The sequence below is a fragment of the Fringilla coelebs genome, assembly GCF_963513975.1.
Source record: "Fringilla coelebs genome assembly, chromosome: 13".
Classification (NCBI taxonomy): domain Eukaryota; kingdom Metazoa; phylum Chordata; class Aves; order Passeriformes; family Fringillidae; genus Fringilla; species Fringilla coelebs.
Genome location: NC_140039.1, coordinates 8,449,252 through 8,711,238, shown reverse-complemented (window position 1 = coordinate 8,711,238; position 261,987 = coordinate 8,449,252). Strand labels below are relative to the sequence as shown.

Below are 261,987 nucleotides of genomic sequence, written 5' to 3'. Positions count from 1 at the left end.
TCAAAGAGCTTGAAAGGACAAAAACATAAATGAGGAAGCAAAGTAAATATCCCATCATATCATAAGGCTTTACTGTGTAGCTCTTGACAACACAAAGACCAGCTTAATCGACTAGGGAAACAAATCCCTATAGAAAAGCACTGAGGGATCACGTTAGTAGCAGACAAGGCAACAGAGGAGCTTTCAATCAGTAATAGAGGAGATGCAAATAAAATTCTTCAGCACACTACAGACTCTCTCTTTATGTGTTTCAGTTAGCAGGTGCGATTACCAAAAGGTGCTTGTGAAATACACTTTGTCACTTAGAGGGCTTGGGGATTTTTCTGTCATCAGAGACATCACTGCCCAAGCACATCAAATGAGGATGTGCTGTGATGTGTTTAATTCCATGGAAGTATTCCAGGTTTGTATCGTATTAATATTTCTAAAACAACCAACAAATTCTGTCACACTTTTGCTTTCTTCTGCATGCCCTTGAAGCTAATTGAAAATCAGCTAGTGCAGCCAAATTTCAATATTTTATAATCACCTGCCTCACACAGTTGGCTTGTTGATGCAGTTCACTTACAGCTTTGAACTCATGTGTAAGGCTCCTTTCAATGGCTGTGGAACTGGGGTCTCAAGGTAGGGTGCCACTTCCCAGGGAAGGGGGTGTACCCCACCATGGATATCAGCTTGAGACAGCTGACAGACCTGTCAACACACTCTGCAATTTCAAAAACAACAGAGCTCTCTTATGCATGCAAAATAAAACTTTGGATCAGGTGGATTAGGTCTTGGGGCTTTTCCAGTTTGTTATTGTAGAGAATTCTCCAAGCATTTCTCTGTGCAGGAACCTAGCTAGGCAAACATTGGACACTAATATCTTCAGTCATTTAATATACATGTTGCCTTTTTTTTTTCTTTTTCCTTCTTTTTTTTTGGCCCTGGGGTCTTTTATTTCCTGTCTAATAAAGAGATTATTCCTGAAATGACTCTCACTAGATTCAGTAAGATTTTTATCCATTTCTACATTTGAAAGGTTTGCATCATCAAATAAGAAACTGGAGATTATGGCTATGAAAATATGTGAGTAAAAGCAAAGGGACAGATGCCGAATCCATAAAAATTACTAAGGCATAATCTGTGCTTGCTGTTCCATATAAATACACAGTTAAAAAGAAAAAAAAAAACCACAAAACCAACACAGAGTAAAATCTCAAAATTTATTTTCAGCTTCCAGCCGATTTAGTAGATGAGGGGGTTTTGTTTTGTTCTCTACAAAGGCAAGTGACTGAGCTTGTTTATGGGCATATTTTAATTCTTTAAAGATACAGACTGCTTCCTCTTGCCTCATACTGAATTTAGAAAATTGTAAACAAACCAAATGGTGAATTCCCCTTAAAGGTTCAATTCAGATAAGTTGATTTAGGTTTAAGGGCGCTGCAAAGCTGCAGCACATTTTGACCTAGTTTGTGTACAATACAGTGGGTTAAATAGCACTTGATGACAGTGAAATAATTTTTAGCATTTTTAGCCCCCTGAGAGCTAATATAGTACTTAGCAATATAAACCACGTGTGTGCCCTACACATACAAAATCCCATTCTAGAGTCACACAGTGTGGGCAGGTTACAGCTGTACTTTGTATCTTACATAGTCTTTCATAAATGCCAGCATAAATATATTAAAGAATTCAAGGTATAAACAAAGTTGAAAGAGAAAACCACAGTTCTTTCAAAAATTCTAGGAAAGAGTTTGTCTCAAGCATCACTATTTTTGAAATTTTTCTGTCTCAGAGGAACCTCAGAACTGCTTTAGCCCTCAGTACACTGTGTTCTCAATGGAAATTCAAATGGCTGTGACCTTTGCCAAGGAGATCCCTGGCTAACAATATGGTTTCTTAGCATCTTGCAGGCAGGCATACACCCCAAGGTAAATTAAAGCATGTCAGATATTAGACCAGCCCCTAGATGTAGCCTTGGACTGCCAGATTGTGAAGACATACACAAAGTTCCTCTCTCCATCCGTGTTATGTCTCCACAGAGCAGCTCTAATTGAAGAACAAATTGTAGTTGAAAGTTTTCTTTCAGAGTGGAAAGGAGAAAAAAAGCTCAAAAATATTTCAGGCAGTTTTGAAAACAAGTTTTAAAAAAAAATAAAATAAAAAAGAGGACTGCAGGTCTTTCAGTACCTGGCACAAGAAAAGGTGGCTGATGCTGCCTTCCCCCCTGCCCATGTTCCTGAACTGTGGATCTCAACTGGGAACACTCTGCAGGAGGGACCCAGGAACACACAGAGTTCGAATCCACCCCCACAGGGACACTCACTCCAGCCAGGGAGTAGCTGATTAAAACGAGGCATTCAACTGCTCCTCATTTGTGGCATGAGACATGGTGCTGCCATGCCTGGGAGGGAGAGCTTCAGAACTCTGGAGAGAGCAAATGGAACAGAGGCTTCCAAAAAGGGCAGTTGTGAACGTATTTTTTAGAATAATAAGCTGTTTGGCTACATAGAAAACATAGGGAACAAACCTATACAAAAACAGACAGGAAAGCTGCTTCATTAGGTTGAATTTTTGTCAAAAGTCTAGCCTGTAAACCCATGTGAATTATTCTTTTTCTCCATGCTTCAAATCTAATTTTGTTTTCAGACACAATATTGCAATGTTCTAACTTCATCAGAAACACTAATTAAATTGTATTCAAATACAAAAGTTTGGGGTTGGAGTGTGTGTACAGAAAATGGATTTGATCTTGCCTCTGATGGAGAGGTGCCCACTATAAAACCAGGTGCCACATTTCATAGTGCATTAGCTGACACACTCTGCAGAAGGATGGGGTTTGGCTTCCTAGAAATACAGCACATATTCTGAAAAACGCAGCAGTTTATTTTTTACCTCTGCCTAAGCATCCTGCTTACATACAGATTTCCCTTTTGGCAAGCCGAATCTGTATCTTTTCAGCCTGTGCCTGTTGCATCACCAAGCACCACCTTCTCTGCTGTGCAAATGAGCCAGCAATGCAGCAGTGGCCTGGGGGCAAAGGCTGACTCAGAACCGCTGAAGCCAAACATCAATGCTTCCCCGAAATAGGCAGACACTCAATATCATTGACTTCCATGAGATCTGGTATTTCTTTCAATCCAGCCATACCCAGTGCTAAATAATGGACAAACCAGGAGTTGGGGCAAGGGATTGCAAGAGCATGAGAAAGATCAGCTATTCTAAGCATAAAAGAAGGATGAGACTGATGTGGATGACTAAGAATGTCAAGAGTTCTTGAGGAAAAAATAGAGGGTATATGACATATATAAGAACATGAAATCCAAAGAGGATTAAGAGAATTATGAACTGGAACTCAAAGGATGCAAAAAAACCCCAAACCCAACAACAGCACAGTGTAAGGCTGCCAGAACTGACAAAGTGAGAAGACTGTGAAGAAAAGCAATAAAGGATCTCAAAATACTGAAGTGATATGAAGATCAACAGGGAAACTGTTAACAGAACCTGTGCATGACAGGAGTTAACAAAACAATAAGATAAAGCAAGAGACATAAATGCCTACTTCTATTCAATATCTATGCAGTAAAGAGAAGTGAAATGCCAGAAAAGAGAACACAGCTTGCAGAGGACACTGAGTAAATAAGATTTTAAGAAGAATAAAATAAGTTATAACCTTTGTACCATCTAGAATAACCAGTAACACAAGGAAGCTGGGAGGATAGATTATTTGCAACAAATATACTTAAAATGTCAAACAACAGTGACCCTTCAGTGGTGATTTTGCAGAAAGAACTCAAGATGAACATCAAAAGTAAGTAATGTTACTCCAGACTTCAAAAACAGAATTTGAAAGAGCTGGGAAAGCAGAGATGACTCATTATAACCTGAGTGGCCATTGATCCTTCTGATATTAAAGCAGAACATCAGTAACCAGGTATGGCATAAGGAGAAATAAAAAGCCTTCCATAGCAATCCACAATGGGACATCCTTTGCAAATATAGAGCGTTTCAAATTTCATTTTCCAACCTTACTTTGAAGTGAAGTCCATCTGAGGCAACAGTTTGCAATTTTCTCTTGATTTCTGCCTTTTTTTCCACAGAAACCAGTGGCTCACTATTAGACAGAACCAAAGCAGAGCAGCAGGGGAAAATAAGATTCCTCTTATTTTCAGTGGGAATCTTATGAAAATGTGACAGCAGATCTGAAAGAATGGGTGCTTCAGGATCTGTCATGAGCTCTACTTCAGCACCACAAAATAACCCCAAAGTTGAAAGTTCTTCACAACAGGGTATTTATCTTATATTCTCCTTGCTGTTTGTATAAAGGTCAGCAGGCCCATTCCACATCAGATCACTGCCCTTAGATTCAGCAGCAGGAAGGAAGGAATTCACTGACCCTCTTAGATTCACAACACAGCAGAGAAAATTAAAGAATGAAAAATGTTTTCCCTAACTTAGTTTAATTAAACCTTTGGTATAAAGTAAGTTACTTAGTCAACCAGAGAAAAAGAGAACTTGGTGCCTTCCTGGCTTCTCCACACCTGAGCATGCAGTAACACTGTGGAGCTTCTTTGATTAATTCACACGTTTTCTCCTGTGGAGAGGTTGTTGAAGTAATGTCTGAAGCCTAAGAACTGCCAAAAAAAGGCTGCAAAATACATTTGATCCAACCATTCTCTTAATCAGATTCAGAATACTCCTGCCCAGGTTTTCCACACTAAATAAACTCACCACTACGCAAGCTGCATTTCTTTTTCTCTACACATACCCCACTATTCTGAGTGCACATTGAAACAACCTTGTAGCTTTTCACCTTTATGTCATTGAATGCTGCCTAATAGAAATGTCTGGACATGCTCCTTACCTCCTGCCTGACCTTCCCCTGAGAGCCTCCACCCTCCTGTGTGAGGCTGTGCTGAAGCTACTATGGATGCTCTATTTGATGACATTACAGCAAAGAGATCTATGCCAAAGCTCCTTGGCCACCAGCAGCACTGCTGATGTCAGCTTAGCTGGAAGAACAAGGCTAGTTAGCTAATTGCTTCACAGAGCAATCACAGGCAGTGCAGAGCTTGGAGCCAAGTGCTCTGCTGGGGCAAGCAGGCAAAATGCCACTGAAGGTTCCTATTCCCTGGGCCAGAACTGCCCCTGCAATGACAGCCAGCACAGAGGTTTCTGGACCTGCTTATGAAACCAAGGAACAAGGTTTCTGTAGCTGTGCATCCCACATAAGCACAGCAGTAATTGTCTGGTTGAATTACAATCAATCTGATCATTTGTGGGCATCCCTCCACAGTAGCTTTCATTGCCTTGGATTGATTTTATCAGCAGCAGGAAAGGTTATGCATTTAGGATAAAATCATGGAATTACTGAAACCAGAGGGAGCTCTGCTGCTAATTTCAATAGTGTTAGGACTTTCTGCTGCAAGAACAATTCCAGTTGTGCAATGAAGATTAAATGAAAGACAACTCAATGATGTTAAGTAGCACCTCAGTGACAGTGCAATGAACATGCAGGTGGAATTCAGATTCATATTTTTAATAGTCTTACTTATAAGACTACGTTATAAGTTATAACTATGTTTATGTTATAAAGAATATGTTCCATAAGATTTGTCATGATAGATTCTACAGACTTATAAAATACACCTTGATCCTACTGTTTTCAATATAATCACTACTACAAGTAATTGTAAATACAATAAATCATGTCAAAATGTATTATTTAATGAGATTAAAATGGCACTTTTTAATATTAAATAGTTTTTCATGGAAAGAGGAAGGACAAAGTTAAATACCTCTATGATAGATTAAAAGTGAAAAATTATGTGATACTACTGAAGTAACTTTTAATGTCTTTAAAGACATTAAAATGGGCACAGAAGTAGAATCAAATTTGTTAAAATAAACCACTAAATCTTCAAGAAAACACATTGTGCTGAATAAAGTAATACTTTTTATTGGAGAAACAATCTGCTACTTATGGTACTTCTGCAAGGAAGTTGCAGCCATGAGAGACATTAGAGCTTAATCATAGCCTACTATTTAGCATGGGATGTAAAGTATTAAAGTAGTATTTCTCTGGGATTCTACAGAGACATCTAAGAGACAGCATATTCATTTTTAGAAGTTTCCTAAGTACTGCTTTTCATTCTTCTTTTTTAATAGTATAAAGAGTTTATTCACTACAAAGATGCTCTCACTACGTTAATGTATTTCAATCAAAGCACTACTAAAATTAACGTTTGATTTTCTTTTTGCATCTGCAATAAAGAATGAATGTGGCCATTTCAGAAAAGTCCTCAGCAGTCTTTCACTTCTTTTATATTTAAAAATGCAATGCATATGTTGATAAACCAGACTGTTCCCTTGAAGGACCTTCTGAATTCATAATCAACCCATGATGGTTTTGAGTTCTCATGAGCATTAATTTGCTTTTGCAATTTACTTAATAACTAGCAAGATGTTTTAACTTGTCATCATTTGACCTCTAAATAAACCTTTATGCAATAATACAATCTACCACTCCAACTTGCCCCCCTGTGTGCAGGAATTCCAGTGCTGCAAAATCATCCTATGTTCACTGGCTGAGGGATTAAGCAGTTCAAGAGAATAAGTATTCAAATTCCAACTGCACACAAGTTAATTCTTACCAAAATAAAATCATATTTTAAGTCATTCTCTACTGCTACAGGTTTTTCCTTTCAGATGTAAAGCCAAATTATATAGAAAAATATTTTATATCTCAATTACATATTCTTGTGGTTTCGGGATGTGAACAATACGGTATCAAATAATATTTTTAAGTTTTCCAAGGACAGTCTCCCAGCTTGGAAGGAGAAATCAATATTAAAATTCAGCTTTAGAGAAAAAAAAGCTAAGTCGTGCCAAACAGTGTAAATGAAGGAGCAAGGTAATTTTATGTCTGTCAGCCTGACAGCAATCCTGGGCAAAATAATAAAAAAGGCAGCACTAGAGTTTTTAAGTAAAACTAAGGAGGCAACATGATTTATACAAGCTAGCATAAGGCAATGGAAAATAAATCTTTCAGACCACCTAGCCAGCTATTACCCTTTGAGACTAAGAGGTGTCTTGGTAAAATTCTATTGCAATTTCTCTCTGGTATTTGACATGTTCTTCTGGTAGCTAAGGCAGGATGATATCAGTGTGGCATACAATGGATTAAACGGTGTCTGATGTCCCTTATGAAGGCAGTGCAAACTGTGGGCCTGCAAAGGACTTTGCATCACTGACTATTTTCCTAAAAGATCAGTTTTCTCTCAGTCACTGCCACTGGACATACTACAATGACTCATTCATAAAATTACATGGTTCAAAATAGACAGTCACAATAGTCTCTCACAAGTTCAAAATCTATACTTTATATAATCTCACGTAGAATCACTGTAAAGTGGAGATGATTCTTTCAATATTTTTTCAAGGCACAAATTAATGGTTCATGTATCAAGTATCACACTGAAATGCTATTACTAAAGGCAGAAAAGGCTATTTGTGGGCAGGTAGGATTGTGCTGTTTTCTCAAAAAAACCTGAAATTTCTTCTTTAAGGTAAACATGTATTGGTTTGTATTCTGAATTTCAGGAACTAAATAACCCTAGCAACATTATGAATTAAGAAGGAAAATGAGAAAAAAAAAAATAAATCAGTATAGGTAATGCACTAAGTCTGACAGATGTATAGATTTATATTAATGCATCAGTATCTCAACAGAAATCTTGTTTCATTATAAGTAGATATATTTATCTTCTAGAAAGCACAAATCCTAGATCTTGTAAGATTTTATGGAAAGTATTCAAAAAAACCTAGGGAAAAAAGGAGGTCAGTCCTTGAAGAGAGATCCTCTGTTCCTCTTTAATGTCTCCATTAAATCATTTCAGCTCAGCAATCAAATATTTGTCTCAGCCTGTGGAACTCTGGTCTAACAAGAGACATCCACTACAAAAGCCAAGCACATGAGGCCACATAAGAAACCACCTGAAGTCATTTCCACTGCAGGAGCTCCCAGAGTGACTCCAGGAAGGACAGGTCTCAGACAGACACTGTTCCACTCAGCTAAGCCAGGAAGAAGCAGAAGAGCTACAAGGCATCAGAGGCAAGAAGCAAAAGAATTATGAGCATTAGCACAAGTAAACCTGACTGTAAGTGACAAAGTACCTGTGCCTGTGTGCTCTGGGAGGTTACAGCACATTTACATTTGTGAGGAGATAAGAGCTTTGCTGGGAGAAGGTATTTCTCTCTTGTTGAAGAGGTTTCCATTCAGAAGGCACAGACCTCCAGGGCTGTGAGAGCTTTCCTTCCTAATAGCAGCCTGTTACAAAACCCTTTTGACTTTGGTAGGTTTGCAAGTTTTGCACTTTATTCATGTAGCATTTATTTATAGAGTATCTACTCTGCGTTGTACTTTATTTGCTCTGTCTCCTTTTTTACAAAAATATTCTCTTTAAGGTTCTTCTAAATTTACTGTGATTGTGTAATTCACCTGGGGCAGGTGTCTCAGAAGTAATCTGTTTCCAGTTCTAGAAGTCATAGTATAAACTGGATTTTTGCAGGTGCCTGCAGCTAAAGGTATGGCTCATGGCTTTGCTGGAGAATTTCTGCATCTGTGATTTGGGATTTACAACTGAAAAAGGTGCTGAAAGAGAGAAAGGTGTCATATGACTGTGATCTAGGACATTCTCCTATCGTGCCTAAACCGGCCACTTCACTCACAGTGCTGCAGACACAAACTGAGCACATTAATGCTGAGCTAGGTTAAATTGATTTTTAAAAGATCACACATGATGTATTTATTATACATATTATACTTTTCTTAAAATAATATTAAAATACAATTTTCACCAAAATTATGACCACACACTGAGTGCAAAACTAACTAGAAATAGTTTTTTCACATGTAACATGTTTAATTCCCTTTACTCCTGAAACAGCTAGAGAATACAGTTAATTGATTTCCAAAAAGCAGCTTTGTGATCACACCTTTTTCCTGTTCCCAAAACAGCAGCAGTGCTACTTCATCTGCTACTACCTACTCTGCCACCTACTCTCATTTCCAAACTCATATTTTAGTGGTCACAGCAATATGCTTTTGCAGAGGAAGTAAAAGATATTTTCCTGAAGGCATCTTTTAGAAGAAGCTTTTTGCTGCACAAATTCAATAAAAATCTGTGAAAAAAAAAGCAACTATTGAACTTCACATCATTTCCCCTAAATTTTATCCAGTAGTAATAAGTAACTGAAGTAATAAAACTTTAGAAACAGTCCTAGACAGAAAGTATGTGCAGGAGTAATAAAATGTGACTAAAGTATTCTTTAAGTTTCTGTCCCTTTCTGGTAATTTTTCACACCATAAACACTCCTTTCTTCAAAAAATAGTTTCATAGATGATAAGGAGTCAATCAGTGTGAAGAGGGTTAACAAAGTGGAAGGCCAATAAAGGTCTGCTCAGTCTTCTATGCCTTTAATTTCAGAATTGTTGTGGCTGTATTTTTCACATTTTTCAAACACAGGAATATCCCACCAAGCAACTTCTGTCATGTGGATACATGATCAGTTGTTTCCCACTGTAAATCTGGGAATTCACACAAAATTGCAGGGTTTAAATTCTCCATCAGCTGTTAATTAGTATCTATTGTGACTGTCCACTAATCTTTGAGTATTTTTAAAGCAGATGTCTGTGTGTTTTCCATTCTTTCTCGCACTAAACAAGACTCTCATTCAGTTTACGTGTACTTGACAATATGAGTGTGAGGGAGATAATATTCCACATTATCATATAGCCAGATCACAACACAAAAATGTCTCTCATCTAAAGGCACGTAGATGAATGAACTTCTGTTAGCTATTAAATGGTTTCAGAAAAGTTAAATAACTATTTATTTTTCCTGCCCCTCCAGTCATAGTTGCTTAAACTGCATCCAGAACAGCAGCTACAATTGCAGCTCAGTGTGTGTGTGATTTTGGTGCTTAGTTACCATGAGAAAATTATTTCTTCCATTTGGTTCTCTGAACTTTGCTTCATGCCCATAAAGAGAAGCCTTTACTGAAGAAATTAAATGTTCTTGCTTAGTTTAGTTCCTATAGGGTTTTATCTGAACTAGGAGCTCATGCAGAAATTTAGGATTAGCTCTGACACCAGTGAAGCCAGTTTCAGAACTGGCCATTTCCATTTATCCTCTTTCTGAACTGGGTTGAGAACTATGCTGAAAATTCCAATGGACATTTGACTCAGAGCTCACCCTGCACATTAATCTGGGATGGAAATCCAGCGTGCAAACTGTGCAGCAGTCATATGAATTCAACTTTTCTTACCTGCCTGGGAGGAATGTCTCAAATCATTCCCTGAGATGTTTTTTGAGCTCAGCTGATTAAATAAAGCCTGACCTGAATAAAGCTGCTGTTTATAATCAAGAAAACACAAAACTCTTAAAGAATTGTATTTACCAGGAGATAGACTCTCACTTCAGTAGCAGAGTGACCACAACCCATCATTATGAACACTGGCACTGAGAGGTTCACTGCATGTAAAAAAAAAAGTAAGTATGAAATAGTCTTTTTCTGGTTTTGGTTGCTCACAGGATATATTGTAGGGCCACCCACTAACACTCAATAGTAAAGCACAATCCCACAGAGAAATGAAACAGATGTTTGCCAACTGGCATTTGTGAGTCAGGGTACAGTTTGAATGGCAATGTCAAAATACATTTTCACTTTTATGGCCCAGAAGTACAAGAGTGACTTGAAAGCTGAACCATCACGTTCTGCAGGGTTTTCAGTCACAATACTATCAAATGGGTGTAAAAGATATAACCAGGGTTGAAGCTTTTACATTTTCTCAAACAGAAAGCAATAAGAATTTTATATTAAATTATGGCTTCATTAGGAAAATGATGTGGGTTTACTGCCTTAAAGTTGGGCTAAAATTTCCACATTGTATGTGTGAACACAACACAGCATCCCAAACTCTTGCACACCACATACAGTGCACAATACAACAGTGCATCTAATAGTTGTAGGAGCAGACAAGATCAAGAAACAATTTAATAAATGACCTTAAACATAAAAACTAGAGGGATTATATTTCAGAAGACAAATAAATGTGTGAAGATTTATCTCTAAAAAATTACAAAATTACCTTCACCTGCCTGCATCTGAGAAGGTGAGTGTCTGTAAACACAGGCGCTGTCATCGTGCCACAAGGCTTTATGCAGGGAAAAAAGCATAAGCAAGGCTGGGCTTGAAAATGAAACAAATGGAATTTTTATGAGTCTGATCCTTAGAAACCAGAAAAAGACCCTGAAGACGACACTTGCCACAAAACTGTATTTAACATCAGAACATTTGGGATAATACTCATGTATTGAGTTTCAAACTATACAGAACAAATATTTAACTTGTTTCTCACATACCAAATATAAACTTGTCAGAATTAAATGTTCTGAACAATAAGGATCCTTCTTCTGTCGTTCTGCACTGAGAGACCTCTAAACAGATGGATACCAGGTCTTTACTGGGAACACAGAAGAGTCTCAAACTCTTCAGGGAGTGGAAAGTATCTCCATGGTGGTTGTCCAGGCTTCCAGCTCTGCCACCAGAATTATCTGGAACCTGAGTGCCACTGGTTCCCTCCATTCCTTCACAAGCACAGCTCAATCTCAAACTGCCGAGGAAATGGCGTGGCCTGACATACAAGATCTTTCCCTGAGTGAAGTTTGCAATTCTGTGCTCTCTGCACTGATGATGAGAGAGCTAATTTATGAATGGCTGGGTCACAAGAGAATTAATGCACCACAGCAATGGAGCACGATATGCAGATCGGAGAGGGAGGAAGAATGTGGAGCTCAGCAAATCCCTTCTTTCTCATATAAACTGATGCTCAGCTTAGAGAAAAACCATACTAATGATGCAGCTGATGTCTTGTTAGAAAACATCTGAACTGTGACCAATTTTTCTTGACAAGAATTTTTATTCTGTATAAAAATGAGATGTTTAGTCATACAGAAAATAACTACTAAATCACTGATGTAATTTCATTCAATGATGGAATTTCAAAAAGGTTGGATTTTTCCTTTTATTATAAAGAAAATCTTTTAACAAGTCTATTGAACCAGCCCATTAATAAGCTGTTTCCCATCAGTATCAAAAGAGAAGTGAGAGCACAGTGCCTAAAGGATAAACAGGAATATAAAACCTTTTCTCACTGTTTTATAATTCAAAGTTTCCATGTCTCTGCATAAGGCTATATGTGCATGTTCATGCACAAATAAGAGTGACAAGCAACAAATATCCTCAACAATTTTTAGCCTCTTGCTGTACACAAATGAAGGGCAAATATAGAAGGAAACGTAATGTGTCAGACATCAACACACTTCTCCCTACAAGATACATGTGAGTTGAGTTCTCCATAGGAAAATCTGCAGGAAAGCAATTCTTAGAATAGAATCAGACCTGCTGATGATTTAACACATACAATTAAGTGGGGGGAAAGGCAAATGAGCTAAAGTAGCTGGGACAAGTTTCAGCAGCAGTTAATCAAAGCCAATAAGTGAGCCCTGAGAATGCGAGGCAGAGGAAGGGACTGTTGTCTCCCACAGGCCTTTGCCATAGTCCCTCTGAAAATGAACTTTTAGTTTTTCCTTAGCATCCAGTGAAAAGGTCACTGGGCAGAAGTGGCTGAGAGCACAGCCACATACCTGGCTGTCTCTTTGCAGAGCAATTCTTTCCGTGGCAGTCTGGCTAAGCCACATATTTGGTATCTGTGTAACCAACACAGATTGACACATTGCCATAAATACCAGAATTTCCTACTGTCAAATGTTGCCTCCATATGCAGGGAGGAAAAATTGTATTACTTTATATATATATGTATTTGGTTTTCTAAAGCTTTCCACCTGACTTAACACTTTGGACTTCCCCCAAAAAGTCTAGAATTTATTATACTTATGCTGGTATTTTTGGAAGTTTTCTTAACATTTCCTAGACACACAAAAAATCAGTATTTTTTTATAGATCAGATTTTATCTGTGTCTCAAAGTGCAATCAGAATGAAATCAGAATAATGCTTAACACTCAAATCATACTATTCATTGCATAACTTTGGTTCTACACTCAAGAAAATAAGTGTATCTGTCTCCTGTATGTATTCTCAGCTCTGGAGTCATTGAGATCACGTATCTGTTCTGGAGGTGCTGTATAACTTCTGCCAAGGGCTCTTTATGAATTCTTTATGTCACACCATAAAACAAGAGTCCAGAAAATCATTCAAGAAGACCCACACTTAGATTTTATTGCCATTGCCACCCTGCACAGCAGGCTCTTAACCAGCAAACCTTGGGACTCCCATGTCTTCTTCTAAATGCTTCAAAATAATGTAAAAAGATGAATGGATTAAGCTTCTAATCCTCCTTTTTAATATTAATCAAAACCACTGCATTTTACATGGAGATAAGATGAGGCATTGAGAAGACAAAACAAGTTTTGTTGCTATCACAGACAGGTCTGGGTAAGAATAAACTTCCCAAATTTCTGGCTTTCCTTCATCTGCTATGATCTGCCGCAGAGTACAATCATGGTAAAGCCTAAGAAAGCAAGGAGGTTACTTGGGGGTTTTCCCATAAATTTTCTTTTGCCCATATGCTTATGACCAGCAGAATGTTGTCAACGAAAAGTCCAGAAACATCTTTTAACTGAAGGGTGAGACATAACCCAGAGAAGGCTGTTATCATCTAGTTTGCAATTCTGATTCTCAGAAGCTTCTCCTGATGATTTTTTACCTTCTTTAATCAAACCTGACTCAGAGAATAATGATATCACCCCCACTGTTGCTGTTCTCACTCTTGTTAGCATTGTCCCTCAAAAGACTGTTAATGAATAACTGGTGGTAGCTGTCAGCTCAAGAAATCAAGTGTTACACACAGTTGTAGGGACAATGTGGCTGTGTGCCTTCTATAGGTAGTGAAATCTTGAAAGACCAAGGGGAGTTAGAGAATGATCTGAAGAGTTTGTGCTGTTTTTCATGGAAAGCAGCTTGCAGCAGTGTTCCCCAGGGCTGCCTTATATTAGCACAGTTCCAGGAACCCCACAAATCATACACACTCCAGGGAGCCTGAGAAGTAGGTGCAAGGGCCCTGATATTATGCTGTTGTGTGTGAAAAGCAGAAAAGAAAATAAAAGCAAAGGCAGCTATGATGCACAATCACCTCTGTGAATCAACATCATATCCATACAGTAAAGGAAAAGTGGGAGGTCTTCAGACAAAGCAGGTGAACTTTTGAGGCATAAGCATTTTCAATTCAAAGATTGTAATAAAGGATGAGAGAAACACAGGTCTCACAGTGACAGGGAAGCACAGGAGACCAAAGGAAAGCTTGTACCCTAACTTTGCTGACAGCAATGAGTTAATTTGTTGCTGGTATAACACACTTGAAGGGTCTGCCTCAATGATCCTGCCAGAGCTATTAATTCCCTACAGGCAGGTCTAAACAAGCACTGGTTCAGTAGTTGAGTCAGAGTCACAAAAGAAAGGACAATGATTTCACCACTAGTCTTGCCTTCAATAGACGGGATTGGTAGAGCAATATCAGCTGAAAAGGTCCTCTGAAGTCACCTGGTCCTACCCCCTGCTCAGAGCAGAGCCATTTTGGAACAAGATGCTCACAGCCTTGCACAGTCAAGTCTTCTCCTTGTCTAAAGATGCAGATTTCATTTCCCTGATGGAGAAATGGGACTGAGCTTCAAGAGGTTCATATCAGTGGATGTCTGTGGGCTGCTAAAATCCCTCTGCACATACATCTTGTTTTATCTTTTTAAATATTTGCATACCATTTTTACTTTGTTCAAATTACCCCTCAGTTAATCTCAGGCAGTATGGGGAGATGTATGGTGGAGCTAAAGGGATTATAGTTCCCTCTTCTTTAGCATTACCTGGTCACATGGCAGAAGAGAGCCACACATCCACCCACATGCTAATTGCAGCTGACTGGAATCAGGCAGAGGCGATTCCCAGAGCCAAATCCTTGTCTAGTGTAAAATAGCAGGGCCTATTCAAGATGAAACAACTTCTGCCATTTTAGAAAAGCTAGAGATATAATCCAAAAGGCATCTTAAAAATTTGTTTCTGCTTTCACTGAAATCAAAGGAAAATAACACAGGATTATTGCTTCCATTGCTGCAACATCAGGTACATGCAGACAGGGAATGGGCACTGCAGTACAGATTCATATCCAGTCCATCCATTATTTGTTCTGTGTAATGTCAGAAATGTTTTGGACAACACCTGCTCACACAAGAATGCAGACATCAGCTTCAAATTACTTACAGGTTAAAACATTAATGCCTACAACATCAACTAACACTTCTTTACTATGAGCTAAATTTTCTCACTCTTTGAGGCTTCATTCTTTTCCCATTTACAATACAAAATGTGCTGTTTCTCCCGCCTCAGCCAGTGTATATAAAATAAGGGGTTGTTGGAGGGAGTGATTACAATGGTCAAAGTTGATAGCAGTGCTGGAATGGCACTGCAGTATTGACTGCCTTGCTGACAGTGTTTTTCCTTCTCAAACCTTGAACTTTTCCACAACTCTAAAAAGAAGGTAGCCCCCAGAGAGAGATCCTTCTGCCCCACTGAACAACTCACTTAACTGCACAACTTCTAAGCCATAAACCACTTGAGTAATCCCACTGCTCAACATGGGATAAAAGGAGAAAATAGCATTAAAGATTTAAAGTAAAGAACACAGCAAACTCCAATGATAGCTGCACCATTCACGTCATTACAGCTAAGGGTTTGTCAGCACTTTCATTATAATGCTCATTCCTCTGCTGTCACTCCAGGCTGAAATTTGGCAGAGCATAAAACTTAAAGCCCAGACAGACACAATAAGAACACAGCAAAAAGGAAAGCAAAGGTTTCAAGGACAACAGCCTAAGATACCTTTACATGTCAGGAATAAATAGTGTTTTCCAAAGCATGATGCAAGAAATTAAGCCAGGAAAACTATCTCTTCTCATTAAGATGGTGTCATGGAGAGGGGATTGAACTGGAGGCTCAGTGACACATATTGTTATGAAACTACTATGAGTCCAGAAGGGTAAGTATTAGTATAGTAATTTCAGTTAGATTTATGCTGCAGTACAAAGGAAATAAATAAGCTAGAAAGGCAGACTCCACACAACTATTGCATCTGAACAGAAGAGATGAGATTTCCCTTTGGGAACGTAGGAAAATGTCCCTGTTTGGACTGGTTTGGGGTGCCAAGTCCACTAACATGAGTAATTGCTCTCAAGCACTGTAGAGTACCTTCCTCTCTGCCTCCTTTCAGCACTGAGTTTGTGCTCCAACAGTCCACATGCCCAAAATACAAGAAAAAAAGAGTACTAAGCATAGGACCAAATTACCTCTTATACTCCAGCAGCAACCCTTACATTATTGACATGAATTACTTGCCCCTCAATTCCCCTCAGCTCCTTTGTCCACCTGGTACCCATATGAATACAGAATGAGCCAGAGTAAAGAACTGAGACCAGAACTAAGCTATGACAGAGGTCAGAGAGGCTTAAGGCCACTCCTTGCAGTAACAGAGATAGCTAATGCTAACTGTAAACAGATTACAGTATTAGTTACCTTTTTTTTTTTAAAGTTTTTAACAGGGTTGATTAAAAGAACAACAAAGATAAAGTTACTGTTGCACAGACTTGGTGCATTGGATGGTTTAATCATTCCCCATCTTTGTCAGTTGGTGCTGTGGGACTTATCACAAGACTTCTTAATTTTGTTTCAGCATTCAATGAAGATGCTTCTTATCTTTAAAAAGCACTTAGAGATGAACTGCACTATCTATACAACATATGATTGCTATTATTATCTCAGTAAATTTTTATGAGGATTTGAAGAATTCCAGTAAGTCAAAGAAGAGTGCACTTCTTTCCCCTGTTCAGAATTATAAAAAGACTGTAAGATAACTATATAGGTCATCATAACCCCACTGACTTTATTAGGGTCACATCTTCCTTGACTTCCTAAATGAGTGAGGGTTTGGACTGTGATATTCTCCCAGCAGCTTTTGAAGGAGGGCAGCTGTGCATCCTTCACAATAAACATTCAAGCACTTGAGAAAGTCTAGTGCATCATTCTTAGAGCAGTGCTGCTGCTGAACATGTAAAAACGACACTGTGCTCATCTTAGGAGAGCTCTGATGGCTGTAAGAAACAGAGTATTAAAAGCAATGTTAAAACAAACATCTGCCCACACAACATGAGTTTCATTTGGTAGCAAAGGCACTGTAGCAATTTACAGTGCTGGTGCCTAAGAACCACTGTCTGTCATAAGTTTGTCAGGTCATGCACGCCCGTTATAATAGAAAATTTGTTGTCGTTTATCACAGAGAAGAGGTGGAGCTCCACTCTCCTGCTTGTCTGTGCTGTCAGGGAAGTGCACACTGCTTGCATAAGATACAGGTCACACTTTCAAAAGCATTTTCCTGGCACTCTCAGTCCTTTGCCTTTGTGCAAAACGCTGCTGCTTCAGAGATGCAATGATTTAGCGTGTCACTGCACTGGCAGAACAGATGGCACAGGGGAGCAGAATGAATGAACAATGGCCACGTTTCACTTTGTTCAGCGTGCAATCTTTCAGCACTCCTGATACAAGCTATCTATTATTCACTCTTTTTAAACCAAATCTGCTCCCTTTGGTTAACACTACCCAGTTAATAGTGAGATAAGTCTTTTGAAAAATTAGGTAAAATGTGAGTGCAGCATGCAGAATTAATGGGGGAAGAGACAGGACTCTTTAAACCTGAGGTCCTTCTTCCCTTCAACCAGGAGCTCAGAACAGTCAGTACTGTCTTCATTGTGTGTCTGACCGCAGAGCTCCCTGAATCAAACCCAGGTATTTCCTAGTCCTCTGCTCCCAGGCCTCCTCTGCAAAGCACAACCTTCCTGTGCCACTGAAGCCCCAGCAAACACCAGAAGCCAGGTTTTACAGGAGGTTAAACATTTTCGGGCTTAACATAGACTTTGTGATTTATAAAAAGATAAAAAAATATAAGGGTAAAACTTACAAAAAGTAAGAAAAGGAGAGAAAAGGTTAAAATTCTTCAAAGCAGTGTACACATGAGTGGTTTATTTATTTATCATATTTATCACCTCACAAGGAGCAAAGATGGTGGATTATAAAAAACCTGTTCTTAACCACAAGTAAATCAGAAATAGCTGCAATATGAAATGCAAAGAATAATCTCTCCAGTCCTATGGGTCAGAAATCATTGATATCAAGCAACATTTGTCAGACCTCAGGGAGCTGTTTCACATATTTCAGGGAGTACAGAAAGGAAAGAGTGACACTCCTAAATACCAGTGTGGATGCTAACACAGGAAGTGGATGTATCAGGTAGAAAATAAATTATAAGCTCTTCAAGTGTAAGTATTAAAGCATCAAGCTATGAAAAGCACTGCAGCACTCTGTAGTAACAGGCCAAACATTGCAGTCTAAAAATGTTACAGAAGTGTTTACATAACAGGATCTAAGGACCTAATCCAATGCTCATGGACTTCAGTGAGACTAAAAATCTTGATGCAACTTCTTTTTTTCTTTAAATAATCCCCTGGAACTGTAAAAACAGTTCTGTGTTATGTATTTGGAAATCAAGGGGTTTCTGCTGAAAAAAATCCCAGAAAAGCATTATTTTCTGAAGCTACTACTGTCTCTGAAGATTAATTAACACTGGCTTGATTTCGTTTTAAGGTGAAAAGAAACATGATTTTTCTGGTCTTGATTTCCTTTGATTTGAACCAGTGTGTTACTGATACACAGTTCTTACATGCTACACATTCCTGCTCATCTGACAGCTCTCATGCTTTGATCATCAAGACTGCAAGAGGAAGCATGCTGTGTAATAAGGACACAGATCTTACTTCAAGGAGTAGTGTGGAAAACATGCTTAGTTAGAGAAATAAATTGTCTATCCTTTGGGAAATTCAGGCATTTAGAAGTTTATCTCCATCCTCAGTGGATAAAAAAATACTGAAACCCCAAAATGTTCAGTGAAATGTAGATTGCACTGTCTTTTAATTTGGAAATACCAGCCAGGTCCTGTTGAAATATTTTTACAGTAATAATGAAATATTATAGCCCATACAGCTAAAGGTTTGCACAAGAAAAAATATCCAAATAAAAAATAGAACTACACTGTTCCTTTTTAAAAATTTCCTTTTTAAAACATTCTGAAAGGTTTCCAGATCAAATTCTTCTTGACAGATTTTGAATTAGGTATTTTTCAAGAGTAAAAAAAAAAAAAATCTTTTTTCTACAGCTTACTGGAAATTTTAAATTTTATCAGCTTTAAAGAAGCAGCAAAATGAGATAGAATCACTGAAGCTGTCCTGACTTTAAGGAATGTGTCTGCACTTGCACATATTTTATAAATTGTGCAATCTGCATCTGTGATCCATATTCAGGGAGAGAAAAAAGAAAGAGAATAGAAACAGCTGCTACTATTTTAATGCCTACACCAAATTCATAGAATATGAAGATTAAAGGTGTTAAAAAGCCAATTGAGTGCACATTTTCTAAACTCAGTATTTTATATTAACCAAAAAAGTCATTACAATTACTCTTGAAAAGATATAAACAAATACTACTTTTTACAAGATTCATCCTTGTGAACTGCTAAAGACACCTAAAAATTGCTTTTACTCCAAAAACAGCTTCCACATCACTTTTCTTTTTTTTTGCATAATTTTAAAGCCTTAAATGACCTCCAGCCAGTCAGAAACATGTGTCAAATTATGCAGTACCTATTGCTGTACTGCTCTCCCAGCCCCAGATTTTTATTGGAATTCTGAGAGAACAGAAGACATTCAAGCATGAAGTCTGGGCAAGGTCAGCATGCTCTCTGCCTGAGCTGGAAATGATGTTGGAACTTCCACTTGGTTGGTCTCAGTGCAGTTTCAAAACAGTGCAAAAGGCATTTGAGAGAAGCAAGGTCATGGAGAGCACTCATCCCCAGCTCTGCAAGGTGGGAATCCTCTGGTGAAAGGCATCATCAGCTTTTCCTGCAATGCACCCAGACTCATAGCAGGGGAAGGTTGGTACATCCAGGGATAGGGAACAGCAGCAAAATGACCTTCTGGGGGATGCTGCTGCCACTGCTCTGTTCCTGTCCAAGTCCACCTGTGGCCAGAAGAAAAGGAGCCACTTCCATGCAGAATGCAGGGATGAAGCCATTCCACCTGCTTGTGCAGGGACAGAGCAGAGCAAGTGCCTCTAGCCAGGCTGAAATACAAACACTTGTCCACAAATGGATGAGGTAAAATGGAATTTTTCACAATAGTTTTGCAATTTTTTGTCTAGTTGAAAAATTATATTAATTTCTTCCTGAAGGTCATCAGATTAGTTCTAAGGGTATGATCTATGAGGTAGACAGGAATTAAAGTGAAAAAATTCGGAGCCAGAATGATCCTTCACTAGTATATATGTGGAGATTAAAGGCAATTTAACCTCTGCCATCAGTGTGGAGGTTGTGCAGTTGTTAAACCTCTCACATCCAACCCTGTAGCACATCCTAAACCAACACCTTCTTAAGGCTGATCCCTCAGCTGTGCACACTGGCTGGTTTAAAGGGATCTTTGATCCCCTGACAAATAGAAAGATCTTGCTGAAAAAAAAAAATAAAAATAGATATGGGCCAGGACTTTGAAGATAATCAATTCAGTGGAGAAAAAAAAGCCTCCTATGCTTTGACAGGTCTTTCTCATACATATGGAGTGTCTGTGCATCATAAAATGTATCAGTCAGCATGTCAGTATAAATGAATAATGAGAAATGCAAGGGAGAAGTCAAAGCCTGAGAGCAAAGGACAAGGAAAGCTCTAATGACTTTTCTATCTCTCAAGTCATAGGTGTGCTCTCTAAAACATCAGAATTAAAACTGAGTTATAAAGTCTACTATGCATGGTACAAGTCCCATGCAACACCAAATATAAGGAAACCATAAAACTTGTTTCTCTCAAACTAATGATCTTTATATACACTGCCAAAACACTTGAAACTGTGCATCCAGTCAGTGTGAACAACTCAGGATGAAATAAAACTTCAGCTTCTTTTGCAAAAACAAAATACAGCAACTCCAGTGGTCAGGGAGGTACAGGAGCTGCAACAGTAAAAAACAATCCTCCAGACCCTCCCAAAGAGCAAACTGGACCCTCCATCTGAAAGACTGCTGAATTATTCAGTGTAACTCTTTAGCTAATTCTATTCAACCATTTAATTTTAATGAAAGCATTCTAAACAACATTTAATAACATTGTAGTAAGGAGGTTTATATAAAATAAGAAAGGAAGCATCAGAATTTTAAAGTACTATTACTAATCCCTTCTGCCTCAAAAACTGACTACTCCTTTAAATAAATTTTTTAAAATGTGTTATGGGACCATGGGGTCCTGCTTCTCCTTTACCATTCAGACCAGTTCAGTTTTGCTGTCCATATGAAAAATGTTCTGAACTGGCTCAAGGTCCAACCTGCTAAAGCCCAAAGATGATCTGGTCTGTGTTGCTCACACCCTTTTACAGACCCAGATTTCTGGGCTGTAACAAGAGGACAGGACCATGTCAGTTGATATCACAGTTTCAATCCTGTTCTTTAACACATTTTGGTCCTGGTGTGAGTTAGTTGCCTTCATTATGAAAAATTCCTTTTCTGTGCTGTTTACTGCACAGAAATATATATATATAATATTCTAATACTGTTGGATGGAACAGCACAACTTCCCCACCACAAACACCTCTAAAGAAGGGGCAGGTGTTTAGTCAAGAAAGAACTAACAGACATCAAAATATATCATTTAGGTCTCTCCCTAATATCTAAAATGATAGTTTCTTTCTTTGTACCATACACACTTCATAGAAAACAAAGCTTCATGATTTAATAGAAATTCAAAATGTAGCAGCAAAGTTCTTTAAGAAACTAAAATGCAATTTATTTTTAAAAATAAAAGTGCAATGGTTTTTCATGCTTTTCTATGACCATACCATGAAATACAGTCATATACATTTAAACTAGAGTTAGCAAGCCAGGTCCCCAGTTTTATTACAGTTACTTGTAATGGGGGTCTCTTCAAAGTAATCTGCAGCACATTAAGCTATTCAGTACACTAAAACATGGAGTTAAAACTTGGTTTCCCTGAAGGAAAAAAAAAAAAAAAAAGCTGCAACAGATGAACTACAATGCTGTGTAGAATAATGTTTAACACTTGTTAAAGTGCTCAGTTTTGAAGGAAGCACGTAGGGGAAAGGAGCTCCCAAAAATAGGAGTGTGCTTCCTCCCCACTCAGCAAATCCCAGCATTAAAACTGACTCCCAGTAATACCTAGGAAACATCTGTGTACACTTTTTGTGTATTAAGATGTCTTAGATGTGCTACCAGAACTGGTCTTAAAACAGAGTTAGACTCAACCCTCAAATCTACCGACCTTCCATTTTCACTATTTACACAGTAGTATGTTTTATAGATCAAAACAGAAATCATCTGATAAGACATTAAAAGTAACAAAAAGCCTGTGCTTTTTTTTGAAATTGCAGAGAAGAATGACTATGCTACAGAGCCTCTCTTTTCAAAATAACAGCTGCTTGTACCCTGCAGGAAAAGAAGAAAAGAAATTGGGCTTTTGGATTCCAGCAGGGGTTCAGCAAAAGGGATAAAGAGCTGGCAAATTTCAGAATGCTGCCTTTATACATACCTGCTACCAGGAGATGTTCTGTTTGTAAAACAACAGCAAAAATTAGGGGGGCGGGAGGGCGTAATGATGCGACTAGAACTGACAAATGAGGTGCTGATTCCAGACCATATGTATTGAATTCTCCCCCAGAAACCCAAAGAACAGTCACAGAGTCCATCTGCTCTCTGTGCTGCAGAATAAAGCTTCCTTTGCTAGGAGCACTCAGCGCAGCACACGTGTGAGATGCAACTTCACCTTGCTGTGATTATCTTGGTGCATTCCCCAGCCAGCTTGTCTTATCCACCTGACAGCTGCCGAGCGATGGGGGCTGAGCCCAGCGCTGTCCCCGAGGCAGTGGCACGTTAATGACAGCAGCAGCACACAGGCTGTGACAGGGCAGCCCCGCACTGGGTTTATCTGGCACTTCCCCTGTCCACTTCCCCAGCCTCTGCACAAGTGTCAGCACTTAGCAGAGCTGATTCTCCCTATCTAAGCAGCCTTGCTGAGGCTATGACAGGGATTCCTGTTGTTCTTCTGCATTCCAAACCAGGCCAAGATTGCCTCAACTGAGGAAGAAAAGGACAGTCAGTAAGTCCTGTAAAATGATGCTCACATCCTCACTTGAGGAATGACTGGGTCTAATTCACTAAGCTCTGTGCTCCAAGAGCAAGGTGTGAGACAAAGGTTGGTAAGCAATTGAGAACATATGCCATGTACTTACTCACATCTTTTTTGCTATTAAATATATCAAGTAATTAGTGCTTTGTTATAAAATACTGTTGAGGCTGCCTGAATAGACTTGTAGTTATTTAATAAATTACTCAGGAAAAGAGTGAATTTAGCCAGGCATCCACTGGTGAGGAGACTGCTAATTAACTGATATCCAGGCAGGCAGCAATTACCCTTCTCCTCCCAGACAAGAATATCTCTATTCCAAATACGTGTTGGGAAAGAATCAAGAACTATAAAATATACATCTCTTCCAGTAGGAAGTGATTTGGAATGGCATAGCTATCAGCCTAAAGATTTCAAGTTGTGTGAACTAAACACAGAGCAAGATAAAATAAAGAATCTGTGCTTTATGAAGAGAGTGAACTGGCTTCAGAAATAAGTTTCCAGCTGGGACCAGATTGCAAATGCCTTTATTCACTCTGCAGGAGTGGTTATTCATGCAAACAGTCCCTGCAAAGCCAGGGAAACAAACTCACATGAGCATGTAGTCACAACTGTGAACATGAAGTTTGCCATCTGACCTCCAAAAGCAACAGAACCTTGTGATTCTTTTACTGAAAATACCACAGGGACCTTGGGGCTGTGTTTATCTTCCTTAGACATGATTTTGCTGTCATTTCATATGCCATGTTTTAGGAGGAAATTGGCTGATATAATATTAATTTATGAAAGTTTTTAATTCTTACACATTTGGTCAAATTTTCAGGTTGCTATCTCAACCAGAGATTTGTAGCAAACAGGATGCTGGGATTTATCAGGCTTGCACTCCTTTTGGCTTTTTGGATGCCCAACCATCAGGCAGACTTGCCAAGGCCAGCTGGGGCTGAGGCTGTGCTGGTGGGCACCCACCCACCTGCACACCACACAAGTGTGAGCACAAAGGAAAGCAAGAGACTCCCCATGGTGAGCAGGAATCAGGGATTCCTGGAAGAGTGTCCAGACAGCTCTGCTTCCTCCATTTAATGAGCCACAAGGGAAGGGATGCATTTAGAATCGAGCTGTTCTGATTACAAGAGTTTTACATAAAGGCTGCAAAATAAATGTAAGAAGTACAATTGGTGCCCTAAGGGGAAAATTTCAAAAGCACATAGAAGATTTAAGTGCCAAGCTGCAAGAAGCTGTTAGAGCCAATATCCAAAACTGGAATCCAAGGCCAGGACAAGAGGTGATCTGGCACCAAAAGGCCAGCAGTCAGGCTAAATACCAAAGGTCAAGAGCCCAAGTCAGAAACCAAGATACAAGCCAAAGGTCAGGACTGAAATAGGTCCTGGATGCAAGCCAAAGGTCACAAAATGAGCATTTTCAAACAGCCACACACCTCCACCACTGAATAGTCAGTGAACAGATTTAGATGCTCCCTAAACAGCCCTGGTGCTAGCACTGGGAGCATTCCTGGGCTCAGCCACCAGTCCTTAGCAGCCATCACTGAGGTCACTCTGAGTCAACCACATCCAGACTAAAGCTGGGAACAGCTACCCTGGATTACACAGATGAGTGAAGCCCATGATAGCCACAATTTATCTGCAGTTTCCATTGGAAGAATTAAGTTATACAGATTTGCAAAGTTCCTCTCTTGCATAAGCTCAGTGGAAATGCAAACAAAGGCAGTTCCAGATGAAATATTAAAAAAAAAAAAGGGTCCCACAGAGACTACAGAAGCTTCAAAAATCCCTGAACTAACAGAAGATCTTGTTACAGATCTACACATCAGTTGCCTTTTTCCTCTGTTACCCTTTTGCTGATTATAACAGAAGACCTACTGCTACTGTATCCCCTTGCCTAAATTCAGATAAGCAAGATATCCACCTCTGATCATTTTACAAGGTAAACATTTTCTAATGTTAGCTTATTTATAATGAGAAACAGGTAACAAAAGTATAAAAAATAACCTTCTAATGTATAAATTAAAATAAAAAATTCATCCTGATGTCCCATTATATGCCTCATTAGAACATCCTCTGGAGAGCACTTGATGGTTTTGGGAGCATTTCAAAAACCAGCATAATTCTGCTTAAAACTACAATTAAGAGAAATTTTAAATAATAATCCCAGGGCACAGTTTGCAAATAGTCCATATACCAGAATATGTTTTTGCAAACATTAATAATGAAATTCCAACTAGAGATCCAGATGAAAAATCAACTTAAAGAGACAGAATATGGACAATTTCCTTATCTTCCTCTCCAATTCTTTTTCAAGGTTATAAAGAACTGATGGGGACTGATGTAAGTTTAATAAGTCTCTCTGTTCTTCTGACATGATAGCAATATAACACCATTGTACAATTATCTTCATTGTTGCACATTTATTTTTTTCTTTCTCAAAGTGTTTGACAAAGTGCCCCTATTCTGGCAGTCAGGCTTTTCTGGTAAAGTCAGTGTTTCAGTTACCATCTTTCACTTGCAGTGGATTTCCCTTACTGAGCCTTTAATTGTTTAAATAGTTACTACCCTTCAAACATCTCAGCAGTTGGCTTGGTGCCACCATGCCACAGGCAGCACTTTGCAGAAGTGTCACCACTAAAGAAGCACCATGAAGTAGGCAAGAGCCTATGAAAGAAATATCTGAAGCTGGATAAAGTAAAAATCCAGATATTACACAATATTAGGGGGATTTTCTAAAGGAACAAGAATAACCCTTTTAACTTAAGCATTCCCAACAGCTGTTTGTAAGCCAACAGCATGGCCTGGCTCTTGTGTCACAGAAGCTCACAAACCACACAGTGGCCCTGAAGTGCTAAATCTTAGAGCTTTGGACAGCCTGCCTGGCCAGCCCCCAGTACAGCTGGAATTTAAGAACAAGTCCAAAAAAAAACCAAAAAAATCAAGCACCAAAGCAGAATATAAAGGGAGAATCTTACAAAAACATATGCCCCTGATATTGCCAGTGGAACAGTCCCTTTCCCACACAACACATCACAAAGACATGCCTGGTTTTGTCTCCTAGACCTTCCCTCAGGCTGAGCTCCCCTTCTGCTCCTGTGTGGACACTCTTTCTACCAAGGGCAGGAGGAAGAGCTTTTCCCTCAGCTCCCTTTCTGCAGGAGCACTACCAGATCACCTCCCAGACACAGCACCCCTGATCACTCACATAACTAACCCATCATGAAAACAGAGCTGCCTGGAATTTTTCTTAATCCAGTTTTATCTCAGAGTGAAAGTATTTTACACAGACAACACTTTGTTCTATGTTTTGGTAGCTGATTTTGAGTCTTTTTCTGTTGGGTAAATGGTGGACTCTGGCCATTCCTGCCCTGTGGAAAGCTCATCACTTGTGGAATCCAGTTCTCCTGGCTGACAGGGCTTTGTGCCATGGAAGTGTCAGGCTGTGTAACGATGGCCTGTCTGTGTCTGAGCAACGTCAGGTGCACACAGGGACAGGGAAAGGCCAGCACGGCGAGCTTCACATCCCCATCCCTGCTTTCTGTGCCAGCTGTCAGCAGCCACAGATTGCACTCAGGGGCAGAGGGGGAGCTGGGCAGGCAGGCACTGTGTCACCCTGGGACTGCAGGCCCTGCTCAACCTGCCAGCTCTGCAAGGAGCCACACCAGAAGGAAAAAGCAAGAGGAGATGTGGTCCTTCAGCTGTTGGTGCATCTGTGCATTGTTTACACTGCAGCTCTCAAAGTCTGTTACATTTGTTTTGAAAATCACATGGTTTGTACAGACTTTAGATGAAGCAGTAATTCTGAAAATGAGAACTACTTGTACTGACCATGAGAATCTTGAAAGAACCTATTACAGCCTGTCATGAAAACTGGTAGTCAAGAGGTCTTGAAATAATTATTTGAGATTATTACAGTCTATTGGAGAGCTGTTCATCAGTTTGCCAATCCTTACCTAATAAAATATATCACACCTACACAAGCTCTTTATATTCAGCATTTCCATTCACTAATTCCACATACAAAAGTTATTTTATTATGACACACATCCAGGAAAGAAATACTTGTCTGAATGCAAGGGATGGTTTCAACACACAACTTATTAGTTATTTCTTTTTTCCTTTAAAAACACACAAAAGCAAGCAACCTAATTTGTAGCATAATCTTCCTGTCATCTTAGATATCACAAATACTAACATCATTATAATGCAAGGATTTCATTTTGCCAGAGCTTCTTACCTCCTCGACGTTACTCACAAGCAGTTCCTCCATGCACTACCGGTCCCTGCAGCATCATCTGACTCCTGTTACTCCAGACCCCACCTATCCACTCTTTTATACCACTTGTGCTTATTGGCTACAGGTGTGGCCTGTTAAGATCAGGCCTGCTTCTAATCTTTAGTAATTAGTCCAGCTGCAACTCATTGGGAGATAAGATACCTTCTATATCACCTTCATTTACCCATACTGTATCTCCCTACATCTCCCAGTTTTTACTTATTTTCCAAATGAAAATTCAGGTAATCTGTGCACAGGATTTTGTAGAAGATTCTGTAGGAAATAGCTGACTGCCATTTCTCTTTACACATGCAACTGCACATAACCCACTTGAAATTAATTAAATAAGATGCTGCTGCTTTTGTTCTTTAATACTTCATTACTATTAGATCATTTATTTTCTAACACTAATGTCAAGGGACACAAGGTCCCAAAATTAAAACCTGCAATTGCACTTCCACCACAGCCCTTCAGGCCCAAATTTCCACAGCACTGAGTGAATGCTTTCCCCTGAAATGCCCTTCCTGTGCCACTCCTCACACACCTGATCCACAGGGCTCCCCTGATGAACCTCATCACACAACTTTATGGCTCTTGCCTGATGACTGCAGCAAAGGAATTCTCCATCAGCCAGAACTGAATTAGAGGAAAGAGGCCAAATAAGAGGTGAGGATCTCATCCAGTTTATTTCTCTAGTTGTGATGTAACAGTGACTCCTCCCCAGCTCTCCCAGCCCGCCCTCCTCAGCCCTTGCAGGAAGGCCATCCAGAATGGGTGACTCTACCTCAGAACTGCATTTCAAAGCAGGAGCACATTATGGATTCTTCACTGCAACTGACAGAGGCAGAATTTAGCACATGACACACGTTCAATCCTCATGGTTTATGTCTCTGAATACTCTTGGAGAAGATACATCCTGGAGAAAGCTGCCAAAGCAAAGAGCAAAGTTCCCTGTGCTCACAGCAGGAATGAAGGGATGCCATGGTCCAGGCTCTCACTGCACCTGTGCCTGTTCCTCTTTTCAGCCCACAGAAGATGGGACCCACAGGAGGTGTTGGCTGACACTGAGGGGCTCCAGGACACCCACCCAGGCAGAGCAGAGCTCCAAAGCTGCTCCTTTGTCCTGGGACAGCACCCAATGCAGCTGCTGCCTCACCTTCCAGAGAGGTTCTGTGACCCTTCAACATCCCACCAGCTCTACCCCGGATTAGTGAAATATCACCAGAATGCCTACTGCTTATACTGCTCTTCAGAAAGTATCCCAATTAAATTTATGATGATGACTAAATATATTGCACTCATTTTATGGCTGGGAAAATGAAGGTGGAGAGAGCTGCAGTGGTTTAATAACCTCTGAAAGGAATGCAGGTTTGCTGATTCCCATTCCTCTGACACTGGAAAACGCAAGAAGCATCAAAAGCAGCCCAAGCCAACGGGCTGTTTTACATTTTATTTGTTTTCAGTCATGTCTGAAAAGCTCTAGAAGCTATTTACTCTCAGAATTGTGTTGCATCTTCCTTATTAGTACAGTACCACATCAAGAAAAGCCTATTGAAAAATACACATTTGCTCATAAAAAATTAATCTAACCTATTTTGGAGATGATTGCTCTGATATGGGCATATTTTGCAAGAAGATAAAATATTTTTAAAAGAAATATTAAAATAAAATATTAAAATGTTAAATGAAAAATACTGACAAAAATAATATTTATTAAAAAATTTAAATATTTAAAAGGAATACTGACTTGCTATTTTACAGCAAGGCTTCAGAGCTAAAGAAACATAGAAACCTACATTTTAAAATTTATGTGATGGTCCCAGTATTTAAAGGGCCAGCTATATGGAACCATCAAATGTGGCTCAGGAAAAATGGGACGCTTTAAGAAGACAAAAATATAAATACACAATAATGCCATAAAGCTGATACAGTATATTTAAGGTAAATCACTCAGTAATTAAAAATTGGCTGAGTTAAAAACTAACATGGTTCTACTAAAGTAGTTTTCTCAAGGCTCAGGGTTACTGCTAGGATGCACAATCATTCCTGATGTATTTCTCAGTTCTGTACAGAGCAGGACCTTGCTAATCTAATTAACTTTTTCTTTTTTTTTAACTGTACAAGGAGACCTAGGGGAACAGGCTACTCTGCTTGTAATAGTAATTGAATATTTTTCCTAACATTATTATAGCAATAAAACAGCAACTACATGCAAAATGAAATAAGCATTTGAAAATCACTGATGGTGCACTTTTGCTACTGCAATATTTTGACCAATGAATATTTGCAATGGAGCTCATTTTCAGCAATGAAATTAGCACAGCCTGATATATTCAACAACAGGCCTTGAAGCTACAGTCAGATAAAATATCCCAGAAGTAGCTAAAGATATTTGTTCAAAGCCAATGTATCCCATTATGCACATCAATCAGTAAAAGTCAGGCTGCACACCTGCAACCAATGGACTTACAGAGGCTGCTATCACTGAAAGGCTTGCATTCAAAAATAAGTTGTATTTAACATTTTCTAGAAATTTACTCAGGAAAAACACATTGCTGGACATTATGCAAAATGCAGAGTCCCAGGAATAACATTTTCTCTCTAGTTCTGATTTATGTGAATGTTAAACTTCTCTCTTTCCTCTGTCAATGACAGATTCTAAGTAAGGGTGAACACGATACAACTTGCAGCTGAACCTCTGTGCCCTAGATTAAAAATAATCATTTTACCTGTCTAATTTCACTACCTACCTTCATCAGAGAAGAGCTGTCATATTTTGATGCAAATTCCAGCAATTTACATGTTTCAAGCTGGCAGGCAATGTCTTCCTAGAAAAACTTGCCACCCTTCCACAATCTCCTGTGAAATGGCAAACCAGGTTAGAAAGATAGAGGGGATTGGATTACCTGTCTGCACCAGATCATTGTTTCTAGGAGATAATCCATAAATGATTAAGCCTTCTAATGTTATTGAGCAATGTAAGGAGGGCTGCCTGTGACCTATTTCACCCTCTTACACTGTTGCTGTGGGAGTAGCTTTACTGTATAAATCGAATTGAGTGTTTTCATTCTTCTGTTTTTATTGAATTGTAACTGTAATTTCATGACTTTTCTCTGTTTCCTTCAATATTATTTCAGAATCTCTTGGAAGGACTGTAACTGTTGGTTACACTCATATCCAAAATGTCAGTGGACACACAGATGGCTAACTGCTTTTTTTTTTTGTCATTTTTCTTGTACTTTATTAAGCTGTATTATTGAGGAAAGTGATGGGTTTTTTAAAGTTTCATGCTTCACATTTTCTAGAAGATTTTTCCAATAGTAAAAGGAGGGGAAAAAAAGAAAAATTAAATTCATCCATTCCTTTACAGAATCATTACTGCAATTATTTCATTACCAAGAAACTTCACATTTCAGTATTGCAACAGCTGAGAAACTCAGACGTTATGCAAAGCAGTTCTGTGTTACCTCTGTTTTATACAGAGCATGGAAACAGGAAAAAATCCCTACCTACAGCTGGGTAAGTCAGTAGTCCCAGAACAATATTCCTAAACCTTGTCACTCCCATGTGATGATCCTGCCAAACCTGGAGTCCCTTTGCACACCATCCTATCCCACCAATTTGGATTGTTTGGATTAACACTGCTGCCCTATGGTACTGTTAATGTGTAGCAATTTGGAAAATTTTCTTCTGAAAGAGGAAGTAGATTTTGCACAGCTAAAAACAAATACCTGTCACCATGAATATTCAACAAGGTACCTGTGGCTGCAGCATTAGTGCAGAGAGAGCACAGTGCAAGCTGGAACTCCTAGGAAAGGCTGCTGATCCACTTGGCCCTCCAAGGAGCAGAACAACTGCCAGGGAAGGTAACTATAGAACCTGAACAGTTTATCCCATACTTACACAAATGAAGAAAATGCTCAAGTAATGCCACCTGTGAAATAAAAGGGTTTTTCAAATAAAATGTCAGCACTTCAAAAATTCTAGCATCCCCTGCCCCTTGGTTCGTATTAAAAGAATTAAAATGCAAAATAAATGTTCATTAAGTTATTAAGGAAGTTATGACCAGGACATTTTGTCCTATCTAGAACAGCCCAAATAAACAGCCTGTAGAATTACAGACATTATCCTGAAATTTAGGGTATAGATAACAATGCAATTATTAATCAATAGTTCAGAAATTGCCTCCCTTTACAAAAAAAGGAAAGCATCTGCAAACCAACAGAAGTGTGTCATTTGCAAAACAGCTCATGAAACCAGGAATATCTGGCAATTGTTTTTGTAAAGATAAAATACAATCTCTGTGAGTCACTCAGATTTGCAGGACTCCCTGGACCCTAATTCAGCCTGGAGTAATAACAGGAAATGCACTCACTGGGAGCACTGGCTGCACTTCTCCCTCATCTGAACAGCAGCAATAAATCTTTTGCTGAGGATATTCAGCCAACAAGGGAAAAAGAAAAGGACTGAAGAATAAAGACTTTTTCTGCAGGAAGTTTAAAGGAGTGACTGCAGCCCAAATAAGCTTTGGGAATACATCAGTAATCTACCGTGTAAAAAGAGGGGCTAGAAAAATAGTTTGTATAACAGAAATGCCAACAGGGACCCAGCCATGGTGTCACAAGCAAATGAAAGAGCAAAAGAGGGTCTTTATTACTTCATCTACCTTAATATTTACATGGATCAAGTAGACAGCAGTACTTAGGATAATATGCAGTATAAATGAACTATAAAACATGATGTTCTCTTCACTTGTTGAAACACAAATGGAATCTGTCCCACTCACAGAGCAAACATGTAAAGGGCATCCTGTGCATCATCCCACTTGTGCCTGGCTCTGTGCAAGAACCAGGAGCAGGGAGTGAGACAGGAACATTTCCCCAGCACAGCTGCAGGGAGGCCTGGGGAGATTTGCACCTCCCAACACTCCCAGCACGCAACTGAGCAGCTCCAGCTCCCCAGGGTAGCCCAAGACTCTGCCTGCACACACACTTTGCTGTGCTGCAAGGCTGAGGGGGCACAGGACAGGCTGTGCATCCCTTCTCATACAAAATATTTTATTCCAATGCAACAATGGTGAAGGCGGGCAAGGAGAATAAATCCACTGAAATGCAGAACTGGAATTAGCAGATGCAGGAGGAAAACAATCCATAATCAGGAAGCACTGCTTCCCTTTCTTTCTTGCTGCTCCTTGGGACTCACTTTTAATGCAAGAGGAAGCCAAGGAGTTTTCACAACTGAGATCTCACACAGCACAAAATTTCCTTTGCCAATAAGTTTTAAAATTTGAAAGATCTTTTTCTTTACAGTAATCTTGCAGAAAGGGGCAGTTTAATGCAGACATTTAAGATGCCATTTAGAACAAGGATTTTTTAAATTTTTTGTCATTTTCTTTCTGAGTTCTTAGAATGCTCTATAAAATAGCTTTCAAACTTTAATTTCCTCTTATTGTCTTTCTCTAATATAAACTTTTAGTGAATAATGAAACATTTTACATCTAAATATTGCCTTTAAGAGCAAACACTACAGAACTAGGGAAAACCCAAATTTTGTGGATTAGGCTCTTCTGTGGTCAAACCATTAGAGAGACATGGACAACTTATGGAGCTCAAAGACATTACATATGACTTTTGTTGAGGTTCTTTACTGATGTTTTACTGATGTTACTGATGTTTATGCTCTGGGCTTCAAGGGTGAGTTACTAGGATGAAGTTTTCTGTCTAGATTACTTTTTTCCTAAGAAAAGCATTTTTACTTTACACTAGAATTGTTTGACACCAAAACAGGCACATTATTGTTCTGCCCCAAAAACTTTACAGTTTAAAAACATGTATTAGACTGGAACTTGATACTTCCACTTCTTAATAGAGAGACTTTTTGTGGAACCACACAACTGCTGGGTTCTTGTTTATGGTTTGTGCATTAAATGTCAGCCATCGTGGGAGAGGACTATCCTGTAAAGCTGTATTAAAATCAGAAGTTTGTCCACCTGCAACAAAGAACAACATGATCTGTGATAAAATAGAGCATAGCACACATTCTTTACATTCTCAGGAGGGTCAGGGGCTTGCCATGAACAAGGTTTTGTTTAGAAATTTACAAACCTGGTTTTTTTCCTGTCAGATTACACCAAATGCTACAAAGATACTTGATCCTAAGTGATCTTATCTTGGAAGTAATTAATGCCTTGGTCCTGATGGATATTCTATACTTTCTTGTTCCTAAAGTCAGCAGTAATAGAAAAAACTGCAGGAAAAAGCTCAGTGCACTGCATGTTACCTTGTCCTTGTTTCAGCAAACGTAGCTAAGTACTATATACGACAGTTTACGGTCCTGTGGACCTTTACTTTACCTGAGAAACGTGTCTGTGAATGTTTACTATACCAGAAAGAAATATCTAATCCCCAAATTCTTCTAAAACATTGAAAATTCCGTATCTCACTGCAGACTGTGAGCTACTGACACACCAGAAAATGACAGGCACGGGAGCAAACAGCATCGCCTGCAAGTGCTGGAAGATGACTCCTGAGCCTGTGACGGAGCTCAGGGCGCTCCCCGGGCAGCCTGCAGTACCGCCGGGGCTCAGGGCGCTCCCCGGGCAGCCTGCGGTACCCCCGGGGCTCAGGGCGCTCCCCGGGCAGCCTGCGGCACCCCCGGGACTCAGGGCGCTCCCCGGGCAGCCTGCACTACCCCCGGGGCTCAGGGCGCTCCCCGGGCAGCCGGCAGTACCCCCGGGGCTCAGGGCGCTCCCCGGGCAGCCTGCACTACCCCCGGGGCTCAGGGCGCTCCCCGGGCAGCCTGCACTACCCCCGGGGCTCAGGCTCACGGCCGGGGTCAATGAACAACGCCAGGCTGCGAGGGCCGGCCCCAGCCCTGCCCACGCGTGCCGCGGGGGCGCGGCCCTGCCCAAGGCCCGCGGGGCTCCGCCAGGGCCCGCGGCCCTGCAAGCCTTCAGTCACCGGAGCTGTGGCGGGGGAGCGGGGACCCGGGAAGGGGCCGCGGGTCCCGAGCTGAGAAGAAGGGCCCAAAAGGGGCCGGTGGGGCCGGGAAGGGCCCGGCGGGGCGGGGCGTGGGCCCCGGCCGGTGGCGGAACTGCAGGCGCGGGCCGGGCGCTCCGGCCGGCGGCGGGGCCGGGCGCGCCGCTGCACCGGCGCGGCTGTTGCCGTTCCGCGGGCGGGGCTGCCCCGATCCAAGATGGAGGCGGCGGGCAGAGCGGGGCAGGAGATGAGCCTGGCGGCCCTGCGGCGGCACGACCCCTTCATCACCGGCATCGCCGACGTGACCGGCCAGGTCGCGCTGTACAGCTTCAGCCCCAAGGACAACGAGTGGGTGAGTCCGGCGGGCCCGGCCGTGCCCGTGCCCCGGCAGCCGCCTGGCCCGGCGCGCCCGCACGGGGCCCGCGCGGGGCTGCGCTCGCCCAGCGGGAGTTTGGGGTTTGGGCGCTTTGCCCCGCTTGTGCTGGGGGAGAGCAGAGAGAAGGAGACGAAGAGAGCGGGCGAGAGGGAGAGGAGAGAAAGAGGAGGAGGGGGAGGAAGATGGAGAGAGGAGGAAGAGGCAGAGGAGGAGAGGCAGAAGCGAGGCCGTGTGTGTGCTCGGGGAGGCGGTGCCGTTCCCCCTCGGACCGGGGCAGCGCTGGGGCTGGAGGGCGCTTTGGCTGCTGGTGGCCATTGACTTTTTCTCTTTTTTAATCGTACTTTGTTGTTGTTGCTCGCGCCTGTTGCGCAGAGCCCTAATTCTGGAGGAGGGGGATTTAAGAGATGGGAGTGTTCGTCGTTGCATTAAAGCACAGTTTTGCCTCGACTGCCCGGTTCATCACGGAGCCATACAAAGGGGAGTACGGGGAACTCCACGCTGTCACGGGCAGCCCTGGAGCTGCAGCAACTTTGCTCGCACACGCCCGTGGTGAGGATTGCTCTGGAAGCTGGCGTCTGACACAGAGCCATGGCCACAGTCCTGCGTGCTGTGCTCTTCTCCTTGCAGCAGAACTGGAACACAACCTCTGCAATATTTGGAGCCTGCCCCGTCAGGCTCAGCAGGGGAAGGCTGTGGAACGCTGTGTGTGTATCACATCGGCAAAGAGAGAGAGTGAGCAAAGTCTTTGGGCAGCAGGTTTAACTTCCTAATCTTTGTAATAAAAAAAAAAATTGGTAGTTTCTGAAAATAGCAGAGCATATTTTTAGACCTGTGATGTCAAACCTTATGGAAAGATAATGATATTGTAAGTCTCTCATTAAAACACTGTCTAAAACCTACTTGTGTGAACAAGCTCACCCCTGAAGTGCATTTGTTGTGTTTTGTAGGAGAAAACCGACATAGAAGGGACCTTATTTGTGTATAAAAGGTAAGGGTTGGTTTGGGTTAGTTTTTTGGGGAAGGGGGGGATATAGTGGTGGTCATGTTTGTTTTCTTTCCTTAAGAAAACAAACTCCAGATGGCTTCCTGCAGAGCTTTCATACTCATCATTTTTTTCTTGTCCAGCTGTTAACTGCTGTGTACTCACTCAAAAAGAATAAATTCTGCACATGGGTGAATAACTCTGTCAAAAGCCCCTAAAAGTATTGCTGAGAAAGCATAAAACCTGAATGCCACATATGTACCCACATCAAAAACTGGTTTCTTGAGCTTAATTTATTAATTAGCATTTGTTAGTGCATTGAGTTTGTTAAGTGCCAAGTCTCCCTTTGTCTCCTAAAAATCCGTGAAGCTGATTATGAAAACAGTAGAGATGAGAAATTAAATAATATGTTTTAGTTTACTCCTGGAATATGGCATAAATTTTTGTAAATGGATGAGGTTGCCCAAAAACTAGAGATTTTGTAGTGTTTGGTTTTGGGGGCTATTTGCTTTCCTCTCAAAACCATGGAAGAAATTTCCAGTTCTCTAGGACATGTAAAAGGGGTGAGGAGGAGAACTAGCACATAAAATCAATCATAAGTTCAAGTTTAAAATTATAGGCAAATAAAAAAATCTAAATGAAATAACACTTTGTTGAAGGTAAGAAATAGAAATAATGTAGACTTAAGCCATCCTGAAGCAGACTGTCATCGTTTGGTCTGTACAATATTTTATTCTGGCACTATGTAGGGATTTGAGTAACCACTTCCTGCTACTTCAGCTCCCAGTTTGGAAATACTTAGTGTAAGGAAGTGAACCAAACTTAAAAAAAAAAATCAAAACAAAAACCAAAGCAAAAGCTTCCAGTGTCACTAGCTGATTATTTCAAACAAATTCTGTGTGGTGCATTAAGAGATTCACTTGTGATGGTAATGGTTGTTTACCCTGTTCTTGGAAGCTCTTGACAGATTTTTGTTGTAAATCATTAGGTAAAGGTGGCCACATCATTACAGAAGTATTTATATTTACCAGCTAATTGTGTCTGATTTTTAGCCTGCCTTCATTGTGCTGTTGTTGTTGGTTGTACACAAGTTTACAGGCACAGTTGAGTGCTGACAGGACATTCATGCAGCAAGAGAAAACAGATCTAAAACTGTCTTGAACTTTCAGTGCTTGCTCAGTGTTCTCTGTTTCCACTTGGTGTCCAGAAAAAAAATAGATAAATAAAAATTGCTTCACTAAGAATACAATTCTGAATAATTTACTTTCAGGACACTGGGTTAAGTCCTTATTTCCAGAGTCTCCCTTTAGGAAGAAATCACTGTTTATGGTTCCCCCTGTAAGTGTACTTCATGCTATTTAAGACAGCAGCACTTTTTTATTGTCATGTCTGTTTACAGTAAGGTAATGGTGCTGTGTAAGTGGTTTGATTTTTCTCCTCTAATAAAAAAAATTCTGAAATGCCTCAAAATGATCTTATGTCAAGTATTGAATACATTTGCATTTTAATGGTGGACCTGCCCTAGTTTTTTGAATAGATTTTTCGGAGGCATATCTTTGATTCAGCAGTTTAACAGTGTAGAACTCTAATGTTAATCCTAATCCTGCTTTGAGGTAAGTGTAGTTTGAAATTAAAATTAGGTGGCATGCCAAGAAATGGCATAGAAAAACAACTGTGAGAGCTGCAGGACTGCTAAAGCTTCACATAATACAGCAATGGAAATTTGAAGATAAATTCATAACTTGGTGTCAGAAAATTACTTATGTTGATGAAGATATTAATCTTTGGTTTTGTTTTGATACAATAGGTCAGCTTCTCCTTATCATGGTTTTACGATAGTGAATCGACTGAATATGCACAACCTGGTTGAGCCAGTAAATAAAGATTTGGAGTTTCAGCTCCATGAACCTTTTCTGCTCTACAGAAATGCCAGCTGTGAGTATAACTTTCTCTAATCCAAATAAACTTCAGGTTCAGTTTTATAACCCAGATCACTTCTGATTACTGTGATGTCTGTTTCAAGTATAATGTAATGGGGAGGGTTCCAGTGAAATATCTGATGATGTTTTCTGTCTACAGTGCTAAATTTACTTAAATAGCTGGTCTATAATTACTGCCTGCTTTCAGTAAAAAGCAAATATACTACCAAAGTGCAGTGTTGCTCTGGTCTTTAATTAATGATCTATAGGTTTGATCTAAATGTATCTCCCTCCTCCATCAAAATGTCTCCTTGATGGGAACACTGCTTTGGCTGTGCTTTGGTGTACCTAATAGACCAGTCAAATGTTTTTTCCCAGTGGAAGACCTCTGGGATCTGTAAGAAGCAGGATAGATTCCATCATGGTGGCAAAGAACAGCCTAAGGCAGATGATCTCCTCTGCTTCATAATCTTAGCCATCTTCCTTCCATAAGTGTCACAAAGGGGAAAGAGTCAAAACTGATCAGTAAGTTCAAAATTCTAGGAGGTTAGGGAAGTGACTGGCAACAGACTGGGAGAAGTACAGTGTTGAGTTGGGTGTTTATGCAGATAGCTTGGTTTGCAAAGAAGAGGAGCTGTAGATGGAGGCAGTAGGGATAAGATGGACCTTAAGGTGTCAGGAAAGAGTTGCAGCTCTGAGGTTCTTGACATAAGGGAAGCATGAAGTTGATTCATATGGTGGGACTGCTGATGGTGTAAGGAAGCAGGAGCTGCTGTGGAATCACCATGGTGTGTGATAGTGACTAGAGGATCATTCAGGGAAGAAATCACAGAATCATTTAGGTCAGAAAATCCCTTTAAGATCATCACACCAAACCATTAACCCAGCACTGCACAGTCCACCACTAACCAACATCCCTCAGTGCCACATCTACCCATCCTTTAAATACCACCAGGGATGGTGGCTCCACCACTGCCCTGGGCACTGTTCCAGGGCTTGACAACCCTTTCCATGAAGAAACTTTTCCTAATACCCCATCTAAACCTCCAGTGGCACAAATTAAGGCCATTTACTCTTGTCCCATTACTTCTTAGTTGGGAGAAGAGACCAAGCAGCACCTTGCTACAGCCTCCTTTCAGGTAGTTGTAATCAGAGAAGGTATAGGCTGTGTGTGAGTCATTAGAAATCCCTGAAGCCAATTGTTTTCCTTGATAAAAGCTCTCCTTTTCCTGTGGGACACAAGTGTGTAAGATCTGTGGGAGGCTCATGGGTTTAGGATAGAGATGACATAGAATACTACAAGGAAGGGAGGAAATCATACAAAGGTCAGCAAGGAAGAAATTACAGCCTGGATGTGGGAGTTGCATTCTGAAGTAATCAGGAGTATTTTTTTTTCCTCTTATTTCTTTGCCATTGACATTTTAAAAGACTTTGGTCAGAAACTATCCTTTCTTTCATCACCCCATCCTGTCTCCAGTGATTGCAGATGGAAGGTGTCCAGTGCAGTTAGTATGTCATGAGTTAGTTTCTCAGGTGCCACAAATAAACTGCAGATGAGTTTCATGCCCTCTGAATGTGTTCACTTTGTTCAAATACAAGCTTAAAAGCATTGAAAATGGCATCTAAGCTTTTTATTCCTTATAATTTCCACATCACTTACTCCCTTACATTTTGCATTAAGCTGTTTTGTTTTGGATTATTTTCCTTACATTAGGTTTTCTAAATTTTCTGTCCTCTAAAAGAGTTAGAAAACAAATTATGCAGTTGAATTGTGTTAAAGCTGTTTGCCTCTATTTGCACAGTATTTGTGAATTTGCAGGCAAATTTAGATTTGCAGACAGATTTCAACACGTGTGAGTTTTGTTCGTCTGGGTGGATCAGGGGATTCTTGGCCGAGTTCTCTTCATGCGGAAGGATCTCCACTTCCGCTCAGTTGCCTGCTGGCATGAAAAACCTTTGCATTTTTGGAACTAATTCAAATCAAAGGTTTAAGCCAGTAGTTACTATAATGTGTATTTCCAAGGGCTTAATGTCATGTGTCTCTAATGGCTTAAGGTGAAGTTCTTCCGAGATCCCTTAATGACTGGAAGAGGATGGACTGCTAGTTTGTGTGAGGAAAAGCTTCCTCTTACACAACCCTGTGTCTTGTAGAGTGGCTTTTACTGCGTCCTTGAAGAAATCTCCTGTCGTCATTAGAAACCCTTTATGAGTGATTGAACTGCTGATTCTGTTTCCTTAGCTTACAAATGGGATAGCTCAGACTCTCCAGTAAAAACCTAAAATCATGTTAATAGTGCTGTTTGTCAGAGACAAATAGGTACTTTGTGCCTTTGCAGTTACATTGTAACGGGATCAGTAACAAATAGAGATTTGTGCTTCACCAGGGCATGGTAGAAAAGTAGAAGATGATCAAAGCAAAATTGTGTCACCATGCATTTGGGGAAGGTTCCATGTCAACAATATTTATATTCAATGTGGTACTACTGTTTTACAAACTTCATGTTTTCACTTTGTTCTGAGATTCTGTCTTGACTTAAAATGAGGCCAGGTCTGTTCTGTGCAGCAGATCAGACCTCTGGCATTTCTGTCTTCAGCGGCACAGGACCTGCTCTGGGACAACAAGTAACCTGCTCCAAGCTGCTAATGACTTATGGGAGGAACTTTGCAAGCACTCTACAAACATTGGTTTTGCTTGGCTGGAGGCTGTTAGAATGATTTGCCTCTTTGCCTGTCATGCTAGATCATAATATTTTGGTGGAGTTTTACTATTCTTTTGTAGTTTGATTTCTTCCAACACTCTTACTATACAAAGCAATTGTTGGTTTGCTGCATATCAGAACTTACTTTGTTAAGCTGTAGTCATGAGATACTTTATCCAATTGCACAGAGGCATTTTCATACTCTAAAACCAAGACTGGATAATGGCCATTTTATTCTTATGGGAAATTACTGATTTCCACAGCTCTTGGGGGGAGTCCTCCCATTTTTGGCAGCGGGGGGATGAAGGAGACTTCCATGGGCATTCTGGAAGGAGAGCAGTTACAGTACCTTTCTTATATCTGCCTTTTGCTGTTCTCTGAGCACAATGGAAGACATTTGGATCACTTTGTTATTATCCTGTGAGGTTCTCCCCCATCCCAATCCCACCTTTTTCATATTTCAGTTTTTAATAAGGAAATCTTTCCTCACACCAGAATTTCTGTTCTCAAAATTATTCTGGCTACATAATGTGGTTCCAACCCCAAAAGAATACCAAATGCAAAAAGATGGGATATAATGCTGCCCCAAAACTTAAATCATTTATTTTGTTGGGCATAAGACCCTAAAACAAAGTGATAAGAATGTGACTAAGAAACTGTGAGACTTTATACCACTTGCAGTGGTAAATAGAAAAAAGGTATTCTTGTTTTCACTGTTATTAAAGAAAGCAAATATCACCAAACATAAACAGATAAGAAATTACTATATTGAAAAGAGATTGTTTCACTTGCTGTAACATATTTTTAAATTAGAATTACTCTTAAAAGGTAAAAATGTTGAGATTATACTCCATACTTAATGTGCCATTTATTATTTCTTAGTCTGGAATAGGTATTGCCAGGTATATTTGATCCTTGTTGAACTCTCCCTCTGGACACATGCACATTCTTTAGAGAACTCAGAGTATTTGTTCATTAAATACTGAATCCCATTGACCTTTTCTCTTTTTTTAAATGAACTTAAGCTTGTTTTCTCTTGTCTGTGTTTTGTGGAAAGCATATTAAACTCTGTTTTAAAAATGCATACAGTTCAGCCAGTAGCAGTAATAACAGCCTAGTCTGAAGTTCAGTACGTACTTCTTTCAGTCTGTAATGTGAGAATCTGGAGCTGTTAGTTAAAAGTTTGCTTAATAATTAAGAAAAATTAGTCAAAGTTTTAAGCACTATTGAACTTACCTCCTAAACTCTGCAGGAAAGAGTCTTCTGAGCCTTTCTCATTTATAACTTTTCCCTTGTATCGGTGGTGTTGCTCTTGATAAACAGGGTTTTTAATCCAAGCCAGTTCACTTGGGAGGTCAGGCAGGCTGATTTCCATGGTGCAGAAAAGACAGATGTTTAGCATAAAAGTTGGGGATTAAAATAAATGGTCCTTGTTTGGTGTGGGGTTTTGTGGTGGTGTGGTTTTTTCCTTGCTTCTTATTCCTGTCCAAAGTAAGAGTTAGTAATACAAAAATAATGGATTTTGGAGAGGTTTATACATATAAATGGAAAACTCAGTTACAAAGTGCTGTCTTCTGGTCTTGTTGTATTATTGATGAAAACAACTTGTATCCTGAACAGCAAAAGAGAAATGAGTCGCATTAGAAGTGTTCAAAGAGCTCCTGACTGGTTTCAAAGCTGGTAAGGAAAGTCTCTTATCACACATGTTCCATTAAGTGTAACATATCTGTGATTGCTGAGGCTGCCTGGCTCTCCAGCAAGCACATTAACCCAGTGGTTTAGTCTGAGATAAGAAAGGAGCCTTTTCTTCATATCTTCATAGTAGAAGAAGCAATGCAAGCTGGGGGAGGGTGGGGGGATGATTGAAAACTGTAGAGATGTTCTAAAAATACATTGTTTGACCTGAAAGACAGCACTCTAACTGCAAGAGGTTTTCTTCTGTCATTCTAAAGGTTTATAAGTCTATATATAATATAAAACAGACTAATATATACATGTAGGAAATAAATATGAAGAATGTCAGTGATACAGAGCTGACTGAGGAGAGGTGGCATTTCAGCTGACATTGCTATTAGAGGAAATACAAGCTTTAGGAGAGAGATCTTTGTCATTTTGCCTCAAACTCTATTTGAGGTGTAAAATGATGCATATATGTGCTTTTGTTTATGGAAGTGAGATGGGGTTGTTTTCCATGGTTACATTATAGGAGGGGTTTCAAAATACACGTCCTTTGCTTTCAAGAGTTTGAAAAACTCCAGTTCAGTTGTTCTGCTTCATTGTATGGCAACATCAAAATTGGACCTGTAAAATAAAACTTTTCTCTCCCTTGTACCAGCTCTTCCAGATAGTTAAGAGAAGTTTTAAACAAATAATCTCTTTGAATGAGTTGAGGATGTATTTGTACAAATGGCTAAACTGCCTGGGGGAAGGGAGTGACAGTGTCTGGAACTGCTGGCAGTGCTGATGAGTCCATGTGCACTTCCTCTGGCACGCAGTTCCATTCTAAGTTTTCCCTTCCTGTGTGTTCCAAGCTTCTTGTTTGTGCTCTCTTATACTCCAATGGCCTTTTGCAAAGCTGATGCAGAAATGGGATCAAGGGTCTGGTCTGAACTAGAATGTACCCAGCTGACATGAGGGAGAGGGGCCCCTTGGGGTACAATGGGTTAAAAAAGTTGTGGGAATGTGAGGGTGGGGACACTACCTCTTGCTGCTTACTTAAAATGAGAGCTGAGGTGAAACTGCAGTTTGGGGGTGCAGCTTCGTTTTATGTTGCCAAGGATGAGGCTTCTGTCTCGCAGTGGCACTTGGCTACTCCCACTCTTAATCCAGATTATAGAAGAGTCCAAGACCTTCCTTTTGGTATTATTCAGCTGTTGGGCTTGAGCAGGAAGTCTTCCATAATCCTTCTGTTCTCTCAAAAGCTCTTTGGTTTCCCATTTCAGTTTTAATCAGGTTTTAAGGATTGATCCAGACAAGTTTGGAGAGAAGCTGAGTACTGTGTGTTTAGATAAATATTTATGGGTCAGTGTTTCTAACAAAAATTATATATGTCTGAGAAGAACATAGATTATGAAAATGGATGACTTCTTTTAGTTTTATGAAACCTGATTTGTCTGTGGTATGGGTTACTCATTATTCCAGGGGTGTCAAAATGCAGTGTGAATCCTACTGAAAGAATTGCTGCTGATGATTACAAAGTACTGTCACTTGATTGCTAAAAATGCTGCCCAGCATTCAGTGTAGAAAAGCTGGATGGAAAAATTCAGTGGCTTCTGTTCGGTGAAACTCTTGCAAAACTGCAGTAGAAAGGTGCCGTCAGACATAGGAATGTTCAGCTAATATTTATGCTGGGTATAGCAAAAAATCACATATTTAAAAAGAGCTGGTAAGACCATCTCTGCCTTTGCTATAAGAATGTTCTTAATTGAAGCTGCATGCATGGAAGGAAGTACAGTGTATAGGAAAATGTATATTAAATAGTAATAGTCATGCTGTTGGGACACACACTTCTGGGGAAGGGAGCTGAGCTGGCAGTACAGGGGGGCTCTTGGAAAGAGCCTGTGGACTGAATCTACATTAATGCCCAAGTTGTAATCTGCTTTGCATCTTCATAATATTGTGTAAAATTGTTTTGCAGTGACTCCCTGTGATTGCTTGCCAGTAGTACAAAAGTGGAAAAAAGCCTCATATTCGACACCAAACTGAGATTTGGATCTACTTGAGGTCTTGTCTAGGCCTGTTTCTGGCAGAATTGAGTGTGACTTTTATAATTTGTCCCATTTAAATATTATTATAAGTTCCATATCTTCATTTCTTCAGCAAGTGTGTTTTTGAAGCAGCTTTCTCCTCTTGGCAGTTTGTCTGGTAATGAAGTCTTTTCTTTAGTGCTAAAGTATGAGCTACTTCTTTAGTCACGTAGCAACCTGGAAAGTTTGTAGGTTTCTATGCAGCAGAAAATCCAGTTGTATTAAACTGCAAAGTTTAATAGAAGCATTTCATAAGCATTGGCTATGTGTGTGAAATGCTTTTTTATTGGTTTATATTTTGTGCATTGATTTCCTTGTTTATGACTTGAAAAGCTTTGTTATCTATTACTTAAGCTGGAATCTCTAAAGATAAAAACACCCAAATTAATTCAGCTGTTATTTCATGAAAGAAAGAAAAGTCAAGAACTTCAGCTTGTCATAGGATGTTCTTCTAGAAATGAGATGTCTAACTGACTTCTTGAGGATTTTGGCACGACAGAGTACACCTGGAATAAGCTGAAGGGCCAGAAAAAGTTTGGTAAATAATTGTCCTCTTTCCCATGGCTTGACATTATTTTGAGTGGGCTTTGCTTGAGGTTTTTGAGTATCTTGTGGAGGAAAAAAAGTGAGTAAAGAAAGAAAGAGGATTTCACTGTGAAATAAAAATATACCTCTAACGGGAAATGGTTGTGTAATTTTTTTTAACAGTCCTTTTCTTCAACTTTAAGTGTATTTATAATCTGTGATTTCATCTATATAAAATCATTGACATGAACTGCAGTATAAAGATGAGTTTTAAAGGCTTGAAAGCATTTTTTCAGAAATTAAAATACTTTAATGGTACCATGTGTAAAGTGTCCAATTGCCTTTGATGTTCTAGCACTTTGTGCATTGACAAACTTCATCGGTGAATTAAGATTTAAAGTAACCTGCATTGTGGGCTGGATTCAATACAGTTCTGAAGAGTTGTGGAGCTTTGTGGCATTGGTGCAGCTGGGGGCAGTGGGGAGAGGAGCTGCTGTGTGGGGAAAAGGCCTTTGGGAGGATTGCTGGGGAAGGAGCAGCTCATGGCACTCCTGACAAAGTTTCTTCCTTTGATGGAGGCTCAGTGGTCAAGCTGCAGCTCTGAAAATTTTCAATGGAATTTTACTTATTCTGAAAGCCAGAATGAGCCTGTCTTGCTAAGCTGGAAGCCTTTTGCTCTCATTGCTTTGTCCTTGATAGCTTCAAAGAGCAGGGGTCACTATCAGTGTAGTTTTAAGCTGTTCCATGAATGTGACTGTGATGGGAACTTTGGTACTGCTTCCTTCTGGAGACGGAACCTTCCAGAGAGGCTCTGACTGAACTGTCATGCTATAATTAAAATTTTAATGTTGGTCTTTGAATTTGACACATTTAAAAATCAGTGTTGTTTTTAAAATGGATATTCCTTGCCTAGCTTAAATGATAAAGTCAATTCAAAAGAGGAGGTTGCAGCAATAGTGAGAAGGCACCTGCTGATAAAACATTTACCTGCCACTTTTATTTACAAACAGTATCAGGATTCTACAGTTCTTCCATTCAATCTGACTGAAATTGTATTTATGTTTGCACGTGTGCTGTTTCTGATTACTTTTTAAATAGTAGGTGGTGACATGCAGTATTTCAATGGAAACTGATGGAGATTTGTATGTTGCAGATCTAGTGGACTCCTGGTTTTTTGCTATTTATTTAATTACTTTTTTTTTTGTCTTACACTTGCTTTTTTCCCTTGTTTTCTAGTGTCAATTTACAGTATTTGGTTTTATGACAAGAATGACTGTCATCGAATAGCAAAACTCATGGCTAAGTAAGTACTGGGGCCTTCTAGAGATTATTAAATTAAATGTGTATGTTTTTTTCCTCACTCTCCTAAAAATGGAGCAATACAGCATTCTTTCTCATACAAGTTTTTTTTTTAACTAATGAAAATTATAGGTATGTTTTTTAAAAAACTGCAGCATTAAAATTTTCAATTGAGTGATTTAAAAAATACGATTTTAAGTGTTAGTTGGCATTCTCCAAAGAAAGCAACTATGTGCAGTATGTGTTATTTTATATTCTATTTTGTATAGAGGGGCTGGCAAAAGATATTCTAATGCAGAGAATGTAATGAAATGAACGATGGTTGGGGGGTTTTGCTTGTTTTGTGATGAGCTGTTTTTTTCTTGGAGTTTGTGGTTTGTTTGGTGTTATTCCTGACTAAAGTGAAGAGATTAAAGACTAGTAGGAGAACTAGGTAGAATTTTCTAGAATTTGGGGTTTAGGAGTGTGAAATAATAAGAGCTTGGTGTTGCTAATTTCTGGATTTTGGGATAGTTACTCTTGCTAAAATGCAGAGTGTAGGTATACTAACCCAGGGTATCTTCTTATCCCTCTTTCAGCTTTGCTCCTCTTTGCTATCACACTGCTTTCCTGAACCCTCTTATCTCTTGCATCCCTTCAGCAGCATGTCAGGGCTTGCCAGTCAGGCCATCCTGAAGACTTGCACAATTTATTTACATGGAAATATATAATATTTAATTATATGAAAACTAGTCACAGTGTAGATATTTTAAGCTGAGATCTGATTTCTTAGTGTAGGGGTTTGGTGTGGGTGATTTTGGCTTTTTTTTTTTATTATTATTATTTTCACACAGAAGCAGTAAGAGAAAACACAAATGACAGACATTGGTGTCAAGATCTATTTCTAAATTCCTTTTCTTTTTTCTCATCCTTATAACCCCATTTCCCACTTTTATTTTTTTCTTCCTAGTTATGTTGGACTTCTTACTGTTAGTTAGTTTGTCCGTATCTAAGGATTAATGGAAAACAATTGTGTGAAACTGACTCTTGGATGTTGTTACCAAAACAAATAACAAAACATCTACTGCCTCTCCTCTTTATAAACAGAGCATCAGAGAGACATGGCTTTCTCTTCTAATCTAAAACCATCAGTTAATGTTTGAAGTGTGAGAGAGAGCTTGACCTGTCAAACTCTACCATATTCTTATCCTGTCACACACAGCTGCAGTGCAGATCCAACTTGAGATAGCAAACCTTAAGTCCATTTCAACTGCTCTGATCACTGTAGCACAAATGATGGGCTACAGATGCTTCAGGAGTCTTAAAAAGTATGATCAGGTAACAGACCAGTCTAGCCATGGCACAGCAGTCCATAAAGCACATTTACCCCTTTGGCTGGATTGCAGTATTTACATTTTCTTCCAAGAGTATTAATTTTGTTCTGTTGTTTTTTGTCTTTGGGGTGGAAATTTGGATTTGCACCCTTTTTTTAAGGTGGAGTTTTTCTTAATCACTGGTAGGAAAGAGTGCTGCCTTTATAATACTTCAGCACTTCAAAAACATAACCATAAAAGGTTTCAAGGAGATTTGCATTCTCTTCCCTGCATTTAACTTGACCTTATTGTGCCAGACTGAGTTAACAAGATTGCAGGCCATCCATTTGTATTTTGGTGGCTTATCTTTGAAAAGAAAAGTAAATTAGGCTTTGTAATCACAGACTTCACTTCTCACATTCTCTCCCTCCCCCTGACCTTCTGTGAGGTTGTGCCAGGTATATTTTGAATGCTGTAACTCCAGATATTCTTCAACAAACTGTCACAGCAGCTATTGTGTCCCTGAAGGAATGTGTGCCTCTTCCACTATCTGATATAATGGGAAGAAACAGCAGGCCTTGCTTAAAAAAGATTTAATCCTGGATTGCACACGGAGCATGTTCAGTGTACAGATTTGCAGTAGTTGACTGGTTTTTTTCCCCCAGGAAAGGTATTTAGATATTTGATTTACAAATTTTTTTTTTAAGAATTCTAGAATTTTCTGAAATGAAAACATTTCATGGGAGTCATCAAACTCCTGATTTCAGAAACAATTAATTTGTGTCAAGTTAAGATGATTGATTGAGGGGTGGCCTTTCTAAAAGAAGTAGGGCAGAAACTGGAGGGCTTCAAATATTTGAGAAAACTATTGCATTCTGACCTGTAAGTTTGTATGGGGAGTTATTTTCAGTTTGGTTTATAAGCTTGTTTTACCCTGTTTCAATGGTCAGACCCAAAGAGGCTTCTGAGATACAGGAAGCAGACTAGACTTGGGAAAGAATCTCAGAGTTCTGGGGATAGAGTTTCATAGTATATTCTATCACCACCATTGAAATGTAATGTGCACAAGACAGAAGATGGAGTTTGAGCTATTAGACAATTACCTAGATGAAGAGAATTTGTTATTCTTGAAAAAGAAAGTAAACTTTAAAAAGGTAACACCACTTCATAATGAACGAGAAAAATACTATGAACTGTTTTTCAGAAATTTTATGAAACATTTCTGTGAAATGCCTGCACTCCTTGAAGGTATTTTGCTGTGATTTCAATGAGTACTGTTTTCAGGGGAGAATGTTTTATTGAAACCTTCTGGGCCAACTAATTAAGGCAAAAGGAAAGTCTCAAGAGTGAAGCCTTTGCTTTGCCTGCCAGGCACCATGTGTGATTTCACTTTGCCCAGAATCTTCCCTTTAACTGAAGTCTTTCTTTTTTCTTACACAATTATGCTGGCATTTAACATCTCAGCAAAGCATTCTGATTCTCTTACCTTGCTCTTTCTCAGCATTAGTTTTGGAGTTGAGTTTAGAGAGGTCCTAAGCCAGGACTGGGTGACCACGTGAGGTGCTAGAACAAAATGTTCTCTCAGGGTGTCACCATAGAAACACTTGTGGAGTATTGAGCTGCTTCATCCAAACCAGCACATGCTGCAATTCTCAGAAATTATCAGGGTTACATTGGCCTCCCTATTGTGAGTTACCTTGCCAGGTGACTGCTGCTTACAGAGAAGGCTGGAAGTAATCAGGAGCTGGTTAAATAACCAGCTTGTATGATGAAAAATTGTCAAAGCAATTGTTAAAAGCCAAATTAACCCTTTTTCAGCTAAACTCTAGTGAAGTAAAGAAGCTTTGTAGCTAGAAAACTGGGAAGAAACTTCCAAAACTTGAACTGTTTCTTCTTCAGAAATGTAAACATAGAGGTACATATAATTACAGCCTATAAAATCTAGAGTTTGTCCTGAATTCTAACTGACCCAAAGAAACTGGAGGCTGCAATGATTGACACTTTCTGTGATTGTTGTGATGGCACCTCTTGGCTCCCCCCTCAGCCATCAGTTCCACAGCATGCGAGTTCTCAAGTGACATGCCAGCTCCAGAGCTCTGCCCTGTTTACAGTGCTTGTTTTTTCTTAACATATTTGATTAATGCAGGCTTAAAAAAGAAGGGATTACAGGCTGGTGTGTGTTTATTTCAAGAGGATAAGCTTCAGTGCACTGCACAGCCATGTATATCTTGTGAACTGCATATGGATTAGGAGTGTATGCTGCTTTTATTTTTATTAATGAAATGACCAGGTACACATCAGCTTCTTGCATCTCTTACCTATGCTTCAGATGGAAGGTTTTGGATACTTGAGGCAGGCAGGGGTGGAGTAGAAGTGGTGAGTGAATGAACCATAGGCACCAGAGGCCAGAGGTAATGCAGGTAATTGGAATGACTGCAGGGCAGCTTGAAGAGGAAATGGTTTGCTGTTCTTTCCAGAGCCTTAGGTGGGGGTGTGAGGGGGGACTTGCTAAGTCCTCTTGCAGACTGATTCCAGAGACATCTAGCTAGCTCTCTTCTTTCCCATTGTCTCTGTTGCATAATGGTAGGCCTCATCCTAAAAAAGAACTGTTTGGTAACAAATTTTGTTGAATGACATAGCATGACTTGGCTAAATGTGGAAAAATGCATGTTAGGAAGTAAAGAATAAAAATTGTATTTTAGTGTATGGTGTAAGACATGTGCTTCTTGTGTATCACATGCTTGGATGTCCACGTATATTTCACTGTAGAAATGTCTAAACGTGAGAGTTTTATAGGAGTAGTGTTTACTGTAGGCAAACTTTGAGAGAGACAGACCAGTGCTCTGTGAAGGGGAGATAAATTGTGCAGACCATTTGACAATTTGTCTTGTATGAACTCTGTAGCAAATGAAAACTTGTGTAACTTTGGTCAGCTATGTGTTAGGCTTTTATTCAGGCAGAAAAATGGGTTAATGTGCTGGGAGTACTTTTTTTTTTACTGCTTTTAGCAAGATGTTAACTCTAGTTAAATTTTTAAATCATGTTTCTCCTTTTCTTTTACAGAGTGGTTGAACAAGAAGCTCAGAGGTCGCAGCAAATTTCTCAGGACAGAAAAAGTCCCAGCAGAACCAATGGCTGCAATGAAAACAGGCCCATTGACATCCTAGAGATGCTTAGTAAAGCCAAGGATGAATATGAACGAGTAAGTAAATGTCTCTTTTCTGGAAACCTGTTTTTAGCACATCAGCTGTGCTTTGTTTAAAGGGTGGGCAGGGTCTACAATAGTTCCAGCAGCCTTGTTTTCAGAGTGGTGTGTTGTTCCCTCCCTCAGAAGCACTGTACTAGGAAACATTCTGTGATTTCAGGCAAGATGGATTGAATCCTGATCATGTGGTCCAACTTGAAGTGTAGAAGGGTGGGACCCATTTTATAATGATTTCTCCTGCTGTGAGAAAATCTTGTCTCTGGGAATAGCAAATAAAAATTGTACCAAACAGCATCTGTCTCTTAGTCTCAAAAGATGAACTGTGGTGTTAGAGACTGAGGCATTCAGTTTGTTTGTAGACTCTATGAAGCATATTCCTTATTAGCTGTAGACTAAGTGTAACAATACTGTTCCTTTGTCTTTCTGTTCTCCAGTTTATTACTTGTGTCCTGTCTACTGTTTCTCCCTTTAATAAAATAATTCATCTCAGAAGGAAAAGCCTGTTATCCTTTGCCAGTGCTAAATCCACAAGATTACATAATGAGGAATGTTACTTCTCTTAGGAAAGAATTACTTTATATAGTCATAAGGACCAAATTCATACATGCAGGGTGAATATAAAGGTAATGTGTGGGAGATCCAAAAATGGAAGCAGAGATTCTGAACACGCCTCTTCCCCAGAGTAATAATACAGGAATGTGCCATAGTAAAGCAATGTGTGAGTATTGCATTGCAGAGCCATTGGCTTCTGTGCCTGTGCTGCTGAGAGAAGAGGGAGCACATTTGCACAGTGCTTGATTCCTTCCAGGAGTTGCTTGTGCTGCAGAGTTCCTTTGAGTACTTGAAATTGAGTCTTTGTGAGATTCTGGATGGTTACAACACAGTGTAGGATGAGAAGAGAGTAAGCATGTTGATTAAACCCTGTATGAGCCAACTTAACCTGTCACTGTCTGATGTACATTGAGGTCAGGGCAGTGTGATAAACAATACAGTGTCTTTGACCCAGGCTAGATACTCAGCTCTGGAGATCACTCCTATGTTCTTTTAATACTTTAAAATACAGATGAAAACAAAATTCATTCTGAATGTGTGTCAGTGCTGTTTGGGGAGAAGGTGTCTCTATATGAAGGCCAGCATTGTGCAGGTAGCAGCTTTTGTGAGATCACAGGAGGAAAGATCACAATATGATTCATCTTTCAGTGATGTATCAATCTAGACAGATTTGAAGAAATTGAAGTCTTTTTGCAAAGAAGGGAAAAAGCCCATACCACGAGAATGCACTGCTTTGCTAGTGCCCTCCTGGGTGTGATGAAGCCTTTCTCCCTCTTCATCCTTGCAATATTGGATAATACACATTTCCAACAGATGGCTCTTGGGAGACTTGGGATATTCCAGCTTCTCTTCTAATTTTCAGATCTTTTTCATATGAGAGTACTGAAAAGCTTTTGCTAGAAAACAAGTTCCTAAGCATCATGGATGAAGCTTTGTAGACAAGTAAAATTCTGATGGGCAGGAACAGATGCAGATATTTTAATGGACAGACAATATCTGTGGTGCCAATAATACAGCAGTGAAATAGACAGGGCATGGGCTACAGCAGAGCTACCTTAAAACTGGGGGGTTTGTATCTTTATTTCTTCTTATTATTGTATATGTGTGTCTTTCTTTCTTGATATTTTTAGAACACAAGGGAAATTGGAATAATTAGTTAATTTCCTTTTTGTGTGTATATGAACCATAAATGAACCTGTCCATGGTGATCCCATGAGAGCCTGCTGTGATTGTGGTGCTGTACAGTTGTCAGAAAAGCAGAACTGAACAATGTTGGTCATGTTTCAAGCAAACTTCTTTGTAGAATGTTCTGTTGACCACCTCAGCTTTAGCAACAAACCCCTGGCACATTCATTTTGAAGCTCTTGTAGCCAAAGTGTGCCAATGTAAATGTGATGAAGTAACCAACTTGTTTGGAAGATGCCTTCTTAAAAGACCTTTCCTGACTTATTTTTTTTTTAATAATTTTATGGCACTTGATAATTATGTATGAATTTGTATTTAGGAGCAGAAAGTACTTATCTGCTGGTACATTCCAGATGGATCATACAGTAATCCTTGTGTGCAGCCCACATGAGATTGGCAGAGTGTCAGCATGAGAAGGGGGCAGAGGGAGTGAAAAGAGATTTATGAAGGTCTGAGTGCTTTAATCTAGGATTCCAAATCAGCTTAATCCTTCAAGTACACACTACATCAAGCCCATATGTGAAAATGAATGAACTCTGAGATTTTTTTTTTTAATGAAGTGAATGGATGCTTTTTATAGTGTGGTTTTGTGTTTGTATTTCAGTTTGAGCAGGGAAACATACTGCAGCTTATCCTGTAGTGAAAAGAAAACTGTCTTTCCTGATTTTATAACTAAAAGGCCTCCAGCCTTTCAGGCACAAGGAGTTTTGACCTTCAAGTTAGTGGCTAAAAGTCAGAAAGATGCAAGAGTCTGCTTCTCACTTCTGTCCTTAAATCACAAAATGTAGGCTGATTTTGTATTTATTGCTTTCAATTAGAATTTGCAAACAAAAGAATAAAGCTCAGATTGTTTTTTAATCCATTGCTAAAAAAGTTTAACCCATATTTTACTGCTTTGGGTAAGATACCAGAGCAATCACCATGTGTTGTACCAATGGTTGAGCTCTATCATATGCATCAGGTGTAGTTTACCCATGAAAGCTGGATTATTCTACAGTCTGGGTTTTTCTGGTGATTTCAACAGTAATAGAATATCTGTATTTGTTTCTTTTTATGCTTATTAAAGATTAAAGTCAAATCCATCTGAAACATACTGTGTCATAATGCAACTGTCTTGCCTGGTTTTGTTTTGTTCACAGAAAACCAAATTAACACCTGAAAATAAATGTACATGGTTGGTTAAATCTAGTGGAAGTAAATCAGTGACAAGCTGTCTTTCCATCCACTTAGAGTGCTTACTGACAGGATTTTTTTTTCCCTAAGCAGTTCTAGTTTGGATTCCTGATTGAATGAAGTGTAGCAAACTTCTCAGTTAGCAGCCAATGCAGATACAGGATGTGAAAAGCCCACCTTTTCTTTAATGCATCATTTTTCTTCTTGTTGAAAAATTATAAAATCAGTTGTATTTTCTTGTGGCTTTTCTTATAATAATAAAGAGTAAAAGTTTTATGACTGCATACCAGATTCTGGATGTCTTGGTATGATTTTTATTTCCTAAAATAAATAACAATATTTGTGAATTCCACAGTGTCTTACAAAAACCAGTGCTTTGTACATCATCTGTATTTCAGTCACAAGTGCTATGTAAACAGGACTGTATAGTGGGTAAATGTAGACAGAAACTCATGTATTTATATTAATTTTTTTTTTCCCTCCTCAGAATCAGATTAGTGACCTAAGTATTATATCAAGTTCTGGAATGCAACAGAATTCAAATCCTCCAAAGCCAGAAAGCACAGAGCCTTCAGAACAGAAGCCTTCATTACAAGTGCAAGAGCAGGTATGTTTCCTCCAACCCTAAATGAGGGTTTTTTTTTTTTCATTTAGTATTTTGTTTGGGTACCCAAATGGATTTTTTTGTTAGGATGCCTTCAGTGTTTGCCCAATGTAGTATCACTAAACAAATGAGTTTGAAGACTTTAGGATCCTAAATTCTGTCTTTTGACTTAGCATTTTAAAAATGAGAGGCTATGTCCACACTGCTGTGAATATCCACGTTGAAATGGGCCCACTTGGCTTCTGGAAGAAGTCAGTCTGTGGTGATGTGTGGGATGACTTGGAGAGACAGAGCAAGAACAGATGACCATGCCTGGTGGTTAGGTCTTTCACTCAGGACCTCAAACCCTGGTGTTCTGTCTCAGACACTTACTGAAGGTTTGTCTGTGCTTCAGAGCCACAGCTGTGGTCCTGCACAAGGAAGCTGGGGCTTGATACAAGACCTTGTAGAGATTAATTTAGAGAAACAAGTGAACTGTGCAGTACCTGAGTTGCCTGTAACAGGGAGGTGCCGTGGGCCTGCTTGCAGTGCCACCCAGTGGGCACCGGGCAGGCACTGCTGGTGCTCCTGGAAGTGCCCCATGGAAAGCTCCTCTCCCTGCCGTGGTTCTCTGGGGTGCTTCTGATGCAATAAATCACCGTGCCCGAGATGTGAAATGCCCTAGAAAACGTGGGCAAATTTGTACTTAGTACTTGTAAATAAAATACAGTTTGGAGGAGTAATTGTAGTTCCTAGTTCGGGTCAGAGCTGGGGCTGGGCAGCAGGAATCTGATTTAGGGGTAGGGTAGTAACAATTAATGAACTAAAATGAGAGGTGGGGAGTTTGCTGGATTATTTCTATCCCAGCCCTTCCAGCCCCTGAGCAGCACCTCTGGTTTTGGGTCAGTGATGGAGTGACCCCTGGCAGCCAGCTCTGTTTGCTGCATGCCATGTCTGGAGACCTGGCACCAGGGCTGCCTGAGGCTTTGCTTTCAAAGCACATATTTTCTTTGGGTCATTCCATGCAGACTGTACAAAATCAGCTGAAAAGCTCCACCTGACAGTGCATGGAATTGCAGAACAGGAACTAGTAAAGGAAAAACTGGAAAGATAAGATTCTAACAAATTGCTCTGAAGTAATTAAAGGGAAAGCTGACTTATAGAACATGTAAAATGTCATATTTTTAATTCTGTTGAGCTATTTAAAATAATAGCTGCAGAGATATTGGAAAAAATTAATTGGGTAACATAAGTGATAGTTTTATAAAGCCAGTTAGCTAGGTTCAAATATATTTCAAATGTGTTGGTTCTGAGTCACATTTTTAGTAACATGGACAACTGAGAGACTACTGGAAAAACATTCCATTTCAACTATAAAAATATACATTTTTCATCTAATTAAAACAGATGGCCAGTGAAATTAAAAAATAGTGTGCATATCATAAGTACAGTGAGATTGCTAAATTCCCTCCAAAATGTCACACTTGCATGTTGATTAACTGCATCTCATGCTAAAGATACCACACATTTGGGAATAAAAATAAATGTCTTCTGTATAATATTTTGTAGTTAAGTCTTGTATCTTGGCAATTCAAAATTAAAATCAGTTGTATCATGAAATGCTTCTGTGCCAGCAGTGTGCAAAACTGAACCAAACTACTGGTACTCAACCATGAATAAGCAGAGCAGGGACTAAAAAGCTTAATTTATCTGAAATCATTTCTGGAGAAACCCTCTGAGCAGCAGCAGCATTCTATTCCTATGAATTAAAGTGATCTTGTGGCCTTTATGCAGCCCCTTGTGATAAAGGTCTTCATAAACACACTGAGTTGATGAAATGCTCCAAGTACACCTCAGACAGACGAGGCAAAAGAGGTGTTTTATACTCCATGCTGAAAAGTAACTTGATGTTTGAGACTATCCAGTTTGACTTGGATCAGGGCATGGTAACGATTTCAGTTTATTACTTGACTTTCGTAATGTATTAATAAAGGAAGGCTAGTCAATTAATCATACTGAAGTGAACAGCTGAGTTTGAAATGATCTGGAACAGTGATTTTTCTCTTAATGGAGTTGTTATGCTTGAAGGACCGGTCTCCAGAACAGTAGGATCAGTGGAAAAAAGCAAGAACAACTTTCTAGGAAAAGATTGCTAACATAACTAACAAGGTTTATAAACTATAGCATCCCCCAGCCCCAAAATGAAAGGGTGCCAGTCTTTTAACTAGCTAAAATTGAATAACAATGACAGTAGAGATGAGTAACCTGGGCAAAAGACAGTGTGACTTCAAGCTCAAGGGGTTGTTGTTGGGCTATTTGTGGCACCTGTGCTGCTGTGCCTTGGCTGCTGTTCTCTGTGCTGGGGAAATCAGAGCCAGCAAAGCCATGTCATGGTGCAGTGGTTGTCATTGTGAAGTAGCATCTTTGTTTAGACATACCATCAGAATACACTGGAATTGTGCTTCAGGCCATTCAGTCTTCTGAACAGAATGTTGTATTTCAGTCCAGCTGTTTTACATAACTTCTGGTCCTGTGCAACCTCAAAAAAAAAAAAAGGAAATTTTGAGTTCACTGGTGTTAATAGCTGTTTCTTTTCTCTTTACTGAAACACATTTTGAAATATTTTCAGCAAAATATGGTATTGTTAAAACCGTGTTTTTCTAACAATATCAGAGGTGTAGGTAGATTTATTTTTGGGGGACAGACTAAAGGAGTGGTAGATCTAACTGTGTACATGTAACATACTTTTCGAGGAGATACATATTTCAGTCTATAGAAATTCTCTTACCTATTGTAATATCTACTGCACTAGGGCTAGGAAAACTATCTAGGCATGTATTGCTAGTTCAGGTGTGCAGCTTCTGGTTTTTATGATCCTTTCCCATCTTTTAGAGCATCTAACTATTTCCAATTCTGTAAATTCTGTGAGCATTTTTCCAACATGTGATTTTTCCCTCCACTTCCCTAAAGTGCCTTGTGTAGTTAGGGCTGATGGATGATGGCAGGTGCCATGTTCCTGACAGAATCCATAGCCATCCCCCTTCCTGACTACTGCTGCAGAGACTGTCCTGAGGTGGCCATAAGGAAAAGCCATACACAGCCAGGATGTTCCTCATAAATTAAATTAATTTCAAAATTCCTACGAATAGGGCACCTGTGGTACCCAAACTGTGTTTTATATGCATTTGACCTCGTTGTCCCTCCTAACTTCTTTGAATTTGTGATAGACTGTGTGAGCTTCACAGTGCTGTGTCTAGTTCTAAACTGAAAACTTCTTCCTTCTTTTTAGCCATTTCAGTCAAGGCAGAAGCATCTGACTTTGGAGGAACTGTTTGGAACCTCTGTCCAAAAGGAACAGCCTGCAGCTCCATATCCCAATCCAGAGAGAATGGAGAAGTTGCAGACAGATGCATCTGCCAGAGAGCAGCACAGTTTGCTTTTGCCTTTTTCCTTTGACCAGTCACCAGTAATGCAACAGTCCCTGGGGAAATGTGAAAGTCCAAGCATTAAACCCAGTGCCAGCCAGCAGGACTGTTTGACACCTATGATAATACCTCCAGCTTCAGTTTCCCAGCCTGAGCTGAAAAATGTTCCAAGCTATTCAGTTCGTTTAAGCCCTGTTCTTAATTCAGCCTCAACAATGGAAGCTGCCCCTGCTCAGATGCTTCCTGGCCTCAAACAAAGCAACAGTATAATGCAAGTTATGCAGCAAGCTGCCAAGCCCATATCCCCACTGGTGAATCAGCCGCCATCTGAAGTGAACCACGCTCCACAGAATTTAATGGCTGGCCAAAGCCAGCTCATCGCACCCTTGACTACAGCAAACACAGGGAGTGTCTCAAATGCATCTCATACAAGTGTTGATCTTCTCCAGAAACTCAGGTTGACCCCACAGCATGACCAAACACAGCAGCAGTCTCTCACTAAGAGTCCCCTAACACCAAACATCTCTGCCTCGGTTGGCCAACTTGCAACACCAGAAAGCTTCAAAGAATCTCACAGTAAGCCATCAGCCTTGAACAGCAAGATAATCTCTCCCCTTCAGGTATTCTGTGGGCTTTGATATCCATGAAGCTTTAGACTACATGTATTTTTCCCTTGAGAACAGTGCTGTTGTATATTAGCTGTTTGAAGATAATGAAGGATTTCCACTTTGTGGTATTGATTGAATGGCTAAGTTAGAAATTAGAAATTCAGTTCCATTAGTTTTGTATCATTAGCACCTGCAGTCAGTGACAGACCTGTCTCTAGAGGAGGAGGTTTTTCAAACTGCTGCTGTTAGTGGGTGAAAAAGTCCTAAAGATTTCATCTTGTGTCAGAAAAGTACTGCTCAGAGCTGAGGATCTGAGAAGGGACAGAAGGTTGCAGGCTGAGCACTGTGATAGGAGATGATGTGTGGAAGTCTGCAATACAATTAACAATTTCCTTTTTCTGATTATTTTGCTTTGAGTGTTTTGTACTCCTTCAGTTTGGACCCACTTCTTCTGTGGGTACCTGTGGGCTACATTGAGATATGACTTTATAGGTTTGCCATATTATTGAAACCATAAAACATAAGTTCAGATTTTTTTTTCTCTTTTTCCAGCTTCCTGGAAAAAGGATTATATTAGTTTTACAAAATTGATCTAATTATATCTAAAATCTTGAGATTTGCATTTTTGTGGCTTTCTGAAAAACAGAGAATGACCTCTAGAAATTGAGCTGTGGATGGTAACCTGTGAATTTTGCTTTTTTTTTTCCCCTTAACTCAGACTGTACAACAAAACAAGGAATCAGAAGTATTTCCACAGCCGAAAACTTTGTCTAAAGCAAATCAAGTAAGTGGATAAGTACCTCTGCTAATCAGTCTCAGGGGTTTTCTTAGGGGGAAAAACCCAGCTCTAGTACCTGGCTGATATCTCAAATAGTCACTGCCCACTGACCACATTGAAGGAGCTGTTATGAAACAGTACTGGAGGAAGGGGGGGTTGCTGTCAGTGCACTGCTCTTGCACAGTCACTCTTACTGTTGGTTCTAATGCAGAAATGAAAATACATTTTTGGATTTGCAGCCCTGTGCTGAGTTTGCAGCACTTGAACTGGGGTTTTTATGTTGCAAGCAAGGAGTACTAGTGCCATAATATTGTAGTAGGATATATTAGCTTTGGCCCAACCTTCAGCACCCCAGAGGCTTAAAATGCAATCCTTGCCTTGCTGTGTCTCAGTTTTCTTGAGATACCTTGTATCTTATGAACTGATACAAAGCAGAAAAAGTTGAAGATGGAGAGAAAAAATAACCGGTATTTGCTACAGCAAAGCTTGTGATAGTAAATTTTAGCCAGCTGAGAGCCGGTTTAAGCTTCTTAGAACTGCCTTGGATAACAGCTTAAAGTATCAGTTTTAAGTTTCAGGTTATAGTTACAAAATTACTTGATAATAGTCAAGTGTTCAAGAACTGCTTTTCATTACCTTTTTGTTATGTATTCATTTTAGGACACCATCTGTATTTTATTTCTGCTTTTCCCTTATGCACCCACTCCTTTTTCAGATATCTTGCCTCATTCTTGTCAAACTTGCTCTCCATGAAAGCAGTTTTAGTAGCATGCCCAGATCTGATTGTGAAGGCAAAAAAATGCCCCTGCTTGAAGTAAAATGCTGTTTTATCTACTGGGATGCTATAAAATAAGCTCTACAGTCTGATCATGACCCAGTTAGTAAATAATTACCTAATTCAAAGCATTTTATATGGATTTGGGAATTTTAAGAAACATGTGCATGTTGTATAGTAAACTGTCAGTTTAAACACATTGTCTTCAGCTGAAATCCCACGCTGCGAGTCTTCACAGTTTTGACTACAAGAAAACCAATTTTCTAGTTCTGCTGTTGCTGTTATTTTATACACATTAACTTTAGATGGCTTTGGAGGGCTTCTTCCTCTGAAGATTGTTGGTTATCCAAGGGGAGCCCTTTCTGCTGACATATCAAACACCTTTATAAATCACATTTAGTGTTGCTTTTCTTTAGAGTGAGATTGGCTTATTGGTCATCCTGGAAGCCTGAGTAACAATTGCACTTATCAGGAAATGTCAGAGTTACTCAAAGAGGACATTTATTTGTGTCCAGTTGATGCAAATGTAGTAGTTCTATAAATGTGCAATTTATGCTTAAAAGGAAAAAGTGTTAAAGGCAGGATGTGCATTTTTGTAGTGAAATGGAGACAGACCTGTGGAACGATGAGGTGGGAAGATGGTCCTCAAAATATTTCCATCCTGCATCCCCCCAAGAGAAAACAGAATGAGAATATTCCAGTGTACTCCAATGCTTTAATTATAATTCAGCAATTACTTTAAATATGTTTGAGATGCACTTCAAATTTGAAGTACAGTATCTGTGGGAGACCATAGAAGTGGGGGTGCAGGAAGCAGGACTGATCTTTCTGAAAACTCCAAAGGAAAATAATTTGCTTAACAACTACAGGCTCCCTTGATTTCTTAGGTGAAAAGCTCAACTTTCATTGTATGTGTTCTGTTCTAAAAATTCTGGAAGGTAGCAACCACATGAGTAGAAAGGAGTCTGCATACAAGAATGTTCAAGGCTGCTACCTTCTTCAGCTTTGAAAATGAGAAGTACTATTGGTACTAATACTAATCTTCATAGGAAGATATTTCTTGATTAAGAGCAGCTATTCTGCAATATCTGACCGAAGAATCGTGGCTGCAGTTTATTTCATTTTCTTTATGCTTATCTCTCCAGCCTTTACAGCATCATTCATCCTTACTGAACACAGTGCTTATTAATCTTCTGTTCTTTTACAGGTTGCGCCTCCACAGTTTGTTACAGCCACGACGACAGTAACACCTTCAGTGCTCTTGTCTCCAAGTGTGTTTCAGCAATCAGCTACAAAAGCTACTGAAGTGGAGAATAAAGCCAGTTCTTCTTCGCCTTTAACACTTGGAACAACAGAAATTCAGACTACACCTCCTACTGTTCTCAGTAGGTCTCAGCTTCAAGAAGCACTGATACATCTAATAAAGGTAGTGTCTATACAGAGCTCAGAGTTTCTGAGGGAGGGGGTTCCAAGCATAGGAGGCAGCACTGACAAATTCTGTACCCCTGTAACTCCTTTTGCCCTGAAAGATTACAAAAGATGTTCTTTTCTTTTGAAAGGGGCAGATTACTCTACACTGTACACAGAGTATGGCACAGCTTGCTCCTTTTGGTTAGTGTCCTTTCACATCCATATGAATTTGTAGATAAGTGAGGAGTAACTTGCAGTAGTAGAAGCTGGTGTGGAGTAGAAGTTGATTTGCTGTCTTTTAAAGTGTTCCACTTCCTCAAGGAAAGATTTCCTGTTTTCAGTTCCCTAGAACCTTTCCTTATCTTTACTTTTAGTGTGTTTCTTTGAAATGGAAATTGCAAAGTTTTACTTCTGCTATTTTTAGGGACTAAAAAGTCTGTTGAATTAAATCTGTGATGTTGGGAGCAGCTGTGCACTGAGATGATTTTGACCTCTAATGTCATGGTGAAGTTGCCATGAATGACAAACTGTTCTTTCTTAGCTCAGGATTCTCTTGCTCACTCCATTCTGGTGTTAGTAGAGCCTATACCCAAAATGCAAATCTAAAAATAACAAGCAGCATCTTCCCAGTGACCAAGTTGTTAGAACCAAAAAGACTGTTACCAGATCCCATCATTAGGTTGCCTGATTTATCTGTTCCATTTTACATAACCTTTTCTTCTGCTGGTGTGTATGGGTTTTCTAAGTAAAGACTTAAACTGATCTTGGAACTGAGCTCACCTGCTAATATTCTGAGTTGAGATTTTAGAGAGGTGACAGGGATATTTGTCTCCAGTCTTTGCAGAGAGAGAGCTGAATGAAGACCAAAATAGGCATATCCTGCAGCATGGGAGTACTCATACAGCACTCTAAGCAGGATACCAGTTGCTGTTCAGATCTTGTCAAGAGAGTATTACACTCTCAAGTTACAGTTTTGTACCTTGTTGTTTGAAGGAATTAGACTCAAGAAATATCTGTAAATATTGTCCATAGATGAAGCTGATTCACTTCCCAGTCATGCTTTGACTTGGGAATTCTTGTAGAGCACACTGCAGTCCCATTCAGGCTGCTCTTCCTGACAAACAATATCACATCTGACACTCAGGCAGACTTGATTTGGGAGCCTGTACACTGAATGGGCTTCTCTGTGCCTAAGACTATGGTTTGGACTCTGGAGGGAAGCAAGATGTGGCCAGGCTGACACAGTGACCCCGTCTGTTTGTCTGGGCATCCAGAGTGCCTGGTGATGCCTTCAGCTGCTGCCCAGCTTCATAGTTCACAGCCTGTGTGTGTTCCAAAAGCACCTTTTGTGCAGGCACACAGCTCCTTCCCTTACCAACTGCAAGGAAACCTTATCACAACAAAACAGACATTAAACTAAACTTTTTTGGGCATCTTTTCACTAATGTTTCTAATGTGTTTTTATTTTTCCTGCAGAACGATTCCCGTTTTCTCAGCACTATCCATGAAGTCTACTTGCAAGTCCTCACCAAGAGTACAGACAACATTAAGCTATAATTGAAGCTGAATCTACTTAAAATATGTTCATTTTAGAAACAATAATGCCTCATCTATAAAACTAATATTTTTGTAAAAGAATATTTAGTTTTCAATGTCTTGAATTTGAACTTGTTAGGAAATATTATTCCTTAAATACTTATGAAAGTAATGTTCTCAGAATGATCTAGGTTTTCACTGTGATCATCACCAGCAAACCTTTTTTTTATTGGGGAGGGGACTTAAGTTGCATTTGAGCTCTCATTAGCATTAAGTGAATGTGCAAATGTTTGCTCTGGCTCTCATTCCTGGCTGTATTCATTGTTCAAGGATTACAGACTCAAAACTATTTCAACCAGCAAATGCACAGTATAATACACTACAGCACACCAGAACCAAATTCAGTTGTGGGAACCTCGTTTCAGTTTTAAGGACTAAGGAAAATGAGAGTAAAATGCCTTGTGATTAAGCTGGTAGGTGTGGGGGGGGAAAGGGTCTGGAAGCCAGGCCATTGGAGCTAAATCTTTAACAAAAGGTCTAAAAATGTGACTAGCTCAATACATTGGCAATCTCTAGCTAATGCATGTAAATGCATCCTTTCTGTATTTCATTAATCCTGTTTGTTTCTGTGTTACTGACATAAAACACCCAAGTGGGTAAGGCCATTTTCTCTAAAGAGGCAAAATTTGAAATATGCAAAATCCTCAGTGATTGTACTTTTTTAAACAACAAAGGAGTTGCATGTTGAAGTTCTCATTTTAAATTTATAGTTAGGAGACCACCACTGGAAGACTCTCTTCCTGTTCAGCAGTGTTTGATAAAATTTAAACATTTTGTTTCCTTTTAGCTTAAGGATGGACCACACCGTAGTTGGCTTTCACTCCTCAGTTGTGTTGGAACTGCAGTGTTGAAAACTATGCAGATGGGAAACAAATGCATGCTTTTCTTCTGTTGCCCTCTCCCCAAATAATTAGTGTACACTTCATAGTCTGAAGTTAATCTATTTAAAATATTACTGCTTTGTATCTGTGATTTAGTAAGTCACTATTCACTAAGAATTTAACTGGGTACTTATCCCAAACCAGAAAAATTGTAATTATACCTTCTTATGCTGCTGTGTTGGTTTACCCATGGGTTGTATTTATTTCTTAAAGGCATGCAAAGGTAATTAACCTGAGTTCAGGTCCCAACATTTTCCAGCAATAGTAATTTAGTTTTTCAGTAGAAAAGTGTTGGGTTATCGAGTAAAAAGATCATCTGTAGTAAGTTGTGATGCACTGCTTCATTCTTTTCCCTCAAGCACTATTGAAATATGAAGAAAAATATTGTTTGGCTCCTTACAACATATATGTAAGTATAGATCTCCTAAGGATTAGTTAATGTTGACATAGTCAAGGTGCATGGCCATTTCATTGGAAACTAGTAATTGAGCTTTAATTGTGACTTGTTCACAAATCAGGATGTTTTAGGTACAACAAATATTTACATACATTCAAATATTTTTATGTATTTGAACTATTTTAGGGGTTTTTTTCTTAGCTTTTTAGTGGAAAATATATTTTGTTTAGCACTACCTGCCTTCTGAAAAGCTCTTCTCAGCCTTTGAGTTCAGTGTTTCCAATTAAAATATATTGTATATTGTTAGAAAAAATGTTCAAGATTCAGGGAAAGATGCTAATGTGCATTCATCAAGAAATATATTGGATTTAATGGTAGCATCTAAATTCAGCAGTACAAACTCAAACTTCTTAAGGAAGATAGGAACTTCTTCCATAAATTCTGGAGTTACAATACTGTGTATGCACATAAACAGTGAGATTCAAGTTAGATTCAAGGTCTAAACTGATTTTATTTTGGGCTTTTTAGGAAAAGTTACACTGAAAGGGACAAACCAGGGAGCAGTTCCTCTGAACAAAAAAGGACAGTCTAAGCCAAATAAAGGGTTGCTCTTACCCAGATTTAGCAAAGATGGAGTCTGTAACTTCTCACTTCTCATGGACAACTTCTGGTTTCTTCAATGAAAGATTTGGTAAAGGTTTGGAAGAAAAGAAATGTTGGAAACTGATAGTGCACATTGGTAGAGTTTGCTAAATACAGTCATATCCAAAGATCTGTAGAAATGATAAGAAGGAGTTGTATTTTGAGTTCTTCAGGCCATACACAAAAGTAATAATACTTTCAATATCTTTAACTTGTGAGGGTTCCTGTGCAGCTGGAAACAAGCAGTTGGCAGATCCTTACTTCACTTTGGTTTTGTAGTGTCCTTGTAGCAACGGGTTGATGGTTTACTTCCCTGGCCAAACTTCCCAAATGAACTGGCAGAGAACCAGAGTTGGAATTGTGGTGTCCACAGCAAACTTTACACCTTGAACTTCACAGCATGTGTTTATTCCAACCTCTGGGGCCAGCAGACACAGGAATCACCCAATGCAGAGCTGTGACAAGTGCCAGGAAGTGGCTCTAACAGATAAACTCCTTTAATTAAAAAACTCCTTTAATTAAAAGCTCACTGTAAAACACAAGCTCAATTACAGTGTAAAAGCTGATTTTTTTTTTTTTTAATGTGGACGCTGTATTTAAAAACCGTTTTCTCTCATTGTTTTAAATTTTTGTGTAAGTTTGAAATTACCAGCTTGTTAAAGTGCTTGATTTGTGTTATCTGCATGTGTGTGTAGCAAGTTACCTTGGGGCATCACAGAAAATTACTGTGACCATTTTAAAGTGGGTTTTTTTGTTTGTTTTTTAATTGCTGGCTTAATGGGGATTTTATCTGTTCTTTCTGGGAATCAAAAGATTATTGTTCAGACTACACTCCTCAAATTATTACCGAAGCATGTTTTTTGTGGCTCATATTAAGTTACTTTAGGTTTGAGTTTGGATTTTTACTTTTTCCCTAATCAAAGACAGTTTTAAAACCTACAACTGCTGAATTGTTCAGGAAAATCAAAATTCTCAGTTTTGTAGTTAGACTTTATCTGTTGTTATTTAGCAATGCAAAGTTTATATGAAAGGTGCCTAACAGTTATTAACTTTAGAAGGAGAATATCTTTCCAAATTAAACAAGATTTGCAGAATGAGTGATAAAAAAAATTCAAGTGATTCATTCTAATTTAATATAAAATGTGTAACTCTGTGTATAAGTACTCAATATTTAAACACTTGCTGCTGGATGTATCATTTTTGCTTGCATTTCTAATTGCTTTATTTTGATTTATGTCTGAAATCCATTATGCCATGTGTAGTCACTGATAGAATTTCTGCAATGTTTTGGAAAGCAAACTTTAAATTGGGATTTTTTGGTTTTTAAAAGTATTCTAAGCAAATCAACCACCTTTTTGCCAGGTATTTGGGTTGCTTTGTACAGCATATCTTAAGAGGAATGTGTGCAATATGTATCACCTCATGTTTGTCTGGCAATGTTACTAAAATGTTAAGATGCAATATCTTCCTTTCACTTCAAGTTGGAAAAATTGCAGTATCTCTGATTTGGTGGTGTATTTATTTTAATCTATTCAGTGTATGGGCATATGGTTAGTTAGGTTCTTTTATGTGCATTACGTGCTTTTAGTAATTTCTGAGTTTTATCACTTCTGCATATGCACCAGTTGTAGCCATTTGCATGTTCTTTCAATATGAAGACCATGGGGAAGGGGGGGCTTCAAGGAAAGATTTCTGGAAACCTGAATAATTGTAAGTCAAAAAATGTAGATACTGCATCATTAACGTTTTTGGTATGGTGTGGGTTTTATAGCACCTATGTATGTTTGCAGTTATTAAGTTATTGCATAAATGTTTAAGAATGAGCATTTTTTTCATCCAAAATTTTGTATGTTTGCAAATATATTTTTGTAATAAAACTTCAAAACAAATGTTTCAGCACCTCCTAAAATCTTGTGACGTTTCCTTTTATTTCTGAAGTTCTATTAGCCTACTGGAAGGTTCCGTTTTTATTTAGAGTTAATATTTTCCAGAGAAAAAATTCAAATTCCTTTACTTCATTCAGGGGGTAGAGCCAGATTGCATTTGTCCACATACTAAATGTAACCTGACTGCTTGAAGGGCAGTGGGGAAGAGCTTCTACAAGGCCCTCTGCTGCTGTCACCAGCCTTGTGTTCTGAATTTGATAAACATATAAGTTTCCATATAAGTTCCATATAAGCCACTCCTAATCAGGCTCAAAAAGCATTGAGAAAAGAGGGCAGTGAAGAGAGATTTCTATCAGTTGCTGCATTTTTGAAAGAGTGGCAATAAAACAAGAGGGAAAGACAATTGAATAGAAGATTCCTGAGAAGAAAACAAGAGAAGGAATAGCAAAAGTGTTCATGTAAATATGAAAGGGGATATTATGGAGAGAGAAGTATGGCCTGTGAAGGTATTTCCTGGCACAGAGGAATTTAAGTTACAGTTTTGCTTCTGTGCTGCTGCATGTCTTCAGGTATTCTCCAAGCTCAATGTGGATTGCCTGTGAGAATTCAAAGTATTTTAGGGTGTGTTCAGAAAATGACTGGGTAGGCATGATTTCCTTGGTCTAATTCTTCAGGTCTGCTGTGGAGTTTTTAACCTCTGGTAATGAGGCAGCACAGTGGAGTTGACTGATCACAGCGGTATCTAATTTTTGTCTTTGCTTGGTGGCCTCCCATTACAGTTTAAAATCTGCTACACAGAACAAGGCTGCTCATACCTCGTTGCCTTATGTCTTTCATTTTAAACAGATCTTTTAAAATATTTCTACCAGAATCCATTCTTTAAAATTCAAGCAGTTCATTTTTACAAAATCAACCTTGGGAAATAAAACCACAAAAGAATTAGATTTATATGCTGGCTGAAATGAAAGTACTTGCCCTTAGGCCTTTCTTGGAAACACGCAAGGATGTGATGTAAATGCACAAGTTTTACTTCTTTTCCCCTCATAAATAAGTTATGAAGCTTTTAAGAGCATCTACAGAGCAAAGATCACCCAGCCTGGCTCCTGTAAACAAAACTCCTATGTTGGTCTTAATTTAGACAGCATATGACTTGCACATCCTGCTCGTACTTCTTGTGGTTTGGAAGAGGGATCAGAGAGGCTTAGCAGGTTATCCAGCATTCTCATGTAGGTTTGAGATTTATGGGAGAATGCTGAGTGCCTTCTCTAGTTTGTGTTCTAAGCATCAAACAAATTCACTTCTGTCCTCTGGGGACACGGCTCTCCCATGTAACAAAACTGCTGCAAAGGAAGCTTCTGTCATCCTAAACTCCCCACAAGAACTGAGCTACAGAAGTGCAGTTGAAGCCTGCAGGGTCTGGATGTGTACAGAGTCTGTTGTGGTTTACAGCAAGGCCTGCTCCTGATGTGATCTTCAGGATGGGAGGCACAGGGTCCACATTATAAAGAGAAAGCTCTACTTTTCAATGGTTTAGTAGGAAAATCCTGCCACAACAGAAGCTTTTACTGAAGACCCAAAGGTCTGGTTAGAAACACATGAAGTACTTTTAATAAGGGCTTGAAAAGAAATTAATATTATTCAGATATTAAGACAGCTGTCTGAGGGAAACTGCTAACATAACAGACATATGTTAATGTAGATTCTTAATCTGTAATGCCTGAGCCTGGGCCTGTGATGCAGCTTTATCTGTAACATCATTTTAGATAAAAAAAGCCTGATTTTATCACTGCTCCTATACCTGTTTTCATACAGTACATATAATTTCTTACAATTACTGATGATGTGCTGCACAGACATCAGAGGTTTTTTTCCTTAAATTCATTAGCAGATAAATAATGTTATTACTGAAGATGAGCTGAACAATCTGTTCCATGTCTAACTGAAGTCACTGTTTTTCCATGTGGAAGGATGTGCTGGTGGTACATAATGAGAGAATGCTCTGGCATCAATCCACTTCATCTGTTCTTGAATGATTTCCTTCTCAAAGGGCTTCTAATGCAGCTGTTATTTCAAAGGAATAGTCAAATCCTGTTGTGTTGCAGAGATCAGGCTGAAGAGGATACTTTTCACTTTCCCTCCTATGCATTACAGCACAAATAAATCCTGCTTTATTTGGTCATTACAGCTCTCTTACACCTTCTTTCTAGATGTGCACACCCTGTGAAAGCGTTGCTCTTTGGGAGATTTCACTTCACATGAATTATCATCAATAACTTTATCCTTTCAATTTTGTCACATTCAGTTAATTGAATACAGATATTCATTTAAACAAAGACTAAAGAGACTAATAACTTCTGAGCTTGTTTGAAGAGTGTCATAGAACTTGAATCAAGAATCAAATAGAGAAAGCAAGCATGGTGAAGTAACTGTGGAACATGTATGTATTCAGTAGGCCCTTCAAGCACAGGTGCAGGCAAAGGCCTCAAACTCCTACTATGTAAGTATTTCATATTAACATAATTTGAAGAAATTGCAGCAAGTGAAAAGTCAGATTATAAATTTAAATAGTTTTGTGAATAATATCTTTAACTGGCCGTCCTAAACCAATCCAAATACCCAAAAATATTGCAATATTAGCATTGCAAACTTTGATTTAAATACTGTAATTTTCTTGCACTGCTAGTGGAAATACTTCCCTAAATATCATCAAAAACAACCCAAACCTAATCACTGTGAGTTTCTTTTAACTGTGTGAGACAAAAAATGTTTTGGTGTCTCTCTGGCAGGCTAAATGTTAGATAGACATTAAAAAGTCTCACTGTGTAAGAGTTGTCTCGAGTTATTTGGCTTAATCTAAACATTTTTCATGTATAACAAAACTGTCATAATATTTTGGAAACTTTGCAATTTTTGGGTTGGTTTGTTGTTTTTTTTTTTTTAGTAAATGACATTTTTATTTAGAGGCAATATAAAAATAACTATGATTTTAAATTGTTTTTATTCAACATTTGCCTGCGTGTAACTCAAAAATGGTCCGTTCTTTTATGAAGCTTTCCAGACACATTTTTCCTTTTGCAGAAAATTTTTTCAGCTGAGGAGAAAATTTTAGTTGAGTTGAACTATGAACCTATTCTGTTTGTATGTATCTTGTCCTTGTATCTTGCTGTTACAGACTTCAAAGGTGGATGGATTTCCCTTCTGGATGTTTCTGCATCAGGTGCTATATAAGAACCCTGCATTTTCCAGGTTGCTGGTTATAGCTGTTTGTAGTTTGTGTAGCACAAACTGCTGTTCTGTGGCAACTAAAGGATGTTAAGAGTGTTTTTCATGGTCCAATGGGAACTGCAGAGCTGATCATTATTTCACAGCCTGCTGAATATTCTTTTCACAGGGTGTTTACTTGAGTGTGCGCTTCTGCTTATCTAAAACCACTTGCTATCACTGATGAAGGAACAAAATTTATTTTGAGTGAGATGTGACAGTAAGGACTGAGTCTCTGGAAAATTTGTAGCACCAGATTTGGCCTGACAGTGTACTGCATTCCCATCCATCAGGCTACAATGACTGGAATTCCACCACAGTTCCACAGTCAGTGGAATTCCACTTCTCTCTTTTAAGCTACTCAGCAAATGAAATTAAACTGTGTGCACTACATGGAGGTGTTCAGGACTAGCAAGGTTACAGTCCAGGACAGCAGTGACTGGCAATTCCAGTTCAGTTTGGAATCCATACAGTGCTCAAACTGCAATTGCACAGCCTGTTGGTCTCCCTCCCACGCTTCCAAGCATTTTCTTTACTCACTACTGTTTGGATTCTGCAGTGATGAGCTCTTACTAGACTTGGATTTAGCAATCTTTTGAGAATAGTTTTTAAGGCAAAATTGGGCACGTAGTCCCATGGTAGCAACTGGCCTGAATTCTAGCAGTGCTGAGTGCATGCAGCTCCTGCTCTGGTAAACAGGGTTGCATGTACTTATGTCAGCAATGCATTTTTGCAGTATCTCAGCAAATGTCAGTCATAGCTGAGCTTTCATGCTTCTGCTGCACATAATGCCCTGACGCCAAAATGTGGATGAAGGGATGGAAAAATCCAGTTATCCTGTGTATGTATTTAATAAGCTGTCTAGTCTAGTAGTTAATTCTGAAGCTAACTAGATGTGATTGTATGTTCTGAAGCAAGGCCACTTGTCCATACATTTGCATCCTTGGTTTAATCACATTGTACCTGGTTTCAGAGGCAAGTCCAAGGAATGTGGAAGAAATGTTGACTGTTGTATGCAATGTATACCATGACTGCAGCTATTGCTTTACAGTCCATCAGACTTGGTCAGAGTTGCAGAAATAACATGCCTCTTCAGTAGATCAAAGAGGAGGCACTGACACAAGGTGGAATTTCATCCTGTGAATGCTTGAGCTGCTGTTTTAACAACACAATACCACAATAAGCACTCGGTGATGCAGCACAAGGATTCAGGGAATTGAGGGGGAGTTGTGGGCAGTGATCTCCCAATGACATTGTCTAGGCTAAGTCTATCTTAAAGTCTTTTTGCCATTCAGATAACAATGGAGGAAACAAAAGAAGTTGTGAGCTGTAGTAATACTGGACTGGTCCAGATCATGCCCCTCATTTTCTTACAGGAGGGGAACAAGACAGCACCATATGTCCAGCCAGAGAAGGCACTTGCTAAGATTGCGGTTGCCAGTACAGTTGGGACAGTTTGTGAGGGAGCCATACAAAGCAATTCAAGAGCACATCACCACTGTGATCACAGAGACTTGAACATAGACCTTACTCTTCAGCCAAAGAATGGAATCAGCCTGGGCCAACAAAGGCAAAAGCAAGGCTATGATCTGGCCAGTTTATATTTTAAAGAATTGTGAGAGAAAACAAAGGACATTGACAAAGGAGTGGGGAGTTACTGAATCCACATTTCAGTTGACTGTCATTTCACTTTGCCACTATCAATGATTTATGCAGAGAAGAACAGTAACAGCCTGGCAATGCTCACCTCTTAATCACACTGCATACACAGAAAATAGGGAGTAAATTAACCTGTTGGAAACAAAAACTTAGTGTAGAAATGACTTCTTTTTTTTTTTTTTCATGATACCTTCTTCCATTTTGATATTTTTCTCCTGCGTTTGTAAATACTACCAGCCATCCAAAAAGATGAAGTAGCTATATCTCTAAAATAAGCTTTTAGCTAAAGAGCAGTGTTTAAACAGCAGGGGTGATAGAAAAAGTGTCATTCCCTTCCTCAGCACAGCCAGTATTTTAACAACTGCTCTCCAATCAGTGAGCATGGTACAGAGCTCAAGCTAATAAATGCTGCTGTCCTGCTAAAATGTTTCTGTGCCTTTGACTCCATCAGCAGTTAGAAGATTCCAGTAGAGCAGGTCTATGGAGCGCATGACAAAGTGCTGAGGACTCCCCATCTGCACTATAAGGGAGTTTGAATTCTGCTCCAGACTGCCTCTTGTCTGTCCTGTTGAAATCTGAATACTCATTAACAGCTGGGATGTTATTAGCTGCTTTCTCAGACTGAATCTTCTGTTTCATCTTTATTTGAAAGGAATCCAGTTCATGAGCTGTGGGAGAACTCAGCAGAGAAAGCCAGAGCACAGTGAGCAAGGAACAATCAGGAAACTTGATCTGAAATGGTGGCTCAGTGGTGGCTGCCTTACTCTTACCTTCTGGCCATATGGCTGCAGACAGAATCAAGTGTGCTGCTGCCTTGAGAAGGCTGGCAGGTTGTAGAAGGGATTCAAGAACGGACAGAGGAGAAGAGAAAAAGTTGTGCAACATGCTCAGAGAAGTTGGTCACCCTCACTCTACAATGTTAATTTGATTTTAGGTAATTAATTTGATTTGAGGCAATGGGACAACCAGATCCCAAGCAAGATATTTGCTGGTAGCATATGTTAGGTTGTACAGGGAACTTAGGTTTGAATTTACTGTTACCTCACCAACAGTTAAGGAGATTTTATAGTTAAAAATCTTCAAAAGAGGAAAAACATCAGCATTTCTCATAGATGCTACTTGTAACTCTTGAAATCTTTCATATTCCCTGACTGACAATATTCCTTTGGGCATCAGAGCTCCAGGAGGACAAAAGAAATCCCTATCTTGTACCAAAGTGGATTTTAACAGGAATATTGTGAGGAAACTGCTGTGAAGAATGGCTGTTGATTGTCTCCGCTGTGTCTGGCAGTCCTGTTTCTGTTTCCTCAGCTAGGATCTCTTTGGTATGATTTCCTCAGCAAGTAGCTACTTACTAGCTATCATGTGTTACTTAATTTCCAAGCTGCTGTTTAAACAGAGTGGGTTACAAAGTGTGCAAGGTGTCTTTCTGTACCCTGAGAGGATACCTGCACAATGAAAACGCATTAATACCCTCATTTCTTGCCCTCCGCTCTGCCACTGAAAGCTCTTGGCATTACAGCCCATGTCTTCAGAGTTCCTAAATTTAAACCAAGGCTTGTGTGATTCTCATCAGGTCCTACCCTATCCCAATTTTATTGTCCATATAATTTCAAAGTGTATTACTGAAATTAAAAGATTTTGGTAACTGTAGAAAGGAAAAAAAAAAAAAAAAACAAAAAAAACCCCAAAACCTAAAAAAACCAAACCAAACCAAAAAAGTACTCAAAAAGCCCCACCACAGGTAGTAGGCCTACTCTACCAAATTATTTGAAGGTCAGATATAGACTGGAGCAGAGCAAATGGCAGTTGCAGCAGTTAACCTTTGTATAGTGTTCTCCAGAACAACCTCTGCACTTTGCTACTGTCAAGTCTGGTTGTTTGGCTCTGTTTTATCCTTCCTGGCCTTTTTCCAGTTTAGTTTTTCTTCTGAAGATTTTTATTAAAAGGATTTTCAAGAAGACAACTGATGAAGCAATTTAAGAAAACAGTTAAGCTAAGGGAGTGGTGTCTGCTTTTATTTCTTCTAATAAATTGCTTAGTTTATGGAAAAAAAGTTTTATCATACCTTGCTAAGAGTTTCACATACTACTCCTTACTGGCAGTTTGCCAAGTGAGCATGGCTGAATGTTCTGTGGATGGAGGTAGTTTCCCTTGTTTCTGAAACCCAGAGTCTGCAGAGCCTTGAAGGTGAAGGTGTAGGGTTTTTAATGGGAGTGGTTCAGTATCTTCTGGAAGTAGATGATGATATAGCATTAGTTCACTACACGTATCTAGGATATTTTTAAATCAACACAATACAGTTTCTAGGACAAACTAGCAGTGGACAGAGCACTGAAATACAGGGGTGCAGTGCAGGAATACCAGGTTGAATGAACAAGATTTGAGGTATCTTAGAATGATAGAATCATAAAGGTGGGAAGATACCTTAAAGATTGTCAATTCCAATCTTCAACCTAGCACTACAACTTTTTGTCATGGTTGTCTGATTAACCTTTTTGTTTGTTTGTTTCTAGATTGTGACTCCTAATGCTGCTTGAACTTTCTAGAACAAATATGAAGTATTTTACTTGCCAATTTAAGTTTAGCATTAATGTCATAGTGTTCAGAGTTTAGAGAAAATGTATTGGCTAATTGATGGCTGGTGAAGTCAGTGTTTTATGCAGAAGTCTCTGTGTTCATCAAATTTTTTAACATATGTTATGGAAATGAAATATATGAATGAATGAATGTTATGGATATGAATTACATCCTGACAGGAAGCCACATGGGTCTGTCTGCTACTGTTTCTCCTGTGTGGAAGAACCAGGTTACTGTTAAGCTGTGGGATACTGTAACATCCCTTTAGACGAAGGAACAGACTGGGGTGGAGACCAACAGCTTTAAGGAGCAGGGGTTGAACCAAACATGCTGAGAGGTGATCCTGACCCTGAACTCGGCCCGGGGGAGGCACACCTGGAGTTCTCTATCCAGTTCTGGGCTCCTCAGTACAAGACAGACAAGGCACCACTGGAGAGGCAGTGGAAACCACAAAGATGAGGGCTCTGGAGCATCTCTTGTGAGGAGAGACTGGGGGAGCTGGGCCTGGTTATTCTGGGGAAGACTGAGGGGACCTCATTAATGCATATGAACATCTAAAGACAGGTGCCAAAAGGATGGTGCCAGACTCCTTTCAGTGGTGCCCAGCAACAGGACAGGAGCAATGGCCAAAACTAAACAACACGAAATTCCACCTCAACATGAGAGAACCTCTTTACGTTGAGGGGGCAGAGCACTGGAACAGCTGCCCAGGGAAGGCGCGGAGTCCCCCTCTTTTGCAGACATTCCAAGCCCACCCGGACCCGTTCCTGTGTCACCTGCTCTGGGTGACCATGCCTTGGCAGGGGGGCTGCACTGGCTGATGTCCAGAGCTCCCTTCCAGCCTTACCACTGCTGTGACTCCCTGAGCGATGGCGAGCGGAGAGCGCGGCTCCCTCGCCCTCAGCGCCGCCTCAGCGCGCGCCGCGGAAATGGCGCCCGCGGGAGGAGCCGGGGCCGCCGCGGGGCCCGCGCAGGGCGCTGAGCGCTGAGCGCAGAGCGGGCCCGGCCCGGCCCGCCCCGCCCGTGGGAGGCAGGGAGGGAGGATGGAGGGAGGGAGGATGGAGGGAGGGAGCCGGCCGCTCCTCTCTCCGCCCCCTCGCTCCTCTCCCCTCCCCGCGCTCCTCTCCCCGCCCCAGCGCTCGGCCCCGGTGAGCCGCGCCGCCGCATCGCAAAGCCCGTCCTCACACCAGGTCCAGCCGCCACCGCCCGAGACCCGCCGCAGCCCTCCCGCGTCGCACACATGGAGGATTACCACAAACCCGACCAGCAGACGCTGCAGGCGCTGAAGGACACGGCCAACCGGCTCCGCATCAGCTCCATCAAGGCCACGACCGCGGCCGGCTCCGGGTGAGTGAGGGAGGCGGGCGTGCAGCGACCCAGCCCCGGCCGCGCACCAGAGCCGCGCTCCCGCATCCCGGGGCTGCATCCGGCCTCGGGATGGTGCTGGAAGGGGCCGTGCCGGGATCCCGCTGCCCGGAGACGCTCCGGTGCCCCGGGAGCACAGCCCCCGTTCCCGCGGTCCGCTTCCCGCCCGCGGTGCGGGGATGCCGCGGGCCCGGCCGTGCCGGCCGCGGGAGCGCTGGGGCGGCGTGCGCGGGGATGGGCAGGGGCAGGGCCGATCCCGGCGGAGCCCCGGCGCCCCCGGCGCTGACGGATGCGGAGGCGGCACGTGTGGAAATGGCGGCCGGGGGCTCCGCGGGCAGAGCCCGCCCGGGCCGGGCCACGTCGGTCTCCGGTGCCGGCGGGTGTTGTGACTGGGAGAGAATACTAAGTTGGGGCAGGACTGCAAACCAAAGAATTTGTGCCCGAGGCGCAAGCGGCTTCTTTTTCATTGCGTGCCCGTCAGTTGGAACTAATTCTGCACAGAATTTCAAGTGAGCCCAAGTGGGATTATCTGTGCAATGCCCGCGGTCTCCAATGGGCAGTTTATTCAGGCCTCTGGACAGGATTTAGTGTGGGCTCTGATGTGTGCAGATTCCAGGGTTATCCTTTCTTTGATCGCGCTTTACCTATGGAAAAAAAAAATCTCTGCAAACAATCAGCTTTTAGTCATGTAAAATTAAAGCCATTCTTGCTGCTTGAAAAATATATGAATGTTTCCATATAAAGTGCTGGGCTTTTTTCCTTTTTTACACATATCCCGTCTTGTTGCAATTTCCTCCTTTGGCCCTCTTTGAAACTAGCTGCAATGTTTAAAAAAGAATCTGAACGAATCCTTTGGATGCTGAGGCTTCTGTGAAGAAGGGTGATGTGCAAAATATTATAAAGCTTCTTTGAATTGCCTTACGGTCCCCACCCTGTGCCTGGCATGAGCTCCCTCACATGGCTCTCGAAGCTGAACTTTACTCGTTCCGTTTGCCGACAGCAAATGAAAGTGCTGCTGTTGTTCTTCCTGTGAAATGGGGTGTTGGACGCGGGAAACCTCTCAGCAAGTCAGAGCAGTGCTTTTTAACAAATCTGTCTTGTTTGCTCCAGTCTGGAGAGACAGCTATGGGATACCAAATACTGTGGGATACCTTTTAGTTCTTGATTTGTTTCAGAGCTACAGTGTGCAGTATTACACAAGTCTGTCTGAAAGTGTAAATTGAAAAACTGTGCTTTGTAGAGCTTGGGCTTCTGTGTTTAGCTTCCAGTAAGTGTTTTAAGCAGGTCTCAGGGATGTCTGGTATCAGTTGTCTTATCAACACATAAAATTATTTCTCTGTTTTGTTTGATGTGCTGTTAAAGAATAAGGATCATACTACAGCCTCTGTTTCTCTTCCACGGTCCATGCAATTCACCAGTAAAACCATTCTCACCATACTGATGAAGAAACAGTAAATGTAGTTCTACTTAAGCTTTTTATTCCCTGGTTCATCTGTGCTACAATACTGAGTCCTTCTAGCACAAAGGCATTTCATTAATCCCTCTGGTTTATTCTGCCACTGGAGTTGTGTAGTCTGAAATTATTACACAACCTGATAACAAGCAGATTATGAAAGATGGGCTCTTGAGAGAAGAGTCTGTTGATAAGTAATATGTTTTCTTAATAAGATTTGGTTGCCAAGATGATGGTGTAGTAATGTGCCCAAAAGACATTCAGTCTGTTGTGGAGTTAGGCAAAGCATGTACATTTCCAAAGCAGCTGTGCATTATGAATGTTTTCCAAAAACTGAGATGGTATGCTTTGCTTAAATTGCTGGTGTGCACTAAGGATGGGAAAAGATGTTTGAATTCGAGTTAAGTTTAAATAGAAGCTTACAGTTAGTTAAAAATGTGAATTGTCATGATGGCTTTGACTTTGTCAAGGAAATACATGTTTGTTAAAGGTGTAGCTTGTAAAAACTGAAGGAAATACTTGCAATAAAAGCAATTCATTAAAAAGAGGACCTTCCTACTACTTTCAAGGAAGTAATTTCTGTGAACTGTGAACTGTGCCATGTATTGCAACACAAATGGTGGTGTGGTAGATATGTCACACCAGTTAGTTCTTGCAGTCTTTACTTCTTTTACCTTCTGTTAAAGAAAGTAGTCTTTGCCTGGACAAGACCTAACTCAGTCTGGTCCTGAAGTTGCTCCAACACATCACTTTGAGTATTTCATCAGCTGGAGTGGAAAAATTCAGTGAACTGGAAAAAAAATTTTGTGCTCAGAATTACTTACGTGGGCAAAAAATTTGATTAGGTTAGTTGTAAAGATTGACCATACTTGCTTTGGGGTGTGGAAGAGCTTTTTCTTTTAGATAAGTAGTGCACACATTCCCATTGAAATGGGTAGAGTGTCTGCTGTAGCTGATGATAAATTTCTGCAGTTTTGAAAGTGTCTTGGCTTCCTAGAGCAGGATGGATACATTCTTAAAAGTGGAAGTTGCAAGAGTTTCTTAAGAGGCAGTTAAGTTTCATAATAGGTGATGTGATCACTTGTTGCAGATAATTTTTTCTTCAGTTTTTTTTTGGTTTTGACTCAGTGTTCCATGTTAGCTTTCCGCTGCTATCCTTTGAAATGTGTGGATACATGTAGATGGAACAAATATCAATTGATGCACAGTAATAAAAAACCCCTACAAAACTAACTTGGAGCAATCATTTTACCCTTTTTTGTGTGTGGATCCAGGATTTTGGTGTTCCATTGTACTTTGGTTTGGTTTCCTACCGAAGGACTGTATTTCAAAGTTAAGGGTTTTTTTTATTTCTGATAGTAGAAATTAATTTAATTAACCTGTAGCTTTAACAAGATGTTTTTTCCAATTTTCAGGTAATTCATTAAATTTTTCTACTTTTTTTTTATTTCCACATGCTACCATTTTAGGTGGTTTAAAACTTTTTTAATCAAGACCAGGAGTTCATAGAAATATGGTTAAGTATAAAGTTAATAAAATTAAAGGAATGAAAGCTTTAAACAAGCATGTAAGGCTTATTGATTAACTCAAATACATAAATATTTACTAATATGTTTGAACCATGGTTTAAAGCTAATTTTCTTGGTTCCCTGTGTGTGAGTACTTACTAAGGGATGGACACTAACCATAATTTGTATTTTGCTAGTGTTTTGCATGTTTTTGTTCTCTTATTACAGTTATGTTGGGGATATTGGGTGGGAAGGTTTATTACTATCAAAAGAAAATATTCTGGTTAAAGTTCTAGTGAAAGTGTTGTCTAATCCTAACATGCATGGTAAATGTACATGTAGGAAACAAAAGTGACACTTTCATAGTCAGTTTATCCTGTTTTACAAGGAGGATCAAATATTTGAAGAATAGCCTGCTAAAGATGAAAAGGAAATGTGGGTAGAAGAGGAAGTGAGAAGAAACTGCTTTTTCAACCTCCTTACTATTCATCATCCACTTTCCTGTACTTCAGTAGCAATGGCTGATGTCAAGAATTATGTTCACATCAATAAAACCTGAAAAATGCTATTTTCCATACTCAATAAAGATTTTTAAGGAGCCTTCTTACCCCTTTTAAGCTTTATGGCAAGTGAAAAGCCAAGGCTGGTACCCCCAAGTGGTCAAATGGTCCACCCATTCCAGGTGCATAAGAACTGCAGTGATTGTTATGTAAATTACAGTAATCTAGATAAATAAAAGTAATTCTGTGCCCTTCTATTGCACTTCTAATGAAGTATATACCTTGTAATGGAATAATTCCATATTTGCTACTTGCATAACCTCTTCACATAACTTAATATTCACTTGGTACATTATGGCACAGTTGCCTGTGAAATGGGTCTGTGTATTCCTAAGGCAAGTTATAGTTGAGTATGAATTCATGCTGCTGTTATCCTAGACAAATCAATGGGAGAGACTATACCAGGCACTTAAAAATGTTTGATAAACCAACTCATACAATATTTCAAACTTATAAAGATGTAAATGTAGAAAATGTTAGTTCCCATCTTAGCTAAATATTAAGCAATTTAGTATTTTACAACATGTATCTGGGTGTTTACTGGAGACAGTAAATTTCCATATCCAGTTTCAGTAGAAGATGAAACAAGAATTGCATTATTTAATGTCCTCTTTAGAAATCACAATTCTTATTCTGTCAGCTCTAATGTGGTACAATGAAATGGTTCCTAAGTTATACTATTATAAATGTTCCAGAACTCTCTGCAGAAGTTGATCTTGCATTACCAATCCCTGCATGTTCATCAGAGCCTGAACAAGTCCTGATGCCATGCTTTTAATTTCTCCACTCAGCGAGTGGCTCCAGTTCTGTGGAAAGCTGCCCTTGTTTCCTCTGCATTGGTGTGAATTTCTGCCACCAGATAAATCAGTGGAGTCTGATTTCAGACACAGTCTGTGGCTGACTGTCCTGTGCTTCAGCCACCCCTTCAGGTGGTGGTCCTTGGCATGGAGAAGAAGAGAGACCTCTAAAAAACAATTCCTTGAACTATCAGCAGGGTCTTGATTGAACACCCATTTCAACCAGATCAGAGGCTCCCTTTGTCTCAAAGTATTTGATTGGCACTGGGGGAAGAGCACAGGGGTGGGATATCAAACACTTCAGATTTGTGTATTTAAATGCTGAGGAGTTGGGGTCTGATGAAGTGATACTTTGAAGATGTGGTCCTGAGCAAACAGTAACACAAGTGGTAATCTTGGGTCTTCTTGACTTGTAGCCACCCTACATCATGTTGCAGTGCAGCAGAGATTATGTCTGTGCTGTTTTTCCATACCATGAGGTACAAAGTGCAAGACCCCAGAAACGCCAGCAACGACCGGTTTGTTCTTTCGAAGGTAAATAAATAATTACTGGTTTGCTGTCCCGTTACAGTCTGCTAGCAAAGAGCTGTCTGTCTCTAGATTTAATTGACTTGTCTTCTTTGACTTGTGTTTACATACACTTACATCTGCAGAGAAGTCTGTTGGAAATATTTGAGCCTGGAATTTGGCTGCTTCAGAAAGAAAGAAACTGGCTGAATTAAGTTACAATATAACTTAAAAACAGTTTTAAAAGGGTCTTTGTAATGTGTCCTGATAAGTCTTAACTCCACTATGTTAAGTTGCTGTAATGTTAAATAATAAATCTTATATCGTCTATACAGTCTATCAGGATGCAGTAAGGTCTATTTTATTCTTCTAACGAGGCAGTTGCAGTTGGCTTTTGTGCTCTCTTGTTAAATGCAGCCCTGCTGTTCTGCCTGCAGCCATGTCACAGTGGGCACTAATTCCTGCCAGATTCTCAGGGATCATTACATGAAACAGGGCAGGTTAGTGAGTAGTTTGTAGTTTGCATTCCTACTGTGCCAGTATGGTACTAAAGTCACAAGCACATCTGAAGCCACTGTGGGGCAGAAAACACTTAAGCCCCAGTCTGTGCTGCCTGTTAGTGTTTCTGTCCCCTTTTACATTGTGTCCTTGCAAATCACAGTGATATACTGTTCATATGGCATAAAGGCAGGTGTTATGGCACATGGCATAAATGGCATAAAACATGGCAAATGATGTAAAACGTAGCAGATGAAGTGCTCCAGTGATGCACGTTCCATCTTTGAGTTAGACTTCCTCAAGTGATGGCTCACAGTAGTGCTATGGAGCCCATGGCAATGTCTTTGTGCTGGATGTAACTGTTGCCATTTCTGTTGCCTTCTGAAAGAAGGAATTGAGTGAGAAGCAAGCAGTTGATGCTGAGGTGATGAAGCACTGAGAGTCACTTCCTCATGTTTACTTTAGCTGTCTAATTAATCAGTGTTTCTGTCCAGAGTTGCTAAATGGCTTCAAAACTCTTTGTGCTCTTTTGAGTCCTGATGACTCCAGGAGTGGAAGACAACTGCTCCACAAAGGTCTGAGTGTACAAAGCTTAAAACTTTGCCTTGTTGTCACTCACTGCATTCAACCCTGAGTACATTCATATTGAAGGAAGCTCTAGCGAGATAACACTGCTCATCCTGCTGGGGTGCTATAAGCAGGGGATGGGGAACTTGGAAATAAGCATCAGTGTGGATGTGTGCATTGTAAAAATGTTTAGTAACCCCACGTGTTCCTGAGGGGCACAAGAACCTGATTTCAGGGTCTGTCAGCTTTGTAGAGTTTTGTCCTGATAGTTGGCAATTGTGAAACTTGTGTTTTGTTTACCGTTTCTGTTTCTCTCTAGGGTCACGCAGCACCAATTTTATATTCTGTTTGGGCAGAGGCTGGCTTTCTACAAGAAGCAGAATTACTGAACTTGAGGAAAATTGATTCTGTCCTAGAAGGACACCCAGTGCCAGTGAGTGCTCATAATCTTTAATATGAAAGTGTTTTCTGTGAAACAACAAGTGTATGTATTTCACAGCAATTTTGGCTGCCAGCTGTTCAGTACAGGAAAGATAAAGACTTGTAAGAAGGATGATGGCATTTATGGCTTCACAACTGAATTTGAATTTGAAATGTATTTCAATGAGCATGTAGAAATGACCTTTATTGTAGTAGTAAAGTTCCCCTACAGCCCTGCATGGCAGTATTTTCCATTTCATAAATGTTTAGGTAGTTTCATCCTGGCTTCACTTGCCCTTTAAGCAGCTTTAAGAGATATTTCAAGAGTTTACACCCAGTTTGGCCACTTCATTGGTCTTTCCATTCCCAGCCAGTTGTTTCAATTGAAATTTTTTTATACAAAATCATCAATTCTTAACTGTTGCCATCAGAAGCATAGCTGAGAAATTCCATTCCCTCTCAGAGTGCCCAGTGAGCTTGTGACAGTCAACATGAAGGAAATTGCATTGCAGGGAAATCAGGGCTTCAAGATTTAGAGGGACTTGCACATTGTTATGGCTGAGAAGTTGCATTTTGGTGTATGTTGAACTATCTTCTAGCACTGGAAATGACTTCCTCTATTTCATAACTATAAAATCATTATCTTTTTATTCTCAGAGACAAGCCTTCACTGATGTGGCTACTGGATCCCTTGGGCAGGGTCTTGGTGCTGCTTGTGGAATGGCATACACTGGCAAATTCTTTGACAGAGCCAGGTAATTCAATTTTCACACTTCATGATTACAGGCATTAAATGGGAAAATTTTGTTAAAATAAATTAGATAGATAGATAGATTAGATAGATAGATAGATAGATAGATAGATAGATAGAATCTATCCATCTATCTTTCTCCTTTATTCAATCCCAAATCTGATTTCAAATTCAGGTTTTAAATGATGGATAATTACAAAGCAGTTGCCAGTGAAACTACCAAGGCTTTAAAGATTAGCAACAATTAGTGCATATGTGTGTTTCTTTTGTAACCTGACAGCACTGCAAGCTGATGTTCCTGAACAGAGAAGACAGGGAGTTGTTGGAGGAGCCTCTAAGTTCCAGAGAGTAACTGATATCCATTTTGAGACTGGATGTGTCCCTTTAGAAGGAAAGTGCAAGCTGGAGAGGTCTGTTCAAAGTCAGATGACAAATAATGGAGAACGTTGGATAAGGAACCATTATGGTCAATAATAGCACAATTGAATCATAAAGTAGGGCTCCAAAATGTTATCAGAAAGGCACTCAACTCCACAGAGACAAAAATGACTGCTCCTGCCATTTGTTTTGTGCACAAGAAAGATGATGTCTAAAGGCAAATCTGTATGAGGAGGAAAATAGCCTGATGTGGTTGATATATTTTATTTGACAGTTCTAGTACATCCGAGCATAGGCTGCCCAGTTAATGTGTCCTACACTTCACTAGCTTGAAATCATTTCTGTGAAAGATGACTTGCTGATTTTAATTGAGTTTAGCAGATGCTACGTGTGGAAAAAATCTAACTAGTGCTTACATGACAAAAGGAAAAGGTGGTCTTGCGTGCAGCACTGGGGAGCAGCTTCAGTGCAAGGAGTTCACATTTAGCTGAAGGCAGGTAGGAATCAGATCAAAAGTCTGTTATAGCTTCATGTTGAGTTAAAAAAATAGTCACTGACAGCCATCTCAATTATTTTGTTTTAAAATTATATATTTGAAGAATAATTTACTTTTTTTTTTTTCATTTTAGTGGGTAATAAACATTTACAAAGTTCTGTTGTCCAGAAGAGTGGTAGTAAAAGACAAATGCTATGGCTGAATTTGGTAGAGATGAGGCAGTACTGCTGCTTAACTGAGTTTTACCTAAATGAAGGGCTTCAGTGGTTGGAGAAATAGTCTACAAAGTCATTTAATGTTGGTTCTCTTTTTACTGAACTCTGAATTTGTTATGCAGTATGCTTTAATCCATAGCTGAGCTCATGCTAATTTAGAGTTTCCTGAAATTAATTCCTGTTTGTTGCCCTTCCAGAGGGTATATGGGAGGAAGAAGGAAGCAGAGGTAACTGTCCCTACATTGTTCAGGATCTTGCTGAGTCACAGTGACAGTGTTCAATGGGCTTGTTCAGTCAAGCCTTGCAGTGGGAGGCTTAAGACTTGATTTTTTTGAGACAAAGGTTTGGAAAGGAGTGCAGTATTTCTCATCTTATTTTTCTAATGTGTAACAGCTCATAACTATTTTAATTTGATTTGTCTAAAGTTACATAACTTTAGCTGAGGTGAATGCATTGAACAATGGGAATTGAGTTTGAGAGAGAAAAATGAAGTGAATTCTTACTATGAATTATTGGAGGAGTTTTGATTTAATAGTGCTCACAAATCAAACCTAATTTATTTTCATTTTTAATTTCTTCTAGCTATCGAGTGTACTGTCTGCTTGGAGATGGAGAGTTATCTGAAGGCTCTGTTTGGGAGGCAATGGCCTTTGCTGGCTTTTACAAGCTTGATAATCTTGTTGCTATATTTGATATTAATCGTCTTGGACAAAGTGACCCTGCTCCTCTGCAGCATCACGTTGAAATCTACCAGAAACGCTGCGAGGCCTTTGGGTATGTGAGTGGGAGAAGCTCAGGATAATCTCTCATTTGAAAATGTATGTTCTATTTGCTTCTCAGAATTGTTCAAATGAGCTTTCAGCTCTAAAGGATTCCATCAGCAAGGAAGAGGGTCTTTCATAATGCCTGATATTGATCGACTTTAGGGCTGCAGCAGGAATATTGAAAGTGGCAAAATTTGTTGGTTTTGAGGAAAAATAAGGACTGCTTGCCCAGATATATCTGTCAAGGGTCTTAAAACTGTTTTTAACACATCAAATTCAGATTTTAGAACTGTAACCACATGTCCTATTATAGCAAGTAGATCAGAAAAAAACAGCATGGAAAGCAAGAGAGTTCTTTGTGTATTGGCTTTCATTTAGTTTCATATTTCTATGCAGATGCAAAGTCCGTGCTAAAAAAAATTGTCAGATACAATAGAAACCAAATTATGCCTGAGTGTTTTGGGTTTTTTTAATCAACTTCTATTGTCAGTTTTCATCTTATTTCTAGATGTTCGATTTGCTCTTGTGATTAAAAATGGCCATTATGTCTGAAGAAATGTAGGATAACTTCGTTATCTGTGGGCTGTGAATTTTGCTCATAGTTGTTGATCCCCCTGTGATTATTCATTTTGCATTATAAAAAAGCAGCTGTGCTATTTTTTATGGTCTCAAATAAATGCTAGTTCATGTTTCTGGCATACTTTGGGTCTCTTAAAAAGACACTGCACTGGAATGAAGTTAGTATTTGTTATTGTTATTGCTGACTACCAGAGAGTGTCACATGCTAAAACCCTTTAGAAACAGTTGATCTGTTTGTGTTCTTAGCTGGCATGCCATCATTGTGGATGGACACAGTGTGGAGGAGCTTTGCAAAGCCTTTGGCCAGGCCAAACATCAGCCAACAGCCATCATTGCAAAGACTTTTAAAGGCAAAGGCATATCAGGTAATAAAACAGTTCTTGCTTTGCAGACACATGTAGATATGACGTATACCTAGTGCTGCAGTACAGGTAGCTGCACATCTGAGCAACAGCATGCAGAAGGTCATTGACCCTCTGTGCCTGTCAGCAACATTATTGCTGAGAAAATTGGTTTGGTCCTATCAAGTGGGACGTGTGCCAGCTATAGAGTGTTCTATCTGTGGGATGGAGCAAATGCACACTCAGTGTGTCAAGGGTTGCCATGATTCCCGTTAGCCACAGCATTTAGCAGCACTCTGAGCTTGCTTTTCTGACCAGATAAATACTAATAACAGCAGTGAATATCTTCACTCCTTTTCATTGAGTAAGCAAGCAAAGTTCATTATTTGCAGTGACTGATGGAAAAGTGTATCAGCCAGAGAGGTGATTTGGCTGTTAGTGCCAGGTGCACAGATAAAAGTCATCAGAAGCGATCTTGTTTGAATTGGTCACCTTGGTTAACTGTTGTTTCAAACTTATCTGAGTTTGTTTAAATAGAACTGCTGAAATTTCATGGGAAATGTTCACTGATTTAGATTATGTAAAATTCCTCCTATTTGTTTAAATATGTCTGTCTTAATACAATTGAATACTACTGTAATTGTTCAAAGAATTTCTTCCTTGGAAGAAAATACTGGACTCTCATACTCCACTGCACTTTCATCTGTTAAAATCTGCAGCTAAAAACCTAAATTGTTTTTATACTTTTCTTACTTGTAATGTGACTTTAAATACACAGGTGTTGAAGATAAGGAAAGCTGGCATGGAAAGCCCCTTCCAAAAAATATGGCTGAACAGGTCATTCAGGAAATAGATGACAGAATCCAGAACAAGAAAAAGCTTTCTCCAGCCCTTCCAGAAGAAGATGCACCTATAGTAAATATTAGAAACATTAAGATGCCATCTCCACCAACTTACAAAGTGGGAGAAAAGGTATCCTCTTTTTTTCACTGAATTGTCAGATATTTCAAAGTGTGAGACTGTTAACAAGATGGCAGGAGGTTTTGTGTTATCTCTTCCCCCACTTGCAACTACCCACCTCTTCTCAGTAGGAAGACACCTATTTCTGTGGTGTGACACAGACAGTCAATTTGCTGGCTATCGAAAGGGTATATAAATATATTAAAATATGGAGATTCAAATCACTCCTTCATTTCATGATCATTATCAATTTTCTAAACTACTTTATGTGCCTTTGAAATTAAAGAAACTCCTTGAGGTTCAGTGAATTCCATGATAGGAAAGCAAGGTTTAAACATTTCCTAGCCAGATTGGTGGGGAGTTGCCAATTTCAATACAGATGTATCTTCTAATGCTTCATTGTAGGTTTGTTTACTCTTCTGTGTGTCACCTTTCTCATATGTACTTTCGATACTGCTATCATTTGAAAACAATAAAACAGGAACAAAAAAAAGGCCTCTAGAAAGCAGCAAGTCACAGCAGCCCTGGTGTGTTTTCCTTTCGCAGTGGGCCACCCGCAAGGCTTACGGGGTTGCGCTTGCAAAACTGGGCCACGCCAACGATCGAGTGATTGCCCTGGATGGCGACACAAAGAACTCCACCTTCTCAGAGCTCTTCAAGAAGGAACATCCCAGTCGCTACATTGAGTGCTACATTGCTGAGCAGAACATGGTAACTGCTCCCTGGGGTTTATTGAAAGATCAGTATGAACATTCAGCGTGAGTCCCCTTACACTGGGGGTCTAATACTTGTTTTTCAAATAAATGTGAGGTAATTGTAGTAAAAACCAATTTAGGAACATTGTTCTAATTTCCATTTCGCTAAAGAAGGGCCCTTTAGTAAATAGCAGTCCAAATAACACAGGTAAATCCATTCCCTATTACTAATGATGATTTTTGTCTTCTGGAGATAGCAAGACCATGTCCATTGGATTGAGAACCTAAGCCTTTGATCCAGGAGAAGAAAGAGAGGGATAAGTCATAAAAATCTTTGAATGGTTGCTTTAAGCAGATAAAGAAAAGAAGCTGCCAGTAAGAGTCAACAATAAGAGCTAGCAGTTGAAGCATGGAGCAAGGAGATGCAGGAGAATAGATACTGGGAGGGTGAGTTGACTCCTTTCCTTTCTGGAAATGCCAGCAATTAGAAGCAGGACTAAACAGATTTTCAATCTGCATTGAGAGCTTCTTGCTAATTTTTAGGGCAAGAAGTCCCACAGATGATGTCCTGGAAACCACTGATAAATGAGGAATTCACTGTTCTTATCCAATGTCCCTCTTTCAGGTGAGCATTGCAGTTGGCTGTGCCACTCGTGACAGGACCGTTGCTTTTGCCAGCACCTTTGCCACCTTCTTCTCACGGGCGTTCGACCAGATCCGCATGGCCGCCATCTCCGACAGCAACATCAACCTCTGCGGCTCCCACTGCGGCGTCTCCATCGGTAAGGGACCCATGGCGTCCCCAGCCACTCCCTGATAGGTGTCTGGCAGCCAGATGGATCCTGCTCTGGACAGGCAAGCTGTACTGTAGCTGGGCTGGTGTAACAGTGGCAGCAGTGATAGCAGGAAGTTGTATTTGCAAGTTCACTTCTGATGTATTTAGAAAGAATGAGAAAAATTTCAAGCTGTCATGGGCCTTGTTTTTCCTCTTTGGCCTGGTGAAAATAGGACTTTTCCCTACAAGCTTTGCTACTGTACAAGTAAAGACTGATATAAAGGGGTTGGACTGAAACTGAGGGGTTCAGGTTCCATTTCATCTTTGCAGTTGATGAAAAAAGAGAGGAGAATATTCCCTCTGTGGAGAGAATAGTCATGTGTTTACTGTACCATTGTTTCCCAGTCTCTTACTGGGAATCTCTCTCTTACTAATGATACTGTTCTTGCACAGATGCTCTTGTCCATCAATATCAAAAACACTTCAGAGAACACATATTTGGAATAACTATTTCAACTTATCCCAGTATTTTTTACTACTGAAATTGTTAATATGGCGATTTAAAAAATCCAAAATCTCTTACATACTAATGAAACAGAACTGTGAAGCTGTTACATAATTCAGAAAATTGAATCACAGGTTTTGGGTCGGAAGGGACCTTAAAGGTCATCTCCTTCCAACATCTCCCACTAGACCAGGTTGCTCAAAGTCTGGCAGGACTTACCCTTGGCTGTCTTGAATCACCTCCCTCTTCCCGTGTGCCTTAGTACAGCTTCTAGGAGGATCTGTTCCAGGATCTTCCCAGGCACAGAGTGGTAGCTGGTAGTTCCCAAGATTCTCTCTTTTCCCCTTAATAAAACCAGGTGCAGTGTTTCCCTTTTTCTAGTCACTGGGGACTCCACCTGGTACTGCTGTGACTTTTCATGGGGAGTGTCTTGGCAGCTACATCAGCCAATTCCCTCAGGACTCTGGGATGCATCTGGTCAGCTCCCATGGACTCTGGAAGGCTGAGGTTCCTCAGGAGGTCACAAGCCTGATCTGCTGGGTTTAATCCCAGCTGGACACCAAGTACCACCCTGCCACTCACACACTCTGTCCCTGCAATTGGATTGGGAGGAGAATCAGAAAAAACTTTTAAGTTAGCTGCTACTACTCCTACTACTACTACTAATAATAATTGTAATTATAAAAATAAACTCCAAAAAACAAGCACAGTACAATTTCTCAATACCCACTGACCAATGCCCAGCCTGTCCCAGAGCTGTGGTCAGCCCCTTCCAGCAATTCCCCCCCGCCAGTTTGTATGTTGAGCATGGCATTCTGTGGTATGGAATGTCCTTGTGGCCAGCTTGGGCCAGCTCTCTGGGCCATGGTCCCTCCCAGCTTTTTGTCCATCTGGCAGAGGATGAGGACACTGAAAAGTCCTTGATTTAGGATAACACCACACAGCAACAACCAAAACACTGGTGTGTTATGAACAGTATTCTCATCCTAAATCCAAAACACTCCACTGTACCAGCTAAGAAAAAAATGAGCTATCCCAGCCAAACCCAGGATGTCTTACAGCAGAAGGAATTTTGCTTGTCCAGACCCTGTCCTGCAGTCCATCCACCTGAGAGGTGTGGGAAAAGGGTTTGCCTCTGGAGACCAAGGCAGCAGAGCCAGCACATCTCAGTCCAACTGGCTGAGGGCAGTTTTGGCTTCTCACTGTAACTGTTTGGAACACATCAGATCATAGTGGGGTTGGCTTTGGTTTGAAGGAGGAAGAGAATTTCATTTTTTATCTGAAATGCATAGACATGACCCATGAAAACAGGAACAGACTTGCATACCAAGAAGAAAAATGCAAGTAGACATTCATGCTTGAAAACCTAGTAGGTATTTCTAGGGAAAGTGAAAGAGAGGGAGAGCTGACAGGGGTAGCAAATTAAGGTTCACTGCCTACATCAGTTTTTCAGTTATTTAATAGTTTTGGCTGGCAGTAAGGGTTGGCAAAGAGTTGGATTTTTTTTTTCATTTAAAACAAAATAGTTGATCTGTAATATTGATAAAGATTTAAAGATTACACATATAATCTCATCCTAAACCTCAAACTTAACTTGTAGCAGTTAAGTTCTATGGAGCAGAGACTACATATTGTATATGCAGTTAAGGGAGGGATTCTATTACAAGCCTCTTATTAAAATCAGTCCTTCCACTTTCAGACTTTAAGCAAGCAGGGTGTTGATGCAAAAGCCAATTAGGTTTGGTCTTTGCTGATTTGAGAAGATAAAACTGAATTGTCTCCTAGAACTACACTTCCAAGTTTCAATTTTCAGCACATGAGATGTTCTGCTGGGAGCTGTGACTGTGAAGTGCAGACTTGGATTTATAAAGTTGTTTGAGGTACAAATCTTATTCAAGCCTCAACTTGATTTTCAAAAAAGAATTTCAACCTAAAGTTTTGCAACTTATATAAAGAGCTATATAAAGTTTTATAAAGACTTATATGATGTTAATGTAAGTTTCGCAACTTATATGAAGAGTTTTAAACAAAGTTATTCAGAAAAATCTTGTAGCAGTTAAAAAATTCAATTTTAAATGAAAGGGTATGAATGAAGCATACTTCCTATTAAAACTTTGGGCCTGCATGGAATTCCAAATCTGCATGGAATTCAGAATCCAATCTGGATCTGTGGTGAAAATTGAAGTTTTTTGTATGCAGTTCTAGGCAGACCTGGACTTCTGCTGCACTGAAATTTGAACCATTAAATTTATGAGAAATGGGTATCACAATGACTTCTGAACTTGTACAAGTTCACTCCTAGACCAATAGCTGCTGATGGACTGAAACATTAAATAAGTTATAAGGTCGTAAGACAATAATGGAAAAATCTGTATTTTCAAACTGAACATATAGGAAAAGAAATCATAGTGTACATCTGTCAGAAATAGAAATATCAATCATTTAGACTGTTTTACATTTGCTACTGCTCATATTAAGCATTTACTTCTTTTATAAAGCTATAAATATAGTTTTTGCAGATGTAGTGAGCATTATACTCTCATTTGATCTGTGGTATTCCAAAACCATATAAATTGACATTTTCATAAAGACTTGGGGCCAGACTCAACTTGGTGCTAGTCTGTAAGTTACTTTGAATTGAACTGAGGAGCTTTGAATGTTGGTGGTATTGGCACCACCATAACAAAAGCTGGACAAGCATGAGTAACTCTCTACCTTGGATAAGATTCAGATTCAGGATATTAAAATTATCACCTGATAATTTTATTCTCCATAATTTCATTTTCCTTCTATGCCTTCATTGTGTGAGTGCATTTTAGGAAAGGAAAATGTCCACTGGATCCCTCTCACTCAGAGTACACACATTTAGAAACTCTGATGTTGAGAGGGTTTCTTTATGTCACGACTGAAAGCCAAGACACTTCCTTTTCCTGGTCTGTGCTTCCTTCATTAGCAATGTGCAGTGACAGAGTTCAATGATTGATCTCTTTAACGTGTTTAAAGTTCTTCAGAATTTTGTGCTGCTCTTAGGAAAATATTCTCCTCCTTCCTCGTGAACTCGTCCTTCTTGAATAACAGGTAGTGGGTGCATGTGGGAAGGCTCTTAGCCCTGCTGCTGCAGGCTGTGACATGAGTGGATTCAGAGCTCTGTGCATGGCTGCTTTGGAGCAGTGCCATTCCCAAAGCTCCCTTACATAAGGTCACTGGGGGCGGGGGGTGTTGTGGTGGTTGTTTCTTTAACCATGGAAAATCATAGCACCCAGCACGTGTCCTGGCTAACAGCTCCTTTTCATAGATCTGCAGTTTGTGCCATGAGGTGCTTGAGTTGTTAAATTAACAACACAGATGCCCTATTGCTCCTTAAAAGACCTCATTACAGCATTAAAAAGTACATACATACCCTTCATTTAATCTTGAAATCAGCCTAAGAATTTGAGAGTAGTTGTACCAATTGCAATCTCCATTTCTGATGGGACACATGCAATTCTCCTTTCACATTTCCAGCAGTTTAAATATGGAGGAACACTTATTGACAAGTATAAATTTTGCCTCAGCACATGTAAATCTGAAGATGATTAGATATCTTGTGACCCTCCTTCTATATCTGTTCCCTTCCTATTTGGTTGTATTCCTTTCGTGTTGTTTTATTGTTATACTTTATTTCCTATTTTTTCTTTTTAATCCCAGTTTTCTTTCTTTTTAGTCTCTTTCTATCCTTATTTACTGTTTAGATGGTTCCAAGTTTAAGGAGAAGATGATTCTTTTCTCAAGCAGGTAGACTTGCATGTCATGTGTGTGCCTGATTTTATCCTTTTCTCCTTTTTTGCCTGGTTTACGTTGAACCTCACTTCTATATTGATTGTCAAAAATGTGCACTTGCTCCTTTGTAACCCTGCTTTAATTCTTCCAGGTGAGGATGGGCCATCTCAGATGGGGCTGGAGGATCTGAGCATGTTCCGGGCTATTCCCAACTCCACTGTGTTTTACCCCAGTGATGCTGTAGCCACTGAAAAAGCAGTGGAAATAGCTGCCAACACCAAGGTTTGCATCAGAGTATTTCTGAGTCAGAGAATAATTCTGTCTTTTGTATTACTCTTGTTGCTTCTGGCATGTTTCTTGCATGTCTCTACCCACGTAAATTCTTCCCAAGGCTCCACTGGGGCAGTGGGATGTTTTCTTTTCAAGGAAAGGTTGCAGACATTCTGTCCAGGCTAGTGCAGAATGAACAATCTTGAATGTTGTGGGCCAGATTTGGGGAGATGTAAATGATTACACAAGTGCAGTTTGAATCTATATTGAATTAAAGTGTAGGTCTTTAGCAAACCTAAAAGTGCTCTCCTAGTACCTCATCTCTGGGGTCAAACTTGAAGCTGTATATGGAAAGATAAATCTCTATATTGAGAGTTTTGGTCATCTCCTTGATCAGTATTTTCCTTGGCTGCCATAGAAGTTTTTCTTGAGAAAGAAAATGATCTGAAAAAATCCAATCTTGCTACTACAGGTTTTTGGTGAAGGAGTGTAACAAATATGATGAGTGGTTTGTGGAAAAAAAGATGAGAGGTGGGGAAAGAAGTGGGAAGAACAGATTAAAGTACAAGTTTGCTACTTCCTCTGGAAGGGCATCTGAACTTTAACTGATGAAAAGCCTTTTTCCTTGCTTTCAACCAAGCATTCTTCACCAATTTAAAACTGACAGAGTAAAAGTTGCACATGTATGGTAAGGTTCCAAGAGTCTCAAGTAGGATTCTCCATTTCCACAAGAGAACAGAAGAGAAATAAGTATCTTGGAATCAGAAAGGAAATTGTAAGTTATCAGTGTGCTTTAAGAGGAGGTGAAGTGATTTGTACTGTTTGAAGCAACCAGCTGCCACAAAGGACTAATGGGAATTGGTGGGGCAGAGTTTACTTATAAGAACCAGAGGCAACATAGGAGGGTAAACATCAGACAAACAGAAAAAGTAATTTTGCTGTATTTTTCTTCATAGAATTTATCAACTAGAATGTCAACACTTTTCTGTTTTCCTAACTTCTAACATGTTTACCTCGGAAACAGGGCATTTGTTTCATCAGAACCAGTCGTCCTGAAAACCCTGTCATTTACAACAACAATGAGGACTTCCATATTGGACAGGCAAAGGTAAATACTGCACAGATAAATAGAATCAGAAATATATGCAGTGTTCCTTTTGTAAAAGCCCTTTTCCCTCTAAAGTGTTGCAAAGATTTGATCTTTTCATTAAAATCTCTAGAAATGTAAAAAAATCCCAGTAAGATTAAGTGTTAAAAATACATGTTTTCTTGCAGGTGGTTTTGAAGAGTAAGGATGACCAAGTGACTGTGATTGGAGCAGGAGTCACTCTGCATGAAGCACTGGCTGCAGCAGAGCAGCTGAGAAAAGGTGGGGCTTTTTTCCTTTTTGTAACACAGGAAAAAAAATCAATACCAGTCAGCCTAACTGCTCACCCTTTGTACTGGTAAACATGAATGACACTGTGCAGGCAGCTAGTCAGGCACCGTTAGCTGATACAGTACAGCACAGCACGCAGCTGCCAGTCTCACCTAAGAGAGGAGGTTTCAGTTGGCTTAGCAGCATCAGTAGCCATGAAAATTGACAACAGATCACATCAGGGTCTCCTTAGAATTGCTGATCTGTGGGCAGAGGCCTGGGGACACTGTGTGAGAAGCAGGAGTGGCACCTGGTCTGGTACAGCACAATCGGCTGCAAACAGGCTGGGGCCAGGTCCCAACCCACAGCTTGTCACCTGTGTGTGCCCATGGGCACCTGGCCCTGGGTTGGGCTCACTGCTGACTTGGGTTCCTTTGAATGCAGCAGCTCTGAACCACGGTGGGAGGGGCACAAATCTATGGCAGTGCTCAAGTCACTGACATCTCACAACAATGGTAACCCTTCAATGAAATAAGAGAAAGAAACCATCAAAAACCCATCTGTGAGTCAGGAGCTTCTCCTCAGGAAGAGATTACAAATAGGAGATAATACAGTAATGCTGCCTGTGGCTTGTGGGGAGCTTTGTGTGCAGCATCTGGGTGGACTGATACTTTGTTATGACCTTGAGTCACCAGGCTTAGGACATTTTGAAAATTGTATTTTCAGAACCATTGTTATTTTTCTACACTTACCGTGCTTTACAATGCTCTGCTGGTCTTGAAGTCTCAGTAATCACCTCTGGAGAGATAATCCCACAGTGCAGAGGCAGGGTCTAATACCCAAAATGTATTGGCCATTGAAGAGCCTTCAGTCACAAAATGACAATAGGGCCTCTTCATGTGTAGGAGTCAGCCCAGTGTTCAGCCAGCCAGGACTAGAGACAACCTCACATAATTGCTATTCTTTATAAACAATTGCCATTTGTGTGCAGCTTTAATGAGCCATTGGGCCTGCCTTATGAGGGCAGGGCAGATCTGGGTTTGGTGCCAAACAACCTTAAGGGTGCCCTGGTAGGGCTGGGCAGCACAGATAGGCACACCTGAGAGGTGGCAGCATGCAGTGAAAAAAGAATTCAGAATGCCTACACACCAAAGAATCAGGTGGAAATTGCACTTGGCTTGACAATAAAGGTAAAATAAAGGTCTTGAACAAAAAAATTACAATTGACAGCCTGAGTAAGGAGGATTTCTCTGGTGACTGGGGAAAACCAGTTAGATTACTTTTCACCAGGGTGCTCCTGGTAACCTTGAGTCCCTCATCCAAGCCTCCTCCATCATGTCTGTGAATAAATGGATATCACTATTCCACAAGGTCCATGGAGAAAGAATATATATAAAAATCAGGCTTGGCTGGGTTCTGTGGTAGATGAGCTAGAGGTACAGGTACCTGGGAGTTCATGTGGGCAGTTCTCATAATGGTGTAGGAGATCACAGCCATTGCCTGTACCACTGGCATTGTCTTGCATGTTGCAATTCATTGTTGCAAATAATTTTCATTTATTTATGCAGAAAAAATCTACATCCGTGTGATTGATCCCTTCACTATAAAACCCCTGGATAAGAAGACAATACTTGAAAATGCAAGGGCAACCAAGGGCAGAATCATCACTGTTGAGGACCATTACCATGAAGGTGAGAAGGGTCTGGGAGGTCACAGCCCTCAGAGGCTGGAAATTCCCAGCTTCTGACCTGACAGAGGAGTGAGAGACCTGATGCTGTCATCCCATGAAAGCAAAAGAGAGATTTCAGGGTTTTTTTGGTTCTGTTAGGGTTGTAAAGTGACACTGAGGGTTGAAAGGTTCCAAAGACTTAAGGGCTAATCAGGGCTGCCTTTCTGATTAACTTGGCCTTGTGTGCCCTTTCTGTGCTCGGTCCAAGTGAAGTCTGGATTAATCCATTTGTGCCCAGTGAAATTGTAAATTCCTGCTGTGCTGCAGGGGTTCTGCTCAGCATGTTCTCTGAAAAGCTGTACAGCAGCTTCTTTGCAGGTGTGAAATTGCAAGAGAGACCACTGCTGTGCAGGTTTAAGTATTCCGTGTGTCCAAAAGCTTGGCTCCAGGTTACCTGAAATCAGATGGTTTGGGTAGTTTCCATAGTTTTTCCACAGTTACTCTGGGATAAATTCCTCCCTTTTTCTTCTCCACCACTATAGATATCTTACTAACAGAAATTAGTAGATATAGTTATGAGAATATTATCTTCATTGAAGGTGAGCATCACTCTTGCCAGGTATCTGAAGTGAGCTAGTTCTACTCTAAGTGCTGGATACACCATGTTTTGTTCCAGACTAGGGATCGTGATAGATCACTGAACCTCATCATTTTCTAGCTCAGTGTTCAGCTCTGGACAAGTATTTTACTGCAGGTGTGCAAGACAGCAGAGTCTTAACTGTGAGGTGCTGAACAGGGGCTCTGTGCTGGCACAGTGGTGCAGGCAGGGCAGGTGTCTGTGCCTGCAGGCCCCATCACACTGAGCTCGCCAGCTGCATCCACAGAGCTGCACCTGGCTGCAGGCTCAGTTTGGTTAAATCCCACCACACCTGGAGCTGTGGGCAGCCCTGTGATCCTGGATACACTCTCTGAAGGGCAGCACTAAGGTGTCTCTTCTACCAGGTCTCACAGCACATGCTTTTGACACAAGTCCTGTTTTCTTCTTCTCTAGTACTTCTGCTTCCAGTGTCTCTCCTGCCTCCATGCAGTTCCTGTTGCATCCTTTGTCCCTGTGACTGATAGTGAGTCAGTGCTGAGCTCTGAGCAAAGGTTGTGAATACATTACATAACCCAGAGAGGTGCCCAGCAGCACGTACAGGCACTGTGAGAACACGGAACTCTGAAGCGCTGCTGAGATTGGTTGGAATTTCAGCACATTAAGTACACTTGTAAATGCTCTTCACTCAAAGTGTATTTTTAAACCTGGTTCCTGGTGGCTGATGCTGAGGTGGTGAGAGCTTGCTGACAGTCCTGTGCCCTTGAGAGGCAGGTGTGTCCTGCTGCTTACGGCTGAGTACTTCAGAAATGGCAGCCTGCTTGTCCTCAGGATGCCTTTGGCACAGGACAGGGTTTTCAGTTCGCAGTCAGCCCATTCAGACACGTGTGATTGGTGTTCTCCTGAGGCTGGAAATGGAGGCTGTAAGTTGCAGGCCCCACACACACAGATGTTCCTGCTGGGACACTCCATCAGTGCCGTGTGTGCCCTCTCTCCACAGGTGGCATGGGCGAAGCCGTGTGTGCTGCTGTGGTGGGCGAGCCCGGCGTCACCGTCACTCGCCTGGCCGTGTCCCACGTGCCCCGCAGCGGGAAGCCAGCTGAGCTGCTGAGGATGTTTGGCATTGACAAGGATGCCATCATGCAGGCGGTGAGGGCAGCCGTGTCCAAGTCCAGGAACGCCGAGTAGATCGAAGCATCTCGTGCCGTGTAACGGAAGAGCTGCGTTCGGAGAGGTTAAGGCAGGCAAAGGTGCTTTATGTAGAGAGTTCTAATAAAAATACCAGCTTAAAAAACCTTCTGGGGTTTCATCTCTTTTTTTCTCAGTGGGGGTTTGGTGTTGTGGGGGAATACCTGCATGTTTAGGGCCCCTCCTCTCTGCATTGTCCCCAGCCATTTCAAACCAAAGGCAAGGAGGATGTACCCAGTGTGCTGGGTGATGCCGAAGTGGAATGAGATGTTCCAGGTCCTGGGGAGCCAACGGGGAGGTGAGGCCCAGCAGAGCCCTCGGCTCAGGTAGGAGTTGAATGCTGAATGGTAGTGCAGACAGCATAAGTAAAGGAAAAAAACATGGAACTCCTCATAGAGGAGCTTGTAGTTTTGAGTGCTTGGCTGATGCTACAGCAAGGGTGATGCTGAGAAGCACTAAAGGATCTGGAAGAGCAGGAAATTCTCAGGTACTCAAGAGGATGCAGCTCAATGTGTAAGTTGTTTTTTTGTTGAGAACTGACTTTTCTCATGGGACCTGCTGTAAGTGGCTTAGCTGTTCATCTCACATGGTGGGATGCACTTGGTGACTTTTTAAATGTTTTGCTTATTTTACCCTTAAGCAGTTTCTGTTAAGATTAAAAATTTATGTTTACTTCAGAGTACCAAATTTAAAACATTAAGTATTGAAACATGTTTCTCATCTTGACTGTTCCACAAATTGCCTTTCAGAAAGACATTAGAGAGCAGAGGACACTAAAAAAGCCGTTTTCATCAGTAGGGTGACTGTAGTTTTCAGTTCACCCAAAAGCCATTTGCCACTAGCATAGCTACAGTGCTCTGAGCAAGACTTTATTTGCAGACTAACACAAAATATACAGTAGTTTGGGATGGTGAAGTATTTCTACAAAGACATGTAAAGGAGCATATAAATACTATGAAATACTTTATATTCATCCTTCTTGCACAATTTAGCCCTTGAGGCATTGGGCAGCTGTGCTGTGTTGGTGCAGGCCTGAGTGCAACTGTTCCTGGTGTTTCTGGCAGTGGGGCTGGAACTGCAGGCAAGAGTGATTAACACTGGTGCTTCAAATTACATACAACACAAAGTAACCTTTCTAATTTTCTGAGCAAGGCTTGAAATTGCTCCTGTAAAACTTTGAGCTGTTTGGCTTTACAGCTTTCAGATTTACATTTCCTTTAAAGTCCATGTTTATGGCTTTTTCTTTTCCACTGGTTGCCCTCATTATTCTGTGGGTATGAAGACCTTATATTTTTACTTAAAACGTAGTTTTGTTGCAGTCTTCCTATAACTGCAGTAGCCCTACATTCTTGCAATGTGTAACATATCCTATAATGTTAAAGTTTTGTGTTTATTTTACTCAAAGAAAGAAAAAGGTTGGGGGATGAGTCAAATGAAACACTTTGTTTTTCCCCTGAGAAAAAATGAAATCTGCTGTTGTTAATAATCATCTCATTACTGCAGCAGTCTGTCAGTGTCTGTAACATCTCCCCAGCTCTCCTCGGGTGGAACCACTGCCCGCCCACTGCTCTGAGTTCTGCCACAATCGATTCATCAGCCCCAGCACCGGCACCGCCGGGGCTCAGCTGGGACAGCAGGGCCAGCCTCTGCCTGCTCTGGGCAGCACTGGGGGGAGGAGGAGGAGGAGGCCACAATACCTACAGAAACAGCCAGAGCCTAAGCCAGGACCAACACAGGCCACTGGTCTGTTGGTTCTGGTACACCACAGGCAGACTGGCATGGTTTGTTAAGTAGGAGTTGCACCACCACATGGCTGCCTGGGGCAGGGAAGGTGACTGTGTTTGTATTTCAATGGAATTGAACACAAAGCCACAGCTCCATTGTCTTCCAAGCTCTGCTGAGCCCCAAACCACTTCAGAATCCAGAGTGAGGCCCTGTAGCCCAGTTTCAGGTTTATTTTGGAGGGAAAGGAGTCATGTTTTTCAGAGGTAATACATTTCAGTATTTCACATTGGCCATTTGGTTGTTAGGTTCACCTCATAAAGCAGGTCCTTTAGTACTGGAAATATGGACAGCCAGGTTTGGGGAACTCTCCTGAAATACTCCTCCTAGGCAGCTGTCCTCATGCCTGTGGGATGAGAAAAAGACACCTGTCAGGACTGCTGTGTTCAGATTGCACTGTATCCATGCAGCTTTTCAGCATTCTTCGTGTTTTGTGTCCCTAAACATGGATAAACATGAACTAGGAGTCTGTCTGAAAACCCAACAAGTGAAGACTCCTCCACCCCCTAGTTTTTATTTAAGCTATAGAATTCTTACACAGACACTGCCAAGAAATAATACCCCAATCAGGGTGGAGTATTACAAATGTGAAAATGTTCTGCCACAGGGAAAGAGTCAAGACTAATTAATTTTCAAACCCAAGCAGCTATAATGAACTGTAGTAAAACACTCCTTTTTTTTTTAAGGCAGTAAGATGGGAAATTGTCATTTAAATTAGTTGGTCTTAATTCTTGACCAAACCAAGATCGAGGGAAGACATGCTGTCAGGAAAAAGAGCATTGTTACCTCTTGGCCTGAATTTGTCAATCAGAGGAACAAAGCTGTCAAGGACACTCCGAATTCGGTACACTGGGTGTGAAAACAAACGTGTAAGATAAGCAACATAAAACATAAAAAAAGTAAAAAATGGCAAAACCCAAACACTGACACTTGTTTAAACAACCACATCTTCAATATCATTAACAAGAAAGATCAGGCTCAATCATGAGAGAACCATCCAAAATCTCCCACCATGTTAACATGAGATTATAGAGGAGACAAGTTCTTGGTTTTGCTGTTGGTGGCAGCACTCCTATACCATCCTTAGGGATTGTCAAAATGCACAGGTTTTAATATTTCCAGTAGCTGCTGCCCCAAGCTCATCCTCAGTCCCAGGGGAATGCATGGCAGTCAGGATGCACAGCATCTTATCCAGTGAATCTGGGAAGACAGGCCTTGCTGCTAAAATTACACATTGTCATGGTAACACAGCATTCGGCCATTGCTGCAGAAAGAGGTGACTCAGGGTCTTGTGATCACTGAGAAGGAAAAATGAGTCAACCTCTCCCTTCAGTAGCGTTAAGACTGCTTGTCTGCATTCCCTCTGTAATTGGGAGATGTTGGGGGAGTTTCATGGTGAGTTACAGAATCTCAACCCCAGCAGTTTCATGGGCTGTGGCAACTGTGTGACCTTGTCCTTAGTGCAGGGACACAGCTGCTGCTGGAGGGACACTTACCTAGACCAAAGTATATCCCAGTGGTTTCCAGGGAAGCAAAGGTGATTAAACCAATCCCAAGAGAAATAGTCCAATCTAAGACAACAAAAGAAATGTTAGCTTTGTTCATTTTTCTACAGTGCAACGATACATCCTTCTATTGAATCTTGCCTTACCTTTGTGGTAGTAGTAGCAAACTAGTAAAGCTCCAACTGCAAAGCAAAGAATGACAAAATGGAAGAATTCATCTGAAATTGAGAGGGAAGATTAGGTCACAACTACAGCCATGGCCCTTCCAAATTCACTTTTAGGTACAGAGTATCACTCATGGAATTAAATCAATTTCCCTGAGATTTCTCAGGGACTAGGCTCAACATTGTGAGAGGCCTCAATGATTTTCATCATGAAGCCTTGATGCACTTCAACAAAGCACTCATGTTGGAAAAATAAAGGTTTTTTTGAACCAGGGATCTTATTCTTGGACTAAGGTTGAACAGGTTTGACATCAGTTTGATTTAATAAATCTATTACCATCCTTCCGTATGCCCATCCACCGTACTGTGCACTGAGGGGGGTGAGTGCTCTCCTTCTCATATGCTACAAAAAAAGAGAAGTCTTTTATTACCATGGAACTGTGAAATTAAGAAGTTTAAAGTTTATTTCCCTTTTTTTATCTGAAATAGATTGTCAGAGCAGAATATATGTACAACTGTTTGTTGGTCTGCAAACCTTTCAGAAAGATCAAATTAGCAATTTTAAAATCACCCCAAAGAGCATGGGTTTAAATACGAATTTTAAAAAGTATAACCAGATGGCTGCATTAACAATACTGAATTGTTTTAAAGCACTCTGGGTCTTTTCTGCCTCTTCTGGGACAAGCCATAGTCTCAGAATGACAGTGGGGGAGTAAAGCCATAGTACAAGGGAGCTTCAGTTTGATTCCTGGGTGCTTTGCACAGCCACAGCCACGATAAAAAGATCTCCTTCATTACTGAGGGTGTGAGAACCGTCCCTCTACTAACACCTGACACCAAGTACTTCTGCACCTCCCAAAATGAGACCTGCTGCTGAAATTAATCTCCTGCAGCTACACTGGCATAGAGAAAAAACAGCATAACAACAAATGAGGTAGAGGTTTAAACACAGAGCAGTTTGCTCTTTGTCATGAGCAGAGTTGCCAAATTCTTTTTTCTCCACCAGTATTGCCAGAAAGAGCTGGGTCTTTTACCATCTCTCTAACAACAGGTTTAAAGCAGCAGTTTTTCTTTTTCTCTTTGTTGGTGGTTTGAGCAGCCCCAGAGGCATCTGCTGCACCCAAGCCTTTGGGAGTTGATTCAGAACAAGTTCCAGATGCTGATCTCCCCTACACCAGGCAACCTCTCTCTGGCAGTGAATTTTCTCTTTAAGATGGAACAGGTGAGTACTGGAAGGGTCCTTTACATGAGCTGTAGACTTTTGCTGTGGTGCTTTTGAACCACAGAACAATTAAACCTTGAACAGAAACTCTGCTCTGGGTCACCTGATACAGACATCAGATTTTTGCCTCTTTGAGCAGTCTGGATTGATCACATTCTGGTTTGGGGGCAAACTCAATTATTTTCTTATTAATACCACAATATTGCATTATCCTGACTCAGATACAACTCTGTGCAGTTCTGTGAATGATCTATAGATAAAGAATTTAGCAGAACATCAATTCACACTTGGCAAGTGTCTGTCCTATATTACTCTACTTCCTAAATGCAACAGTCCCACTGTAACTTGGCATCATGGAAGGATCTGCACAGAATTTTTTCTGTTAAAGCATTCCATGTTATTACCTGTTTTCAACCTTCTACTTTTTGATTAGACAGTCTCTAGGCATCAAGGAGCTGGTATTGCCCTCACCACACTAAGCAATATTCCTGAAAGAACATCCACAAAATAAACTTCTTTATTTGCATGCTTGTACTCACCATCTACATCTGAATCTTCTCTTCTGGCAATCTCTGAAAAGAAATATAGTTTTGTTACTTCTGATGGGAAAAAAAAAAATAGAGCTTCTCACCACACTCAGCACCAAGAAGCACAGCGAGTAATCACCTATCTGCAACAAAACTGGGGTGAGTGGTAGAGAGGCCAAACACCAAGGGGAAAAGTACCTTTCTGCACCTGGCAGTGTGGGGAGAATAAGGCCCTGCAATGGATCCCTCTACCCTGGTGTTCCTGCAGCTCCTTGGGGATAGGTAACTCAAAAACCTCCCCAAGGGATTATGCTGCAATTTGTAACTTTCCACTGCACAGAACAGAAGTGGAGCAGATGTCCTCCCCAAAGGCTGCTCCACTGGGCTGTCTGCCTCTCCTAACTCATCCTGTGGCCTTGGCCTGGGCACAGGAGGAATGAGCTCAGTAATGCAATTAAGCTGTTGGCAATTTCCTGCTGTGGGCTTTTACAAACATTCTGGGGCTGTGCAGCACTGTCTGGTGGGAGGAAGTCTGCCTGTCTGTGCAAGCCTCCTGCCTGGCACTGTTGCTCCGTTGCCTGACATCTGGTTTTCACCTGGCACCTCCTGCTGGGAATTCTGTGCATCCAGAGCCAAGCATCACTGCTTGCAGAAAGCACATTCCAGGAGGTCCCTTACATCCCTGCTCAGCAGGAGACAGAGGGCTTCAGGGAATACTAAAAACTACCTCTAGCTTTTTTGGCTAAGACTGAACAGTTGCCCAACATAACTGCTGGGTTTTCCCCTAAAGAATGACTGCTATGAGCTGATCTTGTGAGAGCAAGATCTGGCAAATCTACAAAAATGGGTTCATCTTCCAGAATACCTTGTACAAATCACCCGCTGGCAGCCAGGCACTGCCACAGCCTTGCAACAGAATGTCTGCACCATGTCCAGGCCCAACACCAGGCTAACTGGAAACCAAGGGATTTACAGCCTGAGAGTTATTTTTTAAGTCTCAGCAGGTCAGAAAGAAGACATTGCAGTTATAGTCATTCCAGCAGGATGAGGTGACCCGGGAGTGCTTACCTGAATCTCTGTAGGGAACCATCTCTGCTGGTATTCCTAAAACATGACATAGAGATGAGGTAGGTTAATACCTGCAGTGAGGGTGTCCAGTGCCAGCCCATCAGCTCCCTGAAATCAGTGTGGGTGTGTAACAGAGACAAGGAAGAGACCAACTCTAACTGCCTAAATAGGGTGCCTCTGCTGGGGGATACGCAGTCAAAAAGTGGGAAATGACTGAATTCTTTCCCCCTCCTATTCCCTCTCTCCAAGTATCTGGAGGGGTAGGATGATTCAGGTAGAATCAGACTCCTGTGAGACAGATTAGATCTCCTAATGTCAATTTTAAATTAACTGCTCTTATATTTAGGCTGAGCTCAGTTTAAGACATTAATTAAAATATTAATGTGTAGAGGGATACAGTCTGGGTAAATGAAGGTGGTATGGAAGGTAATCTTATCCCCCAATGAGTTGCAGCTGGACCAATTACTAAAGATTAGAAGCAGGCCTGATCTTAACAGGCCACACCTGTAGCCAATAAGCACAAGTGGTATAAAAGAGTGGATTGGTGGGGTCTGGAGTAACAGGAGTCAGATGATGCTGCAAGGACCAGGGACAGGCAGTGCATGGAGGAGCTGCTTGTGAGAAACATGGAGGAGGTAAGAAGCTCTGGCGATATGAAATCCTTGCACTATAATGATGTTAGAACTTACGATATCTAAGACAACATAATTGCTTTACATTTATACATCCATAGTTTTATAAGTATTTCTGTGTATTAACACAGCACATTTTCTTCATCTGCATTGTACTTATTTTCCATTTTTCCTTGGGTAGGAAAGGAAAAGCCTCAGGAACAAGGTGGCCCTTGCTGATGATCTCCAGTTAGTGCTCTGGGCTGACTGCAGCCCCTCTTAGTGGCTGTGACAGATGTTTTCAGAACTCTCTTGCTGCATTTCAGTGGCAGCTGTGCAGGCCCAGGTAGCAGGTCTCCTCCCACAACAGCAGATTTTTCTGCTTTCCTGATTCCACTCTGAGCACAGGGCATGGCTGAGTGGCAGCATTAGTTCAGGTTCATCTTGTAGGAAATGTCTTTCCTACCGCCTAGTTCTGACTTGTCTTTCTTTTATATCTACACATTTTAATACATCTCTGTTCAACAGCCAAAGCAAAGAATACAAAAAAGAATCCTTTTTTTGTTTATATTGGTTGCCTCTAGCAAAAGCCAATACTGTTATTACTTTGTCCTACCTCCAAGTAACTGGCCTTCAGTCTTCTGTCTTCCTAAATCTTCCTCATCGCTGTCTGGATAGGAGAAAGTATTTGTTCATCAGAGTAAAGAAAAATTGTGCTAACAGCAGCAGAAACTACAGCACTGTAGTTGTTTGCTCGTAATACAACCATATGAAGGTAAAAATCAAGGCTTTGAAATGCAAGGATCACTATCAGCTGCTTTTGCCTCACAGCTTCCCTTCAAAGCTGGCTGAATAGGTGAAACTCAGCAAAACCTGAAGCTGGATTAACTTGTGTAAAGGGCTGTAGAGAGAAGTTAGGATCTTTTATTTGGGGAAGGAATCTTGCAGCAGATTTCTGTTTCTGAAACCAACTTCCACAAGAGTGAGTGGCAGCTACTATTTTGCTGATAATGAATTAGGTACTGATAATTTTCTCCATTCTCTCTTTTGCACAATTTCTTACTTTATTCAGATCTCTACAGAATTGCCACATCTCCTTTGTCAACCCTTAAAGAAATGCAGTCAGACTAAATTATGTATCAGAAAAAATAAAATAAATCCTCTTTACCTTGTGTATTGTCATCCACAGACTCCTGGGATGAGTTTTCAGACTTTTTGTCCTCTTCTGAATATACAGAATTCCTTTCCAAACTCTTCAGGAGTTTCAATTTTTTATCTTTTTTTTATAAAGAGAGAAAAAAGCATTATCAGTGACTATATTTTCTATTTTACAATTACAGATTTCCCAATGCTTTATGAAAAGATGCCTGACAGGAAATCAGACCCCTTGTCTAATTTCAGTTGTGGTTTTGGCACACAAAGGGTAGTACAAAGCATCATACACGCCACAGTTCAGACCTTCTTAAATGGTTGTGGTGGACACATAAAGTTTCATATTCTGGTGTTTAATTATTCATAATGTTACCCCTGTGCAAATTCCCACTCCCTGAAGCAGCAGCAGCTGAATGATGCTTCAGCAGGAGAGGAGTAGCTCACCCTGCCCAGGGCTACTTCTGCCAGGGCTCCCTGTGCTGATGCCGCAGCTCCAGCTCCCTCTCGTGGCACAGGAGCACAGCCCTGACAGCCAGGCCACGCCAGGATCCCAACTGCTGCTGGCTCCTATGGCCAGGGGTGACTCTGAACAGCTTCACACCATGCTATGTGCTCAGGGCTAGGGCCCTGAGCATCTCTTCATCAGGAGGTGCAGGATTTGGACACAGGCAAGTAGATGGGATTTCTTCTCCTCAGCTCCTCAAGGCTGCTCACAACACAAGGGTCTTGTAACCAACTTTCCTGCTCTGACAGATGACCAAAGCTGGGCTGTGCACTAGGCTGGGACGTCTCTCCACCTCAGGAACATGTTTAGTCAGGGCAGAAGCAGGAACACGATGTCCTTGAGGGTCCCCAACTAAATTTAGGGTCATCTTAATAGAGTGCACCTCTGTCATCTATTAAAGACAATTAATGACTATCGACCCTGTAAAACTGCCCTTAGTTCCTTACTGCAAAAGCAGGCAAATAAGACGCTTTCAACATCTTGCCAGGTTCAAAAACCTGTGTGCCATCGCATGTCAATTCCCTTTAGTATTGCATGTGCTGGTACAGAATTATATTTCCACAAATATTTTAACTACCTCAGCTCTGATTTCCTACCACTGTGAGTGCTCAGAAGGGGCACCAGTGTCCCTATGGCTCTGGGCATTGTGGTTTTAAAAACCCTAACCCTAGGTCTAACCCTAACCCTAGGCAGGAAATGCAGCATAGGGCCACGTCTGATTCCAAGGAAAAAGCAGTGGAGGACCCCATGTTGTTGCAGTTTTTTATTCCCCTTGGGATGCCTTTTGCAGCTGCAGTGTGCCTGGAGCTGTGGGCCTTTTGGTTTTAAAAACCCTAACCCTAGGTCTAACCCTAACCCTAGGCAGGAAATGCAGCATAGGGCCATGGCTGCTTCCAAGGAAAAAGCAGTGGAGGACCCCATGTTGTTGCAGTTTTTTATTCCCCTTGGGATGCCTTTTGCAGCTGCAGTGTGCCTGGAGCTCTGGGCCTTTAGGTTTTCAAAACCCTAACCCTAGGTCTAACCCTAACCCTAGGTGGAACCCTAACCCTAGGTCTAACCCTAACCCTAACCCTAGGCAGGAAATGCAGCATAGGGCCACGTCTGATTCCAAGGAAAAAGCAGTGGAGGACCCCATGTTGTTGCAGTTTTTTATTCCCCTTGGGATGCCTTTTGCAGCTGCAGTGTGCCTGGAGCTCTGGGCCTTTTGGTTTTAAAAACCCTAACCCTAGGTCTAACCCTAACCCTAGGTCTAACCCTAACCCTAGGTCTAACCCTAACCCTAGGTCTAACCCTAACCCTAGGCAGGAAATGCAGCATAGGGCCATGGCTGCTTCCAAGGAAAAAGCAGTGGAGGACCCCATGTTGTTGCAGTTTTTCATTCCCCTTGGGATGCCTTTTGCAGCTGCAGTGTGCCTGGAGCTCTGGGCCTTTTGGTTTTAAAAACCCTAACCCTAGGTCTAACCCTAACCCTAACCCTAGGCAGGAAATGCAGCATAGGGCCATGGCTGCTTCCAAGGAAAAAGCAGTGGAGGACCCCATGTTGTTGCAGTTTTTTATTCCCCTTGGGATGCCTTTTGCAGCTGCAGTGTGCCTGGAGCTCTGGGCCTTTTGGTTTTAAAAACCCTAACCCTAGGTCTAACCCTAACCCTAGGTCTAACCCTAACCCTAGGCAGGAAATGCAGCATAGGGGCACGTCTGATTCCAAGGAAAAAGCAGTGGAGGACCCCATGTTGTTGCAGTTTTTTATTCCCCTTGGGATGCCTTTTGCAGCTGCAGTGTGCCTGGAGCTCTGGGCCTTCTGGTTTTAAAAACCCTAACCCTAGGTCTAACCCTAACCCTAGGTCTAACCCTAACCCTAACCCTAGGCAGGAAATGCAGCATAGGGCCATGGCTGCTTCCAAGGAAAAAGCAGTGGAGGACCCCATGTTGTTGCAGTTTTTTATTCCCCTTGGGATGCCTTTTGCAGCTGCAGTGTGCCTGGAGCTCTGGGCCTTTTGGTTTTAAAAACCCTAACCCTAGGTCTAACCCTAACCCTAGGTCTAACCCTAACCCTAGGCAGGAAATGCAGCATAGGGCCACGTCTGATTCCAAGGAAAAAGCAGTGGAGGACCCCATGTTGTTGCAGTTTTTTATTCCCCTTGGGATGCCTTTTGCAGCTGCAGTGTGCCTGGAGCTCTGGGCCTTTTGGTTTTAAAAACCCTAACCCTAGGTCTAACCCTAACCCTAGGTCTAACCCTAACCCTAGGTCTAACCCTAACCCTAGGTCTAACCCTAACCCTAGGCAGGAAATGCAGCATAGGGCCACGTCTGATTCCAAGGAAAAAGCAGTGGAGGACCCCATGTTGTTGCAGTTTTTTATTCCCCTTGGGATGCCTTTTGCAGCTGCAGTGTGCCTGGAGCTCTGGGCCTTTTGGTTTTAAAAACCCTAACCCTAGGTCTAACCCTAACCCTAACCCTAGGCAGGAAATGCAGCATAGGGCCATGGCTGCTTCCAAAGAAAAAGCAGTGGAGGACCCAATGTTGTTGCAGTTTTTTATTCCCCTTGGGATGCCTTTTGCAGCTGCAGTGTGCCTGGAGCTCTGGGCCTTTTGGTTTTAAAAACCCTAACCCTAGGTCTAACCCTAACCCTAGGCAGGAAATGCAGCATAGGGCCATGGCTGCTTCCAAGGAAAAAGCAGTGGAGGACCCCATGTTGTTGCAGTTTTTTATTCCCCTTGGGATGCCTTTTGCAGCTGCAGTGTGCCTGGAGCTCTGGGCCTTTTGGTTTTAAAAACCCTAACCCTAGGTCTAACCCTAACCCTAGGCAGGAAATGCAGCATAGGGCCATGGCTGCTTCCAAGGAAAAAGCAGTGGAGGACCCAATGTTGTTGCAGTTTTTTATTCCCCTTGGGATGCCTTTTGCAGCTGCAGTGTGCCTGGAGCTCTGGGCCTTTTGGTTTTAAAAACCCTAACCCTAGGTGTAACCCTAACCCTAACCCTAGGCAGGAAATGCAGCATAGGGCCATGGCTGCTTCCAAGGAAAAAGCAGTGGAGGACCCCATGTTGTTGCAGTTTTTTATTCCCCTTGGGATGCCTTTTGCAGCTGCAGTGTGCCTGGAGCTCTGGGCCTTTTGGTTTTAAAAACCCTAACCCTAGGTCTAACCCTAACCCTAACCCTAGGCAGGAAATGCAGCATAGGGCCACGTCTGATTCCAAGGAAAAAGCAGTGGAGGACCCCATGTTGTTGCAGTTTTTTATTCCCCTTGGGATGCCTTTTGCAGCTGCAGTGTGCCTGGAGCTCTGGGCCTTCTGGTTTTAAAAACCCTAACCCTAGGTCTAACCCTAACCCTAGGTCTAACCCTAACCCTAGGTCTAACCCTAACCCTAGGCAGGAAATGCAGCATAGGGCCATGGCTGCTTCCAAGGAAAAAGCAGTGGAGGACCCCATGTTGTTGCAGTTTTTTATTCCCCTTGGGATGCCTTTTGCAGCTGCAGTGTGCCTGGAGCTCTGGGCCTTCTGGTTTTAAACACCCTAACCCTAGGTCTAACCCTAACCCTAGGCAGGAAATGCAGCATAGGGCCATGGCTGCTTCCAAGGAAAAAGCAGTGGAGGACCCAATGTTGTTGCAGTTTTTTATTCCCCTTGGGATGCCTTTTGCAGCTGCAGTGTGCCTGGAGCTCTGGGCCTTTTGGTTTTAAAAACCCTAACCCTAGGTCTAACCCTAACCCTAGGCAGGAAATGCAGCATAGGGCCACGTCTGATTCCAAGGAAAAAGCAGTGGAGGACCCCATGTTGTTGCAGTTTTTTATTCCCCTTGGGATGCCTTTTGCAGCTGCAGTGTGCCTGGAGCTCTGGGCCTTTTGGTTTTAAACACCCTAACCCTAGGTCTAACCCTAACCCTAGGCAGGAAATGCAGCATAGGGCCACGTCTGATTCCAAGGAAAAAGCAGTGGAGGACCCCATGTTGTTACAGTTTTTTATTCCCCTTGGGATGCCTTTTGCAGCTGCAGTGTGCCTGGAGCTCTGGGCCTTTTGGTTTTAAAAACCCTAACCCTAGGTCTAACCCTAACCCTAGGTCTAACCCTAACCCTAACCCTAGGCAGGAAATGCAGCATAGGGCCATGGCTGCTTCCAAGGAAAAAGCAGTGGAGGACCCCATGTTGTTGCAGTTTTTTATTCCCCTTGGGATGCCTTTTGCAGCTGCAGTGTGCCTGGAGCTCTGGGCCTTTTGGTTTTAAAAACCCTAACCCTAGGTCTAACCCTAACCCTAGGTCTAACCCTAACCCTAGGCAGGAAATGCAGCATAGGGCCATGGCTGCTTCCAAGGAAAAAGCAGTGGAGGACCCCATGTTGTTGCAGTTTTTTATTCCCCTTGGGATGCCTTTTGCAGCTGCAGTGTGCCTGGAGCTCTGGGCCTTTTGGTTTTAAAAACCCTAACCCTAGGTCTAACCCTAACCCTAACCCTAGGCAGGAAATGCAGCATAGGGCCACGTCTGATTCCAAGGAAAAAGCAGTGGAGGACCCCATGTTGTTGCAGTTTTTTATTCCCCTTGGGATGCCTTTTGCAGCTGCAGTGTGCCTGGAGCTCTGGGCCTTTTGGTTTTAAAAACCCTAACCCTAGGTCTAACCCTAACCCTAACCCTAGGCAGGAAATGCAGCATAGGGCCATGGCTGCTTCCAAAGAAAAAGCAGTGGAGGACCCAATGTTGTTGCAGTTTTTTATTCCCCTTGGGATGCCTTTTGCAGCTGCAGTGTGCCTGGAGCTCTGGGTCCTTTGGTTTTAAAAACCCTAACCCTAGGTCTAACCCTAACCCTAACCCTAGGCAGGAAATGCAGCATAGGGCCATGGCTGCTTCCAAGGAAAAAGCAGTGGAGGACCCCATGTTGTTGCAGTTTTTTATTCCCCTTGGGATGCCTTTTGCAGCTGCAGTGTGCCTGGAGCTCTGGGCCTTTTGGTTTTAAAAACCCTAACCCTAGGTCTAACCCTAACCCTAGGTCTAACCCTAACCCTAGGCAGGAAATGCAGCATAGGGCCACGTCTGATTCCAAGGAAAAAGCAGTGGAGGACCCCATGTTGTTGCAGTTTTTTATTCCCCTTGGGATGCCTTTTGCAGCTGCAGTGTGCCTGGAGCTCTGGGCCTTTTGGTTTTAAAAACCCTAACCCTAGGTCTAACCCTAACCCTAGGCAGGAAATGCAGCATAGGGCCATGGCTGCTTCCAAGGAAAAAGCAGTGGAGGACCCCATGTTGTTGCAGTTTTTTATTCCCCTTGGGATGCCTTTTGCAGCTGCAGTGTGCCTGGAGCTCTGGGCCTTTTGGTTTTAAAAACCCTAACCCTAGGTCTAACCCTAACCCTAACCCTAGGCAGGAAATGCAGCATAGGGCCACGTCTGATTCCAAGGAAAAAGCAGTGGAGGACCCCATGTTGTTGCAGTTTTTTATTCCCCTTGGGATGCCTTTTGCAGCTGCAGTGTGCCTGGAGCTCTGGGCCTTTTGGTTTTAAAAACCCTAACCCTAGGTCTAACCCTAACCCTAACCCTAGGCAGGAAATGCAGCATAGGGCCATGGCTGCTTCCAAAGAAAAAGCAGTGGAGGACCCAATGTTGTTGCAGTTTTTTATTCCCCTTGGGATGCCTTTTGCAGCTGCAGTGTGCCTGGAGCTCTGGACCTTTTGGTTTTAAAAACCCTAACCCTAGGTCTAAACCTAACCCTAACCCTAGGTCTAACCCTAACCCTAGGCAGGAAATGCAGCATAGGGCCATGGCTGCTTCCAAGGAAAAAGCAGTGGAGGACCCCATGTTGTTGCAGTTTTTTATTCCCCTTGGGATGCCTTTTGCAGCTGCAGTGTGCCTGGAGCTCTGGGCCTTTTGGTTTTAAAAACCCTAACCCTAGGTCTAACCCTAACCCTAACCCTAGGCAGGAAATGCAGCATAGGGCCATGGCTGCTTCCAAGGAAAAAGCAGTGGAGGACCCCATGTTGTTGCAGTTTTTTATTCCCCTTGGGATGCCTTTTGCAGCTGCAGTGTGCCTGGAGCTCTGGGCCTTTTGGTTTTAAAAACCCTAACCCTAGGTCTAACCCTAACCCTAACCCTAGGCAGGAAATGCAGCATAGGGCCATGGCTGCTTCCAAAGAAAAAGCAGTGGAGGACCCAATGTTGTTGCAGTTTTTTATTCCCCTTGGGATGCCTTTTGCAGCTGCAGTGTGCCTGGAGCTCTGGGTCCTTTGGTTTTAAAAACCCTAACCCTAGGTCTAAACCTAACCCTAACCCTAGGCAGGAAATGCAGCATAGGGCCATGGCTGCTTCCAAGGAAAAAGCAGTGGAGGACCCCATGTTGTTGCAGTTTTTTATTCCCCTTGGGATGCCTTTTGCAGCTGCAGTGTGCCTGGAGCTCTGGGCCTTTTGGTTTTAAAAACCCTAACCCTAGGTCTAACCCTAACCCTAGGTCTAACCCTAACCCTAGGCAGGAAATGCAGCATAGGGCCACGTCTGATTCCAAGGAAAAAGCAGTGGAGGACCCCATGTTGTTGCAGTTTTTTATTCCCCTTGGGATGCCTTTTGCAGCTGCAGTGTGCCTGGAGCTCTGGGCCTTTTGGTTTTAAAAACCCTAACCCTAGGTCTAACCCTAACCCTAACCCTAGGCAGGAAATGCAGCATAGGGCCACGTCTGATTCCAAGGAAAAAGCAGTGGAGGACCCCATGTTGTTGCAGTTTTTTATTCCCCTTGGGATGCCTTTTGCAGCTGCAGTGTGCCTGGAGCTCTGGGCCTTTTGGTTTTAAAAACCCTAACCCTAGGTCTAACCCTAACCCTAGGTCTAACCCTAACCCTAGGCAGGAAATGCAGCATAGGGCCATGGCTGCTTCCAAGGAAAAAGCAGTGGAGGACCCCATGTTGTTGCAGTTTTTTATTCCCCTTGGGATGCCTTTTGCAGCTGCAGTGTGCCTGGAGCTCTGGGCCTTTTGGTTTTAAAAACCCTAACCCTAGGTCTAACCCTAACCCTAACCCTAGGCAGGAAATGCAGCATAGGGCCACGTCTGATTCCAAGGAAAAAGCAGTGGAGGACCCCATGTTGTTGCAGTTTTTTATTCCCCTTGGGATGCCTTTTGCAGCTGCAGTGTGCCTGGAGCTCTGGGCCTTCTGGTTTTAAACACCCTAACCCTAGGTCTAACCCTAACCCTAGGCAGGAAATGCAGCATAGGGCCATGGCTGCTTCCAAGGAAAAAGCAGTGGAGGACCCAATGTTGTTGCAGTTTTTTATTCCCCTTGGGATGCCTTTTGCAGCTGCAGTGTGCCTGGAGCTCTGGGCCTTTTGGTTTTAAAAACCCTAACCCTAGGTCTAACCCTAACCCTAGGCAGGAAATGCAGCATAGGGCCACGTCTGATTCCAAGGAAAAAGCAGTGGAGGACCCCATGTTGTTGCAGTTTTTTATTCCCCTTGGGATGCCTTTTGCAGCTGCAGTGTGCCTGGAGCTCTGGGCCTTTTGGTTTTAAACACCCTAACCCTAGGTCTAACCCTAACCCTAGGCAGGAAATGCAGCATAGGGCCACGTCTGATTCCAAGGAAAAAGCAGTGGAGGACCCCATGTTGTTACAGTTTTTTATTCCCCTTGGGATGCCTTTTGCAGCTGCAGTGTGCCTGGAGCTCTGGGCCTTTTGGTTTTAAAAACCCTAACCCTAGGTCTAACCCTAACCCTAGGTCTAACCCTAACCCTAACCCTAGGCAGGAAATGCAGCATAGGGCCATGGCTGCTTCCAAGGAAAAAGCAGTGGAGGACCCCATGTTGTTGCAGTTTTTTATTCCCCTTGGGATGCCTTTTGCAGCTGCAGTGTGCCTGGAGCTCTGGGCCTTTTGGTTTTAAAAACCCTAACCCTAGGTCTAACCCTAACCCTAGGTCTAACCCTAACCCTAGGCAGGAAATGCAGCATAGGGCCATGGCTGCTTCCAAGGAAAAAGCAGTGGAGGACCCCATGTTGTTGCAGTTTTTTATTCCCCTTGGGATGCCTTTTGCAGCTGCAGTGTGCCTGGAGCTCTGGGCCTTTTGGTTTTAAAAACCCTAACCCTAGGTCTAACCCTAACCCTAACCCTAGGCAGGAAATGCAGCATAGGGCCACGTCTGATTCCAAGGAAAAAGCAGTGGAGGACCCCATGTTGTTGCAGTTTTTTATTCCCCTTGGGATGCCTTTTGCAGCTGCAGTGTGCCTGGAGCTCTGGGCCTTTTGGTTTTAAAAACCCTAACCCTAGGTCTAACCCTAACCCTAACCCTAGGCAGGAAATGCAGCATAGGGCCATGGCTGCTTCCAAAGAAAAAGCAGTGGAGGACCCAATGTTGTTGCAGTTTTTTATTCCCCTTGGGATGCCTTTTGCAGCTGCAGTGTGCCTGGAGCTCTGGGTCCTTTGGTTTTAAAAACCCTAACCCTAGGTCTAACCCTAACCCTAACCCTAGGCAGGAAATGCAGCATAGGGCCATGGCTGCTTCCAAGGAAAAAGCAGTGGAGGACCCCATGTTGTTGCAGTTTTTTATTCCCCTTGGGATGCCTTTTGCAGCTGCAGTGTGCCTGGAGCTCTGGGCCTTTTGGTTTTAAAAACCCTAACCCTAGGTCTAACCCTAACCCTAGGTCTAACCCTAACCCTAGGCAGGAAATGCAGCATAGGGCCACGTCTGATTCCAAGGAAAAAGCAGTGGAGGACCCCATGTTGTTGCAGTTTTTTATTCCCCTTGGGATGCCTTTTGCAGCTGCAGTGTGCCTGGAGCTCTGGGCCTTTTGGTTTTAAAAACCCTAACCCTAGGTCTAACCCTAACCCTAGGCAGGAAATGCAGCATAGGGCCATGGCTGCTTCCAAGGAAAAAGCAGTGGAGGACCCCATGTTGTTGCAGTTTTTTATTCCCCTTGGGATGCCTTTTGCAGCTGCAGTGTGCCTGGAGCTCTGGGCCTTTTGGTTTTAAAAACCCTAACCCTAGGTCTAACCCTAACCCTAACCCTAGGCAGGAAATGCAGCATAGGGCCACGTCTGATTCCAAGGAAAAAGCAGTGGAGGACCCCATGTTGTTGCAGTTTTTTATTCCCCTTGGGATGCCTTTTGCAGCTGCAGTGTGCCTGGAGCTCTGGGCCTTTTGGTTTTAAAAACCCTAACCCTAGGTCTAACCCTAACCCTAACCCTAGGCAGGAAATGCAGCATAGGGCCATGGCTGCTTCCAAAGAAAAAGCAGTGGAGGACCCAATGTTGTTGCAGTTTTTTATTCCCCTTGGGATGCCTTTTGCAGCTGCAGTGTGCCTGGAGCTCTGGACCTTTTGGTTTTAAAAACCCTAACCCTAGGTCTAAACCTAACCCTAACCCTAGGTCTAACCCTAACCCTAGGCAGGAAATGCAGCATAGGGCCATGGCTGCTTCCAAGGAAAAAGCAGTGGAGGACCCCATGTTGTTGCAGTTTTTTATTCCCCTTGGGATGCCTTTTGCAGCTGCAGTGTGCCTGGAGCTCTGGGCCTTTTGGTTTTAAAAACCCTAACCCTAGGTCTAACCCTAACCCTAACCCTAGGCAGGAAATGCAGCATAGGGCCATGGCTGCTTCCAAGGAAAAAGCAGTGGAGGACCCCATGTTGTTGCAGTTTTTTATTCCCCTTGGGATGCCTTTTGCAGCTGCAGTGTGCCTGGAGCTCTGGGCCTTTTGGTTTTAAAAACCCTAACCCTAGGTCTAACCCTAACCCTAACCCTAGGCAGGAAATGCAGCATAGGGCCATGGCTGCTTCCAAAGAAAAAGCAGTGGAGGACCCAATGTTGTTGCAGTTTTTTATTCCCCTTGGGATGCCTTTTGCAGCTGCAGTGTGCCTGGAGCTCTGGGTCCTTTGGTTTTAAAAACCCTAACCCTAGGTCTAAACCTAACCCTAACCCTAGGCAGGAAATGCAGCATAGGGCCATGGCTGCTTCCAAGGAAAAAGCAGTGGAGGACCCCATGTTGTTGCAGTTTTTTATTCCCCTTGGGATGCCTTTTGCAGCTGCAGTGTGCCTGGAGCTCTGGGCCTTTTGGTTTTAAAAACCCTAACCCTAGGTCTAACCCTAACCCTAGGTCTAACCCTAACCCTAGGCAGGAAATGCAGCATAGGGCCACGTCTGATTCCAAGGAAAAAGCAGTGGAGGACCCCATGTTGTTGCAGTTTTTTATTCCCCTTGGGATGCCTTTTGCAGCTGCAGTGTGCCTGGAGCTCTGGGCCTTTTGGTTTTAAAAACCCTAACCCTAGGTCTAACCCTAACCCTAACCCTAGGCAGGAAATGCAGCATAGGGCCACGTCTGATTCCAAGGAAAAAGCAGTGGAGGACCCCATGTTGTTGCAGTTTTTTATTCCCCTTGGGATGCCTTTTGCAGCTGCAGTGTGCCTGGAGCTCTGGGCCTTTTGGTTTTAAAAACCCTAACCCTAGGTCTAACCCTAACCCTAGGTCTAACCCTAACCCTAGGCAGGAAATGCAGCATAGGGCCATGGCTGCTTCCAAGGAAAAAGCAGTGGAGGACCCCATGTTGTTGCAGTTTTTTATTCCCCTTGGGATGCCTTTTGCAGCTGCAGTGTGCCTGGAGCTCTGGGCCTTTTGGTTTTAAAAACCCTAACCCTAGGTCTAACCCTAACCCTAACCCTAGGCAGGAAATGCAGCATAGGGCCACGTCTGATTCCAAGGAAAAAGCAGTGGAGGACCCCATGTTGTTGCAGTTTTTTATTCCCCTTGGGATGCCTTTTGCAGCTGCAGTGTGCCTGGAGCTCTGGGCCTTCTGGTTTTAAACACCCTAACCCTAGGTCTAACCCTAACCCTAGGCAGGAAATGCAGCATAGGGCCACGTCTGATTCCAAGGAAAAAGCAGTGGAGGACCCCATGTTGTTGCAGTTTTTTATTCCCCTTGGGATGCCTTTTGCAGCTGCAGTGTGCCTGGAGCTCTGGGCCTTTTGGTTTTAAAAACCCTAACCCTAGGTCTAACCCTAACCCTAGGTCTAACCCTAACCCTAACCCTAGGCAGGAAATGCAGCATAGGGCCATGGCTGCTTCCAAGGAAAAAGCAGTGGAGGACCCCATGTTGTTGCAGTTTTTTATTCCCCTTGGGATGCCTTTTGCAGCTGCAGTGTGCCTGGAGCTCTGGGCCTTTTGGTTTTAAAAACCCTAACCCTAGGTCTAACCCTAACCCTAGGTCTAACCCTAACCCTAGGCAGGAAATGCAGCATAGGGCCATGGCTGCTTCCAAGGAAAAAGCAGTGGAGGACCCCATGTTGTTGCAGTTTTTTATTCCCCTTGGGATGCCTTTTGCAGCTGCAGTGTGCCTGGAGCTCTGGGCCTTCTGGTTTCAAAAACCCTAACCCTAGGTCTAACCCTAACCCTAACCCTAGGCAGGAAATGCAGCATAGGGCCACGTCTGATTCCAAGGAAAAAGCAGTGGAGGACCCCATGTTGTTGCAGTTTTTTATTCCCCTTGGGATGCCTTTTGCAGCTGCAGTGTGCCTGGAGCTCTGGGCCTTTTGGTTTTAAAAACCCTAACCCTAGGTCTAACCCTAACCCTAACCCTAGGCAGGAAATGCAGCATAGGGCCACGTCTGATTCCAAGGAAAAAGCAGTGGAGGACCCCATGTTGTTGCAGTTTTTTATTCCCCTTGGGATGCCTTTTGCAGCTGCAGTGTGCCTGGAGCTCTGGGCCTTTTGGTTTTAAAAACCCTAACCCTAGGTCTAACCCTAACCCTAGGTCTAACCCTAACCCTAGGTCTAACCCTAACCCTAGGCAGGAAATGCAGCATAGGGCCATGGCTGCTTCCAAGGAAAAAGCAGTGGAGGACCCCATGTTGTTGCAGTTTTTTATTCCCCTTGGGATGCCTTTTGCAGCTGCAGTGTGCCTGGAGCTCTGGGCCTTCTGGTTTCAAAAACCCTAACCCTAGGTCTAACCCTAACCCTAACCCTAGGCAGGAAATGCAGCATAGGGCCACGTCTGATTCCAAGGAAAAAGCAGTGGAGGACCCCATGTTGTTGCAGTTTTTTATTCCCCTTGGGATGCCTTTTGCAGCTGCAGTGTGCCTGGAGCTCTGGGCCTTTTGGTTTTAAAAACCCTAACCCTAGGTCTAACCCTAACCCTAGGCAGGAAATGCAGCATAGGGCCATGGCTGCTTCCAAGGAAAAAGCAGTGGAGGACCCCATGTTGTTGCAGTTTTTTATTCCCCTTGGGATGCCTTTTGCAGCTGCAGTGTGCCTGGAGCTCTGGGCCTTCTGGTTTTAAAAACCCTAACCCTAGGTCTAACCCTAACCCTAGGTCTAACCCTAACCCTAGGTCTAACCCTAACCCTAGGCAGGAAATGCAGCATAGGGCCACGTCTGATTCCAAGGAAAAAGCAGTGGAGGACCCCATGTTGTTGCAGTTTTTTATTCCCCTTGGGATGCCTTTTGCAGCTGCAGTGTGCCTGGAGCTCTGGGCCTTTTGGTTTTAAAAACCCTAACCCTAGGTCTAACCCTAACCCTAGGTCTAACCCTAACCCTAGGCAGGAAATGCAGCATAGGGCCACGTCTGATTCCAAGGAAAAAGCAGTGGAGGACCCCATGTTGTTGCAGTTTTTTATTCCCCTTGGGATGCCTTTTGCAGCTGCAGTGTGCCTGGAGCTCTGGGCCTTTTGGTTTTAAAAACCCTAACCCTAGGTCTAACCCTAACCCTAGGTCTAACCCTAACCCTAACCCTAGGCAGGAAATGCAGCATAGGGCCATGGCTGCTTCCAAGGAAAAAGCAGTGGAGGACCCCATGTTGTTGCAGTTTTTTATTCCCCTTGGGATGCCTTTTGCAGCTGCAGTGTGCCTGGAGCTCTGGGCCTTTTGGTTTTAAAAACCCTAACCCTAGGTCTAACCCTAACCCTAACCCTAGGCAGGAAATGCAGCATAGGGCCACGTCTGATTCCAAGGAAAAAGCAGTGGAGGACCCCATGTTGTTGCAGTTTTTTATTCCCCTTGGGATGCCTTTTGCAGCTGCAGTGTGCCTGGAGCTCTGGGCCTTTTGGTTTTAAAAACCCTAACCCTAGGTCTAACCCTAACCCTAGGCAGGAAATGCAGCATAGGGCCACGTCTGATTCCAAGGAAAAAGCAGTGGAGGACCCCATGTTGTTGCAGTTTTTTATTCCCCTTGGGATGCCTTTTGCAGCTGCAGTGTGCCTGGAGCTCTGGGCCTTTTGGTTTTAAAAACCCTAACCCTAGGTCTAACCCTAACCCTAGGTCTAACCCTAACCCTAACCCTAGGCAGGAAATGCAGCATAGGGCCATGGCTGCTTCCAAGGAAAAAGCAGTGGAGGACCCCATGTTGTTGCAGTTTTTTATTCCCCTTGGGATGCCTTTTGCAGCTGCAGTGTGCCTGGAGCTCTGGGCCTTTTGGTTTTAAAAACCCTAACCCTAGGTCTAACCCTAACCCTAACCCTAGGCAGGAAATGCAGCATAGGGCCATGGCTGCTTCCAAGGAAAAAGCAGTGGAGGACCCCATGTTGTTGCAGTTTTTTATTCCCCTTGGGATGCCTTTTGCAGCTGCAGTGTGCCTGGAGCTCTGGGCCTTTTGGTTTTAAAAACCCTAACCCTAGGTCTAACCCTAACCCTAGGCAGGAAATGCAGCATAGGGCCATGGCTGCTTCCAAGGAAAAAGCAGTGGAGGACCCCATGTTGTTGCAGTTTTTTATTCCCCTTAGGATGCCTTTTGCAGCTGCAGTGTGCCTGGAGCTCTGGGCCTTTTGGTTTTAAAAACCCTAACCCTAGGTCTAAACCTAACCCTAACCCTAGGCAGGAAATGCAGCATAGGGCCATGGCTGCTTCCAAGGAAAAAGCAGTGGAGGACCCCATGTTGTTGCAGTTTTTTATTCCCCTTGGGATGCCTTTTGCAGCTGCAGTGTGCCTGGAGCTCTGGGCCTTTTGGTTTTAAAAACCCTAACCCTAGGTCTAACCCTAACCCTAGGTCTAACCCTACCCCTAGGCAGGAAATGCAGCATAGGGCCACGTCTGATTCCAAGGAAAAAGCAGTGGAGGACCCCATGTTGTTGCAGTTTTTTATTCCCCTTGGGATGCCTTTTGCAGCTGCAGTGTGCCTGGAGCTCTGGGCCTTTTGGTTTTAAAAACCCTAACCCTAGGTCTAACCCTAACCCTAACCCTAGGCAGGAAATGCAGCATAGGGCCATGGCTGCTTCCAAAGAAAAAGCAGTGGAGGACCCAATGTTGTTGCAGTTTTTTATTCCCCTTGGGATGCCTTTTGCAGCTGCAGTGTGCCTGGAGCTCTGGGTCCTTTGGTTTTAAAAACCCTAACCCTAGGTCTAACCCTAACCCTAACCCTAGGCAGGAAATGCAGCATAGGGCCATGGCTGCTTCCAAGGAAAAAGCAGTGGAGGACCCCATGTTGTTGCAGTTTTTTATTCCCCTTGGGATGCCTTTTGCAGCTGCAGTGTGCCTGGAGCTCTGGGCCTTTTGGTTTTAAAAACCCTAACCCTAGGTCTAACCCTAACCCTAGGTCTAACCCTAACCCTAGGCAGGAAATGCAGCATAGGGCCACGTCTGATTCCAAGGAAAAAGCAGTGGAGGACCCCATGTTGTTGCAGTTTTTTATTCCCCTTGGGATGCCTTTTGCAGCTGCAGTGTGCCTGGAGCTCTGGGCCTTTTGGTTTTAAAAACCCTAACCCTAGGTCTAACCCTAACCCTAGGTCTAACCCTAACCCTAGGCAGGAAATGCAGCATAGGGCCATGGCTGCTTCCAAGGAAAAAGCAGTGGAGGACCCCATGTTGTTGCAGTTTTTTATTCCCCTTGGGATGCCTTTTGCAGCTGCAGTGTGCCTGGAGCTCTGGGCCTTTTGGTTTTAAAAACCCTAACCCTAGGTCTAACCCTAACCCTAACCCTAGGCAGGAAATGCAGCATAGGGCCACGTCTGATTCCAAGGAAAAAGCAGTGGAGGACCCCATGTTGTTGCAGTTTTTTATTCCCCTTGGGATGCCTTTTGCAGCTGCAGTGTGCCTGGAGCTCTGGGCCTTTTGGTTTTAAAAACCCTAACCCTAGGTCTAACCCTAACCCTAACCCTAGGCAGGAAATGCAGCATAGGGCCATGGCTGCTTCCAAGGAAAAAGCAGTGGAGGACCCCATGTTGTTGCAGTTTTTTATTCCCCTTGGGATGCCTTTTGCAGCTGCAGTGTGCCTGGAGCTCTGGGCCTTCTGGTTTTAAAAACCCTAACCCTAGGTCTAACCCTAACCCTAGGTCTAACCCTAACCCTAGGTCTAACCCTAACCCTAGGCAGGAAATGCAGCATAGGGCCACGTCTGATTCCAAGGAAAAAGCAGTGGAGGACCCCATGTTGTTGCAGTTTTTTATTCCCCTTGGGATGCCTTTTGCAGCTGCAGTGTGCCTGGAGCTCTGGGCCTTTTGGTTTTAAAAACCCTAACCCTAGGTCTAACCCTAACCCTAGGTCTAACCCTAACCCTAACCCTAGGCAGGAAATGCAGCATAGGGCCACGTCTGATTCCAAGGAAAAAGCAGTGGAGGACCCCATGTTGTTGCAGTTTTTTATTCCCCTTGGGATGCCTTTTGCAGCTGCAGTGTGCCTGGAGCTCTGGGCCTTTTGGTTTTAAAAACCCTAACCCTAGGTCTAACCCTAACCCTAGGCAGGAAATGCAGCATAGGGCCACGTCTGATTCCAAGGAAAAAGCAGTGGAGGACCCCATGTTGTTGCAGTTTTTTATTCCCCTTGGGATGCCTTTTGCAGCTGCAGTGTGCCTGGAGCTCTGGGCCTTTTGGTTTTAAAAACCCTAACCCTAGGTCTAACCCTAACCCTAACCCTAGGCAGGAAATGCAGCATAGGGCCACGTCTGATTCCAAGGAAAAAGCAGTGGAGGACCCCATGTTGTTGCAGTTTTTTATTCCCCTTGGGATGCCTTTTGCAGCTGCAGTGTGCCTGGAGCTCTGGGCCTTTTGGTTTTAAAAACCCTAACCCTAGGTCTAACCCTAACCCTAGGTCTAACCCTAACCCTAGGTCTAACCCTAACCCTAGGCAGGAAATGCAGCATAGGGCCATGGCTGCTTCCAAGGAAAAAGCAGTGGAGGACCCCATGTTGTTGCAGTTTTTTATTCCCCTTGGGATGCCTTTTGCAGCTGCAGTGTGCCTGGAGCTCTGGGCCTTTTGGTTTTAAAAACCCTAACCCGAGGTCTAAACCTAACCCTAACCCTAGGCAGGAAATGCAGCATAGGGCCATGGCTGCTTCCAAGGAAAAAGCAGTGGAGGACCCCATGTTGTTGCAGTTTTTTATTCCCCTTGGGATGCCTTTTGCAGCTGCAGTGTGCCTGGAGCTCTGGGCCTTCTGGTTTTAAAAACCCTAACCCTAGGTCTAACCCTAACCCTAGGTCTAACCCTAACCCTAGGCAGGAAATGCAGCATAGGGCCACGTCTGATTCCAAGGAAAAAGCAGTGGAGGACCCCATGTTGTTGCAGTTTTTTATTCCCCTTGGGATGCCTTTTGCAGCTGCAGTGTGCCTGGAGCTCTGGGCCTTTTGGTTTTAAAAACCCTAACCCTAGGTCTAACCCTAACCCTAGGTCTAACCCTAACCCTAACCCTAGGCAGGAAATGCAGCATAGGGCCATGGCTGCTTCCAAGGAAAAAGCAGTGGAGGACCCCATGTTGTTGCAGTTTTTTATTCCCCTTGGGATGCCTTTTGCAGCTGCAGTGTGCCTGGAGCTCTGGGCCTTTTGGTTTTAAAAACCCTAACCCTAGGTCTAACCCTAACCCTAGGTCTAACCCTAACCCTAACCCTAGGCAGGAAATGCAGCATAGGGCCATGGCTGCTTCCAAGGAAAAAGCAGTGGAGGACCCCATGTTGTTGCAGTTTTTTATTCCCCTTGGGATGCCTTTTGCAGCTGCAGTGTGCCCGGAGCTCTGGGCCTTTTGGTTTTAAAAACCCTAACCCTAGGTCTAACCCTAACCCTAGGCAGGAAATGCAGCATAGGGCCACGTCTGATTCCAAGGAAAAAGCAGTGGAGGACCCCATGTTGTTGCAGTTTTTTATTCCCCTTGGGATGCCTTTTGCAGCTGCAGTGTGCCTGGAGCTCTGGGCCTTTTGGTTTTAAAAACCCTAACCCTAGGTCTAACCCTAACCCTAGGTCTAACCCTAACCCTAACCCTAGGCAGGAAATGCAGCATAGGGCCATGGCTGCTTCCAAGGAAAAAGCAGTGGAGGACCCCATGTTGTTGCAGTTTTTTATTCCCCTTGGGATGCCTTTTGCAGCTGCAGTGTGCCTGGAGCTCTGGGCCTTTTGGTTTTAAAAACCCTAACCCTAGGTCTAACCCTAACCCTAGGCAGGAAATGCAGCATAGGGCCATGGCTGCTTCCAAGGAAAAAGCAGTGGAGGACCCCATGTTGTTGCAGTTTTTTATTCCCCTTAGGATGCCTTTTGCAGCTGCAGTGTGCCTGGAGCTCTGGGCCTTTTGGTTTTAAAAACCCTAACCCTAGGTCTAACCCTAACCCTAGGTCTAACCCTAACCCTAACCCTCGGCAGGAAATGCAGCATAGGGCCATGGCTGCTTCCAAGGAAAAAGCAGTGGAGGACCCCATGTTGTTGCAGTTTTTTATTCCCCTTGGGATGCCTTTTGCAGCTGCAGTGTGCCCGGAGCTCTGGGCCTTTTGGTTTTAAAAACCCTAACCCTAGGTCTAACCCTAACCCTAGGCAGGAAATGCAGCATAGGGCCACGTCTGATTCCAAGGAAAAAGCAGTGGAGGACCCCATGTTGTTGCAGTTTTTTATTCCCCTTGGGATGCCTTTTGCAGCTGCAGTGTGCCTGGAGCTCTGGGCCTTTTGGTTTTAAAAACCCTAACCCTAGGTCTAACCCTAACCCTAGGTCTAACCCTAACCCTAACCCTAGGCAGGAAATGCAGCATAGGGCCACGTCTGATTCCAAGGAAAAAGCAGTGGAGGACCCCATGTTGTTGCAGTTTTTTATTCCCCTTGGGATGCCTTTTGCAGCTGCAGTGTGCCTGGAGCTCTGGGCCTTTTGGTTTTAAAAACCCTAACCCTAGGTCTAACCCTAACCCTAGGTCTAACCCTAACCCTAACCCTAGGCAGGAAATGCAGCATAGGGCCATGGCTGCTTCCAAGGAAAAAGCAGTGGAGGACCCCATGTTGTTGCAGTTTTTTATTCCCCTTGGGATGCCTTTTGCAGCTGCAGTGTGCCTGGAGCTCTGGGCCTTTTGGTTTTAAAAACCCTAACCCTAGGTCTAACCCTAACCCTAACCCTAGGCAGGAAATGCAGCATAGGGCCACGTCTGATTCCAAGGAAAAAGCAGTGGAGGACCCCATGTTGTTGCAGTTTTTTATTCCCCTTGGGATGCCTTTTGCAGCTGCAGTGTGCCTGGAGCTCTGGGCCTTTTGGTTTTAAAAACCCTAACCCTAGGTCTAACCCTAACCCTAGGTCTAACCCTAACCCTAGGTCTAACCCTAACCCTAGGCAGGAAATGCAGCATAGGGCCATGGCTGCTTCCAAGGAAAAAGCAGTGGAGGACTCCATGTTGTTGCAGTTTTTTATTCCCCTTGGGATGCCTTTTGCAGCTGCAGTGTGCCTGGAGCTCTGGGCCTTTTGGTTTTAAAAACCCTAACCCTAGGTCTAAACCTAACCCTAACCCTAGGCAGGAAATGCAGCATAGGGCCATGGCTGCTTCCAAGGAAAAAGCAGTGGAGGACCCAATGTTGTTGCAGTTTTTTATTCCCCTTGGGATGCCTTTTGCAGCTGCAGTGTGCCTGGAGCTCTGGGTCCTTTGGTTTTAAAAACCCTAACCCTAGGTCTAAACCTAAGCCTAACCCTAGGCAGGAAATGCAGCATAGGGCCATGGCTGCTTCCAAGGAAAAAGCAGTGGAGGACCCCATGTTGTTGCAGTTTTTTATTCCCCTTGGGATGCCTTTTGCAGCTGCAGTGTGCCTGGAGCTCTGGGCCTTCTGGTTTTAAAAACCCTAACCCTAGATCTAACCCTAACCCTAGGTCTAACCCTAACCCTAGGTCTAACCCTAACCCTAGGCAGGAAATGCAGCATAGGGCCATGGCTGCTTCCAAGGAAAAAGCAGTGGAGGACCCCATGTTGTTGCAGTTTTTTATTCCCCTTGGGATGCCTTTTGCAGCTGCAGTGTGCCTGGAGCTCTGGGCCTTCTGGTTTTAAAAACCCTAACCCTAGGTCTAACCCTAACCCTAGGCAGGAAATGCAGCATAGGGCCATGGCTGCTTCCAAGGAAAAAGCAGTGGAGGACCCCATGTTGTTGCAGTTTTTTATTCCCCTTGGGATGCCTTTTGCAGCTGCAGTGTGCCTGGAGCTCTGGGCCTATTGGTTTTAAAAACCCTAACCCTAGGTCTAACCCTAACCCTAGGTCTAACCCTAACCCTAGGTCTAACCCTAACCCTAGGTCTAACCCTAACCCTAACCCTAGGCAGGAAATGCAGCATAGGGCCATGGCTGCTTCCAAGGAAAAAGCAGTGGAGGACCCCATGTTGTTGCAGTTTTTTATTCCCCTTGGGATGCCTTTTGCAGCTGCAGTGTGCCTGGAGCTCTGGGCCTTCTGGTTTCAAAAACCCTAACCCTAGGTCTAACCCTAACCCTAACCCTAGGCAGGAAATGCAGCATAGGGCCACGTCTGATTCCAAGGAAAAAGCAGTGGAGGACCCCATGTTGTTGCAGTTTTTTATTCCCCTTGGGATGCCTTTTGCAGCTGCAGTGTGCCTGGAGCTCTGGGCCTTTTGGTTTTAAAAACCCTAACCCTAGGTCTAACCCTAACCCTAACCCTAGGCAGGAAATGCAGCATAGGGCCATGGCTGCTTCCAAGGAAAAAGCAGTGGAGGACCCCATGTTGTTGCAGTTTTTTATTCCCCTTGGGATGCCTTTTGCAGCTGCAGTGTGCCTGGAGCTCTGGGCCTTCTGGTTTTAAAAACCCTAACCCTAGGTCTAACCCTAACCCTAGGTCTAACCCTAACCCTAGGTCTAACCCTAACCCTAGGCAGGAAATGCAGCATAGGGCCACGTCTGATTCCAAGGAAAAAGCAGTGGAGGACCCCATGTTGTTGCAGTTTTTTATTCCCCTTGGGATGCCTTTTGCAGCTGCAGTGTGCCTGGAGCTCTGGGCCTTTTGGTTTTAAAAACCCTAACCCTAGGTCTAACCCTAACCCTAGGTCTAACCCTAACCCTAACCCTAGGCAGGAAATGCAGCATAGGGCCACGTCTGATTCCAAGGAAAAAGCAGTGGAGGACCCCATGTTGTTGCAGTTTTTTATTCCCCTTGGGATGCCTTTTGCAGCTGCAGTGTGCCTGGAGCTCTGGGCCTTTTGGTTTTAAAAACCCTAACCCTAGGTCTAACCCTAACCCTAACCCTAGGCAGGAAATGCAGCATAGGGCCACGTCTGATTCCAAGGAAAAAGCAGTGGAGGACCCCATGTTGTTGCAGTTTTTTATTCCCCTTGGGATGCCTTTTGCAGCTGCAGTGTGCCTGGAGCTCTGGGCCTTTTGGTTTTAAAAACCCTAACCCTAGGTCTAACCCTAACCCTAGGTCTAACCCTAACCCTAACCCTAGGCAGGAAATGCAGCATAGGGCCATGGCTGCTTCCAAGGAAAAAGCAGTGGAGGACCCAATGTTGTTGCAGTTTTTTATTCCCCTTGGGATGCCTTTTGCAGCTGCAGTGTGCCTGGAGCTCTGGGCCTTTTGGTTTTAAAAACCCTAACCCTAGGTCTAACCCTAACCCTAGGTCTAACCCTAACCCTAGGCAGGAAATGCAGCATAGGGCCACGTCTGATTCCAAGGAAAAAGCAGTGGAGGACCCCATGTTGTTGCAGTTTTTTATTCCCCTTGGGATGCCTTTTGCAGCTGCAGTGTGCCTGGAGCTCTGGGCCTTTTGGTTTTAAAAACCCTAACCCTAGGTCTAACCCTAACCCTAGGTCTAACCCTAACCCTAGGCAGGAAATGCAGCATAGGGCCACGTCTGATTCCAAGGAAAAAGCAGTGGAGGACCCCATGTTGTTGCAGTTTTTTATTCCCCTTGGGATGCCTTTTGCAGCTGCAGTGTGCCTGGAGCTCTGGGCCTTTTGGTTTTAAAAACCCTAACCCTAGGTCTAACCCTAACCCTAACCCTAGGCAGGAAATGCAGCATAGGGCCATGGCTGCTTCCAAGGAAAAAGCAGTGGAGGACCCCATGTTGTTGCAGTTTTTTATTCCCCTTGGGATGCCTTTTGCAGCTGCAGTGTGCCTGGAGCTCTGGGCCTTTTGGTTTTAAAAACCCTAACCCTAGGTCTAACCCTAACCCTAACCCTAGGCAGGAAATGCAGCATAGGGCCACGTCTGATTCCAAGGAAAAAGCAGTGGAGGACCCCATGTTGTTGCAGTTTTTTATTCCCCTTGGGATGCCTTTTGCAGCTGCAGTGTGCCTGGAGCTCTGGGCCTTTTGGTTTTAAAAACCCTAACCCTAGGTCTAACCCTAACCCTAGGTCTAACCCTAACCCTAACCCTAGGCAGGAAATGCAGCATAGGGCCATGGCTGCTTCCAAGGAAAAAGCAGTGGAGGACCCCATGTTGTTGCAGTTTTTTATTCCCCTTGGGATGCCTTTTGCAGCTGCAGTGTGCCTGGAGCTCTGGGCCTTTTGGTTTTAAAATCCCTAACCCTAGGTCTAACCCTAACCCTAGGCAGGAAATGCAGCATAGGGCCACGTCTGATTCCAAGGAAAAAGCAGTGGAGGACCCCATGTTGTTGCAGTTTTTTATTCCCCTTGGGATGCCTTTTGCAGCTGCAGTGTGCCTGGAGCTCTGGGCCTTTTGGTTTTAAAAACCCTAACCCTAGGTCTAACCCTAACCCTAGGTCTAACCCTAACCCTAACCCTAGGCAGGAAATGCAGCATAGGGCCACGTCTGATTCCAAGGAAAAAGCAGTGGAGGACCCCATGTTGTTGCAGTTTTTTATTCCCCTTGGGATGCCTTTTGCAGCTGCAGTGTGCCTGGAGCTCTGGGCCTTTTGGTTTTAAAAACCCTAACCCTAGGTCTAACCCTAACCCTAACCCTAGGCAGGAAATGCAGCATAGGGCCATGGCTGCTTCCAAGGAAAAAGCAGTGGAGGACCCCATGTTGTTGCAGTTTTTTATTCCCCTTGGGATGCCTTTTGCAGCTGCAGTGTGCCTGGAGCTCTGGGCCTTTTGGTTTTAAAAACCCTAACCCTAGGTCTAACCCTAACCCTAACCCTAGGCAGGAAATGCAGCATAGGGCCACGTCTGATTCCAAGGAAAAAGCAGTGGAGGACCCCATGTTGTTGCAGTTTTTTATTCCCCTTGGGATGCCTTTTGCAGCTGCAGTGTGCCTGGAGCTCTGGGCCTTTTGGTTTTAAAAACCCTAACCCTAGGTCTAACCCTAACCCTAGGTCTAACCCTAACCCTAGGCAGGAAATGCAGCATAGGGCCATGGCTGCTTCCAAGGAAAAAGCAGTGGAGGACCCCATGTTGTTGCAGTTTTTTATTCCCCTTGGGATGCCTTTTGCAGCTGCAGTGTGCCTGGAGCTCTGGGCCTTTTGGTTTTAAAAACCCTAACCCTAGGTCTAACCCTAACCCTAGGTCTAACCCTAACCCTAGGTCTAACCCTAACCCTAACCCTAGGCAGGAAATGCAGCATAGGGCCACGTCTGATTCCAAGGAAAAAGCAGTGGAGGACCCCATGTTGTTGCAGTTTTTTATTCCCCTTGGGATGCCTTTTGCAGCTGCAGTGTGCCTGGAGCTCTGGGCCTTTTGGTTTGAAAAACCCTAACCCTAGGTCTAACCCTAACCCTAGGTCTAACCCTAACCCTAACCCTAGGCAGGAAATGCAGCATAGGGCCATGGCTGCTTCCAAGGAAAAAGCAGTGGAGGACCCCATGTTGTTGCAGTTTTTTATTCCCCTTGGGATGCCTTTTGCAGCTGCAGTGTGCCTGGAGCTCTGGGCCTTTTGGTTTTAAAAACCCTAACCCTAGGTCTAACCCTAACCCTAACCCTAGGCAGGAAATGCAGCATAGGGCCACGTCTGATTCCAAGGAAAAAGCAGTGGAGGACCCCATGTTGTTGCAGTTTTTTATTCCCCTTGGGATGCCTTTTGCAGCTGCAGTGTGCCTGGAGCTCTGGGCCTTTTGGTTTTAAAAACCCTAACCCTAGGTCTAACCCTAACCCTAGGTCTAACCCTAACCCTAACCCTAGGCAGGAAATGCAGCATAGGGCCATGGCTGCTTCCAAGGAAAAAGCAGTGGAGGACCCCATGTTGTTGCAGTTTTTTATTCCCCTTGGGATGCCTTTTGCAGCTGCAGTGTGCCTGGAGCTCTGGGCCTTTTGGTTTTAAAAACCCTAACCCTAGGTCTAACCCTAACCCTAGGCAGGAAATGCAGCATAGGGCCATGGCTGCTTCCAAGGAAAAAGCAGTGGAGGACCCCATGTTGTTGCAGTTTTTTATTCCCCTTGGGATGCCTTTTGCAGCTGCAGTGTGCCTGGAGCTCTGGGCCTTTTGGTTTTAAAAACCCTAACCCTAGGTCTAACCCTAACCCTAACCCTAGGCAGGAAATGCAGCATAGGGCCATGGCTGCTTCCAAGGAAAAAGCAGTGGAGGACCCCATGTTGTTGCAGTTTTTTATTCCCCTTGGGATGCCTTTTGCAGCTGCAGTGTGCCTGGAGCTCTGGGCCTTTTGGTTTTAAAAACCCTAACCCTAGGTCTAACCCTAACCCTAACCCTAGGCAGGAAATGCAGCATAGGGCCACGTCTGATTCCAAGGAAAAAGCAGTGGAGGACCCCATGTTGTTGCAGTTTTTTATTCCCCTTGGGATGCCTTTTGCAGCTGCAGTGTGCCTGGAGCTCTGGGCCTTTTGGTTTTAAAAACCCTAACCCTAGGTCTAACCCTAACCCTAACCCTAGGCAGGAAATGCAGCATAGGGCCACGTCTGATTCCAAGGAAAAAGCAGTGGAGGACCCCATGTTGTTGCAGTTTTTTATTCCCCTTGGGATGCCTTTTGCAGCTGCAGTGTGCCTGGAGCTCTGGGCCTTTTGGTTTTAAAAACCCTAACCCTAGGTCTAACCCTAACCCTAGGCAGGAAATGCAGCATAGGGCCATGGCTGCTTCCAAGGAAAAAGCAGTGGAGGACCCCATGTTGTTGCAGTTTTTTATTCCCCTTGGGATGCCTTTTGCAGCTGCAGTGTGCCTGGAGCTCTGGGCCTTTTGGTTTGAAAAACCCTAACCCTAGGTCTAACCCTAACCCTAGGTCTAACCCTAACCCTAGGCAGGAAATGCAGCATAGGGCCATGGCTGCTTCCAAGGAAAAAGCAGTGGAGGACCCCATGTTGTTGCAGTTTTTTATTCCCCTTGGGATGCCTTTTGCAGCTGCAGTGTGCCTGGAGCTCTGGGCCTTTTGGTTTTAAAAACCCTAACCCTAGGTCTAACCCTAACCCTAGGTCTAACCCTAACCCTAGGTCTAACCCTAACCCTAGGCAGGAAATGCAGCATAGGGCCACGTCTGATTCCAAGGAAAAAGCAGTGGAGGACCCCATGTTGTTGCAGTTTTTTATTCCCCTTGGGATGCCTTTTGCAGCTGCAGTGTGCCTGGAGCTCTGGGCCTTCTGGTTTTAAAAACCCTAACCCTAGGTCTAACCCTAACCCTAACCCTAGGCAGGAAATGCAGCATAGGGCCATGGCTGCTTCCAAGGAAAAAGCAGTGGAGGACCCCATGTTGTTGCAGTTTTTTATTCCCCTTGGGATGCCTTTTGCAGCTGCAGTGTGCCTGGAGCTCTGGGCCTTTTGGTTTTAAAAACCCTAACCCTAGGTCTAACCCTAACCCTAACCCTAGGCAGGAAATGCAGCATAGGGCCACGTCTGATTCCAAGGAAAAAGCAGTGGAGGACCCCATGTTGTTGCAGTTTTTTATTCCCCTTGGGATGCCTTTTGCAGCTGCAGTGTGCCTGGAGCTCTGGGTCCTTTGGTTTTAAAAACCCTAACCCTAGGTCTAAACCTAACCCTAACCCTAGGCAGGAAATGCAGCATAGGGCCATGGCTGCTTCCAAGGAAAAAGCAGTGGAGGACCCCATGTTGTTGCAGTTTTTTATTCCCCTTGGGATGCCTTTTGCAGCTGCAGTGTGCCTGGAGCTCTGGGCCTTCTGGTTTTAAAAACCCTAACCCTAGGTCTAACCCTAACCCTAGGTCTAACCCTAACCCTAGGTCTAACCCTAACCCTAGGCAGGAAATGCAGCATAGGGCCATGGCTGCTTCCAAGGAAAAAGCAGTGGAGGACCCCATGTTGTTGCAGTTTTTTATTCCCCTTGGGATGCCTTTTGCAGCTGCAGTGTGCCTGGAGCTCTGGGCCTTTTGGTTTTAAAAACCCTAACCCTAGGTCTAACCCTAACCCTAGGCAGGAAATGCAGCATAGGGCCATGGCTGCTTCCAAGGAAAAAGCAGTGGAGGACCCCATGTTGTTGCAGTTTTTTATTCCCCTTGGGATGCCTTTTGCAGCTGCAGTGTGCCTGGAGCTCTGGGCCTATTGGTTTTAAAAACCCTAACCCTAGGTCTAACCCTAACCCTAGGTCTAACCCTAACCCTAGGTCTAACCCTAACCCTAGGTCTAACCCTAACCCTAACCCTAGGCAGGAAATGCAGCATAGGGCCATGGCTGCTTCCAAGGAAAAAGCAGTGGAGGACCCCATGTTGTTGCAGTTTTTTATTCCCCTTGGGATGCCTTTTGCAGCTGCAGTGTGCCTGGAGCTCTGGGCCTTTTGGTTTTAAAAACCCTAACCCTAGGTCTAACCCTAACCCTAACCCTAGGCAGGAAATGCAGCATAGGGCCATGGCTGCTTCCAAGGAAAAAGCAGTGGAGGACCCCATGTTGTTGCAGTTTTTTATTCCCCTTGGGATGCCTTTTGCAGCTGCAGTGTGCCTGGAGCTCTGGGCCTTCTGGTTTTAAAAACCCTAACCCTAGGTCTAACCCTAACCCTAGGTCTAACCCTAACCCTAGGTCTAACCCTAACCCTAACCCTAGGCAGGAAATGCAGCATAGGGCCACGTCTGATTCCAAGGAAAAAGCAGTGGAGGACCCCATGTTGTTGCAGTTTTTTATTCCCCTTGGGATGCCTTTTGCAGCTGCAGTGTGCCTGGAGCTCTGGGCCTTTTGGTTTTAAAAACCCTAACCCTAGGTCTAACCCTAACCCTACCCCTAGGCAGGAAATGCAGCATAGGGCCACGTCTGATTCCAAGGAAAAAGCAGTGGAGGACCCCATGTTGTTGCAGTTTTTTATTCCCCTTGGGATGCCTTTTGCAGCTGCAGTGTGCCTGGAGCTCTGGGCCTTTTGGTTTTAAAAACCCTAACCCTAGGTCTAACCCTAACCCTAGGTCTAACCCTAACCCTAACCCTAGGCAGGAAATGCAGCATAGGGCCATGGCTGCTTCCAAGGAAAAAGCAGTGGAGGACCCAATGTTGTTGCAGTTTTTTATTCCCCTTGGGATGCCTTTTGCAGCTGCAGTGTGCCTGGAGCTCTGGGCCTTTTGGTTTTAAAAACCCTAACCCTAGGTCTAACCCTAACCCTAGGTCTAACCCTAACCCTAGGCAGGAAATGCAGCATAGGGCCACGTCTGATTCCAAGGAAAAAGCAGTGGAGGACCCCATGTTGTTGCAGTTTTTTATTCCCCTTGGGATGCCTTTTGCAGCTGCAGTGTGCCTGGAGCTCTGGGCCTTTTGGTTTTAAAAACCCTAACCCTAGGTCTAACCCTAACCCTAGGTCTAACCCTAACCCTAGGCAGGAAATGCAGCATAGGGCCACGTCTGATTCCAAGGAAAAAGCAGTGGAGGACCCCATGTTGTTGCAGTTTTTTATTCCCCTTGGGATGCCTTTTGCAGCTGCAGTGTGCCTGGAGCTCTGGGCCTTTTGGTTTTAAAAACCCTAACCCTAGGTCTAACCCTAACCCTAACCCTAGGCAGGAAATGCAGCATAGGGCCACGTCTGATTCCAAGGAAAAAGCAGTGGAGGACCCCATGTTGTTGCAGTTTTTTATTCCCCTTGGGATGCCTTTTGCAGCTGCAGTGTGCCTGGAGCTCTGGGCCTTTTGGTTTTAAAAACCCTAACCCTAGGTCTAACCCTAACCCTAGGTCTAACCCTAACCCTAGGTCTAACCCTAACCCTAGGTCTAACCCTAACCCTAGGCAGGAAATGCAGCATAGGGCCATGGCTGCTTCCAAGGAAAAAGCAGTGGAGGACTCCATGTTGTTGCAGTTTTTTATTCCCCTTGGGATGCCTTTTGCAGCTGCAGTGTGCCTGGAGCTCTGGGCCTTTTGGTTTTAAAAACCCTAACCCTAGGTCTAAACCTAACCCTAACCCTAGGCAGGAAATGCAGCATAGGGCCATGGCTGCTTCCAAGGAAAAAGCAGTGGAGGACCCAATGTTGTTGCAGTTTTTTATTCCCCTTGGGATGCCTTTTGCAGCTGCAGTGTGCCTGGAGCTCTGGGTCCTTTGGTTTTAAAAACCCTAACCCTAGGTCTAAACCTAAGCCTAACCCTAGGCAGGAAATGCAGCATAGGGCCATGGCTGCTTCCAAGGAAAAAGCAGTGGAGGACCCCATGTTGTTGCAGTTTTTTATTCCCCTTGGGATGCCTTTTGCAGCTGCAGTGTGCCTGGAGCTCTGGGCCTTCTGGTTTTAAAAACCCTAACCCTAGGTCTAACCCTAACCCTAGGTCTAACCCTAACCCTAGGTCTAACCCTAACCCTAGGCAGGAAATGCAGCATAGGGCCATGGCTGCTTCCAAGGAAAAAGCAGTGGAGGACCCCATGTTGTTGCAGTTTTTTATTCCCCTTGGGATGCCTTTTGCAGCTGCAGTGTGCCTGGAGCTCTGGGCCTTCTGGTTTTAAAAACCCTAACCCTAGGTCTAACCCTAACCCTAGGCAGGAAATGCAGCATAGGGCCATGGCTGCTTCCAAGGAAAAAGCAGTGGAGGACCCCATGTTGTTGCAGTTTTTTATTCCCCTTGGGATGCCTTTTGCAGCTGCAGTGTGCCTGGAGCTCTGGGCCTATTGGTTTTAAAAACCCTAACCCTAGGTCTAACCCTAACCCTAGGTCTAACCCTAACCCTAGGTCTAACCCTAACCCTAGGTCTAACCCTAACCCTAACCCTAGGCAGGAAATGCAGCATAGGGCCATGGCTGCTTCCAAGGAAAAAGCAGTGGAGGACCCCATGTTGTTGCAGTTTTTTATTCCCCTTGGGATGCCTTTTGCAGCTGCAGTGTGCCTGGAGCTCTGGGCCTTCTGGTTTCAAAAACCCTAACCCTAACCCTAGGCAGGAAATGCAGCATAGGGCCACGTCTGATTCCAAGGAAAAAGCAGTGGAGGACCCCATGTTGTTGCAGTTTTTTATTCCCCTTGGGATGCCTTTTGCAGCTGCAGTGTGCCTGGAGCTCTGGGCCTTTTGGTTTTAAAAACCCTAACCCTAGGTCTAACCCTAACCCTAACCCTAGGCAGGAAATGCAGCATAGGGCCATGGCTGCTTCCAAGGAAAAAGCAGTGGAGGACCCCATGTTGTTGCAGTTTTTTATTCCCCTTGGGATGCCTTTTGCAGCTGCAGTGTGCCTGGAGCTCTGGGCCTTCTGGTTTTAAAAACCCTAACCCTAGGTCTAACCCTAACCCTAGGTCTAACCCTAACCCTAGGTCTAACCCTAACCCTAGGCAGGAAATGCAGCATAGGGCCACGTCTGATTCCAAGGAAAAAGCAGTGGAGGACCCCATGTTGTTGCAGTTTTTTATTCCCCTTGGGATGCCTTTTGCAGCTGCAGTGTGCCTGGAGCTCTGGGCCTTTTGGTTTTAAAAACCCTAACCCTAGGTCTAACCCTAACCCTAGGTCTAACCCTAACCCTAACCCTAGGCAGGAAATGCAGCATAGGGCCACGTCTGATTCCAAGGAAAAAGCAGTGGAGGACCCCATGTTGTTGCAGTTTTTTATTCCCCTTGGGATGCCTTTTGCAGCTGCAGTGTGCCTGGAGCTCTGGGCCTTTTGGTTTTAAAAACCCTAACCCTAGGTCTAACCCTAACCCTAACCCTAGGCAGGAAATGCAGCATAGGGCCACGTCTGATTCCAAGGAAAAAGCAGTGGAGGACCCCATGTTGTTGCAGTTTTTTATTCCCCTTGGGATGCCTTTTGCAGCTGCAGTGTGCCTGGAGCTCTGGGCCTTTTGGTTTTAAAAACCCTAACCCTAGGTCTAACCCTAACCCTAGGTCTAACCCTAACCCTAACCCTAGGCAGGAAATGCAGCATAGGGCCACGTCTGATTCCAAGGAAAAAGCAGTGGAGGACCCAATGTTGTTGCAGTTTTTTATTCCCCTTGGGATGCCTTTTGCAGCTGCAGTGTGCCTGGAGCTCTGGGCCTTTTGGTTTTAAAAACCCTAACCCTAGGTCTAACCCTAACCCTAGGTCTAACCCTAACCCTAGGCAGGAAATGCAGCATAGGGCCACGTCTGATTCCAAGGAAAAAGCAGTGGAGGACCCCATGTTGTTGCAGTTTTTTATTCCCCTTGGGATGCCTTTTGCAGCTGCAGTGTGCCTGGAGCTCTGGGCCTTTTGGTTTTAAAAACCCTAACCCTAGGTCTAACCCTAACCCTAGGTCTAACCCTAACCCTAGGCAGGAAATGCAGCATAGGGCCACGTCTGATTCCAAGGAAAAAGCAGTGGAGGACCCCATGTTGTTGCAGTTTTTTATTCCCCTTGGGATGCCTTTTGCAGCTGCAGTGTGCCTGGAGCTCTGGGCCTTTTGGTTTTAAAAACCCTAACCCTAGGTCTAACCCTAACCCTAACCCTAGGCAGGAAATGCAGCATAGGGCCATGGCTGCTTCCAAGGAAAAAGCAGTGGAGGACCCCATGTTGTTGCAGTTTTTTATTCCCCTTGGGATGCCTTTTGCAGCTGCAGTGTGCCTGGAGCTCTGGGCCTTTTGGTTTTAAAAACCCTAACCCTAGGTCTAACCCTAACCCTAACCCTAGGCAGGAAATGCAGCATAGGGCCACGTCTGATTCCAAGGAAAAAGCAGTGGAGGACCCCATGTTGTTGCAGTTTTTTATTCCCCTTGGGATGCCTTTTGCAGCTGCAGTGTGCCTGGAGCTCTGGGCCTTTTGGTTTTAAAAACCCTAACCCTAGGTCTAACCCTAACCCTAGGTCTAACCCTAACCCTAACCCTAGGCAGGAAATGCAGCATAGGGCCATGGCTGCTTCCAAGGAAAAAGCAGTGGAGGACCCCATGTTGTTGCAGTTTTTTATTCCCCTTGGGATGCCTTTTGCAGCTGCAGTGTGCCTGGAGCTCTGGGCCTTTTGGTTTTAAAATCCCTAACCCTAGGTCTAACCCTAACCCTAGGCAGGAAATGCAGCATAGGGCCACGTCTGATTCCAAGGAAAAAGCAGTGGAGGACCCCATGTTGTTGCAGTTTTTTATTCCCCTTGGGATGCCTTTTGCAGCTGCAGTGTGCCTGGAGCTCTGGGCCTTTTGGTTTTAAAAACCCTAACCCTAGGTCTAACCCTAACCCTAGGTCTAACCCTAACCCTAACCCTAGGCAGGAAATGCAGCATAGGGCCACGTCTGATTCCAAGGAAAAAGCAGTGGAGGACCCCATGTTGTTGCAGTTTTTTATTCCCCTTGGGATGCCTTTTGCAGCTGCAGTGTGCCTGGAGCTCTGGGCCTTTTGGTTTTAAAAACCCTAACCCTAGGTCTAACCCTAACCCTAACCCTAGGCAGGAAATGCAGCATAGGGCCATGGCTGCTTCCAAGGAAAAAGCAGTGGAGGACCCCATGTTGTTGCAGTTTTTTATTCCCCTTGGGATGCCTTTTGCAGCTGCAGTGTGCCTGGAGCTCTGGGCCTTTTGGTTTTAAAAACCCTAACCCTAGGTCTAACCCTAACCCTAACCCTAGGCAGGAAATGCAGCATAGGGCCACGTCTGATTCCAAGGAAAAAGCAGTGGAGGACCCCATGTTGTTGCAGTTTTTTATTCCCCTTGGGATGCCTTTTGCAGCTGCAGTGTGCCTGGAGCTCTGGGCCTTTTGGTTTTAAAAACCCTAACCCTAGGTCTAACCCTAACCCTAGGTCTAACCCTAACCCTAGGCAGGAAATGCAGCATAGGGCCATGGCTGCTTCCAAGGAAAAAGCAGTGGAGGACCCCATGTTGTTGCAGTTTTTTATTCCCCTTGGGATGCCTTTTGCAGCTGCAGTGTGCCTGGAGCTCTGGGCCTTTTGGTTTTAAAAACCCTAACCCTAGGTCTAACCCTAACCCTAGGTCTAACCCTAACCCTAGGTCTAACCCTAACCCTAACCCTAGGCAGGAAATGCAGCATAGGGCCACGTCTGATTCCAAGGAAAAAGCAGTGGAGGACCCCATGTTGTTGCAGTTTTTTATTCCCCTTGGGATGCCTTTTGCAGGTGCAGTGTGCCTGGAGCTCTGGGCCTTTTGGTTTTAAAAACCCTAACCCTAGGTCTAACCCTAACCCTAGGTCTAACCCTAACCCTAACCCTAGGCAGGAAATGCAGCATAGGGCCATGGCTGCTTCCAAGGAAAAAGCAGTGGAGGACCCCATGTTGTTGCAGTTTTTTATTCCCCTTGGGATGCCTTTTGCAGCTGCAGTGTGCCTGGAGCTCTGGGCCTTTTGGTTTTAAAAACCCTAACCCTAGGTCTAACCCTAACCCTAACCCTAGGCAGGAAATGCAGCATAGGGCCACGTCTGATTCCAAGGAAAAAGCAGTGGAGGACCCCATGTTGTTGCAGTTTTTTATTCCCCTTGGGATGCCTTTTGCAGCTGCAGTGTGCCTGGAGCTCTGGGCCTTTTGGTTTTAAAAACCCTAACCCTAGGTCTAACCCTAACCCTAGGTCTAACCCTAACCCTAACCCTAGGCAGGAAATGCAGCATAGGGCCATGGCTGCTTCCAAGGAAAAAGCAGTGGAGGACCCCATGTTGTTGCAGTTTTTTATTCCCCTTGGGATGCCTTTTGCAGCTGCAGTGTGCCTGGAGCTCTGGGCCTTTTGGTTTTAAAAACCCTAACCCTAGGTCTAACCCTAACCCTAGGCAGGAAATGCAGCATAGGGCCATGGCTGCTTCCAAGGAAAAAGCAGTGGAGGACCCCATGTTGTTGCAGTTTTTTATTCCCCTTGGGATGCCTTTTGCAGCTGCAGTGTGCCTGGAGCTCTGGGCCTTTTGGTTTTAAAAACCCTAACCCTAGGTCTAACCCTAACCCTAACCCTAGGCAGGAAATGCAGCATAGGGCCATGGCTGCTTCCAAGGAAAAAGCAGTGGAGGACCCCATGTTGTTGCAGTTTTTTATTCCCCTTGGGATGCCTTTTGCAGCTGCAGTGTGCCTGGAGCTCTGGGCCTTTTGGTTTTAAAAACCCTAACCCTAGGTCTAACCCTAACCCTAACCCTAGGCAGGAAATGCAGCATAGGGCCACGTCTGATTCCAAGGAAAAAGCAGTGGAGGACCCCATGTTGTTGCAGTTTTTTATTCCCCTTGGGATGCCTTTTGCAGCTGCAGTGTGCCTGGAGCTCTGGGCCTTTTGGTTTTAAAAACCCTAACCCTAGGTCTAACCCTAACCCTAACCCTAGGCAGGAAATGCAGCATAGGGCCACGTCTGATTCCAAGGAAAAAGCAGTGGAGGACCCCATGTTGTTGCAGTTTTTTATTCCCCTTGGGATGCCTTTTGCAGCTGCAGTGTGCCTGGAGCTCTGGGCCTTTTGGTTTTAAAAACCCTAACCCTAGGTCTAACCCTAACCCTAACCCTAGGCAGGAAATGCAGCATAGGGCCATGGCTGCTTCCAAGGAAAAAGCAGTGGAGGACCCCATGTTGTTGCAGTTTTTTATTCCCCTTGGGATGCCTTTTGCAGCTGCAGTGTGCCTGGAGCTCTGGGCCTTTTGGTTTTAAAAACCCTAACCCTAGGTCTAACCCTAACCCTAGGCAGGAAATGCAGCATAGGGCCACGTCTGATTCCAAGGAAAAAGCAGTGGAGGACCCCATGTTGTTGCAGTTTTTTATTCCCCTTGGGATGCCTTTTGCAGCTGCAGTGTGCCTGGAGCTCTGGGCCTTTTGGTTTTAAAAACCCTAACCCTAGGTCTAACCCTAACCCTAACCCTAGGCAGGAAATGCAGCATAGGGCCACGTCTGATTCCAAGGAAAAAGCAGTGGAGGACCCCATGTTGTTGCAGTTTTTTATTCCCCTTGGGATGCCTTTTGCAGCTGCAGTGTGCCTGGAGCTCTGGGTCCTTTGGTTTTAAAAACCCTAACCCTAGGTCTAAACCTAACCCTAACCCTAGGCAGGAAATGCAGCATAGGGCCATGGCTGCTTCCAAGGAAAAAGCAGTGGAGGACCCCATGTTGTTGCAGTTTTTTATTCCCCTTGGGATGCCTTTTGCAGCTGCAGTGTGCCTGGAGCTCTGGGCCTTCTGGTTTTAAAAACCCTAACCCTAGGTCTAACCCTAACCCTAGGTCTAACCCTAACCCTAGGTCTAACCCTAACCCTAGGTCTAACCCTAACCCTAGGCAGGAAATGCAGCATAGGGCCATGGCTGCTTCCAAGGAAAAAGCAGTGGAGGACCCCATGTTGTTGCAGTTTTTTATTCCCCTTGGGATGCCTTTTGCAGCTGCAGTGTGCCTGGAGCTCTGGGCCTTTTGGTTTTAAAAACCCTAACCCTAGGTCTAACCCTAACCCTAGGCAGGAAATGCAGCATAGGGCCATGGCTGCTTCCAAGGAAAAAGCAGTGGAGGACCCCATGTTGTTGCAGTTTTTTATTCCCCTTGGGATGCCTTTTGCAGCTGCAGTGTGCCTGGAGCTCTGGGCCTATTGGTTTTAAAAACCCTAACCCTAGGTCTAACCCTAACCCTAGGTCTAACCCTAACCCTAGGTCTAACCCTAACCCTAGGTCTAACCCTAACCCTAACCCTAGGCAGGAAATGCAGCATAGGGCCATGGCTGCTTCCAAGGAAAAAGCAGTGGAGGACCCCATGTTGTTGCAGTTTTTTATTCCCCTTGGGATGCCTTTTGCAGCTGCAGTGTGCCTGGAGCTCTGGGCCTTCTGGTTTCAAAAACCCTAACCCTAGGTCTAACCCTAACCCTAGGCAGGAAATGCAGCATAGGGCCACGTCTGATTCCAAGGAAAAAGCAGTGGAGGACCCCATGTTGTTGCAGTTTTTTATTCCCCTTGGGATGCCTTTTGCAGCTGCAGTGTGCCTGGAGCTCTGGGCCTTTTGGTTTTAAAAACCCTAACCCTAGGTCTAACCCTAACCCTAACCCTAGGCAGGAAATGCAGCATAGGGCCACGTCTGATTCCAAGGAAAAAGCAGTGGAGGACCCCATGTTGTTGCAGTTTTTTATTCCCCTTGGGATGCCTTTTGCAGCTGCAGTGTGCCTGGAGCTCTGGGCCTTTTGGTTTTAAAAACCCTAACCCTAGGTCTAACCCTAACCCTAACCCTAGGCAGGAAATGCAGCATAGGGCCATGGCTGCTTCCAAGGAAAAAGCAGTGGAGGACCCCATGTTGTTGCAGTTTTTTATTCCCCTTGGGATGCCTTTTGCAGCTGCAGTGTGCCTGGAGCTCTGGGCCTTTTGGTTTTAAAAACCCTAACCCTAGGTCTAACCCTAACCCTAACCCTAGGCAGGAAATGCAGCATAGGGCCATGGCTGCTTCCAAGGAAAAAGCAGTGGAGGACCCCATGTTGTTGCAGTTTTTTATTCCCCTTGGGATGCCTTTTGCAGCTGCAGTGTGCCTGGAGCTCTGGGCCTTTTGGTTTTAAAAACCCTAACCCTAGGTCTAACCCTAACCCTAACCCTAGGCAGGAAATGCAGCATAGGGCCATGGCTGCTTCCAAGGAAAAAGCAGTGGAGGACCCCATGTTGTTGCAGTTTTTTATTCCCCTTGGGATGCCTTTTGCAGCTGCAGTGTGCCTGGAGCTCTGGGCCTTTTGGTTTTAAAAACCCTAACCCTAGGTCTAACCCTAACCCTAGGTCTAACCCTAACCCTAACCCTAGGCAGGAAATGCAGCATAGGGCCATGGCTGCTTCCAAGGAAAAAGCAGTGGAGGACCCCATGTTGTTGCAGTTTTTTATTCCCCTTGGGATGCCTTTTGCAGCTGCAGTGTGCCTGGAGCTCTGGGCCTTTTGGTTTTAAAAACCCTAACCCTAGGTCTAACCCTAACCCTAGGTCTAACCCTAACCCTAACCCTAGGCAGGAAATGCAGCATAGGGCCACGTCTGATTCCAAGGAAAAAGCTGTGGAGGACCCCATGTTGTTGCAGTTTTTTATTCCCCTTGGGATGCCTTTTGCAGCTGCAGTGTGCCTGGAGCTCTGGGCCTTTTGGTTTTAAAAACCCTAACCCTAGGTCTAACCCTAACCCTAACCCTAGGCAGGAAATGCAGCATAGGGCCATGGCTGCTTCCAAGGAAAAAGCAGTGGAGGACCCCATGTTGTTGCAGTTTTTTATTCCCCTTGGGATGCCTTTTGCAGCTGCAGTGTGCCTGGAGCTCTGGGCCTTTTGGTTTTAAAAACCCTAACCCTAGGTCTAACCCTAACCCTAACCCTAGGCAGGAAATGCAGCATAGGGCCACGTCTGATTCCAAGGAAAAAGCAGTGGAGGACCCCATGTTGTTGCAGTTTTTTATTCCCCTTGGGATGCCTTTTGCAGCTGCAGTGTGCCTGGAGCTCTGGGCCTTTTGGTTTTAAAAACCCTAACCCTAGGTCTAACCCTAACCCTAGGTCTAACCCTAACCCTAACCCTAGGCAGGAAATGCAGCATAGGGCCACGTCTGATTCCAAGGAAAAAGCAGTGGAGGACCCCATGTTGTTGCAGTTTTTTATTCCCCTTGGGATGCCTTTTGCAGCTGCAGTGTGCCTGGAGCTCTGGGCCTTTTGGTTTTAAAAACCCTAACCCTAGGTCTAACCCTAACCCTAACCCTAGGCAGGAAATGCAGCATAGGGCCATGGCTGCTTCCAAGGAAAAAGCAGTGGAGGACCCCATGTTGTTGCAGTTTTTTATTCCCCTTGGGATGCCTTTTGCAGCTGCAGTGTGCCTGGAGCTCTGGGCCTTTTGGTTTTAAAAACCCTAACCCTAGGTCTAACCCTAACCCTAGGTCTAACCCTAACCCTAACCCTAGGCAGGAAATGCAGCATAGGGCCATGGCTGCTTCCAAGGAAAAAGCAGTGGAGGACCCCATGTTGTTGCAGTTTTTTATTCCCCTTGGGATGCCTTTTGCAGCTGCAGTGTGCCTGGAGCTCTGGGCCTTCTGGTTTTAAAAACCCTAACCCTAGGTCTAACCCTAACCCTAACCCTAGGCAGGAAATGCAGCATAGGGCCACGTCTGATTCCAAGGAAAAAGCAGTGGAGGACCCCATGTTGTTGCAGTTTTTTATTCCCCTTGGGATGCCTTTTGCAGCTGCAGTGTGCCTGGAGCTCTGGGCCTTTTGGTTTTAAAAACCCTAACCCTAGGTCTAACCCTAACCCTAGGCAGGAAATGCAGCATAGGGCCATGGCTGCTTCCAAGGAAAAAGCAGTGGAGGACCCCATGTTGTTGCAGTTTTTTATTCCCCTTGGGATGCCTTTTGCAGCTGCAGTGTGCCTGGAGCTCTGGGCCTTTTGGTTTTAAAAACCCTAACCCTAGGTCTAACCCTAACCCTAGGCAGGAAATGCAGCATAGGGCCATGGCTGCTTCCAAGGAAAAAGCAGTGGAGGACCCCATGTTGTTGCAGTTTTTTATTCCCCTTGGGATGCCTTTTGCAGCTGCAGTGTGCCTGGAGCTCTGGGCCTTTTGGTTTTAAAAACCCTAACCCTAGGTCTAACCCTAACCCTAGGTCTAACCCTAACCCTAACCCTAGGCAGGAAATGCAGCATAGGGCCATGGCTGCTTCCAAGGAAAAAGCAGTGGAGGACCCCATGTTGTTGCAGTTTTTTATTCCCCTTGGGATGCCTTTTGCAGCTGCAGTGTGCCTGGAGCTCTGGGCCTTTTGGTTTTAAAAACCCTAACCCTAGGTCTAACCCTAACCCTAACCCTAGGCAGGAAATGCAGCATAGGGCCATGGCTGCTTCCAAGGAAAAAGCAGTGGAGGACCCCATGTTGTTGCAGTTTTTTATTCCCCTTGGGATGCCTTTTGCAGCTGCAGTGTGCCTGGAGCTCTGGGCCTTTTGGTTTTAAAAACCCTAACCCTAGGTCTAACCCTAACCCTAACCCTAGGCAGGAAATGCAGCATAGGGCCACGTCTGATTCCAAGGAAAAAGCAGTGGAGGACCCCATGTTGTTGCAGTTTTTTATTCCCCTTGGGATGCCTTTTGCAGCTGCAGTGTGCCTGGAGCTCTGGGCCTTTTGGTTTTAAAAACCCTAACCCTAGGTCTAACCCTAACCCTAACCCTAGGCAGGAAATGCAGCATAGGGCCATGGCTGCTTCCAAGGAAAAAGCAGTGGAGGACCCCATGTTGTTGCAGTTTTTTATTCCCCTTGGGATGCCTTTTGCAGCTGCAGTGTGCCTGGAGCTCTGGGCCTTTTGGTTTTAAAAACCCTAACCCTAGGTCTAACCCTAACCCTAACCCTAGGCAGGAAATGCAGCATAGGGCCATGGCTGCTTCCAAGGAAAAAGCAGTGGAGGACCCCATGTTGTTGCAGTTTTTTATTCCCCTTGGGATGCCTTTTGCAGGTGCAGTGTGCCTGGAGCTCTGGGCCTTTTGGTTTTAAAAACCCTAACCCTAGGTCTAACCCTAACCCTAACCCTAGGCAGGAAATGCAGCATAGGGCCACGTCTGATTCCAAGGAAAAAGCAGCGGAGGACCCCATGTTGTTGCAGTTTTTTATTCCCCTTGGGATGCCTTTTGCAGCTGCAGTGTGCCTGGAGCTCTGGGCCTTTTGGTTTTAAAAACCCTAACCCTAGGTCTAACCCTAACCCTAGGTCTAACCCTAACCCTAACCCCAGGCAGGAAATGCAGCATAGGGCCATGGCTGCTTCCAAGGAAAAAGCAGTGGAGGACCCCATGTTGTTGCAGTTTTTTATTCCCCTTGGGATGCCTTTTGCAGCTGCAGTGTGCCTGGAGCTCTGGGCCTTTTGGTTTTAAAAACCCTAACCCTAGGTCTAACCCTAACCCTAACCCTAACCCTAGGCAGGAAATGCAGCATAGGGCCATGGCTGCTTCCAAGGAAAAAGCAGTGGAGGACCCCATGTTGTTGCAGTTTTTTATTCCCCTTAGGATGCCTTTTGCAGCTGCAGTGTGCCTGGAGCTCTGGGCCTTTTGGTTTTAAAAACCCTAACCCTAGGTCTAACCCTAACCCTAACCCTAGGCAGGAAATGCAGCATAGGGCCATGGCTGCTTCCAAGGAAAAAGCAGTGGAGGACCCCATGTTGTTGCAGTTTTTTATTCCCCTTGGGATGCCTTTTGCAGCTGCAGTGTGCCTGGAGCTCTGGGCCTTTTGGTTTTAAAAACCCTAACCCTAGGTCTAACCCTAACCCTAACCCTAGGCAGGAAATGCAGCATAGGGCCACGTCTGATTCCAAGGAAAAAGCAGTGGAGGACCCCATGTTGTTGCAGTTTTTTATTCCCCTTGGGATGCCTTTTGCAGCTGCAGTGTGCCTGGAGCTCTGGGCCTTTTGGTTTTAAAAACCCTAACCCTAGGTCTAACCCTAACCCTAACCCTAGGCAGGAAATGCAGCATAGGGCCATGGCTGCTTCCAAGGAAAAAGCAGTGGAGGACCCCATGTTGTTGCAGTTTTTTATTCCCCTTGGGATGCCTTTTGCAGCTGCAGTGTGCCTGGAGCTCTGGGCCTTTTGGTTTTAAAAACCCTAACCCTAGGTCTAACCCTAACCCTAGGTCTAACCCTAACCCTAACCCTAGGCAGGAAATGCAGCATAGGGCCATGGCTGCTTCCAAGGAAAAAGCAGTGGAGGACCCCATGTTGTTGCAGTTTTTTATTCCCCTTGGGATGCCTTTTGCAGCTGCAGTGTGCCTGGAGCTCTGGGCCTTCTGGTTTTAAAAACCCTAACCCTAGGTCTAACCCTAACCCTAACCCTAGGCAGGAAATGCAGCATAGGGCCACGTCTGATTCCAAGGAAAAAGCAGTGGAGGACCCCATGTTGTTGCAGTTTTTTATTCCCCTTAGGATGCCTTTTGCAGCTGCAGTGTGCCTGGAGCTCTGGGCCTTTTGGTTTTAAAAACCCTAACCCTAGGTCTAACCCTAACCCTAGGTCTAACCCTAACCCTAACCCTAGGCAGGAAATGCAGCATAGGGCCACGTCTGATTCCAAGGAAAAAGCAGTGGAGGACCCCATGTTGTTGCAGTTTTTTATTCCCCTTGGGATGCCTTTTGCAGCTGCAGTGTGCCTGGAGCTCTGGGCCTTTTGGTTTTAAAAACCCTAACCCTAGGTCTAACCCTAACCCTAACCCTAACCCTAGGCAGGAAATGCAGCATAGGGCCATGGCTGCTTCCAAGGAAAAAGCAGTGGAGGACCCCATGTTGTTGCAGTTTTTTATTCCCCTTAGGATGCCTTTTGCAGCTGCAGTGTGCCTGGAGCTCTGGGCCTTTTGGTTTTAAAAACCCTAACCCTAGGTCTAACCCTAACCCTAACCCTAGGCAGGAAATGCAGCATAGGGCCATGGCTGCTTCCAAGGAAAAAGCAGTGGAGGACCCCATGTTGTTGCAGTTTTTTATTCCCCTTGGGATGCCTTTTGCAGCTGCAGTGTGCCTGGAGCTCTGGGCCTTTTGGTTTTAAAAACCCTAACCCTAGGTCTAACCCTAACCCTAACCCTAGGCAGGAAATGCAGCATAGGGCCATGGCTGCTTCCAAGGAAAAAGCAGTGGAGGACCCCATGTTGTTGCAGTTTTTTATTCCCCTTGGGATGCCTTTTGCAGCTGCAGTGTGCCTGGAGCTCTGGGCCTTTTGGTTTTAAAAACCCTAACCCTAGGTCTAACCCTAACCCTAACCCTAGGCAGGAAATGCAGCATAGGGCCATGGCTGCTTCCAAGGAAAAAGCAGTGGAGGACCCCATGTTGTTGCAGTTTTTTATTCCCCTTGGGATGCCTTTTGCAGCTGCAGTGTGCCTGGAGCTCTGGGCCTTCTGGTTTTAAAAACCCTAACCCTAGGTCTAACCCTAACCCTAACCCTAGGCAGGAAATGCAGCATAGGGCCACGTCTGATTCCAAGGAAAAAGCAGTGGAGGACCCCATGTTGTTGCAGTTTTTTATTCCCCTTGGGATGCCTTTTGCAGCTGCAGTGTGCCTGGAGCTCTGGGCCTTTTGGTTTTAAAAACCCTAACCCTAGGTCTAACCCTAACCCTAACCCTAGGCAGGAAATGCAGCATAGGGCCATGGCTGCTTCCAAGGAAAAAGCAGTGGAGGACCCCATGTTGTTGCAGTTTTTTATTCCCCTTAGGATGCCTTTTGCAGCTGCAGTGTGCCTGGAGCTCTGGGCCTTTTGGTTTTAAAAACCCTAACCCTAGGTCTAACCCTAACCCTAGGTCTAACCCTAACCCTAACCCTAGGCAGGAAATGCAGCATAGGGCCATGGCTGCTTCCAAGGAAAAAGCAGTGGAGGACCCCATGTTGTTGCAGTTTTTTATTCCCCTTGGGATGCCTTTTGCAGCTGCAGTGTGCCTGGAGCTCTGGGCCTTTTGGTTTTAAAAACCCTAACCCTAGGTCTAACCCTAACCCTAGGCAGGAAATGCAGCATAGGGCCATGGCTGCTTCCAAGGAAAAAGCAGTGGAGGACCCCATGTTGTTGCAGTTTTTTATTCCCCTTGGGATGCCTTTTGCAGCTGCAGTGTGCCTGGAGCTCTGGGCCTTTTGGTTTTAAAAACCCTAACCCTAGGTCTAACCCTAACCCTAGGTCTAACCCTAACCCTAACCCTAGGCAGGAAATGCAGCATAGGGCCACGTCTGATTCCAAGGAAAAAGCAGTGGAGGACCCCATGTTGTTGCAGTTTTTTATTCCCCTTGGGATGCCTTTTGCAGCTGCAGTGTGCCTGGAGCTCTGGGCCTTTTGGTTTTAAAAACCCTAACCCTAGGTCTAACCCTAACCCTAACCCTAGGCAGGAAATGCAGCATAGGGCCATGGCTGCTTCCAAGGAAAAAGCAGTGGAGGACCCCATGTTGTTGCAGTTTTTTATTCCCCTTGGGATGCCTTTTGCAGCTGCAGTGTGCCTGGAGCTCTGGGCCTTTTGGTTTTAAAAACCCTAACCCTAGGTCTAACCCTAACCCTAACCCTAGGCAGGAAATGCAGCATAGGGCCACGTCTGATTCCAAGGAAAAAGCAGTGGAGGACCCCATGTTGTTGCAGTTTTTTATTCCCCTTGGGATGCCTTTTGCAGCTGCAGTGTGCCTGGAGCTCTGGGCCTTTTGGTTTTAAAAACCCTAACCCTAGGTCTAACCCTAACCCTAACCCTAGGCAGGAAATGCAGCATAGGGCCACGTCTGATTCCAAGGAAAAAGCAGTGGAGGACCCCATGTTGTTGCAGTTTTTTATTCCCCTTGGGATGCCTTTTGCAGCTGCAGTGTGCCTGGAGCTCTGGGCCTTTTGGTTTTAAAAACCCTAACCCTAGGTCTAACCCTAACCCTAACCCTAGGCAGGAAATGCAGCATAGGGCCATGGCTGCTTCCAAGGAAAAAGCAGTGGAGGACCCCATGTTGTTGCAGTTTTTTATTCCCCTTGGGATGCCTTTTGCAGCTGCAGTGTGCCTGGAGCTCTGGGCCTTTTGGTTTTAAAAACCCTAACCCTAGGTCTAACCCTAACCCTAACCCTAGGCAGGAAATGCAGCATAGGGCCACGTCTGATTCCAAGGAAAAAGCAGTGGAGGACCCCATGTTGTTGCAGTTTTTTATTCCCCTTGGGATGCCTTTTGCAGCTGCAGTGTGCCTGGAGCTCTGGGCCTTTTGGTTTTAAAAACCCTAACCCTAGGTCTAACCCTAACCCTAACCCTAGGCAGGAAATGCAGCATAGGGCCACGTCTGATTCCAAGGAAAAAGCAGTGGAGGACCCCATGTTGTTGCAGTTTTTTATTCCCCTTGGGATGCCTTTTGCAGCTGCAGTGTGCCTGGAGCTCTGGGCCTTTTGGTTTTAAAAACCCTAACCCTAGGTCTAACCCTAACCCTAACCCTAGGCAGGAAATGCAGCATAGGGCCATGGCTGCTTCCAAGGAAAAAGCAGTGGAGGACCCCATGTTGTTGCAGTTTTTTATTCCCCTTGGGATGCCTTTTGCAGCTGCAGTGTGCCTGGAGCTCTGGGCCTTTTGGTTTTAAAAACCCTAACCCTAGGTCTAACCCTAACCCTAACCCTAGGCAGGAAATGCAGCATAGGGCCACGTCTGATTCCAAGGAAAAAGCAGTGGAGGACCCCATGTTGTTGCAGTTTTTTATTCCCCTTGGGATGCCTTTTGCAGCTGTAGTGTGCCTGGAGCTCTGGGCCTTTTGGTTTTAAAAACCCTAACCCTAGGTCTAACCCTAACCCTAGGTCTAACCCTAACCCTAGGCAGGAAATGCAGCATAGGGCCATGGCTGCTTCCAAGGAAAAAGCAGTGGAGGACCCCATGTTGTTGCAGTTTTTTATTCCCCTTGGGATGCCTTTTGCAGCTGCAGTGTGCCTGGAGCTCTGGGCCTTTTGGTTTTAAAAACCCTAACCCTAGGTCTAACCCTAACCATAACCCTAGGCAGGAAATGCAGCATAGGGCCATGGCTGCTTCCAAGGAAAAAGCAGTGGAGGACCCCATGTTGTTGCAGTTTTTTATTCCCCTTAGGATGCCTTTTGCAGCTGCAGTGTGCCTGGAGCTCTGGGCCTTTTGGTTTTAAAAACCCTAACCCTAGGTCTAACCCTAACCCTAGGTCTAACCCTAACCCTAACCCTAGGCAGGAAATGCAGCATAGGGCCATGGCTGCTTCCAAGGAAAAAGCAGTGGAGGACCCCATGTTGTTGCAGTTTTTTATTCCCCTTGGGATGCCTTTTGCAGCTGCAGTGTGCCTGGAGCTCTGGGCCTTTTGGTTTTAAAAACCCTAACCCTAGGTCTAACCCTAACCCTAACCCTAGGCAGGAAATGCAGCATAGGGCCACGTCTGATTCCAAGGAAAAAGCAGTGGAGGACCCCATGTTGTTGCAGTTTTTTATTCCCCTTGGGATGCCTTTTGCAGCTGCAGTGTGCCTGGAGCTCTGGGCCTTTTGGTTTTAAAAACCCTAACCCTAGGTCTAACCCTAACCCTAGGTCTAACCCTAACCCTAACCCTAGGCAGGAAATGCAGCATAGGGCCACGTCTGATTCCAAGGAAAAAGCAGTGGAGGACCCCATGTTGTTGCAGTTTTTTATTCCCCTTGGGATGCCTTTTGCAGCTGCAGTGTGCCTGGAGCTCTGGGCCTTTTGGTTTTAAAAACCCTAACCCTAGGTCTAACCCTAACCCTAGGTCTAACCCTAACCCTAACCCTAACCCTAGGCAGGAAATGCAGCATAGGGCCACGTCTGATTCCAAGGAAAAAGCAGTGGAGGACCCCATGTTGTTGCAGTTTTTTATTCCCCTTGGGATGCCTTTTGCAGCTGCAGTGTGCCTGGAGCTCTGGGCCTTTTGGTTTTAAAAACCCTAACCCTAGGTCTAACCCTAACCCTAGGTCTAACCCTAACCCTAACCCTAGGCAGGAAATGCAGCATAGGGCCACGTCTGATTCCAAGGAAAAAGCAGTGGAGGACCCCATGTTGTTGCAGTTTTTTATTCCCCTTGGGATGCCTTTTGCAGCTGCAGTGTGCCTGGAGCTCTGGGCCTTTTGGTTTTAAAAACCCTAACCCTAGGTCTAACCCTAACCCTAACCCTAGGCAGGAAATGCAGCATAGGGCCATGGCTGCTTCCAAGGAAAAAGCAGTGGAGGACCCCATGTTGTTGCAGTTTTTTATTCCCCTTGGGATGCCTTTTGCAGCTGCAGTGTGCCTGGAGCTCTGGGCCTTTTGGTTTTAAAAACCCTAACCCTAGGTCTAACCCTAACCCTAACCCTAGGCAGGAAATGCAGCATAGGGCCACGTCTGATTCCAAGGAAAAAGCAGTGGAGGACCCCATGTTGTTGCAGTTTTTTATTCCCCTTGGGATGCCTTTTGCAGCTGCAGTGTGCCTGGAGCTCTGGGCCTTTTGGTTTTAAAAACCCTAACCCTAGGTCTAACCCTAACCCTAGGTCTAACCCTAACCCTAGGCAGGAAATGCAGCATAGGGCCACGTCTGATTCCAAGGAAAAAGCAGTGGAGGACCCCATGTTGTTGCAGTTTTTTATTCCCCTTGGGATGCCTTTTGCAGCTGCAGTGTGCCTGGAGCTCTGGGCCTTTTGGTTTTAAAAACCCTAACCCTAGGTCTAACCCTAACCCTAGGTCTAACCCTAACCCTAACCCTAGGCAGGAAATGCAGCATAGGGCCATGGCTGCTTCCAAGGAAAAAGCAGTGGAGGACCCCATGTTGTTGCAGTTTTTTATTCCCCTTGGGATGCCTTTTGCAGCTGCAGTGTGCCTGGAGCTCTGGGCCTTTTGGTTTTAAAAACCCTAACCCTAGGTCTAACCCTAACCCTAACCCTAGGCAGGAAATGCAGCATAGGGCCATGGCTGCTTCCAAGGAAAAAGCAGTGGAGGACCCCATGTTGTTGCAGTTTTTTATTCCCCTTGGGATGCCTTTTGCAGCTGCAGTGTGCCTGGAGCTCTGGGCCTTTTGGTTTTAAAAACCCTAACCCTAGGTCTAACCCTAACCCTAACCCTAGGCAGGAAATGCAGCATAGGGCCATGGCTGCTTCCAAGGAAAAAGCAGTGGAGGACCCCATGTTGTTGCAGTTTTTTATTCCCCTTGGGATGCCTTTTGCAGCTGCAGTGTGCCTGGAGCTCTGGGCCTTCTGGTTTTAAAAACCCTAACCCTAGGTCTAACCCTAACCCTAACCCTAGGCAGGAAATGCAGCATAGGGCCACGTCTGATTCCAAGGAAAAAGCAGTGGAGGACCCCATGTTGTTGCAGTTTTTTATTCCCCTTGGGATGCCTTTTGCAGCTGCAGTGTGCCTGGAGCTCTGGGCCTTTTGGTTTTAAAAACCCTAACCCTAGGTCTAACCCTAACCCTAGGTCTAACCCTAACCCTAACCCTAGGCAGGAAATGCAGCATAGGGCCATGGCTGCTTCCAAGGAAAAAGCAGTGGAGGACCCCATGTTGTTGCAGTTTTTTATTCCCCTTGGGATGCCTTTTGCAGCTGCAGTGTGCCTGGAGCTCTGGGCCTTTTGGTTTTAAAAACCCTAACCCTAGGTCTAACCCTAACCCTAGGCAGGAAATGCAGCATAGGGCCATGGCTGCTTCCAAGGAAAAAGCAGTGGAGGACCCCATGTTGTTGCAGTTTTTTATTCCCCTTGGGATGCCTTTTGCAGCTGCAGTGTGCCTGGAGCTCTGGGCCTTTTGGTTTTAAAAACCCTAACCCTAGGTCTAACCCTAACCCTAGGTCTAACCCTAACCCTAACCCTAGGCAGGAAATGCAGCATAGGGCCACGTCTGATTCCAAGGAAAAAGCAGTGGAGGACCCCATGTTGTTGCAGTTTTTTATTCCCCTTGGGATGCCTTTTGCAGCTGCAGTGTGCCTGGAGCTCTGGGCCTTTTGGTTTTAAAAACCCTAACCCTAGGTCTAACCCTAACCCTAACCCTAGGCAGGAAATGCAGCATAGGGCCATGGCTGCTTCCAAGGAAAAAGCAGTGGAGGACCCCATGTTGTTGCAGTTTTTTATTCCCCTTGGGATGCCTTTTGCAGCTGCAGTGTGCCTGGAGCTCTGGGCCTTTTGGTTTTAAAAACCCTAACCCTAGGTCTAACCCTAACCCTAACCCTAGGCAGGAAATGCAGCATAGGGCCACGTCTGATTCCAAGGAAAAAGCAGTGGAGGACCCCATGTTGTTGCAGTTTTTTATTCCCCTTGGGATGCCTTTTGCAGCTGCAGTGTGCCTGGAGCTCTGGGCCTTTTGGTTTTAAAAACCCTAACCCTAGGTCTAACCCTAACCCTAACCCTAGGCAGGAAATGCAGCATAGGGCCACGTCTGATTCCAAGGAAAAAGCAGTGGAGGACCCCATGTTGTTGCAGTTTTTTATTCCCCTTGGGATGCCTTTTGCAGCTGTAGTGTGCCTGGAGCTCTGGGCCTTTTGGTTTTAAAAACCCTAACCCTAGGTCTAACCCTAACCCTAGGCAGGAAATGCAGCATAGGGCCATGGCTGCTTCCAAGGAAAAAGCAGTGGAGGACCCCATGTTGTTGCAGTTTTTTATTCCCCTTGGGATGCCTTTTGCAGCTGCAGTGTGCCTGGAGCTCTGGGCCTTTTGGTTTTAAAAACCCTAACCCTAGGTCTAACCCTAACCCTAACCCTAGGCAGGAAATGCAGCATAGGGCCATGGCTGCTTCCAAGGAAAAAGCAGTGGAGGACCCCATGTTGTTGCAGTTTTTTATTCCCCTTAGGATGCCTTTTGCAGCTGCAGTGTGCCTGGAGCTCTGGGCCTTTTGGTTTTAAAAACCCTAACCCTAGGTCTAACCCTAACCCTAGGTCTAACCCTAACCCTAACCCTAGGCAGGAAATGCAGCATAGGGCCATGGCTGCTTCCAAGGAAAAAGCAGTGGAGGACCCCATGTTGTTGCAGTTTTTTATTCCCCTTGGGATGCCTTTTGCAGCTGCAGTGTGCCTGGAGCTCTGGGCCTTTTGGTTTTAAAAACCCTAACCCTAGGTCTAACCCTAACCCTAGGCAGGAAATGCAGCATAGGGCCATGGCTGCTTCCAAGGAAAAAGCAGTGGAGGACCCCATGTTGTTGCAGTTTTTTATTCCCCTTGGGATGCCTTTTGCAGCTGCAGTGTGCCTGGAGCTCTGGGCCTTTTGGTTTTAAAAACCCTAACCCTAGGTCTAACCCTAACCCTAGGTCTAACCCTAACCCTAACCCTAGGCAGGAAATGCAGCATAGGGCCACGTCTGATTCCAAGGAAAAAGCAGTGGAGGACCCCATGTTGTTGCAGTTTTTTATTCCCCTTGGGATGCCTTTTGCAGCTGCAGTGTGCCTGGAGCTCTGGGCCTTTTGGTTTTAAAAACCCTAACCCTAGGTCTAACCCTAACCCTAACCCTAGGCAGGAAATGCAGCATAGGGCCATGGCTGCTTCCAAGGAAAAAGCAGTGGAGGACCCCATGTTGTTGCAGTTTTTTATTCCCCTTGGGATGCCTTTTGCAGCTGCAGTGTGCCTGGAGCTCTGGGCCTTTTGGTTTTAAAAACCCTAACCCTAGGTCTAACCCTAACCCTAACCCTAGGCAGGAAATGCAGCATAGGGCCACGTCTGATTCCAAGGAAAAAGCAGTGGAGGACCCCATGTTGTTGCAGTTTTTTATTCCCCTTGGGATGCCTTTTGCAGCTGCAGTGTGCCTGGAGCTCTGGGCCTTTTGGTTTTAAAAACCCTAACCCTAGGTCTAACCCTAACCCTAACCCTAGGCAGGAAATGCAGCATAGGGCCATGGCTGCTTCCAAGGAAAAAGCAGTGGAGGACCCCATGTTGTTGCAGTTTTTTATTCCCCTTGGGATGCCTTTTGCAGCTGCAGTGTGCCTGGAGCTCTGGGCCTTTTGGTTTTAAAAACCCTAACCCTAGGTCTAACCCTAACCCTAACCCTAGGCAGGAAATGCAGCATAGGGCCACGTCTGATTCCAAGGAAAAAGCAGTGGAGGACCCCATGTTGTTGCAGTTTTTTATTCCCCTTGGGATGCCTTTTGCAGCTGTAGTGTGCCTGGAGCTCTGGGCCTTTTGGTTTTAAAAACCCTAACCCTAGGTCTAACCCTAACCCTAGGTCTAACCCTAACCCTAGGCAGGAAATGCAGCATAGGGCCATGGCTGCTTCCAAGGAAAAAGCAGTGGAGGACCCCATGTTGTTGCAGTTTTTTATTCCCCTTGGGATGCCTTTTGCAGCTGCAGTGTGCCTGGAGCTCTGGGCCTTTTGGTTTTAAAAACCCTAACCCTAGGTCTAACCCTAACCCTAACCCTAGGCAGGAAATGCAGCATAGGGCCATGGCTGCTTCCAAGGAAAAAGCAGTGGAGGACCCCATGTTGTTGCAGTTTTTTATTCCCCTTAGGATGCCTTTTGCAGCTGCAGTGTGCCTGGAGCTCTGGGCCTTTTGGTTTTAAAAACCCTAACCCTAGGTCTAACCCTAACCCTAGGTCTAACCCTAACCCTAACCCTAGGCAGGAAATGCAGCATAGGGCCATGGCTGCTTCCAAGGAAAAAGCAGTGGAGGACCCCATGTTGTTGCAGTTTTTTATTCCCCTTGGGATGCCTTTTGCAGCTGCAGTGTGCCTGGAGCTCTGGGCCTTTTGGTTTTAAAAACCCTAACCCTAGGTCTAACCCTAACCCTAGGTCTAACCCTAACCCTAACCCTAGGCAGGAAATGCAGCATAGGGCCACGTCTGATTCCAAGGAAAAAGCAGTGGAGGACCCCATGTTGTTGCAGTTTTTTATTCCCCTTGGGATGCCTTTTGCAGCTGCAGTGTGCCTGGAGCTCTGGGCCTTTTGGTTTTAAAAACCCTAACCCTAGGTCTAACCCTAACCCTAACCCTAGGCAGGAAATGCAGCATAGGGCCATGGCTGCTTCCAAGGAAAAAGCAGTGGAGGACCCCATGTTGTTGCAGTTTTTTATTCCCCTTGGGATGCCTTTTGCAGCTGCAGTGTGCCTGGAGCTCTGGGCCTTTTGGTTTTAAAAACCCTAACCCTAGGTCTAACCCTAACCCTAACCCTAGGCAGGAAATGCAGCATAGGGCCACGTCTGATTCCAAGGAAAAAGCAGTGGAGGACCCCATGTTGTTGCAGTTTTTTATTCCCCTTGGGATGCCTTTTGCAGCTGCAGTGTGCCTGGAGCTCTGGGCCTTTTGGTTTTAAAAACCCTAACCCTAGGTCTAACCCTAACCCTAGGTCTAACCCTAACCCTAGGCAGGAAATGCAGCATAGGGCCACGTCTGATTCCAAGGAAAAAGCAGTGGAGGACCCCATGTTGTTGCAGTTTTTTATTCCCCTTGGGATGCCTTTTGCAGCTGCAGTGTGCCTGGAGCTCTGGGCCTTTTGGTTTTAAAAACCCTAACCCTAGGTCTAACCCTAACCCTAACCCTAGGCAGGAAATGCAGCATAGGGCCATGGCTGCTTCCAAGGAAAAAGCAGTGGAGGACCCCATGTTGTTGCAGTTTTTTATTCCCCTTGGGATGCCTTTTGCAGCTGCAGTGTGCCTGGAGCTCTGGGCCTTTTGGTTTTAAAAACCCTAACCCTAGGTCTAACCCTAACCCTAGGCAGGAAATGCAGCATAGGGCCACGTCTGATTCCAAGGAAAAAGCAGTGGAGGACCCCATGTTGTTGCAGTTTTTTATTCCCCTTGGGATGCCTTTTGCAGCTGCAGTGTGCCTGGAGCTCTGGGCCTTTTGGTTTTAAAAACCCTAACCCTAGGTCTAACCCTAACCCTAACCCTAGGCAGGAAATGCAGCATAGGGCCACGTCTGATTCCAAGGAAAAAGCAGTGGAGGACCCCATGTTGTTGCAGTTTTTTATTCCCCTTGGGATGCCTTTTGCAGCTGCAGTGTGCCTGGAGCTCTGGGCCTTTTGGTTTTAAAAACCCTAACCCTAGGTCTAACCCTAACCCTAACCCTAGGCAGGAAATGCAGCATAGGGCCATGGCTGCTTCCAAGGAAAAAGCAGTGGAGGACCCCATGTTGTTGCAGTTTTTTATTCCCCTTGGGATGCCTTTTGCAGCTGCAGTGTGCCTGGAGCTCTGGGCCTTTTGGTTTTAAAAACCCTAACCCTAGGTCTAACCCTAACCCTAGGTCTAACCCTAACCCTAACCCTAGGCAGGAAATGCAGCATAGGGCCATGGCTGCTTCCAAGGAAAAAGCAGTGGAGGACCCCATGTTGTTGCAGTTTTTTATTCCCCTTGGGATGCCTTTTGCAGCTGCAGTGTGCCTGGAGCTCTGGGCCTTTTGGTTTTAAAAACCCTAACCCTAGGTCTAACCCTAACCCTAACCCTAGGCAGGAAATGCAGCATAGGGCCATGGCTGCTTCCAAGGAAAAAGCAGTGGAGGACCCCATGTTGTTGCAGTTTTTTATTCCCCTTGGGATGCCTTTTGCAGCTGCAGTGTGCCTGGAGCTCTGGGCCTTCTGGTTTTAAAAACCCTAACCCTAGGTCTAACCCTAGGCAGGAAATGCAGCATAGGGCCACGTCTGATTCCAAGGAAAAAGCAGTGGAGGACCCCATGTTGTTGCAGTTTTTTATTCCCCTTGGGATGCCTTTTGCAGCTGCAGTGTGCCTGGAGCTCTGGGCCTTTTGGTTTTAAAAACCCTAACCCTAGGTCTAACCCTAACCCTAGGTCTAACCCTAACCCTAACCCTAGGCAGGAAATGCAGCATAGGGCCATGGCTGCTTCCAAGGAAAAAGCAGTGGAGGACCCCATGTTGTTGCAGTTTTTTATTCCCCTTGGGATGCCTTTTGCAGCTGCAGTGTGCCTGGAGCTCTGGGCCTTTTGGTTTTAAAAACCCTAACCCTAGGTCTAACCCTAACCCTAACCCTAGGCAGGAAATGCAGCATAGGGCCATGGCTGCTTCCAAGGAAAAAGCAGTGGAGGACCCCATGTTGTTGCAGTTTTTTATTCCCCTTGGGATGCCTTTTGCAGCTGCAGTGTGCCTGGAGCTCTGGGCCTTTTGGTTTTAAAAACCCTAACCCTAGGTCTAACCCTAACCCTAACCCTAGGCAGGAAATGCAGCATAGGGCCACGTCTGATTCCAAGGAAAAAGCAGTGGAGGACCCCATGTTGTTGCAGTTTTTTATTCCCCTTGGGATGCCTTTTGCAGCTGCAGTGTGCCTGGAGCTCTGGGCCTTTTGGTTTTAAAAACCCTAACCCTAGGTCTAACCCTAACCCTAGGTCTAACCCTAACCCTAACCCTAGGCAGGAAATGCAGCATAGGGCCATGGCTGATTCCAAGGAAAAAGCAGTGGAGGACCCCATGTTGTTGCAGTTTTTTATTCCCCTTGGGATGCCTTTTGCAGCTGCAGTGTGCCTGGAGCTCTGGGCCTTCTGGTTTTAAAAACCCTAACCCTAGGTCTAACCCTAACCCTAACCCTAGGCAGGAAATGCAGCATAGGGCCACGTCTGATTCCAAGGAAAAAGCAGTGGAGGACCCCATGTTGTTGCAGTTTTTTATTCCCCTTGGGATGCCTTTTGCAGCTGCAGTGTGCCTGGAGCTCTGGGCCTTTTGGTTTTAAAAACCCTAACCCTAGGTCTAACCCTAACCCTAACCCTAGGCAGGAAATGCAGCATAGGGCCACGTCTGATTCCAAGGAAAAAGCAGTGGAGGACCCCATGTTGTTGCAGTTTTTTATTCCCCTTGGGATGCCTTTTGCAGCTGCAGTGTGCCTGGAGCTCTGGGCCTTTTGGTTTTAAAAACCCTAACCCTAGGTCTAACCCTAACCCTAGGTGTAACCCTAACCCTAACCCTAGGCAGGAAATGCAGCATAGGGCCATGGCTGCTTCCAAGGAAAAAGCAGTGGAGGACCCCATGTTGTTGCAGTTTTTTATTCCCCTTGGGATGCCTTTTGCAGCTGCAGTGTGCCTGGAGCTCTGGGCCTTTTGGTTTTAAAAACCCTAACCCTAGGTCTAACCCTAACCCTAGGCAGGAAATGCAGCATAGGGCCATGGCTGCTTCCAAGGAAAAAGCAGTGGAGGACCCCATGTTGTTGCAGTTTTTTATTCCCCTTGGGATGCCTTTTGCAGCTGCAGTGTGCCTGGAGCTCTGGGCCTTTTGGTTTTAAAAACCCTAACCCTAGGTCTAACCCTAACCCTAGGTCTAACCCTAACCCTAACCCTAGGCAGGAAATGCAGCATAGGGCCATGGCTGCTTCCAAGGAAAAAGCAGTGGAGGACCCCATGTTGTTGCAGTTTTTTATTCCCCTTGGGATGCCTTTTGCAGCTGCAGTGTGCCTGGAGCTCTGGGCCTTTTGGTTTTAAAAACCCTAACCCTAGGTCTAACCCTAACCCTAGGCAGGAAATGCAGCATAGGGCCATGGCTGCTTCCAAGGAAAAAGCAGTGGAGGACCCCATGTTGTTGCAGTTTTTTATTCCCCTTGGGATGCCTTTTGCAGCTGCAGTGTGCCTGGAGCTCTGGGCCTTTTGGTTTTAAAAACCCTAACCCTAGGTCTAACCCTAACCCTAACCCTAGGCAGTAAATGCAGCATAGGGCCAGGGCTGCTTCCAAGGAAAAAGCAGTGGAGGACCCCATGTTGTTGCAGTTTTTTATTCCCCTTGGGATGCCTTTTGCAGCTGCAGTGTGCCTGGAGCTCTGGGCCTTTTGGTTTTAAAAACCCTAACCCTAGGTCTAACCCTAACCCTAACCCTAGGCAGGAAATGCAGCATAGGGCCACGTCTGATTCCAAGGAAAAAGCAGTGGAGGACCCCATGTTGTTGCAGTTTTTTATTCCCCTTGGGATGCCTTTTGCAGCTGCAGTGTGCCTGGAGCTCTGGGCCTTTTGGTTTTAAAAACCCTAACCCTAGGTCTAACCCTAACCCTAGGTCTAACCCTAACCCTAGGCAGGAAATGCAGCATAGGGCCATGGCTGCTTCCAAGGAAAAAGCAGTGGAGGACCCCATGTTGTTGCAGTTTTTTATTCCCCTTGGGATGCCTTTTGCAGCTGCAGTGTGCCTGGAGCTCTGGGCCTTTTGGTTTTAAAAACCCTAACCCTAGGTCTAACCCTAACCCTAACCCTAGGCAGGAAATGCAGCATAGGGCCATGGCTGCTTCCAAGGAAAAAGCAGTGGAGGACCCCATGTTGTTGCAGTTTTTTATTCCCCTTGGGATGCCTTTTGCAGCTGCAGTGTGCCTGGAGCTCTGGGCCTTTTGGTTTTAAAAACCCTAACCCTAGGTCTAACCCTAACCCTAGGTCTAACCCTAACCCTAACCCTAACCCTAGGCAGGAAATGCAACATAGGGCCATGGCTGCTTCCAAGGAAAAAGCAGTGGAGGACCCCATGTTGTTGCAGTTTTTTATTCCCCTTGGGATGCCTTTTGCAGCTGCAGTGTGCCTGGAGCTCTGGGCCTTTTGGTTTTAAAAACCCTAACCCTAGGTCTAACCCTAACCCTAACCCTAGGCAGGAAATGCAGCATAGGGCCATGGCTGCTTCCAAGGAAAAAGCAGTGGAGGACCCCATGTTGTTGCAGTTTTTTATTCCCCTTGGGATGCCTTTTGCAGCTGCAGTGTGCCTGGAGCTCTGGGCCTTTTGGTTTTAAAAACCCTAACCCTAGGTCTAACCCTAACCCTAACCCTAGGCAGGAAATGCAGCATAGGGCCACGTCTGATTCCAAGGAAAAAGCAGTGGAGGACCCCATGTTGTTGCAGTTTTTTATTCCCCTTGGGATGCCTTTTGCAGCTGCAGTGTGCCTGGAGCTCTGGGCCTTTTGGTTTTAAAAACCCTAACCCTAGGTCTAACCCTAACCCTAGGTGTAACCCTAACCCTAACCCTAGGCAGGAAATGCAGCATAGGGCCATGGCTGCTTCCAAGGAAAAAGCAGTGGAGGACCCCATGTTGTTGCAGTTTTTTATTCCCCTTGGGATGCCTTTTGCAGCTGCAGTGTGCCTGGAGCTCTGGGCCTTTTGGTTTTAAAAACCCTAACCCTAGGTCTAACCCTAACCCTAGGCAGGAAATGCAGCATAGGGCCACGTCTGATTCCAAGGAAAAAGCAGTGGAGGACCCCATGTTGTTGCAGTTTTTTATTCCCCTTGGGATGCCTTTTGCAGCTGCAGTGTGCCTGGAGCTCTGGGCCTTTTGGTTTTAAAAACCCTAACCCTAGGTCTAACCCTAACCCTAACCCTAGGCAGGAAATGCAGCATAGGGCCACGTCTGATTCCAAGGAAAAAGCAGTGGAGGACCCCATGTTGTTGCAGTTTTTTATTCCCCTTGGGATGCCTTTTGCAGCTGCAGTGTGCCTGGAGCTCTGGGCCTTTTGGTTTTAAAAACCCTAACCCTAGGTCTAACCCTAACCCTAGGTCTAACCCTAACCCTAACCCTAGGCAGGAAATGCAGCATAGGGCCATGGCTGCTTCCAAGGAAAAAGCAGTGGAGGACCCCATGTTGTTGCAGTTTTTTATTCCCCTTGGGATGCCTTTTGCAGCTGCAGTGTGCCTGGAGCTCTGGGCCTTTTGGTTTTAAAAACCCTAACCCTAGGTCTAACCCTAGGCAGGAAATGCAGCATAGGGCCACGTCTGATTCCAAGGAAAAAGCAGTGGAGGACCCCATGTTGTTGCAGTTTTTTATTCCCCTTGGGATGCCTTTTGCAGCTGCAGTGTGCCTGGAGCTCTGGGCCTTTTGGTTTTAAAAACCCTAACCCTAACCCTAACCCTAGGCAGGAAATGCAGCATAGGGCCACGTCTGATTCCAAGGAAAAAGCAGTGGAGGACCCCATGTTGTTGCAGTTTTTTATTCCCCTTGGGATGCCTTTTGCAGCTGCAGTGTGCCTGGAGCTCTGGGCCTTTTGGTTTTAAAAACCCTAACCCTAGGTCTAACCCTAACCCTAACCCTAGGCAGGAAATGCAGCATAGGGCCATGGCTGCTTCCAAGGAAAAAGCAGTGGAGGACCCCATGTTGTTGCAGTTTTTTATTCCCCTTAGGATGCCTTTTGCAGCTGCAGTGTGCCTGGAGCTCTGGGCCTTCTGGTTTTAAAAACCCTAACCCTAGGTCTAACCCTAACCCTAACCCTAGGCAGGAAATGCAGCATAGGGCCACGTCTGATTCCAAGGAAAAAGCAGTGGAGGACCCCATGTTGTTGCAGTTTTTTATTCCCCTTGGGATGCCTTTTGCAGCTGCAGTGTGCCTGGAGCTCTGGGCCTTTTGGTTTTAAAAACCCTAACCCTAGGTCTAACCCTAACCCTAACCCTAGGCAGGAAATGCAGCATAGGGCCACGTCTGATTCCAAGGAAAAAGCAGTGGAGGACCCCATGTTGTTGCAGTTTTTTATTCCCCTTGGGATGCCTTTTGCAGCTGCAGTGTGCCTGGAGCTCTGGGCCTTTTGGTTTTAAAAACCCTAACCCTAGGTCTAACCCTAACCCTAGGTCTAACCCTAACCCTAACCCTAGGCAGGAAATGCAGCATAGGGCCATGGCTGCTTCCAAGGAAAAAGCAGTGGAGGACCCCATGTTGTTGCAGTTTTTTATTCCCCTTGGGATGCCTTTTGCAGCTGCAGTGTGCCTGGAGCTCTGGGCCTTTTGGTTTTAAAAACCCTAACCCTAGGTCTAACCCTAACCCTAACCCTAGGCAGGAAATGCAGCATAGGGCCATGGCTGCTTCCAAGGAAAAAGCAGTGGAGGACCCCATGTTGTTGCAGTTTTTTATTCCCCTTGGGATGCCTTTTGCAGCTGCAGTGTGCCTGGAGCTCTGGGCCTTTTGGTTTTAAAAACCCTAACCCTAGGTCTAACCCTAACCCTAACCCTAACCCTAGGCAGGAAATGCAGCATAGGGCCACGTCTGATTCCAAGGAAAAAGCAGTGGAGGACCCCATGTTGTTGCAGTTTTTTATTCCCCTTGGGATGCCTTTTGCAGCTGCAGTGTGCCTGGAGCTCTGGGCCTTTTGGTTTTAAAAACCCTAACCCTAGGTCTAACCCTAACCCTAGGTCTAACCCTAACCCTAACCCTAGGCAGGAAATGCAGCATAGGGCCATGGCTGCTTCCAAGGAAAAAGCAGTGGAGGACCCCATGTTGTTGCAGTTTTTTATTCCCCTTGGGATGCCTTTTGCAGCTGCAGTGTGCCTGGAGCTCTGGGCCTTTTGGTTTTAAAAACCCTAACCCTAGGTCTAACCCTAACCCTAGGTCTAACCCTAACCCTAACCCTAGGCAGGAAATGCAGCATAGGGCCATGGCTGCTTCCAAGGAAAAAGCAGTGGAGGACCCCATGTTGTTGCAGTTTTTTATTCCCCTTGGGATGCCTTTTGCAGCTGCAGTGTGCCTGGAGCTCTGGGCCTTTTGGTTTTAAAAACCCTAACCCTAGGTCTAACCCTAACCCTAGGCAGGAAATGCAGCATAGGGCCATGGCTGCTTCCAAGGAAAAAGCAGTGGAGGACCCCATGTTGTTGCAGTTTTTTATTCCCCTTGGGATGCCTTTTGCAGCTGCAGTGTGCCTGGAGCTCTGGGCCTTTTGGTTTTAAAAACCCTAACCCTAGGTCTAACCCTAACCCTAACCCTAGGCAGGAAATGCAGCATAGGGCCAGGGCTGCTTCCAAGGAAAAAGCAGTGGAGGACCCCATGTTGTTGCAGTTTTTTATTCCCCTTGGGATGCCTTTTGCAGCTGCAGTGTGCCTGGAGCTCTGGGCCTTTTGGTTTTAAAAACCCTAACCCTAGGTCTAACCCTAACCCTAGGTCTAACCCTAACCCTAACCCTAGGCAGGAAATGCAGCATAGGGCCATGGCTGCTTCCAAGGAAAAAGCAGTGGAGGACCCCATGTTGTTGCAGTTTTTTATTCCCCTTGGGATGCCTTTTGCAGCTGCAGTGTGCCTGGAGCTCTGGGCCTTTTGGTTTTAAAAACCCTAACCCTAGGTCTAACCCTAGGCAGGAAATGCAGCATAGGGCCACGTCTGATTCCAAGGAAAAAGCAGTGGAGGACCCCATGTTGTTGCAGTTTTTTATTCCCCTTGGGATGCCTTTTGCAGCTGCAGTGTGCCTGGAGCTCTGGGCCTTTTGGTTTTAAAAACCCTAACCCTAGGTCTAACCCTAACCCTAGGTCTAACCCTAACCCTAACCCTAGGCAGGAAATGCAGCATAGGGCCATGGCTGCTTCCAAGGAAAAAGCAGTGGAGGACCCCATGTTGTTGCAGTTTTTTATTCCCCTTGGGATGCCTTTTGCAGCTGCAGTGTGCCTGGAGCTCTGGGCCTTTTGGTTTTAAAAACCCTAACCCTAGGTCTAACCCTAACCCTAACCCTAGGCAGGAAATGCAGCATAGGGCCACGTCTGATTCCAAGGAAAAAGCAGTGGAGGACCCCATGTTGTTGCAGTTTTTTATTCCCCTTGGGATGCCTTTTGCAGCTGCAGTGTGCCTGGAGCTCTGGGCCTTTTGGTTTTAAAAACCCTAACCCTAGGTCTAACCCTAACCCTAGGTCTAACCCTAACCCTAGGCAGGAAATGCAGCATAGGGCCATGGCTGCTTCCAAGGAAAAAGCAGTGGAGGACCCCATGTTGTTGCAGTTTTTTATTCCCCTTGGGATGCCTTTTGCAGCTGCAGTGTGCCTGGAGCTCTGGGCCTTTTGGTTTTAAAAACCCTAACCCTAGGTCTAACCCTAACCCTAACCCTAGGCAGGAAATGCAGCATAGGGCCATGGCTGCTTCCAAGGAAAAAGCAGTGGAGGACCCCATGTTGTTGCAGTTTTTTATTCCCCTTGGGATGCCTTTTGCAGCTGCAGTGTGCCTGGAGCTCTGGGCCTTTTGGTTTTAAAAACCCTAACCCTAGGTCTAACCCTAACCCTAGGTCTAACCCTAACCCTAGGTCTAACCCTAACCCTAACCCTAGGCAGGAAATGCAGCATAGGGCCATGGCTGCTTCCAAGGAAAAAGCAGTGGAGGACCCCATGTTGTTGCAGTTTTTTATTCCCCTTGGGATGCCTTTTGCAGCTGCAGTGTGCCTGGAGCTCTGGGCCTTTTGGTTTTAAAAACCCTAACCCTAGGTCTAACCCTAACCCTAACCCTAGGCAGGAAATGCAGCATAGGGCCATGGCTGCTTCCAAGGAAAAAGCAGTGGAGGACCCCATGTTGTTGCAGTTTTTTATTCCCCTTGGGATGCCTTTTGCAGCTGCAGTGTGCCTGGAGCTCTGGGCCTTTTGGTTTTAAAAACCCTAACCCTAGGTCTTACCCTAACCCTAACCCTAGGCAGGAAATGCAGCATAGGGCCACGTCTGATTCCAAGGAAAAAGCAGTGGAGGACCCCATGTTGTTGCAGTTTTTTATTCCCCTTGGGATGCCTTTTGCAGCTGCAGTGTGCCTGGAGCTCTGGGCCTTTTGGTTTTAAAAACCCTAACCCTAGGTCTAACCCTAACCCTAACCCTAGGCAGGAAATGCAGCATAGGGCCATGGCTGCTTCCAAGGAAAAAGCAGTGGAGGACCCCATGTTGTTGCAGTTTTTTATTCCCCTTGGGATGCCTTTTGCAGCTGCAGTGTGCCTGGAGCTCTGGGCCTTTTGGTTTTAAAAACCCTAACCCTAGGTCTAACCCTAACCCTAACCCTAGGCAGGAAATGCAGCATAGGGCCAGGGCTGCTTCCAAGGAAAAAGCAGTGGAGGACCCCATGTTGTTGCAGTTTTTTATTCCCCTTGGGATGCCTTTTGCAGCTGCAGTGTGCCTGGAGCTCTGGGCCTTTTGGTTTTAAAAACCCTAACCCTAGGTCTAACCCTAACCCTAGGTCTAACCCTAACCCTAACCCTAGGCAGGAAATGCAGCATAGGGCCATGGCTGCTTCCAAGGAAAAAGCAGTGGAGGACCCCATGTTGTTGCAGTTTTTTATTCCCCTTGGGATGCCTTTTGCAGCTGCAGTGTGCCTGGAGCTCTGGGCCTTTTGGTTTTAAAAACCCTAACCCTAGGTCTAACCCTAACCCTAACCCTAGGCAGGAAATGCAGCATAGGGCCATGGCTGCTTCCAAGGAAAAAGCAGTGGAGGACCCCATGTTGTTGCAGTTTTTTATTCCCCTTGGGATGCCTTTTGCAGCTGCAGTGTGCCTGGAGCTCTGGGCCTTTTGGTTTTAAAAACCCTAACCCTAGGTCTAACCCTAACCCTAGGTCTAACCCTAACCCTAACCCTAGGCAGGAAATGCAGCATAGGGCCATGGCTGCTTCCAAGGAAAAAGCAGTGGAGGACCCCATGTTGTTGCAGTTTTTTATTCCCCTTGGGATGCCTTTTGCAGCTTCAGTGTGCCTGGAGCTCTGGGCCTTTTGGTTTTAAAAACCCTAACCCTAGGTCTAACCCTAACCCTAACCCTAGGCAGGAAATGCAGCATAGGGCCACGTCTGCTTCCAAGGAAAAAGCAGTGGAGGACCCCATGTTGTTGCAGTTTTTTATTCCCCTTGGGATGCCTTTTGCAGCTGCAGTGTGCCTGGAGCTCTGGGCCTTTTGGTTTTAAAAACCCTAACCCTAGGTCTAACCCTAACCCTAACCCTAGGCAGGAAATGCAGCATAGGGCCACGTCTGATTCCAAGGAAAAAGCAGTGGAGGACCCCATGTTGTTGCAGTTTTTTATTCCCCTTGGGATGCCTTTTGCAGCTGCAGTGTGCCTGGAGCTCTGGGCCTTTTGGTTTTAAAAACCCTAACCCTAGGTCTAACCCTAGGCAGGAAATGCAGCATAGGGCCACGTCTGATTCCAAGGAAAAAGCAGTGGAGGACCCCATGTTGTTGCAGTTTTTTATTCCCCTTGGGATGCCTTTTGCAGCTGCAGTGTGCCTGGAGCTCTGGGCCTTTTGGTTTTAAAAACCCTAACCCTAACCCTAACCCTAGGCAGGAAATGCAGCATAGGGCCACGTCTGATTCCAAGGAAAAAGCAGTGGAGGACCCCATGTTGTTGCAGTTTTTTATTCCCCTTGGGATGCCTTTTGCAGCTGCAGTGTGCCTGGAGCTCTGGGCCTTTTGGTTTTAAAAACCCTAACCCTAGGTCTAACCCTAACCCTAACCCTAGGCAGGAAATGCAGCATAGGGCCATGGCTGCTTCCAAGGAAAAAGCAGTGGAGGACCCCATGTTGTTGCAGTTTTTTATGCCCCTTAGGATGCCTTTTGCAGCTGCAGTGTGCCTGGAGCTCTGGGCCTTTTGGTTTTAAAAACCCTAACCCTAGGTCTAACCCTAACCCTAACCCTAGGCAGGAAATGCAGCATAGGGCCACGTCTGATTCCAAGGAAAAAGCAGTGGAGGACCCCATGTTGTTGCAGTTTTTTATTCCCCTTGGGATGCCTTTTGCAGCTGCAGTGTGCCTGGAGCTCTGGGCCTTTTGGTTTTAAAAACCCTAACCCTAGGTCTAACCCTAACCCTAGGCAGGAAATGCAGCATAGGGCCACGTCTGATTCCAAGGAAAAAGCAGTGGAGGACCCCATGTTGTTGCAGTTTTTTATTCCCCTTGGGATGCCTTTTGCAGCTGCAGTGTGCCTGGAGCTCTGGGCCTTTTGGTTTTAAAAACCCTAACCCTAGGTCTAACCCTAACCCTAGGTCTAACCCTAACCCTAACCCTAGGCAGGAAATGCAGCATAGGGCCATGGCTGCTTCCAAGGAAAAAGCAGTGGAGGACCCCATGTTGTTGCAGTTTTTTATTCCCCTTGGGATGCCTTTTGCAGCTGCAGTGTGCCTGGAGCTCTGGGCCTTTTGGTTTTAAAAACCCTAACCCTAGGTCTAACCCTAACCCTAGGTCTAACCCTAACCCTAGGCAGGAAATGCAACATAGGGCCATGGCTGCTTCCAAGGAAAAAGCAGTGGAGGACCCCATGTTGTTGCAGTTTTTTATTCCCCTTGGGATGCCTTTTGCAGCTGCAGTGTGCCTGGAGCTCTGGGCCTTTTGGTTTTAAAAACCCTAACCCTAGGTCTAACCCTAACCCTAGGCAGGAAATGCAGCATAGGGCCATGGCTGCTTCCAAGGAAAAAGCAGTGGAGGACCCCATGTTGTTGCAGTTTTTTATTCCCCTTGGGATGCCTTTTGCAGCTGCAGTGTGCCTGGAGCTCTGGGCCTTTTGGTTTTAAAAACCCTAACCCTAGGTCTAACCCTAACCCTAGGTCTAACCCTAACCCTAACCCTAGGCAGGAAATGCAGCATAGGGCCATGGCTGCTTCCAAGGAAAAAGCAGTGGAGGACCCCATGTTGTTGCAGTTTTTTATTCCCCTTGGGATGCCTTTTGCAGCTGCAGTGTGCCTGGAGCTCTGGGCCTTTTGGTTTTAAAATCCCTAACCCTAACCCTAGGCAGGAAATGCAGCATAGGGCCACGTCTGATTCCAAGGAAAAAGCAGTGGAGGACCCCATGTTGTTGCAGTTTTTTATTCCCCTTGGGATGCCTTTTGCAGCTGCAGTGTGCCTGGAGCTCTGGGCCTTTTGGTTTTAAAAACCCTAACCCTAGGTCTAACCCTAACCCTAGGTCTAACCCTAACCCTAACCCTAGGCAGGAAATGCAGCATAGGGCCATGGCTGCTTCCAAGGAAAAAGCAGTGGAGGACCCAATGTTGTTGCAGTTTTTTATTCCCCTTGGGATGCCTTTTGCAGCTGCAGTGTGCCTGGAGCTCTGGGCCTTTTGGTTTTAAAAACCCTAACCCTAGGTCTAACCCTAACCCTAGGTCTAACCCTAACCCTAACCCTAGGCAGGAAATGCAGCATAGGGCCATGGCTGCTTCCAAGGAAAAAGCAGTGGAGGACCCCATGTTGTTGCAGTTTTTTATTCCCCTTGGGATGCCTTTTGCAGCTGCAGTGTGCCTGGAGCTCTGGGCCTTTTGGTTTTAAAAACCCTAACCCTAGGTCTAACCCTAACCCTAACCCTAGGCAGGAAATGCAGCATAGGGCCACGTCTGATTCCAAGGAAAAAGCAGTGGAGGACCCCATGTTGTTGCAGTTTTTTATTCCCCTTGGGATGCCTTTTGCAGCTGCAGTGTGCCTGGAGCTCTGGGCCTTTTGGTTTTAAAAACCCTAACCCTAGGTCTAACCCTAACCCTAGGCAGGAAATGCAGCATAGGGCCATGGCTGCTTCCAAGGAAAAAGCAGTGGAGGACCCCATGTTGTTGCAGTTTTTTATTCCCCTTGGGATGCCTTTTGCAGCTGCAGTGTGCCTGGAGCTCTGGGCCTTTTGGTTTTAAAAACCCTAACCCTAGGTCTAACCCTAACCCTAGGCAGGAAATGCAGCATAGGGCCATGGCTGCTTCCAAGGAAAAAGCAGTGGAGGACCCCATGTTGTTGCAGTTTTTTATTCCCCTTGGGATGCCTTTTGCAGCTGCAGTGTGCCTGGAGCTCTGGGCCTTTTGGTTTTAAAAACCCTAACCCTAGGTCTAACCCTAACCCTAGGTCTAACCCTAACCCTAACCCTAGGCAGGAAATGCAGCATAGGGCCATGGCTGCTTCCAAGGAAAAAGCAGTGGAGGACCCCATGTTGTTGCAGTTTTTTATTCCCCTTGGGATGCCTTTTGCAGCTGCAGTGTGCCTGGAGCTCTGGGCCTTTTGGTTTTAAAATCCCTAACCCTAACCCTAGGCAGGAAATGCAGCATAGGGCCACGTCTGATTCCAAGGAAAAAGCAGTGGAGGACCCCATGTTGTTGCAGTTTTTTATTCCCCTTGGGATGCCTTTTGCAGCTGCAGTGTGCCTGGAGCTCTGGGCCTTTTGGTTTTAAAAACCCTAACCCTAGGTCTAACCCTAACCCTAGGTCTAACCCTAACCCTAACCCTAGGCAGGAAATGCAGCATAGGGCCATGGCTGCTTCCAAGGAAAAAGCAGTGGAGGACCCCATGTTGTTGCAGTTTTTTATTCCCCTTGGGATGCCTTTTGCAGCTGCAGTGTGCCTGGAGCTCTGGGCCTTTTGGTTTTAAAAACCCTAACCCTAGGTCTAACCCTAACCCTAACCCTAGGCAGGAAATGCAGCATAGGGCCATGGCTGCTTCCAAGGAAAAAGCAGTGGAGGACCCCATGTTGTTGCAGTTTTTTATTCCCCTTGGGATGCCTTTTGCAGCTGCAGTGTGCCTGGAGCTCTGGGCCTTTTGGTTTTAAAAACCCTAACCCTAGGTCTAACCCTAACCCTAACCCTAGGCAGGAAATGCAGCATAGGGCCACGTCTGATTCCAAGGAAAAAGCAGTGGAGGACCCCATGTTGTTGCAGTTTTTTATTCCCCTTGGGATGCCTTTTGCAGCTGCAGTGTGCCTGGAGCTCTGGGCCTTTTGGTTTTAAAAACCCTAACCCTAGGTCTAACCCTAGGCAGGAAATGCAGCATAGGGCCACGTCTGATTCCAAGGAAAAAGCAGTGGAGGACCCCATGTTGTTGCAGTTTTTTATTCCCCTTGGGATGCCTTTTGCAGCTGCAGTGTGCCTGGAGCTCTGGGCCTTTTGGTTTTAAAAACCCTAACCCTAACCCTAACCCTAGGCAGGAAATGCAGCATAGGGCCACGTCTGATTCCAAGGAAAAAGCAGTGGAGGACCCCATGTTGTTGCAGTTTTTTATTCCCCTTGGGATGCCTTTTGCAGCTGCAGTGTGCCTGGAGCTCTGGGCCTTTTGGTTTTAAAAACCCTAACCCTAGGTCTAACCCTAACCCTAGGTCTAACCCTAACCCTAACCCTAGGCAGGAAATGCAGCATAGGGCCATGGCTGCTTCCAAGGAAAAAGCAGTGGAGGACCCCATGTTGTTGCAGTTTTTTATTCCCCTTGGGATGCCTTTTGCAGCTGCAGTGTGCCTGGAGCTCTGGGCCTTTTGGTTTTAAAAACCCTAACCCTAGGTCTAACCCTAACCCTAACCCTAGGCAGGAAATGCAGCATAGGGCCATGGCTGCTTCCAAGGAAAAAGCAGTGGAGGACCCCATGTTGTTGCAGTTTTTTATTCCCCTTGGGATGCCTTTTGCAGCTGCAGTGTGCCTGGAGCTCTGGGCCTTTTGGTTTTAAAAACCCTAACCCTAGGTCTAACCCTAACCCTAACCCTAGGCAGGAAATGCAGCATAGGGCCACGTCTGATTCCAAGGAAAAAGCAGTGGAGGACCCCATGTTGTTGCAGTTTTTTATTCCCCTTGGGATGCCTTTTGCAGCTGCAGTGTGCCTGGAGCTCTGGGCCTTTTGGTTTTAAAAACCCTAACCCTAGGTCTAACCCTAACCCTAACCCTAGGCAGGAAATGCAGCATAGGGCCACGTCTGATTCCAAGGAAAAAGCAGTGGAGGACCCCATGTTGTTGCAGTTTTTTATTCCCCTTGGGATGCCTTTTGCAGCTGCAGTGTGCCTGGAGCTCTGGGCCTTTTGGTTTTAAAAACCCTAACCCTAGGTCTAACCCTAACCCTAACCCTAGGCAGGAAATGCAGCATAGGGCCATGGCTGCTTCCAAGGAAAAAGCAGTGGAGGACCCCATGTTGTTGCAGTTTTTTATTCCCCTTGGGATGCCTTTTGCAGCTGCAGTGTGCCTGGAGCTCTGGGCCTTTTGGTTTTAAAAACCCTAACCCTAGGTCTAACCCTAACCCTAACCCTAGGCAGGAAATGCAGCATAGGGCCATGGCTGCTTCCAAGGAAAAAGCAGTGGAGGACCCCATGTTGTTGCAGTTTTTTATTCCCCTTGGGATGCCTTTTGCAGCTGCAGTGTGCCTGGAGCTCTGGGCCTTTTGGTTTTAAAAACCCTAACCCTAGGTCTAACCCTAACCCTAGGTCTAACCCTAACCCTAGGCAGGAAATGCAACATAGGGCCATGGCTGCTTCCAAGGAAAAAGCAGTGGAGGACCCCATGTTGTTGCAGTTTTTTATTCCCCTTGGGATGCCTTTTGCAGCTGCAGTGTGCCTGGAGCTCTGGGCCTTTTGGTTTTAAAAACCCTAACCCTAGGTCTAACCCTAACCCTAGGTCTAACCCTAACCCTAACCCTAGGCAGGAAATGCAGCATAGGGCCATGGCTGCTTCCAAGGAAAAAGCAGTGGAGGACCCCATGTTGTTGCAGTTTTTTATTCCCCTTGGGATGCCTTTTGCAGCTGCAGTATGCCTGGAGCTCTGGGCCTTTTGGTTTTAAAAACCCTAACCCTAGGTCTAACCCTAGGTCTAACCCTAACCCTAGGTCTAACCCTAACCCTAGGCAGGAAATGCAGCATAGGGCCATGGCTGCTTCCAAGGAAAAAGCAGTGGAGGACCCCATGTTGTTGCAGTTTTTTATTCCCCTTGGGATGCCTTTTGCAGCTGCAGTGTGCCTGGAGCTCTGGGCCTTTTGGTTTTAAAAACCCTAACCCTAGGTCTAACCCTAACCCTAACCCTAGGCAGGAAATGCAGCATAGGGCCACGTCTGATTCCAAGGAAAAAGCAGTGGAGGACCCCATGTTGTTGCAGTTTTTTATTCCCCTTGGGATGCCTTTTGCAGCTGCAGTGTGCCTGGAGCTCTGGGCCTTTTGGTTTTAAAAACCCTAACCCTAGGTCTAACCCTAACCCTAACCCTAGGCAGGAAATGCAGCATAGGGCCACGTCTGATTCCAAGGAAAAAGCAGTGGAGGACCCCATGTTGTTGCAGTTTTTTATTCCCCTTGGGATGCCTTTTGCAGCTGCAGTGTGCCTGGAGCTCTGGGCCTTTTGGTTTTAAAAACCCTAACCCTAGGTCTAACCCTAACCCTAACCCTAGGCAGGAAATGCAGCATAGGGCCATGGCTGCTTCCAAGGAAAAAGCAGTGGAGGACCCCATGTTGTTGCAGTTTTTTATTCCCCTTGGGATGCCTTTTGCAGCTGCAGTGTGCCTGGAGCTCTGGGCCTTTTGGTTTTAAAAACCCTAACCCTAGGTCTAACCCTAACCCTAGGTCTAACCCTAACCCTAACCCTAGGCAGGAAATGCAGCATAGGGCCATGGCTGCTTCCAAGGAAAAAGCAGTGGAGGACCCCATGTTGTTGCAGTTTTTTATTCCCCTTGGGATGCCTTTTGCAGCTGCAGTGTGCCTGGAGCTCTGGGCCTTTTGGTTTTAAAATCCCTAACCCTAACCCTAGGCAGGAAATGCAGCATAGGGCCACGTCTGATTCCAAGGAAAAAGCAGTGGAGGACCCCATGTTGTTGCAGTTTTTTATTCCCCTTGGGATGCCTTTTGCAGCTGCAGTGTGCCTGGAGCTCTGGGCCTTTTGGTTTTAAAAACCCTAACCCTAGGTCTAACCCTAACCCTAGGTCTAACCCTAACCCTAACCCTAGGCAGGAAATGCAGCATAGGGCCATGGCTGCTTCCAAGGAAAAAGCAGTGGAGGACCCCATGTTGTTGCAGTTTTTTATTCCCCTTGGGATGCCTTTTGCAGCTGCAGTGTGCCTGGAGCTCTGGGCCTTTTGGTTTTAAAAACCCTAACCCTAGGTCTAACCCTAACCCTAGGTCTAACCCTAACCCTAACCCTAGGCAGGAAATGCAGCATAGGGCCACGTCTGATTCCAAGGAAAAAGCAGTGGAAGACCCCATGTTGTTGCAGTTTTTTATTCCCCTTGGGATGCCTTTTGCAGCTGCAGTGTGCCTGGAGCTCTGGGCCTTTTGGTTTTAAAAACCCTAACCCTAGGTCTAACCCTAACCCTAGGCAGGAAATGCAGCATAGGGCCATGGCTGCTTCCAAGGAAAAAGCAGTGGAGGACCCCATGTTGTTGCAGTTTTTTATTCCCCTTGGGATGCCTTTTGCAGCTGCAGTGTGCCTGGAGCTCTGGGCCTTTTGGTTTTAAAAACCCTAACCCTAGGTCTAACCCTAACCCTAGGCAGGAAATGCAGCATAGGGCCACGTCTGATTCCAAGGAAAAAGCAGTGGAGGACCCCATGTTGTTGCAGTTTTTTATTCCCCTTGGGATGCCTTTTGCAGCTGCAGTGTGCCTGGAGCTCTGGGCCTTTTGGTTTTAAAAACCCTAACCCTAGGTCTAACCCTAACCCTAGGTCTAACCCTAACCCTAACCCTAGGCAGGAAATGCAGCATAGGGCCACGTCTGATTCCAAGGAAAAAGCAGTGGAAGACCCCATGTTGTTGCAGTTTTTTATTCCCCTTGGGATGCCTTTTGCAGCTGCAGTGTGCCTGGAGCTCTGGGCCTTTTGGTTTTAAAAACCCTAACCCCAGGTGTAACCCTAACCCTAGGCAGTAAACACAGCCAAGACCTAGTCTGGTTCCAAGGAAAAAGCCCTGGACGAGCCCATATTGTGGCAGTTTTGTGTTCCCCTTGGGATGACTTTTCCAGCTGCAGTGTGCCTGGAGCTCTGGGCTGTCTTGCCCTATCTCATTTCTTCTCTATGGTTTTCAGGCAGGCAGCACAGCCTCCAGGGAGGACATCACAGCTCTTATGGAGCTGAAAATACGATAAATAACTAGTTATTTGTCTTTCCAATAAAATACAGCCTGTAGAAGCACACCCTGATGGGCTAATGAATGTATCCCACTCTGTGGGAAATGTAAGCCCCTGCTCTTACTATACAAAAGGGAAACTGGGGATAAAGAGTAATGTCAAAGATTGGAAGAGAGTGTCAACTCCATTCAGCAACTCAGAGCAGAGCCTGGGAAAAACAGCATGGTTTGCAATAGTTAACTATTCACAGAGCTGTAGAAATACAGCTATAGTGTCCGAACAAGGCCGTGCAATTGCTGTAGTATCTTAGAGCAAAGTATGGCTTACAATGGTCATGCCTGGAACATAGTGAGCCTAGCTGATCCTAAGGAATTTATACAGAGCCAGTTATTTTTGCACATGGAAAACAGTGAAGCAAAAAGCAGTGGCCTGAACTTCGTTTATCTAAGTGCCCTGTTACACCTTTTAATATACTCCAGTATATCAGCTAGTGGGTCTGTGTTCTCTCTCTCCAGAGTATCGGAGAAAAGTAAAATAACAAGGATAAGGTTTACTTCGGTAGCCTGCCCCTGTGCAGGAGGGGGCATTCATGGCAGTGTTCCTCTGGTGCTCAGTGCAGGTGTGGAGACAGACACCAGGCTATAACACACTGCCCAACAGCACACAGGAAAGAGAGTGCTGCTGTATTCTATAAAGCACCTCAGTCAGCCAGAAAACAGTAGGCAAATGTCAATCAATAGTCCACACAAATGACTGATGTCTCTATGATGCTGTTGTCTCAGTTAGAGAAGCATGGCAAGTGTTCCCAAAGTATTCCTAGCTATTTAACAGGTGTTTATTCTGACCACGCTGTTTTACAGACAGGCACAAAGACCCTAAGGACTGGATACCTGATGAGATTGCTCATCAGGCATTTAATGCTCAGTAAAGCCTGCTTCATGTATCTTAATTCCCACCTGCATGTACACAAAGCCTCACAGGAACCTGTGGAAGAGCTGGGAATTGACTGCTGGTCTCTCATTTACAAGCAAGAGATGGATAGGATGTTTTCAGAGGAAAGAGATTTCATTGACTCATGCCCACCCTGGCAAACACTGCTGTGCACAAACCAAAGCTCTGATCTTTGTGTGCTTTCCTTACCTTGCTGTTCTTCAGTAAGGTCTGGGATCGGGACATTCAAATTCTCCATTGCCGTGCCTGTTTGAAAGGGGAGAAAAAGCACATTTAGAATCAGGTCGCTGACCTTCCCGGTTTTCGTCTTTGATTTTTCTGCAAACACAGTGTCTCTCTCTGGGCATTTCATTTTTGAAATCACTTCTCTGTTTCACATCATGAATCATTTACCCTCCTGGGACCCAATTCTTGAGTCCTCCAAGTGAGCCCTACTGGCCTTTGGTTATTAGGAAAGAACAAAAATCTGATCATCATGAGTAAAACAAAAAGAAGTCAGACTTGATCATTCACATTGTTGTTTTGTAAAGCTACCAAGGTATCTAATTAAACATTTACCACAGATGTGAGTAACCTAATAGGCTGGGTTCCATCTACGAAACAGAACAATCATCCTGTACCTTTTACATCCTAATACTTAAAATGTATCAGCCAGGAAAAAGAGCAAAAATAGTTCTCAGGAAAGTCCCACAAGACTTTTGAATTCTTGTTCCACAAAAGACTTTGATACTTCAACATCTGTTCTTCCTAAGTTGTCCTGCCAAGGAAATTTAAATAAACTTTAGCTTTATGAATTACAAATTTTCAAGTGCCACATAAACAAATGTTCTGACATCCCCAAAATTCAGCATTTTCTTTTTGTTTTGATAAACTTGCCACAGTAGTTTTGGGCTGAGGCTAGAATATTCTGATGGTGCACATTTTGTAGTGGCTGTGGTTCTGAACGCCTCTGCCTAGCGTGGTCCAGGCATTCTGTACTGACGCATCTCCCCTCATGCAACATTGCAAGTAACCAACAGCTGTACTGAGAGATGGAAAAGAAGGGTTTTGAGGAGCCTAAAGCAAAGTTTCCACTACGCAGTATGTAACAGGAAAACAGTGGATATGTCCACACATTTTCTTACAATGTGACTTTTGGATCCATTCAACAAAACACTTCCAATAAAGCAGTTTCAAAACTAAGTATATCCTTCAAATTTTCCAGAGGATAACCTGTTTCTTTTCCTACTAGCACTTTCAGTTCTCTAAAGATCATCATATCAGTCAAAAAAATATTCTAATATAAAACCCAAAACAGGTCAGTTAATATCTTCAGAAGGATACTGTAACACATAAGCAAAGACTCAAACAGAACAACTTTTTAGGGCATCAGTTCTCAGACAGAGGAAATTAGACACAAACAGACTTCTGGGGAAATGACATAACCACTTTCCAAGGCTCAGCTCAGAAAACTCAGCTTACCTGCCTCCAAAGTGTATTGTGAACAATATTTTAGCAACATTTTGAAATTGTTCCCAGTGATGAATCTATGCAAAGATCTACATATTTTCCCCTTTCCCTGACTTACATCCAGCCTTTGTTGCTGTAGCTGTGGCAGCAGCCCTGTGGGAGCTGGGAGCCTGTGAGCACCCGATAGGGAATGCAGGAAATGCATCTGTCCCTTCTGTGGGTAAGCATTAGCTGAAGTGGAAATGTAGGAACCCAGCATGCCACACCCTGGACAGACTTGTTCTTGGCCACTCAATCAAGAATAAGTTTGTAGGCACTTACATATCTCCAGCTATGATTTTCTGCCTTTTTAAGTCTCTTTCTTGCCTTCCTATTTGCTCAACTTAGGCCTTGCAACAGTTGCTTTTTTAACCTAAATCCTTTAGGCCTCTCTCTGGATCACAAGGTTAAAATACCAGAGCTAGAGGAACAAAAGTACCTTAAATATGAACATTTTTTTCCAGCTGATTAATTCAATTTCAGAAAATAATTTAGAAGTATCCTGATATTTTACTGTCAGGTGAAACTCAGGAAGTTTGTCTTTGGGGTTCCTAATACCTGGTGAAGGCCACTTTCAGTGGCATTTTAAGGCAAGTTCCTGTTCCCCTGACAGGAACCTGCCACAGCAGCTGCTTTATCCCAGCTTTGCATCATCCCAAAGACAAAGGGAGCAGTGGGAACTACCTGACCTGTCCTGCCATGCACACAGGAAGAACAGATTCAACACTGAAGGCAGGGCAGACACTGCCAACATCACCTTCATCTGCTATCAGACTGATTTACTTCAAAACTGCAGATTTGCTGGCCCAAATGACCCAGCAGATTGCTCAGCTGTTCCAGTAACAGAAACAAAGTTGCCTAATGCACTTTTGTATTCTGCTGTGGTAAGACCTGGATGCCACAAGAGGATCCAGGAGCACTCAGCATCTGCTCCCATCTCCCTTTCTGTGCCTCCAGCACAGCTCAGCTCAGCTCAGTCACCAAGATTTACATTAACCAAGGAAGTTGGGTAGCTAATTTCTCTTAGACTATGCACATTAATTCCCCTGTGGCTCTTCTGGAAAGAAAATCAGATCTAAACAAAGGATAAGTATAGGTGCCTAATTATTGTATGTTTTAAAAGTGACTTAGTTGATTATACCTCATAATGAGAGAAGGATGATGATAAACAGGCATTTCAGCCTGGCCATGAGCTCACTGGGGAATGACATGAACAACAGACCTCACCTTGCTTTCCTCACAGTAAATCAGAATTTAATTGTAGTGAGGTCTTTTTAACGTGTTGGAATAAAATTTGTGTGCAGAGTCAGATTTAGAAAGTGAGGTCAACAACTTCCATACATGAAGTTTTGCTTAGCTGATTAAATATATCTGAAGGAAATTGCTCAATGGGAAAACAAAAGCAAATAAAATAAAATAAGATTGTTTTAACTTCAAGACAAAAATCAGACAATCCCAGACCTTTTCCCTTTGAAACTACTTTCACCTTATATTTTAAGATATATGCTGACACCTAAACCTGCTAAATTTTATTTTAAAGACAAAGTCCCTCAATGCCCTTCTCTCAAATCAAAACAAACCAACTTCTTAAAGCACACCTGCAAGTCTTAGGTTGGTCCTAGCAGCTGGTTCCACAGGAAGACGTCCTGGAGGGCCGCGGCCACAGTGAAAGCTGAGTTTCTTCCTGTGAGACAACAGAAACTGATCCACACCAGTTCCGTTTGAAATCCTTCCTGCTCCAGTCTCCTCCAGCTGTGGTAATACTTCTGCTACCCTTCTGCTTGCCTTCCTGTTGTCAAATGCAGCTGAAATGTGACAGAGAAGTAGCAAAATTTGGACTTTTCACTCTCCTTGAACACAGGCATGTAGAGAGACCCAGCAAGTGCATGTCACTGAGGCAAGGACAGCTCACCAGCTCTGCCAGCCCCATGAGGGTGAGCAAGGAGCAGGCACAGCCCATGCACTCCTTGCCACCACTCCAGCACTTCCTTCCTGCCTTGGCTTTCACAGCAGGCCCAGACATGGTGACTGCACTGCTACGAGCCCCACACCTGTGAGCCCTGGGGAGGTTGCTGCCCATTTTCCAGCTCTGCCTTAAGCATTGATTTGCAACATTTGAAATTACTCAGTTTGTGTTTCTCCTTTCACACCCTGTGCCTCTCTGTGGTTGTTGTAAGCTTTGAAGGAAGAATATTAACTCATCAGAAGCCAGAAATGTTTATGCTTGTAGACTGAGTAAAATTAAGGCAAACAAATCTTTCTATTTGCATAAAGTGTTAGACTTGAGGATTTTAGAGGAAAAAAACTATTTAAAAGATGGGGAAGTTGAGTCAAAAAGAGTCCAGCTGAGTCAGTAAGAGAGGTTATAGGGAAGTCCTGTAACCCCCACAGCACCAGAACCTGTTTTTTCCTGTACAGTGGCTTGATGCTTCAAACAGCAACCATTTACACAGCATTACCAAGAACCAGCAGGCAGACCCCAGCACCCTCAGGCTTGGCCCCAAGCAGCTCCTGAACCCTTCCCCAGTACTCACCTCCACGGCTGTGTGACGGTTCAGGATCCTGGCTCAGGGATCCCAGCCCTGGGCGGGAAGGTGTTGGGGCCGGGGCCTCACGTGGCCTCCCCTGACTCACAGGGTGAGCAGCGGTGGCTCTGTTGTCCTGTGGCCGCTAAGGCGTGTGCTCCCGTGTCCCTGGGCCCTGGGGAAGGTGGCCAAGGGCCAATCCCACTAGCACAGAGAGGAGCTGTGCAGCTCCCAGCCTGCCTTAGGCACTAATGGCCCTCACTGGCCCTGAGCAGCCCGGTCTCCTCACTCCTGCCTGTGGCTGCTCCAGCACAGCCCCTGCTCAGGCTGGAGACCCAGCCCCACCTGTTTGGCCTGGGACATCAGGAGGGCACTGGGGACATCGAATCCACTCTGTGGGGAGAGGCCCTGGGCTCTGGTAAAGCTAAGCAGGGACACCATGATGAGGGTTTGGAAGCCCAGGCATGCTCCCCTTCTGCTCAGGGCATCCCAGGATGGCACAGGTGGACTGCCTGTGCAGCGGGGCCAGTGGCAGCAAAGGGAAATGTGCCCTCCACCCCACCTGTCCCCAGCAGCCACAGGGGGTGCTGACAACACAGAGCCTCTGGCTCTGCTCATCCTAGACCCACTGTAAGGTCATTGGTGCTCCCCTCCAGCCCTTCTCAGCCACTCTGACACACAGCACAACTGTTATCTGGAGCCACCCCAAGGCTGTTTGTTGTTGAGGACAGCTGCTCCCTCACTGGCAGGCAACGATTCCTGAGCCAGCCAGCCTTCACCACAAGGAAACAAGAATAGGAAAGGAGGTGGCAAATTCCTGCAGTGCACCACAGCACAAGGTGGCAGATGTTTGGTCACCTGCAAACGTATGTGAGGAGTGACAGCCAGTGTCAAAGGAGACTCCTTGGGCCACTCCAATAGCACAGCGGCTGCTGGTTACACAAGGTGTGGTCATGTAAGCCATTTGTCAAATTCAGCTAATGGTTTGACCCTGGTGCAGCTGGGACCCCAGGAAGGATTGCTTTCCCTCCTTCTGCTCTCCTCAAGTCTTCATCTCCTGATGCTTCTGGAGTGACTGGGACACAGGGAAATAAGTTATACTTCCTAGAAGAGGTGCATTTATTTTTCTTTAACAGTTTGTTTGGCTGTTTGCTGTGGTTTTTTTGGTGAGGGAAAGGCTTGAGGTTTGTGTTTTTTAAGCCAGGGATTCCACCACTTTTCTACAAGCACCTATTCAAGTGCCTTGTCTCACCTCCCCTGACATTTTTAACTACATGTAACACTGAACACTTAAAGCAGCTAATACCCTGCATCTACTGCTGGGAAGATTATCTAATGAATTAGAATGCTTTATCATGTACTACATGTGTTTACTTGGCCCTTATTTGGGAACCATCCTCTGAGAGATTAAGGAGAATGGTGACTTATTCTTTGTATGCTGGGAAAATTGCTTCCAGGAGGGGTTTAGAGAGGTGAGACACAGGTAGAGCAGCTCTTATGCTTGACACTAATTGGGTGCAATGTGTGCGAGGATTTGTCACACAGGCAGGTTGCACATAGCAGAAATGTAGAAATACTGCTAAGTGAGTGTAGGAGGGGCCCAGTGATGGAACATAGAGTAGTTATTGCTCATTATGTCATCACACTTCTGACAGATTTAAAACAGTCCCATGACTCCTCTTGCCCTACCCTGACTTTCATCCAATGGGTTGGTTAAATTACTCCCTCCTGTGCATTCACCTACTTACTATTTATTTTTCTTTAAGTAAAGTCTGCTTCAACAATTGTTGTGAGCCTCTGAAGCACAGGTAAGTGCAAGGGGATTATGCCTCCACTGCCAGCTGTACTTTGCAGGCTACAGGTAGTTTACAGCTACCTTTCTGCTTTTAAACTATGAGGCTTGAAGAGAAGAAAAAAGCAACAAGCAGTGAATACAATCCACTTCCTAACTTTCCAGACCATCACTGAACCAGTAACAATCTGTTATGCTGAAATCAGGTGAAAGATGTTTCCTTTTGGCTGGGACAAAGCCTGAGGTTTTGCTATGAAAACTTGTGGAATCATATAAGTAGATCACGTTGTACCTTACTAAGATTTTTGGAAATACTTTTTCTGTACCCTTCTGTGGAATTACTTGCCATAATAAATAATTCATTGCATTAGTATTTTAAATTAACACAGTACAATTTTTGCTAAAGCCCATTAAATTTAAGAACTGCTAAATCAAAGGCCAGGATGTATCACTCACTTCCTGGAGGATTACTGAGCTCCTCCGGTGCTGCTATCAACAGCTCCCGAAGCAGAAGAGGGACTGCTTCCAGCACTGACAAGCACAGGATCCTCCCCTTAATGGCTGCAGGTAATGGTGGAAATTCCCTCATTATAGGAGCTCCCCTTTATGATGGTCAGCACATTACTGGCTCACAAATGGGCTCTGAGGGATGAGAGGGAGGGGGATGTCTGGCCTCTGGGGCACTGGCTGCTCGTCCTTCCAATTTAGCTACAAGGGCAGTCTTCCAGTTACAGTCTGGCAACTGCCCAGGCCCATCAGTAGGATGGACAGTGCAGCCCCAACACAAAGCACAAACCCAAAAAAGACAGGCTGCTGGCTGACAGAAGTAGGGAACAGTGAGCTCTTCCCAGCTCCTGGCCTTGTTGTCATTTTATTGCAAAGCTCCCATGCCTTCTTGGCGATTTCTCACGGGCTACTCCTCACAGCACTGACTCCTTCTTCACAGCACAGCCAACAAACTCCAACTCCCAACTCAACCAGGTAACCCACTCTTTTGTAGCACTTGTCTTCTTATTGGACATAGCTGTGGCCTATTAAGGGCACACCTGTTCCTAATCTTTGGTGATTAGTACAGCTCCAACTCCTCAGGTGTGAGACTACTTCACATGGCCTGGCTGAGCAGTGCTGCAGCAGGCACAGGGATCAACACAGGGTCCCAGGATACCCTCCTTACCCCCTGCCCTAACTGGAGAACTGCTTCCATGAGCAACCTCCAAAAAAATCTGCTCCTCTCCTCTTCCTTGTTCTGGGCTCCCTTTCCATCCCCAGCCTTCTGGTCTAGCAACAGGGCTGGAAGTGCCTCATGGAAGCAGAGCCAAAGGCAGGGAAGCACAGATGCTCCCTGGGAAGCACCAGGAGCCTGAGGGACAATTCCCAGCTTCACCTGGTCCTCCCTCTTGATAAAGCCCCTTTCCTCAGCACCTTTAAGCACACAAGCAACGCCAAGGATTTTGATATTTAATCCTGATGTATTGTGGGATGGGTTTGGTCCTGGATCCATTTTGTAACCCTGTCAACAAGGCAGGCTGTGACCTGTCCCTCACTGCTTTGTCAGCAATGTACCTGCCAGGAGATGGCAAGGCCACAAAGTAGAACAGACTACAAAGGTAAGGAGGCATGGGTTGGTTACCTGATGGGTTACCTGTTGGCACAGGGGCAACACAGGGAGAGTCACAGAGCCGGGTTGGGGCTGGGCCAGCAGCTCTTTGCAACACTGACCAAACTGGCTGGGGCATCCCCCAGCCAAGGTGAACCTCAGAGCTCCCACTCAGAGTGGGAATCAGAGTTTGATCTATCCTTTATTTCCCCAGGATATTATTCTCAAACTTTTGCTCTATGATATACCCAACAATAATCCTTTTCTCCTCCAAAAAGAGGGTTCTGTCAACGACTGGCTTCACACTTCTGTCATATAAAGTGAAAACACACAGGCTGTGTCAGACTGCACAGGGAGAGAGGGATGGGAAAGGCAAGTGGAAAGGTGAGCTCATGGTACAGCTACCCTAATGCTTTTATGTACTCCAAGGCCAAGTTCCCAGCTCTGAGGACCTGCAGAGCTCAGAACAGCACTGCTAGCAGCTTTTGGAAATTGGACACAAAGCTTTAATGAATCTGGAGACCTCCCATACTTCTGTGACCTTCCCATCTCACTGACCTGGGGAGCAGCAGCAATCCCAGGCTGGCAGGGCCAATCTTCTCCTTGTGAGACAACTACTCCAGTGACATCCGCTGCTGTCGGTGCCTTGGCACCAGGATGCAAGCAGACACCATCTTCTGGGATCTTTAAAATTCAGCCTTGCAAAGCTCTTAGGATCAAAGTGCAGCTGTCCCTCAACAACTCAGCTGTGTCTTTGTGTCTTAAAACTTTCCTCTCTTGAGATCGCCTCAGCTCACTGAATTATCAGGTTCAATCACCTGCAACATAAAGGGGATGAAGGTACATTTCACTTTTAAAACTGTTTCCTAAAATCAAGGGTCTGCTCACAGTAGGCACTGAGAGCCCAAAGGGTATTTATTAAAAGCTAGAATTATTTAAGAAATCTGGTCCAATCCATTCATCTTAAAAGATGTACTTTAGATCAGACTAAAGATTTTTTGGGCTATGCAAAGCTTTAATCAAGTTCTAGATCCCCGTTTTGCTGATACCACACAAAGGGTGATGCCAATACACCATGTATTCCACCCAGATCAAAACACTACAGCTCATCCCCAAACATTGGAGCCTCTAATGAGGACTGCTGGACTGCTCCAATCACTCCATGAGGCCTGGCTGACTGTCCAGCAGGCAGTGAGCACTACAAGCCCACTGTCTCGTCCAAGACAGACAAACCTTTCTCAAGCTACAGATTGGCTCAGGCTCTCTAGGTCAATTCTGCCATCTTCATAAGGGGCTTCAAACCAGATTCTCTGCAGTTCAGACTCTGGGAAAAGGTCTCAGACCACCAATAGGTCTCTGCTGAGCATAAGTAGAGCACCCAGCCCTCTCAGGAGATGAGGACAGCATGATATCAGGACACAAGAGGACATGGCTATCTCCTGTTACATTAAATGTGTGGTGGGAAGAACAGCACCACTAACACACCACATAAATCAGTAATCTAAATTAGAATACACAAATCCACTCCAGAAAAGTTTAATGTGGGTTCCTGGGGCATCATATTCTAAAAAAAACAAACTAAAAACCAAAATACAGTACAAAGAAAAAAGGCAAACAGAATTCCCCAGTATTTAAAACAATGAAATGTATCAAAGCTCCATCTATTACAAGGCTGCACGCCACAGCAGCTGCTGGAGGAAGCAGTACCAGCCTGAGAACCAGGAGGCTTCACTGCCCAGAGATAGCCTGGAATAAGCAGCACTCAACCAGAAAACCTGGCTCCTTAGGGAACTACTAAGACTCCTTGAAAGGAAAAGGGCAGAACTCTGTAGTGCAGTGAGCTGCCCAGCATCCCTGCTGCTGGCAGATGAACCAGACAGGCTGATCCCACAGTGCTGAAGCCCTGTGAGAGCACATATCCTGCGAGGAGCGGCACCTTCCAGCAGATTCCACCAACTGTGTGCCAAAACCTACTCCTTTGAGAAATCCTGGTATGAGAGGAAAAAGAGCCATTACAACAGCCAGTCAGGAGACCAGGAAGGGATCGAGACACACCATGTTACCAGCTGGGAACAGAAACAACCAATGGATCTCGAGTTAAGAGGTCAGCCCAGTACAGACACAGTACCAGGGATTGTCTGCGGTACCCTGTCTCCCATTCAGTCTTTGGATTGAGGAATCTTAGCATAATTTAGGCAAGAACCTCTGGTCTCTGCCTCAACCCCATCCCATTCAAAGCAGGGCCAACTTCAACAACCAATTAGTTCAGAGCCTTCTCCAGATAAATACTGAGATAAATAAATATCTCCAATGATGGAGATCTCAGGACTCCAGCATATGCACAGTAAGCAATGCACAGGCCATGGCAGTACTTCTGATGTACCTGGCTACAGAGCAGCCACCATGGAGCCAAGGGAGAGCTTGGCTTCCATCTATCAATCTTCTTATGACAACAGTATAATTTGATATGACCCCTACACCTAAGGGCAGTGAGCCACAGCTGTTCCACTTCACTGCAGGGCTGCTACAAAGCACTCATTTCCACAGGTACTGTGCTCCAAAGGCAGCCAAGCCCCCCTGATGTGCAGCCCAAACTGACAGTAACCATGAGAGCTGAGGGAAAACCTGGAGGAGCACTTATTCAAACAATGGAAAACAGAGATTCCTATGGAGAACAAAACTGTGAGCTCAGAGGACCTACATCAATAAGGAACCAGCTGATGTCAGACAGCATGAAAAATATAACAAACATTAAGTAACTCAGGTGCTCAGTAAACACTGCAGGCATGACAGTGCCATCATGAAAATGCTAAGATTACAGTTGGAGAATATACCAAGACTTTTAAAGCCTGCTGGGAAGCAATAAAACCTTTGCTGACAACAATTCCTTAGACTTCCCAACAAACACTAAATATGAGCAGTGAATCTGCAGATCTAGATGCCAACTGAAAAACTGAGATAAACAGAGGAGTGGTGGGGAAGGGCTGAGAGACTTCCTTCTCCTTGCCACTTGCCTCAAAGAGAGGAGAAACACCTCTTCCCAGGTGCTGGCAAAGGGTCCTCTCCTGTGGCATGTGCACCAGGCCAGTTGAGCCTACTGTCCCCACACTGCCTGACATGTGCACATGTGAAGGCTGAGACACCTTCCAGACCATAGGGATCACCAGATTTTCTATGATCCCAGCAGGAGCACAAAGTGCCCCAAAGGCCAGTCAGGTGCCTCGAGAAGCTGACAACAGCCTGGCCCGAAGCCCCTGTGGTACAGCCCCCACGCGTGGGGAGGAACGTGTGCCCAAACCCCGTGGGTCAGGCAGATGGAAGGGCAGGCTCTGGACATCCAGGACGGTGGCAGGGAGCCGGGCATCCCGCGGCCCGGCCCCAGGCAGGCACGCAGAGAGCAGGCAGGGCAGGAGCACAGCGGTTTATTGGCAACACGAGCAGAGGCGGCGGCGGTGGCGGCGGGCCCCGAGCGGGGTGAGGGGCGGCGGTGCTCCGGCGGCGGGGCCGGGGCCGCCCCGGGCCTATGTCAGCGTCTCCCCCTTGGTGACCTACGGGAAAAGGAAAAGCCTCAACCAGGGCCAGCCCCGAGACCGGCCCGCACCCGGCCCACCTCCCCCGCTGCTCACCCGGGCTTCGATGTACTCGATTCTCCGCTCCAGCGCCGTCAGCTTCTCGTTCAGGGTGGCCAGCCGGGACCGGCACGACATGTCTGAGGGGAGGCGGCAGTGAGACACCGCGGGCCGCCGCACGGCCCGGCCCGGCCCGACCCGCCCGCAGCCCCCGCCCCGCGCCCTCACCGAAGGAGTTGAGGAAGTCCGCGATTTTCTTGATGGAGCTGGTGATCACCTCGATGTACTCGCGGTTGGCCCAGTCCTGATGGATCTCCCGCTGCACCGGATCCTCCTGCACCGACATGGCCGCCGCCGCCGCCGCGCCTGCGCGGGAGCCGCGCCCCGCCCGCCCGCCCGGTGCCTCAGGGCCGCGCTGCCCCAGGGCCCGGCCCGGCCCCGGCGCGCTCCTCGCTGCCGTCCGTGTCGCTGCCGCTCGGCTCCTGCGGGACGGGCCGCCGTCAGCACCGGGGCTGCACCCCCGCCCTCCCCCGCCTTGGAGAGGCGCAGCCCGGCGGCCCCTGCAGTACCTCCTCAGCGGGGCCCTCCGCCGAATCCTCCTCGTCCTCATCCGAACCCCTCTCCTCAGAGGCCTGAGTCAAAATTTCTTCTCCCTAAGTTGAACACAAGATCTGTACTGAGTGTATGCGAAACGGCCAAAGCATGCCAGGGTGGGATGGAAGAAAAGGGCATTTTGTTGCCTTCTTAAATAAAAAGTTTTAGAGTTTAAAAAATCAGGTTCGTTTAAATGTCCTGCTTTCACAGTGAGATGAAGAGCCAGAACTGGCTTCTTTTAAAGCCACACATGAAAGTGTGTGAGGGTGTTCAAGTGACTTTCATCTCTTCCCTCTTGTGCATGTAGTTCTTGCCATGAAATCTGAGTATCTGTTCATTACAATCAAATATGACCCCTCAGCCTAGAGATGCAGACTCAATATTGAAATAAAATGCTTCTTTCTCCTTCACTAGACATGACTGTACTGTGGTCACACTGAATTTGGCCTTTTAGCTATATCCACACACAAGGGGAGAGTTAGAGATGTCTCTAGAGTTGGACAAGATGAGCATTGTCCTCTCCCAGATTTCAATTGCCCCAGGCAGGGCAGTGATTCTCACCTGAAGATCCCGATTTTTGAGGATGCCGACCCAGAAAGCCTCCTGGCAGTGGTTGAATGCCAGCATTGCCTTCACTCTGTACACAAATTGTTCCAGAGACTTCTTCAACAAAGGCACATGGTTGGTCAGTCCAATGTCTTGGTGAATCTGTGCAACAGTAAAATGTGATGAGGATTGATTCTTCCCTAAGTGTTCTGGCTGTTTAAAAGTCACTGGTTATCAGGTGGGATGGACATGACCCCCACAAAGCTTGCCCAGATGACATCACTTTTTGGCCAAATTATAGCCATTGTTAAAAAATAAAGCTCAGATCAGTATTTTGTCTAAACCGGTCCCTTACAGCAATCCAAATATCCACATTCGCCTGGATTAAAATGTCTGTTTTTGTCATGAACTCTAGAGAGAAGCTAGTAACTCCTCTGCTGAATTCCCAAGCTCAGAAAAGAAAAAATGAGAAAGGTGTTAAATACACCCACTTCCATCACAACCTTTTCTTCCTCAGTGCCTCAAGCAATTCCTTTACATGGAATGTGTGTGCACTATAATCTCCAAATCCAGCTTCTCTGGAGCAAAGAAGCATTGGCTTTTGGAGAACTAGGACAGGAGGAACAGATGGAGTTGCTGTAAGCAAAAACCACCAGAGGAAGGGCAGCTATGCCAGGTATCCTAAGAGATTTAGCTCTGGGTGAGCATCTCCTGCTAGGCTTCAATCTGCAGTACAGAAAAGTCACTGCTAAACCAGAAATCCTGTCACCCTGCCAAAACCTGCACAATTATTTTGTATGCAAGTATTTTCCTCTTTCATGAGAATACTTTGTAATCTTCTGGGATTAAGATGCTCTCATTAGCTGTACTCTGAATTCAGGTCACCTGCATTTCTTGGAAGAGTTCAACATGCCTGGGCAGAGGGACACTGCTTTGCTTCAAGTTCTGCCAACAGGGAATGGGCAACTGATTACCAACAGCAAGCTGTTCTCTAGCCTATGTAACAGGCAGGAGTTAGCACTAATCAGAACCTAATCAGCAGAACCCTTGCTAATGACACAATCAACACTCACAGTGCTCCCTGGGCCCTGGAACCTGCCCCACTGTGTGCAGGCAGTTTGGAGACTCAACAAAGTACAGCACTGGCAAAATTCTGTCTCCAGAAACTGTCCACATGCCCAGGGTTAGGTATGTGAACAGAGAAGAGGCTTGGTATGAAAGGGGAAATGACAAATATTTAGGAAATGACAGGTGAGGCTGACTGCTGTTGCCTGCTGTGTAATGCTCTTTAAAGAGTGACAAATCCTAGGTCACACTGCACCATGGGTTAGTGAGCCTCCCTGAGGTTTGTGTGAAAGTGAAATCAAGGTTGGTTTAACAAATATTGGTGTCAACTCCTCTTCAAACAAGCATGGAACATTCATTGCATACATTTACTTGCCCCAGATTCAGTTTCTGCCTTCTCATTCTTGCAAAATCATTTTGTACAGAGATCTGTCCCAGAGAAGTGGTAGAACACAGGTGTTCCTTAATTGCAGCCCTGTGCTAACAGGGACCATGGGACACAGCACTTGAACATGCTGGCCAAGTGCAAAGACAAAGATTACATGAAAAGCTGCAATGCTGTGATCCTGCTAACAAGGTGAGTTGTGACTTTAAAGCAGGCATGAGGATTTCACTTTGAAACATGAGGTCTGTTTAGCATTGTCAGGGTTTGTGCCAGCTTCCACTTCTCCCTCTGTGCTGAGAGGTGCAACGGCATCTTCTAATCTTTAGTGAAATATCTATGCTCCTGATGCCAGCTCTTGCCTAAACGGGTAACAAATCTGGCTTGGGAGCCATGCTGGTAGCTGGCTTCCTCCCTTCAGCTATTTTGGCAAAGCTCCCTTCTTGGACAAGTGTTCATGAGCTTTTTAGGAGTCAGGAACAAAGCAGCACACAGGAAGATCTCCCTGTCTGCTCCTGTGTGATTCTCTCCCGCAACACACACTGTATCTCCACATTGTAAGCAAAGTTCTAATCCTCTCCTTCCTTCCTGCCCCAAGTCTCCCCAGTGACAGACTCTGTTATCACTGTCTTCCTTCTCCCTCTGCCCTTCCCAGCATAACATAAAAGCCATCTCAAGAGGACTTTGAGCAGGTTTTTTCCCTATTCACCTCCTGTTGCTGATTCTTCTGAGTCACAAGGCTGTTCATCTTTGGCAAAGCTTCTCTCCTATATTATCAACCTGGTGTTTGTACTTTGTTCAAGGTCTCTAAGATCTTAGCTTGTGTTCTCAGAAACAACCCCTCATAGATGCCAAAAACTAAAGATGTCCAGAACCTCTGTGTTAAAAAATACTATGCCAACCTGACCTAACATTCAAGTCAATCACTTTCAGAGTAGATGTTTCAACTTTTGGGTCATTAAACAAGGCCTATTTCACCTTCTCTCAGAGTTTTTGCTTGAACAGACACTGCTGGAAACATGCGAGTAGAACCTGCCAATGCCCTGGAAAAGCAGTGGAAGGGAAATAATACCATCCTTAGGACAGGAGTTTGTGCTGCAATTGGGACTTACCTTGGAATGACCACACATATGATGAAGTTGTCTGGTACTCATCTGCAAGGTTTTCAGCAAACTCTGCACATCATCCTGCAATAAATAAGCAGATCAGCAAATCATTCTCAAAGGACTTTTCCACAGGGAAACAAGAATATTGAAACAGCCTTAGTCCTAGCAGTGCTTTCAAAGGGTTATGAAATAGAGGTGAGATGCGTGTATGCAGGAAGTATCAGTCATGATCTCCAGCTCCCTGCAGCCATTCTGTCCCCAGGATTACCGTGTGCTTTTTAAAGCTGTGGTCCAGGAGAGGCATGGCCAGCTTCAGAAATGCTTCTACAAAGAGACGGCCGTACTATAAAAGAAAGATGAATGCATCAAAAAACAAATTTAAACTCCTTCCCAAAGAACCATCACAAAGGCAGATGAGATAATGATACAATTTTCCAAGCTACCCCAGAGACTGTTCTTGCTTAGAAAAAGATTATATTAATGTGAATATGTACTGTACATATATGCAGTACTGGAATATACAGGATCAATAAAGGGTCCCACCTTTAATCACTGCAAAGAGAGGCTAGAAGGACAAGGTCTCATCATTATACACATCCCTGGTTTTATCCACTAGGCATCTGGGAATAAAACTGAACTAAATGCAAAATGTTAGAATCACTATACATATATATGTATAGCAAGGTGTAAGCAACACAGTATGTATGTGCTTCTTCCAGAGAATCCAGTACCCACTCTACTGCACTAGAGGCAATGAGTCAAGAAAGCTGGTACATATACTGCTCTCTTCAGTTATCTTGAACTTTTACTTACCTTCAGGCAGATGCTGAGTACAGGCCTGCTGTCAAATACCTACATGGACAAGAGGAAAAAAAAGAGTCAGATCAGTCCACAAGTCTAAGGAAAACCATGTAAGCACAGCACACCCCTGTGAATGTGTGAACCCTGCTCTAAAGCACCATCCATTCTCAAGGATTCTCTCATTCAGCAGGAACACCACATAAGCACATGAACTGTAGTGGCCCTCAGCTGGAAGCCCATGGCAGGATTGCTGTTCAGTGATCTAATGTGCACCTTTTGCAGATGGCACAAAATTATCTCAACGAGTCTAAAGTTCTTAACAGTTTGGGACTCAAGAGACCCAAGCCCAGCTGATGGGCAAATGATCACATAACAGACAAAGCAAAACTGAGATGGGCAAAATAATATGAAGGTAAACCCTGGTGCTGCTATGGCTAAACTGAACTACGGGCAAAACTGAACTAAGTGGTCCAGCTCTAGCCTTTATGCTCTCCAAAGGCATCTGGAGCACAGGTAGGGTCCCAGTGAATGCTGCTGTATAGAAAACCTGGGCTTGCCAATTATCACTTCAGATATGTAAAAATAAACAATAATGTTCAACCTAAGCAAGGAGAAAAGTAGAGCTGTACCTATCACCTTCTGGCCCAGACAGCATCACACTCAAGAGACACTGAATGAACCAGCTCCAAAACTGACAGAAGGGGATATTTCATCCAGTGGAACAGGGCACAGATTATAACTGGCTTTAATTATCACCTCCAGGTCGTTCCACTAGTCAATCACACTTCATGTTTTTCCCCAGTGCCCCTGAGCCTGGGAACACCAGGCCTTACTGAGAATTTGGAGGCAAAGGCAGAAAACCAGCCAGAACCTCACCTTGACCAAGTTAATGAGGATGTGGAAGTTCCGCACAGCGATGTTCCAGCGCAGCAGCTTCTCCAATTGCACCTGTGGGGACGCAAGGGGACAAGAACCCAGGAGGCTGCATTTCCTCTCACTTTGCTGGATGTGCTTTCAGCATTTGCTGTGCCCAAAGCACTTGTGTTGTTGAAGACAAAGGAACAAAGCTTCACTACAAGCATATTTATCACAGCAGAAACACTCCATAGTAATTCCAGCCTGATCAGTGGCTTCAAGTGCTAGGAGTTAACATGCTTGCTCTCAGAGCAGCTCTTAGTTGCAAAAAAATGTTGTCCTCCCACACAGGTGTGCGGACCAACTGTGCAGTTAAGTATTTTGCTGATTAATGCCTATTTTCTGGTTGCAGCTTCTGCTGGTTTTACTAGATTTTTGACATGGTGTAAACCAGGAAAAAAAGATGCTACTTATATGTTACCCTGCATATCAATGTTGATATACACTGATGAATGAAGGTGTATGACTGCATTTCCTAGACAAAGTTCAGAAGTAAATTCCTTTCCAATTAATACATCTTTATTGTACTGTCCAGTTTAACCTAAGTTTTCTTCCCCTTACAGAGTCCAGTGTATTAATTTTCCTACCTCAGTTGAGTCTGATGGTTTCCCAGCTGGGATGCTTTTCACTGAACTCTCCAGCTGAGCCATCATTACTCTGAAGAAAACTGGGAATGTCTGCCTATGGAGAAAATGAAAAAACTGCAAGTCAGCTCTGAGCATTTTGATAGGCTGTTTGTCACCAGAATGATGCAGAAAACTCAAAGGTTGCCCAGCTGGGCATCCTTCTCAGTAGGAAATCACAGAAGATTGGCACTAAGACTCATAAACAGGTGTAGCCCAGCCCAATTGCCCAGACAGATGGAGAATCCTGGGAAGTCACTAGCACTTCCTCAGTGTGAATGACACTTAGACACCACTTCTTGTAGCTGTAGGGATGCACAATGGAAGGATTGCAGCTCTCAGCATAAGATGATTTTGGAAGTTTCAGAGTGGAGGAACTTTCTTCATCCCTGCTTCCAAATTCCCATGCTGGGGCAGAAGAACCCTGAGCGTGTTTTTGCACACTGCATATCTGCCCACATTGCCTACAGTCACCCCAGGCATCTGAGGCTGACTTTTGGAGTGCTTTATACCACCATAGTAGCACAGAGATGACAGACACTGATGACAGACAGCAGATCATTCTCCAGTTAAAAAGGCTCACAGCAATAAACTCGGCATCATGTTAAGCACAGGACATTCCACTTTGGCATAAAGCTACCCCATGCTACCTGTGGCAGAGTGCCAAAACAATGTTTACAAGTGTCCAGAGTAGCCACCACAGTACCAACATGAAATCACAATAGGCCACAAAATAAGAAAAATAAATATTTAAAAGCAGAAATTATCATTATGTATATCATGGAATTCAAAGTTTCTATTGCTACAGTTACCTGCTTAGGGTAGGATAAGTAGAAGAACATCCATCTTTGGCAGAGTTCATCAGTTCAGGAACACCAACACTGGAGATTTCCTCTATGGCTTTCAGGATGTTATCTGTGTGCTCCAGGTAGACACTAAATCCAAAACCAACATAGCTGATCAGCAGATACAAAATGACACAACAAGGCCTTGAACACTGCCCTACCTGAAACACGTGGCCTAAAACTGTCAAGCTTTTCCCTGCCAAAAGCATGCAGGAAACCCAAAGCACTACTTAGAACTGTCACAGTGATGTCATTAAAAGCTACCATGATCTGAAACAGACATGGATTCAGTATTCCCTCATTTTAGTATTTAGGAACAATAGGCTGGGAAGAGGATGAGATGGAATTGCTCTTTCTGAGAGAGAACACCCAATCAGTATGGGTGACATTGAAATGGCTGTCTGCTATAGGCAACCTGGATCAGGAACAAGCCAACAAAGCCTTCTACAGACAGCCAGGAGTACCCCCATGTTGCAGGCCGTGATCCTCATGGCAGACTAACCACTGTGACACCTGCTGGAAGGACAGCCCAGCAGGGCATAAGCAATCCAGGAGTCTCCTGGAGCCATTGATGAGAACTTCCTGACACAAGTGACAGAGGACCTGATGAGGAAATCCTGAGGTCCTGCTTCAGCTGGACCTCATACTCCAAACCATGAAAGAAACTGTGCTTTAGAAACAGTGTAGAAACAGGGCTTTAGGCCAAGCTGTGCAAGCATGAGAGTTATGATTCAGAGGGGGCATTCCTCTGTAGCAACAATAATCACTAAAAAAATAGTGTCTTGGTGTGGGAATAGCTTGAGCCTTACCAGAGCAGGGTGTGCAGGGCACTGTTGAACTGGCTGCCCTTCTCTCGGTCTCCACTGGGCTTCACCCAGGACTGGCAGAGGAACTGCTTTGCTAGAGAAGCTGGGAAACATAAAGGATAACTTAGTGAAAGAAAAAGAGTAATAATAAAAAAAAATCCTTCTTCCATATAAAAGCAGCATGTTCAAATGACTTTTTGAAGATCACAATATCAGCACCCCTCATGTGCTTGATCTTTCTAAGTCAGAATGTATTTTCCCTAAAAAGCTGCAAGGCCACAAGGACATATATCATGATAACAAAATATTTGCACATCCAGCATGTTCCTGGTCTGGAATACCTGCTCACATCAGAACCATCATCCACCTCTGGCCACTTCTGACAAACTTAAGTTAAACCTTATTTGTTTAGCTCCTTGTAGCTCCTATAGTGTGCCATCTATTTGTTTTTAATTAGGCCACGTGCAACCCTTTGGGTATCCATTTCTAGAAATGGAGTTCAAATAAAAAGTGCCTTGGTCTTTTGGCCACAGCACTACAGTAATAAATGTGAAGTTTTAAGTCTACAGATTTCTGAAATCAAAACTGCTAACAAACCTGCTTGTCTCTTGCAGAAATGACCAGGAAAATGATTAGTTAAAATAGGTTATTGCCTGCCACACTCAGTCAGTCATTCTCCCAGCATGGGACTGTTTAAAATAGTAAAATTGTCTTTAAGGAGGGAAGTTACAATTCTGTGTGGCTATGGGGATTGGAGAAGGACTTATTCTAGAGGTGTCTTAGTATGACAAGGAATGGCTGAGAGAGGTAATTGTCTGGAGTCTTTATTTCAGTGTGTGGTGAAGTGGAGATCAAGTACTTTTCTTGTATATTCCCTGCAATCATGTCTATCCTTTACCTTATGTATATCTTATGTTTATCTTATGTAACGGGTCCTAATCTATGAGAGAAGCTTTCTTAACTGAAAACATTTGTTGCATAGGGTTAAGAATTTACAGGTTTTCCTCTCTCTGCCCTGGAGTAACAGCTGTATTTGCAGCTCATTTCAATAAATTTTGGAAACAAGCTGTCACAGACATCTGTACTTACAGTAGGAAGTTACATCAGATCAAGTCTGTGATCACTCACCTCCATAACCAGTGATTAAACTGGTATCAACACTGAACAGCAGGCTCATGCTTAGAGCTCCTGAAAGTTGTGAAGCTCTGATTTTTAAAAACACCAGCTGAGAGAGCTGGAGTCTGCCTGTCTGCATGTGACTGAGACACAGCAGAACACATACCAAAGAGGGTGCAATGTATTTACTGCTGTTCACCCAGTAAGATTACCAGGATGTGAAAGGGAAATCTCTCCCTTAAAAGGCAAAGACCACACAAAACCTCATCTGAGATGGGCGATTCTTCACACATTACCCATTTTCTCCTTCTTCCAACCAGACATGGGTTTCTCAGCAATGGCAATCAGGAGCTGAGTGAGGATATAGGCACAGTGGAAGCTGGGAACACTCTGCTGGAAATTCAGGAGGTACTGAAAACTCTCACTGGGGATGACAGGAAAGGGAAAAGGTAAAAAAAGTGCAGACAGGGTAATAACTCAGACACACATAAATAAAAAGGAAGTATTAGACTATCTAAGATCCAAGGTCTCCATATCCCAGTATTGTGTCTCTGGCAGTGCCCTTCTGAAGAAGGGGTGATCAGCCACTAATACATAGGAATTCAATCACTGAAAAAATTCTCTCAAGCCCTAGCCACTCTGAGTCTAGCAACAGCTTAATATACTGCTTTTGCCTAGTGTACCTGTAAGCATTTTAACTCTTCAGAACATTGCCATTCCTTCTGTGAATCCTGCTAATCTCCTTGTCTCAATAGCATACAAACAAATGAGATCCACAGATTCATGCATGTTTTACATTTTTTAATCCTTTAATGAGTTTTGACTACACTGCCATTCAATTAAACACAAATCTCTGTTTGGAGTGTAGTCACTATGAGAGTTCCCAAACACACATTTGCCCATAATGCCCACACAAAACAGAGAAAAATCCCTGAAATTTGTTCATTTCAAACCTTGTGAAATATAGATTCTACCTTATCAGTTCCTCAAGAAGAAGAAACTCTGTCTCTCCTGGCTTTAGTCTGTCTGCAAGCACCTGGAGAGCTGACCTCAGCAAGTCAGTGTTTTCATGCTGAGAAAAACCATTCCTGAGTGGGGAAAAAAATGCAGTTCATCATCAGATCAGAAGAGATATCAGATGCAAATGCATATCTAAGCCTATTTGGCAAGATGAAAAATAGAGAGGCTGGATACTCAAGATAAGTCTTGCAATATGAAAGTTATAAAGGGACACAAAAAATTAAAAGCTCAATGGGAATTTCAGTGGCAGCTCACCCCAATATGTATGGCTGTCTGACCTGCAGCAAAACAGATTTTACACTGGACAGCAAAACTGATCCTGGGTTGTTTGGTACAAAACTGACCAGGTTCTTTGATTTACAAGATAGGTGGACTCAGGAACAACCAACATTCACTCTGGCTAAAGAGGAAATGACAAATCTGGGAACAGTCAGGAGTGGATTGGGGACCCTCAGGCTCCAGTAGAGGACAACAGGAGACAGACCTCAGACATCTCTTTTTATGCATTTACTACTGTTTATGAAATACAACAAAGGTAAAATGCTTTCCACATGCAAATCCAAATTGGGGTTTAGAAAGAATCTTTTATGATACTATCCTGGATTATGTTAGCAGATGCAAAAGTCTTCAGGCTGCACAAGCATTTCTGAGTTGGATATTTATGAATCCAGTTTGAATGCACCAACAGCATTGGCTTTTTGCCAGTGAAATACACATTCATCCTTTCTCATTGGCAAAAGAAATTCTTCCATCACTCAGGATTCAGGCAGTGAATTTAGTGCAATTTAGCAAAGGATGAGGGGAAGGAAATGGGAAAGGATGAGTAAGAAAATCCAAGAGATCCCTAGGCACACTGGAAATTGCACAACTAGGTGAGCCAGTATGCCCCTTATGCTGATCTTGACCCAAAAGCCAGATTGAATTCTACCCAGTTGAGTGCTTCATCACCTACAGCTTTAGCACTGCTCAGAATCAAGCAATGAAGCCTGGCTTAACTAAGAAGTGCTTAGAAGTCTCCACCCACTGCAGTGGGTCTTTTTTCATGGCTGACAGGCCTTTGGCAGGGTGCAAACACTTTAAAGAAAAGAAACAAGAAGAAGAAGCAATAAATGGGTACTACTATGGGCTTTTATTTTAAACTCACCAAGCAAATAAGGAGCGAAAAGTCAGTAACAGAAGTTGGTAGCAAGAGGACATCAGCTGGTGCTCCTGGATGTTCACTCCTGGTTCATCTTCTGCACCCTGATTTTGTACAGCTGCCTTTAATACAGATCAAATAATCCATTAAACACTATTCCAAACAAAGATAATGGCACAAGAATCCATTTCCATAAATTCCATGCTTAAAAAACCTGAAGAAAACAAAGTGACTCTTTTTCCCTACGTAAAAGTATCTTTACAGGAGACAAAACTTTAGGATTTTTTTTTGTCAAAATTGCTATCCACTAACCTGGAAGTAGTTATGCATGTTCTCCATGTGCTTACACAATGGCTTGAGTAGATCAACCACACACATAGCAACTTCCTTGGGAGATCTCTGACACAGATGGGAAAAGCCAATATCCTTGTTGCCTCTTTCCTGCAGCAAACCCAAAAGATAAAAGTTGCTTCATTAGCCTTTCTTGAGAATAATTTCAATTGCTACATCTCAGACTGCTGCCAAGCAGTGCAATTCCTGATGCCATACAGGGTCAGGAAGGGTCACAGGGAAGGAAAGTTGGCTTCTGCTGAACCAGCACCACCAGCTCAGACAAATGGATAACGTTTGACTCAAAGGATAAAACTGATCTACAGCTCTCTTACAGAATCATTTAGGTTGGATCAGAGAATCCAACACTTTACTCAAACACTAAGAGAAGACAGTCTCTGCATGTGGGAATTAAGATAGGTAGGAAAGACAAGGAGAAAGAACAATGACTATGAAAAGCCCAGCCAACTGCAGTGCTTTTCTCAGTTTAATGCAGTGGGACACACATTTACTTTCCTCCTGAAGGCATCAGCAAGGAGTCCCTACACTCAGAGAGGTTTCTAATGCAGAAAAAGCAGAAACATGGATGCAGCAGCTTCTGCTGGCTGCTGCAGCCATCTGGCCTGGCTAAATCTGAACAGCACAGCCAGTGTCCCCAGGGAGGGCTAGGAAAAGGGTCACCTGAGTTTTGAGGCTACAAGACTCCCTCAGTTAAATATCCTTTCCTGAGACATGCAGAGAACCAGATGCTGCAAACACTTCAGCAAGAGCAGTGTACACAATTCTTTTGAAAGAGCAAGTGCTGCTCTGGCACACAGCTGGGTGTCACACTTCCATTTAACTAACAAGTGAAAGTAATTATGAAAAACATTTCTCAGCAAAAGCCTGGAAGCCCCTGATGCGCTCTGCCTCAGCCCAGGCCTGGACCCATAGCCTGCTGCTGTTCTTGCCTTTGGAAAGGGCACCCTCCTTGTGGAGCCCGAGGGCAGCACATGTTCCAGCTTCCAGCACAGGTCATCCAGAAGGAAGCAAAGCTCAGCAGGCCCCAGCTGCACAACTTCACGAGCCTGCAATTAAAAGAACAGTCAATCCCAGGACCCAGATGTAACTGTAGTGCCTTGAAGCTCAAGTTTACCCTGTTTCCAGTTATGACTCCTGGACTAGGTTAACCTCAGGAGGGACTTATTTGGTAGATGTTTGGTTTTATGCTCCCCCATGGCAGGGATGGGGCATTGGCTCTGGTTACTCGAAGCATGAAGCCATCCTGATGCTCTAAACAGCTGAGGCAATGTCAGTACAACTTAACAACTGAGAAAGAACAGATTTATATACATTGACATTGAAATAAGCTCCTAAAGATAAAGAGATGTTTAAGCCCAGAGAGTCACAAAATTCACCTACTGAGTAACAGTCAAGAAGTATTTTGAAATAATGCCACATAGCCCAAGAGACTTGTCAAACAGTCTTCCAGTTGGCCTGTGACCTGCATGCACAGAGACAGCTGTCTGCAAGGGCAGACCAGGCTGTGCTCCAGCCTGTTCCCATTTCATGCATTTACTGTAGCCTGACAAAGTGAGACTCCAGATGGAGTCAGCCTGCCTACAAAGAGGGTATTAACAAAATTAAGCACATCCATTTTCCAGAGCCATAGTAATGCAGTTTTTACAAGCTCCCAGATGATACACAGCACCCTGCTCACTGAGAGCGCCTCCATGACTCCAGTCCAACATTTGTGCTGTTTATGATCTTCTGATGCCTTGACACACTTGAGTTTTTGCAATACAGGCTTTAATTTATGTCACAGATTCTTTTTGACAGGCTTAATACTCAATACAGGCTTGTAAATACTTAGAGTATTTACAACCCTGTATCTTACCTGTGCCCAATATTAAAGCCCCTTTCTTTCCATTAGGTCTATACATGTTATACAGTATCTTTCACCTTTTATGCAATATTTGCATTAGTTTTTTTTTAACATTACTATATGATATGTCTTTTCTTCTCAGGAAAGTCCTCTTTTTCTCAGTGCCTTGAAATACTTGGGGCCAAATGCTCTCCTAGTCCCCAGCTCACAGCCCTGGGCCAACACATCTTAGCACCAACCTGTTGTGCACTTCAGTGGAACAGGGAGGGCCAAGGCCCCTGAGAGAGGCCATTCCACAAAGCCTCATCAGTGTGGGCTTCAGGCTGCTCCACTCACCTCTGTGTGCATCTCTGTGTCCAGGACAGACTTTGTGAGCAGCCCACAGTGCAGCACAGTGAACACCTCAAGGTCCAGCTCTCGGAAGTACGGGCGGTAGCTCTGCAGCTGTGCCAGAGGATTTCCTGCCTCTCTGTCAGCAGCACTCTGAAAAGGAAATTGCAGGAGAATGGCCACTGCAGGGATAATTTACAAAATTCTGATGGGAGGCAGGTGCCAGAAAGGTGAACTGAACCACTGACTGTGATTAACTTTGGAATGAACAACCCCTCTCTCAAAGCTTTTGTTTATGCTTCCATGGCATCTTCCCCGTTCTGGCTTCCTTGCAAGTCCCCAGGGCTGCACACCTACCTTGTCCAGCTCAGAGAGCTCAGTATCAGGCTGGTTTCCCTCAGAACTGTCTTCTGCTTGAGAACGATCTGCAGAGCCAGCTTTGCTGCCATCAGCCTTCTTTTTCCTTCCTTAAACAGAAAAGCAACTTCAGAATCAAAGGCTACACACTGTGCTCAGCACTAGGAGCATTTGCAGCCAGCCAGCACAGGCTGGACTTTAATCAGCACTAGGAAATCATGGAGCACAGGTCCATAGATGAAGTGCTCCTTCAAAATACAATATCTAAAGTGATGGATCCTCCTCTTGTCAGAACTTTCTTTCTGTGTCCAACATGTTCTTACATAACAGGCCCAGACCCTGCACAATGGGTTTGGCACAGGAGGGAAAGGCATTCTGATCTGTGGCCTCCTCCAGCTGTTCTCATTTAATGCTAATATGAGTTTCTGTCCACTTTGGCTTAAGGCAGGAAATGCTAATCTAAACTAGAAATAAATCTAATCTAGAAACAGAAATAGAGACAGGAAGAACAAAGCCAATCTGATTCAGCTTGAAAACTGAGAGGCAAGTTCTTCTCTGTGGGAGCTAGCAAGAGGAAAGGATGAAGGAAATATTTCCTTGTGCAGCAGAGCCATGACAAGGTTCCCAGGACATTGGTTAGGTACAACCTAAAGCTCAGGGGTTTACAAGGCAGCTCAAGCCACAGATTCAATACCAGATGATGCCACAAACCCATCAAAGACAGAACTTGCTGCTGCAGAAAGTACTTTGGCAAGTGAAAGCAATCAATGAAAGCCCTGTATTTTCACTGTTAAATGCTTATGCAGCAGCTTTCCCAAGGAGACAGACTACCCAACACCTATTTGGTGTAGGTTATTTTTCCATCTCCACTTCATCTGCAACAGGAGCTGATGAGGTAAAATTTCCAGCTAGACAGACTTTGCCAAGAATTTAGTGCTTTAGGCACACACAAGTACAATCTGCCAGCCAACCCCCATCACATCTGTTTGCTTAAACATTTTTAATTTTCTTTACCACTCCTTTTCCTGGCTGGACCAGCAGCATTAACAGATGGTACAGCCTCCAGGGCCTCAGAGTCAAAAGTAGCTGGTGGTGGGACATAGCCAGGGGATGCTGAAAGAGCCAAAATGTAGAAATTGGGTTAATTCAGCTTCTGAATGACAACATACAGGCCAGATACATATCTAAAGGAAGTATCATACATTTCACTGCCCTGGTGGAAGTGGGGGTGGTGAGGTAAGTGTAAGAATTTGTGTACCTGCTAACGAGCAGTGAGCTGGAGTAGCAGTGGAGCAGATTAGAGTGCCTGGGATCTGGGCAGGCTACTGGGAGATGGACAAGGTGTGCCAGTACTTGGGGGATCTGCTAAAGCTTGTGTGCTTGTGACTCTAGAGTGTGTTATTTGTGTGCTCCTCACTGAGGAAGTGATTAAGAAGAGCAGTTTGGATTTGGACAAATTGAAAATTATAGCTGTTCACGCACAAATTTTTAAAACTGCAAAACTGCAGTATGTGTTACCATTTGTTTCCTCCATTGATGTCTAAGGCAACCCCTTTCACTTCACAGCTGGTACAGGCCCAGAATGTACAAATGTTTCATACTCACCTGCCAAGCATTTTCCCAGCACATTCTGCAGCTCTGTGATGTTCTGTAATCGAGTTAAAACTTTCCCCTTCATCTCAGCATCCTGTTGCTGGCAGAAGGCATTTACAACCTAGAGATACAAACCAAGCTCACTGAATCAGGGAGATTTGCACCCACTTTGCTACTTTTTCATTTCTGAGTAACATTCTCAAGTCCTGAATAAATACACAACACAGCACAGGTGGCCTGTGTGACCAGGTTCACACTGCATGAACAAAGTTCTTCAGAAGTCCATAAGAACATGGATACAATTGGTGCAATCTAAAAAAAGCAAGAGGACAACACCTATAGATTAAATATTAATTGAACAAAAGGAATTAGAAGACAGCACATTGTCAGGTTCTGTGATACCTGTGGCTCTGAAGATCCCTTGGCACTTCCCAGGTCTGCCAGTAAAGAGGCAGTCCTGGGAGGAGAGCAGAAGGACTGGGAATGTGGAATTGCACCAAGTCTGCAATTCTTCTTCATGTTATCAGAGTAACCCCAGCAGGAAAAAATCCCACTGACCAATACATTGCCCAAATCTGCTTGAAGGCATTGCATTTTACTCTTCTGTCAGCTCACAAAGGTGTAGAACAGAGAGTACAGAGCACTCCAAGAGAGGAAATTCTACAGCCTCTCTGAAAGTGGAGCACAACCTCTCTGTTAGGTAACAAAGACCACAATATTCCCTCCCCTCCAGCTTCCCCTCTCCTGGCAGACCAACCTCAGCTTTCCTAGGCTTCCCTCATCCCTCCACTCCAGAACCTGCAGACAAGGCTCTACTCACTTCACGGAACCAGTTGAGAGCATAGAACAGGAGTGAGCACAGAAATTCACGCTCCTGCTTGGACAGAGAGTCCAGCTTCCCTTCAACCTCCAGGTCAGTCAGGTACAGGGGACAACCTGGACAGAGCAAGCAAAGTATAGGTTGGACTGTGTGCTACCCATGCTTTGGTCTTTGCATAGACCAAGCCTCTTACCAAAGCCTGCATCAATTCCAGTGAGTATTTGGAGAAAGGCCCATCAGCCACTCCATCCCCAGACACAGCAACTGTCTCCCCTGCCTCCCTTCCACTCTGTGGCCACAGAGCATCTCAGCCTCCTCACAAAATGCACAACTCCTCCTGCAGCTGGAGGAAATCTGTGCAGATCTGGCACAGGAGCAAGGCAGGCAACCAGGCTCTCTAAAAAGTCCATTTCCCATACCTAGTAATGCATCAATCTCCTCCAGGCTTCCACTGTTTTGCTCTGCAGTGTAGAGCCTCAGCAACCGGAAACAGGGTGACAGACACAAGGGTGACACTGCCCTGAGGGAAAAAAGAAATGGAGTGGGTCTGATGTTTTATATATCTCCAGAATGCCCACCATTTTTCCACTATGTCCTGTGTCTTCCCAGGCCACCTTGCCTATGCCTTCTATTTTGCTTCTTGTAAGTCCCAGCAACACAGAGCAGAAATGCACCATGTGGGTTAGGAAAAAACTCCCACAAATTAATAACTGGTGATTACCAGTTTTCTGGAAAAGCATGTAAGGGCAGAAAAATGGCTGCAATGAACAAAAAATGGGGTCAGATTTACTTCTGGTGGAAATCAAAAGTTGAGTAACTCAGAAGGAACTCTAAGAAATTAGAGTTGTGTGCACAACACAGTTATAAGTAGTTGAGAAACCTCCTTCAATGTTTCACAGTGTGCCACTGCTCCAATTCTGAGTGAGGAAGATTAACATTTTTCCATAGATGCATGCAAAGTAGCTATATTTTCTCTCATTTTAAAATGATCATGTCTTTTTTAAAAAACAATTAAAATCTCAACAAAATCTTATGACAACAAATTACAAACTATGTGCAGGGGCAAATAAAAAGAGAGCCTTTTATAACCTTAACAAGTCTATGACTCTTATGATTCTTTTAACTTTGGCGTCCTCCTGTTTACTTAAGAGATTTTTACATCTTAGAGGCTTCCTGGTCCATTTGTCAAAGATAATGCCCTGATTGTTCAGTCGAATTTCATTTTTGGCTGCATGTTTGTGGGAAGCACTGTCTATCATCATGACACACCCAAGATCACCTAAACAACCCAAGCCAGAACAGACTGCCAGCTCCCAACCACACTATGCCTCAAAACCTATCTGAGTATGTTTAACATCAAAAGAAGGAGAAGAACACTGGAAATTGGTAAATTCTCTGACCAGCTCCTTATCAGGCACCTGAAGGGCACAAATGAAAACACATCCTTCATCTTTGCAGCCATCCCAAAGGTAAGGGTCAAATACCTTTTACTCTGGTTACTTGCTCCAGCAGTGACCCTGCCAAGTTCACTCTGTGACACCAATGGCAAGAGGTTAATGGCAATTGCATCCTGACTTTGATCTTCATCCAGATTGTACAAGGATTTCACTGGGAACAAGAATGAACTGCAAGGAAAGACAGACAAAATCTTGTTGGCAACTTCAGTTCTCAGTAACAGAAACACTACCAATGCTTTCTTTGTGGTTAGCATACCCATTCACTGTGGGGCTGAGATCCACAACAAAGTCACTGGGAAAATCCTCCACCAAACTCTTCCCAAACTCATCCTGTTATAAAGAAAAGAAAACTTGATCAGCAAAGGGACTCAGTGAGGAAAGCTCCAACAGCAGCAGTGGAAGATGCAGAAGATAAGCCCAAGCAAAAGTATCTTGGAACCATCACAGTAATGAAGCCCCAAGGCCTGCAAGGAGACCCAAGGGCTTCCTTTAGAGACAGTCAGGAAACATTGCTAAGTGTGCACAACCAATTTCTTCCCTGCTCTTTGGATGTGGGCTTGACTACAAGTTCCAGAGTGATGCAGATAGGCAGAGCAGCTGGCTGGAAGAGGAAAGCAGCCCGCATGTAAAAGGAGCTCCCAGCAGGAAGAAAGCTGTCCAGAGGCCTTCACAAACCTCTTCGTATCCCCATAAATCCCATTTATTCATTTATTAATTGCAATTAATGACTGTGGCTCTCCCAGTATTTTAGGGATCAGATAATCTTAATAGTCTCACCCAGAAACCAATTTCTATATTAAGTTCTTTAGGATCCTATTTTTGTCAATGAATAGGAACAGCATGCTCTGAAATGTCCCTTAGTTTCCTTTAAAAGGCTTCCCCTTTTGAGTAAAATTTCACAAAAAAACAAGCTGTTAAAGCACATGAGCACATTCCTGTTAATGAAGAATCTGCCACAATCAAAAAAAGCCAAGAGAGCTGAATGAGGATTTTGTATCTGACCAATCTCTCACAAAACAAAACAAGTTCGCAGAGTAGAGTGAAATCCTCAAATTGACTCTCTCTTGCCAATGTTTGAAAACCAACATTTTCCCTGAAGTAATCATGTAAGTGATTAAGTTCAAAATGCTCTGCAACATACTAGGAGCTGCAAGTCCAAATTGCCCTTCTGCTTCTCAATCAAACTGGCAAATTCATCATAGTAGAGAGCCAAGACCTCTGGTGTTTGCTCACAGCAGAAGCTCACAAGGTCCAGCAGGGTAGACAGCTGAAAGGAAAGAAAACCGTGCAGAAAGAAATGAGTAAGGTAAATGGATCCAATTCAAGCTTTTACCTTCAGTCCTTTTTACATTAATTTATTGTCAGGCATATTCAAAGCTTCATCTCTAGAGTAAAAACCCATGGTGAATATTCTTGAATAGACACAGATTTAAGAAGGAACATGGGCCTTTTGGTGTCCTCTGCCATGAAATAACACAAAGAGTCTGCCCAGGATCACTCTTAAATAGACTGCCAGCAGAGACGAATGCTCTTTAACACAAACTAAGGAAAAAGGCTGCTAGACCAATCCTGTGCAGCAGAAGTGCTTTCTCTGGATGGCCTGAAAGGCATAGCTACCAAAGCTGAGAGGATGGTCATGGTCACCCTTGGCTCACTGAAACAGATTGTCCTGCTTCTTTCCTTTGTATTTGAAATGACAACTGGACAGAAGACCTTCAGTAAACGGCTGCAGTGCTGCTTGTTCTGGTGTAGCAGAGGCAAAACCAGCAGGCACCTTTGTTTCTCCAAAACCATTTTTAATAGACTCTTGGCTCTGCAGTCAATGTACAAAAATCCCAGGCTCAGGAAAGCCAACTCCCAGACCCACACAGTACTTCAGTTAAGACTGCATTTCCAGTCACCCCTCCTTGCTGATCATATCCTCCCTGTGTCCTGCACTGCCCTGTTCCTGGTACTCACCTGCTCATCACGCTCACTGTTCAGCTCTGGTCTCTCCAGGGAAGCAGCATCTCCTTCATTCCTGGAAGCAATTGATAGCCTTACTGTTGTGGCACAGGATTCAAGAGACAGCAAAACCCATCACACACACAAAGTTCTCTCTCCAGAAATCGGAGAATTACACATTAAAAAGATTTCTTCGGAACACATTAGGAAAACAGCTGGTGCTGTTTCTCTTCTTCTCTTTTAGACTTCCTGGACTCAGAGCATCTCAGGTTACTCAGCCTAGAGTCAGAAGCTGATCTGTAGTCAGTCCAGCAGTGTGCAATTTTCTCTGAGCAACAGATCGTGCAGTGTGGTCAAGGGATCCACAAATAGGCATTAACAAGGAATTTGGGATGCCTTTAAGACCAGCAGGTGAGCAGCACTGCACAGGCTGAAATACCAAACACCACAGTATGCAGAAGAGAGTTTTAAGGTCCTGGATTTGCCCAAGATGTGCATGAACTCAAAGGCAATGCCCTCCTGTCTTTGTTTCACTCCAGGCCTGAACTGAAAGCCATGTTAAATTAACCTTTGCTACATTTTCTCTCACCTTTTTAATGCCACACTGCCTATCATGGACACAGCACCAATAATCCCCATTTGTTTGTGGTTGGGAACAGTGCTGGAGAGCCATTTTCTGATCACCATGTGCATATCATCCTGAAAAGAGACACAGATCATGTCACCACAGAGATACCTGTGTGCATCATTCACAGTCCTATTGGCATCTTCACTTAATGTCATCTCCAAGGGCTACAGAGGGATGGTGTACTAGGATTTTTGCTTAAGGAAAGCACATTCTGACATTTCATTTCTTATGAAAATAATGGTCCCAACTCTAAATAAGGTTGTAAGCAGCATTCAAAGTGATTTGGTTTGACTTTGCTATTAACTACTACACAGAACATGTAGTTGGTCCAGGTTTCAACGACAATTAATAGAAGAGTATGTTAAAAAACAGCAGATGGTCTTGGAGCCTGTCACACCAAAGAGCACCTGCAGAGCTGCACTTCAAAACACTGTCAACTTCAGGAGGCTGAGGAATTGAGCAGTTTGTGGTGAAGGTCCAAAGACAATCTGTGCAGTGCAAGGAAAAATTTCTAATCCACCGGCAGCGATCCTCATGTCTAAGAGGCATCAGCTTAGAAGAACACTTAGAGATAGCAAAGAGGAAGTTGGCTCTCAGGATACTGATTTCTTTGGTGACCTACCCCTGGAGTCTTCAGTATCAATGAGGATAAGGGTCAAACTGCCAACCTTGGATCTCTACAATTACAAACTCTCAGCTCAAACTAAATTCTAGACACTCCTCCCCTTCTTTTCATATCTTCTGAGGGTGACAGGCAGAACATCCTTGATGGCAAGTCCTGCTGGGCTGCAAAGTCACACTGTGTGCTGCCAAGTCACACATAAGACTCAGGGGGGGAGGTGGGGAAATCCCTGAGGAAATTAGTTCAGAATGGAGCTAAACCTGCCATACAACTGGGAATTTTAGCAGTGAAGAGCTCCAATTTAACAGGGTGAGTGGGAAGGACAAAATGGCTACAGACATGCTGTTTTACATGCCACAGACCAATCAGAAGAAGAGCAGTTTTCCTTTATAGGCTCAATTAGCATGTGCAAACATACCTACAACTACAGACTACACAGGGACTCAAAGAAAGATGGATAGTCCTGATTTCTAGAGTTGAACTTTATGAATGGAAAGATTTTAAACCCTGATGTGTCTGTTGTGGAATAAATATCTTTGAATTATTTCTTTATTTGCTCTGCTCAAGGATTCAGAAATCCAGACAAAGGTATACAGTACCACCACTGATATGCTGCAACTGAGTCACACAAGGTATCCAGTGCAAGATGAAGGTGGATTTAAACAAACCAGTTTTGACAGCTCCTCATGTTTAAACCAGAGGCACAAGAGGTGTGGAGTCTACCACTTCACAGCAGAGCACTCTGCTCTGGGTAGTTCAGCTCTTCTAACAAGAGAGTCTTTGTTGTCTCTGGTGTGCAGAATTTAAGTGGCTGAATCAATACAAACACCTCAGGGAGGAAGCTGAATTGTGCTTTCTGAAGGCTTCCAAGTGATGGAGAAACAGAGCTGTGCAAGGAGGCTGCTGAATTTACACTTTTGCAAGCCTCCAAGGCTCAGCTAGACAAAGCAACAGTCAACATGACACCATGTTGGTGACAGTCCCACTTTGACTGGGAGGTTAGGTTAGGGACTACCATCAGTACCGTTCCTACAACATGTCTAACAACTCTGCCTTTCTCAAATGTGCAAGAGAAGGGCACCTTTCTGGAAAAGATGAGAGGCACAGTCACTGTGATAAGCCCTTGATATTAGGGTAGAAAGTCTAGAGCCACAAGCTGGTTTGCAGACACTTGGGGAGAAGAGAATTTTAAACTCAAGGCTACCATGACATCAATCCCTGTTCATAGATGATGCCAGTATTTAGTTAACATAGCAGAAGAACCAAGGCACAAGACTGAACAACTTTCTGTTGTGTCTCTCCTTACCTGAATGTAGCTCCCTTCTTGCTTCTGGCTGAATGCTAAAGTGCTGAGGATGTAGAAAAGCTTCCGGATCTGGCATGGATTCAGTTTCTGTGTATAGTCTAAAATGGTCTGTAAGAGAAGCCACAAACTAGCTCAGAATGTCAAGAATCCCTTTTCATATTCTCAAAAGCACATTAATTGTCAACTTCAGGGAAGATAATTAACTTCACCTTTTTTGTACATGAATGAAAAAGCTACATTCAAATTAACCAAACATAAATGCCAGATTATTGCTCTGGCCTTAATTTTCATTTAACAATCAACCAACTAAACAGCAAAAAGTATACACCTTTCCCACAATGTATAATTAAATCACCGAGAGCACCAAAATATCAGAGAGGTGTGGGAATATCCACAGCCACCCTCTTCAAGGGCTCTTAAATACACACTGTCCTTAAGCTACAACCCCACAGATGGGGGAGCGTTCAAGGTAAGTACTGTTACATGCTTGCCTTGCTGTTTAGCTCTTCCCTCCATCTCCACTTTTACTAGTTTTGGAAATAGGCAACTGGGCAGTTCTGACCCTGCTTATGACTGACTCTAAGAATTCAGTCATCCATTTTTTTTCTCCCCACTGAGTACTTTCTTCTTTTTAAATTTCAGGATATGTCTTCTTCCATTTCTGCAAGCAATTTTGTCTTAGGATTCAAACACTGGCTGAAGTACTGTCAGTTTTTCAAAAGACACTGTGTGCAGTCCACAAGGGGGGCAGGTTTTTACCAAGTTTTGAAATAGCTCATTTAAATAAAGACAAAATTTCCATTGTAGGCACCATTCCATGCCTGTAATTTAAGCATTGTCCAGCTAAAGAGAATTATCTATCTCAATTTCCCCTGTTAAAAAAATCATACAGTCCTATCTTACAGCTCACATTTTGACAGCAGTTACCTTTCACTTCTGACCACTGCCTTTCTCCAGGCAGAAAAGTTTTACAGGTACTAGTTTTTCCAATACCTCTAATTTTGGAGAAGTACTGGTCTATTCTGGATCCAAGGCAAAGTGGTGTAAGGGCCCCAAAATCTAGTACAAACCCAGAAAAGCAGATACCTTCACAAAGGTGGCATAGCGCATCAGCAGGGATGTGTGCAGCACCACCAAATCCGTGAGCACATCCAGAGAAATGTCCAGCTCTGTCTCACTTCCACTGCACACATGAGTCACCAAAGCACTCACAACCTCCTAAGGAAAAAGCCACCAAAAGAACCACAGTGAAATATCAACAGAAAAATGTTTGCCTTGCTCTGCTCATATGACCAATGTTGATCAAATACAGATCATCACAGCATTCTTTGTGCTTTAAGTCACTTGCTATCACAGTCTTGCTGTGATTGTTTCCCATCTTCTTGGCCTACCCTTTGGCACAGACCTCACCAAAGGCTTCCCACTGCCTGAAACCCTGTCCTCTAAAGGATCACGACATACACTCTAGAACAAAGTGCAAACCTAAATAAACAGCTGCCATCCATCACACTGTACCTGCTGGCAGTAGGAGTCAAAGGCTGCAAAAGCTTGTTTGTACATGCAGCTGCCAAAGGAGACCACAGCTGGGTGTGCTGAGTGCAGAAATGTCTGAGCAAGGGCTAGGATTGAAGGGAAGAAGTCTTTGATAACCTGAAATACAGACACCATGAAAGAAGAGATTACTGTCGCTTGTTTTCAATATACCCAATGCTGAGGAAAGCTCAACTCCAAAAAACCACATGACAGTTACAACAGAGAACATGTGCCTTGGGACACTGATCTGGACTAAAAATTATAAAAGAGAAGTACATTAACATTACTGGAAAGGTATAAATAATGCAGCACGGGGCTAAATCATCATCTGACAAGATCTTTGAGAGATAAAAGAGAGAGTCCCAAAGCAGGATCAGCACTGACCGTTGAATGGTTTTGGAAGGCATTCTGCATCAGCTGTTCTGGCATGCAGCCCAATCGGATTTTGGTCCTCAAAACTTTCTCAGTTTGCTTCCTGTTCCTGGTGTTTGTAGAATGGATTAGCAGCAAAACTATCAGATCCAGAACCTTTTAGAGGAGATAACCACCACTCATTATGCTGAAATATTAAACAGTCCAGATAACTCAAAGGCAAAACTTGAAGTCTAAAAGTCCCAAGAGTCACAAATTAAATAAAACCTTATGAGCACAACAGGACAGAATTAAAACAGGATAACTTTGTCCCTTAACATTAGGAAGGGATGAACCAAGAGATACAAAGAAAATGGATGGTTGTTATACTTGGAACAAGTCCAATACCAAGAGAACCATCCAGGAAACATGACCGGCAAGTTTCTGGTCCAAATACAAAAATCTCTTAATATACAACCATGAAGAAAGCCCTTGAGAAGTCAAGATAAGAGAACACTTACACAGCAGAACTATTACCTTATGGTCAGACACAGATGTGCTGTTCTCAATAGCCTGACAAAAAAAAAAAAAACAAGCAAGCTGTTAGGCTACAGTACAATAATATATTACAAAACCAAATCAAAAAAGGTAGACACCAAAAGTCTGTGACAACCTGCTCACAGACTTCTCTCCTCTACAGCAAGAAACCCATCAAAGTCAGCAAACTGGATCTTGCCAACAACAGAGAATCCAGAAAGTTTTCAAAAAAATAACTGAAAACTGAGTTTGAACAAGGATATTCTCAAATAACATGAGGCTTGAGAACAGAACTGAGGTACTGATCAATAAGGACAAGAAACAGCCTCATGGTTTACACTAAAATGCAATTTAAAATTAAATTTAACCTAATACCAGCTGATACTGATTTCTAGCAGGACATTTCCTAGCACCTTAAGGCCTCACATAGCTCAGTCTCAATACATGGTATACATTTTTCCTCTCTTGTAGAATGAATCTGTATCAGTAAAATGAAGGGCTAACATTTGTCTTTTAATACCAGATTTGATTACAAGAAAAGCTCAGGCTCAATCAAGGAGCCCAAATAAATAAGGAAACAAGGACTGAAGCATGTATCTTACCTTAATCCATGCTTCAGAGACATCTTTCTGAAATCTCACAGCTAACTTGATGACATCAAAAAGTAGCTTCACACAGTTCTGGCTGGTGGTTACTTGGCTCAGGGAAGAACTGCAAATCATCACAAAAGAGGAGACTCAGTCCCTGCAAATACTGTCACAGAAGGAACAAGGCAGCCCAGCAGTGACAGCAGTTACTTAAAGCAGCCATTGTCCAGAGGGAATGCTCTGGCAAGGATAGGGAGTTTCCCAAGAGGGTGGAAACAGAGGTTGCAGAATCAATGGAAAACATACTGAAGGGAACTTAAAACAGATAAACTGGTAGCAACATTATTATAAATGAAGTTGCTTATCCCCATGCAGACATGGAGGCAGGTGGCTCAAAAGGAACCACATCCATGGCAGGGGAAGCTGGCTGGGCAAGGAGCGACAAATGTATTGCATTAGTACCAAGTAGGAAGGAATAAAGGTGTCCGTGCCTTTCCACAGGATAAATTAGCCTCATGTATGTTGCCAATTGTGCCAGAGAGACCAGAAGAGGAACAGTTTAGGTTCTCTTGTCTCATCCTACCCTTGGAGAACCAAGTAAACTTGTTTAAGTACCTGGCCTGGACTTGGCTTTTAATCTTCTTTTGGGAACTGTGAATCTGCAGGGGCAGAACACACGAGGACAGATCCAAGCTCTTACGAAGATCAGAAATCACCTGTAAAGCACAAATCCATGCACAAATCACTGTGACAAATGAGGGGAGAAAAGAAAAAGCTGAGGAAAATAAAACAATTTCCCATAATAACCCTAAAATTATAAATCAAAACTTATATATTTGTAAAGATTCACAAGTATTTAATAATGCCCAAATTTAATTCTTTTAACTTAGAAAGTGAACCAGCACAACTTTTCACTTCACATGTCATACAAAAGATAGAATTTTTCAAGACCTACTCTGTGAAATTCCCACCTATATCTGCTTTACATTGCCGTGAACTGTTTTATTCTGTTTAGCAGCTGAGTAAGATACATGACAGCCTCAGGAATTCTGGGACCTGCAAGTTTACCAATGTGACTGCTGTTCAAATGCAGTGTACCAGCACGGACTGGCTGCCATGTCATAGGCACCCTCTTTTTTACAGGGTTCTCCCTGAAAGGTTTGGGCAGATCACAAACCTCATTTGGCTTAGGCTGAGGCTTCCTCAACATATGAAACAAAGTGTGTTTGATGGCTCAGCCAGGTTGGCTTTGATCCCTGGCAATATTAAAATTTTACTTGAAAACATTAAAAACATACAGCTCTGTGTGTGAAGCAACTTCCCTCTCTTAAGACACACACTGGTGTGAAAAACACATACTTCATTATGAAAAAGATACTGTACCTCTACTGCATCTGCTGCCTTGACATTTTGGAGGATGAATTTTACTACTACAGGCAAATCCTCCAGTTTTACAGAAGGCACAATGGTCATGGCAGACTGTCGCACCTGAGGAGAGAGCAACACTCCATCAGCTGGAAGACAACACTTCACAGAAACAGTTATACTAGTGGGAAGGAATCCTTGGAGACTTACAGTCCAGCCTTCTGCTCAGAGCAGGAATATTGTCAGTACTAGATAAGATTCACCTTGGCTTTGCTGAGTCTTGAAGGATGGAGGAAACCTCCAGTCTCCACCACCTCTGTGATAATTTATACCAATGCTGCAGACCCTAACTAGTTTTTCCAAATGTCCAACCTAAACCTCTTGTTGTGGCCACTGCCCCTTATCACTCTTCAACAGGTAGAGCTTGGCTCCACTATTTTGTAACTGGCTTTCAAAAGGGAAAAGCATGGAGGATGTGCAGCCTGCTATGCAGCAGCAGCCTTTTGGGACTATGTAAAACACTTTATTCACTCAAATTTATTTTTTTCATAAGAAGCCCAACTCCAATAAGTGCAGCAATGCAACATATCCAAAAGGCACAAGGCACATCATCATCTCTGCTCCTTTATCAGCACTCTGCAGAGAAAACCTGTTTAATTATTTAATCACCAATCTGCCTTTCCTTAGAATACAACAGTCTAGTCTGGTCACTGTACTTAAAAAAGATAAAATATTGACTATAAGGTTTAAGACAGGCAGTAAAAACTTACTGCAGCAGGACAAAGTGCTTCTGCATTTGCTAAAACAGCTGTGATTGAAATTCCTGGCTGTTACAGTAGGAATTCAGAAAACTTCTCTCTGCTCTTTGCTGAACCCCTCATACATGTTTCAAAAACCAGCTTTAGCTTCTGACCTCTTTCCAACTTCAGGAGCTCAGGACTTTTGAAGGCCCACAGGAGTCAGATTTAGCAAAATACTGGGAATGAAGAGACAGTGCCAGCTCTCGTGTTGCTAAGCAGGGGCTGGGGTCTGCTGAAGTGCTCAGTAAAAACTCTCACCTCAGCCACAAGTTCTGCATCAAGATCCAGACGAGAAAGGGCATCCAGGATTGGCACTGTCAGCCGTCTGCCCTGCTTCAGCAGGCAGCTGATACACAGGGAAAAGAAAACAAAGGGCCCTCTTAACAAAACCAAGAATGTATCTTTAGTGTATTGTGTGATTCCAGTAATTTGTGGCCACTGCAAAAAAAAAATCTCTGAAACTGACAACAACATATGTCACTGGCATTATGGAAAATTTGTTCTCTAAATTATTACTCCTCATGTAAGAAGTGCACCTGTCTTTAACAGCCTCATGAACTTTCCCAAAACTCATGTAATAATTCTTGGCTGACCTTCCAGTTTCTTACAAACTTTATGTAGTAAGAAGTTGTACTTAAATTTTGTTGGTTGAAAAACAGCTCATCTGCAGCATCCTGGTAACTCTGTCTGTGCTCCCTAACTCATTAGAAGTAATGAGCTGTTTTCTGCATCAGAAATGGGTAGAGGCTATGGAGAATATGGAAATAAGTATGCCCTGCTGATACTGTTTGGATCTCAGCTTTCAAAATACATGGAGAAAAGAGAAGTCTGAGGAGTTTGATTAGCATAGGAAAAATGTGTGGAGTTTTTTTATCCAGAAGCTGAGGCAATAAACTGAGAATGAAAACAAAGTCACAATTTGAGAGGGTACAAGGAACAGGATGCACTGCTTGCAGTAATTATCTGCAACAGTGATCACAGGTTTGAAAAGGAAATTAACACCAGCAGAAATGTAAGTGATCTGTGCAATAATAAGAATTAGAAACACTCAGACTACTCAAATTCTTGTGTAAAATGAATACAATATTTAAAAAGACAGATGTAAGGACTAGCTTATGGCAGTGCTCCCTGGGAGGGTAACTCTTGCCATTAGGTTCCCCAGATCAGTAAAAATGGTTGAGAAAAGTATATAAAATAGCCAGAAAGTTCTGTTTCATGCCCACATTTACTGTGTTGTGGGTCTGGGGTTTTCTTTTTTAATAAAAACCATGTTGATCCTTACCACAGCAGAATCCAAGACAAATCAGAAGTTGTCAGTAAGTGACTGATCACAGACTATCCAGCAGAAGTAGTGAGTACTTAACTGGATGCTACCTGTGCTGTCTCCAGGTAGTAAAGAGTTTAATAATAATTTAGATAAAGGCAGCTTTGGAGCATTGTCTAAATGCAATGTCTCTTGCTGGATTGTCTGTGCTCTCTTTAGGAGCATAAAAGTATAAATGGAATGTCCTAAGAGAGTGGTAGGTGTCCCCAGATGCTACAGTTAACAGGGACACAGTACTGTCCTATACTTCAGTCAGCCCCAGAGCAACCTGCATTAATGCATCTTGTCTTTTTCTGCTAAGTGCAAGGGGGAAAAAACAAAACGAAACAAACCCTCCCAACCAAATCATCCATACCTGAGCTCTCTGGCAACCTCACTTTGCTGGGAATCCTCCAGGATCTCAGGTAAACTGGTGATAATATCGTGCTGGATTGGTACTGGAGAGACACTAACCATCTGCATTAACTTCCTGACCAGATCCTGCAGACAAGAGGAGCACTGGTGAAATGCACAAATCTCTCAGCACAACAATATTATACATCTAAGGTCCCTCAGTGCAACATCTGCCTGAGTTTCTGCCAACTGTCCCTTAACTCATTGTCCTGCTGACATCATGAAGCAGAGCATAGGTGTTTTTGAAAAAAAGGATATTTTACAGCTGGGATATAATGATCTTGGTGAGCAGAGGAAACTAGGAAACACAACAAACTTCCCAGTGTTTCGTACTCCATAGAGAGTAAACCACAGAGACCAAATGACTTAGGGAAAGAAGGAAAAGAATCACCAGAGCAGGAACAAAGAATTCATCCCCACATGCTTGCACATGCTTGTTAAAATTAAACAAGAGGGGATTGTAACTTCCTGCCAACAACAGCTTTAAAATGGGGTCATCTGTGTGAATACACATGCACAGATATACATTTATGTAAAAAAAGACTTAGAGCAAGGAAAGAAGAAAAATAGTAAAAGATGTTCAGATGCCACTCAAGGCAAACATAACAAAACAGAAAAAAATTAAATATCTCTTTCAGCATGTGAATACAAGAACATCAGTTCTCATCAGCACAATAATTCAATCTAATCCCACCCGAGAGGCATTCCAAAAGCTGTTTGGAAAAAGCATCTGTGTGATTGCACCTCTGGTACTCACCTGGCTATCAAGGAGCCTGTCAAGCCACTTAAACTGATTGATGATGAGCCGAGGGAAATTTGTTCCAAAGGTGCCCACACTGAAAGAGCAGAAAAGGACACACGGCTTATTCAGACCTACAGACTCAAGAGCTCTGCTGCTGGTCAGCAAGACAACTAACCCCATACTTAACTGGTCACTAATACATAGAAAGAACTTCACTCTTCTTACAGTTTGATAGGAGACAAGTGCAACAACATCCATTTTCCAGAATTCCCAAAGGATTCACAGCACAATTAAGAGCTTATCACTTTTGCATCCAAGATTCTTTAGAATTCTTGGGTGAAAACAGTTCAGACCTTGTGACTGTCTATGTTAAATCCTCCTCAAACGAGATTTCAGTCTGAGACAATTTCTTGGACTACACCCCTGTGCAGCATTTGTATCCTGCATTTCAGCACTGGAACAAAAATTTTAGCAGGAACAGCCTCAGCTTCTTTCTGCCCCTTGGCCTGCCCCACTAACTCTGCAGTGAGCATCCAGGGCACAGGAAGAAGAGACAAAGTGGTCAGGTCTTGCCTGGCTACCCCTCAAGATCTCTCACTCCACTGTGGTGTTCTACATTCAAAAACCAAGAGATGCTCTTTCAATTTCCCTTGTTTGAACACAACTTGCAATTTTAAAAGGAGATCTGTTTGCATCTCTCAGCCTCCTAATTTTTTTTAATGATGAGATACTCTGTTGTCCCTCTGTTGAAATAATTCCTAAGCTTGTGTCAGTAGCTGTGAAAAGCACAATCAATCAATGTACAATGTCCGCATTTCACCTTCTAGAAATTTGTCTTCTGCTCCATGGACTCACAAATTTAAGGTCATGGTACCTCATAGATTATTTTACACAGGTAGGAAAAAAAACCCCACGTCAGTGCAAACTGCCAGTCAGGTAAATTTGAAGTAACAGCTAAGGTCAAACAGCTGGTGATTGTCCAAAAGAAATTTCATTTCAAGGCAGAGAGAAGCCAGTTTATACTCACATGTCAAAAAAGAATTCAGGGATCTTTTCCAGCAACAGTGTTATGACATCAGGCTAAAAAAAGGAAAAAGAAAGTGTTAGGGTGATTTACTGGTTGCGCTGTGGTACTGCCACCAAATCTTTCAGAAAAGATGAAATATACACAGAGAATAAAATGCTTGAAAGGTTCAATAAAGTATTTCTTATATAAGAAATCTCTTGCCTAATGCCAGAAATGAGGCACACAGCCTGTGAAGTGAAAACCATTTTTCAGAGGGTGATATTAACTACCCACATAACCCAACAGAATATGGCCATATGGGCCAATGAACCTCCCTTTCTCAGAGCCTGAGCTGCTCTTCACCACACAGAAAACTAAAGCATCAATTTTAGGTAAGTTTGAAAACAGTGCCCAGCTCTAGCACTTAAACATTCTCCACAGCGCAAGTGATCAGAATTTCCTATGGTTCACCTGAGCCATCATCTCTCATCCTGCCCCTGTTCACCTTTGAGAAGAGTCTGGCTCTATGTTCCCTACATCTTGCAACAAGGTATTTGAAGACCATGAAATTTCCCTTAATCTTCTTGAACAAACCCAGTTTCCTCCATCTCTGCTTGTCTGCCATGTGTCTCAGGCCCTAAGCATCTTTGTGTCCCTACAACAAACTGGACACTATTACAGATGCAGCCTCACCTGCCTCAAAACCAGTTCTATTAATTCTTTACTTAAGTAAGCAAAATGTTCCCTACAATCAAAACCATTGTAAAGAGCAAGCTAAGGTTCCCATACCTGTAAGATCTTAATCCCAAGAAGCAGTTTAATGAGGCTTTCACAATATGAGTGCACCAGATTCCTGCAAGATGAAAGATTCCACACAGTTGTGTCAAAAACATGCTGGGAGAACAGGGCGTCACTCTTCCCATTACTGTTTTCTTTTAAAAACTACATACAATGACTTAAGGTAGCACATAAAAGGATTTACAACTGCACTTTAGCTCTGAACCAGCTCACTTTCTACAAGAGTAGAAATGTGAAAGTCTGTGGTGAAGCTCTATCTCCTGGAGAAAAAAAAATCTCAAAAAGGAATTAACCTTCAACAGCCCTGGCAAACTTTTTTCATAGCATTTGGTTGTTGCCATAAAATGCCATGGAATCCAATGTGTGCCACGGGCAGACAGTAAGTTCTGTGACTTAACACTCTAAACTCCCTGCTAATTAACAGCAATTGATAACACCAGCCATCCTGCCTTGGTGTGCACCAGTTGGAGCCTTTAGCTGCACCCTGGTCAGTGTCACAGCACATAACTAGAGACTGGCTCTGACTGAAGGGGAAGGCAAAACACATTTTCTCTACCTCGACCCCTCAGTCCGTACAGGAGTGCACGGCAAGAGGCAGTTCTTGAACTGGTTCCTGTCCTTGATGTGAGATTCCAGGCCACTGATGAACTGCTTCACCACCTGCAAAGCAGAGAGAAGTTATCCACCCTGAAGGGACACCCCAGTCAACTGCTGTCCTTTAGGATGCATTTTGCAAGCAGATGGTGAGAACCAGGAAGAGCTAACCAGGGAACTGCAGACAGAAGCTGTGATGGAAGGATTGCTGGATAATAAATGAATGCTAGTCTAGACCATTTCCAGAGGAAACAGTGATTGCGCTGCAAAGTAACTCTAAAGCAAGTGTCTCACATTTTAGTTTGATTTAAAAAGGCTTCGTCTTTCTTCCTGTTGAGCTGAGAGAATGTGACTAGGGCTGCACTCAAAAAACATTTGCAGTCAAGTCAGTGGCCTCAGGACTTTCACCCTGGGCTTGTTGTCTGGGGAGGGGCACCACATCATGGAAGTGTTAATGCTGCCAGCTCCCACCCAACACAAAACCAAACTCAGCTTCCACCAGAAAGCTATGCAAGTGATTTGTCTGCTCTAAGAGTCTTTGTCTATTGAATAATATTGCCAATGAAAATTACGTTGACAGTCAGAAAAACTGTGGGACTAAAAGGCTGGAACAGCAACACTAAGAGAACTGGAAAATCTGAACCTCAGAAATCCAAGATAAACTGCTGTATTGCACACTTTTGTATGGGACTAGTAGGGACAAGCAGCTGCATTAGCATATTTTCCTACTCAGCAAACAGCTTTAAAGCTGGCTCCTGCCAAAGTTACTTACAGCTGGGTAAGTAGGGTGCTTCTCCAGGGCCAAGCAGAGCTTCTTCTGGAAAGCTATTTGATCAACAGCTAAGGAGACAGTTTAGAAAGGAAATAAAGAATGAGACACAGTTTGTCCATACAGCATCATAACAGCTACACCAAGTACAAGCTCTCAAGCCCATCCACCAACATTTTGCATTTGCTCTGTTGAGAAGTCCAGTTGGCAAAAGCCTGAGTGGAATCAGCTTGTGCTTTGTCTAGCCAGGGCTGACAGTAGCATTGAAGACACTTAATACAGGGCTTCCTGAAGGCCTTGCCTGAAATGAAAGGCAACAATGCCACGTTTGCTTCCCCATTTCAGAGCTCCTGCCTCTGCAGTTCAATACTCTAATCACAGATGCAGTCTAATATTTTTCTATGTACCTCCAATAATCTTTCAGAAGTCTTTAGACTTAACAGGTATACAGCCAAAGAGGTGGAATAATGAGTTTAGGTGATGCACTGAATACAGCAGGAGCAAGAAGCATATAACAAAAGAGAGGCCAAATGAGGGTTTGCTTGAATTTTGAAACAAGCTGACTCAAGCACTTTTGTGCTTCAAGTAAAACATATCATTACTTTTTACTATCCATCCTTGCAGGTTCTGATCTAAATTAGAAACAGCAAATGTTGAACTCATACCTATTTCATTCTGTCCCTCCCCAGCTTTCAGCACAATTCCTGATGTCCTGAGGAGCTCTTCAAAGACTCCCTCATTCTCCAGTCCACAGAAGGCAGAGGCATTTTCCTTATCAGAACTCCGTGACTTCTTAGTTTCTGAGAAAATAAGACATGCTGCATCAAATATATAAAAAATCAGCAGTGTCATTAACAATCAGCATTATCAGAACTGCCATTTTGGCCTTGCCCCTGCTTGGGAGCTGTTGCCTCTATTCATAGGTCTCCACCCCACTAAGATGATACCCAAGCACCTACTTGGCAAGTCTGTCTTGCAGCTCTCTTCAGAAGCATCAACTTTTGACAATTTCCTTTTTGAAACCATGGTAACAAAAGCTTTGTTGTTGCCTAAAAAAATGCAGGAAAAAGACAAGTGTTTTATTCAACTCTTTTTTAAGCAGATCTAGAATGTACTAGTGAATACCAAAAGGGAACGTGACAGAAACTGAGAGTGCTCAGAGACAGATTGCCTGGGTAACCAATATCACACCACATTTTTCTGCTGTGCAGGTTGAAATTTTAGAGCTTGTCATATTTATATAGCACAAGACATCACTTTTTCTAAAATTCAGTTCCTCAGAAAACAAGTCTTGGCCTTTCATTCAGACAGCAGGCAAATGAAATGGCAAATTATAGTGAGCAACTATGAGGACTCAGATTGCATCCACTGAGCTAAACTCAAGCTAAAGACCCTCTCCACATGCCTGGACAAAGCACCAAAGGACTCACAGATGGGTGTTCATGGGCCCAAACACATGAAGTGATCCTGTTCATGTCCTTAACCACGAATCATAGCCAGTGAGCTCTGTCACCACAAACCTCCATCTCCCCATCATCTTTTGGGGGTGGCAACGATTAAAAAGAAAAATAAACTCAATTCACCTTTAAAACTTAAAGGTTATGAAAAAAAGATGTGTGTGCATCTCACGCTAGATTTCAACTGCTTGGCAAAGGCTGGTAAAATGAGTTATGAGTTATTTAAAATATCAGCATGGAAGTGCAACAGTTTAAAAACAAAAGTGCAATGAGCCTTTCACAGCTGTTTCAGGTGTACAAATATCGGAAAGATGGGTGCCAGGGAGATGGTACCAGACTCTCTTCAGTGGTGCCCAGTGATGGGATAAGGAGCAATAGCCAAAACTAAAACATGAGAAGTTTCACTTCAACCTGAGCAAAGTCTTCTTTAGGTTGTGGATGGCAGAGCACTGGAACAGCTGCCCAGGAAAGGCGCGGATCTCCCTCCCTGCAAACACTCCCAACCCACCCGGACCCGCTCCAGGGTCACCTGCCCTGGGTGACCCTGCCCTGGCTGGGGGCTGCACTGGCGATCTCCAGAGCTCCCTTCCAGCCCCAGCCCTGCTGGGGTTGTGTTCTGGGTGCGAGGCGCAGCCTGACAGCCCTGCCAGGGCCGGGCTGGCCCCTCTCCATCGCACCTACTGCCAAAGGTGGGCACTGCCTCAGGCGGCCGTTCCACCCCCTCAGCTCAGCCCAGCCCAGCCCAGCCCAGCCCATCTCACCAGAGCCTACCTCACCTGAGCCGAGCCGAGCTCACCTCCCGTCCTCTCCGGGCAGGGCAGGGCAGGGCAGGGCAGGACAGGCCAGGACACCTCGCTGTCCCCTCACGCTGCTGTGCCCTCACGCCGCTCCCGCCACTCGCGCTCGAGTTTCCCGCCAGCGGCGCGCGCTGACGCCGTTCCGCCGGCGGCGGAAGGGCCGGTCCCGGTCCCGGTCCCGGAAGCGGAAGCGGGGCGTGCGGCGGCGGCCCGGTGTCGGCCGGAGCCGGGCCCGAGGCGGCACCGCCGCGATGAGCGAGCCCGAGCTGCTGCTGGACTCCAACATCCGGCTATGGGTGGTGCTGCCCATCGTCTTCATCACTTTCTTCGTGGGCATGATCCGGCACTACGTGTCCATCCTGCTGCAGAGCGACAAGCGCCTCACGCAGGAGCAAGTGTCCGACAGGTCAGGGCCCGCCTCACCCCCGCCCGCCCCCGCTCCCCCGGCCCGGCCCGGCCGCTAACGCCGCCTGTCTCTCTTCCAGCCAAGTCCTGATCCGGAGCAGAGTCCTTCGGGAAAATGGAAAATACATTCCAAAGCAGGTACGGAGCTGCGCGGTCGGGCTTTACAAGGATGGCGGGGAAAGGAGCACAGAGCGCGGGGCTCTGCCCGGGCAGTGCCGCGGGAGGGGCAGCGCCCACGGGGGCCCGCGGGGTCGGACGCTGCCGGTCACCCCTGGGCCACAGCAGTGTCCAGGAGGGCAGATTCCTGGGAATCTTGGGCACAGCACCGCCGTGTATGTCTTTTCCTTGACATTTATGTTAGCTGTCACTGCTCGATGTTTTAACTGCATGCTGACGTGAGATGTGCCTCCAAACTGTTGTGTTTGATATCTGCTAGCAAGTACACAGGGATGTAATGCTAGCTTGGGATAACGAGGTGGTCATACAATGTCAGCTGAAATGTTTGCTAAACTAGAAACGCATCGCTCACGTTGGCGCTGTTGGTACCAAATGTGTGTTTTGTGACATCTAGAAGTCAGTTGGGCAAGTGAAAATGTTCCATGTATAAGTATTGGTTCTCCACCAGCACACAGAATTTGCACAAAACACTTAAAGCTCTTTAATTAGCATGGGTTTCTCTTCAAAATATTCTTATAATTACTTTAAGAATTTTAGAGAGCCAGAGATCTGATACTCTGGATACAGAAAAATACAAAGAGCTTTAGAACACATGGGCAGTGAGGCACCTATCCCAGGAAGGTGTGTTGTGAAGGTGTTGTGAAAGAGCTCACGAGATGTCTGAATGTCTGAGCAAGAACTAATGCTTCTGTCCTTTTACTTCTTATGGTGTTGGCATTGTCTTTCTCTGCTTTCAGTCTTTCCTGTCCCGGAAATATTTTTTTAATAACCCCGAGGATGGATTTTTTAAGAAAACAAAAAGAAAGGTAGTGCCTCCTTCGCCAATGACAGGTATGTTAAGGTACCCTAACTGCAGCCAGGTAGAAAAACCTGCAGTGTCTGCTGAGGGTGGAAGGTGAATCAGCTTTGCAGGGAGCTCAGGCAGTGTGAGGGAGGGGTGGCAGTGAGATCCCTCTCTTGGATAAAAGAAACATTAGATTGCTTCATGTTGCTTAACTTCAGCCTTGAGCTGCTTGCTGCATCTCAGGAGACCTGACCTCCTCAGGGTAGCCAGGAGTAGGAGTCCTGCTCTTGTCTCCTTTTGCCAGTGTTTTGCTCCAGCTCCCAGAGGGTCTCCCCTAAAGTGATTTAATTTAACTAATGTATACAGCAAAATAGGAGCTTGTTGTCCTTCCTCTACCCAGGTCAGCTCACAGAGGGGTCAGGCAGGTCCAGAGATCTGGGGCAAGGGATGGGGTCAGGCACAGCACAGAACACAACACGTCTGTGGCAGCAGCCACCACCACACTGGCTGCTCATCTCATTTTGCAAAGTGTTGTCAGCAATGGAAGATTTTAGATACTGGGATAGGAGTGTTGTCTCATGCTGTTTCTTAATTAAATTATCTGACATGTCATTACTTGTTTCTCTTTACTGTGATGTGCTGCTATTCACACCCTCTCTATGATTTGCAGATCCTACCATGCTGACAGATATGATGAAAGGGAATGTAACCAATGTTCTGCCTATGATCCTCATTGGTGGCTGGATCAACATGACATTTTCAGGATTTGTCACAAGTAAGTGTCTGGAGTAACACGGATTTGGGTGTGTTTCTGAAGATGACCTTGAGGGTCTGAGCTGCATCAGAGCTTTGCTCCTGGAACTGAGAGCAGTCAGTTAGAAGCAGCATAAATTTGGCTTGTGGCACTGCTGCTCTTCACTCCACAAACTGCACAGATTTGCTTGTCCCATTGCAAATGGTGGAAATTGTTTTCTGAGTGTTGGTCATGGTCTCAAAGTAAATAGCTCATGTATTTGGGAACAACTGTAGTGACAAAAGCAGTATTTTATTAGAACTGCCTGAAATTCAGGTTGATACAGTGGATTTTCCTCTGAACCTGTCCAGAGAATTGGTTACTGTGTGGAGTGTACACATCAAAAATACTTAAATTCATAATTCTGGGGTTTTTTCCTATCCTGTTTATGTGATAACCTTTAACAAGGGACCTTCTCTTTCACAGTCACTGAAGTAATACCTGTGAGGGTTTGGTCATCTGGTTAAGTTTCAGAAAGTCTTTTAATGTTAAAATGAATACAGAACTGTAGCTTTTTCAGAAAGCCAAGTTAACGTTTTCTTGTACACATTGCAGACTACATTAGATGTAATAAAAGAGCTACCTGCTCCCTTTGCCCTGTGCTTTGCAATCATGCAGTGTCACTTTGTGAAACTGGGCTTTTTTTTCTTTACGCTGCAGCAAAGGTCCCATTTCCCCTGACGCTGCGTTTTAAACCAATGCTGCAGCAGGGAATTGAGCTGCTCACTTTGGATGCGTCCTGGTAAGTGCCTGTCCTCAGCAAGCAAGGTCCAGTTCCCACTTGGAAAACATTGAATGTGTTAATAGCCCTTGGCTGGTCTGTGTGTGCTGCTGGAATGAGGTCATGAGCCAGCTTTGAACTGACAACAACTGTGCTTGTTCTGATTTGTCAGGGTGAGCTCTGCTTCCTGGTACTTCTTGAATGTGTTTGGACTCAGAAGCATTTATACTCTCATCCTGGGCCAAGATAATGGTAAGGCACTTGCCATTTCTGGGAACTGGCTGCCTCTTCCATGGGATGTTGTCTGAGGCAGCCAAGAAGTTCCTGAATTCTTCTCTCATTTCTGTGAGGTTACTTATTGTCCATGGGCCAGGTTTGACATCATCTGCAGCCAGTACCCAAATCTCCTGCCCCAGCCACTGGCTTATAAACTTCCATGGTTGTCAGTCCAGGCTTTCTTTCCCATCAAATCAGTGCAAAAGTTTTGCACTCAGGTTTGTTTTATTTCTAGCAAGTATTGGTTTTAAGGAAAACTGCAAAGATTTCCTAATGTTAGATGTGGGGCAAGACAGATGTGCATTGGGAATAGAAAACTACTTTCTTCAATTTTTCTGCATATTTTATGTAAATCTGGCTAAGACAGAGCAGGTAGGAGCAAGATGTCTTGTGAGGACTCCAGGCACAGCAGCGTTGCATTCTGGCTGTTGCTGCAATGTATTCATCTATGGATAAAAACCTTCCCAACTGCACCATGCTCCAGGGAATGCTCTTTAAAAGCACAGAAATCAACCCTCTCATTTCTCATTTGCAGCTGCAGATCAGTCCAGGGTGATGCAAGAACAAATGACAGGGGCAGCAATGGCCATGCCAGCAGATACTAACAAAGCATTTAAGGTACAGTATTCCCACCTGCACTCCTGTTTGTGTGAGCCTGCAGGGTTGTAAGCTGCATGTAACTCATCTCCATTTGTCAAGTAAGGGAATTGCTCTGGATTCCTGTTCCTAGAATTAGAGCGGACAGCTTATGAAGGCTGTGGGAGTTACTCTGGGTCTGGCAGAACCCAAATACCCTGAAGTAAACCTGACAGATCAGTCATTGCTGGTACAAAAGCTGAATTTATGTGTCATCCTCTGCTTTTGGTGAGGAAGAGTTTTTTTACCTTGAGGTATACTTTCAAAGCAGAAGTTGGCCCTCCAAAAGTTGTGTTAATAGTGCAGCTGAGCATGAGTCTAGAAGGCCTCTGATCGAACTTGGGTAAGAAAATCAAGTAAGCCAGCCAGTCAGTTCAGTGGAAAATCCATCAGTAATCTACTCTCTTAAAGTTCTCCTAAAGCACTTTCCATAGGCACTTGTTAGACTGCCTGTGCCTTTCACAGGCAGCACTTATGGCCAGGTTTATGCACAAAGGACAGACCTGGTTTCTTCTGTACAAGAGCTTTAGCCACACATCATCTGCTGCCTGGGAAGTTGGGGTGGTGTGCTCCTGCAGTTTGTTTTCAGTAACCTTCCTGGTTAAAAATCCAACACTACCCATACAGAGGCTCAGCCAGGGAAGAGGATGGCTGCAGTTGGCAGCAGTGCTGGAGCACTGGCTGCTCTGCCACAATTTTTGGCTTCTTACCTGTTGTTATCAAGTAACTGAACTAAAGAATTACCTCACTGCAAAGCACTTGGCCCACCACAACCTAACTGGCTGTTTTAGAAGCTATGTACTGTTCCAGATGGTTAGAGGGTTGACAGAAAATAGATAATGTAGTTTTTCTAATTTCTGTGATGCAATTTGTATTGAGCAACTAACATGTAATTGAGCATAAACTACTGATTTCAGAGAGTTGACAGGATTGCCAGGTTTTTAATAGAAATCAGTGTTCGTTGCAGTTTTTAAAGCAAGCACTGCTTTGTGTAGTTCTTGTCAAACTAATCCTATGTTGCTTTTCCTTCTCTACTTCTGTTCACTGCCAATGCAGACGGAATGGGAAGCCTTAGAACTGACAGATCATCAGTGGGCCTTAGAAGATGTAGAAGAAGAGCTCATGGCAAAAGACCTCCATTTTGAAGGCATGTTTAAGGAAGAACTTCAGACCTCCATCTTCTGAATTTGAGAATATGCTTTTGTCACTTCTTGTAAAAGTTATTTGAAAAGAAAACTGTTATCTAGAACTATATAATGTATTTTAGCAAGGCTGCAATTAAAATAAAAACATCATGTTCAGAACTGCAGTGCCCTCACTTTGATTTGAGCCCAGAGACACACATACGCACTGTTTCCCTGTTAATTTAATCCTTTCCAAGTCCATTTGTAAGCACCTGAGTGCCCACACAGCCTCTCCTGCCTGAGAGCAGGGTGTTGCCAAGGACTGCCTGGCTGTTATTTACTGGGCCAGGTGATATAATAAATGCTTTAAGCTGCCCACCTTGCACTGTAGAGAACAGGGAGCAACTGTTCCTGGCTTACCCCTTGTAGAAACTCCTCAGATCTCTTCCCCAGAGAGAACAGTCCCAACCTAGATAAATGCTTTTTAAAAAGAAGCTCTTCCGTACTCAGGCTGTTATTTTTTCCCCCTTCTTTATTCTGAGCACGTTTTTCTCAGGGTACAACTGTAAATCCTCTCCAAGGCAGGAGCTGAGCCAGGACTGTGACACTGATTTTCTGTTCTCACCAAATACCTTCCCAGTGAACAGGGAAGCTGCCCCTTTGCTTTCCCTTCCTCCCACAACGGGTTTCACACCATGTTTTGGGGAGCAGCCCTTCAGAGCAAAGCTCAGCAGCTGCTGTTCTACATTAAGGCTCATTAACCCTCAGGAGCTCCAGCTGAGATAAAGCTCCTCTGCTCTTACACTGTAATTCTGGCATGAAGACTTCAAATCCTCTCACCAGGGTTTCACAGCCCACCTTGACCTGCAGGACTGGGACAATCCCACACACAAGCCCATTGCTCTTCCTCAGCTTTTTCCAGCCTGTTCTCACAAGTGTGTTCAGGTTGCCTTGAGGAGGAAGTTACAGAGGCTGCAGGACAGCTACCTCAGTGGCAGCCCTGGTACCCCTGGAGAAATGGACAGAAGGAAGACCAGGACCTCTCAGGGGTCTGCAGAGGAAGGATGAAACCATAGCTGAGGCTGTCCAGTGCCACAAAAAAAGCAAGGACAGCTTTGCTAGAGCACCAGGTACCAGCAACCCAGCAGAGCAGGGAGAAAATGCAACCCTGGAGCAAAGTGAACCCTCAGCTGTGCAGAGCTGTGCCCTTAACAGCTGATTTCCTCCTGGATCCCCATCTCCAGGACTCACCCCACCCCAGCCCAAATTTCTCCTAGAGCACCAGGCATCCCCACAACCAGCAGTCCTAGGCCATGTACTGAAAGGTGAAAATACAACAGAACCCAGTTTCAGTGCAAACCACTCTTTAATTTTCCTCTTTGTACAACAGAGCCAGCCACTTACAAAGTGCTAGTCTAAAAAAACAGTCTGGTATTACAGCACACACACACCAGCCAAAGCCCAGCAGCTCAGAGGCAGAGAAAGCAGAGCTGGGCTGCTTGTTCTGCAGTACAACAGAGTCTGTTCAGGATCTGAGATTGAACCCCACAGATGCATTTCTCAGTGTCAGCACAGGTAGGGAGGTGAGGAGGAGGACAAAGGCTACTTCAGATTGATTTATCTTTTAAAAAGGTCTTTTATTGTCCTCCCTTTACTCCCCATTTTGGAATGCCCACATGACTTACTTTCAGGGTAAAACAAACAAAAATATGCTGATTAATTTAAGTGCAGTGCTACAGCTTAAAAGTTGCTTTTTGCATGCTCCCCTCAGTAATAAGGAAAAAAAATTCAATATTAAGAGTTGCAAAAATAAAAATAAAACGAAACAGCAGAAGCAACTAAGCAATTGTGATCTCAAAATTTAAATTTTAATGCTTTAAAGCTAATTCCACAAAGGAGAATCACATTAGCAGCATGCTGGCTAGAGACAATACCCCCTCCTCCTCCCCATCACTTTCCAGTGCCCTGGCAAAGGGCTGCCTGGTGCTGCCCTCCCAGGGTGCAGGGACAGGCACACTACAATTTCAGGCACTGCCTGTTGCCTGGGGCTGCAGAAAGGTGGGACTGAGGTGGAAAGTTTGGAGTTAAATGGATGAGCACTGCTGACCACCACCACAACAGGTGATGGCCAGCACTGAAGCCACAGCAGCTGCAAGCATATATTCCAGAGGGAACAAAAAGCACACTGACAGCCAGTCTCAGCCTGTCATTCTGACAACACACTTGGATCTAAGAAGGAAAAACCCTCCTGTTTGGTTCACTACCTTGAGCTAGATGTTTCCCTAAAAAATACAGGCTACGGCTCTGGAATTTTTCCCATTTTTCACATGGAAGACCAGTTCTCCACTGAGACTCATAGGAGTCTTTGCAAGAAAGCTGGACTTGAATCCTAAAAAGCAACACACAGTAAAGGAGGACAGAGGGAAGAGCATTTGCCAGTTGTGACAAAAGGATGGAGCAGAACCATTGAACAGCAGAGGCAAACAGGACCTGGGACAGGACTATGACACCTGCAGCCCCACAGAGGGTGACCGGGTGAGGATACGAAAGGCAGCACTCAAGGGTGGAGGAGGGCTCAAAGAGCAGTCCAGAAAAACCAAAGTTGCAAGAGAAACGGCTGAAAACTCACACAATCCATTGCATTGAGTTGTCACCCATACAGGTGACAGCTCTGGGGACACCGTGCTGAGCTTGGCTGGAGACATAAATGAGCAAAAAAGGATAAAAATGCTGTCACTGCACAAACCATAGGAGAAATGCTGGCAGCAGAAAAGTGCTTACAGAGCAGCCTGGAAGTGAGGGTGTAGAAGATGGAAAAGACAAGAAATCATCAATGTTATGGATGGTATTTTTTCTGCAGAAGAACAGGAGCCAGAGCAGCTGTATCCTGCATCTCCACGGGGATCAGCCTGCACATATGCCACACCACAGGCAGGTATGATTCACTTCTGGCCAAGATTCCTGCATCACTGGATTCAGTGCTCACATGAAAAATGCCGAATCAAAACTGCCCAAGAGAGCCTCAAATGCATCAGTGAAAGGATGCAAGCAAGAGAAACGTTTGTTGCTTTGCCAGGGGACCTAGGTACAATGGCAGAGACTGCAACAGACCAGATGTACAAAAATTTGAACTGAGCTCCAGAAAGGGTGCAGGAGGCCTCCCTGACACAGGCAGGGCCCAACAGCAACACCAGCGAGTTGGCAGGAAGCCCCAATGCCGATTCACAGAATCGTACCCACCATTCTCCTCCACGGGCCCCTCAAGGCTCAGCTGTGCCTGGCCTCCAGCTCAGGCTGTCCTCTCCCAACCCCAGCTACAACCCTCAGCCCAAGAACCACAGCCCCAGCCCCTGCCTCTAGCCACACAGCTCAGCCAGATTTTAAAAAGAACTTTATTGAAGCTCCAATATATATTATTTTTGGCCTCTAAATACCCAAGTGTCAGCACCTATTCCTGGCTCTTCAGTGCTATTCTGCAACCCCCAGCACTGAATCTCTCAGTGCTTGATTTTCTGCTTGACCCCTACAGAAGGAAGAAAAATTTTCAGGAGCCTCAGGCATTGCTTTACAAGAGCAACCACTACCATGGTGGCTGAGTGGTGGAGGTGGTGCTTAGTTGGTGTCCATGCCATCACACTCTTCCTGGGGAGCAGAGGGGGCAGAATGTTCCTCGCTGTTTCGGCGCTCATAGAACAGCACATACGCAGCTTTTGTCTACCGAACAGAAAGAAAACCCATCTGAAACCATCCACACAGGTTGGCTGCAATGTCACACCCAAAGCAGGGAACCACACTCTCAGCACAGAGCTGCAACAGCCTCAAGCCAAATACTCACCACTATTTGGTCTTCTGAAGCCACCGAGACGCTGCTGTCGTCGAAGTAGTACCACTTGTCATTCACCTTGTTCTTGGCATAGGCAGTGTCTGTCAGGGAGGAACTGCAGCTCAGCAGGCTGGGGAGGGCCAGCAGGGAATGCACACCTGGGACACTAGGACTGCAACCAGGTGTGCATGGGAGGCCAGGAGCCAGCTTTGGCATTGCCTACCCCAAGCCTAGTTAACCAACAAGAACATCTACAACATGCCAGCTGGCCCAGCTAGTCTAGGACCAGGTTCCACACACCAGGCTGACAGCTGAGCTACAGGGAAAAGAAACTTAGGGAATAACAGTAATAGGGTTTGTTCACTGCCCTTGAGTCAGAGCTTTCCCAAATACGCACAGTTGAAGACTCTGCATTTTCACTTGAAAGGAAAGCTCTCTGCTGCTAATGGATCTGATCTGGTTCTTGCAAGAATCCTCACTCAAGAATGAAGTTAGAAGTCCCTCAACATCTCTTCCAGCCAAGACTTCTGTGACTGTGATCTCCAACCTCAGAACACATGTCCCTTCAGCTACAGGAGTTCATCATCCTCTCATGGTAAATTGCTTCTGGGTGGTTTTACAAGTGTCACCTAGAGCATGGATCTGCATGGACACCTGATACAGGTAACTCACCTACAGACACTTTTCATCTGTACTGCAGCAAAACCAGTGACAGAAAACACAGACTGAGCACGTACCAAACTTGTATATAAGTGGGTTTTTCTCCTGATGAAATGACATTTTCCTATGTCAGTCCTTATCAGTGCAAAGGTGGAGACATTCTACTGTCAGCCAGTGTCACAATTTCAGGTTCAGCACTGAAAAATTTTGACTGCACTCATAAATTGGGGAACACCATCACACAAACTAATGATAACTAATCAGGGTCCCACAGGCATCAGTCAGACCTCAGGCCAAAGTGCTGCTACCTATCTGGCCTCCATACCTAAGGGATCCCAATCCAATATTCGCCTGCACACAGAACACAGGTCAGTTTTGGACCAGACACCTTAGGTGAGAGCTATTGAGGTGTCCCAGTGCAGAGCCCTCCCATGTTCCCTCTGCCCACGTTTCCTTGCACCCCAAGGACACAGCAGCAGTTACTCACAGTGGCCCACTCCCATGGCTCCATAGTGATTGGATACTGCAATGAGGTCATACACGTATGAGCCTGCCCTTGGGTCGCAGACAAACTCGGACATGTTCAAACCCCTGGAAGGAAACACAAAACTATCAGTACACCAGTAACCATCACTTTTTAGGAACTGAGGCATGGCACCAGTGCTGCTCTGCTGCTCAGGGACCAGGTATTGTTAGTGTGAAGACCAGACTTGCTACCCCTCCCACACAAGGCAGGTCCTGCCAAACACACCAAGCACTGCCAGGTTTAGAGGGAGGTGTTGAATAAAACACAGCTTGGAGTGTCCCTGTGTAGGCATGAAGAGTGAGACAGGAATAGTAAGGGATATGCTTCACCCCACAGCAGGATGCTAGCAAGCAGAAGCAGAGGGACAAGGCAGGCTTTCATCTTGTAATTGTGCAATACTCAATACTGCAAGTGCAGCACTGCCAAAAAAATTTGCTAAAATTGCTACAGAAGTTCTCTTGGTTGAATCACATGGGCTTAACTGAATTTCAGAAGAAATAGTACCTGCTAGTAATTAATGCTCTTTGAGATGTATAAAGCTGAACAGCATTAAAAAAAACCACCCTCCAAAAACACTAACCCTCTCAACTCATGCCTGCTGTCCAGCCATTCAAACCCAGCCTTTACAACAAGCCCACCCAACAGAAACATCAGAAGTACATCTTTCTTGACCAAGCTCTTCCTGACTTGAGAGAAGACTCCTACCTGATGGGGAATTCCACAACCGTGTCAAGTTTATCCCTCCAGTATCTGCTGTACGAGAAGCGTTTTAAATGTACCACCAAAATCCTGGGCAAAGACCACAAGTCAAACTTCTTTGTGGCCTGCTGATGTTTCTTACAGTTAGGGCAGTACCTAAGGAAGGAGTAACAAACAAGGAAAATAATGACTGCTGCAAAAAAAAAAGCTTCTGACCTTCCATTAAAGATGCCTCACTAGCACAAGCACAGTCCCTGCCTGACAGAAGGCAACTGCCTGTGGAATATGCAGGTGAACATATGGAAAATGTTGGAATATGCCTCCGAGAATTCCAAACTCCAACTTGCTTTCATTTTATAGTCCTATGGAAAGTATGTTGACTGCACATTGTACAAAACCTAACTTTTAAAAATAGCCTGGTTATTGGAAGCTGCATTCCCACTGATACTTTTTTCTTAAATATAGGCAGGAAACAAATACTTTTAAAAACCCATGTCCACAGCCTATTGAGTCAATGATTTAATACAGATCTGACAGATTTCTCAAAGATGAGGACAAAAGGACAGACCTGGGAAATTATAAGAATCCCATGAACAGTCATGTGAACTCAAACAGTTACATTTGGTGGTAAATATGGCAGGCAGACAGAGGTTCTTACCACGGGTCATGTTCACCAAGTGTTTCCATAGTAGTGAAGAGCTCTATGCAGTCTCTGAGGGCTACAACAGCCTTCTTCTTCTGTAGTTGTAGCATGCTTCCATGTTTTTCGAATGCCTAGTGAAAGAGACAGGTACTTTATTCAATCCCATGTACTCTGTAATCCCTGACATCAAGAAATTACATGCTCACTTTCCTCACACTGCCTATTTCTGCACCTCCTTCCCCACCCAGACATGAATCGTGTTCAGCTTCCAGCCACTCCCTTCTTATGCTCTCCATAAGAAGGGTCTCACTTGGGTCTAGAGCTTTTATCAAGACAGTAAAAACTGTCTTATTCTGTTATAAAAAACCAATTTATTCTGTTAAAAAGATGACCCACCAGAACACTGTTTACTGTCACCTTTTAAATACCATGCAAATTTACATAGCTGACTTATGAAAAGAGCATACTACAACCTGTGCCTCCTGTTCATCATACAGCAGCCTCCGTGTCTCAGAATCCCAGTCAATAGCAACTGCAGAAAAAGCTAAAAAAAAAAAAAAGGAAATATTAATTGCACAGGTGTAAAAAGAAGAAAAAAAAAAGCAAGGAAATAATTACCATTCAGTTTTAAGATTTTTCCTTCAACAATGGAGTTTATCTCCGAGGTCCCAGAGGAATTCACAAGGCTTAAAGTGAAATGCTGTTTCTTGCAAGGCTGCAGATCTCTTGCTGACTCCACTTGCATACAACCCTCAGAGTGGCAGGGGTCAACTTCTGTCAGCTTTTCCTTGCCTTCCTCTCCACCATCCTGATGCTCCATCTCTTCAATGTCACCTGGAAAAACATTTCAAACACGGACAGTGTAACAGGGCTTCAATGGAAGTTTAGCCTGACACCTCCCATGGACAGCTGTTTGCACCAGCCTGTACAACACACACCAGTTGTGTGGGAAGCAATGCAAAGGCACACAGAAAAAGAAACCTCTGCTTGCTAACCGCTCCATCTGAAGCTGTATTTTCTCCTTTAGCAGATGCCAGTTTAGGAGAGTGCTCAGTTTGCAGGTTAACAATGACTCCTTCTGAAAGCACACCCTAAGAAGCATCCCTAAGAGGGAATCAGCAAGGTTGCAGCTGGCTGTCTTCACAGAAAAGAATATGTAAGTCACCAGGAAAGTTATTTCCATTCTTTGGGGAAAATGGACAGGTATTTTTCCCATTAAACCTAACTGCAGCTGTTACCCTCAGGACTACACTAGAGAATCATTTCAAACAGGGAAGGGAAACACTCATGTGCTATCAGTATTAAAAGCTTCCTAGAGAGCATGTGGCCTGGGAATGAGACTGTTGATTCCTATGTCCTCCAACAGACAAATTTCTCCACAATCTTTGTGACCTAACAGGCCAGTTTTCATCACCAAAGGGCATGTCACGAAGGGTTGCCTCTGGAGGGAGGCACCTGGACACCTCAATTAAGCAAGGACTTCCCTAATACTGGTCAGGATGAATGTACATCCACACCTTGCTCTCCAGCTGCTGTACATCTGATCTCCCTAGGAAGGAAAGGGTCTACAAGATTCTCCCTGTACCAAGCAGATGTCCACCACAACAGTGTGGTTTAATCATGGTGGAGAAACAACCTGCTAGAGCTTTAGCCAGATACACACAGCACAAAACAAATGCTGTTGGAAAGCTAAAGTGCTGAAAAGCTTTCAGCAGATTTTGAAAGGGCTTTACCTTCAACCACACCATTGGAGCCATTGCAGGTTCCTCTGTCTGGGCAGGGTGCGGAGTATTCTTCTGCCAGAGGGAGTTTCACACAGCGGCTGAAGAGAAGGGATACATTTCTGACACAACCGTACTGGAGCTATGCACCAGAACACCAGCACAGCCCTCTATCATCAGCTCTTGCTGCCCAATTCCCTCCAGCAAACCAGAACCCAACCTGTACAGCACCAAGAGCCCTCAGCATACAGCACGTGTACACACATTCACATGACAGCACCAAGAGCCCTCAGAACGAGTCAAACAACGATTCCCTACATCTTTTCTCTCGCTGCTTGTTCCATGTTTCACTGGCTGTGTATTGAAGAGGCGAAAGTAAGTTATGGTGGCCCCATCTGTGAGCCCTGAAAATATGACCTCGGTTCTGCTCCTGACTCCTTTTGTTTGCAAGGCTGAGCCAGCAATATCTGTTACAAAGCCAAAAAAACCAGGACCTTGAAATGTCCCTGGGGCTCTAGACACTAATGCAATGCAAATCCTGGTTTATACAACCCACACAAATCAAGGAAAATTCTCCCTGTTAACAAGGATTCAGTAATCCTATTAGAGTGTAATTGAATAAGCAACCTCTAGAGCTTGGCACAGGACTCAAAGGTACAGCCATGACTTACCTGATCTGCTCCAAAACCACACTGTACAGGTGATCCACAGTGAGCTTGTGTTTGGGCACAGATATTAACAGTGGCTGCCCAAAGAGCACAGTCCCTGAAGTATTGCTGGATTGCCTCATTGTCTTTTCCCGAAAGTAAATGGAGAGAGTAACATACTCTGAGCCATCCTCACTTGGCTTGCAAACTTCATACCTGTTTGAAAGATAGGTATTTCCATGGGTTATTTCCACTGCTAAGAAGCACAGCAGGTAAGACCAATATGAACTCAGTTCAAGTCTCTCCAACAGTACAAGAGGGCTGTGCTATCCTCATGTTACAGAGCAGTTTCCTGAACACACCCCATGGCTCACAGTGGCACAGGACACACACCTGCAAATGACTCAGCACACCTCTGTCTTTATTCCTAATTCAAACCCCTGGTACCAATTACCTCCCAAGGCACTACCCTGACAACTCCACCAGTGAAAAATACTAAATGTGCTTTGAAATCCCTCTGGAAGTATTTGTTCCCCCTGGAGAAAGAAATCTTGTTGATACCTTGGGTCTTGCATTCTGCCAGCCTCTCAATCAGTTTTATGGCCTGAGCTCACATCACTGAGCAGCTAATGTTTCATAAAACCAAGAGTCTGGAAACATCTGCTTCACAGAAAAATCCAAGGACAGTAAACAAACAAGAAAAATTCTGGAAGACAACAAACAGCCTGGGAGAACAGTGAGGAGACTGTGACGCAGTTTGTGCCCTGGGTGAAACAGCAAATGAGATATTTGCAGCTGTCAGAGGAGAGGCAAAAGTAACCACGTGGTCCAACACTATCACACTGTTTGCTTCAGGCCTATTCATTACAAAAGATTCATTTTCAGGAATGCTAAGTCACACTGCTCTTTAAGTTAGTGAGTCACCTGTCCCAGATTTATCTTAAAACTGAAAGAGAAAGAAAGACTTCATGAAAAGATGTCACATAATGACCTAGACCACAATCATATATCTGAATGCCTCAAACTCCTAACAATTCCCTTCCATTAGACAAGCCACTCCCCTTCTCTCAAGAGCTGAGAAACATTTTTTATTCCTGTGTTCAGAGCAGGGAGGAGAACAAATTTCAGAGCTGTAATTCTGCTTCATCCTACCTACAACAAAAAAGAATCCCAGCTTGGGACTTGGACTGAGTTCAGAAGAGTACATGAAGGAAAATATCCTGCCAGGGAGTCCCACCCCACCAAGAACACAAGAGCTCAGAGTCAGCATAAAGAGTCCAATGCCAGCAGCTGTTGAGGTTTTCTAGGCTGTCAGTGCTACTCAGCTGGACACCAGCACTGCATACAGTCCACACCTCCTAAAGTTTCCTGAGAAACACCACTACAAAAAGGCGAATTATTTCACTTAGCACTGTTTAAACCACAAAAGGCCATTATCAGTCCCAGAATATAAACTGTGATTAACACCAGGTCCTATGAAACCCTTAGCCTGGACTCCTGTAACACAGCTCAGTGCTTGACACTCCTGTGACTCTTCACACCACCTACAATGCTCTGCAAGCAGCAATTAATGAAGCCCCATTTACACTCCACCCTCAAGCACCTGAATGAAGCCTGCCCATGAGAAGGAACAGATGGGACAGAAATGAAAGCCTATTCTCACAGGTAGGGGTCATCCATCACAAACAGCCTGCATGCAGCACCCCATAACACTCTGCAGAGAGCCTCTCACACACTTCTCACCACAACACAACAGATCTGATTACTTAAGTGTCCCTCTACCCACTCCACCTCAGGACACCTTTTATATACTAGTACTAAAACCAGACATATCAAAATCAAGAGCTGTCATTTTTATGATCTCCTGAGCAACAGCTATCCCTTGAAAAAAGAACCAAAGCCAAAGTACTTTATGTACAGAGTAACAGGCTGTAGAGCTGATACTGGGAATTGCTGGGCAATACCCCATAATTCTGTATGTTACAACCTAACTGAAATAATAGAACATGAAGGTAATGCTACTCCAGATGATACAACATGATTTTAGAAGTCAGAAACATTAGCTCAGCTACTACCACACTGGTAGATACTGGCTAATTGCCTTTATAATTCATGACTACTCAGAAGTGTCTGAAAACTGCTAAGTAATAGGGTAGGACTTGACCAGTCTTTATCAGCATTATGGAGATTCAGGTGTGCAGTTTCAATTCAGAAAGGAGGCAGTGAGCAATAAGGTAACTTTTGTTCCATTGCACAATGAAGGTAAAGCAAGTGCACAGAAGAATGGAAAGCTATGAAGGACCAGAGCTACAGGAAAGGGCACTGAAAGCAAAAAATACTCTTGAGCTAAACACCAGGCTAATATATAGGTTTTATGTTACTGAAACATTCCCTCACAGGTGCTGGGATCTGTGATATTAACTCCAGCTGCAAAACATCACGTGGACCACAAGTCAGTCTACAGCAACAACCAAGAAGTCTATTTTGAAAAAGAATGAAGAAAGGCAGGAAGAAATGCTTTGCAGAAGCTGCCAAACAGATCTGTCTGAAGGGGGTTACTACTGCACAACAACCCAGAGAAACCACAACAGGCTCAAAAGTAGATAGTAAGAATAAACACAGGATTGGAAAAAAAACTGGGAGAAACTGCTGCACATATTCTGATCTCTTCTAGGAAGTGGAGATACTCCTGATCTGTTTACTTTCTTTCATAATACCAGAACACATACAAACAAGCAAACTACGAGATCAGAGACTGAAAATGTAACTTTCTTAAGACAATGGACAATTTGCACCGTAGAACCTGGTCAAAGGATTTTGCCAGTCTTGCAGAGGAACAAGATTAAAAAATATGAGGTATTCACACAGGAGGTTTATACAAGGCTTAAATAAATAGAAGTTCATTTTGGAAAGGACGCAAACCCTTATTTCAAACAAGAAAACACCAATTTTACTTAGTGTGAACAAACTTCACAGATCAGTCTGCTACAAGATCCTACACATCTCAAATGTTTTGTACAAAACTACTGGACCTGCTGGTCTGCTGACCTCACTAATTCAGTTCAATAATTGCTGTAGGCTCAGTCACACTAACAAACCTGACATCTCTGCAGCCAGTGATGGTTGTTCAAGACCATGAACTTATCTAAATGTAATACACAGCATGTTGTAAGAGAAGGCAGAAAATGTGGCATGTATGGCAAACTGAAGAGATCCTATTCAAAGATGAACACTTTTATAGGTTAAAGGTGACCTGCAAATCAATTTGTGAAACTTTTATCAACATAAACAATACATGTTATATAACATGCCCCATTAGCCAGGCTAAGAGAACAGGGGTATCTAGTTTATCCATCAGAACATTTTTCTTCTTAGTTCCTCAGAACTCAGAAGAAACACCAAGAGCAATGCCCTTGAAATGGGCTGTGGAGTTTGTTTTCGTGTGGGACTTACCTGAGCCCTTGTAGGCCGGCTCCAAGCTCCAGCAGGATCCCTGGTGATGGGACAGCACCAGCAGGGTGCATGTGAGGGGTTACATTGGAGCGGGAGCCGGAGGTCCTAGTGGGGCTGGGCTTCCCAGGACCTGAGGAAAAGAAACAGCAAGTGTTTGGGTTGTGTGCTGAATGCTGTGCTCTGCTTAGCCTGGGCAATGAGAGCATTCAGCACAAACACTGAATTACTGTCGTCAAATTGATTTGCAGACCACCTTTACAGGAGAGATTTCTGATCATTTGCCACAGACCTCCCTGTCCTTCCACAACATGCTGCTTGGAGAGAACCATTTCCAGCTGTGAGAAGTGGGATACTCCCACCATTCTCTGGCTGCACTGCCCCTGCATGGTCAGTCAGTGATCTTGTTTCAAGGCTTCTACCAACCCTCTCCACTTCTGCATCTCAGCTCTTCTTCCATAGATATTAACGCAACTTGCTCCAGGACTACCTGACCATTCCAAACCTGTCATGATGAGAAAGAGGTGAATGCAAAGCCATGTGAAAGAACGGGCTTGGAGCATTTCCAAAATTTCCAAATCCTCCTTCCCTCTCAGTGGAGAAGAAAATGTATAGTTTTGTCCTCTTGTGTAAAAGGTGCCAGGTAAATTTTGGAATGCATTTCAAAGTTACTTAAAGTCACCTAAATATCAACCAGTGGTATTTCCGTTTCTTCTTTTTGAGGTTTTACTATCAGAGAGCTCAACAGATAAGATAATAAACCAGAAGAACTGATGAACCAGAAACTGAGCAGCTCAGAGGAAAAACGTATCTTAGGCATCCAGGGCACATCTTCATTTTCCATATTGCAATCCATTTAGCTTAAGTTCCAAATGGAGTCCAATTCTTGCCCCCTTCCTCACTCCCCCAGATTCAGTATTCCCAACCACTTTAGTGGCACATTAAAATTCACAATACACATCTCAAGATGTCCAAGATACCCTGCAAAAACTGAATGTGTCTTCCCTCATAACCCTAGGGTAAAAACCCACAGTTTTTCCTGCCACTGAAATATCCCATAAAAGGTGGCAGTCCAGTATTCCATACATCCCACATACAGCACATTTCCCAAATTTCACCAACAGCACAGTCTGCACTACAATACCTATTCTGCAGACCGTGTCCTCTGTCAAGCAAATGCTCAGAAAAGCTAAGGCCCATTCCAGCTGCTCTATTCCTGCTGCAATGTGTTGTGAGAGCTCCTGCTCCCTGACATTTCCAACCCAAGCAGTTCAGGGAAATCCATGATCTGCTCAGTAACAAACCAAGAGAGACCCAAATCAAAAGCTGAGACTTAACAGACATTGGTGTCAAAAGCAAGACACCAGTACAAAAGTACTGACTTTAATTTCTTCAAGTCACAGCCCTGCTGGAGCACAGATCTCCTGCAGTGTTAGGAGTTTTTGAATTTTGAATTGAGATGTCTGTTGCCAGCTGGCCAGTGCACAATACAGTAAGATCAGAGGTCTGGCAAACCACTGGGGTATTGTTTCACAGGCAGGCCTGGCTACTGCTCTCAGCAAAGCAAACCTGAAGAAACACTGCAAGAGACTGACATTCATAATTAAATTTTTCAATCCTGAAACAACTTAATATGATGCTAAGAAATGTACAGAAGGCAAGAACTACCAGTTTAAGTTACAAGCAGATCCTACAGCTTCAGAACCACTGACACAACTGATTTCTGTTACAGGAGACAGGCACAAAGGAGATCACAGGTGGGAGCAAGGTCGTGTTTAGAGGTGAACAATGAGAGCAAGGAACACAGGAACAACTGGATGGCAGCTGCTCATTAACTCAGAGCCCCAGGGCTCTGTACTGCCCTATCATTACCCACTCATTCTTTGGATTTCTCAGAGTCCAGCAAATAAGCACAGATGCTTACTAAAACAACCTTGGTTTGCTTCTGCCAGTGGAAGGGAGGAGCACTTCTCAGGTGAAGAAACTGTTACACCTTCAAAAAAATTATTTAAGTGGCAGGGTGTGGCCTTCATTTTATCACAGCTTCTCTCAGAACTCGCTCAGTGTGGAAGGAATCACAGGAAGGAATCAGGAAGAACAAAAGAAAAGGCCTGTGAGCCTACCCCAATTCAAAGACCGGGCAACAAAATACTTCAGAGAAAGACCTCAAAAATCAATAGAGCCCACTGAACCATGCATAATTTCAAAATGTAAGTTTGGGAAATGCACACAAGTTTTGGGGAAATAGACATGAGAAATACCTGTTTCTGACTATGCTGTACTGATTTAACTCTGGTTTGGATAGTTTTTCCCTTTGTTTTCTAACCAGTGAAAGTAACTTAGCATCTAACTGCAACTACTTAAAACAAGGAGCAAGATATACTCATTACAGTTTTCCCACAGGGAAGTCTTGCTAGTGGACATTACTGGGAAATAAGAGCACATGATGAGTATATGAAAGGAACAATAAAACATGAGTTAGGAAAGATTTCAAGCACATGAGACAGCCAGTATCATGAAGTATCTTTTAAATACAAGAGATACTTTGATTCTAGAAAACATCTTTTATTCTAATTAAAAAAAAATTAACTGAGGGTACTCAGTCATATCCCAGATTCCATTGTATGTCAACTTGAAGCACATCTACATTAACATTTAGTGCCTAAGAACATACCCTGCAAAAGGTGCCAGGACTACCACATAATCCCTTTCCAGTTTGTTTTTCACACCTGATACCTGACATAGCTCTCACTTGGCTTTACTGCACTGAGCCCAAAACCCTGAAATGATGCAGCTTCCCTCTTTGATTTATAAATAAGTAATGCTATTAAAAAACCCATCTGTTCTGTAACTTCTATCTTCCTAGACTCGAAGCTGTATATTTTAGTCTTACCACACAAGGTCATTAAGTGATTCAAACAAATCTTAGGAAAAATTTAAGTTTTCTAAACATAGTAGGCAAGAAGCTTCCAGAAGGATTCTTCCTTTCTTAAAAACCAATTGCTATCTTTTCAGCCCAACACTCTAGAAAGTGTTCTTAAGAGTTTCTTTTGTGGTAATATCCAATATAAATATAGTGCAAACAAATGTTTGATGAGTTAGTTTGGTTTTTTAGAGTCTTTTTTAGGTTATTTATTTCAATTGTGATTTTTGGGTGAAAATACTGTGACTGTAAAAGCCTACACTGCTGTACTTTCTAATAAAAGGCATCTGTTCCCCTTCATTAAGTGATACAAAGACAGTTTTCTTTCAGGAACAGGAGCGAGATGCATCAGGGTGCGTAAGCAGTTATACACCCCACATCTCCACCACCAGTACAGGAGCACCTTTTGCAAGCTGAACATTTCATGGACTATGCAGGCATACAGAGCATCCTCCAAGTCATAAGCAGCTAGTCTTTTCCTGTCACTCCTCTAAAGAATTTTCCTCAACTTAAGAAGAAAAAAATTCTTTTTAGTGAGAAACTCTTCTTCATTGACTTTGGGGAAATAAAATGTTTCTCAACATTTCAAGTGGAAACAAGCTTGTTCTTTAAAGGTGGAAGGATTTGAAAGACCTATTTTTTTTAAAGTATTTTTTTTATTCCTCTTTTTAATAAACAGTGAGACATTTGCCAGTAATCTAAGAAGTTGCTGAGATATCAGAAACTCCTGAAGCTATTGGCAGCAGCAGTCTGAACAAACGACCACCACATCCCACATTCCCCAGCCACGCATTACACAGCACCTGCAGGAGGCAGAAACCTGATCTGCCAAATCATTGCCCATAACTTCTGTCAGAAACACAACAGCTTGAGCAGCACTTGACAAGTTCCTCTTTAACTGCAAAACCATCTTTTCTGGAAGAAGCAGAAGGCAGAGAGGTACATCCACAACTAAAAGTACATTCCCTAATGGAAAAAAGGCTTTAAAGCTGGCAGAACAAAAAAATAATAGATGGAAACAAAGTGGAATTCAAGAACCTTCACACTACTCTAACCATTTAATGAATCATCTTATAACAGCTAACAGCAGACCTTTTATAACCAGGCAAGGCAGGTACTAGAAGTAATTATGCATTTGCCTTTTAAAAACTTTCCTCTTTATGAACAAGTGTTTCTCTGCTCATTTTTTTAAACAAGACTTCTTTCAACAAAAGAATGCTGGTTCTTAGCTGTAGTTAGAATATTACTTGACATATCTTTTTCCTGGCAGCACTACCCATTAAAAGGACTTCCTATGAACAGCTTTTTCCTAATTCTTGCCCTGGTGCCTGGCTTCTTGCTCTTGCCTCTTAGTGCTGAAAAGATCTTGGAGGGTGTACATGGAAAAACAGGATTTGCAAAACTTCCTCCTGCTACCTCTCCTCTTCCTTAGAAGGCTATTTTTAACCCAGGTCAGTTCACTCACTGTGACTCACAGCAGCACCTCATTTACAGTTACCCTGCACATAAAAGGAAGTGGCAATTGCAAAGGGAAATGCACTTGGAGCTGCAGTTCAGCCAATGCTTGCCCCACACCCCAGAGAGGACCTGATTCAGACATAGTTGTTTTCTGTGGAGGGATTTACAACGTTATGCTTGTATGAAAGCAGAGTTTTTTTGCAATTACTACTGTAATATCATGCTTCTTGTTTTTAAAATATTTTACTTGCCGCAGAGACAGACAGACTTACAAACACTCTACAGACAGATTTCACAGAAGTCAAACATCCTTCCCAGAGGTCCCAACTGGTCACACAGCTGAAGACAACAACTTTTACAAAACTCCTTCATTACATCTCAGCAATAAGGTCACAACAGACAGCATGACAGAAGAGTACCAGTATGTCAAAGCATCCCACCCCCTGAAAGGTTCACACAGCACCAGAGGATGTCAGTGCAGATCTCCACACAGACCCAACAATTCCATGGCAGCAACGTTCTCACATTCCAGCTGCAACAGAGGATCGCGACTTCTGCTCTCCTCACCTCACCAGATTTCAGATGTGATTGGAAATATCTCACCCACCACACATGTAGAACATCAAGCAAAACCAAATCCTCAGCTAGCTTTGCCCTCACAACAACAGTTTAGGTACAGTGTTAAGCACCAGTCAAGAGTCTATAAAAACCCCCAGTCATGGTGCTCTAACAACAATGATGGATTTTGGAAAGGCAGAGTACAACAGCTTAGACTTTGTACTGTCCCAGTAACAGTGCAAAGCTTTTGGCTGATTTGGAAAACATAACAACAAGCCTCAGCAAAACCAGAAATCTCAAAGAGAAAAACTGTAATCCAGACGTAATTATGACCTAAAGAGGCTTCTAAGAAGTTCTAAACTGCATAACACAGACCAGACTAAAAGTGTATTATGACCCAAGGGCCATGTCCTCCTGTGTTAGAAGAATACCTGCTGAACACTGCATATGTTGACCTGCTGGTAGGAGCAGTGCTGCATTACTGCTGAGTAATGCAAAAGGTCTACAAGAAGGCTTAGGTCTTGTGAGGGGACAGAAACTGGGTTTTAGAACCTAAAACCAAAGCAAATGTTTTGCAGTATTCTTCACACGTGGCATTTTCCCAGTTTACTCACACAAAGATGTCGTCTTTTGGCATGATATGATTTAAACCTTCATCCATTTGGAAGATTTTGTGGAATCTGTGATTATACACGTCTGTCACCACCATCTAGGACAGCAAGTGAGATTTGCAAAGTGATTATAGTAAAAGCTTACATAAATTTAGGCAAACTACCTTTAAATTCAAGGAACAGTTTATTCCAATTCTCTATCATAATTATCAGCATACCAACATCAACTGCACTTTTCTGTCCCTTCTCTTAAACCTCTCTACTGCAATGGAACTATCAGAACAAATACAGACTATTTCATGCATCTTTTTAATCTTACAAGCAAAGAACAGCATTTTAATTTGTTACAGTTTTGTCACTAACTCATTAAGTTCAGCTGATCACCCATATAAAAGCTAGGCCACCAAAATGCTTCAAGAACAAACATTTATCAAAATTACTGTCTGCATTTATCCTTACATTTTCTGCAGGAACACCAGAGAGTTTGGAAAGTGATTCACACAGATCCGAGATGGCCCCCATCATTGGCACCACAACCCGGTACTAGAAACAAAAATAACGTTATGCTTACACCAGGCAAAATAAACCCATACAAGGCAGAGAGCAAGAAAATGGAAATAAAATCTTAAAACTCTTAAATCTTTATTTCACAGGAGTTCTGCTGAAGTTAAGGTCACAACCACACACTTGAAGGTCTTCTGGATCTCAGCTTTGCCTTACACAAAGCAGGGATTTGGAGGGAATGAAAACCAAGAACAGCCTTCTGCTGTGATCAGGCTCAGCAGCAGTAAAACCCAGGAAAAATATAATCACCAGATACAGCAGCTCGCTTAGAACATAAAATTGCTGGGTTTTTCTGTGATAAAAAACATCTTAGAGCCATTCTCTTCAATGCTGCTAAAGGTCAAGGCAAAAATCTTGACAGACATGGAAATACTGCCAACCAGCTCCACCAAAACTGCATCAGGACATCCAGTCACTCTCCCTGGGTGCCCCAGCATGTGCTTCTGTGACGTGTGGCAAGCACAAGGCTACTTTAGGGATGTGTGCATCCATTTGAAAATAAAGTGGGGGGCAAATTTAAAACAAGTGTGTTGAGGAGGCTGAAAAAGCAAACACGTAATTTTTTTTTTCCCCAAGAAGAGTTATTTTTCAATTCTGTTTGAAACGTAATTTTTTTTTTCCCCAAGAAGAGTTATTTTTCAATTCTGTTTGAAATTCAGTGGCCTTATCCATTAACAATCACAGAACCATAGAACATGCTGAGTTGGAAGGGATCCACAAGGATCATTAAGCCAAATTCCTGGCCCTGCACACCAAGAATCCCACCATGAGCCTGAGAGCATTGTCCAAACATTCCCTCAACTCTTGACAGGCATGGTATTGTGACCACTCCCCTGGGGATTGTGTTCCAATGCTGAACCCACCCTCTGGGCGAAAAACCTTTTCCTGGTATCCAACCTAAACCCCCCCCCAATTCAGCTTCAGGCCCTTCCCTTGGGTCCTGTCACTCGTTTCAGAAGTGAACAGGGAGCCCTTGCACATCCCTCTGTGAGGATGTTGAACACCACAACGTTTCTCCCCTCAGTCTCCTCCTCCTAGGCTGAACAAACCTGTGTATCATAAGGCTTCCCCTCCAGACCCTTCACCATCCTCATGGCTCTCTTTGGACAGCCTCTAATGATTCATGTCTTTTTTGTATTGTGATGACCTAAACTGCCCCCAGCATCTGAGGTGAGGCTGCCCCAGCGCAGAGCAGAGGACAGTCCACCACTTTGACAGGCTGGTGCTGCTGTGCACCCCAGAGCACAATATAAGTTACATCTTTACATTTTGCAAGCACTCTGCTGCTTTCAAGGAGTATCCCATCAAACAGGCCATCTCACCACAGAAAGCCACTTCCAGCTGACCATGACCTTAGTTTCATGAGCCAAGATTTTATAGTCACTTGATTTCATATCCCATATTTTTCATCACAAAACCCATACTACCTCTCTCAAAGGTGGACATCAATATCCTCTAGATTACTTTAAGAGTCTCAATTTTAAAATCAAATAGAACTCAGATGGCTTAAATTTGTGTCTTCAACATGCCTCACCTGGACAGGTCTGCGCTGTGGGTCTGCATACACCAGGGTAACTTCCATGAACCGGTCCCTCCTCAAGGGCAGTGGGAGAGTTAGGTAACAGAAGGGATCAAAGGTCACAGAAACTTTAGAGCATTTGGGACAAACAAGGGTAGACTTGAAAAGACCATGAAAAATATCCACAATGATGGAATCATTCCTCAGCCTATGATTCTCCCAGGCCTCTTTTGCCACCTCCTATAAAAACAATTTTAAAAAATACATTAGAAATTATTTCTTGCAAAGATTTCTACAGTGGGTTGAGCACCAAGACCAAAGAAAACTTGGAAAATTGATACTGATAGGTCAATTTCAGAGGGAAAGGGCTCTAGCAGTATGTGTATGTCGAGCATAACACACTGGGATTTCCTCTCAGCGAAATTAAGGCCCAGGATCAAGTAAAATTTATTCTATCTGTTCTAGCTGAGTTTGATCAGGTATTCCTTGGTGCACACAATGCCAGAAGCATGAACAGAGCTGAGGGGACAGTGACAGGATCACATGCTGCTCTTCAGGACAACCAAGTTTGCTCCACTCTCCAGAAGGAATGGTGTGCTGCCTGTTGCTTCGGAAAGACAACTGCAGTTACAGCTTTCAAGAAAAAAAGCTTTTTCATCTTGGAAAATGATGGCCATGTTTCACAAAGACAGTCTAAAAGGAGACAAATTATAATTCCTTGAAGACCTTCACAAGACAACTTATAAACTCCTGAACAAAGGGCATCTGGCATTCCTCTATTCAGGCTGCTCTTAGCATGAGACTTTTAGTCTCAGAAAGAAAACTAAAAACAAGAAACTTATTGGGCCTCTATCAGGTAAACCTCATATGAGAATTAGTTTTCACTATTTAGGTAGAGTGCCACAAGGCATGACAAGGCTGTCCTGTGCCAGGAACACTGCTCTGTGGGAAGGATGTTTGTGTGGCCTGTGAGTAGGAAGGCCAGGAAGTGTCCCAGAACCCAACTAAATGCCCTGGGAATCCTTAAGTAAAGGGCACTGTACCGAATCAGGTCTGCCATTGGCATCCTTCAGCTCCAAGTAGGGCTTCTTCTTCACTCTGTTCAAATCCTCATGCAAGCCATCCAGCAGAAAAGCCAAGAGCTCCTGGGAATCCTGCTGCTGGTATCCTGAGAACTGAGGAGCAAATCGCCCAACCTGTGTCTGAAACACCAAGGCAAGAGTGAGGGAATACAAAACACTCAGGCTGTGGCTTGGGCAGAGGTCAGCTCACCGCTACCTTCTGCTGGCAGCAGGCCATGGTGAACTGGATGCTAAGGCAGTGAAAGGTGCCAGAACCATTTCCCCAGCTACTTTCAGTATTTCAGCAGAAAGCAGCTCTTCACACCGAAGCAATGAGAACATTACACCAATAAACAAAGTTATAGACAAGGGGATGTGTTCTGATGTTCACTTCATAATTTAAATGTTTACATTTGTAACTTGCACACCTTTTCTTGCTGACCAAAGTTCACAGCTGGCAATTCATACAACCTTGCTTAGTTTGCAGCAAAGACCATTCTGATTCATCTGTAAACAGCCCTCAGGCTGGGAGGTCATTTACTAAGTAACATTAAAAAGCAGTAGCAAACTCCGAGGAAGGACACTGCTCACTGACAAGTTCCTCCCTGTACCCCAAAAAGCATTCACAAACCATGAAACACTGGAGCAATTCTGTCCTTACTGCCTTCATAACATCAAAATATGTGACAGGCACATTAGCTTTCACTGTTTCTTCTGTCCCAGAGCTGTGCTACAGGAACATGACACACTTACTTTGAACATACGTGGAGCCACGTGAGACTGTCTCCCAGACCACATCTGCTTAATGAGATCTGCATAGGCTTCTGCGATTTCTCCCCTCATCCCCAGTGGGTTGTTCTGATTTATTTCAGCTTCGTATTTATCTTCCAGGAAGTAGTCAGTCAGAGGAGGAGTATTGCTCAGGCACTGAGAAAGTATTAAGAAAATTAATTTACTACACGGGACAATAGATTTGTGTGACAATGAAACAAAAAAAACATTTCACATCAGAACATACACCAAGTTAACAAAACTGGTGAGAATCAAGAGCTTGTTTAGTAAAACAAAGAAAAAATTAAGGCAGAAATCTGAATTTGAAAGACTGATATCTAGAAAATTAAAGCATAATGGTAAATACAAGAAAGAAGGTAACTGGTCCTTAACATGACTAGTTTGCATGATAAACTAAGACTGAAGTACATTTAATTTAAGTCACTTGGATAATAAAAAAATTTAAAGTTGTCTCTTAGCTAAGTCCAAGAAAACAGAGTGGTTTAAGGATACCATGACACAATTGAAAATAATATCATGTTGAACAAAAAGCAGGGCAGCCCAAGTTTATTGTGGTGTCCTGAATACCATGTGCATAATGCATTAGTTATTTTAAGACATGTTCCAGATTTCAAAGCCATCAGAGTGACTGAAGTAATTTCACAGCACTGGTACCACACTAGAAGTTTGCCTATTCCTTAAATCAAAGTTCATACAATTTCTCTCATATTTTGTTTGAACTTCTTAGCAAAAAACTACCCCTAGCAGGTTTTTGCATACTTTAAAATTAACAAAATAATCCTAAGAAATTAGGTTTAAAAGTGAAGAAATAATTATTAGCTTTGCATCACTGTTTCAACCTTAACACCTTGCACAATGAACCTGAACCCTTCCTGTGGTTTTTCATGCTCTTAATTTTTCAAGAATCTTTAACACAGGCCCAGAACTGCACACAGTGACCTGCTCATGTCACTTGTGTAGCCCACACAAGTCAAAACATCCTCCACGTCAGCCCATTTTTGGCAGGGCACAGCACTGGGACCTTATGTTACAGCCAGGCACCTGTTCAATACAACTTCCCCTGGCCATTTCAAATGCCACATATTTCAGATTCAGTCCCTAATACTGTAATATGTTTTACAGTACTACTGAGCTAAACATAAGCCAAACAAAACATGATTTTTTGGTCTGTTTATTTTTGAGGTGTAGTCTCCCCAAGGAATCACATTAAATATTCATTTCTTTTCACAGATTATAATCCACAATATTTATGAGACTGATCTTTTATTTAGTTCTAATGAGGGCTCTTTCTAATTCTTACCTGTAATGCAGAATTCATGAAGCAGGTGTTTCCAAGGTTACTGAGTCCACAGAGTCCAGGTTGTGAGAGGGAACCACTGTCCCTGCAGTTGTAAGAGTTACAGACAAACCCAGAACCTCTGGAAGAAAAGACAATACAGTGAATTCCACAATGAGCTTGTCAAGTCTCACTACTATTTAAAATTCACACCAAATAAAGGTCAGAAAACTGTTTACTGAAATTTTTTAATCAGGCTACCTGTTTCTGCTGCTTCATAGGGGATAACGCTGAATACCAGGAACGAAATGTACGTGCTAACTTTGGAAACATTAATCCTTACAAAGTCTATTATTTATTTATGGCTCATAACACATTCATTTCCTCTGTCTGTAAATAAACAGCACACTATCCTAACACAGCAAGAGTCTATATAATGCACTTTAAGAAATAATAAGAGAATTATGATCTGTACCTGGAAGGCTTCTACCACAATGGCAGATAGACAAAAGAATATAATCCCTTCCCTCATGCTCTGAGTCACCTCAAAAAACAGGCAATGCTGTGGCAGTTAGTAAGCTCTGGAACATGCACTACTTTTGCAAGTCAGCAAGGAACAGCAGAAGGCATGGTTTCAAAAAGCCAAGTATGATAAACAGGTACACAAGAGTAGTAGAACTCCTCTAGGGCACCATCACACTCCTTTTCTATACAGGCAAGGATGCATGGGATCACTCACATCAAGGGTGACAAAACAAAAAGAACATTCCTACTCTTACCCCCTGCCCAGGTGGGAGCTGTTCAGTCCATAGGAGTTACTGCTATCACCGTTAGTAATGACAGAAGTGGCAGACACTGAGGAATAAGAACTTGCTGATGATTTTGAAGAGGTAGTAAAGTTTCTGCTAGTTGCAGTGCTTGATCTGGTAGGAAGGAAAAAAAGCAGAAACAGTGCTACTACTTTGTTTATCCCCAGCCCCACCTCCCACAAAACTCCAAGGACTTGCTGAGCTATAGTTAGTTACCCCACAGAGAATTTACTGCTTTAATGTGTTTGATCACATTTCCAAACAATTGTCTGGAACAGAAACATCAGGAAAAAAGTACCAGATGTAGGAGCAACAATTATTGCTTACAGGCAAATCTGGGTCCCAGACAGAATAAGTAGCAATTCAGTGTGAGTGAGAGGGAAGCAAGCTTTAATTTTATGAGTAAACCACCTTGAAATAAGCAAGCAAAACCTCCCAAATCTTAAAACCACAGAACACTCTACCTGCATTAAAAAGTGACCAGGCCAATCCTTCCCTACCTGAAATTCAGACCATCTATTCAAACACAACATTAATCAGGAAGAAGATAACCAACAAGGCACTAAAATTTAACAGCGTCCTGTCATAAACAGTTCCATTAAAAAAAGGCAAAACCACAAGACAGTACTAATTTTGACACCAATTAATTTCTCAATAGTAAGAGTTGACTGGGATTTGGTCTAATCTCTCCATCTCTGCCCAAATAAACACACAAAACCAAAAGTGAAAAGGTGCAGGGCACCAACAGCCACACAACAGTGACTACTAGCCCCAAAACAGAGCAGGGAGCCCACAGAGGATAGGGCTCTCAAGCTTCAGCTTGTCCACTTCTTTTTTTTTTTTTTTTATTGTGGCCCTTGTTTTCAAATTATACAAACTAAAAATACATATTCATAGTTCAGATGGCACTAAAAAAAATGTTCTGGAAAACCAGAAAAAACTATACAACAATGAACAAGCCATAAAGGCCATGACAAGCAGAACAGCTGGACAGCCTCAACAGTTTGGAAATATAATAGCAGTAAAATAAATACAGAAGTAAACAAGTTACAGAAGGAGCTTCCAGATTAAACTGGAAAACCCCAAACACAGTCAAAACCTGAAGCATGCTAAAAAACCTCACCAGCCAGCACAACAAAAAAGTATACAGGAAAGTATTCTAGAAAGAATGAGATCTACCAGAATAACTGAGAGAACCATTTCTGGGACAATACACAACATTCTGTTGTTCCATGCTGGAGGTGGAACTTCAAGATTACCTGGACACCAAAGCAGTATCAATGGGAAAGCAGAAGGTCTAGACTACACAACAATTATCAGACTCATGTTCATATGTGTGGGTTTCAAGAGTCAAGAATAAAACAGTCTAGGTAACAACAGCATGTAAATCCATTAACAACACATTTTAAAAGTCTGAAGTAGTGAATTATCTAGAAGCAAAGGGGAGCAGCTAGTCTTGAGAACTAAGCATCTCTGCTTCACACATTTGATCTCCCAGAGAGAGAATAGAGAAACTCAGAAAATCATAAGAAGAAAATCTACTGGTGAAAAAGGAAAATGAGGACAACCTCCTAAGGGATTTCAAGGTTTCCAACAGAAGCCTAGAGACAGGGTTTCATCAGGAGTCTCATGGCAACTAAAGAGTTCCAAGTACTTCAACAGCATCCTACACAAACAAAAAAAAGCTAAGAATTACAAAGGAAGATAAAAATCAAATCAGAAAGCCAAGGTAAGACACACAAGTCACAAGTCAAGAGTCTTTTCACAAGGGACAAAGTCTACCCACAAAGTCATCCAGGATCTTGAGCAAGTTCCAGCTAGAAAATTGGGAAGGTTCATGTAAGTAAGCAAAACAACAAGAGAGGTTAAGAGCTTTCAATGTGAGAATAAAAGAACAGAAACCAAATGTATTTGGGAAGATAAAGAATTCTACATACTCCTACATTTTAGAAATTACTCATCTATGTGCAACTAGTGAATTTCCTAAGGACAGCTGCTTCCCCTCATTTCACAAGATGCTCACAAAGGCAGCCATTGACTGCAGGTGAAGGGCACAGAGAGCAGCTAAGGAAAACATTTTTCTCTGAAAGCTTCCCACTTTAAGCCTGGAAAGCCATTGTTAATGACCCCACAGTATTGCAGGCCCTCAGGACTGCCTCATTCACATACAGTGTCAACAGACAACCTGGATGCCAAATATTTATCCCCCATGCCACAAAAAGGGTTTCTGTGGAACATGCAGACTTTGACTGGTCAAAGGCATCTGCCCCCTCTATTGCCATCTCTCTCACAGTATGTGACTTCTGCTCCCTCAGAAATGGAGGCCCCAAGACCTTGCTCTGAAGTAAGAGAACAAAGCTATTTCATCTTGGAAATTTGTGACTTGGAACCTTCCAAAATGCTCTTGCCTACTCAGTGGGTTACCACTGAAACCCAACTTCATCTTCACAACACTGTAGCACATTGTCCCCATCTCTAGGTAAAGACAACTGCTTTGTCTTGCTACAAAACCGGTCAAAAACCCACACAAATGGCAAGTGAGGAGAAATCTGGAGATTTACAGAGCAAAGAGGATAAAATCAAATCACTGAGTCCATATGGTTGTTAGGTAAAAAAAACCTCCTAAACTAAACAACTTGAAAATATTGTAAAAGGCTTTCAAGTGGTTGAAAGGCATAGATAAAAAAGTGGTTCAATTCTGCTGAGGCCACCTTCAGAGTAGTAGAGTCAGTCCTCCTTTAAAAACCAATAATAAAATAGTAATTTTGTGACAAAAAGGTTTTGTCAGAGCCAGATTAGCTGGGATTTTGTTCAACTGACAAAGCAGAGGCGGTAATGGATGCTCATTTAGAAAGTTCTCACATGCAAAAGCCTCCATAATTTATGTCACATCCTCAGGGCTCCTCTGCAAGCCTGGCATCTGCTGCAAACTCAAGCACTTCAAAGTCGGGGAATAAAGATCTGCACACAAAATATTTAGCCCAGTTGCTGAAAGGGTCCTCTGAAATCACAGAGAATCAGCACACAGTGCCATGAGTAAACAGAGGAGCTGGAAGAGGAAACAGCAGGAAAACTCTAGCTCCAACCAAAGAACCAAAAGGTATTTTAGTGCTGCATATTGCAAAGGGAGAGAGATAGCTACCAGGCAGACACTAAATACAACTTCACTTCAGTTTTCAAGCACAGTACCTGATGGAAAAGGTGTTACTTTTAAAGAACTAACACAATTTCTTGTTTGCCTTTGCTAAGAAAATTATATCCAGGATGAAAAAAAAAGTGTGCTAGGGCTGAAATGGACTTCTGCTAGTTCAAGACTTTATTTTGGGAGTCCTGTAAGTAACAATTTAAAAGTACTAAATTCCACAGAATCATTGAATAATCTCCCTTCAGAAACAAAGTATGCCTCTAATTTTGAAATTCCTAGAATAAGTAAAATCCATTCCCTCTTCTGAAACTTTGTCTAGAAGTAAAAGCAGTTTCAAATTACAGTAAGAAAAAACTACTTCGTTCTTTAGAGAGCACCAAACTAACAGCAGCAGCCAGGCATAGGCTGAATATACCACCCAAGGACTGCTGTGGAGTTTAAGGGTATTTTTCCTGTAAAATGTCAGCCAGATTGATGGCTGGGGAAACACAAGGATAGCTGCCAAACCTGTGGAAAAGCTATTTCCTCTGGTAGGGGGCCAGTGCCTCTGACAAGCAACAAATGGTGGGGAAAAATCCTGATGACACAGAACCACCCAGCCTATGGTCACCTTGTACCCACCCTCTGAGTAGGAAGGATATGAACTACCAGCTTGCCAGAACCTCTTTTAGCACTTGGGCAGTTATGCAGGTGCTCACCATTTCTCTATGAACAGCAGGGAGTTCTACATCCTGTTGGCTGATGTCATCAAAACTCCAAATTTGGAAAAAACTCCCTTATAAGCTTTCAGTAATAAACTGATGCAGCCCAGAAAAAAAAAAAAACCTCCTAATATTAAGTTCCCCATGTATTTTCTGGAGCTGAGAAATAGAACACTGAAGCAAAATTTTGCCTGAGATAGGACGAAGCACAAGACAAAGTACAAAAGAATGTATAATCCTTGTATCTCTTAATACACTTATTTCAGCCACCATTATCAGCATCAAGTCAATTTCACAAGTTCCATGCTACAATAAGTAAATATTTTAATGTCATTAGAAAATAGTAATCTACATACCAGTACCCACTTTCATTTATCTATCACTGGAGGTTAAATCAAAGCCTTTATATATCAAACTAGCTGCTGACAATGCTACACAGCTCCTTTTTAGCTTTGCTTCATGTAGAAACAAAAGGTTATGACTGGTCTTGCACACTGCCTCTCCCATACTGACTTCAAGCAGGTACATGATATGAATGTTTAGTTGCTTTTCACATAGCAATCCTATAGAAAGTTCAGTGTAGTAAGTATGACCTCTCAAAGTACTGTTCTAGAAGAGGTTTCACTGCCCTATCTAATCAACTCTTTAAGTTTAACATTAGTGTATCTTGATTTCAATGAGATTACTTGGCATCAAGTTCTGTAAGTGAACTGTATTGTACAGAAAAGCATTTTCTTTATCAAGTCTGATGGCCCCTGGAATGGCACCAAGTAGGCATCAGACAGGGAAGTCATCAAATTCTACTTTATGTAGCAGGACTTGATATGAGCAGTTCCTTATCATTGCAACTTCCATTCTACATCATTCACTCTATACACATAATATTTCACCAAGCCGTGCAATTACCCATCTCTTCTCTAAATCAGAGAGCACTGAGGGAATCTGTGTCACATTTACAGGCTTCTGTAACTGTCTTTTGTGGGAGGGGTGTTGGTCACCTATTTCTATACACTTTTTGAGGGGGAACTACCAGAACTCCGAGAATTCACTACAGGCAGGTTTGGGAATACACTCTAAGATCCTTTCTGTTTTACAACAGCAAAGGACAGATTATTTGTTTCACTGTGCAGTGTGCACAGGTAGCTTTTTAAGCACACTAGCTCAACACAAATAGCACTTTTGCCTCCTAAGCACTATAGAAACCCTAAGCTATTTAATCCTTACACAACCTGTTTGAAACAGACTTTAAAATACACTCTTGCTAAGAAAAGAAACCAGCAGCAGAAACACTGAAGAATATTTATATTTGAGATTTTCTCTCCCTCAAAATAACCAAAACAAAGCAAGCCACAACAGCCAGTGATAACCAGGCTTTCACAGAGAACATGTGGTCACTAAAGCCTAGCAAACAAGCTGCACAAAATAACAGAAACCTTTAGAACATGCTTGCTTACTTTGCCAGGCAATGCTGTCCAGGCCACGTGCCATCTTCATTTTTCACTTCTATTAAAACAACCTAAAAGAGAGTGCAGGTAATAAAGGTAAGTGCAAGTCTGTTAGACATTTTGCAAAAGCATTAGCAAATCCCATTGTCAATGTTTGCTCAAAGTACATAAAAGCAAGTGAAAAAACTACACATCAGCAAAAGCACTACATGAAACAAAAAAAAAGAGAGAAGTTCTGCCTCTTACCTGACCCTGATAGAGCCCTGCATCTTGCACTGTGCTATCCAGCTTGCTGAGCTGCTCATAAGTGTTACTCATATATCTGTTCCATAGCCTTGTCTCCTTCTCAGCTGGGATATTGAATAGTTTTCGCATTTCTTTCTCGATGGTAGCTGTTCAGGAGAAAGTAAAAACACCAAAATTCCTAAAACATGAGTGCTTTTGCAAAAAAACACTAAGACATTCATTCAGCAAGGAGGTACATCACGTTTCCTTCAAGATCTTTTAAGCAGAAAACATATTATGGAACTTACAACTGCTCATATAGTTTGTCGAATGTCAAGCCTAAAAAAATAAAAAACTTCTGTTTTCTTTCATGTATTTGCATGTCAAGCTCTCAAACCAGTAACATGCAGAACACTTTGAGAACTTTCTGCCCAAAGGCCAACTTCTCTTCATCTGATAACAGAGGTTCAAGTTTTCAGTTACTGCTGTCAAGCTGCCCATAAAGATGCTGTGCTAGTTTTTCATTGCCTGCTCTTTGGTAGCGGGAGAGACCACAGAGGTGGCTCCTGTGAGAAGCTGCTGGAAGCTTCCACCATGTCCAGCAGAGCCAATCCCTGATGCCTCTGAACATGGACATGCTGCTGGCCAAGGCTGGGCCAATTAGAGAGGGCAGTAACATCTGTGATTACATATTTAAGAAGAAAATCAAAACAAAATCATGCCGTTTTTGGCTTTTAGTCAGAGAAGTGGAGGAGGTGAGAACATGTGAGGGAAACAACATGGAGACACCAAGGTCACTGGAGAAGGAGGGGGAGGAGGTGCTGCAGGTGCCTGAGCCGAGACTCCTCTGCAGGCCGTGGTGAGACCATGGTGAAGCAGCTGAGCCCCTGCAGCCCCTGGGGATCCACCCACAGCCTGCGGGGATCCACGGAGATCCACCCACCATGACGGAGCAGGTGGGTGCCTGCAGGAGGCTGTGATCCAGTGAGAGACCCAGTGGAGAGAGAGGGCCCTGCTTCCAGGCTGGAGCAGCCTGTCCTTGGAGGACTGCACCCCGTGGGAAGAGAGACCCACATTGCAACACTTTGGGAGGAATGTGTGCCCATGGGAGGGGTGCACATTGCAGCAGTTTTGGGAAGACTGCTGCTCATGAGATTGGACCCACACCAGAGAAGTTTATGGAGAGCTGTCACCTGTGGGAGGGACCCCACAGCCTCACAGGGGAAGCGTTCCTCTCCTGGAGCAGCAGAAGAAAACCTCAGATGATAAACTGACCAAACCTTCATGACCTGTTGGTGGGAAGGAGGGAGGAGCTGGGGAGAGGAGGTGTTTTAAGGGCTTATTTTTACTTCTCATTATCCTCCTGTGATTCTGTTAGTAATAAACTCACTTTATACCTCTAAGTTGAGCCTGTTTTGCCCTTGCAGTGTTTTCTCCCAGTCCTTATCTCTAATGATTAACCCTTTGTTAATTTTCTTCTCTCCTCTGCCCAGCTGTGGCAGGGGAGGGTGAATGAGCGGTTTTTGAGGGTGCCTGGCATTTGGCCAGTGTCATACCACGACAGATGCTTTCTTCAGTTTAGTAATGTAGATACAGGGCAGCTGACATTCAGCATTTTTACATGTGAAAAATATAGCAATGAGAGAGAGAGAGAAGTCAGATTTGCTCCAGTCTGGAGGTTCTGGAGGGCACAGATTATCTCTGAGACAGCCTCAGAGCACAGAGAACTACTTACCAACAGTATCTGCCTTGCTGAAGTGGCAGCTGATGACATTGTCTGGATCGCTGCTCTCACACAGCTTCAGCTCCAGGAGATAAACCTCAACCTTATAGTGCTTCACAAACAGCCCATACTCCACCACCTGCACACAGGGAACAAAGCAACACAAAGCTGCAATACTGAGCACTCCTCTGAAGCACGCAGTTCTAAATACTGTGGAGCCTTTTGGAGTATTGAGAGTCAAGCCATAAACTGAACACTGACTTTCTCCTAGATTCGGGCACCAGCTTGTTCGGGGGGTTTTGTTTGGTTCTTAAAACGGGAATTCCCAGTGCTTTCCTTCCACAGTGCAAAGCTCCAGAGGTCCATCATCACAGCTGAACTGAGAGTGTCAGCTAACCATTCATGAAAAATACTTGATAACACAAAGCAGTCTAGAAGAAGATTACATTTTGTCTCTAGTCTTTGGTTAAGTTTTATAAAAGAATTAAACCAGGCTGGAACACTGGAGCAAAATCTCTTCTACCAGAAGAGAGCAAACCAAAGCATACATTATTTTTCTGCACAGTACACAGAACCTGCCTCATTACTCTCTCTAGCAAGGACAGAAAAGTACCTCTGAAGTTGTTTTGATGACACTGCTTTACTTCAGAGTACTTTTCAAATCAATTTTGCATTTGAGAGAATATTCCAATAGGTACATTGACTCATGCCACTAGCTTTCAGCATATTTTTAAAAAACCTTCCATAAGGTTTTTTAAAACTGGACACCATTCTTAACCTACAGATCATAAAACACATTATGCCAGAAAGAAAAGCACATTTCACAGGCCAGTTATGAGACAACTGCAATGTAACAGGAAGAGTAAGAAAAAAAAGAGAACCCCACACCTCAATTCTCTCCAGAGCGCTTGGCAGCTACAAAGCCTCTGAAAACGGCAACATATTTCATTCGAAAAGCTGGTATAATTTTTAAGAGTAACAGTGAAAGGCATTTGGACAATGCCCTTAATTTGCTTTAACTGTCAGTCAGACCTGAATTGGTCAGGCAGTTGGACCAGGTGATTAAGTCCCTTCCAATTGAAATATTCCATTCTATTCACATGACACCAGACTTGGTATGATCTATGCCTAACATATTACAGAAAAAAGTACCCAGTTTTGGAAAGAAACAAAGAATTAAGACCTAGACTTATAGTGACAATTCCACTAAATTATACTTCCATCTTCTGAGGATTGTTGCTTTCAGAAGGTTGTATTAGATATGCAAGGTGCTTTAAAGGTAAATAATTAACAAACACACTTGAAAAGATCTTCAGTACTTTGCTGTTACAACAGAAAGTAAAGCTCCCTGTTTAAACAGCTTCTTGACAGGCAGACTTCTTTTTAGGAAAGAAAAGAAACCAAGTCAAAAGTTTTCCATTTATTTTTCAGAATAAATGTCACTAAACGTGACTTCCTGTTCTCCAGTACTCTGTAGTTAGAAACAAATAAGAGCCATATTCAGAAAAGAAAAGAACTCTTTCCAAGAAGTTCCTGATCAGATCATTGTGTCCATTGGGATGGAGGAATGGAGTCTCTAATCACCTGCAGATGTCTTTTAAACTGCATTTGACCAGCTTCCTTATTCTCTGCCAAAGTACAGCTTATGTCATGCCACTGGACAGCAATGTCAGCACAACTCAGCTGAGGAGGCACATTAATAAAACTTCCCATAGGACACTATAGATGACTGCCCAAAAATATGGTTTGAGACTATCAAAAGAAACCTGAACCACAAATAAATCTAGTCTAATCCTCCTGTGCTTGGCTCTAATCATCAAACACAGAGATGAAAGAAGTATCTTTTAAAACCATAAAGATGCCTGAAAATCACTTCCCAGATCCTACTTTTATGGATATTTTTATGTATGAATTACAGTTGATCCATCTTTAGGAAAAGTATTAAGGCACTCAAGGACCACAAGTTTAAGTGCTTGACTTTTAACGCTATCTGGGGAATACTGTAACCAGATCCTGCCCACATCCTACTCAGGTGCAGCAGTGCAGCTTCTGTGTCTCACTGACCTACTGGATTTTTGTAAGATGCTGTAACATCCCACAAACCTACTATTATGCTATATTTTAGCATCTTCTTAAATATAAAAACCCCCTTCAGTTATCAGGTTAACAAGAGAGACTGACAGTTTCATAGCAATTCAAAACTTGAAAAATTTACTCTTAACTTGACCCAGAATAACCTGGCATGTTAGGTCTGTAAACCAGGACAAGCTCAGAGCTCTATCCCCTTGGTTATTGCACCACTGAAAGCACCATCAGATACCACAACAAAAGAAGGCTCATGCAGTTAAGCCCAAGTGTTTCCCCAATACCTCCCAAATCTCTTACAAAATTTCAAATTTTTCAGAAAAGAGAGAGTGTAATGACATGCCAGGTTTTGTGAAAGCAATCAGCCAGCTCAGGAAGGAAAGCTCCCTCGCTTGGAGAGCCACTGATCACTAACAGCACCAGCTCTCCCTCAGCACAGACTTGCAATTCCTCAAGATTTTACATGTTTCTCTAAAACCACATCTCCTTTAAATGCTGTAATTATTTTCTCCTCTTCTGCTTCTTGCTTCCATGGGAGTTCTGTCTACTCAGCTGAGTGAACCTGAGGTAACCCAGGTGATCCTGGGTTAACTCACCAGTCCTGAAGACATCAGAATTTCTTACTACATGCAATTTCTAGCCCACACTGAATGACAACATTCCAGCACTTCCTGATCTTACTTCCCTTCTGGTGCCACACTTTGCTAGGTCTTGCACACCTTGAAGTAACCCTTACTTACAACATAGAGCTGCTTAAACATAAGTGGTGTTAATTCCATACATACACTTGGTGTAGTGATTAGTTTCTTAATGAGCCCCACAAACTGGCATTGCTCAATTTACTCAGTACAACTGGCCAAAACTAAAATAAAAACAAAAAACCTTTTACCTATACACATTCCAAAAAAACAACCAACCAAAAAAACCACCCCAAACAAAACAAAAACAAACACTTGCCAATTTCACCTTCTAGAATAGGTTATATATTCAGAATGCACACCTGACTGCATTTGTCAACCAAAAATATGACTTACAAAACAAAACCATATATCAACCTCTTTATAAAGATTTTAGAATCACACAATTTTGGAAGAGAAAACAAGAATCGCCTTCCACTCCAGAGGAAGCCCCTAATCCATCTGTACTAAAAGACTCATTCTGTCCTGGAAGATAAAACTAGTTTGACCAACAACTTACACTGGTCCACAAAGTACAAACTATTCCATGCAATATAAAAGCACTGTACTAGTCCAAAGAATGATAACCTGAACAAGGTTCAGGGTTCTTGCCCCAGATAAACCATCAGCTCAGAACCCCTGAACATTCAGGCATTTTGGCTGAAATACAGGCAAGTTGTTCTTTCAGACAAGGCAAAAAGACATCACATTATTATCACCAAAGAGCTACTGAGAATCCTGTCTTAGCTGACACCTGGCAAATAAACTGTTTATGTTTGATGGAGATCAAAAAATGAAACCAGGAGGAGAAGTTGATTCAGCCATACTTACTTTCCTCACAATAGGCTGCTGTCCGTCTATACAGCCGTACCACGCTACTAGTTTGTTCCAGGCTTCAGTGGGCACCAGCACGTAATCCAGCTCATCAATGAGGTGTTCTTTCAAACTCTGAGTTTGTGGATCTAAAAGGGAGACAGGAGGCAGAGAGCAGGGCATCAAACAGCACCTTTTCTCCCCCAGAGGCACGCCCGTACTGCCGGGACACGGAGGAACACCAGCTCTCCCGGGGAGGCAGAGCCCGGCCGGTCCCCTCACGCACAGGGCGGTGCGGCCGCGCGCCCTCTCCAGCGCCCGGCTTCGAAAGCGAAAGCAGCGCGGGGAAGTTCCCGGCCGAGCCCGAGCCGCGGCCCCGCTGCCCGCAGCACTCACCGCCGAACAGGCCCGAGTTGTCGATGGGCCCCGGGAACAGGCCCGCGTTGTCGACGGGGCCCGGGAAGAGGTTGGGATCGCCGGCGCCGAACATGTCCCAGCTGTCGAAGCCCACATACTTCTTCCATTGCTTGAACCACCGGCTCTCCACCAGGTACCTGCAACACACGGCACCGCCCGGCGCGGCCCCTCAGCGGCGGCGCGGCCCGGCCCGCAGGCCCCGCCGCCCGCAGGGGAGGGGGACGGGGAGGGAGGGGAGGCGCGGGTGTGCTCACCAGGACTCGCCGGGCCGGAGGGCCGTAGCCAGGAGCGGCCCCAGCTCGGCCCGCTGCTCCGCCGGGTCCGGCCGGGCCCGTTCCCCGCCGGCCGCGGCCGCCGCCATGTCCGTGCGCGAGACCCGGCGCGGGCGGAGGTCGGAGCGCGCGCGAGCGCGCGGGCGGGCACGCGCTGGGCGAGTGGGAGGGACCGGCCCCGCCCGCGCGAGCTCCGTGACGGGGTGGGCGGGGCCGGGCGCGCTGTGGCGGCGGCCGCCATCTTGCGGCGGCACCGTGAGGTTGGGGGGGCGGGAGCGGGGTGTGGAGTGTGTAGTGTGTGCTGCGCTGAGCTGAGCTGAGCTGAGCTGAGCGCCCTTACGGGGGCTGCAGGGGGAGCCTGGAGAGCAGGAGCACTCTGCCCGCGGGGATAGGCCTTGTCCCCGAGGGAGCTTCGTGGTCGAGAGGGCTCCCGGGCCAGCCTCTTTCAGTCCTCACATAAAAACACTTCTGCGAACACTGTGCTCCCTTCCGCCTGTGCAGCAGCACCAGCCCAGCCTTCCCCAAACCTGCCCAGGGTGGCTGCTGCCAGCCCGCCGCTCTGGACTCCAGACGCCGTGCACTTCACTTTCTCAGTAAGAATCTCCTCCCTGAATTATGTCTCAGTGGAAATCGAACCCAAGCTGAAACCTTTAGTTCTTCATAAAGATTTTATTTTTCTCTCTCTCTGTCAAAACTGGTGGCAGGACTATTTGTTTGGACTGTGGTTTCAGTTTAGACGCTCTATTTTCTGACATGGGACACGCTGGTGAGGGTGTTGGACTTCAAATTGTTAGGGGAATAAACGGGAGAGTGGGTGTGTGACAGCGGCTGGGGAGGGGCACGGTGTCAGGAGAGAACTGCTGCAGGAGATTCAGGCACTGATCCCTCGAGTAGCAGGTCCTATCCTTGAGAAGGAGAGGTCTTGGGAATAATTCAAAAAAATCTGCCTTAAACGGATGCACCAAAGAAATCCCTTTACCTTATGTGAAAAAAAAAGGCGGGGGTGCTGTGGGGGTGCTGTGGCTGCCTGTGCCAGGAGCCTTCTGGCAGCACCATGGGCAGGTGGGCTCTGCCAGCCTGGCACTGCTGCAGCAACCAGGGTAACGTGATAAAAGCCTTTTATCTTCCTGACAGCAGGGCAATTCCATTCAGTTAATGCTGAAAGAACCATTTTCTCCTTCCAGTAAGAGCTGAGTGTTGTTACTTCAGTTTTTCTCAGAGGGCAGGGCCCCTTCAGGCTCTAACACACCCTATTATGGCAAGGCTGGGTGTGTTTTTAAAATGAGTCAGCTATTCTGAGATAGTGCTTGGTGGCTGACCTCACTCTGCTAATGAATTACTGACTCCTCATAGAAAGTGTGGTAAACAATTAAATGGTTTAATTCAGGCCTTTCTGATTCAGTGCAAGAAAATTACATTGTTCCAGTTTCACTGTAGACAGAGGTGTCTGTGTTCTCCTGGCTCTTCAAGCACTTTCCTTTCAGCCATTGACTTCTGCCCTGATCTCCAGCTCATCGAGATGGGTGTGAAAGTGGCACTGACAGTAGCAAAGCCCCCTCAAGTACCACAGGACTGGAGGCAGGTGTTCCCAGCCTGCCTTATGATGGCAATGATCAAACACGGTGACTGAAAGCTGCTGAGGAGAAAGGGAATTTAAATAGCTGAAAGCACCTTGTACAGGCTGAGTAAGAAAGGTCTCAGGTTCAGGCTGATGGCACTTCTGTTGAGTAGACACTTCTGAACAGCACATCTCATCAGCCAGGGTTTCAGCCCAGGGTTGGTGGGCAGAACACTAGGGAATCTGGGAGAGGGAGAAAGGGCAAGGAAGGGTAATTTTTCTTGAAATTAGTTAACACTCCCAACAGCTTCAAATATTTGAACTTGTTCAAGTATTTAAGAAGTTGGCGGCAACTATCAGCAGCTAAAGTGGGGAAAAATCACTGGGAGGGGGGACAAGTAGGGGACAAACACTTTCTAGGAAGGAGAGAATATATGAAACTTTGATGTGCAGAAGAATGAAAACAGAGGGATTAAGTGTTTGTAATTAAAGTGTAGTGTAGGAGTGTATATGTGACAGACAGGAGATGTTGAAGGGACAACATCTTCAAGCCACAGAAGCAGCCAATTGTGCTAAAGTAGTATTTATTTTAAGGTTGCCCTCTGAGTCAGTCTGTTTCTCTCTGGAATTAC

General features: G+C 44.2%; 7 protein-coding genes and 1 long non-coding RNA gene across 11 annotated transcripts; 3 read left to right on the top strand and 5 right to left on the bottom strand.

The window, feature by feature from the left end:
* Positions 1 to 34,802: 34,802 nt before the first annotated feature.
* On the top strand, positions 34,803 to 62,735 carry DCP1A (decapping mRNA 1A; the record flags this gene model as incomplete). Of its 2 annotated transcripts, XM_084214481.1 has the most annotated exons (10): positions 34,803 to 34,937; positions 35,909 to 35,949; positions 37,751 to 37,878; positions 46,069 to 46,135; positions 50,487 to 50,625; positions 54,026 to 54,145; positions 57,411 to 58,166; positions 58,873 to 58,938; positions 60,915 to 61,133; positions 62,594 to 62,735. In XM_084214481.1, the coding sequence occupies 10 exons, from the start codon at positions 34,803 to 34,805 to the stop codon at positions 62,672 to 62,674; spliced, it is 1,752 nt and encodes a 583-aa protein (XP_084070607.1). In that variant the 3' UTR covers positions 62,675 to 62,735. The 2 variants fall into 2 exon arrangements, with proteins under 2 accessions (XP_084070607.1, XP_084070608.1); XM_084214482.1 differs by lacking the exon at positions 58,873 to 58,938.
* Positions 62,736 to 64,682: 1,947 nt separating this feature from the next.
* On the bottom strand, positions 64,683 to 74,989 carry LOC311158835. Its single transcript, XR_014616487.1, has 3 exons — positions 74,867 to 74,989; positions 73,508 to 73,670; positions 64,683 to 64,764 (listed from the first exon to the last, which is right to left on the bottom strand). It is a non-coding gene; the product is annotated as an uncharacterized lncRNA (long non-coding RNA).
* Positions 74,990 to 75,171: 182 nt separating this feature from the next.
* Positions 75,172 to 97,067, top strand: TKT (transketolase). 2 transcript variants are annotated; one of them, XM_084214842.1, is made up of 15 exons: positions 75,273 to 75,366; positions 78,307 to 78,353; positions 80,119 to 80,236; positions 81,594 to 81,707; positions 82,352 to 82,449; positions 84,117 to 84,308; positions 85,124 to 85,242; positions 85,997 to 86,190; positions 86,725 to 86,889; positions 87,499 to 87,655; positions 92,064 to 92,194; positions 93,207 to 93,290; positions 93,458 to 93,551; positions 95,108 to 95,230; positions 96,804 to 97,067. In XM_084214842.1, exons 3-15 carry the CDS (start codon positions 80,153 to 80,155, stop codon positions 96,989 to 96,991), a joined length of 1,743 nt encoding a protein of 580 aa, XP_084070968.1. In that variant the 5' UTR covers positions 75,273 to 75,366; positions 78,307 to 78,353; positions 80,119 to 80,152; the 3' UTR covers positions 96,992 to 97,067. The 2 variants fall into 2 exon arrangements, with proteins under 2 accessions (XP_084070967.1, XP_084070968.1); XM_084214841.1 differs by lacking the exon at positions 78,307 to 78,353 and having other exon boundaries at positions 75,172 to 75,366.
* A 1,939-nt stretch (positions 97,068 to 99,006) lies between these two features.
* TMEM40 (transmembrane protein 40) lies at positions 99,007 to 176,582 on the bottom strand. The gene is made up of 11 exons (XM_084214544.1): positions 176,493 to 176,582; positions 173,596 to 173,652; positions 105,039 to 105,146; positions 104,487 to 104,540; positions 103,260 to 103,295; positions 102,204 to 102,236; positions 100,780 to 100,845; positions 100,425 to 100,496; positions 100,270 to 100,344; positions 99,560 to 99,622; positions 99,007 to 99,119 (listed from the first exon to the last, which is right to left on the bottom strand). The coding sequence occupies exons 2-11, from the start codon at positions 173,642 to 173,644 to the stop codon at positions 99,100 to 99,102; spliced, it is 576 nt and encodes a 191-aa protein (XP_084070670.1). The 5' UTR covers positions 173,645 to 173,652; positions 176,493 to 176,582; the 3' UTR covers positions 99,007 to 99,099.
* Positions 176,583 to 182,328: 5,746 nt separating this feature from the next.
* BRK1 (BRICK1 subunit of SCAR/WAVE actin nucleating complex) lies at positions 182,329 to 184,746 on the bottom strand. The gene is made up of 3 exons (XM_084214415.1): positions 184,606 to 184,746; positions 184,435 to 184,517; positions 182,329 to 184,356 (listed from the first exon to the last, which is right to left on the bottom strand). The coding sequence occupies exons 1-3, from the start codon at positions 184,721 to 184,723 to the stop codon at positions 184,330 to 184,332; spliced, it is 228 nt and encodes a 75-aa protein (XP_084070541.1). The 5' UTR covers positions 184,724 to 184,746; the 3' UTR covers positions 182,329 to 184,329.
* Positions 184,747 to 184,781: 35 nt separating this feature from the next.
* FANCD2 (FA complementation group D2) lies at positions 184,782 to 218,410 on the bottom strand (the record flags this gene model as incomplete). The annotated part of the gene is made up of 43 exons (XM_084214531.1): positions 184,782 to 184,859; positions 184,947 to 185,030; positions 185,533 to 185,679; positions 188,077 to 188,151; positions 188,339 to 188,413; positions 188,884 to 188,922; positions 189,748 to 189,819; positions 190,374 to 190,467; positions 191,222 to 191,344; positions 192,064 to 192,163; positions 193,473 to 193,600; positions 194,151 to 194,264; positions 195,341 to 195,452; positions 195,643 to 195,775; positions 196,615 to 196,731; positions 197,865 to 198,011; positions 198,216 to 198,325; positions 199,230 to 199,328; positions 199,821 to 199,929; positions 200,629 to 200,744; positions 201,048 to 201,148; positions 202,113 to 202,253; positions 202,342 to 202,415; positions 203,227 to 203,352; positions 204,045 to 204,105; positions 204,619 to 204,728; positions 206,586 to 206,693; positions 207,672 to 207,803; positions 208,101 to 208,235; positions 208,503 to 208,646; positions 209,007 to 209,042; positions 209,609 to 209,717; positions 210,209 to 210,309; positions 210,977 to 211,081; positions 212,017 to 212,104; positions 213,438 to 213,562; positions 214,233 to 214,311; positions 215,245 to 215,297; positions 216,013 to 216,076; positions 216,578 to 216,681; positions 217,388 to 217,455; positions 218,050 to 218,184; positions 218,344 to 218,410. The coding sequence occupies 43 exons, from the start codon at positions 218,408 to 218,410 to the stop codon at positions 184,782 to 184,784; spliced, it is 4,338 nt and encodes a 1,445-aa protein (XP_084070657.1).
* A 1,408-nt stretch (positions 218,411 to 219,818) lies between these two features.
* Positions 219,819 to 224,716, top strand: EMC3 (ER membrane protein complex subunit 3). Its single transcript, XM_084214490.1, has 8 exons — positions 219,819 to 220,044; positions 220,124 to 220,181; positions 220,958 to 221,051; positions 221,675 to 221,779; positions 222,458 to 222,539; positions 222,691 to 222,770; positions 223,330 to 223,412; positions 224,487 to 224,716. The coding sequence occupies exons 1-8, from the start codon at positions 219,890 to 219,892 to the stop codon at positions 224,613 to 224,615; spliced, it is 786 nt and encodes a 261-aa protein (XP_084070616.1). The 5' UTR covers positions 219,819 to 219,889; the 3' UTR covers positions 224,616 to 224,716.
* Positions 224,717 to 227,928: 3,212 nt separating this feature from the next.
* Positions 227,929 to 259,947, bottom strand: USP4 (ubiquitin specific peptidase 4). Of its 2 annotated transcripts, XM_084214163.1 has the most exons (22): positions 259,780 to 259,947; positions 259,505 to 259,662; positions 259,127 to 259,257; positions 255,546 to 255,672; positions 253,832 to 253,977; positions 253,595 to 253,656; positions 248,265 to 248,408; positions 247,510 to 247,627; positions 246,171 to 246,344; positions 245,400 to 245,558; positions 244,372 to 244,596; positions 242,733 to 242,816; positions 242,277 to 242,371; positions 233,298 to 233,489; positions 232,639 to 232,727; positions 231,524 to 231,739; positions 231,379 to 231,449; positions 230,921 to 231,036; positions 230,269 to 230,418; positions 229,525 to 229,628; positions 228,390 to 228,478; positions 227,929 to 228,268 (listed from the first exon to the last, which is right to left on the bottom strand). In XM_084214163.1, the coding sequence occupies exons 1-22, from the start codon at positions 259,884 to 259,886 to the stop codon at positions 228,167 to 228,169; spliced, it is 2,859 nt and encodes a 952-aa protein (XP_084070289.1). In that variant the 5' UTR covers positions 259,887 to 259,947; the 3' UTR covers positions 227,929 to 228,166. The 2 variants fall into 2 exon arrangements, with proteins under 2 accessions (XP_084070289.1, XP_084070290.1); XM_084214164.1 differs by lacking the exon at positions 248,265 to 248,408.
* Between the last annotated feature and the right edge of the window lie 2,040 nt (positions 259,948 to 261,987).

Excerpts from the sequence above, each read along its gene's own strand:
- BRK1 (XM_084214415.1), bottom strand. The coding sequence starts at position 184,723 with ATGTCGGTGCAGGAGGATCCGGTGCAGCGGGAGATCCATCAGGACTGG. Across the intron at positions 184,518-184,605 it reads GGACTTCCTCAACTCCTTCG|ACATGTCGTGCCGGTCCCGG; the intron begins GTGAGGGCGCGG and ends GCCTCCCCTCAG. Across the intron at positions 184,357-184,434 it reads TCGAGTACATCGAAGCCCGG|GTCACCAAGGGGGAGACGCT; the intron begins GTGAGCAGCGGG and ends CTTTTCCCGTAG.
- TMEM40 (XM_084214544.1), bottom strand. The coding sequence starts at position 173,644 with ATGGAGAATTTGAATGTCCCGATCCCAGACCTTACTGAAGAACAGCAA. Across the intron at positions 100,497-100,779 it reads GATGGGCATACGGAAGGATG|ATGAATTCTTCCATTTTGTC; the intron begins GTAATAGATTTA and ends TCTCAATTTCAG. Across the intron at positions 100,345-100,424 it reads TTGCTACTACTACCACAAAG|ATTGGACTATTTCTCTTGGG; the intron begins GTAAGGCAAGAT and ends TTGTTGTCTTAG.
- USP4 (XM_084214163.1), bottom strand. The coding sequence starts at position 259,886 with ATGGCGGCGGCCGCGGCCGGCGGGGAACGGGCCCGGCCGGACCCGGCG. Across the intron at positions 259,663-259,779 it reads CTCCGGCCCGGCGAGTCCTG|GTACCTGGTGGAGAGCCGGT; the intron begins GTGAGCACACCC and ends CGTGTGTTGCAG. Across the intron at positions 231,740-232,638 it reads CTCCAATGGTGTGGTTGAAG|GTGACATTGAAGAGATGGAG; the intron begins GTAAAGCCCTTT and ends ATGTTTTTCCAG.
- TKT (XM_084214841.1), top strand. The coding sequence starts at position 75,260 with ATGGAGGATTACCACAAACCCGACCAGCAGACGCTGCAGGCGCTGAAG. Across the intron at positions 80,237-81,593 it reads ACCGGTTTGTTCTTTCGAAG|GGTCACGCAGCACCAATTTT; the intron begins GTAAATAAATAA and ends GTTTCTCTCTAG. Across the intron at positions 92,195-93,206 it reads AAATAGCTGCCAACACCAAG|GGCATTTGTTTCATCAGAAC; the intron begins GTTTGCATCAGA and ends CCTCGGAAACAG.
- EMC3 (XM_084214490.1), top strand. The coding sequence starts at position 219,890 with ATGAGCGAGCCCGAGCTGCTGCTGGACTCCAACATCCGGCTATGGGTG. Across the intron at positions 220,182-220,957 it reads GAAAATACATTCCAAAGCAG|TCTTTCCTGTCCCGGAAATA; the intron begins GTACGGAGCTGC and ends CTCTGCTTTCAG. Across the intron at positions 222,540-222,690 it reads CTCACTTTGGATGCGTCCTG|GGTGAGCTCTGCTTCCTGGT; the intron begins GTAAGTGCCTGT and ends CTGATTTGTCAG.